This window comes from Oncorhynchus mykiss, chromosome 9, assembly GCF_057628025.1.
Source record: "Oncorhynchus mykiss isolate SJ-2025 chromosome 9, ASM5762802v1, whole genome shotgun sequence".
Taxonomy (NCBI): domain Eukaryota; kingdom Metazoa; phylum Chordata; class Actinopteri; order Salmoniformes; family Salmonidae; genus Oncorhynchus; species Oncorhynchus mykiss.
In genome coordinates, this window is record NC_143030.1 from 71,969,942 (window position 1) to 72,209,898 (window position 239,957).

Here is a 239,957-nt window from a genome sequence, read left to right on the forward strand (position 1 = left end):
ATCACGGCCGATTGTGATACAGCGCCACTCGGGATCCCGAATGCTCCAATGTTCATTATTAAACTGTGCATGTTATCAAAGACAGTACTGTATGAAGATTGGTAGAAACTGCTTCTCCAATAGAAATCCCTGATCACACGTGTACGCCATGTCAAAGATGTCGTTTCCAATGAGAGTAAATTAATCATAGTGGGCAGAACAAGCAAGGAGGTTGACATAGGCAAGCACTCTCTAGTGAGATCCTATAGGCGCATTCTAGCATTTATTTGCATATTTCCGTTAGGAAACGCCTGCTCTGTGAATCGGGTGTGTGCAAATTCGCCCTTGCACTCCTTCAAAACCACGCTTTTTTTTTTTTTTTTTACTTTGGCGAAGGGTGAAGTCTACAAAGTGCAGTTCACTCTGTTTGTTACATATTGTAGTGTTGGATACAGAAAACTGTATGGAGATCACATGTTTCATCGATGAAATTAGCAGAATGTCGGCCAAAATCCACCTCGCTCCATATTCTCCCACTTGCCGGCCGCTGGGCTTCCTCTCATCACCATATTTGGTAGTTCGTGAAAACGCCAACCGGATGCTTCACATTTATACATCTGGTGAAGTATCTGGGTCATTGTCTGTGGCAATGTCATGGCGACGTTGGCCAGCTAAACCAATGGTGTGTAAAAACCTTGGACGCTGTATTGAAGCCACCGCGCAGCCATCTTGACACTCCTCTTCAATTGTAGAAAATATTTAGGGAACGACAGAAATGCATTTATTAATGTCTACCTTCGTTTTTGACACATTTATTCTATTACAGACATCTTAATGCATACTTAAAAATTATATTATGTAGGCTAAACATACAAATTAAAATGGAAAAAACATATATTTTTTTCCTGGAAGTATTTTAAACTGTTACTGTCCCCACTACAAAAATACTTAAATACATGTAACTTTGTACTTGAAACATTCAATTCAGGGATGGGCAACTTTGATGGGGGTGAGGGCCACAAAAAAACAGAACTCAGCATGAGGCAGCGCAGTGGCTTGTGGTTATGTTTTAAAATTAATTTCCTGCAATTCTGTGCATTTTGCCTTGGATGTAGAGAAAATGTTGCCGTTTTGAAGCAAGTTTGCTGCAATTCTACACATTTTGATATTGGGCGGAGAGAAAGTGTATAGTTTTAAAAGCTCATTTACTACAATTCTATTAATTTTGCAATAGGGAGGAGGCAAATGTTTGCAGTTCTTAATATGATAACTGATGATCAATGGGTCCCACCCCAGTGAGTAATTCAACCATGCTTACTACAAGTTTAGATAGCTGGCCGCTAGATAAATTACCAATCTAAAACATTTTAGCTGACATGGGCTAATTGAGTGACTGATGCACAACCAAATTTTGAAATTGCACCTTGTGTATTCCATTATTCTGAAAGTAAGTTGAGACCCGACTGAGTTCCCCCAACAACAAAAAAACGAAAAAACACACTGTATATATGTAACAGTATAACTTTAGACCGTCCCCTCGCCCATACCCGGGCGCAAACCAGGGACCCTCTGCACACATCAACAACAGTCACCCACGAAGCATCGTTCGTTACCCATCGCTCCACAAAAGCCGCTGCCCTTGCAGAGCAAGGGGAACCACTACTTCAAGGTCTCAGAGCAAGTGACGTCACCGATTGAAATGCTATTTAGCGCGCACCACAGCTAACTAAGCTAGCAGTTTCACATCCGTTACATATACACTGCTCAAAAAAATAAAGGGAACACTAAAATAACACATCCTAGATCTGAATGAATATTCTTAATAAATACTTTTTTCTGTACATAGTTGAATGTGCTGACAACAAAATCACACAAAAATTATCAATGGAAATCAAATTTATCAACCCATGGAGGTCTGGATTTGGAGTCACACTCAAAATTATAGTGGAAAACCACACTACAGGCTGATCCAACTTTGATGTAATGTCCTTAAAACAAGTCAAAATGAGGCTCAGTAGTGTGTGTGGCCTCCACGTTCCTGTATGACCTCCCTACAACGCCTGGGCATGCTCCTGATGAGGTGGCGGATGGTCTCCTGAGGGATCTCCCCCCAAAGAAATGCCACCCCACACCATGACTGACCCACCGCCAAGCCGGTCATGCTGGAGGATGTTGCAAGCAGCAGAACGTTCTCCACGGCGTCTCCAGACTCTGTCACGTCTGTCACATGCACTCAGTGTGAACCTGCTTTCATCTGTGAAGAGCACAGGGCGCCAGTGGCGAATTTGCCAATCTTGGTGTTCTCTGGCAAATGCCAAACGTCCTGCACGGTGTTGGGTTGTAAGCACAACCCCCACCTGTGGACGTCGGGCCCTCATACCACCCTCATGGAGTCTGTTTCTGACCGTTTGAGCAGACACATGCACATTTGTGGCCTGCTGGAGGTCATTTTGCAGGGCTCTGGCAATGCTCCTCCTGCTCCTCCTTGCACAAAGGCGGAGGTAGCGGTCCTGCTGCTGGGTTGTTGCCCTCCTATGGCCTCCTCCACGTCTCCTGATGTACTGGCCTGTCTCCTGGTAGCGCCTCCATGCTCTGGGCACTACGCTGACAGACACAGCAAACCTTCTTGCCACAGCTCGCATTGATGTGCCATCCTGGATGAGCTGCACTACCTGAGCCACTTGTGTGGGTTGTAGACTCCGTCTCATGCTACCACTAGAGTGAAAGCACCGCCAGCATTCAAAAGTGACCAAAACATCAGCCAGGAAGCATAGGAACTGAGAAGTTGTCTGTGGTCACCACCTGCAGAACCACTCCTTTGTTGGGGGTGTCTTGCTAATTGCCTGTAATTTCCACCTGTTGTCTATTCCATTTGCACAACAGCATGTGACATTTATTGTCAATCAGTGTTGCTTCCTAAGTGGACAATTTGATTTCACAGAAGTGTGATTGACTTGGAGTTACATTTGTGTTGTTTTAAGTGTTCCCTTTATTTTTTTGAGCAGTGTATATATATTTGGTCCGCAGGCCGCCAGTTGGCCATCCCTGATTTAATTGAAATAGCGTAGAATTCCATTCATTACTATGGAGGATTGCTCCTACTTGGGAGTATATTAAATATTAAATACTTAACAATATTAAATGTCAAATAAAGGTTAAATAAAAGACATACATAGCATCAGCAATCCAGGGTTTGTATACATTAAAAGGTCGTCTCGTGCTGAACTGCACATGTGCAAGCCATCAAATCAAATGCACTCCTTCGATATAAAGTTGTTTTTTGGCAAAAATGAAAAACTGTCAGTTTGTCACTTTCACAAGGTTGTTAGTTCAAGGAATTATTTAAAATGCATCTTATTGACTTCTCAGACCTGGTCTGCTTAGTCTGTTTTGCAAGCATTCCCGGAAGTGTCATGATGTTGCGCCTCTGGGTTTAGAAACTCTGTGATGTTATGTGTCCTCAAGACGCCATCTTAACCAACTTAATTTGGCTTCAATGAGTCTTCACATAGGAATGAATGGTGTCATGTGATTGATGGCTTTGTCCACAATCCAGTGGTGGGGAGGGAACTCGGTCATCACTAGCTTCTATGCATAGACATTAAAACCAGTAGAGTGATAGGGCTGACGTCATCCATGTATTCCTATGGAAAACTCCTGGTGGTGAATGAAGCCGGAAGTATTTGAATTTGAAGCGTGCTATATTGCTGAATGGGGCTGAATGGCACCAAAAAATCGCTAAGGATCATGGTGGAAGTGGCCGTAACTAGTAAAGGATCATGGTGGAAGTGGCCGTAACTAGTAAAGGATCATGGTGGAAGTGGCCGTAACTAGTAAAGGATCATGGTGGAAGTGGCTGTAACTAGTAAAGGATCATGGTGGAAGTGGCCATAACTAGTAAAGGATCATGGGCGATGTTGTCGTTTTCATCCTGCCTGAGAGAGTCAATCCAGAAAGACAGTGGAAGAAAGATGCCCAACTTGGCGGAAAATCTGTCTACCTCCAGCGGGTGACGTTAATGCATAAATTGTTACAAGTGTACTGATATAAGTAGGACTCGTGACATCCCAGCAACTTTGAGAAAAAACACTTTATATCAGAGTTGTCTCGAGATGGCTATGCATATTCATGGCATAAGGCTAGTAGCATAGCATCTCTCTCTATTGAATACAGGCGGTTGACATCAACAACCCTCAACAAATATGTTAAAAAGGGTTACAATAATGAGATGTATCCACCAATCCAAAGAAAGGATAGGGGGGAATGAGACAGCCTGCTGTGCCGCTTTGTGGACAATGACTCCCATTGTTAGGGAGGAGAGACATGTATCTTGTCAGTATGTATCTTGCCGCTGCCAGGTGGTAAGGGTAGGCAACAACACATCTGCCATGCTGATCCTCAACACGGGGACCAAGCACGACTCCAACACCATCATTAAGTTTGCTGATGACACAACGGTGGTAGGCCTGATCACCGATAATGACGAGACAGCCTATAGGGAGGTCAGATACCTGGCTGTGTGGTGCCAGGACAACAACCTCTCCCTCAATGTGAGCAAGACAAAGGAACTGATCGTGGACTACAGGAAAAGGAGGGCCGAACTCGCCTCCATTCACATCGACGGGACTGCAGTGGAGCTTCAAGTTCCTTGGAGTCCACATCACCAACGAACTATCATGGTTCAAACACACCAAGACAGTTGTGAAGAGGGCACGACAACTCCTATTCCCCTCAAGAGACTGAAAAGATTTGGCATGGGTCTCCCGATCCTCAAAAAGTTATACAGCTGCACCATCGAGAGCATCCTGACTGCTTGCATCACCGCCTGGTATGGCAACTGCGCGGCATCCGGCCATGAGGTGACACAGAAGGTACAGAGGGTAGTGCCATCCATGACCTCTATACTACGCGGTGTCAGAGGAAGGCCCAACATTTTTTCAAAAACTCCAGCCACCCAAGTCATAGACTGTTCTCTCTGCTACGGCACGGCAAGTGGTACCAGAGTGCCAAATCTAGGTCCAAAAGGCTCCTTAACAGTTTCTACCCCCAAGCCATAAGACTGCTGAACAATGAATCAAATGGCTACCTGGACTATTTGCATTGACCCCCCTGCTACTACTCACTGTTTATTATCTATGCATAGTCACTTTGCTCCTACCTGTAAAGTACCAGTCAAAAGTTTGGATACACCCACTCATTAAAGGGGTTTTCTTTATTTTTATTCTACATTGTAGAATAATAGTGAAGACATTCAACTATGAAATAACACTTATGGAATCATGTAGTAACCAAAAAAGTGTTAAAGTAATCTAAATATGGGCCTCCCGGGTGGCGCAGTGGTTAAGGGCGCTGTACTGCAGCGCCAGCTGTGCCATCAGAGTCCTGGGTTCGCGCCCAGGCTCTGTCGTAACCGGCCGCGACCGGGAGGTCCGTGGGGCGACGCACAATTGGCCTAGCGTCGCCCGGGTTAGGGAGGGCTTGGTCGGTAGGGGTGTCCTTGTCTCATCGCGCACCAGCGACTCCTGTGGCGGGCTGGGCGCAGTGTACGCTAGCCAAGGTGGCCAGGTGCACGGTGTTTCCTCCGGCGCATTGGTGCGGCTGGCTTCCGGGTTGGATGTGCGCTGTGTTAAAGAAGCAGCGGCTTGGTTGGTTGTGGACGCATGACTTTCAACCTTCGTCTCTCCCGAGCCCGTACGGGAGTTGTAGCGATGAGACAAGATAGTAGCTACTACACAATTGGATACTACGAAATTGGGGAGAAAAAGGGGTAAAATTAAAAAAATAAAAAATAAATAAGTAATCTAAATATATTTGATATTCTTCAAAGTAGCCAACCCAATTGATCACAGCTTTGCACACTCTTGGCATTCTCTCAAGCAGCAGGAATTTCAATTAACTGTAATAAACGATGCTGGAGTCAACATTTATTCAGGAACAGACAGGTATCGAGACAGGAACAGCGTCAGCACATGGGTAAACAACGACAAACAACAATTAAGGAGGGAATTAGGGAAGGCAGGTGTGCGTAAGGATGGTGGCAGGAGTGCGTAATGCTGGGGAGCATGGCGCCTTGAGCGCCAGGGAGGGGGAACGGGGGCAGGCATGACATTAGCCTAGGGTGGTCTAGTGGTCTAAGCCACAGCCTCCGATGCACATATACCGCTGCAGCATGGCTTCGAATCCTGCCCACTGCAGATTTCAGCACACTCTCTCCTCTGTCTTTCCCACTGTCTCTTTCCAATAAAGCATAAAAAAATAAAAATAAAAAAAAATATATATATATATATATTAAAAACAAAGTTCATTTGTGGAATTTCTTTCCTTCTTAATGTGTTTGAGACAATCAGTTGTGTTGTGACAAGGTAGGGGTGGTATACAGAAGATAGCCCTATTTGGTAAAAGACCAAGTCCAAATTATGGCAAGAACAACTCAAATAAACAAAGAGAAACGACAGTCCATCATTACTTTACGACATGAAGGTCAGTCATTGCGGAACATTTCAAGAACTTTGAAAGTTTCTTCAAGTGCAGTCGCGAAAACCATCAAGCGTTATGATGAAACTGGCTCTCATGAGTTCAAGTAGCAGACACATCTTAACATAAACTGTTCAGAAGAGACTTCGTGAATCAGGCCTTCATGGTCGAATTGATGCAAAGAAACCAATACTGAAGGACACCAATAAGAGACATGCTTGGTCCAAGAAACACAAGCAATGAACAGTAGACTGGCGGAAATCTGTCCTTTGGTCTGATGAATCCAAATTTGAGATTTTTGGTTCCAACCACCATGTCTGTGAGACGCAGAGTAGGGGAACAGATGATGATGTGTGGTTCCCACCGTGAAGCATGGAGGAGGTGGTGTGATGGGGTGTGGGTGCTTTTCTGGTGACACTGTTGGTGATTTATTTAGAATTCAAGGCACACTTAACCAACATGGCTACCACAGCATTCTGCAGCGATACGCCATCCCATCTGGTTTGCGTGTAGCAGGACTATAGTTTGTTTTTTAACAGGACAATGACCCCAAACGCACATCCAGGCTGTGTAAGGGCTATTTGACCAAGAAGGAGAGTGATGGAGTGCTACATCAGATGACCTGGCCTCCACAATCACCCGACCTCAACACAATTGAGATGACTTGGGATGAGTTGGACCGCAGAGTGAAGGAAAAGCAGCTAACAAGTGCTTAGCATATGTGGGGACGACTTCAAGACTGCATTCCTCATGAAGCTGATTGAGAGAATGCCAAGAGTGTTCAAAGCTGTCATCAAGGCAAAGGGTGACTACTTTGAAGAATCTAAAATAATTGTTTAAATGATTTGTTTAACTCTTTTTTGGTTACTACATGATTCTATATGTGTAATTTCATAGGTTTGATGTCTTCACCATTGTTCTACAATATAGAAAATAATAAAAATAAAGAAAAACCCTTGGATGAGTGGGTGTGTCCAAACTTTTGACTGGTACCTTTGACCCAATGGAGGAACGTAGTCGGAGAGATGCTGATGAATGTCTTGCTCGAGCTGTGTATGCAACTGGTTCATCTCTGATGCTCACAGGCAATGTGTATTGGAAGAGATTTCTGAATATTCTTTGCCCAGTATACACCCAGTATACACCCCTCCAAACATGCTTCATCTACTAATTTGCTGGATCCAGAGTTCAACAGAGTTCAAGTGAAGGTTAAGCAAATCATAGAGAAAGCAGACTGTAATTGCAATCATCTCTAATGGGTGGTCTAATGTTCATAGGCAAGAAATAATTAACTACATCTCCACCCCTCAACCAGTATAATGCAAGAGCACAGACACAAGTGACAACAGACACACCGGTCTCTACATTGCATCAATGATCTTGGACCACAGAAGGTATTTGCACTTGTGACAGACAATGCTGCGAACATGAAGGCTGCTTGGTCTAAAGTGGAGGAGTCTTACCCTCACATCACACCCATTGTCTGTGCTGCTCATGCATTGAATCTGCTCCTCAAGGACATCATGGCACTGAAAACAATAGATACACTCTACAAGAGAGCCAAGGAAATGGGTAGGTATGTGAAGGGTCATCAAGTTATAGCAGCAATCTACCTCACCAAGCAAAATGAGAAGAATAAGAGCACCACATTGAAGCTGCCCAGCAACACCCTTTGGGGTAATGTTGTCATCATGTTTGACAGTCACCTGGAGGGGAAGGAGTCTCTCCAAGAAATGGCCATATCACAGTCTGCCGATATGGACATCCCCATCAGAGGATCCTCCTGGATGATGTATTTTGGGAGAGAGTGGTAAGCAGCCTGAAACTCCTGAAACCAATAGCAGTAGCCATTGCACAGATTGAGGGAGACAATGCCCTCCTGTCTGATGTACAGACTCTGCTTGCAGATGTAAGAGAAGAAGTCCGTACTGGCCTGCCAACTTCACTGTTGCTCCAAGCAGAGGAAACTGCAGTTCTGAAATACATAAAAAAGCGTGAAGAATTCTGCCTGAAGCCCATAGAAGACGCAGCGTACATGTTGGAGCCCAAGTATGCTGGCAAGAGCATCCTGTCTGGTGCAGATTTGCCTATAAGGCCTATGGTGTCATCACTACCGTGTCTTGCCACCTTGGCCTGGATGAGGGCAAGGTTCTTTGCAGTCTGGCGAAGTAAACTTCCAAGCAAGGGCTTTGGGATGGAGATGCAATGTGGCAGTCGTGCCAACATATGTCATCAGCCACCTGGTCGAAGGGACTGTTGATATGAGTTTCTTTCCCTTGTTGCCTGCATCATCCTCCAAATCCCACCAACATCAGCCGCCTCAGAGCGCAACTGGTCCTTGTTTGGGAACACACACACCAAAGCACGCAACAGGCTGACCAATACAAGGGTTGAAAAATTGGTGGCCATCTGGGCAAATTTGAGGCCTTTTGAGGCTGACAATGAGCCATACTCAACAAGGTTGGAAAGTGACAGTGAAGATGAGGCCTCAGAGTCTGATGTTCAAGTGGTGGACATTGAGGAGGTCCAGGGAGAAGACATGGAAGCCTGAGAGGAAGACAACCAAAGCTTTAGTTTCTAGACTATCATTTTATTTCACCTTTATTTAACTAGGTATGCCAGTTGCGAACAAGTTCTCATTTACAACTGCGACCAAGGTAAAGCAAAGCAGTGCGACACAAACAACAACACAGAGTTGGAAATAACAAACATACAGTCAATAATACAATAGAAAAAAGTCTATATACAGTGTGTGCAAATGAGGTAGGATAAGGGAGGTAAGGCAATAAATAGGCCATAGTGGCGAAATAATTACAATATAGCAATTAAACGCTGGAGTGATGAATGTGCAAGTAGAGATACTGGGGTGCAAAGGAGCAAAATAAATAAAATAAATAACAGTATGGGGATGAGGTAGTTGGATGGGCTATGTACAGGTGCAGTGATCTGTGAGCTGCTCTAACAGCTGATGCTTAAAGCTAGTGAGGGAGATATGAGTCTCCAGCTTCAGTGATTTTTGCAGTTCCTTCCAGTCATTGGCAGCAGAGAACTGGAAGGAGAGGCGGCCCGAAGGATGAATTGGCTTTGGGGGTGACCAGTGAAATATACCTGCTGAGCGTGTGCTACGGGTGGGTGCTACTATGGTGACCAGTGAGCTGAGATAAGGCGGGGCTTTACCTAGCAAAGACTTATAGATGACCTGGAGCCAGTGGATTTGGCAACGAATATGAAGGGAAGGCCAGCCAACGAGAGCATACAGGCCACAGTGGTGGGTAGTATATGGTGCTTTGGTGACAAAGGGGATGCCACTGTGATAGACTGCATACAATTTGCTGAGTAGAGTGTTGGAGGCTATTTTGTAAATGACATTGCCGAAGTCAAGGATTGGTAGGATGGTCAGTTTTACGAGGGTATGTTTGGCAGCATGAGTGAAGGATGCTTTGTTTGTGAAATAGGAAGCCGATTCTAGATTTAATTTTGGATTGGATATGCTTAATGTGAGTTTGGAAGGAGTTTACAGTCTAACCAGACACCTAGGTATTTGTAGTTGTCCACATATTCTAAGCCAGAACCGTCCAGAGTAAGGGCCTCCCGGGTGGCGCAGTGGTTAAGGGCGCTGTACTGCAGTGCCAGCTGTGCCATCAGAGTCCCCAGGCTCTGTCGTAACCGGCCGCGACCGGGAGGTCCGTGGGGTGACGCACAATTGGCCTAGCGTCGTCCGGGTTAGGGAGGGATTGGTCGGTAGGGATCTCCTTGTCTCATCGCGCACCAGCGACTCCTGTGGCGGGCCGGGCACAGTGCGCGCTAGCCAAGGTTGCCAGGTGCACGGTGTAGCCTCCGACACATTGGTGCGGCTGGCTTCCGGGTTGGATGCGCGCTGTGTTAAGAAGCAGTACGGCTGGTTGGGTTGTGTATCGGAGGACGCATGACATTCAGCCTTCGTCTCTCCCGAGCCCGTACGGGAGTTGTAGCAATGAGACAAGATAGTAGCTACTACAACAATTGGATACCACGAAATTGGGGAGAAAAGGGGGTAAAATGTTTTTAAAAAATAATAAAAAAATGAATAAATAAACGTCCAGAGTAGTGATGCAGGACGGGCGGGCAGGTGTGGGCATCGATTAGTTGAATAGCATGCATTTAGTTTTACTTGCAGTTGGAGGCCACGGAAGGAGAGTTGTATGGCATTGAAGCTCATCTGGAGGTTAGTTAACACAGTGTCCAAAGAAGGGCCAAATGTATACAGAATGGTGTCGTCTGCGTAGAGGTGGATCAGAGAATCACCAGCAGCAAGAGCGACATCCATTGATGTATAAAGAGAAGAGTCGGCCCGAGGATTGAACCCTGTGGCACCCCCATAGAGACTGTCAGAGCTCCGGACAACAGGCCCTCCGATTTGACGCACTAAACTCTGTCTGAGAAGTAGTTGGTGAACCAGGCGAGGTAGTCATTTGAGAAACCTAGGCTGTTGAGTTTGCCGATAAGAATGTGGTGATTGACAGAGTCGAAAGCCTTGGCCAGGTCGATGAATAGAGCTGCACAGTATTGTCTCTTATCGATGGCGGTTATGATATTGTTTAGGACCTTGAGCGTGGCTGAGGTGCACCCATGACCAGCTCGGAAACTAGATTGCATAGCGGAGAAGGTACTGTGCGATTTGAAATGGTCGGTGATCTGTTTGTTAACTGGGCTTTCGAAGACCTTAGAAAGGCAGGGTAGGATAGATATAGGTCTGTAGCAGTTTGGGTCTAGAGTGTCTCCGCCTTTGAAGAGGGGGATGACCGCAGCAGCATTCCAATCTTTGGGGATCTCAGACTATACAAAAGAGAGATTGAACAGGCTAGTAATAGGTGTTGAAATAATTTTGGCGGATCATTTTAGAAAGAGAGGGTCCAGATTGTCTAGCCCAGCTGATTTGTCGGGGTCCAGATTTTGCCGCTCTTTCAGAACATCAGCTATCTGGATTTGGGTGAAGGAGAAATGGGGAGGCTTGGGCAAGTTGCTGTGGGGGGTACAGGGCTGTTGACCGGGGTAGGGGTAGCCAGGTGGAAAGCATGGCCAGCCGTAGAAAAATGCTTATTAAAATTCTCAATTATCATAGATTTCTCGGTGGTGACAGTGTTTCCAAGCCTCAGTGCAGTGGGCTGCTGGGAGGAGGTGCTCTTATTCTCCATGGACTTTACAGTGTCCTAGAACTTTTTGGAGTTTGTGCTACAGGATCCAAATTTCCTGTTTGAGAAAGCTAGCCATTTGCTTTCCTAACCGCCTGTGTATATTGGTTCCATTTTACCATGTATGTTGAAAAATGTTTTTGGGAGATGCGATGGATCATTGGGGATCATTCAATATTCCCTTTCTTTTTTTGTTCAGTTAAATCATCTCAAGTGAAGAGTCAACTCATTTAATTAAAGTTCAATTCATAACTAAATTGTTTTTTACATTTCTATTGTAAGGATTTAATCATTTGCAATTATGTCTACTTATGATAAAGGTTTATGTTTCTGCCTCCATATGATATAAATATATTCAATGCAAAAAACATCTACATTTAAATGATATTAATATTAATTTGCATATATTCCTGTTCATTCCCACCTCTGAATATTCCCCTAAAATGTGCAACCCTAGGTAGGACGAAATAGATTTAAATAGTGGAGTAGGGTGGTGTTATTCTTTATCATTTGATTTCTTTATTTATTTTTGTGAGTGTAGTGGTAGATGGTGGGATAATTTTTTTAAAGCAACGTATAAGGGAGTTGTACTCCAGTCTAGTAGGTGGCGGTAATGCAACATTTATGGAATGCCAACCGCCGATAAACCTCATCGACGAAGAACAGACCAGGGCTTTTGGCACAGCTAGGTTGCTACACAGCAGAGTTGGTCAGACACTTGGGAGTGCCTGTCCTATTGTCCGCCACAGTGTACGTGTCAAAATACCAATAAATGGCTGCATTCATTTTTCACATTGTGAATCAATTTAATTGTGTATTTGGTGTAGGCTTACCTTAGCGTGATGTTTTGATAGCTGTGTAATTCTCTCGGACAAGGTGAGTTGTATCGATATATTCGCCAATATTTTCTTTAAAAAAATGTGCAATGCTAATCATTGATAAAAGTGACCTTGTCCGAGAGAGATTTTGGGCAGTTATCAAAACGTCTAACCAAGATAAGTCTACACGAAACACAGACCTTATTTAAAGTAGTTCTAAAATCCCCAAAAATAAATACAAAGCTTTACATGGACTTTCCTACCTATCTCTCCGATTTGGTCTTGCACTACATACGTACACGTATGCTACGGTCACAAAATGCAGGCTTCCTTATGCAACATTTTAGTGACAAAACAGTAGAGTTAACCTGTATTTTATATTTGGTACATGGGAATTTAATCGCAAAAGTTGTGCTTCCCTACTACACGCAGACTTTTCTCAGCAACAAGTGAAATTGATGGAAAATGCGCATATTTTATATTCGCATGAAAATGTTTGGAACGCTGTTTTTTTAAACCAAAATTCCCCACCAAAACAGGCTGAATTATCAGGCGATCTTTTTAAACAGCTCTTATATTAAAAAGGGCATTATCATACATTTTCATTATTTCACAGGATTATTCCAACCTCATAGTATTGAAATATAAATGCAGTGCCTTCAGAAAGTATTCACACCCCTTGACTTTTTCTGAGTTTTGTTGTTTTACAGCGTGTATGTAAAATGTACTAAATTGAAATGTTTTCGTGTGTAGATAGGTGAGAGAAAAGACAGCTAATCCATTTTGAATTCAGGCTGTAACAAAAAAAATGTGGAGACAGAGCAGCACCTCTGGATGGAGAGCAGTTTAGGGATTAAGTCCCTTGCTCAAGGGCACAACGACAGGAAATGGTACCTTAGTGCTGATATAGGATCAGTTTAGCCTTTTAGATAAGATTATATGGGACAGGAGGGACTTAATCAGCACACTTGGTGAATATGAGCCGAGCAGCCCTCGGGTTGCCAACTTGAGACCGGTCTTAGAAACAATTCCTCAATAATTATGAAATGAGTCTGACAATCACATGGAAACATACGACTGAGCTTTGAAAGTATATGATTTAATTCCGCATAATATGAAAAGTCAAGCTCTCTGAAAACCAGATGGATAATCACCTGATTTAAAATGTTAGTACATGGAATACAAATGCTATTGAAATCATTCTCAAATGTGATTGAGATTGTGATATTATTCTACAGCTTGTGTGAATGTAATTATCACCATTACCTAATAAGCACAATATAGATACACAATAAAACCCTGAGAGAAATTGTGTTCCACACTTTAATAAACCATCGCAATAGAAAATCGCAAAGGCTCAGTTATATACTTATTTTAAAAAATTATCAAAAATCAAAATGCCTTCCTTGCAATGATAAAGGATAAGGGATGGTGCAGAAACACCCTCTGAAAGTCCTTGGTAGAAATGCTATAGGAAGAGGAAAGAAATGTACGTCCAAATACATGTAAAGTATTGGTGTGTTTAATACAATGCAAAATGTTCCTTGTTTTAATATCATTACAATAATAGCAGTCAGAACCATTCATCTTGAACATACAGTTGAGATTGATGTGCGTTTCAGTGTCGCCACCATCTGTCCAGCTATGAAGCTTTTAAACTGGTAGAAGACAGATCTGAGTTGAAACACTATTTCTAATGTTTCAAATACTTTGTAAGCGTTTGCTTCAGCCTGCCTGGAGTGCCAGGTCTGGTGGGAAGGGTTTGGGACTTCTATTGGTTTCACTGCAACAGGCAAGCTCAATCGAGCACAGCTAAAGTATTTTGAATGATTTCAAATAGTGTTTTAACCCAGGTATGGTTTAAGACAGGGGTCAACTGCAGAGAAAAGAGTAGTAAAACAATGTAACAGTACTGGCCCAATAAAAAGGTTGTACTATTTGGTCTTGTATACTCCGGTTGTACAAATGATGTACAACACATTTCACACAACTGTTGTGGTACAACAAAGTTTTTTTTTAGCACAAAAATTATTACAGAAGTGATGTGGAGAAACTTTGTACAGACAAACTCTGTAGTATATCACACAACCATTCTGTTAAAATGCGTACATCAGTAGTACAACATGAGTGAGTACAGGGCCTTTTTGGTACTGGTGAACAACTGCAGGCCACACAAATAATAAGAAAAGGGAAGTATATCTCCTCCAGGTCAATGCTTTTCACATCTAACAGATACATTGACAAGAGTAAATATTATTAATACTAAATGATAACATAAGGGAAACAGATAAAACAATAAGAGCAGAGCTACTGAGAACAAACTTCATTATAAACTGGGTGGTTCCAGCCCTAAATGCAGATTGGCTGAAAGCCAAGATATATCAGACTATACCACAGGTATGACAAAAAAATAACTTTTTACTGTTCTAATTACATTGGTAACCTGTTTATAATAGCAATAAGGCACCTCAGGCATTTATGGTATATGGCCAATATACCACGGCTAAGGGCTGTGTCCAGGCACTCCGCGTTGCGTCGTGCGTAAGAACGGCCCTTAGTCGTGGTATATTGGCCATATACACCCCCCCCCGAGGTGCCTTACTGCCATTATAAATTGGGTGGTTCGAGTCCTGAATGTTGATTGGCTGACAGCCATGGTATATCAGACTGTATACCACAGGTATGGCAAAACATGTATTTTTAGTGCTCTAATTACATTGGTAACCAGTTTATAATAGCAATAAGGCACCTTGTGGGTTTGTAGTATATGACCTATATACCGCGGCTACTCCACGTCGCGTCATGCTTAAGAACAGCCCTTTGCAGTGGTATATTGGCCATATACAACACCCCCTCGGGCCTTACTGCTTAATTATAACACAACCAACTAAACAGAATGACAATTATTACTGCATTCAAATAAAAAAACAATACTTTAGACTATTGCATACAGTTCTCCAAATGACATTTATTTTATACAAGGTATGTTAAGAAATACTTCCTTTGAACTATATAAAAACAAAACTCCAACAATTATGTACATTTCGGAATCATTATCAAATCCATAGCTTCCCGACTTCAATATCCTTAGATAAAACTACAACTCTGCATGTCTAAATGTGTAGCACGTTCTTTAAATAAAACACATTCTACGTCTCCGTCCCAAACAGCACCCTATTCCTGAAATCGTATGCTACTCAAATGGGCCCTGGTCAAAAATTGTGCACTAGAGAATAGGGAACCATTTGGGATGCATTCTACAACTGCTGGCTCAAGTGTATAATACTAAAGACTTGAATAGAAACCATGGTGGATTGGAAAATGATTAGGAACCAGACTGTTCATGTCATTACAGTACTAATGGACCGGATGGCGATATCAATTCAAAAATAAACACATCTAAAAACACAACTTCATCCAGATGTGAGTTACATATAACCCAGGTACCAATCTGTTAAATGAATAGAATCAAACACACAAGTGAAAACTCTGACAGGTTTCACATAATTAAAAATGTCCAATGTTGCTGTTATCTCAATATAAAATATTTTCTGGGAAACAATTAATTACCCCATGGTGCTTTTTTTTGGTATTATTATTATTATTTTTTTTAAAAAGGTACAAAAATAAGTTTTTTTTTTATAGCAAAAGAGCAATTTCTCAAGTAACAATTTTGCTGGGACTGTCTGGGAGTGGTCTGAGTGGGGAGGGGAAAACCGAAAACGAGCTGTTATTGTCAGTGGTTTGGAACTCTTTCTTATTGGTCTATTAACTAATTTAGCCACCAGGCAGACCAATACTCCATCCGACTAAAACAGGCTGAAATTCCAGGTGGACTTTTCAAACAGCTTGTACACTAAAAGGGAATAATCATAATTCTCACAATATTATTCCAACCTCAGTGTGAAAATGTATATAAAAACACAGAATAAAAATACATTTTTGACTGCACTGAGCCTTTAAAAAGGTTTGGTTGCTATGTACATGGGAAAAGAAAAACCCAGGTGGTGAATAAAAGGAATAACCTAGATTAGTCAAATAAATACAAAAGATGGCGTGAACTTGAGGTGTTGAAAGTGAGGTGAGAACATGGATGACAACACAGAACTGGAAAGGCAAGCATTCCTACTACCACAAAATAAATATAAAAGCTATTTGAAAATAAATAATCCCAAACTAAAAACAAACTCAAAATCCCATTTGACTGAATTGTCAGGAAATGCATTATTTCCCATTTAAAACATTCACCCCGTTGCCTTCAATCATGCGCGCTTGTGCACATTAAAAGGAGACCCACGTCAAAGGAAGAATGGGTCATATAACTTATCAACTAAAATAGATTTCAGACATTTTTCATTGCCAATTTGACGAATACATGATTCCTGCATGTAAGTTAAATGGTTTGATTGATGATTAGACAGATCAATGAATTGACCCTATATGTTTTCCATTGATCTGAGCAGGGCATGACCAACTAAATGTTGAGATGCTTCTCAATATATTCATATGAAGGTATGAATAATCCCAAATGTGAAAGCAGAGTACCAAAGCAGAATGTGAATATTTCAGCGCTAGAAAAGCGCTATATAGATTCAAGCAATGATTAATTATTAAATGGGACTGGGAAGGGGTATAGGGTGGAACATGAGTGGATGACCGGTTTAGGTGAGGACACCAGATGAACAAAAGTTGAATTATAGAACAACAAAATAAACACACACAGTCTCTTAAAGCAGTCACGTCCTTTTAGTCCTCTTTAAAATTGCATCCATCTATCCTCCGAGAATCATTCCTAAAAATCTTTCTCCATCCACATCTCCAAAAGCATCTCACAGGAGAAGCTTCCCATTGCGGTGTATTTTCAGAATCTTTCCTAGTCTCTGTTTTGCTGTTGCAAGTCCTTTCTTTGGACGTTTCCCTGAGATGAAGGAAGGAGGAGGCAACGGGTAAGAAAATAGTTTGTCACATTTGTGAATGTCAATGTGCAGGGTCTTGCTCATTAGACACCAAATGGAAGAAAACAGACATACAGGGAGGACTATCATTTTCCATTGCAAAATGCTTTGAAACGTTTTCCGTTGCGTGCCCTAATGAACACAAGTCATGTCTATGTGCTGTGATGTGTACTTACCTCCACCAGCTCCAGCGCTGCCGGGGCTGGCTAGCCCAGCGGGGGAGGCTGCTTGGTAGGAGTAAGTGCTGCTGTTCTGGGGGGAGAGGGAGGGTCGTCTGGAGGTGAGGAACACCCCAGGAGCCATAGCAGCACTCCCTCTGGGGCCTCCAGGACCGAACGGGCCAGGGCCTGCCGTGTATTCATGGTCCAGTAGGCTGGCAGAGTAGCACTCCATCCTCCGCTCAGGGCTGAAGTCAGGGGTGGGAGGCTCCGGGGCCGGAGGGGGGGAGGGAGGAGACGGCTCAGCCCGAGGGGGCTGTGGTGGGGCAACAGGGCGGGGCTTTTTGGTGTATTTCCTCTTGGTGGGTTTCTGGATCTCCTGGATGAATAAACAAACAAAACAGTTGACACGCACTCAGCTTCCCTAGTTCCTTAGAGCATGGCATTTTGACATCTGACTCTCAATTGACAGTTGAGAGAAAACATGTCTTTGATGGTTGTCATATCTATTTGAATGCCTATAAGATTTTATAAAAAGGCACTACCGCCAACTGCCCTTCCTCTCTCAGAACTTTAACCTGTCCCAAACTGCCCTTCCTCTCTGAGAACATTAACTTGTCCCAAACTGCCCTTCCTCTCTGAGAACATTAACTTGTCCCAAACTGCCCGCAGAAGTGGAGAGGAGATACAGCAACACTTGGAGGACAATGTAATTTTTGTTTATTGCTAAAAGTAGATCCTCCTCCAACATATGTCCCCTCCTATCACCTGTTGTGCAAGTTTGGCAGCAGCTGCAGCGAGGCCAGTCTCTACAGACGCCACTCTGGCCCCATCCCTTACTGGGCGCTCCTGTTTGGGCAGGGTGGGGGTCACCCGGGCTGAGGGAACAGAAGATTTTAGTGGAATGAATCAAATCCCCCTACCAAATGGTTTCTAAAATGTTCAACTAAGTATCAACACATTTCCTTCGCTGATTTGGTGATGAAATACATCCACAGTCCAACATTCAGGGACTTCAGTAATGAGTACCTTTGGGGCTCCAAGGAGTGTCGCCCCAGTTCCTCTTCCTCTTGACCTGGTCCTCCTCATCAGACTCTAAGGACGGATAGACTAAAAACACAGACAGTCAAGGATAATGACTGACATCATTGGATCATTCACATTTAGTTAAGTATCCATAGTGCCCTGATTGGACCATGATTTAGACAAGCTAAGATGTTTGTGCGTTCGTTTTTAGCTCGCCCGGGAACCAGTTAGGCAGAGTGTGCATATTTGAGACTAGGGCTGTTGCGGTGACATATTACCGCCACACTGGCAGTCACGAGTCATGACCTCAGTCAAATTCCCTTTGACAGTTGGTCACGGTAATCCCATCCAAAACTGTACAAAGGAACGGTGTTGATGAGTAGCCTACCAAACTTGCTAATGGCCTGGTACTTGGCGCTCTATTGTCCCTCTAATCCAGCCTTTTTTAAGTATTGGTAGCGACCAGGGCCTCCCATCGGGCAAGATTAGGCAGCCGCCTGTGGCGGCACTTGAATTTGGGCTGCATTTTGACAATTGGCTGCCACCCACCGGCACCCCTGATCAGCTCCTACACCGCCGGCGGCACCCCAGACCAGTTCATAGCGTTGCTGCAGTTCCCGCCCCCACCTCATTCCACTTCTCCCGAAGTTCACTCCCACTATCCTTCGTAGCTATGGTGATGTGTGTTTATATGGGATTATCCAATTGTGAAACATTAATAAAAATAAATCTGCTAATTAAATTTTGTTTTTTATGTTTGTGTGTGATGAAGACGATTAGTGATTAGGCAATAGCCTAACCTAGCCTGTTAATGTTAGATAGCTACTACCTAGTGGATAGAATATTTGCTAAAAGTGAGCTATAGAGATTTGAAACAATTTGCTACCATGTTTAAGAAACTAATCAAGAAGCTAATATTAAAAAATAAATAAAATGAGAAGAGAAGAGGCACAATCTCTAAACCAAAGAAATTCCCTGGTGAAATCTATCAGTGTGCAGCATTGTCCATCAGCAGGTGTGGAGAATGACAAGCCTATGAGGCCAGGCCATTCATTCACCGAGATTCCCCTCCTTATCCCAATGTGTCCCAGCCTGCACGAACATATCCCGGCCACTCACTGGGATCTTGTGTTTTTGTCTGGGAGTCGGATTCAGCAGCAGCACCATCATCAGGGATGGGGAGCGGGTCCAATATAGTAGGGTCTTCACAGGGCAAAAAACATAAGATTCCAGAGAGTGGCCAAAATATATGAATGGATCTTTATGGGGTATGTTCGTGCAGGCTGGGTCACATCAGGATAAGGAGGGGAATTTCCCAAGATTAGAGGGGGAACTAAAGTTTTCGGTGGCCCACTTCAATAGGAGGATGGCGAACTGGGAGAGAGTGGAGACCATGGCTTGTCTATTCCAAGCAAAATGATGCAGCCTTTTGTTTTTGCTGAAAACTTATTTCACACGAGTGCAAATCTGCGCTGGTCAGGGATGGAAAAGGGACTGGAAGAATCTGTGCCACCTCAGTTCGCATGAGAAGTCACATGACCACCTAGATAGTTTCCAGAGGTGGAAGGAGCTGGAGATCAGGCTGGTGTCCAAGCAAACAGATGATTTGATTCCAGGACCATGGACAGCCACCCGAGAGAAAACATCGCTGAATACAATGCAACACCACAGCAGAGGAAAGAGACAAAATAAATAAATGCTGAAACTGATGGACAATCAAATTCGATGTGTAAATAAACAGAATTCGTTAAGGCTGGGTCACCGACAAAGCTTATTTTACACTATTCTCTGAAACTTCTATTTTCATTATCCACCTTTACTTTGAGACTTCTTCAGCCAACATGTTTTCCCCCAATCAACACACCACAACTGCATGTGTGTCTCGCCTAGCGCGGCAGAAGGTACAGGGCCGGCCCTTGTCACGACCCTGTTAATGATGGGTCGCGACCTGTCAGCGTAAATGCATCAATTACTGGAATTTATTTGGCCAAGTGCAACTGCGCTCTCGGTTTAGGGCGCTCTCTGCTTAGCAGCGGTCTCTGCTCAGCTTGGCAGCTGGGAGATGCCCGGGTGCCTTGCGGTTTACTGGATATTTTTAATGCAGTTTTCTTGAAGAGCACTCCGCGACACACTATGAGGTGCTGTCGTTCAGCAACAGATGATGCGTTATCAGCCACTGATTTGTCATTCTCACTCACCACTGTAATCAAATGTACTAATGCTAGCCACAAATTATGACTGAGCCCAATCGTCAATGAAACGCAAATACAGCTATGAGTTTCTTTCATACAAACTTTGATAAATAAGGAGCGCCCACAATATTCTAGCGACCCGCACAGAGAGCTGTGTGTTATGCTGTTAGTTGGTTGTGTTGTATTTACCAGTACCCAGTGTTAGCGGTGTCCGGCCCGCCAATCAACCTGCCATCTACCAATCACAGGAATGGTGGTTGACGCATCCTGGTGATTGATAGAGTGGCGTGTGTGTGTGTGTGTGAGGCTAAATGGAATCAAGTCCCTGCAGCAATGTTCCAACATCTAGTGGAAATCCTTCCCAGAAGAGTGGAGGCTGTTATAGCAGCAAAGGGGAGACCAACTCCATATTAATGCCCATAATTTTGGAAGGAGGAGATGTTTGACAAGCAGGTGTCCACATACTTTCGGTAATGTCGTGAGTGAGTGCAAGAGTGTGTGTGTGTGTGTGTGTGTGTGTGTATGTATATATACAGTGCCTTGCGAAAGTATTCGGCCCCCTTGAACTTTGCAACCTTTTGCCACATTTCAGGCTTCAAACATAAAGATATAAAACTATTTTTTTGTGAAGAATCAACAAGTGGGACACAATCATGAAGTGGAACGACATTTATTGGATATTTCAAACTTTTTTAACAAATCAAAAACTGAAAAATTGGGCGTGCAAGATTATTCAGCCCCTTTACTTTCAGTGCAGCAAACTCTCTCCAGAAGTTCAGTGAGGATCTCTGAATGATCCAATGTTGACCTAAATGACTAATGATGATAAATACAATCCACCTGTGTGTAATCAAGTCTCCGTATAAATGCACCTGCACCTGTGATAGTCTCAGAGGTCCGTTAAAAGCGCAGAGAGCATCATGAAGAACAAGGAACACACCAGGCAGGTCCGAGATACTGTTGTGAAGAAGTTTAAAGCCGGATTTGGATACAAAAAGATTTCCCAAGCTTTAAACATCCCAAGGAGCACTGTGCAAGCGATAATATTGAAATGGAAGGAGTATCAGACCACTGCAAATCTACCAAGACCTGGCCGTCCCTCTAAACTTTCAGCTCATACAAGGAGAAGACTGATCAGAGATGCAGCCAAGAGGCCCATGATCACTCTGGATGAACTGCAAAGATCTACAGCTGAGGTGGGAGACTCTGTCCATAGGACAACAATCAGTCGTATATTGCACAAATCTGGCCTTTATGGAAGAGTGGCAAGAAGAAAGCCATTTCTTAAAGATATCCATAAAAAATGTCTTAAAGTTTGCCACAAGCCACCTGGGAGACACACCAAACATGTGGAAGAAGGTGCTCTGGTCAGATGAAACCAAAATTGAACTTTTTGGCAACAATGCAAAACGTTATGTTTGGCGTAAAAGCAACACAGCTGAACACCCCATCCCCACTGTCAAACATGGTGGTGGCAGCATCATGGTTTGGACCTGCTATTCTTCAGCAGGGACAGGGAAGATGGTTAAAATTGATGGGAATATGGATGGAGCCAAATACAGGACAATTCTGGAAGAAAACCTGATGAGTCTGCAAAAGACCTGAGACTGGGAAAGAGATTTGTCTTCCAACAAGACAATGATCCAAAACATAAAGCAAAATCTACAATGGAATGGTTCAAAAATAAACATATCCAGGTGTTAGAATGGCCAAGTCAAAGTCCAGACCTGAATCCAATCGAGAATCTGTGGAAAGAACTGAAAACTGCTGTTCACAAATGCTCTCCATCCAACCTCTCGATGTGCAAAACTGATAGAGACATACCCCAAGCGACTTACAGCTGTAATCGCAGCAAAAGGTGGCGCTACAAAGTATTAACTTAAGGGGGCTGAATAATTTTGCACGCCCAATTTTTCAGTTTTTGATTTGTTAAAAAAGTTTGAAATATCCAATAAATGTCGTTCCACTTCATGATTGTGTCCCACTTGTTGATTCTTCACAAAAAAATACAGTTTTATATCTTTGTTTGAAGCCTGAAATGTGGCTAAAGGTCGCAAAGTTCAAGGGGGCCGAATACTTTCACAAGGCACTGTGTGTGTGTGTGTGTGTGTGTGTATATATAACAGCTTGGAAAATTCCAGAAAATTATGTCATGGCTTCAGAGTTATATATAAGTATATTGTTGAGTTGTGACTGTCAGTGAAAAACCGAGACCCAGCCAGGCATATTGCAATATATATATATTTTTTTAAATACAAATTGTGGTAACATTTTTGGAAAGCAAATGGCTATTGCTATAAAGAGATGGCAATGAAAAGACTCCAATCTGTCTTTTAGATATCAACATGCTCAACTTGAGCAAACAGTAGCCTATCTTACTGGCACTAGCGGAGAACATGGGCCATATCCCTGGTGAGTGTGCAAATTCACTGTCTCTCATTGGGTCAGTACCACGTTTGTTTTTGACAATCATTTCCTCCTCCAGGTTAGATGGACGTCATATTGTATGAAGGCCGATTACATGGATCAGACAACATCATTTTTATTGATCTGTTCGTCAGTCAGCAAAGTAGCTTACCTTAAAATGTCTGTCCTATTAAAAAAAAAGATTGTGCTAATGTCTTCAGACATAAAGTATAGGGGAATTGCATGAAATGTGTTTCTAACATTTCCCTGTGGAAAGAAAAGGAGAAATGTATCTGATATAGCCTAGCCTACTTTAAGCCACTATTCGCTGCATTGAACAGCGGCCTCTTTTACCAACATTGATTGAGTTATATTACTAGTGTAAATGATGACTATCAAATTGAATCACATTAGGAATAGAAGCTCACTCACATAAGTTTGCAAATGTGATGATGCACGGAATGCTTTATTATAAAAAGGTACATTTTTAATGGTGAAAATAAGCTTCCCCAAACTTGAAATCCACAAGCCGCTTATGCACTGGAGGCTCGGAGCAGGCAGAGGGAGACCCAAACCCTTATCTGGCACTAGACTCGCTTCTTGCTAGTTATTTATCATCATCATCATCCCATCTGATTACATAGTTGGCCTACCCGTCTTGACTGAATCAACCTGAGAGAAACTAGGCTAATAAAGGCTAGCCATAACGTTGTGCTTCTCACCGTCCTACAGTTGGGCCTACACACAACAACTCCGTTAATTTCAGAACCAGAATAGGAGGCTACCTTTTCTTTCTCATTTAAATCCTGTCATTTTAATTCCATCTTCAATTGATTAGATATCACCTTAATTACTTACCACAAAAGCAGAAGAGGAGAGTCTCTCTCTCTCCCTCCCAAATAATGGATATTATTGTGATGGTGTTGGCTATATTAAAATTATATTTATTCCATTTAAAAAAAAATTGAGTTATTCCAAAGGCGTGGAAGCCTGGAGAACGTAAACATGTTAATTAACAGTCAATTACTGTGAGACCGGCAGTCATTTGCAAGAAAATGACCAGCTGACAAAATGTTATGACCACCACAGCCCTATTTGAAACCATTCCAAAATGAATGGCCCCAGGGCGAGGGCAGCAGTGCTCCTTCCTCCTATGACTTGCCTGGTTAATAGTAGTACATTATATAGGGACTAGGGTGTCATATGGACGCACACAGCCTATGACTCACCATACTCTGCGTCTTTAAAACAGGTGCCAAGAGTCTCCTGCTCATCTGTGCTCTCCTCATCACTAAGGTGACGGACCGGCCGCTTGACAGGCCGCTTCCCGGGGCGCTGGAACGTTGTCTTCTCTTTAGAGGCACTTCCTGTTCTGCTCTTATTGTCTCCGGTCACCCACACGGCTCTCCCTCCTTTCTCTTTGACTAATCCCAGTCCCTCAGACAGCCCTCCAGAGACAGAGAGAGGGGAGGAAGAGGAGGATGACAAAGAAGAGGAGGAAGAGGAAGGAGGGTTGGCCATGGAGAGCATGCCCTGAATGGCTTCTCGTGTGCTGGGAGAGGCTGGCGCTTCCTCACTGGAGGGTGTATATAGAGATAGAGAGAGATAGATAGATAGATAGGAGAGAGAAGTAGTTTGAGTAAGAATTCAAATTAGATCTGTTGCAAAAACTTTGATTACGCAAGTCGTCCAAGCTTCTCGGTAATGTTAATGGAAGTAAAGAGTAACACATTCATCTTCCACATTTCGTTGGCTCCATTATCCACTTGACTTCCGAAAGCAAAAAATAAAAATACATGATAGTCTGAAACAAAATGTATTCAGAGTGCTGATTAAGTGTCTGGAATTGCGATGCAGGTCCTACCTGAGAGCAGAGTCCAGCCCTGCCACCTGTTTGCTGGCTTTCAGCAGGTCCAGGATGCCCCCGGCTCCACCCTTCACTCCATGGACAGTCATGGTCTCCTCCTCATCTGTAGTGTAGTCCTCTTCAATGTCGAAGTCAACCTCTCCGGGTTCCCTGATGCGATGGGGGTCAGAGCAAGGCTTGGCCCTTGGTAGCTTCCGGGGGAGACCTGAGGGGACAAGGGTTGTTAATGTTAATTTTGTTGCCAAGTGTGCCCTGATGGAATACGATCTAGGCCAGGGGTCTCCAACCTTTTCTTGCACAAGAGCTACTTTTAAAAAATAAACATGTCCCAAGCTACTTCATATATATAGCTTTCAAATAGGCACATTCTTCTCATGTATACAAATTACCTGGGGATGAGTAGAAGAGATGTGTTTTCTGTCAATATACCTGGTAAAATAATGGTTAATAAACAGTATTTGGCATGACAGGCCCCATAAAAATTATATTTAGTATTTTCATGAAAATGGATGTTGAAGACCATTCGATTTTGTGTGTAATTCCATTTTAATTGCACATCTAGCAAGAGAGGAAGGTGTCGGTCTAGCGATGTTTCTGCTATGAGGCGTACTGCTGCAACAAGTCATGGCAGAGTTTGTAAAACAATGGCCAATAATCTTTGTTAGTTCAGTCAGGTAAGCCAGCTTTGCAGATAACATTGTAAAATAGTTTGTCTAGCCACCAGACTGTTCATCATTGGCACCATTAACTGGTACATACAGAGTGATAAACAGACAATATTGCTGGAAATGTATTTGGAAAGGGAAAGAAAGAGGGTCAGTTGTACAACAATGCATTCAACTGAAATGTGTCTCCTGCATTTAACCCAGCCCGGAGAACAGTGGGTTAACTGCCTTGCTCAGGTGCAGAATGACAGATGTTTACCTTGTCAGCTTGGGAACTCGATCCAGCAACCTTTCGGTTACTTGCCCAACACGCCTACCTGCCGCCTCAGATAATGTGTAACGTTTGGCTAACCAGGGGTGGCATAATGACACTGTGGCTTTGATTGAATAGCAGCAGGGAGCTTTATGTTTATCACAGTTAATGATGGAACACATGAAAAAATAGCATGTACTTTTATAATTGCTTGGCTGGTAGCTACTAGTAGCTCACGATCCATCTGTGGGAGATCCACGATCTAGGCATACAGACATGAGGTGGGTTCTAGTTTGTGGCGCCACCAACCGACAGAACCTACCCCGCACAATACACTATATGACCAACAGTATGCTCGTCTAACATCTCATTCTATATCATGGCCATTAATATGGAGTTGGTCGCCCCTTTACTGCTATAACAGCCTCCAGTCTTCTGGGAAGGCTTTCCACTAGATGTTGGAACATTGCTGTGGGGACTTGATTCCATTCAGCCACAAGAGCATTAGTGAGGTTGGGCATTGATGTTGAGCGATTAGGCCTGGCTCGCAGTGTGTATACGACCAATACAATTTAATAACGATAACACTCACTGACCCAAAGAACTCTTTAAAAACCTTCCTCCTCAAGGCTCAGTAGGATGAACTGAATGCCTCAACAGGAGCAGAAAACTGTTGTAGGCTTTAGTAATGAATGCTATTCTGAAGCAGGTGCTCCCCACTACATATTACATTCAAACTAGATTATGTACTCTCTCACCACTGAGTTTCTTCTTGCTAGATCCTCCAGCCTTGCGTCGTGGAGGGGGAGTTTCATCAATCTGCAGTTCGTCCTCGGACTCAAAATCTGACAAGGTAGACCCTCCCATAGCATGGTGCTGGAATTGAGAGGCACGGCCCGCACTGTTACTTATGCCTGAACGACCTCCCTTCTTCCTGTGGGCAGAAATAAGGATGGATGACACTGAAATGTAGCAAGAACACAGAGAGAGAGAGCCAGCCAGCCAGCGAGAGAGAGAGAGGCAGGCAGACAGCCAGCCAGCCAGCGAGAGGCAGGCAGACAGACAGCCAGAGAGAAGCATGCAGCCAGTGAGGCAGACAGCCAGAGAGGACGGCAAGCTGACAAGAGGACGGCAGCCAGGCAGGCAGACAGCGAGCAAGCCAGGCAGGCAGACAGCGAGCCAGGCAGGCAGGCAGACAGCGAGCCAGGCAGGCAGGGCGCCAGCCAGCCAAGCAGGCAGGGCACCAGCCAGCCAAGCAGGCAGGGCACCAGCCAGCCAAGCAGGCAGGGCACCAGCCAGCCAGATAGTTAGACAGACAGCCAGAGAGACAGACAGCCAGAGAGGCAGGATGGCAGGCAGACGAGGCAGGATGGCAGGCAGACGAGGCAGGATGGCAGGCAGACGAGGCAGGATGGCAGGCAGACAGACAAAGAGGATGGCAGGCAGACAGACAAAGAGGATGGCAGGCAGACAGACAAAGAGGATGGCAGGCAGACAGACAAAGAGGATGGCAGGCAGACAGACAAAGAGGATGGCAGGCAGACAGACAAAGAGGATGGCAGGCAGACAGACAAAGAGGATGGCAGGCAGACAGACAAAGAGGATGGCAGGCAGACAGACAAAGAGGATGGCAGGCAGACAGACAAAGAGGATGGCAGACAGACAAAGAGGATGGCAGACAGACAAAGAGGATGGCAGACAGCCAGAGAGGACGGCAGGCATACTGCGAGCGAGCCAGGCATACTGCGAGCGAGCCAGGCATACTGCGAGCGAGCCAGGCAGGCAGCGAGCGAGCCAGGCAGGCAGCGAGCGAGCCAGGCAGGCAGACAGACAGGGCGCCAGCCAGCCAAGCAGGTAGAGCGCCAGCCAGACCGAGAGGATGGCAGGCAGACCGAGAGGATGGCAGGCAGACCGAGAGGATGGCAGGCAGACCGAGAGGATGGCAGGCAGACCGAGAGGATGGCAGGCAGACCGAGAGGATGGCAGGCAGACCGAGAGGATGGCAGGCAGACCGAGAGGATGGCAGGCAGACCGAGAGGATGGCAGGCAGACCGAGAGGATGGCAGGCAGACCGAGAGGATGGCAGGCAGACCGAGAGGATGGCAGGCAGACCGAGAGGATGGCAGGCAGACCGAGAGGATGGCAGGCAGACCGAGAGGATGGCAGGCAGACCGAGAGGATGGCAGGCAGACCGAGAGGATGGCAGGCAGACCGAGAGGATGGCAGGCAGATAGCCACACACACACAGAGAGAGAGAGAGAGAGAGAGGTGCAGGCAGGCCGGCCGACAGAGGCAGGCAGAGAGGCAGAGGCAGGCAGAGAAAGTGAGAAAGGGTGAGGAAAAAAAGAGATGAAGATTTGGCGTGAAGATACTGAAGAGTCTCCTGACCTCCCAGTCTTACCCCTGTATTTTGCCGTTGGTCAGCACCAGTTTCAGTTTGCTCTTGCTCATTTTCCCTGCAAACTCCTGAGGCAGCTCTAACTGGAGAAGGAGAGGAATGGCACAATCCTGTCAGCATTTCACTATAATACACATTAACAATGTGAGGCTGAGAGCCAAAGTACATTTAGACTTTCAACCTTATTTGTCCCAGAGAGGGAAATGTTGAGGTAAAAAGGACTGTTGAACAATCAGTCATACCTTCTTCTTGTTTTTCTTGTTACCACATTGGAATTTCTTCAGTGTGTGTTTGGTGTGGATCTCCAGGAGGTCCAACTCGCCTGCCTCTTTCATTAAGCCCTTTTGACCCTTCTTCTTGGGGCTGGGGGACATATCCTTGGGTTTGGGGCCTCTCTTCCTCCCTGGGGGGCGGCTTGGACTCTGGGAGACAGCTAGAGGGGAGGCTTTGGGGAGGGGGGTGGGGAAGCCCTGTGTAGAGGTGAAAGGAGCCGCAGGACGGCCTTGCTGGAAGATGTCCTGTGGTGACAGACAGGAGAAGACGGAGTAGTCTCAGTAAGCCAGACTGAAATTTGATAGTGCCTCACACTATAGGTGCGACCTGAACTACACTGGCTCAGATGTTTTCTATGGTGGACGAACAACCAGGCCAGCCCAGTAGCTTGGCTCGGTCAGTGTACTCTATGAAATATTTCCCCCTGCCTACCTCAACCAGTCGTATCTCCTTGGCCAGGTCCTTCACTAGACGCTGCGTCTCGATGGTCTCTGGAATCTCCACCTCGTGGTCAGTCAGCGACTGGCCAGAGCACAAAAACGTCACAAAACAAAGACTACTGCGCCCAATATAACTAGTTTCATGACACCTTCATGCCATTGTTCATAATGTTTATGACTGCCTATGACAGGTGTTATTATGTCTTATGTAGCTGCTATAAAAGCTTAATTAATGCATTCATAAGGGGGGCTACAATAAAGAATCACCTCTTTGCGTGTCCACATGCGGAAAGCATTGTTGAGGGCCTTGGCTCCGTGGACCAGGTAGGAAGCAGGGTGTCTGCGGTTCTCTCGCAGACCTGTAAAGTAGACCAGTATAGAAGTTACAAGGTTCCTGACAAACATTGCCCAAATAAATGCAGTTCAGCAGAGGTGGGGAAAAAACAATGATTTATGATGAAGCGCCTCACCTCTGAATGTGTCTAGCAGGTGCTTGCCAACATACCAACACACTGTCTCAAAGTTTGGAAACCTGAACAGGTCTGCTGTACTCAACCTCTTCTCTATTTCATATGCTCTGATTGGAAGAGAACACAGAGATAATGGTATTAGACATTTGGTATTTAAGCAATAAGGCCCAAGGGGTGTGTGGAATATGGCCAATATACCACGACTAAGGGCTGTTCTTACACACGACCCAACGCGGAGTAATTAGAGCAGTAAAAATAAATGTTTTGGCATTCCCGTGGTACACGGTCTGAAATACCACGGCTGTCAGCCAATCAGCATTTAGGGCTGGAACCACCCAATTTATAATAGGAATACATACTATACATTCTATTCTGGTACAATGGTAATATAAATTTACATTTGAGTCATTTAGCAGACGCTCTTATCCAGAGTCAATTATAGGAGCAACAAGGGCACGTCAACAGAGCCACGTCGGCTCGGGGATTCAAACCGACAAGTTACTGGCCCAACGCTCTAATCGCTAGGCTACCTGCCGCCATGTATTGCTTGAGCATTTTTCCGAATGGCATTCTAGTTTTGATGTGGAGAGAGAGGCTGCTAAGATCAGTTGAGGAAAGCGGAGTACCGTAGGTGATGTGACTGTTTTAGGTAGAGGCAGGGGTGAAGGGACTCACCGGAGCTGCATGTCAATGTTGAGGCTGTGTAGGAAATTCCCTCCGAAGGCCACACAGTCCACAGGAGTCAGCACAGCGTGGATCCATCCTTAGACACACACACACACAGGTACATGTGAACAACTCACACATATACAGTTAAACTATTCATTTATGCATGTACTATTCGCACATAATATACTGAGTTCTGACGAACTCCACCAGAAATGTTCTGCATGTCAAACACAATAGCAGGCCGGTACCAGGACTGTCACCTGTACATACACTCACAGGACAGTTTATTGGGTAAACCACCCCGTTCACAAAAATGGATCACTCCTACAGAATGAGTCCCGTGGCCATGGCTTGCTATACAAAGCAGGCAGACAGGCATCCAAGTTACTGTTTGATTGAATGTTAGAATGGGTCAAATGAGTGACTTAAGCGAATGAGCGCGGCATGATTATCGGTGCCAGGCACGGCGGAGTCAGGATCTCCGAAACGGCCGGGCCTCCTAGGCTTTTCACGCACAACATTGTCTAGCGTTTCTCAAGAATGGTGCCACAAACAAAAAACATCCAGTCAGAGGAAGTCCAGTGGACAAAAACAACTTATTGATGCGAGGTTAAAGGAGAATGGCAAGAATCGAGCAAGCTAACAGGCGGGCCACAAACAGACAACGGCGCAGTACAAAGGGGGTTTGCAGAACGGCATCTCGGAACACACAACTCGTTGGTCCTTGTCATGGATGAGCTATTGCAGCAGACGACCACACCAGCCGGCACACAATCACCAACACTGGACAATTGAGAAGTGGAAAAACATTGTCTGGTCTGACGAACCCCGGTTCCTGTTGAGTCATGCTGCTGATGGCAGAGTCAGGATTTGGTGTAAGCAGCATGAGTCCATGGATGACATTGCGTCAGCATGGACAAACATCCTTGTAGGACGTTCCCATCTTGTAAAATCCATTCCCCAAATAATTCAGGCTGTTCTGGAGGCAAAGGGGGGGGGGGGGGGTCCAACCCGGTACTAGATGGTTGTACCTAATAGTACATTACATGGATGTACTCTACATCCCTCAAACTCAACTTTGGAACTCAAAGCCAGTTCCACTGTGTTTTCATCATTGCCCTCTAATCAGGGACTGATTTAGACCTGAGAAACTTCTGAAAACACTGAATACCTGTTGGGATGAAGAGCGAGGGCAAATACCTGTTGGGATGAAGAGCGAGGGCGAATACCTGTTGGGATGAAGAGCGAGGGCGAATACCTGTTGGGATGAAGAGCGAGGGCGAACACCTGTTGGGATGAAGAGCGAGGGCGAATACCTGTTGGGATGAAGAGCGAGGGCGAATACCTGTTGGGATGAAGAGCGAGGGCGAATACCTGTTGGGATGAAGAGCGTGTTTCCTTGTTTGACGGAACACTTGTAGCACATGTCCACCTGGTCCCCGAAAAACATCTCATTCTGATTGGACGAGGAGCTCCAGTGCTCAAACAGGGCCAGGTTGGCCGGCGTGGGGGAGATCAGGTAGAAGATCTTCTCACCCTGAGAGAGAGAGACATACATTTATCGAACAGTGCTTATTAAATCAACCTTTCAGTTGATCAACATTTTATTCCACATGAACGTAAGCTTTGCATGCTGATCAGACTGGCCACGTTGCGTGCGCGATAGTTGCAAAATAAAATGTACACATACATTTGATATAATAATTTCATCCAAACTGCTCGCGGGAGTCTGCATAGCCTGAGTCTGCATAGCCTGAGTCTGCATAGCCTGAGTCTGCATAGCCTGGCACTAACATAGAACGTGGTTCCATTTCAGACGCTTGATGTGCTGCAAGTCCCGCCTCTCCCATCTACTCATACCCACGGTGGTGATTGAAAGATCCACACTCCAGTTGGTGGCCGTAATGCACATTAAAGTAGGTTGCCAACTGCCATATAAAATCCACAGAAGGAGGATGAACTTATCAATGAAAACAAACTAAAAATGAACTAGGTTTCCCCTTTTTATCGGAGTAGAGAACACATGATTTTGTATGACTCAACATGGATAAAACTTCTACAAAGTTCCAGCTAAAAAAAGACCATATGCAATCCAAGTAAAATAACAACCCAATGTTAATCTCCAAGGACAAATGTGTTAGCAACAACAAGCGGGCTAAATGTCCATGTGTTTCGACCTGTCCCCAAATTAATATAGCTGGTTAACAGTTGGTTTTGGTATTTTAACACGTCTGGTGCAGATTGACAAAATCAACATGCAGACTAGAGGTCGACCGATTAATCAGAATGGCCGATTAATTAGGGCCGATTTCAAGTTCATAACAATCGGAAATCGGTATTTTTGGACACCGTTATCGTTTTCTTTTTACACCTTTATTTAATCTTTATTTTACCAGTCAAGTCAGTTAAGAACACATTCTTAGTTTCAATGACGGCCTAGGAACGGTGGGTTAACTGCCTTGTTCAGGGGCAGAATGACAGATTTTTACCTTGTCAGCTCAGGGATTCAATCTTGCAACCTTACAGTTAACTAGTCCAACGCTCTAACCACCTGATTACATTGCACTCCATGAGGAGACTGCCTGTTACGCGAATGCCGTAAGAAGCCAAGGTAAGTTGCTAGCTAGCATTAAACTTATCTTAATCAGTAGTTATAACTACACATGGTTGATGATATTACTAGTTTATCTAGCGTGTCCTGTGTTGCATATAATCGATGCGGTGCGTATTTGCGAAAAATAACATCAATGCCTTTCTTAAAATCAAAACACAGAAGTATATATTTTCAAACCTGCATATTTTGCTAAAAGAAATCCAGGTTAGCAGGCAATATTAACCAGGTGAAATTGTGTCACTTCTCTTGCGTTCATTGCACGCAGAGTCAGTGTATATGCAACAGTTTGGGCTGCCTAATTTGCCAGAATTTTACGTAATTATGACATAACATTGAAGGCTGTGCAATGTAACAGGAATATTCAGACTGATGGATGCCACCCGTTAGATAAAATACGGAACGGTTTCGTATTTCACTAAAAAAATATACATCTTGTTTTCGAGATGATAGTTTCCGGAAGGCTCCTATTTCTGTGTGTTATTATGTTATAATTAAGTCTATGATTTGATAGAGCAGTCTGACTGAGCGATGGTAGACACCAGCAGGCTCGTAAGCATTCATTCAAACAGCACTCTGTGCGTTTTGCCAGCAGCCCGTCGCTGTGCTTCAAGCATTGAGCTGTTTATGACTTCAAGCCTATCAACTCCCGAGATTAGGCTGGTGTAACCGATGTGAAATGGCTAGCTAGTTAGCGGGGTGCGCGCTAATAGTGTTTCAAACGTCACTCACTCAGAGTTAGAGTGGTTGTTCCCCGTGCTCTGCAAGGGCCCCGGCTTTTGTGGAGCGATGGGTAACGCTGCTTCGAGGGTGGCTGTTGTCGATGTGTTCCTGGTTCGAGCCCAGGTAGGGGCGAGGAGAGGGACGGAAGCTATACTGTTACACTGGCAATACTAAAGTGCCTATAAGAACGTCCAATAGTCAAAGGTATATGAAATACAAATCGTATAGAGAGAAATTGTCCTATAATTCCTATAATAACTACAACCTAAAACTTCTTACCTGGGAATATTGAAGACTCATGTTAAAAGGAACCACCAGCTTTCATATGTTCTCATGTTCTGAGCAAAGAACTTAAACATTAGCTTTCTTACATGGCACATATTGCACTTTTACTTTCTGCTCCAACACTTTATTTTTGCATTATTTAAACCAAATTGAACATGTTTCATTATTTATTTGAGGCTAAATAGATTTTATTGATGTATTATATGAAGTTAAAATAAGTGTTTATTCAGAATTGTTGTAATTGTCATTATTACAAATACATTAAAAAAAAGAAAAATACATTTTATAAATCGGCATCGGCTTTTTTTGGTCCTCCAACAGTCAGTATCGGCATTGAAAATTCCTAAATCGGTTGACGTCTAATGCAAACCCATGCACAGAACCTGTCTGGCCAGCATGTTAGCAGCAGAGCTCATTTTCATCCATCAGGCAGACACAGCACGTACAATTATGAACAACGTATAGGCAGTAATGGATAAAATACATTTAAATGTTAAATCTACCATAACACCTCTATATAGTGAGTATGCCAAACATTAGGAACACCTTCCTAATATTGAGTTGCAACCCCATCTCTGTTAGAAACTTAGAAAGATATAAAGATACAACAACTAGGAAGATAAGAAAACCAATAGAACAGGAGAGAAATTACATGAGGAAGTGTCATGTTACTCCTATGACCAGAAAAAGTGAAATATGCCTTGATATTAAAAAAGGCAAGCCACAAATAATAACATTAGCATAGCCTTGGGAAGTAGGGTGGCTGAGGGTTCTGAAAAATCAGAATGAAAAAAAATATATTAATATAGTTTTTTTTTGGGGGGGGGGGGGGGGGGGGGGGGGGGGGGGGGGGCACTAGGACTGCAGAATCAAGTGCATCTACCGTCAACAGCTCCAAACAAATAGGAAGACAAGGCATTATTGTTGGGTTTTTCACAGAAATGTTTGGCGATCGACTAGGAATGGCTTGGAGATCAACCGGTAGGGGACCACTGGTTTAGAGAGTGATTAGAGGAACAATAGAGAGCAGAGTCCCAGGCCTTTAGCAGGTTTGGTAGGCTACAAATCAGCGCCCTTCATTTTCACAGTTTTGGATTGGGATTATCTTGACCAACAGTCACAGGGAATTTGACTGCGGTCATGACTCGTGACTGCCGGTGTGGCGGTAATACGGTCACAGCAACTGTTTTACGCCTGGCATCTACTAACCATAACTTTTCAAAAGGCACTTAAATGTTTTTGTCTTGCCCATTCATCCTCTGAATGGCACACATACACAATTCATGTCTCAATTGCGTCAAGGCTTAAAAAGCCTTCTTTAACCTGTCTCCTCCCCTTCATCATCTACACTGATTGAAGTGGATTTAACAAGTACCGTCATTAACGGATCATAGCTTTCACCTGGTCAGTCTCATGAAAAGAGCAGGTATTCTTAATGTTTTGTATTTGTTATTTCACCTTTATTTAACCAGGTAGGCTCGTTGAGAACAAGTTCTCATTTGCAACTGCGACCTGGCCAAGATAAAGCAAAGCAGTTCGACCCATACAACAACACAGCGTTACGCATGGAGTAAACAAACATACAATCAATAATACAGTAGAAAAATCTATACACAGCATGTGCAAATAAGGTAGGATAAGAGAAGTAAAGGCAATAAATAGGCCATGGTGGCAGAGTAATTAAAATATAGCAATTAAACACTGGACTGGTAGGATGTGCAGAAGATGAATGTGCAAGTTGAGATACTGGGGTGCAAAGGAACAAGATATAACAGAATGGGGATGAGGTAGATTGGATGGGCTATTTACAGATGAGCTATGTACAGGTGCAGTGATCTGTGAGCTGCTCTGACAGCTGGTGCTTAAAGCTAGTGAGGGAGGTAAGAGTCTCCGTGTGTAACTATCCAATTGTGCATGTCAGCACAGCAGTAAGATTGCGTAGTGCCAACTGTCCCTTTTCACAATCTGGCCCCCAATTGTCCCATAACGGCGCTCTTCTTACCCGTAGTACATGGTACCAGACAGAGGTGCCTCCGAAGTCGATGTGGAAGTCTGTGTAGCTGTCCTTGACCCCCATGAGGCAGTACTTCTGGACGTTGGGCCGCTCAAACACTGACTCCTCAGGCCACAGGTTCTCTACCCACGATAGCTTCCTCACTATCTTTGGAGTCTCCACCAGATTGGACAGCCTGGTACAGAACATTGACATTTTGTATATTTAAAAACACCATATTTTACAACAGTAATTAAAATATTATTTTCTGCAGAAACAATTATTATGCCAAGTCATTTCTTACACTCTCAGTATGGCTCTGGCAAAATGTAACTTTTGATCAACCAACTGATGTACTGGTGACAAGGAAGACCCCTCGAAAGCAATACTAACCAATGAGTGGACCGGAAGACCCCTAAAGACCAATACCAACCAATGAGTGGACCGGAAGACCCCTAAAGACCAATACCAACCAATGAGTGGATCGAAGTGACCCAAGAACAAGCAGTGTACCTGGTCTCAGAGAACTCCAGGCTGATGACATTGAGGACTCGGTCTCTGTTGGGGCTGTTGTAGTACTCCACAAAGTCCCCTAGACACATCTTCAGGTCAGCTTGGCGAGACACGTCAATCACATCAATCACCCTGTCTGGACCTACAGACAACACGCAATCAACACATAATCACATCTTGCTGCTCCCCAGACTTTATTATCCTATAGCGATCAGGGCTGTTACGGTGAGCGTATTACCGCCACACCAGCGGTCACGAGTCATGGTGGCAGTCAAATTCAACGTGACCGTTTAGTCACGGTAATTAGGCTTCTCCAAGGTCTGACGCTAAACACCTGTATGTGACCAATACATTTGATTTCATGCTGCTGATGGTCATTAGAAGCCTACCAAACTTTCTAACTGCCTGGTACTCAGTACTCTATTGTCCCTCTAATCACTCTGACATCAATGCAAATGTAACTGAAAATCTAATCAAACACATCATGAGAGCCCATGAGCTCATGTTGCGCAACATTTCTATAGGCTATGGAATTATGTGCGAAAACAGAGTGATGGCCTCTATTAAAAAGAGGATGCCATCAGCTTTCTATAGGCTAGGCCTAGTGTATGTGTGTATGTGTGTATGTGTGTATGTATGTACATTCATATATATATATATATATATATATATATATATATATATATATATAGATATAGATATATATATATATATATATATATATATATATATATAGATATAGATATATATATATATATATTGTGGAAGGACCACCAGAGGGCAGGCTGGGCTCATGGATAGTAGCCCAACAAGGCATGGGAGACAAGGTAACCAGAGGCAATTAAGCACAGCTGACGGTACTAATGACATACTCTCCTTCCCCTATAAGAGAGAGAATGGAACCAGCAGAGAGGGGGGAAACTATCTCTGGAAGATGGCCACCGAGAGAGAGGAGCTATCCAGGAAGAACCACTAAGACGGTGACAATCTCGTGACTTTTGTTGTAGTTTAAAGATAATCCTATTGTGTTCTTGTTTCATCTGGAGAAGAAGATGTATGTTTTTCCTTGGAAGATTTTCATTGATTATGTTGGAGTGTTTGTGTTGACCCAATGCCCTCAATAGAGAACTGTGTTCAATCAAGAAAACCTACTCCTGACTCGTTTATTCCACCTTCCCGCTTTAGAGTGACGCCCAATGACTTGGTCCGCTCACTATATATATATATACATACATACATACATACATACATTTCTCAATTTTCCTAATATTAAGCACATTGCTTCTCTTTACAACAGGAGTATAGCCTACCTGGCTGGCATGAAATTGAACCATGAGAAAAGCGTCCTCCATTCACTATTTAAGTGCATAGATTACATGACATTTTTTTCTGCTGCCCCTGTTTTGATACAGGTGCATGATAATGTCCATTCTAAATCAAAACTAAGAAAATCAAGAATAGTCTGAAGGGTGACACTATTAGCCCATCACTGAATGATGCCCAGCTTGTGTGCAGTAAGGCAAGAAACTCGTGCCTTTTTTTGCGACTTTTTCAAATCATAGTCACACACCTCATGTAGCCTAGCCCATAGGCCTATATGTTTTAATAAGGTTAGTATCACACCTCATGTAGTCTAGCCCATAGGCCTATATGTTTTAATAAGGTCAGTATCACACCTCATGTAGTCTAGCCCATAGGCCTATATGTTTTAATAAGGTTAGTATCACACCTCATGTAGCCTAGCCCATAGGCCTATATGTTTTAATAAGGTTAGTATCACACCTCATGTAGCCTAGCCCATAGGCCTATATGTTTTAATAAGGTCAGTATCACACCTCATGTAGCCTAGCCCATAGGCCTATATGTTTTAATAAGGTCAGTATCATACCTCATGTAGCCTAGCCCATAGGCCTATATGTTTTAATAAGGTCAGTATCATACCTCATGTAGCCTAGCCCATAGGCCTATATGTTTTAATAAGGTCAGTATCATACCTCATGTAGCCTAGCCCATAGGCCTATATTTTTTAATAAGGTTTGTATCACACCTCATGTAGTCTAGCCCATAGGCCTATATGTTTTAATAAGGTTAGTATCACACCTCATGTAGCCTAGCCCATAGGCCTATATGTTTTAATAAGGTCAGTATCATACCTCATGTAGTCTAGCCCATAGGCCTATATGTTTTAATAAGGTCAGTATCACACCTCATGTAGTCAAGCCCATAGGCCTATATGTTTTAATAAGGTTAACATCACAACTAAAGTGGCCAAATAACTTCTCAAAATGAAGCACATTAATTCGCTTTTCAACGGGTGTAGAGCCTAACTGGCATATATACGCAGCGCGTGAGTTTCTAGTTTTGGGAAGATCATTTTCACCATAAAAATGCACCTTTCTAATAAAATCACTATATGCATAATGGCATTTGCAGTCACTTTTGAGAATGGAGTTATCCCGCTAATGGAACATTCACACTTATAGCCTACTGCCATGTGCGCATTGCTGCGCTTACAATGTAAAGAAATAGCCTATTAGTTTATCAACACTAGGTTACATACTCTGATAACCTACACTGAGTACCAGCTAAAACATTCTGGTCTGTTGTGTTAGCCTCATTGCTTAAAAAAGTTTGTATGATGGTAGTGGTTGCATTGATTTGGGATCTATCACATCCCACAACTGTTCCAGACCATATCTGGAATATTTATTTCTCACACAGAATAGGTCGACTTTTGTACATTGGGGGATAGTAGATTGACATAGGCTAGTGCTTTTAGGCCTACTCGTCTTGTTGGCTCACGAAAAGTATTTGTGGACAGTTTTTCCAATATCTTCAATATGCGCCTCGGAATGGGATGCGCGCAGGTGCGAAAACCAACCCTCTTCACTTGTAGCCTGTGAGAAAAGACCCAATCACGTGACGGAGAGACATTTGGGGGGGCAGGGTAGCCTAGTGGTTAGAGTGTTGGTCTATTAATCGTAACGTTGCAAGTTCAAGCCCCCGAGCTGACAAGGTACAAATCTGCCGTTCTGCCCACTGTTCCTAGGCCGTCATTGAAAATAAGAATTTGTTCTTAACGGACTTGCCTAGTTAAATAAAGGTAAAATTTAAAAGATAAAAATAAAAATTTGAGTGAGGTGTTCTGGAGCATGGGAATTATAATTATTATTTTCAGCACAATGGCCACTGTCCACAAAAGGCATGGGTTAGGGGGGATGCCTCCGGGAAATTCAAGGAATTATCAAATACTTGTCAAATTGTGAATGAGAGACTGATGAAAAAAAAAAAAAACAGATGTGCAAAAAACAGAGCAGAGCTCATGCCTTTCATGCAACTTTTTTCAAATCATCATTAGAGTTGCATTATGCAGCCGTATTAAACATCTAAATATTAAGCCCAACATTTGTATCACAACTAAAGTTACATAAATCACCGCTCAACACAGATTAGTGTGCACTCAGAATTTGTTTGGAGAAAATATCCTTTCTATTTTATTCAGCTATGTTCAATTGTATTCTTCATACTATAACATATAAAACAATGCCATGGAATTCTAAGCAAATCTTGCCTGCTAAATGAACTAGTGTTGCCCACAGCCATATGGCATAGACAAATCAGGGCCTAACATAAGGACAAGGCATAGTATGCTATTCTGTCTAAAATAAATAATGGCTTTAACGTGATGTGTAGACTATATAACATGGATGTATTAGACTTTTTTTTTAAAAATGTATCAGTGGCTTGTAGGCTTTAGGTAGGCTTTAGGTGGAAGCCAGGAGAAGCTAAATATGTTTACATTAATTAACGGGCAACTACCGTGAGACCTGCAGTTATTTTCTTGACAATCACCGGCTAAAGAAATTTCATGACCGCCACAGCCCTAACCATGATCATATACAACTCCAAATAAAAAGTGTTGCGGGAGATAAGACATTAGGTTACTCTGATAACCTACACTAGGTCACATCTCCTATGGTAATGAAATGTCGTTGAGATGTGACTAGTTGAAGAGCAGGTGTACTGTGGGAGGTTTACATTGACATTTCAATCATTAAGCAGACGCTATTATCCAGGGTAACTTCTAGTCAGTGCATGGGTCGGCAGGTAGCCTAGTGGTAACCGAAAGGTTGCAAGATCGAATCCCCGAGTTGACAAGGTTAAAATCTGTCGTTCTGCAGTTAACCCACTGTTCCTAGGCAGTCATTGAAAATAAGAATGTTGTTAACTGACTTGCCTGGTTAAATAAAGGTAAATAAATCATGTATAAATGCAACTAAGGTAGGTAAAGGTACCATAGCAGAGAATATAACTCAGTGTTCTATTTAATTATGTGGGTAAAAACCACCACATATCAAAATAATGGCATGTAAAACCAAAAGGGCCCTAAAAACAGGGAGGATTACCAATATAGTGCTCTACGTCATTGACTCCGAAGTTCCCCGGGGGAAGGCTCATGCCCAAGCCGTCCCTCCTGAGGACCATCACGGGAACACTGAAGGAACGCTCCTCCAGGAACTCCACAGTCAGCTGGGCCCCCGACGGCTTCAACAGCACCTCGTCAGCACTGAACAAAACACAGATTGGGAGAGCGTGAGGGACATATAGAAATTTAATAACTAGAATAGGCAAACACCGCTAGTCTGAGTACCAATCTATGTAGCTAACATTCCACTCTTTGCCAGTGAAAAAGAGACTGGCCTTTCGGGAATCTCAACGTTTAATATGCACTGGATTTTACAGCGAAGTTGCTCATTGCTTGTTGGCAATAACATGAATATTTTCCATGACAACATGTGTTGCCTCAAATTGAATTAGTGTTTATAACAAAGTAAAAAACTAATATTTTGCTGTTACATGGGCAAGTTGAAATGAGCAAGCTTAAAAATAAAAAAAACTAAGACGTTTTTGTGGTTGGAATTGCAGTATGTATTTAGTTTGAGAATTTAGATGTGAACAACCAGATAGCAATGTGTTCTGTGGAGAAAAAAGTTCCAATATTTGCATAAATCGGTGTGATTGGAGGATCGCTGTGAGGGTTATCGAATCAGGATGAATTCCTCAGTTCTCCTCGAGCTCATTAATGATGGAATGTTCATATATGAAGATGACAAAGGCCAGTCTCTTTGGCACATGAGTACAGTGAGTGGATTAGCTAAAGAAACTGGTATTGCCGCAACAACAAGCAATAACAAGCTAGCTAAATGTCCATGTGTTTCGATCTGTCCCCAAATTAATATAGCTGGTTAACAGTTGGTTTTGGTATTTTAACTTTTATATCATGAAGGCGTCTGGTGCGGATGGACAAAATCAACATGCGCACAATTTGACAGTAAACTCAATGTGGATGTCATGGTATTATGATGCAAAATTCTACCCACATCAAGTGTGTTTCCGTCTACGGAACATTGCCACGTTAGACCTATGACGTCACAGCCTGAAGCTGAGCAACTCATCCACGCCTTCATCTCATCCCGTCTGGATTATCATAACGCCCTGTTTGTTGGCACATCTGCCAAGTGCCTAAGGCTACAATATGTCCAGAACTGTGCTGCACGTTTCCTACCCACACCTACCCACTGGCTCCTCATATGCTCACGCGTTGACTTTAAAATTCTGGTTCACACCAACCAAGCTATCCACAACTCTGGACCCAAGTACCTGCCTGACCTCATCCTACCCTCCTTCCCCACACACACCCTTCGTTCATCCAGGTCCATCTCCCTTCAGCAGCCTCACAGCAGACTGGACACTGAACACACACGCAATAGCGCCTCTTCAACCTCAGGAGCCTGAAAAAATGTAGCTCGTCTCCAAAAACCCTCACTAACTTATACAGATGCACAATTGAGAGCATCCTGTTGGGCTGTATCACCGCCTGGTACGGCGACTGCACCGCCCACAAACCGCCCACAATCGCAGGGCTCTCCAGAGGGTGGTGTGGTCTGCACAACGCATCACCGGGGCAAACTACCTGCCCTCCAGGACACCGACAACACCCGATGTCACAGGAAAGCAAAAAAGATCATCAAGGACAATAACCACCCGAGCCACTGCCTGTTCACCCCGCTATCATCCAGAAGGCGAGGTCAGTACAGGTGCATCAAAGCAGGGACAGAGAGATTGAAAAACAGCTTCTATGTCAATGTCATCAGATTGTTAAACAGCCACCACTAGCAAAGAAGCGGCTGCCTACCTACAGTCATATCATTGGCCACTTTAATAAATGGAACACTAGTCACTTTAATAATGCCACTTCAATAATGTTTACATATCTTACATTACTCATCTCATATGTATATAACGTACCCTTCACTATCTATTATTTGCTATCTACTGCATCTTAGCCGCTCTGTCACTGCTCATCCATATATTTTTTACATTTATATATTCTTATCTCATTCCTTTACTAGATTGTGTATTAGGTTTTGTTGTGGAATTTGTTAAAGAGTAAGTTTTGTAGTGGAATTGTTAGATATTACCTGTTAGATACTGCTGCACTGTCAGATCTAATAGCATAAGCATTTCACTACACTCACAATAACATCTGCTAACCATGTGTATGTGACCAATACAATTTGATATGGATGACAGGGCTTTCAATTGTGTGACTCTTTGGCTGTGGAACACACTTCCAGCACACTATCAGGGCTTCTGGCCTGGTTTAAGGCACAGTTAAAAACAGAGCTTTATAGAAAATGACTATTTTATTTGTTATTTTCGTCAGAGTCTCAGGTGTGAGAAAAGCACTTTACAAATGAAATGTCTTATTATTATTACTTCAACGGAGAAAACCAGGGCAGAACTGTAGAGCTAGAAATAATTATTAGTGTCACTCCACAATGATACATTAACTGAATACAAAATGCAGATTTAAAAAGGTCATATTCTGGACCACTCGGATAGAGTTGAGACACTATACTGTATGTCAAATAAAATTAAAATGTTAAAATGTTTCTGATCACATGCTCCAAATACAACAGGTGTAGACTTTACATTGAAATGTTTACTAACGAGCCCATTCCCAACACTGCCGAGTTAAAAAGTAAGACAAATATATGTACGCAAGCAGAAGCTATACGCTTGAATTAATTTAGGTGTCAGATTGGGTTCTTCCTCTGGGAGGGGGTGATTATAGGGAAATGTAAATAGTAGATATAAAGACAGTGTGGAAGAGAATGAACATGTACTGTATAGACATAATGTAATATGGGAGGTTTACCTTGGGAAGGTGCGGCTACGTAGCTCACTGACAAACTGTGGAGTGCCAGTCTTTACCGGTTGACCAGAAGTGTCTCTTCCTCCAGTGGCTACAGCATCAGCCTGCTTGGTTCCTCCACGCCGCTTTCTCACTGCAGAACATAAAGGGGACAACAACAGATTGGGATTACAACCAGAACCACACTACTAAAGGCAGACCAGAAGGCCAAAGACTCAGAGGAAATGGCATGTGTATTGGCAGGTGTATTGGCATGTGCATTCCTGTAGAGCTGGGTTGTAGAGCTGGGTTTACTAAACCTCTCCTTGAGTACCCCCAGCCATTCCACGTAATTAAAAGTATTCAGAACTAGCACACCTGATGCAATAGATTCAAACAGGTCTGAAATGCATGTAAAATATAACAAGACAGCCTGGAAATCAAATTGAAAGTGACAAGAGGGACTTACTGACAGAGGGCCCATGGGTGACCTGACAGTTGGGGCAGTGGTACAGGTCAATCTCTGCTGCTTTGTCTTCCTCCACTCCAACACAACTAAACAAAAAACAATAATGTACACAATAAACAAAAACAATTTACTCAACTAGCCTACTGTAAAAAGTTGGAAATGGGTAAAGATGACACTGAAATATAACTTACCTTCCATGGAACCAGTCTTGACAGATGTCACACTCGATCATGAAGCGTGTGACATCATAGGGTAGGCGACACAGGCAGTATACTGGAACCGACGCCATACTGGGAGTGTATGGGAACTAGCACTGCTCTGTGTCTGACTGACAGTTAGCCCTAAATCTACTGAGAATGGGACAGCACTACACGTGATAGTCTAAATTGGAAATACGTTAGGGTTGCATTGAGTGCTTAATATATATAGTTAAAAAGGTGAGGGTACTGAAGCAGCACAGGGCAGTGCCAGTAACAGGTTAACGGTTGTCTCACTTCACTGGGACTAGGTGCCTGTCACACTGTACAGGCCATGGTCAGGAACCTGTTGAACGGGTAGAAAAGAGAGCACAAACGTATCTGTTAAAAACGTATACAGGGATTTGGGTGTTAGGTTAAGGGTAAGAAATATAGGCTAGTCTTACTAACAAAGTTTCTCGTTAGCTACTAACGTTATACTTGGCTTGCTAGCAGTGGGTCTTGACTAGCAAGCTAGCCCCCGATTAGCTAAATATAGCTAGCTAACAAGATGCATATTAAACAATATTGCTACAAAAGTTGGCTAAATAATAATAACATGGCGTATGGGGAGGGGTAGGCCTTGCAAACTGACAGCTTTCACATCTTAATTAAAAATCTGACAAACATCATTATTGGCTAAGTAACGTTAGCTTGCTAGTACTAGGTAGGAAAATAACAGTAGCTAGCAGCTTAGCTACATAACGTTACGTAAAGATTGCACCCTGGCTAACAATAATGGCTTAAGTAACTTAGCTAGCGATGTAAACTAATGTTAACTAACAAACGAAAAGTACAGTTAATTTAACGTTACCGATAGCTAGCAAGCTGGTAATAATTTGTATTGAATGACTAGCTATATATATTAGTTAGTTGCAATTCAAGACAACACATTTCAGTATTTGGCTACTAGAACTATTGTTTATTCACTAACTTAGCTGCTAGCAGAAAAAGGCTAGCCACCGTTGGCTAACGTATGCAACGCGTTAGCTAATCATCGGATAAATCTGTATTAATCTATATAGTTTAATATCTAGTATTTCATATACGTTCATGACAACAACTAAAAGTATTGGAGTAGCTGTATATAAGTTGCACGTTCAGAAAATCGGTCCGAAATCATTTCTTACCGGGATTTGAATTGTCTGGTTGCTGCAGAGGCCGCCGGCCAAGCATTCGAAATCGGTTAAAATCCGTACGAAAGGCCGAGGATCGATGAGGCCTTATTATGCAGCGAAAAGTATTTTAAAATTTCCGTTACTGCATAGGTTTTTTTGCCACAAATTATGTCCAGGTGTGTAGTTTGTCACCAAATATATATTGCAGGGTTTGAATAGATTAAAATACAACTACATGAGCAATGTTACTATAAACAACTAAAACATAAAGACATTTGTGATGGAGCAACGGCATTTCAAATCACTCGCAAAGAGACTGTCTGCAGTTGAAATAACAATAACGTTGTGCTAGTAGGGGGCCTTCAAATGTAGGCAGAGAGGAAGAGGCGAAGCGAGCGGCATAACTGGTCCCGAAAACTGTCTACTCCCAGCAGGTGGCGTTTTTTCGCTAACTGGGCATTTTTGTATGGAGGTCAATGAGTGAGTCTCGAATTTGGTTAACAAAAAATGTAATGGCTTATTTGCTACGTGTGGCTTATTTAATTGAATATACGTTTCGTAATGATTAGGTTGTTATGAGTGTATCGATATAAGTAGGATATGTGATATCCCGGCAACTTTGAGAAAAAACACTTCATTTCGGAGTTGGTCCTGGTTGTCACTAGTTACCACGGCCACAAAGTAAAACCCCGCCTACTTCCACAATGTATCCTCTTAAAATGTGCTTTTAAATCTAACCTTAACCACACTGCTAACCTTATGGCTAACCCTAATCTTAAATTAAGACCAAAAAGCACATTTTTGTTTTCATGAATTCTTACGATATAGCCCATTTGACTTTGTGCTTGTGGTAACTAGTGGACACCGTTGTGCCTGTTGTTCGCACGCGTATCTGCCCTGTCATTGGCTGGAATAGTCCCACCTGATCTTTCCTCCTCCCAAATGCCTTCCATTTTTGAAGACATTTATTTTCATTGTTGGAGCGGCCTCTACAGTATCTGTTCAATATAATGGATAATATGTGATGTAGGCCGACAAAATGAAACAATATTTACATTACAGGGAGGTAATCATTCAACTGTAATAACCCTAACAAGCAGCTATTACACCCTATCCACCTAGGTCTGTAATAAAATACATTATTTCAACCATATAATGAAAAGACTGGGGAAATTGAGGACAGGTGTGGGTCCAATAGAATAAGCAACAAAATGCCATTAACAGTTTGATGTTTAACACCATTTATTTTGATTAGTTACAAAACATAAATAAAATCAACAATTAAATTAGTTAACATTTTACAGAGGCTAAATCACCAGCAACATACATTGATATGTTTTTCTGTTTAAATATCTTTATAAATCATTGGTTCCGAATCTAGTGTAATATCTGGACACTCAAATATGTGTCATATAGAAGATCCTAATGGCCTATAGATAGTCTAGGCCTGCCCCTTGATAATGTTTTGTTGTTTGTCCAGTGAGTCAAGATGTGAAATGTAAGACAATATTACCATAGAGATAAAACAAGTTGAGATATCTCTATGATTATATCCACGCTGACAAAACCTCTCGTAATTGAAACATGATGTAGCTCTGTTTCAACACATAGTCTAAGATGAACATACAGTGAGGGAAAAAAGTATTTGATCCCCTGCTGATTTTGTACATTTGCCCACTGACAAAGAAATGATCAGTCAATCATTTTAATGGTAGGTTTATTTGAACAGTGAGAGACAGAATAACAACAAAGAAATGATCAGTCAATCATTTTAATGGTAGGTTTATTTGAACAGTGAGAGACAGAATAACGACCAAAAAATCCAGAAAAACACATGTCAAAAATGTTATAAATTGATTTGCATTTTAATGAGGGAAATAAGTATTTGACCCCTCTGTAAAAGATGACTTAGTACTTGGTGGCAAAACCTTTGTTGGCAATCACAGAGGTCAGACGTTTCTTGTAGTTGGCCACCAGATTTGCACACATCTCAGGAGGTATTTTGTCCCACTCCTCTTTGCAGATCTTCTCCAAGTCATTAAGGTTTCGAGGCTGACGTTTGGAAACTCGAACCTTCAGCTCCCTCCACAGATTTTCTATGGGATTAAGGTCTGGAGACTGGCTAGGCCACTCCAGGACCTTAATGTGCTTCTTCTTGAGCTACTCCTTTGTTGCCTTGGCTGTGTGTTTTGGGTCATTGTCATGCTGGAATACCCATCCACGACCCATTTTCAATGCCCTGGCTGAGAGAAGGAGGTTCTCACCCAAGATTTGACGGTACATGGCCCCGTCCATCGTCCCTTTGATGCGGTGAAGTTGTCCTGTCCCCTTAACAGAAAAACACCCCCAGAGCATAATGTTTCCACCTCCATGTTTGACGGTGGGGATGGTGTTCTTGGGGTCGTAGGCAGCATTCCTCTTCCTCCAAATACGGCGAGTTGAGTTGATGCCAAAGAGCTCCATTTTGGTCTCATCTGACCACAACACTTTCACCCAGTTGTCCTCTGAATTATTCAGATGTTCATTGGCAAACTTCAGACGGGCATGTATATGTGCTTTCTTGAGCAGGGGGACCTTGCGGGCGCTGCAGGATTTCAGTCCTTCATGGCGTAGTGTGTTACCAATTGGTTTCTTGGTGACTATGGTCCCAGCTGCCTTGAGATCATTGATAAGATCCTCCCGTGTAGTTCTGGGCTGATTCCTCACCGTTCTCATGATTATTGCAACTCCACGAGGTGAGATCTTGTATGGAGCCCCAGGCCGAAGGAGATTGACAGTTCTTTTGTGTTTCTTCCATTTGCAAATAATCGCACCAACTGTTGTCACATTCTCACCAAGCTGCTTGGCGATGTTCTTGTAGCCCATTCCAGCCTTGTGTAGGTCTACAATCTTGTCCCTGATTTCCTTGGAGAGCTCTTTGGTCTTGGCCATGGTGGAGAGTTTGGAATCTGATTGATTGATTGCTTCTGTGGACAGGTGTCTTTTATACAGGTAACAAACTGAGATTAGGAGCACTCCCTTTAAGAGTGTGCTCCTAATCTCAGTTTGTTACCTGTATAAAAGACACCTGGAAGCCAGAAATCTTTCTGATTGAGAGGGGGTCAAATACTTATTTCCCTCATTAAAATGCAAATCAATTTATAACATTTTTTGACATGCGTTTTTCAGGATTTTTTGGTTGTTATTCTGTCTCTCACTGTTCAAATAAACCTACCATTACAATTATAGACTGATCATTTCTTTGTCAGTGGGCAAACATACAAAATCAGCAGGGGATCAAATACTTTTTTCCCTCGCTGTAATATATGCATGGGGGGGGACTCCATCAACAGAGATGAGAACCAATGTTTTCTAGTATCAGATAACCTCAGATTTTAAATGTTGATCAGAAGAACACAATTTTACATTTTGTACAACCCCATTTCAAAATACAAAAATAATATTTTCTTCTTTTAGATTACATTTTGGTAACACTTCAGGAAAGGGTGAGTTCCACATTTCCTTTTCATGAATATCATTAAGCTGTGACATATTGTCAACATGTTAGTGTTGACTTGACAGCACTTCCTCCACTCCACTAATAATCAGCAACTATATTACTGTGAAAATGTGGGTTGTCTCATAAAAAAACTCATAAAAAAACAACAAATACTGAAAACCATTATGTTAAACTCTATATTCATATGCAATTTGTAACGGTTTTACTATTTGAACAACCATAAGCGTAAGCACAAACTGTTTTAGCTCCCCAATAGAAATGTCAATGTTTTGTTTTCGGCCTTCCACTTTCAGTAGTTTTAGGGTGAGTTTTCAATTCACTATGAAGCAGTCTGTCTCATACAGTGAGCTCTAAAAGTATTGAGACAGTGACACATGATGTATTGTTTTGTCTCTGTACTCCAGCACTTTGGATTGGAAATGATACAATTAGTATGCGGTTAAAGTGCAGACCGTCGGCTTTAATCTGAGGGTATTTTCATCATATAGGGTGAACCGTTTAGAAACTATAGCACTTCGTGTACATAGTCCACGTTTTTGGTGCACAGTCACACACACAGTAAAGTAATAATTCCAAAAGGCAATATGAGAACAGCCCCTATACATTTACATGTGCTCTCCATTACCATGAAATGACTTGGCATTTTGTTTGTTTTCTCATCATTGTTTTCCTTGGATGACACCTTCAATATGCAGGGCTGAGACTGGTAGAGGAAATAACACATTTATCTAAAACAAATGTTTTTATTTTAGCTCAAATAAAACATTGATTTATTCCTGATCAATAATTTACCTCAGAGTTTTCTGTTGTGCACAGCAGCAGACGTGATATATGTATATATATATATATATATATATATATATATATATATATATATATATATATATATAAAAGCACATATGTAAGTAGATTGCACAAAAGTCAGGCAAGTCAAGGTATGTTGTAGCCGTAAGATCATGCAGTTTTAGTCTCGATGAGTGTTTATTCAGTAAGATTTAAATGAAAACCCACTGAACATATTCATCAATTAAATCAAATTTTCAGTGTATTAAGGAAATCAATTGATCAGAATTTAATCATGTTACTCATCAACGTGTTATTTTAAATCTTCTAACCTAGTTGTTACCACAACTTATCAATGTAAAATATAACAATACACAAAGTACATGCCTTGCCAGTGCACTACACCGTACAACAGTATGCTTAGTGACATTGTGGTAGTGATAATAGCCAGGTAGCACCATTATTACCATGCTCTGTGGTGTTACTGTAACATGCTGTTGTTGTAACTGCTTTACGTCTCATTGGGAGCCAGTTGAAACATTTGTGCTATGTTCATGTAAGATGTTGGCTCACTGTATTGGCTTGTAAATGTCTGGTTGATTGTTGTCAACGTGCTTCTACAAAAATATTTTGTTAAATGCCTTACAAACAATACAGGATGATAACATTTAGATGACAGTTAGTAATTGCACTTCTAAAATCCATAGTCCTTTTCAATATAAGTAAGCATTGACAAATAAAAAATACAATAATAATGTCATAATGTTTGTGTTCCTTCATGTCTCTGCTTGGGAGCAGAGTTCAGGGTCCAAATTAGTTGGATTTAAAAAAATAACATGACTGTTACTTGGTGTCAAAACACACAAGAGATATGTATTGAGAAAATCAATGGCAACACAAACACACACACACAAATACACACACAAACGTTACGCAAGTTTGTACATCTCAACACTCAAACACAACAATAACCCCACCAGAGTTCCAAATTTCCCCTCTGTCTGTACATACTCTACTCTACATACTCTACATAGACTCAACCATCTCTCTCATTCACTCCCCATCTCAACTTTACAAACCCACTGGCGTCCATTTTCTCATTCTCAGACATTTACCTCTCATAACATACACACTCTCCATCTTTTTTCTCCTTCCCTCGTTCCATCATAATCGACATCACTCTTCCCTTTTTTTATTTTCTTCATTTCACTGCTGTCCCAGAGGAAGAGTTGAGGTTGGGGGCGTGGGGTGAAGTTTGGCACTGGATGGTTGAGCAGTAGCAGAGCAGCAGGACGAGGAGCAGAATGTCCCTCCGGGGACACTGGTGGCAGCAGCAGGTCCAGTGTCTATGGTTCCCACCACCTCGGTTGCGCTAGACCCAGGAATCAGACACCCAGGCTGCGCTAGGGCCAGCTCAGATGACGGGGCCATTTGGGGTATCTGGGAAGGCAACAGAGGTTGATTCTGATTCTGTGGTGAGGCTCCTACACCTACATTGGGCTGCTTGGGTATCTGTTGTTGCCCAGTCTGTGGCTGTACAGGAGCCAGGGACTGAGACAGTAGTGGAGTCTGGATTAGGGGCTGTTGTTCTAGGCATAGAGGTGATTGCTGAAAGGGCTGTATCTGTAATGGGTGAGGAGGCTGGGCTTGCTGGAGATGTAAACTTTGCTGCAGCTGTGGGACTTGAGGCATGTGCGTTTGTTGTTGTTGTTGCTGTGAACCTGGTGGTCCCCCCACCCCGCTCCACTGGCTCCCCCCAGCAGTGTACTGAGCTGGGGCTGGGGAGGCCTGGGGGTTCAGTGGTGCCACAGGGAACCAACCTGGAGGAGCCACCTGGAAAGATGACAGCCAAGACACACTAATGAGCACCAAGCATACCATTATAATGTATGTAATAACTAGGGCTTTTGCGGTGACCGTATTACCGCCACACAGGCAGTCACGAGTCATGACGGCAGTCAAATTGCCTATGACCGTTGGTCACTGTAATCCCAGTCCAAAACTGCAAATGAATGGTGCTGATGAGTAGCCTACCAAACTTGCTAATGGCCTGGTAATAAGCACTCTATTGTTCCTCTAATCAGTCTCTAAACACATCATGATTGAAATTGAATAATCTGAATGATGAGGACAAATAGTGATGGGAGGTAGAGTTTCCGTTCCGAAATAGACATGGGAAAGCCCCGGACTCGATATGCATTTTTAAAACCTGTTCCAAAAGGATCTAAAGGACAACCGGTCCGATCCGAGTGAGGGAAGCAGCAGAAAAGCCAATGGTTTGCTACTTTATTAAAAGGCTCGGAGCACCGCAGCACGAAGGGAGAGACCGTAACCACTGTTATCTCGCGCTAGACTGACTTATTGCTAGTAACTTATCGTCCCAATCCGATTACATATTACCTGTCTGACTGCATCAAACCGAGATATAATAAACTAATTGAGGCTAGCCATAATGTTACTGCGCTTCTCACTGTCCTACAGTTAGCCTAAACATAACAATAACTCCATTCAGATTATAGTGTAAATAGCATCCTAACTGTTGGCTTTTTGTCATTGTAGCCTTTCTTTCTCATTTCACTTTTAATTCCGCAATTTTAATTTCATCTAAAATTGATTTGATATCCACCAACTTTCTTGCTACACAACAGAGCATCAATGCAATTGTCTCTCTCTCGCTGCTTGAAGTGCAAGGATCAGAGTGCATGCCTTTTTTTGCAACTTTTTCCAAATCCTCAATATAGAGTTGTATCATGTAGCTCTTATGATTTGATTTCTAAGACATTCCCAGGTTTATAGGCCTATCACAACTAAAGAAACAATGGATTTTATTATGATGGCTATATTAAATGGATTTATTAGACTTAAAACATTTTTCTGACTCATGAGGTAGTATTAGTAGTAACAGTAGTAGTAGTAGTAACAGTAGTAGTAGTAGTAACAACAGTAGTAGTAGTAGTAGTAACAGTAGTAGTAGTAGTAATAACAGTAGTAGTAGTAATAACAGTAGTAGTAGTAACAACAGTAGTAGTAGTAGTAACAGTAGCAGTAGTAACAACAGTAGTAGTAGTAGTTATTGGTAGCTTGCAGTCATAGACTGAATTGTACACCAACTGTACGTATAGGTCACAAGTGGGTGGACCTTGTACTTTACCTCTGTGGGCTGTGGCCAGCCTCTCAACTCCTGCACCTGCTGAATCTGCTTGATCTGATTGAGCGAGGGCTTGGGATGGGTGGGACCCACTGTCTCCTTCGTCCAATCATCAAGCAGTCTGTGCAAGTCATCTGTGAACGTGCTCTTCCTGGCACCTTGGGAGGGAGGACTGTGGTCTGAGAAAAGAAAAAGGGAAGATATTCAATCAAACACTTTATTCAGAGGAAGAGGAATAGTCTTATGTTTTGGTGAAACCTTTACTTACCTCTTTTAGTAGTCAGTAGGTTGGTGTGTTCTGGGTTGCAGTACGGTGGTAGTCTGCTCTGTTCTCCGCCTGAAAAACTACTGGACTGCTGGATACCTTCACGAGATACAACAGACAGTCAGATATCACAGTGCCTTTGGAAACTATTCAGATCCCTTGACGTTTTACACATTCTGCTTCGTTACAGCCTTATTCAAAAAGTTATTACATTGTTTTTCCCCCCTCATCAATCTACACACAATACCCCTTAATGACAAAAACAAGTTTGTAGAAATGTTTGCTAGTTTATTTTTTTAAATATATGGAAATATCACATTTACATAAGATTTCAGACCCTTTACTCAGTAGTTTGTTGAAGCACCTTTGGCAGCATTACAGCCTTGAGTCTTCTTGGGTATGACACTAAAATCTTGGCACACCTGGAGTTTCTCCTATTGTTCTCTGCAGATCTCTCAAGCTCTGTCAGGTTGGATGGGGAGCGTTGCTGCGCAGCTATTTTCAGGTCTCTTCAGAGATGTTCGATTGGGTTCGAAAGCTGATCAAACACTCATACGTTGTATTGGCTGTGTGCTTAGGGTCATTGTCTTGATGGAAGGTGAACCTTTGCCCCAGTCTGAGGTCCTGAGCGACCTGGAGCAGGCTTTCATCAAGGATCTCTCTGTACTTTGCTCCATTCATCTTTGTCTCGATCCTAGACTCCCAGTACCTGCCGCTGAAAAACATCCCCACTGCATAATGCTGCCACCACCATGCTTCACCGTAGGGATGGTGCCAGGTTTCCTTCAGACATGACGCTTGGCATTCAGACCAAAGAGTGCAATCTTGGTTTCATCAGACCAGATAATCTTGTTTCTCATGGTCTGAGAGTCCTTTAGGTGCCTTTAGGCAAACTCCATTTTTTTATTTGTTTTTATTTTTACCTTTATTTAACTCGGCAAGTCAGTTAAGAACAAATTCAAATTTACAATGACGGCATACCAGGTAACAGTGGGTTAACTGCCTTTCCCAGATCTGTGCCTCGACACAATCCTGTCTCAGAGCTCTATGGACAATTCCTTCGACCTCATGGCTTGGTTTTTGCTCTGACATGCACTGTCAACTGTGGGATATTATATAGACAGGAGTGTGACTTTCCAGATCATATCATGTCCACAGATGGACTTGTAGAAACATCTCAAGGATGATCAATGGAAACAGGATGCACCTGAACTAAATTTCAAGTCTCATAGCAAAGGGTCTGAATATTTACGTAAATTAAGTATTTCTGTTTTACATTTCTTAATACATGAGAAAAAATATCTAAAAACCTGTTTTTGCGTTGTCATTATGGGGTGTTGTGTGTAGAGAATGGAGAGAGAGAAAAATACAAGGAGATCGAGATTGAAAGACCAAAAGTAGACCCAGGAAGAGTGATTGGTTACCAGGGTGACCAGTGACTCCATTGTTGTCTATGTGGGAGTGGGGTCTGGGCCGGAGCTTGGCTTTGGCCGTGCGGGGCCTGCGGGGGGAGAGGGCTGGCGCTCCCGAGGGGAGGGTTGGGGTGCAGGGCAGAGGCAGGGTCGGCCGGTGCTCTTGGAGGGAGCGGAGCTGTTTGTACAGCTCCTGGAGCTCTGTGTTCTGCTGAGCTTGCAGGGACACCACCTCCTTGATGTGTCTGGCAAGAGGTAGAACACAGGGAGAGGAAAGAGGAAGGGGAGAAAGGGAGGAGGGAGGAAGGGAAATTAACCGAATGGAGTTTGGGAGATCATTAATGAAAGAGAGACAGAATAGAGAGACAGAAATAATTGAGGAGGAAAAAGTGAGGACATTTGAGAATATAGGCAGGCAGGGATGAAGTGGAGTGGGAGGGAGGAAGAGAATACAAATTGGTTAGTCAAAATGGGAAAAAGGTGAATTCAGTAGATACTTCAGTTTCTTTCTTTCTTGATTGGGTTCATTATAATCTAATCTTTCCTTGTCCCCTCCATGTCTCACTTCTCTCTCATCTTGTGCAGCTCCTTCCTCAGGTCTTCATCCCCCATTTCACTCTCCTCATCATCACTACTGCCTAGGGGTGAGTGACCATGCCCATGTCCTCGGGGTGGGTGGCTCAGTGCTGCATTCTTCTTCCCTTCCTCTCCCTCTTTCCCTCGGGCCCTCCTCCTTTCTCTCTCCAGGTCAGGAGACACAGGGGAGCTGTCTGTTAGCTCTTTCTCCTCTCTTTGGGCCTTCGTTTGGGTGACAGAGAAGCGCCCCACTTTCCTGTGACTGCTGCCTATACCGGAGGCTGCCTCTTTGGGGGGAGAGGCCTCGGGGAGCTGGGGCACTGCGGTGACCTGGAGAAATGTGAGTCATTAACTTTGATTGTGTTCCTCCCTCACCAGTGTATTCTGATATTTAAACAGGAAGGGATTTTCAGGATTATCAGAAAGTTCTAGGCAACTCATAGATCTGAAATAATTGGTTAGACATGGTAGTAGGTATTTTGTCCCCTCGTACACTGGGTGGATATTTTACCATAATTCTTATACCTATCTAATCCTTTCAGATCTATTTTCTAGGGGGCTAGTTTTTTTTTCTGGATGGGCCGTACCCGAAATCGTCCCTTGAGTGAGTGGGTAGGGTTGGAGGAAGCTCCCTCTCTGACTGCCTGGCTGCCTCTAGAGTGACCATCTATTAAAAAGAGTGTGAATGAAAAACAAGGGGAAGAGAAAGAGAATACACAGAGAGACAAGAACACAGAGAGACAAGAACACAGAGAGACAAGAACACAGAGAGACAAGGACACAGAGAGACAAGAACACAGAGAGACAAGAACACAGAGAGACAAGAACACAGAGAGACAAGAACACAGAGACAGGCATAGAGACAGACATTCACATGAGTGAGGACAAGGTAGAGCCACAGAGACAAACACACACAAAAAGGGACACACCGACCAGCACAGAGATAAGACATGGACACACAGACACCACAAACACAGAAGAACAGAGTTAAAAATCATTGAATCACACGACATCCCATCAGCATCAGCACACCACCCTGTGACTGCATGCATTGTATACAAGCTAACAGTACATACATGACTATGGGAAAGTGTGCGTACATTACGTTGATTTAGAAAACTATAGTATTTTTACAATGCTTTTCTGTCCTTTTATTACAGCGACAGGAATAAACAAAAAGTTCAACTAAAGATACAGTACATCTACAACAAAATCATGCTTAAATAAGCATGACATGTTATGGGATGTGGGGAAGTGTGGTAGATTATTGATTAATCATAACAGAAAATATTAATCTATTTTAGGGGAGGGGTCAGTTAGTTCAACATATGCATCAGTTTATCCCCACCCACCCACACACATCCATTCTCTCACCCACCCACACACATCCATTCTCTCTCCCACCCACACACATCCATTCTCTCTCCCACCCACACACATCCATTCTCTCACCCACCCACACACATCCATTCTCTCTCCCACCCACACACATCCATTCTCTCTCACCCACCCACACACATCCATTCTCTCTCCCACCCACACACATCCATTCTCTCTCTCCCACCCACACACATCCATTCTCTCTCTCCCACCCACACACATCCATTCTCTCTCCCACCCACACACATCCATTCTCTCTCTCCCACCCACACACATCCATTCTCTCTCTCCCACCCACACACATCCATTCTCTCTCCCACCCACACACATCCATTCTCTCTCCCACCCACACACATCCATTCTCTCTCTCCCACCCACACACATCCATTCTCTCACCCACCCACCCACATCCATTCTCTCTCTCCCACCCACCCACACACATCCATTCTCTCTCTCCCACACACATCCATTCTCTCTCCCACCCACACATCCATTCTCTCTCACCCACACACATCCATTCTCTCTCACCCACCCACACACATCCATTCTCTCACCCACCCACACACATCCATTCTCTCTCCCACCCACACACATCCATTCTCTCTCTCCCACCCACACAGATCCATTCTCTCTCCCACCCACACACATCCATTCTCTCTCCCACCCACACACATCCATTCTCTCTCTCCCATCCACACACATCCATTCTCTCTCCCACCCACACACATCCATTCTCTCTCACCCACCCACCCACATCCATTCTCTCTCTCCCACCCACCCACACACATCCATTCTCTCTCTCCCACACACATCCATTCTCTCTCACCCACCCACACACATCCATTTTCTCACCCACCCACACACATCCATTCTCTCTCCCACCCACACACATCCATTCTCTCTCACCCACCCACACACATCCATTCTCTCTCTCCCACCCACACACATCCATTCTCTCTCCCACCCACACATATCCATTCTCTCTCCCACCCACACACATCCATTCTCTCTCTCCCACCCACACACATCCATTCTCTCACCCACCCACCCACACACATCCATTCTCTCTCTCCCACACACATCCATTCTCTCTCCCACCCACACACATCCATTCTCTCTCACCCACCCACACACACCCATTCTCTCTCTCCCACCCACATACATCCATTCTCTCTCTCCCACCCACACACATCCATTCTCTCTCTCCCACCCACACACATCCATTCTCTCTCCCACCCACACACATCCATTCTCTCTCCCACCCACACACATCCATTCTCTCTCCCACACACACACATCCATTCTCTCTCTCCCACACACATCCATTCTCTCTCCCACCCACACACATCCATTCTCTCTCACCCACCCACACACATCCATTCTCTCTCTCTCTCCCACACACATCCATTCTCTCTCACCCACCCACACACATCCATTCTCTCTCACCCACACACATCCATTCTCTCTCTCCCACACACATCCATTCTCTCTCACCCACCCACACACATCCATTCTCTCTCACCCACCCACACACATCCATTCTCTCTCTCACCCACACACATCCATTCTCTCTCACCCACCCACACACATCCATTCTCTCTCTCACCCACACACATCCATTCTCTCTCACCCACCCACACGCATCCATTCTCTCACCCACCCACACACATCCATTCTCTCTCACCCACCCACACACATCCATTCTCTCTCACCCACCCACACACATCCATTCTCTCTCTCTCACCCACCCACACACATCCATTCTCTCACCCACCCACACACATCCACTCTCTCTCCCACCCACACACATCCATTCTCTCACCCACCCACACACATACATTCTCTCTCCCACCCACACACATCCATTCTCTCACCCACCCACACACATCCATTCTCTCTCTCCCACCCACCCACACACATCCATTCTCTCTCTCTCACCCACCCACACACATCCATTCTCTCTCTCTCCCCACCCACACACATCCATTCTCTCTCTCTACTACACCCCACACTAACATCACACGTCAATCAACCAATCAACATCAATCAATCAACCAATCAATTAATTGATTGACATTATGAATTCACTTGGATAAACAGTGATGTTGTCCGTGTTGTATGATATTTGGCAGCTTTTAAACAGAAAGTGTGTATATCACAGGAGGTTGGTGGCACCTTCATTTGGGAGACCGGGCTTGAGGTAATGACTGGAATTGGTGGAATGGTATCAAACACATGGTTTCCATGGTTTCCAGGTCTTTGATTCCATTCCATTTGCTCCGGTCCAGCCATTATTATGAGCCGTCCTCCCCTCAGCAGCCTCCTGTGATACACACAGATGTTGAACATAAGGTATGTAACGTGCTGTATGTTCATGCTATATCTACAATAAACATTCACATATAACTAAACTACAGTGGAACACACTAATACATGCAAGCATAGCAGTCTTCTAAAACAATGTGGCTTATTGGCTCAGCCTTATATTTTATTATTTCTTTTCTTTTTAATGAACCTTTATTTAACGAGGCAAGCCAGTTAAGAACAAATTCTTATTTACAATGACTGCCTTATAAAAGCCTATGCAGGTAAGAAAGAACCCGAATAGGTAGTTGCTTCTAAACCCTGCACTGAACAATGTGCACAATGTATAGTCAATTATCTAGGATATTACATACAGAACATACTGGCAGGCAATTGACTCATTTCTAAAGCATTGCATAATGTATTGCATTTCTAATGGGGTGATTGTTATGACATTTGCCAAGTGTGAGTGAGCACTCAAAGTGTGAGGTGCCTTTACCCTCTGAGAGCAAAGTGGGGGTGTGGCGGGGCTGGTGGGGGTCATAAAGGGGTCTAATGCTCTCATATCCTGGGTGCAACAAGTAGCCAGGTGCAATTCCAATCTCCAGGGTTACAGATGTAAACTCATCATCAGCCTCCTTATATTGTCCATCTCTTTCTTCCTACACTCTCCTCTTCTCTCCTCCTCCTCATCCCCCATCTCTCTCTTTCTTCCTACACTCTCCTCTTCTCTCCTCCTCCTCATCCCCCATCTCTCTCTTTCTTCCTACACTCTCCCTTTCTCTCCTCCTCCTCATCCCCCCCCCCTTCTCTTTCTTCCTACACTCTCCCTTTCTCTCCTCCTCCTCATCCCCCCCATCTCTCTCTTTCTTCCTACACTCTCCTCTTATCGCCTCCTCCTCCTCCTCCCAGTTCATCACTGGGGCCAAGTGTCCTGCCATCCAGGACCTATATACTAGGCAGTGTCAAAGGAAAGCCCAAAAAAGTGTCAAAGACTCCAGTCACCCAAGTCATAGACTGTTTTCTCTGCTAATGCACGGCAAGGACCAAAAGACTCATTAACAGCTTCTACCCCCAAGCCATAAGACTGCTGAACAATTAATAAAATGGCCACCGGATTATTTACATTGACACCCCGCCTCTCCATGTATTTTGTACACTGCTGCTACTCGCTGTTTATTATCTATGCATAGTCACTTCACTCCTACCTACATGTAGAAATTACCTCAACTAACCTGTACCCCCACACATTGACTCAGTACCGGTGCCCCCTGTATATAGCCTGGTTATTGTTATTTTATTTTGTTACTTTTTATTATTACTTTTTATTTTAGTCTACTTGGTAAATATTTTCATAACTCTTTCTTGAACTGCACTGTTGGTTAAGGGCTTGTAAGTAAGCATTTCATGGTAAGGTCTACACTACACTTGTTGCATTCGGTGCATGTGACAAATAAAGTTTGATTTGATCCCCCCATCTCTCTCTTTCTTCTCTCTTCTTTTCTACATTATTCTGACCTAATGCAGGCTGAGGCAGGGTGAGTAACCCCCCTCAGGCAGGGTGAGTAACCCCCCTCATGCAGGCCCAGGCAGGGTGAGTAACCCCCCTCATGCAGGCCCAGGCAGGGTGAGTAACCCCCCTCATGCAGGCCCAGGCAGGGTGAGTAACCCCCCTCATGCAGGCCCAGGCAGGGTGAGTAACCCCCCTCATGCAGGCCCAGGCAGGGTGAGTAACTCCCCTCATGCAGGCCCAGGCAGGGTGAGTAACCCCCCTCAGGCAGGGTGAGTAACCCCCCTCATGCAGGCCCAGGCAGGGCCAGGGTGAGTAACCCCCGTCATGCAGGGTGAGTAAACCCCCTCATGCAGGCCCAGGCAGGGTGAGTAACCCCCCTCAGGCAGGGTGAGTAACCCCCCCCCCCCCCCATGCAAACCATAAAGGTTATGTTACACTAAACATAATTACACTAAAGGTAACTAGACAAGATTTGTATTTTAGATAAACACCCCCACCAACAAACACCCCATTCAACCTCTCTCTCTCGCTCTCTCTCTCTCTCTCTATAAACACGCTACCTTGCTTGACTCTGGGCTTCTTGAACAAGCTGGCGGAGTGGCGCAGTTTGCACGCCCAGCTTTTGAATTTGCGAGTCCAGGATTTCTTGCTAACGGGATTTCTGATACTAGGACATGTCAGGTTTAGGCCAAAATATCCACCTCCTGCATTATGCTGTGGCAGTCCATGGCCCAGGGGGACGGGGTGCAGATTGGGGGGCCACGTAGTGACTTCTCCTGGGGTACTGGGGTCAGAGTGAGAGGGGGCAGCCTGGAGGGGATAGGTAACACAGCGATAAGGTAAGAGTGGCTGCAGCCATGGGGGTAATGGTAGAGACACTCAGAGAGAAAAGGAGAGATACTGAAATATCATAAGTACATTACAAGAACCATAGCATCGAAAAATACATGTATCTATCAATTTATAACAACAAGGCAATCAAAGCAGTGATCTTTATTGAATGTTTCAGGAAGAAGTCAATCAAACACTATTCAGATATGTGCACCTCACTTACAAGAAAGGTGGGTTCTCCAGGGATAGGCGGTGGCCCGGCAGAGTCTCCATGAGGCGGGGCCAGGGGAGAGGAAGGGGGGGAGGCGGAGGAGAGAGACGGGGCGGGCTGCTGCTCCACCGGGCCTGTTGGAGGAGCCTCCTCCCCCACTCCTCTCCCCCTCTCCAGGTCAGGAGAGGTAGAGGAGGAGCGGGAAGTGGTGGAGGAGGTGGTGGAGGAGGAGGAATGAGGAGAGGTGTCTGAGGAGGAGGAGGCAGGAGTAGGGAAGGAGGAGAGATGGAGCGATTGCGGCTCAGAGGATTTGACCCCTCCTGCCGATGTGGAGGCTGCTGACACTGCGGTGGGACCTGAGGTAGAAACCACAGCAGCTCCCCCCGTCACAGCTGCCCCACTACTATACTCCTGATACAACAAGTTCCTCAGCTTTTCATCCAGAGTCTTAATGCGGTTGTCTACAAACTCGATTTTGGGAGGGCCCTCGCTGTCGGACTCAGCCACAGAGGATGGTTGGACCGGGGAGGGTGTCAGGGTGAGGGAGAGGGGGTGTAGGGGGGCATCGGAGGTTGTGTTAATGTTGAGGGGCAGAGTGGAGTCTGAGGAGTGGTGTAGAGGTACAGAGTGACTGACTTTATCCTCGGTCACAATGGCCTCCCATGTAGACAGCTCCCACTCTGACTGTTGGAATGACGGCTGCTCCTGCTGGGGCACCTGATGCTTCTGCTGAGGGTTAACCTCTTGTTGTTGTTGTTGTTGATGAGCTTGCTGTTGTTGCACCAGTGCCATGTTTAGTAGCTGTACTGGTTGTTGTTGGACATATTGTTGGTTCACTGACTGGGCTAGCAGCGCAGGTTGCTGCTGTAACACATCTCCCTGTATGGGAGTTCCAGCCATAAAAGACTGTTGTTGTTGTTGTTGGAACATTTCCTGTTGCTGCTGAATATCTAGTGCCTGTTCCAGACCTAACTGTTGCTGATGCAGTTGCTGCAGGTCAATCGCTGCCTGTTGCTGTTGTTGTTGTTGTGGTACCTGGTGTAGCTGTGGCTGTTGTTGTTGTGGTGGTGGTAACTGGTGTAGCTGTGGCTGTTGTTGTTGTGGTACCTGGTGTAGCTGTGGCTGTTGTTGTTGTGGTGGTGGTAACTGGTGTAGCTGTGGCTGTTGTTGTTGTGGTAACTGGTGTAGCTGTGGCTGTTGTTGTGGTAACTGGTGTAGCTGTGGCTGTGGCTGTTGTTGTGGTAACTGGTGTAGCTGTGGCTGTGAATGTTGTTGTGGTAACTGGTGTAGCTGTGGCTGTTGTTGTTGTGGTGGTAACTGGTGTATCTGTGCCTGTTGTTGTTGTGGTAACTGGTGTAGTTGTTGTTGTGGTGGTAACTGGTGTAGCTGTGGCTGTTGTTGTTGTGGTGGTAACTGGTGTAGCTGTGGCTGTTGTTGTTGTGGTGGTAACTGGTGTAGCTGTGGCTGTTGTTGTTGTGTTGGTGGTAACTGGTGTAGTTGTTGTTGAGGTGGTAACTGGTGTAGTTGTTGTTGTGGTGGTAACTGGTGTAGCTGTGGCTGTTGTTGTGGTGGTGGTAACTGGTGTAGCTGTGGCTGTTGTTGTTGTGGTGGTAACTGGTGTATCTGTGCCTGTTGTTGTTGTGGTAACTGGTGTAGTTGTTGTTGTGGTGGTAACTGGTGTAGCTGTGGCTGTTGTTGTTGTGGTGGTAACTGGTGTAGCTGTGGCTGTTGTTGTTGTGGTGGTAACTGGTGTAGCTGTGGCTGTTGTTGTTGTGTTGGTGGTAACTGGTGTAGTTGTTGTTGAGGTGGTAACTGGTGTAGTTGTTGTTGTGGTGGTAACTGGTGTAGCTGTGGCTGTTGAATGTGTAACTGTGTGTTGCACTGTGTGTTCTGCATTTGGACAGGCAGTTGCTGTATCTGTTGTTGTAGTGCCAGTGGCAACATCTCTGTCTGTGGTTGCAGGGACATACACTGTTTTTGTAATGGCTTTGTCTGACTGAGCTGGGGCTGTAAATGTAGCTGAGACTGCTGCTGTTGCTGCTGCTGCTGTTGTTGTTGTTGTTGTTGTTGTTGTGGCTGTAGTTGTTTCTGTTGCAGCATCTGCAACTGTTCAATAGATTTTTGCAACGCCTGTTGCTGCTGCTGATGCTGCAGTTGTATCTGTTCTTGGTACACTTGCTGTTGTTGCTGTACCTGTTGAAGTTGCACAGCCTGCAGGGTTTGTTGTTGTTGTTGCTGTTGCTGTTGCTGCTGCTGTACCTGTTGCATTGTCTGGAGCTGCTGTTGTAACTGGACCTGGGCCTGAGGCAGAGCTTGAGGCTGGGTTGCCATGCACTGAATCTGAGGCAGAGCTTGAGGCTGGGTTGCCATGCACTGAATCTGAGGCAGAGCTTGAGGCTGGGTTGCCATGCACTGAATCTGAGGCAGAGCTTGAGGCTGGGTTGCCATGCACTGAATCTGAGGCAGAGCTTGAGGCTGGGTTGCCATGCACTGAATCTGAGGCAGAGCTTGAGGCTGGGTTGCCATGCACTGAATCTGAGGCAGAGCTTGAGGCTGGGTTGCCATGCACTGAATCTGAGGCAGAGTGTTTTGCTGCTGTTCCAGAACTGCATGGCTGGCAGAAGGAGAGGCCACAGCTGTAGCTGTATCCACTGGAGGGTGGATGGAGCCGGTGGATGAGTGGCCCCCACCAGACACACACTGCCCTGGGGCTGCCATCATCACTACATCCCCCAGGCTTGGGCCTTGGCCCTGGCTCACCATGGAGCAGGTCAGAGCTTCAGTTAGACAGTCTGTGGTAGAGGGCGCAATGGTGGCAGAAGCAGCTACCATGGCAGGGACTGGGAGGTTGGTAGCAGTGTTTGGGACATGGGTTGGAATGGAGGATGTTGCTGTGGTTGTACTGGAAATTTGGTGGATGGAAGCCTGCAGGTCTAGACCAGCTGAGGCAGCAGGGACTGGGTGTAGGACTGAGGCAACAGCTCCACTAGTAGAAGCCAGGTCAGAAACACTTCTGTCAGAGGCAGCAGAGGCAGTCGTGTCAGGAGTGGGGGCAGCAGTGGCTGGGGGGGCAGACATGGAGGCAGGGGTAGAAATGGTAGAGACGCAGGTGGAGGCAGGGGGGGAGGAGGCAGAGGCCAGGGCACACAAGGTGGAGGTGGGGCAGATAGGAGGAGAGGAAACCATTTCAGCAAAGTAGGAGTCCGATCTCTGGGATCCTCCATCCCACTCTAGAGTATGTCGACCAATCAAAGCAGACCAGAGAGAGGAGGTACAGAGGGTTAGTTGGTGTTACTCAACAGACAGAACCAAACACAGCAGAATGTACCCTCTTCACACTACTGAGCAGAGCCCAGCCGTACTACGCTGGCCCGGTTACGCTTCCACCCTAGTTGTTGGCACTGTGTTAGAAAATGTAAATTTTCTGTACAGTGCAAAGCCCATTAATGGAGCAGGACACTAACTGCACAAGACAATTCAGAAAATATTTCAACCCCTACTGGTTTTCAGGAGGGCTTGGTAGTGTGAAAAGGATATGACTGCCCAGTGTTAAATGACTGTTAGCCCAGGCCCAGGTGTCATCCTGTTACTGTACCTGGGTCAGTGTCTGTAGGCTGAGGCACCCTGACCTCGCTGGTCGAGAGAGGTGGAGGGGTTGACGCTCCTCCCTGGTTTGATGTGGAGTCTCTGTGTCTGATGGTCTGGTTGATGAAGAACCTCCATCTGCCCACCGGAGACGACTGGGGCGCCCCGTCCACTGGAACATAAAATAATATATAAAAAGGCCCACTTTAAACTAACTACAACTTTCAAGGTTTCATTAAACACTTTATAAAGACTACATAGATGTTTTAGAAGTCATTCAGAATGTTTTTTTCAAGGGAGGTTCTGAATCCACTGGCAGACAGAGAGAAATAATAAGGTCCCACTTTAAACTAACTTTAGCTTTCAAGGCTTCATCAACACTTCATAAAGCCTATAGCAGGGATAGGCAACTTTGATGGATCCAAATTCCTCATGAAGGGTCGCAGTGGCTTGCGAGTCTGTGTACCCACATCCACACCCACACAGTCAGAGCTATCTCTAGCCTTTTGGGGGACCTAAGCTTGTTGCCACCGCCATGAACATTTTTCAATGTTACAACAACTCATTTCATGCAATTCTACACATTTTGCCATAAGGTAGAGAGAAATGTTTGCAGTTTTTAATATGATATCTGAGTGAGAGTGACTAACAAAATCAATGGTGGCCCTGTGGTCGATAATTTGACCATGATTACTACAAGTTTAAATAGCTGGCCGCTGAACTAACTTACCAATCCCCAAAAAATGTTAGCTGACATGAGCTACTTGTGTGACTGTCCGTGACTGACGAAAGAGAAAAACTAGTGATGTACAACCACATTTTGAAAGTGCACCTGGTGTATTCTACTATTCTAACTCGCAACAGTATGTTGAGACCAGACTAAGTTCTGATGTTATTATTTTTATAAATAAATATACATACAGTTGAAGTCTGATGTTTACATACACCTCATCCAAGTACATTTAAACTCAGTTTTTCACAATTCCTGACATTTAATCAGAGTAAAAATTCCCTGTCTTAGGTCAGTTAGGATCACCACTTTATTTTAAGAATGTGAAATGTCAGAATAATAATAATTTATTTCAGCTTTTATTTCTTTCATCACATTCCCAGTGGGTCAAAAGATTATATACACTCAATTAGTATTTGGTAGTATTGCCTTTAAATTGTTTAACTTGGTTCAAACGTTTCGGGTAGCCTTCCACAAGCTTCCCACAATAAGTTGGGTGAATTTTGGCCCATTCCTCCTGACAGTAATGGTCTAACTGAGTCAGGTTTGTAGGCCTCCTTGCTCGCACACGCTTTTTCAGTTCTGCCCACAAATTTTATATGTGATTGAGGTCAGGGCTTTGTGATGGCCACTCCAATACCTTGACATTGTTGTCCTTAAGCCATTTTGCCACAACTTTGGAAGTATGCTTTGGGTCATTTTCCATTTGGAAGACCGATTTGCGACCAAGCTTTAACTTCCTGACTGATTTCTTGAGATATTGCTTCAATACAGCCACATAAGTTTCCTACTGTCATGATGCCATCTATTTTGATAAGTCCACCAGTCTGTCCTGCAGCAAAGCACCCCCACAACATGATGCTGCCACCCCCGGGCTTCACGGTTGGGATGGTGTTCTTCGACTTGAAAGCCTCCCCCTTTTTACTCTAAACATAATGATGGTCATTATGGCCAAACAGTTCTATTTTTGTTTCATCAGACCAGATGACATTTCTCCAAAACATACGATCTTTGTCCCCATGTGCAGTTGTAAACCGTAGTCTGTTTTTTTATGGTGGTTTTGGAGCAGTGGCTTCTTCCTTGCTGAGCGGCCTTTCAGGTTATGTCGATATAGGACTGGTTTTACTGTTGATATAGATTTCCACCAGCATCTTCACAAGGTCCTTTGCTGTTGTTCTGGGATTGATTTGTACTTTTCGCACCAAAGTACGTTCATCTCTAGGAGATAGAACGCATCTCCATCCTGAGCGGTATGACGGCTGCGTGGTCCCATGGTGTTTATACTTGCGTACTATTGTTTGTACAGATGAACCTGGTACCTTCAGGCGTTTGTAAATTGCTCCCAAGGATGAACCAGACTTGTGGAGGTCTCCAATTCTTTATTTGAGGTCTTGGCTGATTTCTTTTGATTTTCCCATGATGTCAAGCAAAGAGGCACTGTGTTTGAAGGTAGGCCTTGAAATACATCCACAGGTACACTTCCAATTGACTCAAATGATGTAAATTAGCCCAACAGAAGCTTCTAAAGCCATGACATCATTTTCTGGAATTTTCCAAGCTGTTTAAAGGCACAGTCAACTTAGTGTATGTAAACTTCTGACCCACTGGATTTGTGATACAGTGAATTATACGTGAAATAATCTGTCTGCAAACAATTGTTGGGAAAATGACTTGTGTCAGGCACAAAGTAGATGTCCTAACCGACTTGCCAAAACTATAGTTTGTTAACAAGACATTTGTGGAGTCGTTGAAAAACGAGTTTTAATGGCTACAACCTAAGTTTGTGTAAACTTCCGCCTTCAACTGTATATATATATATATACAGTGCCTTGCGAAAGTATTCGGCCCCCTTGAACTTTGCGACCTTTTGCCACATTTCAGGCTTCAAACATAAAGATATAAAACTGTATTTTTTTGTGAAGAATCAACAACAAGTGGGACACAATCATGAAGTGGAACGACATTTATGGGATATTTCAAACTTTTTTAACAAATCAAAAACTGAAAAATTGGGCGTGCAAAATTATTCAGCCCCCTTAAGTTAATACTTTGTAGCGCCACCTTTTGCTGTGATTACAGCTGTAAGTCGCTTGGGGTATGTCTCTATCAGTTTTGCACATCGAGAGACTGACATTTTTTCCCATTCCTCCTTGCAAAACAGCTCGAGCTCAGTGAGGTTGGATGGAGAGCATTTGTGAACAGCAGTTTTCAGGTCTTTCCACAGATTCTCGATTGGATTCAGGTCTGGACTTTGACTTGGCCATTCTAACACCTGGATATGTTTATTTTTGAACCATTCCATTGTAGATTTTGCTTTATGTTTTGGATCATTGTCTTGTTGGAAGACAAATCTCTGTCCCAGTCTCAGGTCTTTTGCAGACTCCATCAGGTTTTCTTCCAGAATGGTCCTGTATTTGGCTCCATTCATCTTCCCATCAATTTTAACCATCTTCACTGTCCCTGCTGAAGAAAAGCAAGCCCAAACCATGATGCTGCCACCATCATGTTTGACAGTAGGGATGGTGTGTTCAGCTGTGTTGCTTTTACGCCAAACATAACGTTTTGCATTGTTGCCAAAAAGTTCAATTTTGGTTTCATCTGACCAGAGCACCTTCTTCCACATGTTTGGTGTGTCTCCCAGGTGGCTTGTGGCAAACTTTAAACAACACTTTTTATGGATATCTTTAAGAAATGGCTTTCTTCTTGCCACTCTTCCATAAAGGCCAGATTTGTGCAATATACGACTGATTGTTGTCCTATGGACAGAGTCTCCCACCTCAGCTGTAGATCTCTGCAGTTCATCCAGAGTGATCATGGGCCTCTAGGCTGCATCTCTGATCAGTCTTCTCCTTGTATGAGCTGAAAGTCCCTGAATTTAGTGTTGCCTGTCATGGACATTATTGATTTAAATTGTTTCTCTTGTTTGTTTTATTTTGTTACTCTTGTCCATTAAAATGTTATATACAAATTCATTTGTCATTTGTCTGTATCGACTGCTATTTGAGTGTAAAAAAACAACAGTATTTCAACAAGAAGATAGAGAGATATTACATCATGTCAATGGAACTATGTAAAAGGTTTATTACAATATCATCTAGTTTATGAAAATGTATAGGGGCAATTAAGTTTTAATATTTCGCTTTTATCTTACTTGTATCTTCTCATTTGTATTTTTTATTCTATGATCAGTAGATTATAGCCTATAGGAGGAGTGGTGGGGAGGAATGGAGAGAGGAGGGAGGAGAGGGGAGAGAGGAGGAGAGGAAGGGAGAGGGGAGAGAGGAGGAGAGGAAGGGAGAGGGGAGAGGAGGAGGGGAAGGGAGAGAGGAGGAGAGGAAGGGAGAGAGGATGAGAGGAAGGGAGAGAGAGGAGGAGAGGAAGGGAGAGGGGAGAGGGGAGAGAGGAGGAGAGGGAGGGAGAGAGAGGAGGAGAGGAAGGGAGAGGGAGAGAGGAGGAGAGGAAGGGAGAGAGAGGAGGAGAGGAAGGGAGAGGGGAGAGAGGAGGAGAGGAAGGGAGAGAGAGGAGGAGAGGAAGGGAGAGGGGAGAGGGGAGAGAGGAGGAGAGGAAGGGAGAGAGGGGGGAGGAAAGGAGAGGGGAAGGAGAGAGGAGGGAGGAAGGGAGAGAGGAGGGAGGAAGGGAGAGAAGAGGGAGAGAGGAGGGAGGAAGGGAGAGGGGAGGGAGAGAGGAGGGAGGAAGAGAGGGAGGAAGGGAGAGGGGAGGGAGAGAGGAGGGAGGAAGGGAGGGGGAGAGAGGAGGGAGGGAGAGGGTAGGGAGGAAGTGTTGCCTCCCAAACGGCACCCTATTCCCTATATTCTGTCATGCACTATTTTTGATAAGTGGTCATAGGGATCTGTAGTGGACTACTTTTAATAAGGGGTCATAGGGATCTGTAGTGGACTACTTTTAATAAGGGGTCATAGGAATCTGGTCAAAGGTAGTGCATCATATATGGAATGAGGTGCCATTTTAGACTGTAACTCACTTGCTGTGCCTGTTGGAGTGCTCACATACAGCTGTTCCATAGAGCCAGTCTTGGTGGGACAACAGGAAGACACAGAACAGACCATGTTAACATCAGCAAAAAAAGAAACGTCCAGGACCCTGTCTTTCAAAGATAGTTCATAAAAATCCAAATAACTTCACAGATCTTCATTATAAAGGGTTTAAACACTGTTTCCCATGCTTGTTCAATGAATCATAAACAATTAATGAAAATGCACCTGTGGAACGGTCGTTAAGACACTAACAGCTTACAGACGGTAGGCAATTAAGGTCACAGTTATGAAAACTTAGGACACTAAAGAGGCCTTTCTACTGACTCTGAAAAACACCAAAAGAAAGATGCCCAGGGTCCCTGCTCATCTGTATGAACGTGCCTTAGGCATGCTGCAAGGAGGCATGAGGACTGCAGATGTGGCCAGGGAAATAAATTGCAATGTCCATACTGCGAGATACCTAAAAGAGCGCTACAGGGAGACAGGACGGACAGCTGATCGTCCTCGCAGTGGCAGACCACGTGTAACAACACTTGCACAGGATAGGTACATCCGAACATCACACCTGAGGGACAGGTACAGGATGGCAATAACTTCCCGAGTTACACCAGGAACGCACAATCCCTCCATCAGTGCTCAGACTGTCCACAATAGGCTGAGAGAGGCTGGACTGAGGGCTTGTAGGCCTGTTGTAAAGCAGGTCCTCACCAGACATCACCGGCAACAATGTTGCCTATGGGCACAAACCCACCGTCGTTGACCCAGACAGGACTGGCAAAAAGTGCTCTTCACTGACGAGTTACGGTTGTGTCTCACCAGGGGTGATGGTCGGATTTGCGTTTATCGTCGTAGGAATGAGTGTTACACCGAGGCCTGTACTCTGGAGCGGGATCGATTTGGAGGTGGAGGGTCCGTCATGGTCTGGGGCAGTGTGTCACAGCATCATCGGATTGAGCTTGTTGTCATTGCAGGCAATTTAAATGCTGTACGTTACAGGGAAGACATCCTCCTCCATCATGTGGTACACTTCCTGCAGGCTCATCCTGACATGACCCTCCAGCATGACAATGCCACCAGCCATACTGCTCGTTCTGTGTGTGATTTCCTGCAGGACAGGAACGTCAGTGTTCTGCCATGGCCAGCAAAGAGCCCGGATCTCAATCCCATTGAGCACGTCTGGGACCTTTTGGATCGGAGGGTGAGGGCTAGGGCCATTCCCCCCAGAAATGTCTAGGAACTTGCAGATGCCTTGGTGGAAGTGGGGTAACATCTCACAGCAAGAACTGGCAAATCTTGTGCAGTCCATGAGGAGGAGATGCACTGCAGTACTTAATGCAGCTGGTGGCCATACCAGATACTGACTGTTACCTTTGATTTTGACCCCCCCTTTGTTCAGGGACACATTATTCCATTTCTGTTAGTCACATGTCTGTGGAACTTATTCAGTTTATGTTTCAGTTGTTGAATCTTGTTATGTTCATACAAATATTTACACATGTTAAGTTTGCCATAGGGTTCTGTAGTTCACTACTTTTGACCAGTGGCCGTAGGGTTCTGTAGTTCACTACTTTTGACCAGTGGCCATAGGGTTCTCTAGTGCACTACTTTTGACCAGTGGCCATAGGGTTCTCTAGTGCACTACTTTTGACCAGTGGCCATAGGGTTCTGTAGTGCACTACTTTTGACCAGTGGCCGTAGGGTTCTCTAGTGCACTACTTTTGACCAGTGGCCATAGGGTTCTCTAGTGCACTACTTTTGACCAGTGGCCATAGGGTTCTCTAGTGCACTACTTTTGACCAGTGGCCATAGGGTTCTGTAGTGCACTACTTTTGACCAGTTGCCGTAGGGTTCTGTAGTGCACTACTTTTGACCAGTGGCCATAGGGTTCTGTAGTGCACTACTTTTGACCAGTGGCCATAGGGTTCTGTAGTGCACTACTTTTGACCAGTGGCCATAGGGTTCTGTAGTGCACTACTTTTGACCAGTTGCCGTAGGGTTCTGTAGTGCACTACTTTTGACCAGTGGCCATAGGGTTCTGTAGTGCACTACTTTTGACCAGTGGCCATAGGGTTCTGTAGTGCACTACTTTTGACCAGTGGCCATAGGGTTCTGTAGTTCACTACTTTTGACCAGTGGCCATAGGGTTCTCTAGTGCACTACTTTTGACCAGTGGCCATAGGGTTCTGTAGTGCACTACTTTTGACCAGTGGCCATAGGGTTCTGTAATGTACTAATTTTGACCAGTGGCCGTAGGGTTCTGTAGTTCACTACTTTTGACCAGTGGCCATAGGGTTCTGTAGTTCACTACTTTTGACCAGTGGCCGTAGGGTTCTGTAGTTCACTACTTTTGATCAGTGGCCGTAGGGTTCTGGACATAAGTAGTGCACTATGTAGGGAATACAGTGTCATTTGGGATGCAACCAATGTTTTCAAACCAGACCTGTTGATGTGTGAGGAGAATTTCCTGAGTTCTCTTGACAATGGACCTCAGCTCTTCCACGAATGTCTCTTTCTCTGATTCACGGACAAAATCCTCCTCCACCTACGCAAGCCATTACAGATACACAAAATAACACACTTTTTAAAACTAAACTTAATGGATCAAACAAAGGCTGCGTGGGGAACTTGGCATTAGACCAAATGAGAGCGCTTGCTGCAAAAATCCTCATCCCATCCAATATAATATAATATAATTAAACATTGATATATATATCATATGTAATATATCCAAACAGGTAGATGTTTGTGGTGCTATAATCCCATACAATGTCCATGTATAACTGTGTGTTGGTCTAGTCACCATGTAATCTGCAATGTCTTCAGGTGCGTCTCCCTCAGTGTCGAACTTGAAGGTGACCATCTTGTTGCTGTGGGTTTCCAGCTGACACTCCACCATGTTGTCCCCAGAGCCGGACACCTACGGAGCACAGGAAGAGAAACCATGTTGTTCTGTGTCTTGGACACAAAAATGTCTTGGACATTACCATTTCTTTAGAAATCTTTACTATTAGGGATACTATACCTGAATCATGGTCAGTTGAAATGCATGTGATCCTTTTTCTGGCCCCCGATAGGACAATCTCCTCTGAGACTTCACCCTCTCTAGTTTCCCATTGGCCAACATCTGTAAATCCCCATCCCCATTGTCTGGAACAGAGCTGCGGTCAAATGAATAGTACTCCTATTGTTAGTACTTCACGTACAGTATTGGGCATAACCTTTTCTAATAACCTTTTCTAACATGGAAGAGGGCATTCAAAATGAAAAACAAACGAGCAGTATAAAATTGACAACCGGTCCGTAGCCCTTCCCCTTGGCCTTAACCCTTGGATGATTGCAGATCTGAATGGTCTGGATAGGTATAAACAGTGTAGTGGTGAAGCATCCGCCATATCACTTCCACCGTATAGATGTGCTAACATTGACGTGACAGGGCCAGGGGGCTAGAGCTAGGCAGTGAATTGGGACCGACTTTGAGAGTAATGATGTGACACATACCCTGAAGTGGAGTGTCCCTCTGTGCCAGACTGTTTCAGACTCTCCTGTAGAGCCACATAGATAGAGACAGACACACAGACAGACCAACGCGCACACAAATACATACAGACATTCAGAAAACAACAAAAACCCACAAAGAAAAAATACATACCAAACCATTATTTGACTAATAAAAACTGAAACTGAACTGAATTGGGAATAAATAAAAAATGACTGTATTTGAATGTAAGTTAAAGGAAAACACTTGATCATGTTGTTGTAGTACTGCTAATCTGAACAAGTATCATACAAAGTATCATACAAATGTACTTAGCGTAACTGAGTAAAAGGAGCTTTTCTTCAAAAAAATAAACTATGTGTTTTATTCTGTATCTTAAAAAGGGTGCGGCCCTTGGATTTCTCTCTACTGTATTCACATTTCTAGAACCGGCTGGTTATTGGCTGCAGATAGTGGTAGTAGTGGAACAGTCTGCTGTAGTGGTAGAGTGGCATGCACTTCTGTACCTGAGCAATGCTCAGCAGAGCAGGGTCACAGTCTGGGAGCGAGGTTGAGGTTGGGGGCAGCAGCGAGGGGGCGTTAGAATCAAGGGGCTGAGCAGCAGCGGCGGCAACAGACGGGGGAGAAGTGGGTCCCGGGGGCCCATCAGCCAGGCCAGGCAGGGTTAGCTGACTCTCTGGTGGGGTGGGCTGGGTCTCTGGGCCAGGGGTAGCAGGACGGAGGGGTGGCAGGGAGGCAGGGTGGGGGTGAGATGCTGTATGAGTGGGGCAGGGGGGCATGTGTGGAAGAGGGAGGGAAGTAGCCTGGGGGGGATTCGGAGGGTGCAGTTGCTCGGTGGTGGTAGCCCCCAATGCGGCCTCAGCGAGCTGGGTCTCGGTGTGGACCTTTGTCTGGGCCAGTGTCTGGGTGTGAGTGTTTGCGAGAGCTTGCATGGCCGTCTGGGTGTGTGTGTGGGCGGGTAGCGGCTGCGTCAGCAGAGCCAGCTGGATGGGGGCTGGAGCTTGTCCAGTCTGTTGTTGTATGTGTTGGGACGAAGCAGAGACCAAGGTGGTAGGGTCTATGACCTTGGCTGCAGGGGCTGCAAGGACAGTTCCAACAGATCCAGGGGACAGCATCATCTGCTGGTTCTGCAGCAGGAACTGTTGTTGATCCTTCAGTATCTGCTGTTGTTGTTGTTGTGGTACTTGTTGAGTGATCTCCTGTTGTTGATCCTTCAGTATCTGCTGTTGTTGTTGTTGTGGTACTTGTTGAGTGATCTCCTGTTGTTGATCCTTCAGTATCTGCTGTTGTTGTTGTGGTACTTGTTGAGTGATCTCCTGTTGTTGATCCTTCAGTATCTGCTGTTGTTGTTGTGGTACTTGTTGAGTGATCTCCTGTTGTTGATCCTTCAGTATCTGCTGTTGTTGTTGTTGTGGTACTTGTTGAGTGATCTCCTGTTGTTGATCCTTCAGTATCTGCTGTTGTTGTTGTTGTGGTACTTGTTGAGTGATCTCCTGTTGTTGATCCTTCGGTATCTGCTGTTGTTGTTGTTGTGGTACTTGTTGAGTGATCTCCTGTTGTTGATCCTTCAGTATCTGCTGTTGTTGTTGTTGTGGTACTTGTTGAGTGATCTCCTGTTGTTGATCCTTCAGTATCTGCTGTTGTTGTTGTTGTGGTACTTGTTGAGTGATCTCCTGTTGTTGATCCTTCAGTATCTGCTGTTGTTGTTGTTGTGGTACTTGTTGAGTGATCTCCTGTTGTTGATCCTTCAGTATCTGCTGTTGTTGTTGTGGTACTTGTTGAGTGATCGCCTGTTGTTGATCCTTCAGTATCTGCTGTTGTTGTTGTTGTGGTACTTGTTGAGTGATCTCCTGTTGTTGATCCTTCAGTATCTGCTGTTGTTGTTGTTGTGGTACTTGTTGAGTGATCTCCTGTTGTTTATCCTTCAGTATCTGCTGTTGTTGTTGTTGTGGTACTTGTTGAGTGATCTCCTGTTGTTGATCCTTCAGTATCTGCTGTTGTTGTTGTTGTGGTACTTGTTGAGTGATCTCCTGTTGTTTATCCTTCAGTATCTGCTGTTGTTGTTGTTGTAAAAGTTGTTGAGTGATGTCCTGATGTTGCTGTTGGACTGGCTGCATGGTTTGCTGTTGGGTGGGCTGAAGTGCAGTGACATACTGCGGTGCCAATAGGCCGGCCGGAGCCTGGTGCTGGAGTTGAGGCTGCACCACCTCTGGAAGTTGAACACTGGGCTGCACTAAAGACTGGTGCTGGGGTTGAGGCTGGACCTGGCTTTGCATGGGGGGTATTGAGACTGGAGGTTGGGGTTGGACCAGAGCTGTGCTCTGATGCTTAGGAGGCATCATCTGAGCCTCAAGAACTTCTGGAATCTGAGTCTGAGTCAGGGCCTGGGTTGGGTGCAAAGGCTGGGGAGTCTGCTGGATGACTGACTGCCCTGGCGCCTGGGTCTGTATTAGAGCTGGCATCTGATGGGGAGCCTGTACCAGAGGAACCTGAGGCTGGATAGGGATGGGAGGACTTGGTGCCTGGATTGGGGCCACCATGTGAGATGGAATCTGGACCTCGATCATCTGGGGCTGAACTTGGTGTGGAGGCTGGGGCTGGGCTTGGAGTACTGGGACTGAGACATTGCCCTGGCTCTGAGGGTGAGCTTCATTCCGAGCTTGAATCTGGGCCAGGACTTGGGCATGGGCTTGCACTATAGCCGGTAGAGCTTGGCTGGAAATCTGTAGCTGAATGGCTACAGGTATCACTTCCTGACCCTGGGCGGCCATCTGAGCTTGGACCTGAATGTCCTGTATAACCTCTGCTGCTGGTATGGCTGGGGCCATAAGGGGGATCTGAGGCTGAGGTTCAATGACAGAGCTCTGATGGTGCTGCTGATGTTGCTGGGCAACGTACGCCTGTTGTTGTTGCTCCAGTAAGATAGGTTGTTTTTGTTGTTGTTGTTGTAGTTGTTGTTGTTGTTGTATCAGCACCACTTGCTGTTGTTCTGTCAGTTGCTGCTGGGTTAGGCTAGTGTGACTAGGTGGAAACAAAGCAGGGTTTTGCTCTTGTTGTTGCTCCAGTAAGATAGGTTGTTGTTGTTGAATCAATGCTTGCAGCTGCTCACATTGTTGCAGAATTAAAGCGGTCTCTTGTTTCTCGCTTTGTTGTACTTGAATTATGGTGGTTTGCTGGTGCTGCTGCGGTTGCCCAGTCTCTTGCTGTTGTTGAATCTGTTGCTGCTGCTGTTGTAACAAACCCTGTTGGTTAATTCTCTCCGCTTGTTGTTGCAGTAGCAATGCCTGCTGTTGCCGTTGTTGTTCAATCTGTTGTTGTAACAGAGCTTGCTGCTGTTGTTGCTCTAATTGCTGCTTCTGTAAAATCACTTGTTGCTGTTGAAGCTGTTGCTGTTGTAGCATGGCTTGCTGTTGTTCCAACTGTTGCTGAAGCACAGCCTGCTGGTGCTGTGGGTTGACTGGATGACTGACGACCGCCTGTTGTTGTAGTTGGGTCGGTTGTTTCAGTACAGCTTGCTGTTGTTGTTGCAGCTGTTGTAAATCCATTTGTGGTTGTTGTATCTGGCTCACTTGGTGAGCCTCCAGTTGTTGTTGTTGTTGTTGTTGCTGTTGTTGCTGTTGTTGCTGTAGGAGCGCTTGCTGTTGCTCTAGCTGATGCTGTTGTAGTTGTGCCTGTTGTTGCTGTTGCTTTAAGGCTTGCTGTTGCTGCTGCTCTTGTTGCTGCTGTTGTAACAGAGCTTGCTGCTGCTGTTGCTCAAATATCTGCTGTTGTAACAACGCTTGCTGCTGCTCCAGTTGGTGCTGTTGTAGTTGCGCCTGTTGTTGCTGTTGTAGCAAAGCCTGTTGCTGCTGTTGCTCAAGCTGCTGTTGTATGTACACTTGCTGTTGTTGCTCTAGTAACATTGCTTGTTGTTGTTGCTGATGTTCTATCTGGTGTTGTTGGTGTAGTAACAATATTTTCTGCTGTTGCTGCTGCTGCAGTTGTTGCTGCTGTTGTACGTCAATTTGCGGTGGTTGCGCATAGGCTTGGGTTTGATCCAATTGCTGTTGCTGCAATGACAATCCCTGTTGTTGCTGCTGCTGTTGTTCCATTGATTGTTGTTGTTGTTGTAGTAAGGCCTGATGCTGCTGTTGTTCCATTGATTGTTGTTGTTGTTGTAGTAAGGCCTGATGCTGCTGTTGTTCCATTGATTGTTGTTGTTGTTGTAATAAGGCCTGATGCTGCTGTTGTTCCATTGATTGTTGGTGTTGTTGTAGTAAGGCCTGATGCTGCTGTTGTTCCATTGATTGTTGTTGTTGTTGTAATAAGGCCTGATGCTGCTGTTGTTCCATTGATTGTTGTTGTTGTTGTTGTTGTAGTAAGGCCTGATGCTGCTGTTGTTCCATTGATTGTTGTTGTTGTTGTAGTAAGGCCTGATGCTGCTGTTGTTCCATTGATTGTTGTTGTTGTTGTAGTAAGGCCTGATGCTGCTGTTGTTCCATTGATTGTTGTTGTTGTTGTAGTAAGGCCTGATGCTGCTGTTGTTCCATTGATTGTTGTTGTTGTTGTAGTAAGGCCTGATGCTGCTGTTGTTCCATTGATTGTTGTTGTTGTAGTAGTAAGGCCTGATGCTGCTGTTGTTCCATTGATTGTTGTTGTTGTTGTAGTAAGGCCTGATGCTGCTGTTGTTCCATTGATTGTTGTTGTTGTTGTAGTAAGGCCTGATGCTGCTGTTGTTCCATTGATTGTTGTTGTTGTTGTAGTAAGGCCTGATGCTGCTGTTGTTCCATTGATTGTTGTTGTTGTTGTAATAAGGCCTGATGCTGCTGTTGTTCCATTGATTGTTGTTGTTGTTGTAGTAAGGCCTGATGCTGCTGTTGTTCCATTGATTGTTGTTGTTGTTGTAGTAAGGCCTGATGCTGCTGTTGTTCCATTGATTGTTGTTGTTGTTGTAATAAGGCCTGATGCTGCTGTTGTTCCATTGATTGTTGTTGTTGTTGTAGTAAGGCCTGATGCTGCTGTTGTTCCATTGATTGTTGTTGTTGTTGTAGTAAGGCCTGATGCTGCTGTTGTTCCATTGATTGTTGTTGTTGTAGTAGTAAGGCCTGATGCTGCTGTTGTTCCATTGATTGTTGTTGTTGTAGTAGTAAGGCCTGATGCTGCTGTTGTTCCATTGATTGTTGTTGTTGTTGTAGTAAGGCCTGATGCTGCTGAACCAAAGCTTGCTGCACATACACTTGCTGCTGTGGCTCAGTAGTTTGCTGCTGTTGGATTGCTATAGTCTGCTGTTGCTGCTGCTGTTGTTCCATCTGTTGCTGTACCGCCTGGTTCTGGGGAATTACACTGGCCTGTTGTTGATGTTGTTGTTGATGATGCTGAAGCAGGGCGGCTTGTTGAGCCTCCATTTGCTGCTGCTGCTGTTGCTCAATCAGTATCTGTTGTTGTTGTTGTTGTTGAACAATGGTCTGCTGCTGTGGGATCATGTCAGGCAGTGCTTGCTGGGTTAAAGGCTGGGGTGTCATCTGGATGACATTGGGAGTGACGTTGGCCTGGGCCTGTTGTGGGAGAGGGACCATGGCCCCCACTCGTCCTGTTGGGTCCCCCGCTAACATAGGAGCTGGGAGGATGTTGAGCTGGGCTTGGGGGGAGACTGGGGGTGCGTAGGACAGCGAAGGGGCCATTTGTGCAATCTGTGACCCATCTGAGTGGTATGACTGAGATTGTTGGTGGATTGTAGTCGCAGGGTGACAGAGGGATGGTCAGGTGGGCAGAGGGAGTTATGGTAAGAGAGGAGAGGGAGGATTGAGGTGGATAGAGAAGGTAAGTGTAAATATTAATCATATGATTTAATCAAAGAATTATAAACAGTTTCAAAGAACATGAAAGCATAATTATGATAATTGGAATTGTCATTATTGTTAAAGAACTGATAAAATATTAAGGTGAAAATTAAGAGTTATTTGGGAAGGTTCAAACTGTAGTGTTTTTGAGAGACCAGAGTCGATAGAGATGCAGATCCACTCACCTGTGAATACTGCTGTGGTATATCTGGTGAAACCTGTGTTGGCATGGCAACAGGCTGAACGTAAGTCTGCTGACCATCAGGAGCCCCACCACCACTTTGGCCAATGGACATGCCGGAAATCCCACTACTCTGACCAATAAGCACATTCGGAACTCCTCTGCTCTGACTAATTGGGAACATTTTGGTGTGGGCCATAATTGCCTAAAAATAAATAATAGACAATATAAGTTAACGTGATTGCAGGGTTGCTGAGTGAAAATAAGATTTCAATCTCTTTGTAAACTGGATTCTCCAAAACAGGAACAACCATAACATTGTGTATGTTCCAAATAGCACCCTAGACTCTACATGGTGCACTACATGGTCCTGGTCAAAACTAGCGCAGTACATAGGGAATAGGGTGCTATTTGATATGTAGCCATAGACTTGCCAAAGCAGCAGCAGGGATGTTGGATTGAGAAAGCACGAAGGACTCCCGTTGCTGAGGGTACGCCTGGCTCTGGCCATTGGCATAGGACTCACAGCTGGCTGAAACAATGCTCTCCCCTCCTGAAGTAAATACAAAGGGAGGTGTAAAACAATACATTTTTGGGGGATATTGAAAATATTTCATACACATTTTTTATACTGGTATCATTCTGTCCACAATCCAAAAATATGTGTATCTGTTACATGTTCAATATACTTTGTTTGATGTTGTTTCGGTGGTAGGTACTGTATGTACACTAATGCCGCATTCAAGACAACTGGGAACTCTGAAAAATACGAGGTCAAATCATGACGTCAGTGATTTTCAGGTAGGAAAGTCAGAGCTCTAGAAAGAGGCCCGAGTTCCAATGTTGGAATTCCGAGTTGGATGACCGTTCAAATCGATATTTCCCAGTCGGAGCTCGTTTTTTTCCCGAGTTCTCAGTTGTTTTGAACGCACTGAAGTCGAAGTCTGCGATTTCCGAGTTTCCAGTTGTTTTGAACGTGGCATTTGTATACAAAACATTATGAACACCTGCTCTTCCTTGACATAGACTGACCAGGTAATTCCAGGTGAAAGCTATGATCCATTATTGATGTCACTTGTTAAATCCACTTCAATGTAGAGGAGAGGAGACAGGTTAAATAAGGATGTTTAAGCCTTGAGACAATTGAAAGATGGATTTTGTATGTGTGCCATTCAGAGGGTGAATGAGCATGACAAAATATTTAAGTGCCTTCGAACGGGGTTTGGTTTGTTAACATTTTACATTTTAGTAATTTAGCAGACGCTAACATTTTAGTACTTTTTTCCCAGACTGATCCCCCATGAGAATCGCACCCACAACCCTGGTATTGCAAGCACCATGCTCTACCAACTGAGCCACATGGGACCCAAAAACTTCAACGCTGCTGGGTTTTTCACGCTCAACAGTTTCCAGAGTGCACCAAGAATGGTCCACCACCCAAAGGACATCCAGCCAACTTGACACAACTGTGGGAAACATTGGAGTCAACATGGGCCAGCATCCCTGTGGAACGCTTTCAACACCTTGTAAAGTCCAAGCCCCCAACGAATTGTGTCTGTTCTGAGGGCAAAAGGGGGTGCTGCGGGCTGGCAATATTAGGAAAGTGTTCATAATGTTTTGTACAGTCAGTGTATGTGTATTGTACAGTAGGAAACTATCTGGTAAGCCTCTGATAGAGTCGTACAGTACCTGTGGGCAGGCTCAGAGGATTCCCACTGTGGATCTGCTGCTGTTGCCTCATATGCTGATCTGCCTTTGGTATCTCCTCAGCCTCCCCCTGCCCACCACCTCCCCCGGCTCGCCCTGTCAGCCCAGCCACCCCAGGCCCCAGGGAGGAGGTGCAGGAGGGGTAAGTGTTGGTGTAGGAGGAGGTGAGGGTGGAGTCCCGTCTCTCATCCAAGCCTTGCTGCTGTTGGAGCAGCTGCTGCTGGCGTCTCTCACGGGACTTCTTGATGAGCGTGACACGGTCGCGGATGGATTTCCCCACCACTTTAGCATCGCTCTCATGGAAGAAGCCCGACTTCACCTGGCGAGGAGAGGTAAGACAGAAAAGGAGGGGGAGAAGGGGGGAGGGAGAGAGAGAGTAAGACAGTGAGAGAATGAGAGCGAGAGGGGGCGGAGAGAGACATTAAAAGCATTGCAAGGAAACCTTGATTAATGAGCCGGGGACTTTGCAATACATCAAAGCAACTCCAGACCCCACCTTTCCTGTGGCCCTCTCACCTTCCCTGTAGTTCTCTGAGAAGCCCTAGTTATTCCTGTTCCGACCTGCACTGCTCTCTCTCATATCATTTTCACACTAATGAGCTGAGCCGACCTTTATTGTACTGTACTGTACTGTGCTCGCCAGGGGCCATGCTAGAAAGGACAATCTAAAATAAAAAATAACGCGCAGAGTACGTTTCGGGTTGGTACCATAGTGTGAAAAGGGTATCAATGTCTCACCATCTCTCTCTCTCTCCCTCACTCACCATCCCCTCTCCTTCCCCCCGCTAGTTCCTCAGCACTGTCGCTCTCTAGGTTCCCCCCACCCCTCCTCTCTCTCTCCCCCTCTCTCACCATCCCTCTCCTTCCCCCCGCTAGTTCCTCAGCACAGTCGCTCTCTAGGTTCCTCCCACCCCTCCTCTCTCTCTCCCCCTCTCTCACCATCTCCAGAGCCACCTCTTCTGCGCTGTCATTCTCAAGGTCATAACTGAACTCAATGGCCTCGTTGTCTTTGTGTTTGCCCTTCAGCTTCTTGGGATCCTCCACCCAGATCCTGAGGGCCAGACACTCCTGATACCCCATGTCCTCCTCCGCCAGCTCCACACGCACCCCAGTGTCCTCCCCAAAGATGGCGTGGGTCAACAGGTCCCGGATGGACAGCCTGCAGAGAGAGAGAACACATCAAGCAAAGAACAAATTCCCACTTCTTTCCTTTTATTGGATAAGACAGTGAAGAAGAGATGACAGGAACAGTAGGAGAGGGGCAAGTCAGAAGGGCAGTGGGCTGGAGTTGAACCCATGCCTGATCTGGTATGTGTGCCGGGGTCAGCGGTACTAATCACTTTAGACAGTCCACCGAATGAATTTTTTAAATAAGCACTCGTCCTTATTATGAGAGAGAGACAGAGAAACTTTTGTGAGTGTAATGTTTACTGTTCATTTTTATTGTTTATTTCACTTTTGTTTATTATCTACATCACGTAATTTGGCAATGCTAACATATGTTTCCCATGCCAATACAGCCCTTAAATTGAAATTCAATTGAATTGAGAGAGACAGAGACAGAAAGACAGAGAGAGTGAGAGAGAAAGAGAGGGGGGAGGTACTACTGCTTACCTCTGATTCTTGTCTTGGCGGATGCAGCACTCAATGATCTCTTTAATCTCTGGGTCATTGACTTTATCAAAGCTAGCTGGTTTTATACCCTGTAGACAGAGAGGGAAAGAGAGATAGAGGTACAGTGAGAGTAGAGAGAGAGAAACAGACGACGACGAGTGGGGGGTGATAGAACATACAATAATTTAGATGATGGGACTACTCTGTCCTATATGGGACTACTCTGTCCTATTTGGGACTACTCTGTCCTATTTGGGACTACTCTGTCCTATATGGGACTACTCTGTCCTATTTGGGACTACTCTGTCCTATTTGGGACTACTCTGTCCTATATGGGACTACTCTGTCCTATTTGGGACTACTCTGTCCTATATGGGACTACTCTGTCCTATTTGGGACTACTCTGTCCTATTTGGGACTACTCTGTCCTATTTGGGACTACTCTGTCCTATTTGGGACTACTCTGTCCTATATGGACAGTAATATAGCTTAGATGGGACTACTCTGTCCTATATGGACAGTAATATAGCTTAGATGGGACTACTCTGTCCTGCATGGACAGTAAAATACCTAAGATGGGACTACTCTGTCCTACATGGACAGTAATATACCTTAGACGATGGGACTACTCTGTCCTATATGGACAGTAAAATACCTAAGATGGGACTACTCTGTCCTATATGGACAGTAAAATACCTAAGATGGGACTACTCTGTCCTATATGGACAGTAAAATACCTAAGATGGGACTACTCTGTCCTATATGGACAGTAAAATACCTAAGATGGGACTACCCTGTCCTACATGGACAATAATATACCTTAGAAGATGGGACTACTCTGTCCTATATGGACAGTAAAATACCTTAGATGGGACTACTCTGTCCTATATGGACAGTAAAATACCTAAGATGGGACTACTCTGTCCTATATGGACAATAATATACCTTAGAAGATGGGACTACTCTGTCCTATATGGACAGTAAAATACCTTAGATGGGACTACTCTGTCCTATATGGACAGTAAAATACCTTAGATGGGACTACTCTGTCCTATATGGACAGTAAAATACCTAAGATGGGACTACTCTGTCCTACATGGACAATAATATACCTTAGAAGATGGGACTACTCTGTCCTATATGGACAGTAAAATACCTAAGATGGGACTACTCTGTCCTACATGGACAATAATATACCTTAGAAGATGGGACTACTCTGTCCTATATGGACAGTAAAATACCTAAGATGGGACTACTCTGTCCTACATGGACAATAATATACCTTAGAAGATGGGACTACTCTGTCCTATATGGACAGTAAAATACCTAAGATGGGACTACTCTGTCCTACATGGACAGTAATATACCTTAGACGATGGGACTACTCTGTCCTACATGGACAGTAATATACCTTAGATGGGACTACTCTGTCCTACATGGACAGTAATATACCTTAGACGATGGGACTACTCTGTCCTACATGGACAGTAATATACCTTAGAAGATGGGAGTACTCCGTCCTACATGGACAGTAATATACCTTAGACGATGGGAGTACTCCGTCCTACATGGACAATAATATACCTTAGACGATGGGAGTACTCCGTCCTACACGGGCAGTAATATACCTTAGACGATGGGAGTACTCCGTCCTACACGGGCAGTAATATACCTTAGACGATGGGAGTACTCCGTCCTACACGGGCAGTAATATACCTTAGACGATGGGAGTACTCCGTCCTACACGGGCAGTAATATACCTTAGACGATGGGAGTACTCCGTCCTACACGGGCAGTTATATACCTTAGACGATGGGAGTACTCTGTCCTACATGGACAATAATATACCTTAGACGATGGGAGTACTCCGTCCTACACGGGCAGTAATATACCTTAGACGATGGGAGTACTCCGTCCTACACGGGCAGTTATATACCTTAGACGATGGGAGTACTCTGTCCTACATGGACAATAATATACCTTAGACGATGGGAGTACTCCGTCCTACACGGGCAGTTATATACAGTTGAAGTCGGAGGTTTACATACACTTAGGTTGGAGTCATTAAAACTCGTTTTTCAACCACTCCACAAGGTACTATGTACTATGTGCATGACAGAAGTAATTTTTCCAACAATTGTTTACAGACAGATTATTTCACTTATAATTCACTGTATCACAAATCCAGTGGGTCAGAAGTTAACATACACTAAGTTGACTGTACCTTTAAACAGCTTGGAAAATTCCAGAAAAAAAGATGTCATGGCTTTAGAAGCTTCTGATAGGCTAATTGACAGTTACGCATACTTAACAATTCCTCCTCCACCAAACTTAACAGTTGGCACTATGCATTGGGGCAGGTAGCGTCTCCTGGCATCTGCCAAACCCAGATTCATCCATCGGACTGCCAGATGGTGAAGCGTGATTCATCACTCCAGAGAACGAGTTTCCACTGCTCCAGAGTCCAATGGCGGCGAGTTTTACACCACTCCAGCCGACACTTGGCCATGGAAACCCACTTCATGAAGCTCCCGACGAACAGTTATTGTGCTGATGTTGCTTCAAGAGGCAGTTTGGAACTCTGTAGTGGGTATTGCAACCGAAGATAGACAATTTTGACTCGTTACGCGCTTTAGCACTTGGCGGTCCCATTCTGTGAACTTGTGTGGTCTACCACTTTGCGGGTGAGTCGTTGTTGCTCCTAGACATTTCCACTTCACAATAACAGCACTTACAGTTGACCTGGGCAGCTCTAGCAGGGAAGAAATCTGACAAACTGACTTGATGCAAAGGTGGTATCCTATGACGGTGCCACGTTGAAAGTCACTGAGCTCTTCAGTAAGGCAATTCTACTGCCAATGTTTTATACACCTGTCAGCAATGGGTGTGGCTGAAATAGCCAAATCTACTAATTTGTATATGTAGTGTATAATAATTTACTGAATATGAGGGGGGGGGGGGGGGGGGGGATCAAGCAGAAGTAGGGAAAAGACAAGACTGCAAAAGAGACAAAGGTAATTTTATGAAGGACATTCAAGAGAAAGATCTTGCAGAAGTAGGGAATAGAGAGACTAGGCCAACCAAAGTGCAAATGGACTGCAGTCCCAGGAACCCATACTTACGCTGGTGACTTTACGGTAGATCTGTGCAGCATTCTGGCACTCTGAGTAGGGGTATTCTGAGGTGGCCATCTCCAGCATGCACATCCCAAAGGCATAGACGTCCACTGACTCGTCATAATGTTCCTCGTACATCTCTGGAGCCATGAACTCAGGAGTACCTGGAAGACAGGACAGCAGAGCCAACTGAAAAGGTTAATAACCTGATGAATAATCATTTGTTGGCTACTTATATTTCCTGGGTACTTATATTTCCAGGGTACTTATATTTGTAAAATGTCACACATGTACATGTGTAATATGCATGTGTGAATTGTAAATACATTTTTTTGCATGCTAGCAGATACCCATAGACTTCCAGTCATTACGCTAATGATAGTTAGCATTGGCTCGTGAAACCACCTCTAACTTCCTTCATACTGGACACAGAGACATAAAAATGGTATCCACTCTGGGGAAGTAGATAATGGGCCTCATTGCCAAAATCCATTTAACATTCCCTTTGAGTGGCAAGTTAGTACACTAGAGCTCGACCTAAGAGCAACAATAATCACAGCAGAGACTGTATACAGATCATACTGCCTTGTTGGAGAGTTGGGGCAGCTTATAAAATATTCATTATGTTGCAGAGTGACCACAGATTCTAAAAGCCATTTGTACAACAGAGAGATCCATTAGCACCTATTCAAGATGAATTGCCATTTGTAATAAATACATCGGAAACATTACTCACAAGAGTTCTGACATACCTGTGAAATGTCAATACCCTTCCCATAACATAAGACAACAACTGATAACTGATGATCGTTAGTTACCTATGACACTCTTAGCAAAGGAAGTCCTCATGAGAGTAGCCAGTCCAAGGTCTCCTATCTTGACGGAGCCGGTGGGGCCCGTGATGAAGATGTTGTCACACTTCAGGTCCCTGTGAATGATGGGAGGGGTCCGGGTGTGGAGGAACTGGAGGCCCTTCAGGATCTGACGACACCAGCTCCTCAGGACCTTAGGCTTCATCACCTTGAAGCGCTTCAGGTACCTGCAGTCAGGACCGGACAGGACAAAATATTATAACTCAGGTCAACAGTATAATGAATATGGTTTATATCGACAGAGGAACAACTGTATGACCACATTTGTGACACATTTCAAGAAGCTAGGTGTATGTCGCACGTCACTACTTCACAGGAGAGGCATTTTAATGATTTTATATATATTTTGAAATTAACATTTTTGATATTGCTACTATGCAAATATACCAGTAACCGTTTCACTGTACCAATTACACCTTCTGTATCCTGGTCATGTGACAAATAAACTTAGATATTATTTGATATAGTGTGTATTTACCAGAGACGGTAATGTGAAGAACAACATGACCCGCACCAAAGACTAGATAAAGTGTGACTTTACCTGGAGTTTTTCCTTATTGTAGGCTACTACTTTCACCACTTTTAGTCTTGATATCTATGGTTGTTTACTACACTACCTTACTCACTCTGTTTAGGACACGGCCTCACATGTGAATCCTAAAGAGATAGGTGGGGGCTAAGGCTTAAGAGGGTGTGAGCGATGCTGAATGGGTGTAGACAAAGAAGAGCTCTCCAGTAGGTGTACCAAAACATTCAAGGACCATTTTCTCAAAAGTGTAGTGACACATTTATCAACTTTCAAAGCAGAATTACTTTCCCATTGTTCCTCAACTGCAGTGTATGATGTTTTATCTCTGAGTCTCTAATTATATCCATTGTAAAAAATTTTGCTACAGCGAGGCGAGGCGGTAGGTCACATTTGGTTAGAAGTGATTTGTGATGCATCTATATAAGGCTTATAGAGGCTTCATTAAACTTCATGAGAAATACTTTATTTAAAGTGAGACCTTATTTCTACAGAGAGAACATCCTCATGAATGCTCAGATTAGCCAACTCACTGGTTCCAATTTACAGGAAGCTAGAGTGAGCCGTCATCTCTTTGGTGCAACCCTATTTGACACTGAGCAGTGGTGTACATGTGTGTGTGTAACGGCGCGCTAAATAGCGTTTCAATCGGTGACGTCACTTGCTCTGAGACCTTGAAGTAGTAGTTCCCCTTGCTCTGCAAGGGCCGCGGCTTTTGTAGAGCGATGGGTAACGATGCTTCGTGGGTGACTGTTGTTGATGTGTGCAGAGGGTCCCTGGTTCGCGCCCGGGTATGGGTGAGGGGACAGTCAAAAGTTATACTGCTACATATGTCGGTCTGTCTGTGTGTGTTTGTCTTCTACCCACGTTTTGAGTGTCCCCGAGGTCATGAGTTCGGTGACCAGGACGATGCACTTCTTCCCTCGCAGCACTGACTCCCAGGAGTCATAGAAACGGACAATGTTAGGATGTTGGAGCCCCTTCAGCATCTCTGCCTCCTCCTTAAAACGCTGCTGCTCCGCCTTGGTCAGCTTACGGTCCTGTAGACACACAGGAATACACACAACGCAGGTTAGACATAAGTAGACATCAGTGAGAGCACTTGGTTGTGAGATCAAGTTACAAAGATCGATACCTGCACACTGTTGAATGCTCCAGCAGGACAATATTTCGACCCCAAAGGTCTTCATCAGTAAGAACATACCCACAGCCTAGACAGCGTTCAATGCTACACTCCTAATATTGTACAAAAACAAACAATAGGTTTAAAGTACTTCGGTCTGTTTTAAAGTGGCATAGGATCACACTTTTACACATTTCACCATCACCATACACTGAACCTGAAACCTGTGACAAGAAGAATGCTTTCAGGTGACGATGCATATACTAAACCTGAGTTTACATGGAGCATGCTTCAGGAAACAGGACTGTCAACAACAGAGCCAATACAGGAGAACTATACCAATCAGGAAACAGTGCTGTCAACAACAGATCTAATACAGGAGAACTATACCTGTCAGGAAACAGTACTGTCAACAACAGATCTAATACAGGAGAACTATACCTGTCAGGAAACAGTACTGTCAACAACAGATCTAATACAGGAGAACTACACCTATCAGGAAACAGTACTGTCAACAACAGATCTAATACAGGATAACTATACCTATCAGGAAACAGTACTGTCAACAACAGATCTAATACAGGAGAACTACACCTATCAGGAAACAGTACTGTCAACAACAGATCTAATACAGGAGAACTACACCTATCAGGAAACAGTACTGTCAACAACATATCTAATACAGGAGAACTATACCCATTAGGAAACAGTACTGTCAACAACAGATCTAATACAGGAGAACTATACCTATCAGGAAACAGTACTGTCAACAACAGATCTAATACAGGAGAACTACACCTATCAGGAAACAGTACTGTCAACAACAGATCTAATACAGGATAACTATACCTATCAGGAAACAGTACTGTCAACAACAGATCTAATACAGGAGAACTACACCTATCAGGAAACAGTACTGTCAACAACAGATCTAATACAGGAGAACTACACCTATCAGGAAACAGTACTGTCAACAACAGATCTAATACAGGAGAACTATACCCATTAGGAAACAGTACTGTCAACAACAGATCTAATACAGGAGAACTACACCTATCAGGAAACAGTACTGTCAACAACAGATCTAATACAGGAGAACTATACCCATTAGGAAACAGTACTGTCAACAACATATCTAATACAGGAGAACTATACCTATCAGGAAACAGTACTGTCAACAACATATCTAATACAGGAGAACTATACCCATTAGGAAACAGTACTGTCAACAACAGATCTAATACAGGATAACTATACCTATCAGGAAACAGTACTGTCAACAACATATCTAATACAGGAGAACTATACCCATTAGGAAACAGTACTGTCAACAACAGATCTAATACTGGAGAACTATACCTATCAGCCAGGTCTCTTTACACTACCAAGCAACCATGTTTAATTTAATTTCACACCTACGACCACTAGATGGCGGTAGCAGAACGTAGTTTCCTCTGCATCAGTGGAGAGCCAACACCCCACCTCAGCCTGTACAACTCATTCAGCTGCATCTGCCACACTGCTATTAGGCCCAGTATGGTGGATGCTGCAGAAATCCATTCACTGGCAGTATATCATTGGGGAATACACACACATACACACACACACACACACACACACACACACACACACACACACACACACACACACACAGAAGTATACATGCACACACATGCGCGCACACACACATGCAGACAGCCACACTCATGGTGGAAACAGACACACACAGCACACACACACACACACACACACACACACACACATGCAGAAGTATACATGCACACACATGCATGCGCGCGCACACACATGCAGACAGCCACACTCATGGTGGAAACAGACACACACAGCACACACACAGCACACAGCACATACACACACAGCAGACTACTGACTGGCTCCTCTGTTGGCTTCTGGCAAATACACACTTTGGATATATTCAGCTACTTGATGAGAAATTGTGATGCCGGTACACTGTTAGAAAACATACAGCACATAAAATATGCTATGCGATACATATTAATTTCAACCCAGGAGAAATGACAGACTCAAACACATCTCTATTACAGGGTAAAGAAAACAAAACTAAGTAAGAACCATTCCACATGCTTTCATACTATTAGGAACTGCTGAATGATTGGATGACAGGACACATTTATGTACGAATGGATGACAGGACACATTTATGTACGATTGGATGACAGGACACATTTATGTACGATTGGATGACAGGACACATTTATGTACGATTGGATGACAGGACACATTTATGTACGATTGGATGACAGGACACATTTATGTACGATTGGATGACAGGACACATTTATGTATGATATCAATAAATTAATGTTGAAGAATATGGGCCCCTTAGCCATTTCACAAATGGCAGCTGTCATAACAATTGTCACCGTAAAAAGAACAAATAAAGCATTGTGGGTTTTTGTGGTCATTGACCTCAGTTGACCTTGTCACTTGTGGTCTCTTAGGCATCATTCAACATCACGCTTTAGACTGAATAGGACAACAACCAAAGGTCATGACCTGAGGCGGGGAAACAGCAGACGTGACAATTGCAACAAGTGGTGACCAGGCATGATGGCCATATTGCAAAACAAAGCAAGAAACTACAAAAAAACTACCATCCTCTAACTAGCACCTGTCTGGTTCATGATAACTACCATCCTCTAACTAGCACCTGTCTGGTTCATGATAACTACCATCCTCTAACTAGCACCTGTCAGGTTCATGATAACTACCATCCTCTAACTAGCACCTGTCTGGTTCATGATAACTACCATCCTCTAACTAGCACCTGTCAGGTTCATGATGACTACCATCCTCTAACTAGCACCTGTCTGGTTCATGATAACTACCATCCTCTAACTAGCACCTGTCTGGTTCATGATAACTACCATCCTCTAACTAGCACCTGTCAGGTTCATGATAACTACCATCCTCTAACTAGCACCTGTCTGGTTCATGATAACTACCATCCTCTAACTAGCACCTGTCAGGTTCATGATGACTACCATCCTCTAACTAGCACCTGTCTGGTTCATGATAACTACCATCCTCTAACTAGCACCTGTCTGGTTCATGATAACTACCATCCTCTAACTAGCACCTGTCTGGTTCATGATAACTACCATCCTCTAACTAGCACCTGTCTGGTTCATGATGACTACCATCCTCTAACTAGCACCTGTCAGGTTCATGATAACTACCATCCTCTAACTAGCACCTGTCTGGTTCATGATAACTACCATCCTCTAACTAGCACCTGTCAGGTTCATGATAACTACCATCCTCTAACTAGCACCTGTCTGGTTCATGATGACTACCATCCTCTAACTAGCACCTGTCTGGTTCATGATGACTACCATCCTCTAACTAGCACCTGTCAGGTTCATGATGACTACCATCCTCTAACTAGCACCTGTCTGGTTCATGATGACTACCATCCTCTAACTAGCACCTGTCTGGTTCATGATAACTACCACCTTGCCATAGAAGTGACAACAGAACAGACATCCCAGAAATAGCATTGATAATATGTTGCTTTCCATTTGTATAGGCTCTGTGTTGATAAGTCCTTGTCTGCAGGGAGAGGAGCTACCACTGCAGACATTTAATATCATGTTTTTTATCCAAACTGACTTAATAGTCATGGCATGCATACATTTTACATATGGGTGGTCTCAGGAATCGAATCCACTATCCTGCTATTGTAAGTGCCAAGCTCTATCAACTGAGCTACAGATGTTACAACCTGGCTCTTAGATGGTGAAACGTTGGCAGTTAAGGAGTAACAAAAATATGTATTAAATAACTAACAAAGTATAAAACTACAAAGGAAAACTAAACTTTGAAGTGTGAAGGAACGCATGTGAGGGGTGTAATGGAGATGAATGGATGAAGGTAAAATGTGTGTAAGTGTTGAAGGGTGCACCTAATCAAAAATCCATAATCAACCAGATCACAAAACAAAATTATGCTTGTGGAGAGAGAGAGAGAGCCAGGGCTGTGAACCAGGAACTTTTATCTCCTAGTTAATCCCAAACCCAGGTGCAACTTGTCACCTTAACACCCCAATCAGCTCCACCCGTTCCCAATCTGAAAATAAAAGCACAAACACAGAGAAGTAGGCAGGGAGAGTGGGGGGGGGGCGTAACTCCCCACCTCACCGCACAAACACAGAGAAGTAGGCAGGGAGAGTGAGGGGGCGTAACTCCCCACCCCACTCCACCCCACCTCACCGCACAAACACAGAGAAGTAGGCAGGGAGAGTGAGGGGGGCGTAACTCCCCACCCCACCCCACTCCACCGCACAAACACAGAGAAGTAGGCAGGGAGAGTGAGGGGGCGTAACCCGACCCCACATATACAGTGGGGCAAAAAAGTATTTAGTCAGCCACCAGTTGTGCAAGTTCTCCCACTTAAAAATATGAGAAAGGCCTGTAATTTTCATCATAGGTACAATTCAACTATGACAGACAAAATGAGAAGAAAAATCCAGAAAATCACATTGTAGGATTTTTAATGAATTTATTTGCAAATTATGGTGGAAAATAAGTATTTGGTCACCTACAAACAAGCAAGATTTCTGGCTCTCGCAGACCTGTAACTTCTTATTTAAGAGGCTCCTCTGTCCTCCACTTGTTACCTGTATTAATGGCACCTGTTTGAACTTGTTATCAGTATAAAAGACACCTGTCCACAACCTCAAACAGTCACACTCCAAACTCCACTATGGCCAAGACCAAAGAGCTGTCAAAGGACACCAGAAGCAAAATTGTAGACCTGCACCAGGCTGGGAAGACTGAATCTGCAATAGGTAAGCAGCTTGGTTTGAAGAAATCAACTGTGTGAACAATTATTAGGAAATGGAAGACATACAAGACCACTGATAATCTCCCTCGATCTGGGGCTCCACGCAAGATCTCACCCCGTGGGGTCAAAATTATCACAAGAACGGTGAGCAAAAATCCCAGAACCACACGGGAGGACCTAGTGAATACCCTGCAGAGAGCTGGGACCAAAGTAACAAAGCCTACCATCAGTAACACACTACGCCGCCAGGGACTCAAATCCTGCAGTGCCAGCCGTGTCCCCCTGCTTAAGCCAGTACATGTCCAGGCCCGTCTGAAGTTTGCTAGAGAGCATTTGGATGATCCAGAAGAAGATTAGGAGAATGTCATATGGTCAGATGAAACCAAAATATAACTTTTTGGTAAAAACTCAACTCGTCGTGTTTGGAGGACAAAGAATGCTGAGTTGCATCCAAAGAACACCATACCTACTGTGAAGCATGGGGGTGGAAACATGTTTTGGGGCAGTTTTTCTGCAAAGGGACCAGGACGACTGATCCGTGTAAAGGAAAGAATGAATGGGGCCATGTATCGTGAGATTTTGAGTGAAAACCCCCTTCCATCAGCAAGGGCATTGAAGATGAAACGTGGCTGGGTCTTTTAGCATGACAATGATCCCAAACACACCGCCCGGGCAACGAAGGAGTGGCTTCGTAAGAAGCATTTCAAGGTCCTGGAGTGGCCTAGCCAGTCTCCAGATCTCAATCCCATAGAAAATCTTTGGAGGGAGTTGAAAGTCCGTGTTGCCCAGCAACAGCCCCAAAACATCACTGCTCTAGAGGAGATCTGCATGGAGGAATGGACCTAAATACCAGCAACAGTGTGTGAAAACCTTGTGAAGACTTACAGAAAACGTTTGACCTCTGTCATTGCCAACAAAGGGTATATAACAAAGTATTGAGATAAACTTTTGTTATTGATCAAATACTTATTTTCCATCATAATTTGCAAATAAATTCATAAAAAATCCTACAATGTGATTTTCTGGATTTTTTTTCTCATTTTGTCCGTCATAGTTGAAGTGTACCTATGATGAAAATTACAGGCCTCTCTCATCTTTTTAAGTGGGAGAACTTGCACAATTGGTGGCTGACTAAATACTTTTTTGCCCCATTGTACCTCAAAATGCTGCAACGCCCAGATTAAGGCAAGGGTCTCCTTGCTCCATTCTCACCTGAGAGGATGCTAGTTTTTCTTTAGCCATTTCACAAGCTCCATACAACCTATGTAGGAAACCACTAACATATGACAACAAATTTGTGCGAGGCTCAACCACCTTCCAATCCCCCTTTAATAGAGCAAGGGGCCCACACACAGTATGACCAAAAACAAGGTCATTAGGACTGAACCCAGTGCTCACTTGTGATACTTCTTTAACAGCGAACAGCAACCACGGTAACCCCTCTTCCCAGTCACGTTCTAATTCAGTGCAGTACGCAATTAACACGCAATTATCACAAGACCTGTGCAAATATGTGCGAAGTGAAGTTGGAACCCTGATCGCTCGGAATCATCTTAATTATTCCAAAAAAGGTAGATGACCTGTGACAAAGCCTTCACAACAGACTTAGTGGTAATGTTGTGAAGTGGATCGGCTGCAGGATCTCGTAGCCTGACACATCACAGTTAACATGTAGGTGCTACCAGCTTTAGAACGAGGTAAGGGTCCAACACAATCAATAATCACATGCTCAAATGACTGGCCTGTAACAGGAATAGGTTGTAGCTGGTCTGGCCTTAACATCTGATTAGGCTTCCCAGTCAGCTGACAAACGCGGCATGTTTTGATGTAAGTGGAAATGTCTTTCTTTAAACGAGGCCATTAAAAATGTCACAAAATACGATCATAGGTTTAACTAACCCCTAAATGACCAGAAACGTCATGAGATGTTTTCAAAACGAAATCTTGAAGTTTAGAAGGAACAACAATCTGAACAAGAGCATCAACCACAAAAATGTTGCATTTCCACACCGACACCTGATGTAGTAACCCTTGGCACTGAGGGAGACATAACACATAGAACCACCATTTCATTGTAAATAATCTAATTGTAATGCAGTTTCTCTCTCTCTCTTTCTCTCTCTCTCTCTCTCTCTCTCTCTCTCTCAGCATCAAGACAACATCTTCAAATTGGGACTGCCCCACTGCATCTCCGCTCCTCTCCTAGACTCTCTGCTGCGTCACAGTCTGACTGGCTTTATGTGTGAGTGTCTTTATATGTCTGGGACTCTTGGGTGTTAGTGGATGTGTCCTTAGGTCTGTCTAGGTCTCTTGACATTATCTCTGCATCTAACTCTCTTACAACGTGATTGTGTGTGTGTGTCGTTTCCGTTGGTAACCGTCTGACTGCATCTGTCATAATGTCATTGTGTATAATCAGAGCACCGCCCTGTGTCACTGCTTGTCGTCTGTGCCTGTCTGGCCATCTGTCTCATTACCTCCCCATTTTCTCTCCACTGAACCAGCAGCTCTCCCCATAGAGATATTCATTCTGGACTCTCCCCTGGTGCATCTATTGTGTTTACCAGAGTCAGGTCAGACAATCTGGGGTCAGCAAAGGTCACTGGGGTCAATTATCATAATTATCCTGTCTGTTATGTCATGGCAACCCCAGACAAACACACACACACACACACACGCACACACACACACACACACACACAGGCACACACACACACACACACACACACACACACACACACACACACACACACATCTGCTCTCTACAATATGTTAGGGTGGTAGAATATATGCTCTGGGGCTGCATAAATAAAACAGAATCCTCCATTCATTCTAAAGACTGCTTAACATACCAGCATATAATACTATTACTGCTGACAATGAAGTAGAAATCTCATTGATAAATATGTATTCTCAGAACCCAGAATCAAATCTCACAGTACGCTGGCCAGCTGTTCGATGCACGATAAAATAGATACTATACGTGGTTTACAAAAACTACTAAGCTATGAAAATATTGACACTTTTCTACAGCAAAGCAAACAAACTGGCCGTATACGATGTGATAACATACACCAAAGACAAACACACGGTTGAGAAAACAAAGAAGACCAAGCAGACCACAAGACAAATGGGGGAGAGGGAGCAACAGAGTAACAAAGAGAGAGAAACAGAGGAAGAAAGGGAGATGGGGGCAGCTATGAAAGAGACCTATTGTGTACAACCTAGTGGGTGTCACTCTGCAATCCCTCTGAATGAATATCCTAGTTACTAAGTTAAGTGGTGTGATACATATGGTGTGCGTCGCCAATGGCAACCTATTCCCTATAATAGTGCACTACTTTTGACCAGGGGCTATAGGGCTCTGGTAAAAAGTAATGCACTATATAGGCAATAGGTTGCTATGGGTGACGCAATCATGCAATAATCTACACAACTCCTACGGCTCCCACATAACATAAATAAACCATTATCTACTGTCTGTCTGATAATTCCTTACAAGTCCTTGTGTGTTGATGTTGCTCGATGACTCCAACCCATTTTAGGATTATGAATGCATTCCAAATGGGACCCTATTCCCATTAAAGTGCACTACTTTTGACCAGGGCTGGCACCCTATTCTCTTTAAAGTGCACTACTTTGACCAGGGATGGCACCCTATTCCCATTAAAGTGCACTACTTTGACCAGGGCTGGCACCCTATTCTCTTTAAAGTGCACTACTTTGACCAGGGCTGGCACCCTATTCTCTTTAAAGTGCACTACTTTTGACCAGGACCTATAAAAATAAAAAACGGGTGCCATTTAGGACACGAACTGAATATAGTTGCACCACTTAGCTGGTTGTTATAAAGCAGCTATTTTGGTCTCCTAAACCAAACAGCCCCCTAATGCTGATAATAACAATGTAGCACTCAGAGAAAAGCCCATCACTGAACATGAACAGGCCTAAAAGTCTACTAATAATGGCCTGTATGCGTAGTGTGGTAATGTGTATTATAAGATTGTATCCCTGAGCTATCAGTGAACAATAAGATTGGCCAATTAGATGTTATTCATGTCTGACATGGCTATTGTTCACAGTTGCTCCTGATAAAAAAAGTATTCGGTCAAGTGTTTAGTAAGGTGTTTGATAATGTGTTTTGGTAATGTAATGTGAATTGGTAATGTGCTGTTTGGCAATGTGTTGTCTGGTGGCAGGCTTGTAAATCAGGTTGTAAGTACAGTAGACTAACGTTATGCTTGATAATGTGTTTTGGTAATGTAATGTGAATTGGTAATGTGCTGTTTGGCAATGTGTTGTCTGGTGGCAGGCTTGTAAATCAGGTTGTAAGTACAGTAGACTAACGTTATGCTTGATACTGTGTTTTGGTAATGTACTATGTATGGGTAATGGGTTTAGTAATGTGCGCAACACTGCGTCTCCAGCCCAGTCACAGTGACAGGCCTGTAACTCTGTCTTTAAACAGACTAAGACATTCCGTGTGGCGGCTTCAGTCCCACTTCCTGGCCCGTAACTCACAGGCCACAGTCACAAGGCATAGGCTTGTAAATAGACTCAGACATGACCCAGGTTGACTCCAACCACACCATGAAACTGTTTTGGAACAGACACCTGCTAAGCAGGCGGCCAGCCAGCCAGGTTCCGGGTCAGCAAGGCCTATAAAGCAGTCAGCCTGACAGACAGCCGGTAAGACAGTCAGCCAACATGACAGACATCTGTGTCCAGTCAGCGGGGAAACAACCCCACTTCATTTGGACTGTGAGGGGCCTCTCCATTCCTCCTCTACATGACCATATATAGACAACAGTTTTAGCAGTGGTGGAAAAAGTACCCAATTGTCATACTTGAGCAAAAGTTAAAGATACCTTAACAGAAAATAACTCAAGTAAAAATGAAAGTCACCCAGTAAAATACTACTTGAGGAAAATTTGATTTTAAATATACTTAAGTATCAAAAGTAAAAGTAAAAGTTTAAATTCCATATATATGGCAAACTAGATTCCACAATTTTCTTGTTTTTTTAATATACCGATAGTCAGGGGCACACTTCAACAGTCAGACATAATTTACAAACAAAGCATTTGTGTTTAGTGAGTCCACCAGATCAGAGGCATTAGGGATGACCAGGGATGTTCTCTGTTTAGTGAGTCCACCAGATCAGAGGCAGTAGGGATGACCAGGGATGTTCTCTGTTTAGTGAGTCCACCAGATCAGAGGCAGTAGGGATGACCAGGGATGTTCTCTTGATAAGTGCGTGAATTGGACCATTTTCCTGTCCTGTTAAGCATTCAAAATGTAACAAATACTTTTGGGTGTCAGGAAAAATATATATATTATTTTCTTTAGGAATGTAGTGAAGTAAAAAATAAATGTAAAGTACAGATACCAAAAAAACTACTTAAGTAGTACTTTAAAGTATTTTTACTTAAGTACTTTACACCACTGAGTTTAAGATACACCTCCTATTGATAGGTTTATCTACTATAAACTAACAGAGACCGATTCAAGACCAAGACCGGAGGCGTGACCGAGTCAAGACCGGGAGGGGGACGAGAGGTTTGAGGCCGAGTCAAGACAGAGACCAGAACCATGACAGTAATTTTGTCAAATCGTCACCATTAGAGTTCAAAATGTCCAGTATTTCAGAACATATGTTCTTATGAAATATGAACACCGACACTAGGCTGTGTGCTGCACGCATGTGAATATATTTCACGTGCTTTCCGATTGTGTCGGCTACTTTGTGCATGATTTATCTATTGTATTACGTAATTAATAAGTCAAATACCTCCACTACACTACTTTGATACAAAACAAAACAAATTAAGAAGTGAGTATAGGCAATGCCCACTGAAAAAAACTGGGTATATGCAGTTGAAGTCGGAAGTTTACAGGTTGGAGTCATTAAAACTCGTTTTTCAGCCACTCCACAAATGTCTTGTTAACAAACTAAAGTTTTGGCAAGTCAGTTAGGACATCTACTTTGTGCATGCATGACAACATGGGAAAATCAAAAGAAATCAGCCAAACCCTCAGAAAAAAAAAAATCTTGTTTATCCTTGGGTGCAATTTCCAAACACCTGACGGTACCACGTTCATTTGTACAAACAATAGTACGCAAGTATAAACACCATGGGACCACACAGCCGTCATACCGCTCAGGAAGGAGACGCATTCTGTCTCCTAGAGATGAATGTACTTTGGTGCGAAAAGTGCAAATCAATCCCAGAACAACAGCAAATGACCTTGTGAAGATGCTGGAGGAAACAGGTACAAAAGTATCTATATCCACAGTAAAACGAGTCCTATATCGACATAACCTGAAAGGCCGCTCAGCAAGGAAGAAGCCGCTGCTCTAAAAACCGTCATAAAAAGCCAGACTACGGTTTGCAACTGCACATGGGGACAAAGATTGTACTTTTTGGAGAAATGTCCTCTGGCCTGATGAAACAAAAATAGAACTGTTTGGCCATAATGACCATCATTATGTTTGGATGAAAAAGGGGGAGGCTTGCAAGCCGAAGAACACCATCCCAACCGTGAAGCACAGGGGTGGCAGCATCATGTTGTGGGGGTGCTTTGCTGCAGGAGGGACTGGTGCACTTCACAAAATACATGGCATCCTGAGGAGGGGAAATGATGGGGATATATTGAAGGAACATCTCAAGACATCAGTCAGGAAGTTAAAGCTCGGTCGAAAATGGGTCTTCCAACTGGACAATGACCCAAACCATACTTCCAAAGTTGTGGCAAAATGGCTTAAGGACAACAAAGTCAACGTATTGGAGTGGCCATCACAAAGCCTTGACCTCAATCCCATAGAAAATGTGTGGGCAGAACTGAAAAAGCGTGTGCGAGCAAGGAGGCCTAGAAACCTGACTCAATTACACCAGCTCTGTCAGGAGGAATGGGTCAAAATTCACCCAACTTATTGTGAGAAGCTTGTGGAAGGCTACCTGAAACGTTTGACCCAAGTTAAACAATTTAAAGGCAATGCTACCAAATACTAATTGAGTGTATGTAAACTTCTGACCCACTGGGAATGTGATGAAAGAAATAAAAGCTGAAATAAATCATTCTCTCTACTATTATTCTGACATTTCACATTCTTAAAATAAAGTGGTGATCCTAACTGACCTAAGACAGTGAATTTTTACTCAGATTAAATGTCAGGAATTGTGAAAAACGGAGTTTAAATGTATTTGGCTAAGGTGTATGTAAACATCCGACTTCCGCAAGGCCCTCCAGTGAGTAGTGTACGGTGCCTGAGGAAGGCACGCAGCACCATCAAGGACCCCACACACCCCAGCCATGAACTCCCTTACCGTCTGGCAGACAGTATCGGAGCATGAGGTCCGATACCAACAATCTCAGAGACAGTTTCTATCTACAAGCCATCAGACCGCTGAACACTTGAACTGGACTGACCACCTGCATGGACTTGCCGCCCCATAAAGGGATACTTTGGGATTTTGCCAATGAGGCACTTTATCTACTTCCCCAGAGTCAGATGATATGTGGATACCATTTTTCTGTCTCTGTATCCAGTATGGAAAGGGTATCCATGAGTTCATTTGACTCTGGGGAATTAAATAAAGAGCTTCAATGGCAAAATCCCGAAGTATCCCTTTAAGGGGCGGCAAGTCAATACAGGTGGTCAGTCCAGTTCAAGTGTTCAGCAATTAAATAATTGCCAAAATCCCGAAGTATCCCTTTAAGGGGTGGCAAGTCAATACAGGTGGTCAGTCCAGTTCAAGTGTTCAGCAATTAAATAATTGCCAAAATCCCGAAGTATCCCTTTAAGGGGTGGCAAGTCAATACAGGTGGTCGGTCCAGTTCAAGTGTTCAGCAATTAAATAATTGCCAAAATCCCAAAGTATCCATTAACACACACATCACAACTGCTGCTACCATATTCTTATTTATTATTGCCAAATACTGCAACATTTTCACACTTGTCACCCAATCCACCCTACCCCAAAACATGTGTAAATAATAAACTATTCAGCAACAAAGGTTAAAGGCTAACAAAATGAACCACCAAAACTCGTATTGACTGTATGTCTCTTTAGTGTGAACTACCGGTTGTCTCTGAACCAGTCAACCCCTAAATGGTAGTCCTATGGGATTATCATGACAATGATCTTTGAATCCTACAGCGTAATCCAGTATAACCCAATAGTGTCTCCTCTCACCTTCAGAGGGTCTGCCTGACTGAACACACATGATAACACCGCCTGTACTGGAACTAACAAGGGGTTTCGGACCTTGTTTCCCTCGACCGGACTACAACAGCCCTTTTCCCCCTGACCGGACTACAATGGCCCTTTCCCCCTGACCGGACTACAATAGCCCTTTCCCCCTGACCGGACTACAACAGCCCTTTTCCCCCTGACCGGACTACAATAGCCCTTTTCCTCTGACCGGACTACAATAGCCCTTTCCCCCTGACCGGACTACAATGGCCCTTTCCCCCTGACCGGGCTACTATGGCCCTTTCCCCCTGACCGGACTACAATGACCCTTTCCCCCTGACCGGAGTACAATGGCCCTTTCCCCCTGACCGGACTACAATAGCCCTTTCCCCCTGACCGGACTACAATGGCCCTTTCCCCCTGACCAGACTACAATAGCCCTTTCCCCCTGACCAGACTACAATAGCCCTTTCCCCCTGACCGGACTACAATGGCCCTTTCCCCCTGACCTGACTACAATGGCCCTTTCCCCCTGACCGGACTACAATGGCCCTTTCCCCCTGACCTGACTACTATGGCCCTTTCCCCCTGACCGGACTACAATAGCCCTTTCCCCCTGACCGGACTACTGAGGCCCTTTCCCCCTGACCTGACTACAATTGCCCTTTCCCCCTGACCTGACAACAATAGCCCTTTCCCCCTGACCGGACTACAATAGCCCTTTCCCCCTGACTGGACTACAATAGCCCTTTCCCCCTGACCGGACTACAATAGCCCTTTCCCCCTGACCAGACTACTATGGCCCTTTCCCCCTGACCGGACTACTATGGCCCTTTCCCCCTGACCGGACTACAATTGCCCTTTCCCCTTGACAGGACTACAATAGCCCTTTCCCCCTGACCAGACTACAATAGCCCTTTCCCCCTGACCAGACTACTATGGCCCTTTCCCCTTGACAGGACTACAATAGCCCTTTCCCCCTGACCAGACTACAATAGCCCTTTCCCCCTGACCAGACTACTATGGCCCTTTCCCCCTGACCGGACTACTATGGCCCTTTCCCCCTGACCGGACTACAATTGCCCTTTCCCCTTGACAGGACTACAATAGCCCTTTCCCCCTGACCAGACTACAATAGCCCTTTCCCCCTGACCAGACTACTATGGCCCTTTCCCCCTGACCGGACTACAATAGCCCTTTCCCCCTGACCAGACTACAATAGCCCTTTCCCCCTGACCAGACTACTATGGCCCTTTCCCCTTGACCAGACTACAATAGCCCTTTTCCCCTGACCGGACTACAATAGCCCTTTCCCCCTGACCGGACTACAATAGCCCTTTCCCCCTGACCAGACTACAATAGCCCTTTCCCCCTGACCAGACTACAATAGCCCTTTCCCCCTGACCAGACTACAATTGCCCTTTCCCCTCGACCGGACTACAATTGCCCTTTCCCCCTGACCAGACTACTATGGCCCTTTCCCCCTGACCGGACTACAATAGCCCTTTCCCCCTGACCAGACTACTATGGCCCTTTCCCCCTGACCAGACTACTATGGCCCTTTCCCCTTGACAGGACTACAATAGCCCTTTCCCCCTGACCGGACTACAATAGCCCTTTCCCCCTGACCAGACTACAATAGCCCTTTCCCCCTGACCAGACTACAATTGCCCTTTCCCCCTGACCAGACTACAATTGCCCTTTCCCCCTGACCGGACTACAATAGCCCTTTCCCCCTGACCAGACTACAATAGCCCTTTCCCCCTGACCTGACTACAATAGCCCTTTCCCCCTGACCAGACTACTATGGCCCTTTCCCCCTGACCAGACTACTATGGCCCTTTCCCCCTGACCGGACTACAATAGCCCTTTCCCCCTGATCGGACTACAATAGCCCTTTCCCCCTGACCAGACTACTATGGCCCTTTCCCTCTGACCGGACTACAATAGCCCTTTCCCCCTGACCGGACTACAATTGCCCTTTCCCCCTGACCAGACTACTATGGCCCTTTCCCCCTGACCAGACTACAATAGCCCTTTCCCCCTGACCGGACTACAATTGCCCTTTCCCCCTGACCAGACTACTATGGCCCTTTCCACCTGACCGGACTACAATAGCCCTTTCCCCCTGACCGGACTACAATTGCCCTTTCCCCCTGACCAGACTACTATGGCCCTTTCCCCCTGACCAGACTACAATAGCCCTTTCCCCCTGACCGGACTACAATTGCCCTTTCCCCTCGACCGGACTACAATTGCCCTTTCCCCCTGACCAGACTACTATGGCCCTTTCCCCCTGACCAGACTACTATGGCCCTTTCCCCCTGACCGGACTACAATAGCCCTTTCCCCCTGACCGGACTACAATAGCCCTTTCCCCCTGACCAGACTACTATGGCCCTTTCCCCCTGACCAGACACCAATAGCCCTTTCCCCCTGACCGGACTACAACAGCCCTTTTTCCCCTGACCGGACTACAATAGCCCTTTCCCCCTGACCAGACTACTATGGCCCTTTCCCCCTGACCAGACTACAATAGCCCTTTCCCCCTGACCGGACTACAATTGCCCTTTCCCCCTGACCGGACTACAATTGCCCTTTCCCCTCGACCGGACTACAATTGCCCTTTCCCCCTGACCAGACTACCATGGCCCTTTCCCCCTGACCGGACTACAATGGCCCTTTCCCCCTGACCGGACTACAATAGCCCTTTCCCCCTGACCGGACTACAATTGCCCTTTCCCCCTGACCGGACTACAATTGCCCTTTCCCCCTGACCGGACTACAATAGCCCTTTCCCCCTGACCAGACTACAATAGCCCTTTCCCCCTGACCAGACTACAATAGCCCTTTCCCCCTGACCAGACTACTATGGCCCTTTCCCCTTGACCAGACTACTATGGCCCTTTCCCCCTGACCAGACTACAATAGCCCTTTCCCCCTGACCGGACTACTATGGCCCTTTCCCCCTGACCGGACTACAATGGCCCTTTCCCCCTGACCGGACTACAATAGCCCTTTCCCCCTGACCGGACTACAATTGCCCTTTCCCCCTGACCAGACTACTATGGCCCTTTCCCCCTGACCAGACTACAATAGCCCTTTCCCCCTGACCAGACTACAATTGCCCTTTCCCCTTGACCAGACTACAATAGCCCTTTCCCCCTGACCAGACTACTATGGCCCTTTCCCCCTGACCAGACTACAATAGCCCTTTCCCCCTGACCAGACTACAATAGCCCTTTCCCCCTGACCAGACTACTATGGCCCTTTCCCCCTGACCAGACTACAATAGCCCTTTCCCCCTGACCAGACTACAAATGCCCTTTCCCCTTGACCAGACTACAATAGCCCTTTCCCCCTGACCGGACTACAATAGCCCTTTCCCCCTGACCAGACTACAATAGCCCTTTCCCCCTGACCAGACTACTATGGCCCTTTCCCCCTGACCAGACTACAATAGCCCTTTCCCCCTGACCAGACTACAATAGCCCTTTCCCCCTGACCAGACTACTATGGCCCTTTCCCCCTGACCAGACTACAATAGGCCTTTCCCCCTGACCAGACTACAATAGCCCTTTCCCCCTGACCAGACTACTATGGCCCTTTCCCCCTGACCGGACTACAATAGCCCTTTCCCCCTGACCAGACTACAATAGCCCCTTCCCCCTGACCAGACTACTATGGCCCTTTCCCCCTGACCAGACTACTATGGCCCTTTCCCCCTGACCGGACTACAATAGCCCTTTCCCCCTGACCAGACTACAATAGCCCTTTCCCCCTGACCAGACTACAATAGCCCTTTCCCCCTGACCAGACTACTATGGCCCTTTCCCCCTGACCAGACTACAATAGCCCTTTCCCCCTGACCAGACTACAATAGCCCTTTCCCCCTGACCAGACTACTATGGCCCTTTCCCCCTGACCGGACTACAATAGCCCTTTCCCCCTGACCGGACTACAATGGCCCTTTCCCCCTGACCAGACTACTATGGCCCTTTCCCCCTGACCAGACTACTATGGCCCTTTCCCCCTGACCGGACTACTATGGCCCTTTCCCCCTGACCAGACTACTATGGCCCTTTCCCCCTGACCGGACTACAATTGCCCTTTCCCCCTGACCGGACTACAATAGCCCTTTCCCCCTGACCAGACTACAATAGCCCTTTCCCCCTGACCAGACTACAATAGCCCTTTCCCCCTGACCGGACTACAATAGCCCTTTCCCCCTGACCGGACTACAATAGCCCTTTCCCCCTGACCAGACTACAATAGCCCTTTCCCCCTGACCAGACTACAATAGCCCTTTCCCCCTGACCAGACTACAATTGCCCTTTCCCCTCGACCGGACTACAATTGCCCTTTCCCCCTGACCAGACTACTATGGCCCTTTCCCCCTGACCGGACTACAATAGCCCTTTCCCCCTGACCAGACTACTATGGCCCTTTCCCCCTGACCAGACTACTATGGCCCTTTCCCCTTGACAGGACTACAATAGCCCTTTCCCCCTGACCAGACTACAATAGCCCTTTCCCCCTGACCAGACTACAATAGCCCTTTCCCCCTGACCAGACTACAATTGCCCTTTCCCCCTGACCAGACTACAATTGCCCTTTCCCCCTGACCGGACTACAATAGCCCTTTCCCCCTGACCAGACTACAATAGCCCTTTCCCCCTGACCTGACTACAATAGCCCTTTCCCCCTGACCAGACTACTATGGCCCTTTCCCCCTGACCAGACTACTATGGCCCTTTCCCCCTGACCGGACTACAATAGCCCTTTCCCCCTGACCGGACTACAATAGCCTATTCCCCCTGACCAGACTACTATGGCCCTTTCCCCCTGACCAGACTACAATAGCCCTTTCCCCCTGACCGGACTACAACAGCCCTTTTCCCCCTGACCGGACTACAACAGCCCTTTTCCCCCTGACCGGACTACAATAGCCCTTTCCCCCTGACCAGACTACTATGGCCCTTTCCCTCTGACCGGACTACAATAGCCCTTTCCCCCTGACCGGACTACAATTGCCCTTTCCCCCTGACCAGACTACTATGGCCCTTTCCCCCTGACCAGACTACAATAGCCCTTTCCCCCTGACCGGACTACAATTGCCCTTTCCCCCTGACCAGACTACTATGGCCCTTTCCCCCTGACCGGACTACAATAGCCCTTTCCCCCTGACCGGACTACAATTGCCCTTTCCCCCTGACCAGACTACTATGGCCCTTTCCCCCTGACCAGACTACAATAGCCCTTTCCCCCTGACCGGACTACAATTGCCCTTTCCCCTCGACCGGACTACAATTGCCCTTTCCCCCTGACCAGACTACTATGGCCCTTTCCCCCTGACCAGACTACTATGGCCCTTTCCCCCTGACCGGACTACAATAGCCCTTTCCCCCTGACCGGACTACAATAGCCCTTTCCCCCTGACCAGACTACTATGGCCCTTTCCCCCTGACCAGACTACAATAGCCCTTTCCCCCTGACCGGACTACAACAGCCCTTTTCCCCCTGACCGGACTACAATAGCCCTTTCCCCCTGACCAGACTACTATGGCCCTTTCCCCCTGACCAGACTACAATAGCCCTTTCCCCCTGACCGGACTACAATTGCCCTTTCCCCCTGACCGGACTACAATTGCCCTTTCCCCTCGACCGGACTACAATTGCCCTTTCCCCCTGACCAGACTACCATGGCCCTTTCCCCCTGACCGGACTACAATAGCCCTTTCCCCCTGACCGGACTACAATTGCCCTTTCCCCCTGACCGGACTACAATTGCCCTTTCCCCCTGACCGGACTACAATAGCCCTTTCCCCCTGACCAGACTACAATAGCCCTTTCCCCCTGACCAGACTACAATAGCCCTTTCCCCCTGACCAGACTACAATAGCCCTTTCCCCTTGACCAGACTACTATGGCCCTTTCCCCCTGACCAGACTACAATAGCCCTTTCCCCCTGACCGGACTACTATGGCCCTTTCCCCCTGACCGGACTACAATGGCCCTTTCCCCCTGACCGGACTACAATAGCCCTTTCCCCCTGACCGGACTACAATTGCCCTTTCCCCCTGACCAGACTACTATGGCCCTTTCCCCCTGACCAGACTACAATAGCCCTTTCCCCCTGACCAGACTACAATTGCCCTTTCCCCTTGACCAGACTACAATAGCCCTTTCCCCCTGACCAGACTACTATGGCCCTTTCCCCCTGACCAGACTACAATATCCCTTTCCCCCTGACCAGACTACAATAGCCCTTTCCCCCTGACCAGACTACTATGGCCCTTTCCCCCTGACCAGACTACAATAGCCCTTTCCCCCTGACCAGACTACAAATGCCCTTTCCCCTTGACCAGACTACAATAGCCCTTTCCCCCTGACCGGACTACAATAGCCCTTTCCCCCTGACCAGACTACAATAGCCCTTTCCCCCTGACCAGACTACTATGGCCCTTTCCCCCTGACCAGACTACAATAGCCCTTTCCCCCTGACCAGACTACAATAGCCCTTTCCCCCTGACCAGACTACTATGGCCCTTTCCCCCTGACCAGACTACAATAGGCCTTTCCCCCTGACCAGACTACAATAGCCCTTTCCCCCTGACCAGACTACTATGGCCCTTTCCCCCTGACCGGACTACAATAGCCCTTTCCCCCTGACCAGACTACAATAGCCCCTTCCCCCTGACCAGACTACTATGGCCCTTTCCCCCTGACCAGACTACTATGGCCCTTTCCCCCTGACCGGACTACAATAGCCCTTTCCCCCTGACCAGACTACAATAGCCCTTTCCCCCTGACCAGACTACAATAGCCCTTTCCCCCTGACCAGACTACTATGGCCCTTTCCCCCTGACCAGACTACAATAGCCCTTTCCCCCTGACCAGACTACAATAGCCCTTTCCCCCTGACCAGACTACTATGGCCCTTTCCCCCTGACCGGACTACAATAGCCCTTTCCCCCTGACCGGACTACAATGGCCCTTTCCCCCTGACCAGACTACTATGGCCCTTTCCCCCTGACCAGACTACTATGGCCCTTTCCCCCTGACCGGACTACTATGGCCCTTTCCCCCTGACCAGACTACTATGGCCCTTTCCCCCTGACCGGACTACAATTGCCCTTTCCCCCTGACCGGACTACAATTGCCCTTTCCCCCTGACCGGACTACAATAGCCCTTTCCCCCTGACCGGACTACAATAGCCCTTTCCCCTCGACCGGACTACAATGGCCCTTTTAGATTTAAAAAAATATGTGAAGTAAATCTGCCTTTCTTCCACATCAGATTGACACTTTTCTGTGCTATTACATTATCTTGTTGTGGTTGTTTGACCTTTGATCTTTGTATTTAATCCAATAGAGTGTCTCCTCTCCCTGCGGGGTCTGAGCTGAGTGAACACATGATAATGCCACCTTTAACTAACCTTGTTGTCCCTAATCTAAAGCACCCAGAATCCAATCTCGATTAGAGAGTCTGTCACAGAAATACCATGTTTCCCCCAACTGGAGCCTTGGATGGTGTGTGTATGCATGTGTGTGTGTGTATGCATGTGTGTGTGTATGCATGTGTGAGCTCTATGTGTGGGTATGTGTATGAGTGTCTGTGTATGAGTGTCTGTGTTTGTGTTTGTGTGTGTGTGTGTGTGTGTGTGTGTGTGTGTGTGTTTGAGAGAGAAAGAGAGAGAGAGCATTAGCACCTCTGTGTGGACATGACATAAATACTAAGGTGAATCCTCAGGAGGCGGTTTCTAAGAAGACACTTTAAATCACTCCCACATCCCTAACGATTGTCTCATAGCAACCTTTTACTGCAGTAAAGCGTCCCGAAGCAACCCCTTTCTTCAGTAAAGCGAACCTAAAAGCCGGTCCATCTCCTCTCTGGTCGGAACGGAAGATGGTGGAAGCGGATGTTTTGTTTGAAACTGATGGCGTGTCGAGTAGATATAATAGTGAGGAGAAATGGATCCCAGTGTAGAATCCAAATTTACATACGTATTCAGACCCTTACACAGTACTTTGTTGAAGCACCTTTGGCAGTAACTATAGCATTGAGTCTTCTTGGGTATGACCCTACAAGCTTGGCACACCTGTATTTGGGGAGTTTCTCCTATTGTTCTCTGCAGAAGTCTCAAGATATGTCAGGTTGGATGGGGAGCGTTGCTGTACAATCTGGGGTTTGGCTGGGCTACTCAAGGACATTCAGAGACTTGTCCTGAAGCCACTCCTGTGTTTTATTGCCTGTGTGCTTAGGGTCATTGTCCTGTTGGAAGGTGAACCTTCGCCCCAGTCCAAGGTCCTGAGTTCTCTGGAGCAGGTTTTCATCAAGGATCTCTCTGTACTCTGCTCCGTTCATCTTTGCCTCAATCCTGACTAGTCTCCCAGTCCCTGCCACTGAAAAACATCCCCACAGCATGATGCTGCCACCACCATGCTTCACTGCAGGGATGGTGCCAGGTTTCCTCCAGACGTGACTCTTGCCATTCAGGCCAAATAGTTCAATATTGGTTTCATCAGACCAGAGAATCTTGTTTCTCCAAGCAAACTGTCATGTGCTTTTACTGAGGAGTGGCTTCCGTCTGGCCACTCTACCATAACGTCCTGATTGGATGAGTGCTGCAGAGATTGTTGTCTTTCTGGAAGGTTCTCCCATCTTCACAGAGGAACTTTAGAGCTCTGAGTGACCATCGGGTTCTTAGTCACCTCCCTGAACAAGGCCCTTCTCCCCCGATTACTCAGTTTGGCCGGGCGCCCAGATCTAGGAAGAGCCATGGTGGTTCCAAACTTCTTTCATGGAAGAATGATGGAGGCCACTGTGTTCTTGAGGGCCTTCAATGCTGCAGAAATGTTTTGGTACCCTTCCCCAGATCTGTACCACGACACAATCCTGTCTCGGAGCTCTACAGACAATCCCTTCGACCTCATGGCTTGGTTTTTGCTCTGACATGCACTTTCAACGGTGGGACCTTATATAGACAGGTGTGTGCCTTGCCAAATCATGTCCAATCAATTGAATTTACTACAGGTGGACTCCAATCAAGTTGTAGAAACATCTCAAGGATGATCAATGGGAACAGGATGCACCTGAGCTCAATTTCGAGTGTCAAAGCAAAGGGTCTGAATACTTAAGTAAATAAGGTATTTCTGTTTTTTTGTTTGAACAAATTTGCAAACATGTCTAAAAACCTGTTCTGGCTTTATCATTATGGGGTATTGTGTATAGATTCCTGAGGATTTAAAAAATATATTTAATTAATTTTAGAATAAGGCTGTAACGTAACAAAATGTGGAAAAAGTCAAGGGGTCTGAATACTTTCCAAAGGCACGGCAGGAATATCATATGCCAGCTGAGGCGAAATGCTGCAATTGTGGTGGCAAACATGCAACGAATTCCTGAAGTGCCCTTTTATGGTGAAGGAGACAGAGGTGACAAGAGTAAGGGCTGTCTAGTGTGTCTCCTAGGTGGAGAAAGTGTGAAGAATGTTCCTCGTTCACTACCCGTACAGTAGATGGCAGCATGCACCTAGAAACATTTGTTTGCGGACCATCATAAAACCAGAAAAGAAGAAGACTGGTCGGAACCAGTCGTACCTGGATAGGTTACTCTCTAGGCTACACTAGCTCCATCCAGCTGTCCCTCGCCTGGCTGTCTGGCTCATTCTAAACACACACACACACACAGTCACACACTCTCGGACACTGATACATTCCCACACAGGGTGGATTGAGTGGATTTGGATGGATTGGGTGGATTGGATGGATTTTGGGGTGGACTGGGTGGATTTTGGTGGATTGGATGGATTTGGGCTGGATTGGGTGGATGGGGTCGATTTGTGGTGGATTGGGTAGACTGGGTGAATTTGGGCTGGATTTGGTAGACTGGGTGGATTTGGGCTGGATTTGGTAGATTGGGTAGACTGGGTGGATGATGGGCTGGATTTGGTAGACTGGGTGGATTTGGGCTGGATTGGGTAGACTGGGTGGATTTTGGCTGGATTGGGTAGACTGGGTGGATTTGGGCTGTATTGGGGTGGATTTGGTGGATTGGGTGGAATGGGTGGTTTGGGTGGATTTGGTGGAATGGGTGGTTTGGGTGGATTTGGTGGAATGGGTGGATTTGCTGGAATGGGTGGTTTGGGTGGATTTGGGCTGGATTGGGTCAGGCCGGTGTGGGCTGACAGGAGAAGAGAGGGTTGGGGTGAGCCAGCCAGTGGGGTGGGTTTTTGGGGTTTCTACCCTAGCCCAGACCGCCCCAGACCAGTTAGTTGTGCTGTCTGTGCAGGGTTTTTGGGGTTTCTACCCTTGCCCAGACCGCCCCAGACCAGTTAGTTGTGCTGTCTGTGCATGGTTTTTGTTCCCGCCTGACAGGCACCCACTGTAATTAACTCCCTGGATCACTCTGTATACTCACTCTCGCAGACAAAGAGGGGGAGAGGGAGGGAGGGAGGGAGGGAGGGAGGGAGGGAGGGAGGGAGGGAGGAGAGGGGGAGGGAGGGAAAAAGAGGGCTAGCGAGAGAGGTGTGAGAGTGTGGCACACACACAAATCCAACCATGTGTGTGTGTGTGCATTAGCCAGACTGCCACTCTCTGGGAGTCATGCCATGTTAATCCTCTATTTGGCTCATCAGTCTCTAACTCTCTCTCCATCCCTCCCTTCCTCCCTCGCTCTCCCTCTCTCACTCCATCTCTCTCATTTTAAACAGTTTTCATAAGGTGGAAAAGGCCTAGAGTATGTTTGCAAATCCAAGATCAAGAACACTTTTTTCATTACTTGAGATGAGGGCCAATGCAGAGTGCATACAATCATAGTGCAGGTTTCCTTCTCTGGTGGTACAATAAACATGTTACTACCAAAGTAAATGGTACACACTAGTACTACTGCCTCTGGTTGAGGATGTCTGAGGATGTACTAAGTCTCTGGTTGAGGATGTCTGGCTTTCCTAAGTGCTTAGGTATGGTTGGCTGCTGCTGGCTGCCTTTGATGGTGTGACCAGTTGGAGTGGTAAGTGATCTAAACCAGAGCGGTCGGTTGGCTGGTGGGACTGATTTACGGTAAGAGCAGAGCTGGTGGTCATAGCTCTACAAGCAGTCTAGTGGTAACACCCAATGTGATTTACGGTAAGAGCAGTAGGGACCGAGCTGAAAGGTGGAAGGATACAGAGGTTGTTATGTGTAGAGCCCCGTGATCTAGTGGTCTAATGGTAACACAGTTCACATAACACAGTTCACATAGCACACATAAATATCTGTCTGTCGCCCCAGGAGACGGGACATCAATCCTCCCTACTGGGTCTCCTCTCCTCATTCATCTACCCCTCTACTTCAATACTGTCTGAATAAAACATTACAAATATTTGAAAACGCAGTGCTGTTATTAAACAGGGAAATCGAGCTAAAGGCTAGAGGGGAGCAATGGAGGTGGTTAGTCTTATAAGCAGTGCTCTAACACAATTGCATTTCAGGTCGTTCAATTCAAGAAGTAAACTGAAATGTCAATTCCAAACAATTTGCTTCATTACTTTTCAATGAAGAAAAATGAAATGGAATTGACCCATAGGGCTCTGGTCAAAAGTAGTGCACTACACAAAGAATTAGGGTGCCATTTGAGAGAGAGTTTGGACACAGCTGCTATGTAGCATAAGCTCCACAGCCAACACCTACCACAGCCGTGGTAGACTAGCCTACTAGCCTTTCTACACAGCCGTGGTAGACTAGCCTACTAGCCTTTCTACACAGCCGTGGTAGACTAGCCTACTAGCCTTTCCACACAGCCGTGGTAGACTAGCCTACTAGCCTACTAGTCTTTCTACACAGCCGAGGTGTAGAAGTGACATGTTCCCCTTAGGCACTGTTGTTTAGCCTATCTATCTCTGACGAGCCTGGCGCGAAGGATATACTGCTTCCTCGGGAACAGGCCCTGATCCCCATGATCTGCCTCTAGAGTAGGTGGAGAAAGAGGGGCCGAAGGGCGGGCTGTCTTCTAAGAATTCGTAGGCAATCAAATAAACCCCCACTTCCCTCCATTCTGCTTGCAAACAATAATAAAATCGACGAGCTATGTGGAAGATTAAACTACCAAACATACATTAAAAACTGTAACATCTTATGCTTCACAGAGTCGTGGCTGAACGATGACAATATCAACATGGTTATACGATGTACCAGCAGGAGAGAACAGCGACGTCTGGTAAGACAAGGGGCAGCAGACTATGTACTTTGGTAAACAACAGCTGGTGCATGATATCTCAGGAAGTCTCGAGCTGGTAAGACCCCGAGTTATCTCTGCTGCAGATGATAAGTTCATTAGAGTTACCAGCCTCAGAAATTGCAGTCGAGTAACAGACACATCTCAACCTCAACTGTTCAGAGAAGACTGCCTGAATCAGCCCTTCATGGTTGAATTGCTGCAAAGAAACCACTATTAAAGGACACCAATAAGAAGAAGAGACTTGCTTGGGCCAAGAAACATGAGCAATGGACATTAGGCCGGTGGAAATCTGTCCTTTGGTCTGGAGTCTGAATTGGACATTTTTGGTTCCAACCACCGTGTCTTTGTGAGACGTGGTGTGGGTGAACGGATGATCTCCGCATGTGTGGTTCCCACCGTAAAGCATGGAGGAGGAGGTGTTATGGTGTTGGGGTGCTGTCTGTGATTGATTTAGAATTCAAGGCACACTTAACCAGCATGGCCAAGTCCTTCAAGACTGTTGGAAAAGATTTCCCGGTGAAGCTGGTTGAGAGAATGCCAAGAGCGTGCAAATCTGTCATCACGGCAAAGGATGGTTATTTGAAGAATCTCAAATATAAAATATATTTTGATTCATTGAACACTTTTTTGGTTACTACATGATTCCATGTTTTATTTCAGTGTTTTGATGCCTTCACTATTATTCTACAATGTAGAAAATAGCAAAAATAAAGAAAAACCCTTGAATGGGTAGGTGTTCTAAAACTTTGGACCGGTAATGTGCATATGACATATGCAGTGATAATGAATAGTAGTAATACAGAATATAATACAATATAATTGCAATGCAGTAGGAATGAATACTACATTCTTAGAAAAAAGGGTTCCAAAAGGGTTCATCGGCTGTCCCCATAGGAGAACACTTTTTGGTTCAAGGTAGAACCCTTATTGGTTCCTGGTAGAACCCTTTTGGAACCATCTGTGGAAAGGGTTCTACATAGAACCCAAAAGGGTTCTACCTGGAACCAAAAAGGTTCTACCTGGAACCAAAAAGGTTCTACCTGGAACCAAAAAGGGTTCTTCAAAGAGTTTTCCGATGGGTACAGCCGAAGAACCCTTTTATGTTTTAGATAGCACCTTTTTTTGCAAGGATGTAATGAATATCAGGCAACGTTGTTATCAATGGACAATGAATGACTCACCCGTCATGTATGGATTTCATAGAAAGTACAGGCATGTGTGGGTGACTGTCTCGCTGCAGTCTGCACATTCAACCTGTAATGTTTTAAATCTAGTGCATTTTCTTTTTCACGCGGAGTGTACCTACTACTATATCATCATGCATTTTTCATGTGTTCCTGAGTGCAGCAAAAGTACATCTCCCCCCCCTTCTCTCTGTCTCGCTCTATCTCTGTCTCTCTCTCTCTCTCTTTCTGTTTCCAATGTGCTGCAGTGAGTCTGAATCTCAGACTGAATAGTTAGCAGACAACAGGCTGAGATTATCCCAGGGAAGAGAGAAGCTCCTGAGAAGACTCTTGGGAAGCATTAGGTGTGGGTCTGTGTGTGTGTGTGTGTGTGTGTGTGTGTGTGTGTGTGTGTGTATGTGTGTGTGTGTGTGTGTGTGTGTGTGTGTGTGTGTGTGTGTGTGTGTGTGTGTGTGTATGGGGGTCCTGGGAGGATTTCAACTGACTTGAAGTCATGCATTATGGTGTGTGTAATTTAATACAAAAGTAATAGCTATAGATTTTCCAAACAGACCAGTAAAATCAGCACAATATATTGTTGCCATTGATTAGTACTACCTCCCTACACCTTCCATGCCATTACCTCTAGAGACCACTCACATGTAATTAACATACTTACTCACTGTTGCAATAAACCAGAAATCAAACCGTGGCATACATCAAACTGAGCCGAGCCAAACCTAGCTGTACTGATCTGGCCTGCATAAAACTGAGCCGAGCCAAACCAAGCTGTACTGATATGGCCTGCTTAAAACTGAGCTGAACCAAACCAAGCTGTACTGCTCTGGCCTGCATAAAACTGAGCCGAGCCAAACCAAGCTGTACTGATCTGGCCTGCATAAAACTGAGCTGAACCAAACCAAGCTGTACTGATCTGGCCTGCATAAAACTGAGCTGAACCAAACCAAGCTGTACTGATCTGGCCTGCATAAAACTGAGCCGAGCCAAACCAAGCTGTACTGATCTGGCCTGCTTAAAACTGAGCTGAACCAAACCAAGCTGTACTGATATGGCCTGCTTAAAACTGAGCTGAACCAAACCAAGCTGTACTGATATGGCCTGCATAAAACTGAGCCGAGCCAAACCAAGCTGTACTGATATGGCCTGCTTAAAACTGAGCTGAACCAAACCAAGCTGTACTGCTCTGGCCTGCATAAAACTGAGCCGAGCCAAACCAAGCTGTACTGATCTGGCCTGCATAAAACTGAGCCGAGCCAAACCAAGCTGTACTGATCTGGCCTGCATAAAACTGAGCCGAGCCAGATCAAGCTGTACTGATCTGGCCTGCATAAAACTGAGCCGAGCCAAACCAAGCTTGTCTGCATACGCATCCATCATACTTGCTGGAGGCGTGCTGAAAATAACATATCCAAGGCAGTACAATTTGTTTTGGGTCGGCACAATGTCTGAAAAGTGTCTAGCCTCGAGAGAACAAGAAAGAGAGAGTATTGATCTTTACCTGTAGTTCGCACCAGGCCACCTCCACCCAGGTCTCAGTGTCTAGGCCTTTGTAAACGGTCTTAAAGGCTCCCCTCCCCAGCTCAATGTCAAACTTCAGAAACCTCCCCCCCGGCGAGGTGGCCACGGCCTTCATCTCTGCCTCCTCCTCCTGCTCCCTGTCCCTCTCCTTCCCCGTCTGGGCAGGGGCGGAGGAGGGGGTGTCCTTGGCCCCGGGGTCCTGGGTGGTGCTGGGGCTGGATGGGTCATGGTGAGCGGTGTCGTGTCCTAGGGCTGCGGAAGCTGAGGCGGCGGTGGCGGTAGCGGCCTGGGCCCCGGTGAGGGTGAAGACTGAATCCAGGTGGGGGGCGGAGTGGGACACCTCTGGGGGGTCTGCCGCTACCTCGTCCTCCTCCTCGCAGATCTCCACACTCTTCCTGAAGAAACGCTTCTCTCTCCTCAGCCTCGGCCCGTGACCTCCTGACCCTGAAGCCACCACGGTCGCAGCCGGGGATGAGGGTGTGGAGAGAGACATAGGTCTAAACGGAGGTATCTCCTCTTCCTTAACATCTCTGTCCTCCATCTCTCCTCGACCTCCTCTACTTCCGCCTCCTCTTGGTCCTTCTCCTGTATCCCTACCCTCGGCGGCTCTCCTCTCCTGAGCCTGGGAGGAGGGGAAGTCAGAGGGGGTACTTTGCGTCCTTTCCCTCCTGCCATCCTCCTGCTCCGTCTCCTCCTCTCGCGCTCCATCAGTTTTCTCTGAGGAGTCCTCTGTCCCCGTGGGTTCTCCAGGGTCCGTCGCCATGGGGATGCCCCTCCTGCTCCCCGTCCTCTCCTCCTCCGACCCTCTGGTTCTTGTTCAGTCCCCGTCTCTCCTCTCTTTCTGTGGTCCTCTTCTTACCCACCTTCTAGGTTCTCTGGCTGCTGTTGTTCCAGTGTTGCTGGTGACTACGGGGCTGGGCCCTGCCACTAGAGGCTCCCGTCCTCCTCTCTCCTTTCTTTAGAGTCTTTACAGAGGCATAAAGAGGATGAGCAGCACAGTGCTTCTTATCTCCACTCCGTCCTAGATTTCTGTCCTTACTTTCTTTCTCTCCATCTCCTAAAGTGCATACCCTTTCCTGTGCACCTTACCAAGGGGACTAAACTCAATAGGCACCTCAATAAAGCCTCGCCTCAGCCAACCTTACTATATACACACGCTGAGGCAGAAGAAAGTGTTTAATGTCTCTGGGAAAGAGAGGGAAGCTGAGGGAAGCTACCTCTTCCTCCTCTTCTAGATAATCTTCTCTGTCAAAGTCTTAAGGTGAATCTCCTCAGGTAAATCCTGTGAAGAAAACAAACAAACACATTAGTATTCAGCAGGCTAGTATAGCGAGATGCGAATAACTTTCCACTGTTCAAGTCATATTCAAATCATTCATTTCCAAGAACACCAGTTTCAGTTTGATGTTTGATGTTCTGGGTATGATGGTGAGGTCAGTGGGGGACTGCACAGAGGGAGGATCTGAGAATAATCAAAGTTCTCAGCTATATCCTGGTACTATATTCCTTTCCACAGTCACTCCTGTCTGTCAAAGAATGCCTGCTCACAATGTGTAAAATCCTATCAAATCAAATTGTTCTTATTAATGGAGAAATGTTCATACACTCCTCAGAGGAATGGTTTCCTCATTTTGAATGTAACTTATTCCTAATAGGACACTTTAAACACTGCCTGGCTAGCACCAATTTATGCTGTTACTCCCAGGCATTTCCCCAGTGTCTGTTCCATCTCAAGTGTTGATTGCCTTCTAAAAAAGGCAATATTCTGCAATGTATTTTCTATTTCTGCAGTTGTTAGTAGCTAGTAGCAAAATTGTATCTTCTAAATTGCTACAATCCTTAATTTTCCAGCCAGCCGATACAGACTGTTTCTTTCAGTTTCAACCCTCATAAGTCTGCTGAAGAGATTCTCCAGTAATAGGATGCTGGATAACGCAGATGGCATGTTCCATGTTTCCAGTGTTTTTGGGTTCATTCTGAAGACTGTCAGGTGATTAATTCATTTTGGATTGGGGTGGCAGGGTAGCCTAGTTCAAACCTCCGAGCTGACAAGGTACAAATCTGTCGTTCTGCCCCTGAACAGGCAGTTAACCCACTGTTCCTAGGCCGTCATTGAAAATAAGAATTTGTTCTTAACTAACTTTCCTGGTAAAATAAAGGTGAAATTTAAAAAATTAAGAACAGGCCATGCTACAAGCTGCCCATGTATGGTGAGACTTGAGATAATGTAGGCCTACTCTGAGGGAAGGAACCATTAAAATCTGTTAATCAAAAACCCTGATGACAGGGCCGGTTCAACTAAGCTTTCTACAGCCCAGCACTCCTGTCATAGAATAATATCTTGTATAGTTTCGCTTTGAGTTTGTCATCAATCAGAATTTAGTGAGTGTGTTGCAATTTTAGTTGTGTTTGGTGGAGACCAATGGTGGAGATCATTAGTCAATACAGCGGTACTAAATCCTGTTCTGATGATTAAAAATGGATGATTCAGTACTATGGACCATTCATTCCTTCATTATTCATTCATGAGCAGAGGGATGCTCTTAGCGATCTGTCAACTCTTAGCGATATCTGTCAACTCGTACTTGTAGCTACTCTATTACACAGTAACAGCCTTTTCGTCTTGGTAAGCAACTCCAGTGTAGATTTGGCCTTGTGTTTTAGGTCTTATTGACCTGCTGAAAGGTTATTGACCTGCTGAAAGGTTATTGCCCTGCTGAAAGGTTATTGCCCTGCTGAAAGGTTATTGTCCTGCTGAAAGGTTATTGCCCTGCTGAAAGGTTATTGTCCTGCTGAAAGGTTATTGCCCTGCTGAAAGGTTATTGCCCTGCTGAAAGGTTATTGTCCTGCTGAAAGGTTATTGCCCTGCTGAAAGGTTATTGCCCTGCTGAAAGGTTATTGTCCTGCTGAAAGGTTATTGCCCTGCTGAAAGGTTATTGCCCTGCTGAAAAAAGGTTATTGCCCTGCTGAAAAAAGGTTATTGCCCTGCTGAAAAAAGGTTATTGCCCTGCTGAAAGGTTATTGCCCTGCTGAAAGGTTATTGCCCTGCTGAAAAAAGGTTATTGCCCTGCTGAAAAAAGGTTATTGCCCTGCTGAAAGGTTATTGCCCTGCTGAAAGGTTATTGTCCTGCTGAAAGGTTATTGCCCTGCTGAAAGGTTATTGCCCTGCTGAAAGGTTATTGTCCTGCTGAAAAAAGGTTATTGCCCTGCTGAAAGGTTATTGTCCTGCTGAATCTGTTGGAAAGCTTAGCTCTTTTCCGTTACTTTTTATAAATAAAAAAACTCCCTAGTCCTTGCTGATGACAAGCATACCCATAATGTGATGCAGCCACCACCATGCTTGAAAATATGAAGACTGGTACTCCGTGATTTGTTGTATTGGATTTGCCCCAAAAGCTTTGTATTCAGGACATAAAGTTAATTTTTTTGCCACATTTTTTGCAGTTTTACTTTTGTGTATTATTGCAAACAGGATGCATGTTTTGGAATATTTGTATTCTGAACAGGCTTCCTTATTTTTTACTTAGGTTAGTATTGTGGAGTAACGACAATGTTGTTGATCCATCCTCAGTTTTCTATCACATCCATTAATCTCTGTAACTATTTTAAAGTCACCATTGGCCTCATGGTGTAATCCTTGAGCGGTTTCCTTCCTCTCCTGCAACTGAGTTAGGAAGGACGCCTGTATCTTTCTTGTGACGGGGTGTATTAATACACCGTCCAAAAGCTCAATTCATAACCTCACCATGCTCATAGGGATATTCAATGTCTGCTTTTTTCCCCCATATACCAATAGGTGCCCTTCTTTGCGAAGCATTGGAAAACGTCCCTGGATCGGTCTTCGAAATTCACTACTCGACCGAGGGAACTTACAGATAATTGTATGTGTGGTGTACAGAGATGAGGTAGTCATAAAAATAAATAAATAATGTAAACACTATTATTACACACAGAGTGAGTCCATGAAACTTATTATGTGACTTAAGCACATTTTTACTCCTGAACATATTTAGGTTTGCCATAACAAAAGGGTTGAATACTTTGTTAATACATTTCAGCTTTTTATTTTTTATTAATTTGCACACATTTCGAAGAAGGTGCGAAGGCCAGTGAAACAAAATCTTAATTGAATCCATTTGAAATTCAGGCTGTAACACAACAAAATGAGGAAAAAGTCAAAGGGTGTGAATACATTCTGAAGGCACTGTACATTACTACTTAGACCCATACAGTACAGTAATACATGCTATTGCAAGCTCCTCCATCTGTGGCCTACGTTAAGGCTATAGTCTGTTTACAGAATGAGGATTGAGACAAAGATGAAAGGTAGACACTATAACTATAAAGAGCACAAACTCTATTCTGTCTGTAGATACATGTCATAGAGGTACTGTAGGTCCAGCTGCTGTCTAGTCAGGTAGCTACAGTGATATTATTCCAAACCTCTCAATTGACTTATACCTCTTTCACATTACAGTGCTAACCTGAACTTTTCTCTTTGTCCTTTCCTGTCCTTTGACCTTATCAATTGATGTGACCACAAACAAGGGAAAGGAACCAGAGTGGAGACAAACATATTATATAGGACAGACATTAGCCTGGTCCCAGATCTGTTTGTGCTATCTTACCAACTCCTATGGTCATTGAAAATGAATTGGACATGACAGCACAAAAATATCTGGGACCAGACAGTGGGGAATGGGGACAGACATTATATAAGTGAGTCTATGAATGAGACAGACATGGGTCGATAGGTAAGGCCTCAGCAGGAAATAGGTGACACGGGGGAATATCTCCTTTAAACAGGAGCTTATTCCCCAGTGTCCCCAGGGCAAGGAGTTCCCATGGAACAGAGTTATCACAGTGCATCAAACACATTCACACTGACACAGCCCATCCCTCTCTCCCTCACAGTCACTGACTCTCTCCTACACACACATTTACACACACGCATACACAAACACACACATATGCACACACACACACACACACACACACACACACACACACACACACACACACACACACACACACACACACACACACACATACACACACACACACACACACACACACACACACACACACACACACACATATGCACACACACACACACACACACACACACACACACACACACACACAAGTATTGAATTTCAAGCACAGATTCAACTACAAAGAGCAGGGAGCTTATCGAAAGCCTCAAAGAGAACGGCAGTGATTGGTAGATGGGTAAGAATAACAAATCAGACATTGAATATGTCATTAAACATGGTCAAGATAATAATTATGCTGTGGATTATGTATTAAACCACCCAGACACATCAAAGATCTAGTCGTCCTTCTGAACTGAGCTGCAGGACAGGAAGGAAATTGCTTAGGGATGTCACCATGAGGCCATTGGTAATTTTAAAACGGTTACAAAGTTCAATGGCTGAGACAGGAGAAAACTGAGGATGGATCAACAATGTTGTAGTGACTCCACAATAATGACCTAAATGACAGATAGAAAAGAATGATAGAAATAATCCAAAACATGCATCAAAGCACAGAAGTAATACTGCAAAAAAACACAGCAAAGGAATACACTTTTTGGCCTGAATGCAAAGCCTTATGTTTGGGGCAAATTCAACACAAAACATCACAGCGTAACAGCTTCCTTATTTTCAAGCTTGGCGGTGGCTGCATCCTGGTATGGGTATGCTTGACATCGGCAAAAACTGGGGAGTTTTTCAGGATGAAAAGAAACGGGATGGAGCTAAGCTTAGGAAAAATTCTAGAGGAAACCTGCTTCAGTCTACTTTATACCAGGAATTCACCATTCAGTGGACAATAGCTTACAACACAAAGCCAAATATACACTGTAGTTGCTTACCAAGAACACAGTGAATGTTCCCGATTGGCCTAGTTACAGTTTTGACTTAAACAGACTTGAAAATCTATGGACTTGAACATTTCTGTCTAGCCATGATCCCCAACCCCTTGACAGAGCTTGTAGAATTTTGAAAAGAATAATGGGCAAATATTGCACAATCCATGTGTGCAAAGATTTTATAGACTTTCCCAAGAAGACTCATAGCTGTAATCTGAGGCTGGCACTAAGACAGCATTGAATGAGCTGTATTCTGCCATAAGAAAACAAGAAAACGCTCACCCAGAGGAGGCGCTCCTAGTACCTGGGGACTTTAATGCAGGGAAACTTAAATCCGTTTACCAAATTTCTATCAGCATGTTAAATGTGAAACCAGAGGAAAAAACACTGGACCATCTTTATTCCACACACAAAGACGCATACAAAGCTATCCCTCACCCTCCATTTGGCAAATCTGACCATAATTCTATCCTCCTGATTCCTGCTTACAAGCAAAAATTAAAGCAGGAAGCACCAGTGACTCGATCAATAAAAAAGTGGTCAGATGAAGTAGATACTAAGCTACAGGATTGTTAGCACAGACTGGAATATGTTCTGGGATTCCTCCAATGGCATTGAGGAGTAAACCACAGCTGTCATTGGCTTCATCAATAAGTGCATCGATGACGTCGTCCCCACAGTGACCGTACGTACATACCCCAACCAGAAGCCATGGATTACAGGCAACATCCGTACTGAGCTAAAGGCTAGAGCTGCCGCTTTCAAGGAGCGGGACTCTAACCCGAAAGCTTATAAGAAATCCAGCTATGCCCTCTGACAAACCATCAAACAGACAAAGCATCAATACAGGACTAAGATCGAATCGCACTACACCAGCTCTGACACTCGTCGGATGTGGTAGGGCTTGCAAACCATTACAGACTACAATGGGAAGCACAGCCGAGAGCTGCCCAGTGACACGAGCCCACCAGACGAGCTAAACTACTTCTATGCTCACTTCGAGGCAAATAATACTGAAACATGCATGAGAGCACCAGCTGTTCCGGAAGACTGTGTGATTACTCTCTCCGCAGCTGATGTGAGTAAGACCTTTAAACAGGTCAACATTCACAAGGCCGCAGGTCCAGACAGATTAACAGGACATATACTGAGAGCATGTGCTGACCGCCTGGCAAGTGTCTTCACTGACATTTTCAACTTCTCCCTGTTCGAGTCTGTAATACCAACATGTTTTAAGCAGACCACCATAGTGCCTGCGCCCAAGAACACTAAGGTAACCTGCCTTAATGACTACCAACCGGTAGTACTCACATCTGTAGCCATGAAGTGCTGGTCATGGCTAACATCAACACCCTTATTCCAGAAACCCTAGACCCACTCCAATTTGCATACCGCCCCAACAGATCCACAGATGATGCAATCACTATTGCACTCCACACTGCCCTTTCTAGAGGTCGACCGATTAATCAGAATGGCCGATTAATTAGGGACGATTTCAAGTTTTCATAACAATCGGAAATCTGTATTTTTGGGCGCCTATTATGCCTAATTAAACAAAAATACACCTTTATTTAATCTTTATTTAACTAGGCAAGTCAGTTAAGAACACATTCTTATTTTCAATGATGGCCTAGGAACGGTGTGTTAACTGCCTCGTTCAGGGGCAGAATGATAGATTTTCACCTTGTCAGCTCAGGGATTCAATCTCGCAACCTTACAGTTAACTAGTCCGACGCAATAACGACTTGCCTCTCTCTCGTTGCCCTCCACAAGGAGACTGCCTGTTACACGAATGCAGTAAGCCAAGGTAAGTTGCTAGCTACCATTAAACTTATCTTATAAAAAACAATCAATCAATCATAATCACTAGTTAACTACACATGGTTGATGATATTACTAGATATTATCTAGCGTGTCCTGCGTTGCATATAATCTGACTGAGCATACAAGTATCTGACTGAGCAGTGCTAGGCAGAGGCAGGCGCGTAAACATTCATTCAAACAGCATTTTCGTGTGTTTTGCCAGCAGCTCTTCGTTGTGCGTCAAGCATTGCGCTGTTTATGACTTCAAGCCTATCAACTCCCGAGATGAGGCTGGTGTAACCGAAGTGAAATGGCTAGCTAGTTAGCGCGCGCTAATTGCATTTCAAACGTCACTCGATCTGAGCTTGTGGTTGTTTCCCTTGCTTTGCATGGGTAATGCTGCTTTGAGGGTGGCTGTTGTCGTTGTGTTCCTGGTTTGAGCCCAGGGAGGAGCGAGGAGAGGGACGGAAGCTATACTGTTACACTGGCAATACTAAAGTGCCTATAAGAACATTCAATAGTCAAAGGTTAATGAAATACAAATGGTATAGAGGGAAATAGTCCTATAATTCCTATAATAACTACAACCTAAAACTTCTTACCTGAGAATATTGAAGACTCATGTTAAAAGGAACCATCAGCTTTCATATGTTCTCATGTTCTGAGCAAGGAACTTAAACGTTAGCTTTCTTACATGGCACATATTGCACTTTTACTTTCTTCTCCAGCACTTTGTTTTTGCATTATTTAAACAAAATTGAACATGTTTCATTATTTATTTGAGGCTAAATTGATTTTATTGATATATTATATTAAGTTAAAATAAGTGTTAATTCAGTATTGTTGTAATTGTCATTATTACAAATAAATAAATTAAAAGCTGGTGGTTCCTTTTAACATGAGTCTTCAATATTCCCAGGTAAGAAGTTTTAGGTTGTTGTTATTATAGGAATTATAGGACTATTTCCCTCTATACCATGTGTATTTCATTAACCTTTGACTATTAGATGTTCTTATAGGCACTTTAGTATTGCCAGTGTAAGTATAGCTTCCGTCCCTCTCCTCACTCCTCCCTGGGCTCGAACCAGGAACACAACAACAGCCACCCTCGAAGCAGCGTTACCCATGCAGAGCAAGGGAAACAACCACTCCAAGGCTCAGAGCGAGTGACGTTTGAAAACATTATTAGCGCGCGCTAACTAGCCAGCCATTTCACTTCGGTTACACCAGCCTCATCTCGGGAGTTGATAGGCTTGAAGTCATAAACAGCGCAATGCTTGACGCACAACGAAGAGCTGCTGGCAAAACGCACGAAAGTGCTGTTTGAATGAATGTTTACGTGCCTGCTTCTGACCAGCACTGCTCAGTCAGATACTTAGATACTTGTATGCTCAGTCAGATTATATGCAACGCAGGACACGCTAGATAATATCTAGTAATATCATCAACCATGTGTAGTTAACTAGTGATTATGACTGATTGATTGTTTTTATAAAATAAGTTTAATGCTAGCTAACAATTTACCTTGACTTACTGCATTCGCGTAACAGGCAGTCTCCTTGTGGAGGGCAATGAGAGAGAGAGGCAAGTCGTTATAGCCTTGGACTAGTTAAATGTACGGTTGCAAGATTGTATCCCCCTGAGCTGACAATGTGAAAATCTGTTGTTCTGCCCCTGAACGAGGCAGTTAATCCACCGTTCCTAGGCCGTCATTGTAAAATAAGAATGTGTTCTTAACTGACTTGCCTAGTTAAATAAAGATTAAATAAAGGTGTAAAATATATAAATATATATGTTTTTTTTTATATATTCCAAATCGGTGCCCAAAAATACCGATTTTCGATTGTTATGAAAACTTGAAATCGTCCCTAATTAATCGTCCATTCCGATTAATCGGTCGACCTCTAATACACACACAACTTTACCATACGTGCGTGCACACAAACACATGTCCTCTTTAAAAAAAATAACAAATCCTGACACCAGGGAAATTACCTCCCAAATTGGCAGCAAATATGATAAATATCAGTGGTCATAAGAGATAAGGATAACAAACAAAATACTGCTTAGACAAAGCCTGGTTTTGGGAGGCTTTGTATGGTGTGTGTCCCAAATGGCAACATATTTCCTAAATAGTGCACTACTTTTTACCAGGGCCCTGCTCAAAAGGAGTGCACTATATAGGAAATATGTTGCCATTTGGATCGTAGACCCTGTGTTTTTGTGTGAAGGCACATGTTCACAATCACATCATGTCACTGCTGGTCTGAATCTCATCCATTCAGCCTTGCAGTAATGGAGTTACATCAAGTAGGCCTACATGTAATGAGATCTGAACATCCAGCTGTGTTCTGCCTCCCTGTCCCTCCAGGCCCTTTATGGACCATATAGGTGTGGACACTTGACATGCAGCCTAATATATATATTTTTTTAATGCACAGCAGAAATCATCATGACTCTTTCAGTTGATTATTACGAATCGTTTACAATTTGCCAATTACTGCTCAGTTCCATTTAACCCCAAACTTCTCTCTGAAACTGGAACTCAAAGTAGATTTTTTTTTACAGTCTACTGCAAACATGACAAACTAGCTACAGTAAAATGTGTCACGTGGTAACCCCATACTTCTCTAATGAAACATGAACTCAAAGTTTGAAAATGTAGTTAATGTACAGGCTAATGCAAGCATGGGAAACTGAATTCCATCACACAATTTAGGCTACCACAGTCTCCATCACATAGTACACCATGGACATGGACAACAGAGGGTCCCTCTGTACCACAGAGTCGCTGCACTGCAAACATAACAAACACTGTGCTCCCGCTTTCCCTCTCTCCCTTCTTTTTCATCCCTCCCTTCATGGGCATACACACATTAATCCCCTGGGACTGAACAACTTCTGGTGATTTAGTCAGGCGGACAAAGGAGGAGCCTGGGGAATGGGGTGCGTGCCAGTGTGTGTTTGTGTTTCACTGTGTGCGTGGTCGTGCATGTGTGTTGGGGGGGGGGGGGGGGGGGGGTGCAGTGTTTGTGTGTGTGTGTGTGTGTGAGTGTGTGGACAGAAAGGGAATGAGAGTGGAGAGAGGGGACATCAAGGTTCCAAATTGAAAGAAAGAAAGAGAGAGAGAGCGCGAGAGAGGGAGAGAGATTTAGAGAAAAAGAGTGGCAGGTGAGCGTTGGGTCAGTAACCAAAAAGTTGCTGGTTCAAATCCATGAACCGACTTGGTGAAAAATCTGTTGATATGCCCTTGAGCAAGGCACTTAACCCTGGACCAGAGCGACTGTAAATGTGCGGAGAAAGAAGCAATGGGGCTGGCTGGTTTGAAGGGGTGGGAAAAATGTTGTGTGAAAGAGAACAAGAGAGAAATGAAGGGGGGGGGCACAGACAAAAAAGGGGGTTGTGGGGGATTCTCCCTGATTAAATATGCCAGTGTTTGTGTGAATGAAAGCAGTGACTATAGCTACATTTCTGCTTGAACAAAAACAACTACTGTTTGCACAGGGATGAATAGGACAGAGAACATGAGAAAAAGAGAGGAACGAGAGTGGATGGATTGGGGATAGAGAAAAATGACTGGAGCTATTTGATTCCATTAGCATAGTAATATTTCCATAGGCTGAGTGGCTGGTTGTGTTCGAATACCCATACTAGTGTACTAAATATTATACAATATTTTTTTTTTTAATAATATGTGAAATTTGTAGAAATAGTACTCGGAAGGCGCCATCCAATACCCGCCAGTCATTCATTTTGGTACAGCGCGTCAATTTATCTCATTATCAGATGTTGTCAAACATGTCGGAAAAGACGAGTGAATTCTACTAGATCAACTGCCGAAATGCAGTTTAAGTGTGTAGTGCGCTAGTATTGGTATTCAGACATGGCCACTGACTGTGACTAGGAGCAGAAGCTCGGTGAGTTTTGCCCTGTGGCGTATTGCTCCGTCCAGGGCACAGCAGTTTGGTCATAGAAATAAAATCACTGCACAAATCGCCGCCAATACACTCATTATGACATAATTGACTTAAATAGTGATCTATTTGTGTTTGGTGCCCCGTTGCCACATGGGGGTCACTGCTTTGGTGCCCCGGTGCCACGCTGCCCTATCGACCCACACTACTGGTGGGTTCAAACCCTTCAGGGGGGCGGGGAGACTTGGCATGTCCGTGACCCGGGACAACACCCTGTTGTTCTCTGCAAACATCAAAGCAGTGACCCGCTCTACAATATCAGTAGAATACGACCTTTACTCACACAGGAAGTGGTGCCGGTCCTAATCCAGGCACTTGTCATCTTCTGTCTGGACTACTGCAACTCTCTGTTGGCTGGGGTCCCCGTTGCTGCCATCAAACCCCTGCAATTTAGCCAGAATAGCTCAGTCCGTCTGGTGTTCAACCTCCCCAAGTTCTCCCATGTCACCCTGCTCCTCCGCACAGTCCACTGGCTTCCAGTCTAAGCTCGCATCATCTTCAAGGTGCTTGCCTATGGAGCTGCAAGGGGAAATGCCTCTCCATACCTTCAGGCTATGCTCAAACCCTACATCTCAACCCAAGCACTCCGTTCTGCCACCTCTGGTCTCTTTGCATCCCACCCCTGCGGTAGGGAAGCTCCCACTCAGCCCAGTCAAAGCTCTTCTATGTCCTGGAACAAGCTTCCCCTAAAGTCAGGACAGTGGAGTCCCTGCCTAACTTCCAAAAACTTCTGAAACCCTACCTCTTCAAATAGTATCTTAAATAACCCCACGAGGACTGGGGGAGGGACGTGGATGAAGGGGAAGGGGAGGCGATGAAGGAACGCAGGTAGGAAAGGGGAACGAGGGCGAGGACCTGCCACGGAAGAGGACATGGGAAGGGGACAGGGGTTGAGGCGGGACACTGGTGAGGGGAGGAGGGGACAGGGGGGAGGTGGGACACTGGTGAGGGGAGGAGGGGACACGGATGGAGGAACTCTCATAAGCCCGTTAAAGGCCTGCTCGTTAGCTCCTGCTGATTAATCCTGTGAGCACAGCACCGAAACCGACCGCCAGGGAGGTGTGTGTGTGTATGAATGTGTGTGTGTGAATGTGTTTGTCTGTGTGTTGGAAAGAAAGAAAAGTTTGAATACAAGAGTTGTTGCTACACTGTCCTCTGCCTGGCAACACACCTAAATAAGGCCATTCAAAGGATTGTAGACATCTGAGCCTGAGGAAGACCTTTGCACAATAAAAACATTGCACAATAAAACTGTGGGAGCATTTGTACAGTGGCAGGTATCTATCATTCAGATATCAGTGGCAGGTATCTATCATTCAGACATCAGTGGCAGGTATCTATCATTCAGACATCAGTAGCAGGTATCTATCATTCAGACATCAGTAGCAGGTATCTATCATTCAGACATCAGTGGCAGGTATCTATCATTCAGACATCAGTAGCAGGTATCTATCATTCAGACATCAGTAGCAGGTATCTATCATTCAGACATCAGTAGCAGGTATCTATCATTCAGACATCAGTAGCAGGTATCTATCATTCAGACATCAGTAGCAGGTATCTATCATTCAGACATCAGTAGCAGGTATCTATCATTCAGACATCAGTAGCAGGTATCTATCATTCAGACATCAGTAGCAGGTATCTATCATTCAGACATCAGTAGCAGGTATCTATCATTCAGACATCAGTAGCAGGTATCTATCATTCAATCATCAGTGGCAGGTATCTATCATTCAGACATCAGTGGAAGGTATCTATATCATTCAGACATCAGTAGCAGGTATCTATCATTCAGACATCTGAGCTTACATTTCAATCTCAGAAGGATGAATAGTGATACAGTACTTTGATGACGAGATGAAAGCATGTGTCCTATTAGTCAAAGTATCAAGTACCAGTCATTTTGTATTCAATCAAAGGCTACTGGAAAATCCTAAAGGCATACCCGTAACTGGAACTGTCCTGGGGTCAATGCATGATTCATGTAAAAGCTTCATTTATTTCTCTGGTTGGACGTATGTGATGAGGGATGGATACCGAGATGAACAGAGATGCTGGGTAAAGAGCCTATATAAAGCAACACCTGGGACAGTCTGACTAATTTACAGTTGAAGTCGGATGTTTGCATACACCTTAGCCAAATACATTTAAGGAATTTTCACAATTCCTGACATTTAATCCTATTAAATATTCCCTGTCTTAGGTCAGTTAGGATCACCACTTCATTTTAAGAATGTGAAATGTCAGAATAATAGTAGAGAGAGTGATTTATTTCAACTTTTATTTCTTTCATCACATTCCCAGTGGGTCAAAAGTTAATATACACTAAATTAGTATTTAGTAGCATTGCCTTTAAATTGTTTAACTTCGGTCAAACGTTTTAGGTAGCCTTCCACAAGCTTCCCAAAATAAGTTGGGTGAATTTTGGCCCATTCCTCCTGACAGAGATGGCGTAACTGAGTCAGGTTTGTAGGCCTCCTTGCTTGCACACGCTTTTTCAGTACTGCCCACAAATGTTCTATGGAATTGAGGTCAGGGCTTTGTGATGGCCACTCAAATACCTTGACATTGTTGCCCTTAAGCCATTTTGCCACAACTTTGGTTATGTAAGTATGCTTGAGATCATTGTCCATTTGGAAGACCCATTTGCGACCAAGCTTTAACTTCCTGACTGATGTCTTGAGATGTTGCTTCAATATATTCACATAATTTCCCCTCCTCATGATGCCATGTATTTTGTGAAGTGCACCAGTCCCTCCTGCAGCAAAGCACCCCCACAACATGATGCTGCCACCCCTGTGCTTCACGGTTGGGATGGTGTTCTTCGGCTTGCAAGCCTCCCCCTTTTTCCTCCAAACATAACGATGGTCATTATGGCCAAACAGTTCTATTTTTATTTCATCAAACCAGAGGACATTTCTCCAAAAAGTATGATCTTTGTCCCCATGTGCAGTTGCAAACCGTAGTCTGGCTTTTTTTATGGCGGTTTTGGAGCAGTGGCTTCTACCTTCTACCTTGCTCATTTTACTGTGGATATAGATACTTTCGTACCTGTTTCCTCCAGCATCTTCACAAGGTCCTTTGCTGTTGTTCTGGGATTGATTTGCTCTTTTCGCACCGAAGTACGTTCATCTCTAGGAGACAGAATGTGTCTCCTTCCTGAGCGGTATGACGGCTGCGTGGTCCCATGGTGTTTACCTGCGTACTATTGTTTGCACAGATTAACGTGGTACCTTCAGGCGTTTGGAAATTGTACCCAAGGAAGAACCTGACTTGTGGAGGTCTACAAAAAAAATGTATGAGGTCTTGGCTGATTTATTTTGATTTTACCATGATGTCAAGCAAAGAGGCACTGAGTTTGAAGGTAGGCCTTGAAATACATTCACAGGTACACCTCCAATTGACTCAAATTATGTCAATTAGCCTTTCAGAAGATTCTAAAGCCATGACATAATTTTCTAGAATTTTCCAAGCTGTTTAAAGGCACAGTCAACTTAGTGTATGTAAACTTCTGACCCACTGTAATTGTGATACAGTGAATTATAAGTGAAATAAGTCTGTAAACAATTGTTGGAACAATGACTTGTCATGCACAAAGTAGATGTCCTAACCAACTTGCCAAAACTATGTTAACAAGACATTTGTGGAGTGGTTGAAAAATGAGTTTTAATGACTCCAACCTTAGTGTATGTAAACTTTCGACTTAAACTGTATATCAACGCCCAAAACACACTGCTTCAGCTAACAGGTCTAGACTTGAGCAACATACCAGGAAGAGGAATAGTTTGTGTTTGGATAGAAGCTGAATGAAAATGTGCACTTGTACACAGACATCAGACCGTCCAACAACAACAACAACACAGTTTATAATAAGAATCTATTTTGAAGAGAGATGTTCAAAGACATAAAATGCCTTATCTAACTTTGAAAAGAGAAGTTAAACTTCCTTCCTCTCCTCTAATCATAATCACCATCACAGTATCCGACTCTTTGATAGTGTTTCTCCTGTCCTGTATTTAGACTGGGACTTGGAACTTCCATACAACACTCAAACACACAGTGGTTGTTCTCTTCCCATTGGAGGAACCCAAGACTTAAGAACACAACAACTACTATTGTCCAATCCAGGTCAAGCATGTGACACTGAGGGCAGTGTAGGTAGCAAGCACACAGAGGACCTTTAGATCCCTCAGAGAGGGAGGGGACTGAGATCCCTCAGAGAGAGAGGGGGGAAGAGAAAGAGAGAGGGGGGGGGAGAGCGAGTGAGATCACTCAGAGAGAGAGAGAGAGAGAGAGTGCGAGTGCAAGTGCGAGTGAGATCACTCAGAGAGACGAGAGTGAGAGGAAGGAGTATTATCTAACTGTCTATTATTCTGCTGTCCCACTCCCCCTCTCTTCTCTTCTCCTGTCCCCTTCTCTTCTCCTCTCTCCTGTCCTCCCCTCTCTGCTCGCTTCTCCTCTCCTGTCGACTCTCCTCTTCTCCTCTCTCCTGTCCCATCTCCTCTCGTGTCTCCTTCTCTTTTCCCCCCTCTCTTTTCCTCTCTCCTGTCCTCCCCTGTCCCTCCTCTCCTGTCCCCTCTCCTCTTCTCCAACACCGTCCTCCCATCCCCTCCCCCCTCTTCTCCTCTTTACTCATTTCTTCTGTCCCCTCCTTTCTTCTGTCCCTTGTCCTCCCCTTCCCTCTTCCACTCAACAGTCTATCTAATCCAGGTGAGAGGGCCTTAATCAGCGGATGTATCTGTGATGAGTCAGGATTACAACATGTTACTAAAGTGTCTTAGGTCTACTACTGAGATGACGCTCTGATCCCAATGGATGAATTAAGCTGTTTTAATACAACATACTACTGAGCAGATCACCTCTGACCTGAAATCATTTAGTATTAGGAGTTACACATGTTACTGAAGGGACCTAGGCCTACTACTGGAGTGGAGCATCATCTACTCAAGCTCCCATCTCTATGGATGAATGAGCACTTTTATTACTATGCCCACTACACATGCTACTAAAGTGGTTTAATATTCCTGGAGCCCTCGCCCATGGTGGATGGAGCTCTCGCCCGTGGTGGATGGAGCCCTCGCCCGTGGTGGATGGAGCTCTCGCCCGTGGTGGATGGAGCCCTCGCCCGTGGTGGATGATGCTCTCGCCCGTGGTGGATGGATCCCTCGCCCGTGGTGGATGGAGCCCTCGCCCGTGGTGGATGGAGCCCTCGCCCGTGGTGGATGGAGCCCTCGCCCGTGGTGGATGGAGCTCTCGCCCGTGGTGGATGGAGCTCTCGCCCGTGGTGGAAGGAGCCCTCGCCCGTGGTGGAAGGAGCCCTCACCCGTGGTGGATGGACAGGCCTGCTGTTTTAGGTCTAGGCCACTACATATCATACTACTGATCAAATTGGATTAACAGAATGGCCAAAGCCTCTCAGACCACGGCACATATTTTATTTCTATGCTACTGAGTGTCCCCTCTGAACCAAACTGTTTCATAGTTCATATTAGAATAGTGATTTATTATAAGCTGTACTCTTTATGGTTTTCAGTGACTGGGATCAGGGGGTTAATGTATTAAGTCCTCAGCATTTTTATCAAGAAGGAGTGGTCTGATAATGACTTGAGTACATCACTATTATAGGACATGGCTGAACCAAAAATGGCACCATATCCCCTATATGGTGCATTACTTTTAACCAGGGCCCTATTGGCTCTGTTCAATGTAGTGCACTATATAGGGAATAGGGTGCCATTTCAGACGCTACCATCTGCTATTACTCCCAGTGGGGGGATCCAATAAAACATTATACCAGTGCTTCGATGCTCTCTTTTAGCAAACTTTTTTTAAACAAAAAATGTGTATTTTGAATCATCACTATGTATATGTATATATATAAAACATTTAATAATAATAAAAGAGGATAATAATTTGGCAATGGCAATTCTGATTTACAAATGGACAAGCCAGTGACAGCCAATTGTAGTCATTTTTACAGGCTGTAGTATAGGGCCATGTGTGGTTGTCATCAGAAGACACATCATGTTGATGGATTCTAATTTGACCTTAACATAAAAGCAAAACGCAATTAATGATGGTGTTTGTAGCCTATAGCATGATATTGTTTACAATAAACACAACACGGCCAAGCGCAGGTCCTTCCTCAAAAGGCTCCTCTTGCTGGCTGACTGCTGGCTGGAGCAGACTGTAGAAGCCGTGGCAGGATAAATGTTGTCACCTAGCGCGCGAGGGTTTGCTATAATTTATGATTGACACGTCAGATTGAAATCCCACAAAAATCATAAATGGATACGCCAGGTTATAATAAGGCAATATATTTGTTGTTTCAGCAGGGGAAGCTAAAATACCGTAACAAGCAATTGGCAAATAATACATTTGATGGCATTTTCCATGGAGCAGGCGCACGGGCGCGAATTACTAGGCTATCCAGCACTACAGAAATCTGACATAACGCAAACAACCTATGAAAAAAGATATGAATTTAGAAGCCTGCCCTGTGCTGGGGATTAAATAAGAAAATGTGAGGCACGATATCACCGAGTAGAAGCATTTAACTCCCCAATTAGACATCATGGTAGTTAGCGTACAATAACAGACTGCAACACCTAAGCTACCCTGGTGAACAGAAATAGGGATTCTATTCCAAGCTGTCCAGCACTGTTGGAAATTCGTTACAATTGAAACAATGTAGCAAGAAAACAAGAAAACTGCACTTACCTAAATGTATCATCTCGTGACGTCCGTTCTGATTTTTTTAGGCAAACTGGTAACCCAGACAGCTAGCAAGCTAGCTAAACAAGCCCTATAATTTATATTCCGTTATGTAGCTACACAAATTATTTCAAACGTTGCTCAAGCGACCTTTAAATTTCACTTCATTGCCTTTAATGATTTTAACAGCAATATTCCATCAGATTATGCAAGATACGACTCATTTTCAAATGATATCCTTTTTCAAATTTGAGCTTCACCATTAGTGCGTGTCGGTAAATCCAAGTTTGAAAATCCCAACTAGAGTCGAGTCTTTCTAAATCTACACTAGAGCAGGCAGGAGGTCTAACGGTATGTGCCACCCAGATGATGCGACATAAATGTATATACACTTATACATGCAGATACCTTCAGACGTTACTTTATGTACATAATTTACAAGATAGGAGTCACACGGCCATCTGTGTACAAGGTGTAACTGCACGCGCTTGCTGGCTTCTCCATTCCTCTCGACAACCCGCGAGGAGGCTTTGATGTGCGCACGCGAGCGCTGCTGAAATGGGCCATAAGAGGGCGGCATTCAACTCGCCTGCATTCTGTTGTGGCCTCTCCCATTTGAATTAAATATTGCATTACACAGTAGTAAGCCCCATTTCATTGTTGTCTTGCAAATACGGTTATGTAAATGATCTGCTCTACATTACATTTGAGTTCTTCTTCTTACATTTAGATTGGGCATGCTAGACATGTCTGTAATTGCACGTAACAAAAATATATGACTTGTCATTTGTGAAATTGATGTTTAGCCGTCATTTCCCCATTTCTTATGCATCGGCTCAAATTCAAGGACGGGGTTTAGCATATAATTTTCATAATGCCCAAAAAGCATACAGATGGAATAATGGTCACATTCCACAAAACATGACAAAGAAAGAGATCTCAGTGAAAGGGGGCCATTTTCTTCCCATTCCGCAGACCCCTGTTAAGGCACTCACACAAGTACAGAATGAACTGAATAACCCCGTCTTTTGGCGCCCCCTAATGGGTTTAAACAGATGACTGCTGTCTGTCCACAGTGCATGACACTGCTTCATATTCTTCATGGAGCATGCAGATGGGGGCATTATGCATGACTTCCCACAGATCTGGGGCTGCATGTAACAAGACTGAGGAGAGGTGCTGATCTAGGATCAGCTTCGATTTTAAGATAATGGACAGGAGGGAACCAAGGGCTGCACTGTATGTCTCAAGAGCATCAGTGCTGACCTGTGGTCAGTTTTGCCTTTTATATCACAATGTCTTCTGTACATTGAGTTGACATCAGCTTTTTCAATCGTTCACATTGTCATTACATCAACCCGTAAAGAAGATTGCAGTAATCAGATGACCAAATACATACTTAACATGCAGTCATTCTCCACAAAGGATAGCCTATAAAATTCACTCAAAACATTATTTGGTCCTAGATGGTTTGCGCTCTTGCGAACTCCATTGCACATTGTCAAGCCATGACAATCATTGACATAAGAATTGGCATGATAGCACATACAGACTGGCCCTCAGGCTGAACCACACCTCACACAGAGATTTATATATTTAAAAAAAAAAATAGTGTAAGTCACAAAAATGAATAGTAGAATTCTATAGTTCACTTGGTCTCACAGCACTTATTCCTGGAACAAAACATTCTGCGAAGTTTGTTTCGAGTGTATTGAAAATGTAACAAGTGGTGTATATTTAATCAAATTCAGAGAACAAAATACGCAAGATACCTATCAAATTGAAAAAAAAAATCATAATAATACAATATCCAAATCAACAACAGTGAATAGTGAATAGTGAACAATGAATAGTGTTGTTATCCAACAGTACAATCATGTTTTAGGCACTGAAGTCCACTCTAGTGTGAAATCAAACCATGAATATAGCCTACGAGGTGTAAAAATAAGTATCTATAAGATTCTAGACTAGGTCTATTCCAAGTTAAATACACAAGATTGGAACATTTTGACAGAATGTATTTGAGTAAACTGCTGTGCAGCAATCACTGTTCTCTTTCAGAAAATGTTGGCTGGTCCTTTGCATGGGGTGATGGCTGGTCCTTTGCATGGGGTGTTGGCTGGTCCTTTGCATGAGGTGTTGGCTGGTCCTTTGCATGGGGTGTTGGCTGGTCCTTTGCATGGGGTGATGGCTGGTCCTTTGCATGGGGTGATGGCTGGTCCTTTGCATGGGGTGATGGCTGGTCCTTTGCATGGGGTGTTGGCTGGTCCTTTGCATGGGGTGTTGGCTGGTCCTTTGCATGGGGTGTTGGCTGGTCCTTTGCATGAGGTGTTGGCTGGTCCTTTGCATGGGGTGTTGGCTGGTCCTTTGCATGGGGTGATGGCTGGTCCTTTGCATGGGGTGATGGCTGGTCCTTTGCATGGGGTGATGGCTGGTCCTTTGCATGGGGTGATGGCTGGTCCTTTGCATGGGGTGTTGGCTGGTCCTTTGCATGGGGTGATGGCTGGTCCTTTGCATGGGGTGTTGGCTGGTCCTTTGCATGGGGTGATGGCTGGTCCTTTGCATGGGGTGATGGCTGGTCCTTTGCATGGGGTGTTGGCTGGTCCTTTGCATGAGGTGTTGGCTGGTCCTTTGCATGGGGTGTTGGCTGGTCCTTTGCATGGGGTGATGGCTGGTCCTTTGCATGGGGTGATGGCTGGTCCTTTGCATGGGGTGATGGCTGGTCCTTTGCATGAGGTGTTGGCTGGTCCTTTGCATGGGGTGATGGCTGGTCCTTTGCATGGGGTGATGGCTGGTCCTTTGCATGGGGTGTTGGCTGGTCCTTTGCATGGGGTGTTGGCTGGTCCTTTGCATGGGGTGATGTACGTTTCCTTTAACAATCAGTCTTTAAGATAGATGACACAGAAACCTTGGTATAAAACTATTTAGTAATTAAATGCAATTGCAGACAGAGTTTCACACACAGAATACCTCAATATTCTATAGTAAAGATCTGTGTGGCGAAACAAGAGACAACACTCTTTATACAACCTACCGTCAATCATATCTTAACATTGTTGCATTGGATTAGATACAAAGTATCTAAAATTAGAAAAACATGTATAGACTGTGGTTTCTCACTCTACTATCTCGGCCTTGAGGCTGTGTGACTGTCAGCAGGTGCAGACAATTCTCAGCCAGAGAACTAAAGCAGTACATCTCCATTTACCCAGTACTTTTCCATCACTGAGCATTGCAAGCATACAAAGGTCATCACATATATACAGTAATCATGGCATTGGTGTAGCCCCACATCTGACCCCAGGGTAACCCTCACATAAAAGGTGGTTATTAGCACTTGGTCCCAGATCTGTTTGTGCTTCTGGCAACTCCATTCCACCTTGTCAAGCCAAATGTTTGACATGACAACGAGTTGGCATGATGGAACAAACAGACTGGCACTCAGGCTAGCACAACTAGATTGAAATCTACAATTTAATATATTAAACTATGCATACAAAATATATATTAATGCATTTTAATTTATCATAACATACAATATCCTTCCTAGAACAGCCAGCAATAATATGTTGCTAGTGAATCCTAATTGTATTCTGTTTGCGATTTCCGTTCATATAGGCAGCATTATCTGCCCTCTTCCTGTGCATTTGCAGGGTTTTACAGACATTACTTCTTTAATATTTTCTTTTTTTCTATCCAGCATACATTTTTCCCTTATCTGTGCATCAAACATTTGGTCTCTGAAATATCCATGTCCTCCTACGTGGTCATTCCCAGGAACATCGAGCCTCAAACACTTAAATCAATTCCTAGTTCAAATGTCAAGTCCAAACAGTTGCTTCAACAAGTTAGCATATCAACCATCAGGCCAGCTTGCTACCAGCATTGTGACAGTGAGTCAGTCCACTAAAGAGAAGATGTACTTTGCAGCACGTGTTACTTGACAAAAATAACAAAAAGTGAAGGGAAAAAAAAGTATTGTAAGAGTCTTTACCTCCCTGTAGTTACATGATATTGTAACAGAGCATCATTTATCCAACTGTAGTCGTGCAATACCAATACCATACTCAAGTCTCATTAATCCTTAAAACCAGAGCCCTTCGTTCTCAAAAGGTGCTAGTCCTTAGAACCAGAGGCCTTCGTTCTCAAAAGGTGCTAGTCCTTAGAACCAGAGGCCTTCGTTCTCAAAAGGTGCTAGTCCTTAGAACCAGAGGCCTTCGTTCTCAAAAGGTGCTAGTCCTTAGAACCAGAGGCCTTCGTTCTCAAAAGGTTCTAGTCCTTAGAAACAGGTTGCGTTCCAACTCTCCAACCCTTCTCCCAAAGTGTGCACTTGTCTTGCACACTCCCAGTATTTAAAAGCATTGGATCCATGTAGGGCATAAGCATCATCTGAGAAGAGTGGAGGAAGGGAGGGATACAAGCAGAGTGTGTTTAACCCTCTGAAGGGGAACGGAGGGGGACACAGCCATCCATTTCCAGAGACTCAGGCCAGCCTTCGTACTTGTTACTGTTCTTACTGTTCTTCATACGCTGGGGGGGGGGGGGGGGGGTGAGAGAGAGAGACACAGGCAGAGAGAGAGGGCATGAACATTAGGCTTTACAGAACAAACACACTGACAGAGCCATAGATATAACACAGAGTTACGAGCAGAGCTATGAGGAGAACAGTGAGTGTACAGATACGTCATCACGCGTAATCACAGAGGTCACGTATCCTTATCTCATGCACACGTAGATGTACAAGCACATCCAATTATAAACGCAGCAACTACGCTGGATAGCCATTTTGCTTGGCGCTCTTGCGTTGTTCGTACGGTATAAATTATATATAGTTTAGGCTTTAAGTAAAGGTAGTCTACCTGTTCGAATGGACTCTTGTTCTCGATGCCCTTGGCTCCTACAAACACCCAGCTGTCTCTGAAGGTGAGCTCCCTCACTGCTGTGCTACCCAGCTCCTCAAACAGACGACGAGCCTCGTCATTTAATCTGCCGCGGGTGTTAGGAGAGGGAGACAGACAGTTGCAGTAAAGTAGGCCAGCTAGATGAATGTCCATTTTGAGTTTGGGAAGCCCTGCCATACAGTACAACATACCACTTTTGTATAGTTTAACACCAAACATAATTTTCACTTAGTAATGTTTACAATTGTAAGAATAGACTGGTAGATTTACCAGTTGTCAATATGTTCAATTTGGTTTTGTTAAGCATTTTGCAAGATTGTGGTGACTGTAAAACAACCCCTTTAGTGCTGTGTGTGTGAGTCATGTGCCATGAAGCGTAATATTATAACCACACAGCGCTGAAAGCCTTGCACAGGACTGGGGCTCACTTAGTAATGTCCATGCTAGACTCTTACTTTGTGGCAGGATCGTCAAAGGAAGCTACAAACACAAGTGTTCCCTCATGTAAAGGTAGGAGATACTTCAACAGGTCAGTAACATCTGAGAATGGAAGACAGAAGGGTAGGATGAAGCCTATTAAAGTACCTGTATTTAACTGAACAATATGTAGAGGGGCGTTAAGCCACTTTTAACCTCTTGTACAGTGAAAATATTGAAGATAATGATGTATAAAATAAACTCATTTAAATATTACGAACATGCACCAAATGACACCAGGACATCAGTATAAAGGTGTTTAATCCTCTTACCTCCTGCCCACATATCAAATGATTTTGTGTCCAAGAGCTCTCCAGATACCCCTGATGAGCAGAAACATGAATTCATTTAAAGTTAGCAATCTGTGCAACAGTCAAGTCAAAATCACAACTGCACAAATTAACTTGAAACATAACTTTGAACAATTTGTCAGAGATTATTCTAATTACCATTTACTAAAGCAATGTTTAGTCCTCTACCAACATTGTTGTTGACACTGCTGACAAGGCTGAGGGAGAGAAAAGGAAAGGTTGGAGGAACCGTAAGTACCAACACTAGGAACACAAGCATTTGGCTACACCCGCAATAACATCTGCTAAATATGTGTATGTGAACAATAAAATGTGATAATTTACTGGTTAGATTTAAGATGATCATAAACCCATTGTAGGCAGTAGATGAAAGATGAGATTAGAGCTACTAAACTTTCAGGAAACTAACCCCTGAAGAGTTAATCTATACATTGTTACACTCCGACAATGAAGGAGCAACCATAGGTAGACAGAAAGACGCTACAGACAAAACCACTCCTTCGGTCATTTTTGGCAAGATGGCCCAAACAGATCTGGGATCAGGCTAATGAAGGAAAGCAAAATAAGACAAATACTTGCATTCAGCTCTTCAGACAAACTTCAGGGTTAAGATGATATGATGGCAGAAAGAGTTCATGAGAAATAAAAGGAAACGGAGACAAGCTGGAGAGAGTGAGATGGTTGGCGGTGACATTGATACATTGGTGTAAGAAGTGTAATTGCCCCGATGATGTACAACAATTCTCACATCTTATCCTCCAGGCAGATTTTGGGCCCAATGACGTTGGCGGCTCCAGAGACGATGCGGAAAGCCAGATGTTTCTGAGGACAGGGAGCCGACAGACCACACTTGTACCTGTGTGGTTTAGGCTCTGGAAGAGGAGAGGACACACAAATTAGCACATTAGAATGAAAGCGTACCCAAACTGGGAATATGGTGCTCAACTGAGGGACATAGATTAGCACTGTCCCACTGACATTGAAATGTTTAGGTACCAAAAGGATTACTTTTTGTGATTGCCACTGTAAATAATGGTCTTAACTTCTCACATACCAGCTGTTGGCTCCTCGTTTGTCCCTGTTGAAAATATAGATATGAGTTAATGTTGATCTATCCTGTTTTCTCCTATCACAGCCATTCAAACTAACTGTTTTAGTCTCCATTGGCCGCTGTGAAATCCCTGAGCAGTTTCCTTCCTCTCCGGCAACTGAATTAGGAAGAAGGCCTGTAACTCTGTAGTGAGAGGGTGTACTGATACCCAATCCAAGAGGGTAATTCATAACCTCACCACTCTCAGAGATATTCAACGTCTGCTTTTTAAAAATTATAAATAAATCTACCAGTAGGTGCCCTTCTTTGAGAGGCATTGGATAACCTCCCTAGTCTTTGTGGTTGAATCTGTATTTGAAATTCACTACTCGACTGAGGAACTTCACAGGTAATTGTGTGTGTGGGATACAGAGATAAGATAGTTATTCAAAAATTCATGAAACTTAAGCACATTTGTACTCCTGAACGTATTTAGCCTTGCCATAACAAAGGGGTTAAATACTTGACTCAAAACATCTGTTTTCTATTTGTAATTAATTTATAAAAATGGCAAATGACAACTCCACTTTGATATTATGGGGTATTGTGTGTAGACCAGTGACAAAAATAATCTACATTTACTCAATTTTAAACTCAGGCTGTAACATCAAAATGTGGAAAAAAATCAAGGGGTGTGAATACTGACGGCGTGTGGTGGTGATAACATTGTATTCCAAATCAGATCAAATGTTAGTCACATGTGCCGAATACAACAGGACCTTACAGTGAAATGCTTACTTACAAGCCCTTAACCATTGCATTGTGACGTCCCTGGTAATTCCCAGCCCTAGCCTATTAAAAACTGTCAGAAGTAGGCATTGGTCTGAAGCCGAAAAAGGGAAATTCACATGAGCGCCACAATGCCTACTCCACCAAGTTTTTTTAAGCACACAGCTACTGTAGTAGGTTAAAGCTATTTTTAGTCTATTGTACTTCAAACAATGTCTATGCAGGTTGCTACGGATTCAAACCTTCTCAAACAGCCTAATTCATACTCTTCAGTGTCCTGCTATTAAAATAGTGTACACACACACAATTATCTTTCAAAACATTAGAAACTTATTCCTAATATTGAGTTGCACTCCCTTTTGCCCTCAGAACAGGCTCAATTTGTTGTGGCATGAACTCTACAAGGTGTTGAAAGCAGTACACATGATGCTGGCACATGTTGACTCCAATGCTTCCCACACTTGTGGCAAGTTTTCTGGTAGTGCATCTCTACACCGAATATCTCGTTCCATCTCATCCCACAGACGCTCAATTGGATTGATGTTCGTGGAACCATTCCTGAACAATCCTAGCCTTGTGGCAAGGGGCATTATCCTGCTGAAAAATCCATTTGCAGATGGATATACTGCTGCCATGAAGGGATGCACCTGATTGGCAATGAATTCAAAAAATACCCTACACAATCATCACCAGCCTACAACGTTGACACTTGGCATGATGGATGCATGTACTAATGTGGTTCTCTCCATACCCTAGTGCTCTCATAAGCATGAAACAGCAGGAACTGAGATTCATCAGATAAGGCAAAAGGTCAGGCAAGCAATAATGTAGGCTTTGTTTAACCTTGGGGTTTCCAACCTTGGTGCACCCATCCCCCCGGCTATTGTGTTTAAAACTTGGGTTGAGGCTTTGTGGAAGAATGTGGGATCGCTAGATTGTCAACTAGGGCTGACCTCAACCAACTGACCAGTTGTTTGGTTGATAGGCTGTCGGTCGACCAAGATTTTTTGTAAAGCAGTCGCAAATATATTTATTTTTCTTAAGGCACGAGAGACCTGTCTGATTTGCGCCTGTCTCAGTGGACTAATCCACTGAGGCCGCAGGGAGGCCATGGTCCAAGAAAAAGGTGAGTGTTGCATGGATGCACGTCTCTTTCGCCTGAAATGATGTACCCAAAACTAACTGCCTGTAGCAAGGATATGCATATTCTTGGTACCATTTGAAAGGAAACCCTTGGAAGTTTGTGGAAATGTGAAAGGAATGTAGGAGAACGCATTAGATCTGGTAAAACAAAGAAAAAGCCAAACTTTTTTTGTACCATCACCTTTGAAATTCAAGAGAAAGGCCATAATGTATTATTCCAGCCCAGGTGCAATATAGATTTTGGCCACTAAATGGCAGCAGTGTATGTGCAATGTTTTAGACTGATCCAATGAACCATTGCATTTCTGTTCAAAATGTACCAAGACTGGACAAATGTGCCTAATTTGATTATTAATTATTAAACTCTCAAACAATAGCATTGTGTTATTTCACTGTAATAGCAACTGCCAATATCAGATGTCTACATCCTGGGAAATGGTCTTGTTAATTACAACCTTACGCTAATCGCATTAGCCTACTATAGCGCAACTGTCCTGCAGGGGACCCACCGATCCTGAATTAGTTTTAAGGTCCTTGTTCTGTTGCATTTACCACAGGTGGACACCAATCAAGTTGTAGAAACACCACCAATACGTTCAATGGAAACAGGATGCACCCAAACTCAATTTAAGTCATGTAAATAAGGTATGTTTTTTTTGTACATTCAAACATAAAAAAAAAAAAAAAAAAAAAAATGTTTTTGCTTTGTCATTACGGGGTAGTGTGTAGATTGATGAGAAAAATATATAATGTTATCAATTTTAGAATAAGGCTGTAACGTAAAGGCACTCTATTGTGGGGGCTAGACGTCAGACAGTAAGGTTGTCATCGTCTTACCACTGAAGAAGTGTTTGACCACCAAGTTGCTGTCCCCTCCAAGTATGGAGCTGGCTAACACCCAGGTGAGGCCCACCAATAGCAGCACAGCAACAGCTCGCAGAGGCCCTGGCACACAGACACATTCCATTAGAATAGGCTCTTCCTCAGCAACAATACATGACATTCATTAGATACAACTAAAAAGACAGCTGGACACACTCTCACAGACAAGACACACTCCTACCTGCCAATCTCATGATTTATTTTCTTCAGAAGCTAAGGCAGACAGACCGGCAAGTAGTGCTACAGAAAACAATGAGAATAATATGTTAGAAAGAACATGGGCTTTTCTGGTAATTTCGTGTCAGTTTCATTGAAGCAACAATGTTTGAAAACATTAAAAGGATACTTTTGAGCAAATTACAGGAATCTCTATCAATGATACAATTAAGCAAGCAAGCAAGATAGTTATTTCGAGATGCATTCGACAAGACAAAGGCAAAAAGTGGAAATGCGCCCACTGCAATGAGAGCAAAAAGGAAACACCCACTGTTATTTATTCCAAGGCAAACTCATCTAGATTTCCTTCGTGAAAATTCACCTTTCCTGGCAAGACAAACTTGGACACTGAAATATGATTTGGGAGGCTTAGTTCAGCGTCTGTAGTGTTTGCATCGTTCCAGTTACGACAAGCACGGAGAAATTATCTTAATTTCTTCAAGCGTGCGATCTTGCAGATTAGTTTTGAGCGTTTCGTTTTCTGTGACGTCAGCCTGGAGTCTGCGCGCATGCGTCTTTCCACTGTTATGCCGCGTTCAAATCAACTCGGAACTCGGAAAAATACGAATTCAAATCACAAAGTCAGTGATTTTCAGGTCGGAACGTCTGAGCTCCAGAAAGAGACAGGAGTAACCGAGTTAGATTTTTTTTCCCGAGTTCCTAGTTTTGAACACTCCGAAGTCGGAAGTCCGCGATTTCCGAGATCCCAGTTGTTTCGAACGCGGCATTACTCCCATGTGTATACAATACATACAGTAAATCATTGGTTACTCATTAAGGTGTCTCCACGCGTCATACATTTTGTTCATGTTATGATGGGGGGGATATCACCACCCAATTAATTACATAAACTATACTACGGAGGCATGAAAAGATTACAAAATGATATAGTAAACTGATTTATGAACAGCTCGAGCTCTAATGTGGCAATATTATTCCATAGAATTGGGAATTAGAATACCAGTAATTATTAGTAATTTAATAATACAATAATGTTATAATAGGACCTCTATCGATTCTTCTCTCTGTATCGTGGGCACGAGCAGATGCGCGTTAACGGCATTAGTCGGATTCCGTTAAGATGGCCGCCTCCAGTGCAGTGATATCAATGTCCAAAATCATTCAACCCATTTGGGGTGGACGGTTGGCAACGACAGCAAAAGTAAGACCGAGTTTTATGATTCACAGTTATGATGGCAAATAAACTACATACAACATGATTGAGAGAAATTGTGTTTCTGGAATAGAATACAAGGTCATTTCTGGTTAGCATTAGCAAGAAGCGCATGTCACTGTCAGTGATAACCAATATCCCTCCCTTTGCTACTTTCTCATTTGACATGCATACGGTATACTGTATTGTTGCTTATCTCTAGAAAGACCCAAAGGGACTCACCGACCACGTGAACCACAAGTTGAGTTATCTAACGCCCTGTCCTGTTCTTCTGTTTCCTAAGGTATTTGGAGCCACAGTGAGCAGTCGCAGAGAGAAGTCAACAGTAGTGAGTGCCCATCTTGGAAACTGCATCAGATAGGCTATCTGTGGTGGTTTGAGTAGGCCTACTGAAGCTAGCTAGATCTTGTGAATGTGCAGAGATTACAGTTACATGGAAACCAACCCGATGTGGAATTGCGTTGAATTCTACTTCAGGCAGAAATTAGGGTTAAATAAAAGCCAGACCGTTAAATACAGTTAAATGTTAACTCCTTTTAGGGTGGTCCTTTTGCAGGTAGGAATGTGAGACAATATTGTAATGAAACAGCAGGGAGCAGGTCTCGAACCCTCGACCTTCTAGCCCGAGGTCCGGCGCGCTATCGACTGTTCCGAAAAGCACGCTCGTGCGGCAGGGTCGATTTCCTCGCTTATAAACCCAGGGTTGTCACAATATAGTCACAGGAAAGTATAATTAAATCAACGTTTCAAAGCTCTGGTAGTGTGTTCAGATTTCTATCACCTCATGCATGTGCACAATATGAAAATACATGCACACCACTCATGCTTACTTGTTGAACTCCTGTAAGTGTTTACATGGTTCTGCACATGCTTAAGATAATAGAAATGTGAACACACTACCAGCACTTTGATAAGGTGATTTAATTATACTTTCCTGTGGATATATTGTCTCACATTCCTACCGCCAAAAGGACCAACTACACAGACAACTGTTAAAATATAATTTCATTTAATATTCAGGCTTGTAGAGCTTGTGTGAGGAAATTTTCCAAGCCAATGTATGGCATTAATCTAACTATGAACCAGACCAATCACAGTCTGATTGTCAGGCAGAGGTCACAGTAGCTAGCTGTCTGGCAGAGTGTGCAGAGATCAGGGTAGCTAGGCCTCTTACTTAAACAATAAGGCAGTTGTTATGCGCAACGAGGAATGTCTGGACACAGCCCTTAGCCGTGGTATATTGACCATATACCACAAACCCCCCGAGATGCCTTAATGCTAATATAAACTGGTTGGCAATGTAATTATAGCATTAAAAATACAGTTTTTTTCATACCCGTGGTATACCACGACTGTTAGCCAATCAGCATTCAGGGCTCGAACCAACCAGTTTATAATGTGCATTTTAGGCACATGGTGAGTTGCCTAGTACTGTCAGAAATCACAAGGCTTGCTTGCTGTCAAGTATGTCTATTTGAGGCATGGTACTGGTGATGTAGCTAGCCTACCCAGGTATCTTACTGTGAGCAGCACAAGATTCACACTGCCACTCTGTCAGATTTAAACATTTCAGATGGAGCTCTAGACACTTCTGCTTGGTATTTATTATTGTTTGGTTGATTTGGTGTGACAAAATTGGCTAGCTAACTAACTCTGTTGTCACCTTTAGGCTGAGCATTTGTAACCTGATCCAAGACTACCCTCTCCCCTCTAGGGAGACGGGATCATTAATGAGCTAGCAATCTGAGGTGTAGGGCAACTGTTTGTTTTCTGGTGCTTTGCTAATCTCTCACTCTATTGTTCTGCTTTTCCGGACGTTTCTACAACTAATAGGGACAAATCATTGTAAGTACCGCGTTGCATTGCATCACCGTTCATCACATTCCCACGTTACACATCACACACAACACGCCTTATTCACACCATTGGAACACAACCATAGTTTGATTTGCTTTCGGTGCAGCCTGGTAACTCTGACAGAAAAGTGTGCAAGGATAACAAAAAAATGTGTGCATTTCAGCCCCCTCCTGCGAAGTATGGTGGCAGACACACTGTAACTCTGATACCTGGAGATGGTATTGGACCAGAACTGCTCAATCACGTAAAGGAGCTCTTCAGGTCAGTCAAATATGCTTTATAACAGTCTATAACGTGTTTATAAGCTGTTATTCGCACCTCATCAACATCTTATAAACACACAGCCACTAATATGTGCCTGGGAGCTCTTACGGTCTGCTTATTGTATTATAACTGGTCATAGCATTCATGGCTTATAAACACTTATAACAGTTAATTAATTTAACAGTTTATTTAACAGATGCTTCAGGATTTGATCTACTTGCCCAGAGTCAGATGAAGTAATGGATACATTTCTTTTGTCTCTGCATCCAGTGTGAAGGAAGTTAGAGGTTGTTTCGCTTGACAATGCTAACTGGCTTTAGCGCAATGACTTGAAGTCTGTTATCTACTAGCAACTTCCTTCAAACTGCACGCAGATAATTTTTATTTTTTATCCATGAGTTCATCTGACTCTGGCGAACAAAACTGAACAAAACTCTAAACGCAACATGCAACAATTTCAAAGATTTCACTGAGTTACAGTTCATCTAAAGAAATCAGTTAATTGAAATGAGGTTCATGAGGCCCTGATCTATGGATTTCACACGACTGGGAATACAGAAATGCATCTGTTGGTCAAAGATACCTTTTTTTTTAATGTAGGGGCTTGGATCACAAAACCGTTCAATATCTGGTGCGAAGTTGCTTGATGTTGGCGGGAACTGAAACACGTTGTCGTATATGTAGATCCATAGCATCCCAAACATGCTCAGTGGGTGACATGTCTGGTGAGTAGGCAGGCCATGGAAGAACTGGGAATTGTGTACAGATCCTTGCATCATGGGGCTGTGCATTGTCATGCTGAAACATGACGTCATAACGGCGGATGAATGGGCACGTCAGTTGGCCTCGATAAAATGCAATTGTGTTTGTTGTACGTAGCTTATGCCTGCCCATACCATAACCCCACCTCCACCATGGGGTACTCTGTTCACAACATTTACATCAGCAAACCGCTTGCCCACACGACACCAGACACGCTGTTTTCTATCTGCCTGGTACAGTTGACAACGGGGTTCAGCTGTGAAGAGCACACTTCTCCAGCATGCCAGTGGCTATTGAAGTTGAGCATTTTCCCACTGAAGTCGGCTACGACACAGACCTACAGTCAGGTCAACACCCTGGTGAGGACAACGAGCACACAGATGAGCTTCCCTGAGACGGTTTCTGACAGTTTGTGCAGAAATTTGGTTGTGCAAACCCACAGTTTCATCAGTTGTCCGGGTGGCTGGTCTCAGACAATCCCACAGGTGAAGAAGCCAGATATGGAGGTACTGGGTTACACGTGGTCTGCGGTTGTGAGGCAGGTTGGATGTACTGACAAATTCTCTAAAACAACGTTGATGGCTTATGGTAGAGAAATGAACGTTCAATTCTCTGTTAACAGTTCTGGTGGACATTCTTGCGGTCAGCATGACAATAGCACGCTCCCTCAACTTGAGACATCTGTGACATTGTGGTGTGACAAAACTGCACATTTTAGTGTGGCCTTTTATTGTCCCTAGCACAAGGTGCACCTGTGTAATGATCATGCTGTTTTAATTAGTTTCTTGATATGCCAGACCTGTAAATTGGATGGATTTTTTGGTCAAATGAGAAATGCTCACTAACAGGGATGTAAACAACATTTGAGAGAAATAATCTTGTTGTGCATATGGAAAACGTCTGGGATCTTTTATTTCAGCTCATGAAACATCTGACCAACACTTTACATGTTGCGTTTATATTTTTGTTCAGTGTAGATAAAGGGCTTCATTGCCCAAATCCTGAAGTATCCCTTTAAATGTGTGGGAATAGTAGTGAGTGGCTACCTTGTTCCAAGTTCATAACAGGATATTCACAGTTTATAGACATCAATATGTCTCATGCCCATTGGTGTATAGTACAACCAATGAGTTGAGGTAGAATGACTGAGTCGTTGGGTTGTCCTTCCCATATTGTGGTAATGTGCTCTATAGGTTCAGCTGTGTACCTGTGGACTTTGAGGTCGTGAATGTCAGCTCAGCTACCGAGGATGACATCAACAACGCCATCACAGCCATCCGCCGTAACGGAGTGGCCCTCAAAGGTAGGAGAAACTGTAGAATCCATGTGACGGCCTTGGAAGCTCTAACCCTGGCAATGTGACTGGTGAACTCATGGGCACATTTGCAATGGGGCGGCAGGGTAGCTTAGTGGTTAGAGAGTTGGACTAGTAACCGCAAGCTGACAAGGTACAAATCTGTCATTCTGCCCCTGAACAGGGGGGAAAATAAAAATAAGAATTTGTTCTTAACTGACTTGCCTAGTTAAATAAAGGTAAAAAAAGTCTGCCAGTCCACCCATCATGCACTTGAATGGGGAGGCACTTTCTATGGGAGAAGTACTGAAGAGATTTTGTACTCAAATTGTAGGCAGCTTCTAGTTATTTAATCCTATTGTCCATTAACTGCAGCTGTGTCAGTCACTGATAAGTTGTGTGTCTGTATTCTATAGCATGGTTTCCCAAACTCGGTCCTGCCCACCCCCCTGGGTGGTTTTTGCTCTAGCACTACACAGGTGATTTCAAATAAGCAAAGTTTGACGAGTTGGTAATTTGAATCAGCTGTGTAGTGCTAGGGCAAAAAAACAAAATGTGCACCCAAGCGGGGCCCCAGGACTTGTTTGGGAAACACTGTCCTATAGAATACCTATAAAACAGTCAACATGCTTGTGTTTTTGTTTGTGTGTTTGTAGGTAACATTGAGACCCTCCACACCCTGCCTGCTTCCCACAAGTCCAGAAACAATCTCCTCCGGTAAGTAAAGGTTTCTATCGTTTATTTAAAAAAGACAGAGGACCTCTTCCTTGAGTGCTCTGTTGCTGCTAACGGGGCACCGATCTCTATCCCAAATGGTCTTCTGTGGCTTTCTCTGTCCAGCCCTGTCAGCTTACACTGTCTCCCCCATCTCTCTGTCTTGTCAGCTTACACTGTCTCCCCCATCTCTCTGTCCAGCCCTGTCAGCTTACACTGTCTCCTCCACCTCTCTGTCCAGCCCTGTCAGCTTACACTGTCTCCTCCATCTCTCTGTCCAGCCCTGTCAGCTTACACTGTCTCCTCCATCTCTCTGTCCAGCCCTGTCAGCTTACACTGTCTCCTCCATCTCTCTGTCCAGCCCTGTCATTTTACTTTGTCTTCTCCATATCTCTGTCCAGCCCTGTCAGCTTACACTGTCTCTTCCATCTCTCTGTCCAGCCCTGTCAGCTTACACTGTCTCCTCCATCTCTCTGTCCAGCCCTGTCAGCTTACACTGTCTCCCCCATCTCTCTGTCCTGTCAACTTACACTGTCTCCTCCATATCTCTGTCCAGCCCTGTCAGCTTACACTGTCTCCTCCATCTCTCTGTCCAGCCCTGTCAGTTTACACTGTCTCCCCCATCTCTCTGTCCAGCCCTGTCAGCTTATACTGTCTCCCCCATCTCTCTGTCCAACCCTGTCAGCTTACACTGACTCCCCCATCTCTCTGTCCAGCCCTGTCAGCTTACACTGACTCCCACATATCTCTGTCCAGCCCTGTCAGCTTACACTGTCTCCTCCATCTCTCTGTCCAGCCCTGTCAGCTTACACTGTCTCCTCCATCTCTCTGTCCAGCCCTGTCAGCTTACACTGACTCCCCCATCTCTCTGTCCAGCCCTGTCAGCTTACACTGACTCCCCCATCTCTCTGTCCAGCCCTGTCAGCTTACACTGTCTCCTCCATCTCTCTGTCCAGCCCTGTCAGCTTACACTGTCTCCTCCATCTCTCTGTCAGCTTACACTGTCTCCTCCACCTCTCTGTCCAGCCCTGTCAGCTTACAGTGTCTCCTCCACCTCTCTGTCCAGCCTTGTCAGCTTACACTGTCTCCTCCATCTCTCTGTCAGCTTACACTGTCTCCTCCATCTCTCTGTCCAGCCCTGTCAGCTTACTGTCTCCTCCATCTCGCTGTCCAGCCCTGTCAGCTTACACTGTCTCCTCCACCTCTCTGTCCAGCCCTGTCAGCTTACACTGTCTCCCCCATCTCTCTGTCAGCTTACACTGTCTCCTCCACCTCTGTGTCCAGCCCTGTCAGCTTACAGTGTCTCCTCCACCTCTCTGTCCAGCCCTGTCAGCTTACACTGTCTCCTCCATCTCTCTGTCAGCTTACACTTTCTCCTCCACCTCTCTGTCCAGCCCTGTCAGCTTACACTGTCTCCTCCATCTCTCTGTCCAGCCCTGTCAGCTTACACTGTCTCCTCCATCTCTCTGTCCAGCCCTGTCATTTTACTTTGTCTTCTCCATATCTCTGTCCAGCCCTGTCAGCTTACACTGTCTCCTCCATCTCTCTGTCCAGCCCTGTCAGCTTACACTGTCTCCCCCATCTCTCTGTCCAGCCCTGTCAGCTTACACTGTCTCCTCCATCTCTCTGTCCAGCCCTGTCAGCTTACACTGTCTCCTCCATCTCTCTGTCCAGCCCTGTCAGCTTACACTGTCTCCCCGATCTCTGTCTCTCTGTCCCACAGCACCAGTCTGGACCTGTATGCCAACGTCATGCACTGTAAATCCCTCCCTGGAGTTCAGACTCGCCACAACAACATTGACATCATGATCATCAGGGAGAACACTGAGGGAGAGTACAGCAGTCTGGAGCATGAGGTTAGATGCACACAGGCACACGCACAGGCAGACACGCAATTTTACTCCCTCAACGCATCCCTTTGTGTTTTTCCATTTCCACTCTTTGCTGTAAATAACCTGCGTTCACATCCCTCTCTCCTTCCCTTTGTGCTGTAGAGTGTATCAGGGGTGGTGGAGTGTCTCAAGATCATCACCCGGACTAACTCCCTGAGAATTGCTGAGTATGCCTTTAAATTGGCCCGGGAGAAAGGTCGCAAGAGGGTCACTGCAGTTCACAAGGCCAACATCATGTAAGTCAGTCAGTCAGTCAGGGACGGCAGGTCATTTAGTCCGGGACGGCAGGTCATTTAGTCAAGGACGGCAGGTCATTTAGTCAAGGACGGCAGGTCATTTAGTCAAGGACGGCAGGTCATTTAGTCAGGGACGGCAGGTCATTTAGTCAGGGACGGCAGGTCATTTAGTCAGGGACGGCAGGTCATTTAGTCAGGGACGGCAGGTCATTTAGTCAGGGACGGCAGGTCAGGTCAGTCAGTCAGTGAGGTGTCTATTCCACTAGATGTGTGTTATAATGACTCACACTCTGAGTACTTTGGGGCTACGGTCCAATTCTCTACCCTTTTCCCCAAAGTGTGCATTCGTTCACGCCACCTCATAGATTTTTAAAGGAAACATTTGTGTAACAAATATGGCCCCGCCCCCTAGCCCATGCGTACACTATTCCAATGCTTTGAAAAGCATGAGGTGTAGTGAACAAGTTAAGTGCACACTTCCAGAAGAAGGGTACAGTCAGAATGCAACCAATGTACAGTACCAGTCAAGTTTGGACACACCTACTTATTCAAGGGTTTTTCTTTATTTTTACTATTTTCTACATTGTAGAATAACAGTGAAGCCCTCAACTATGAAATAACACATATGTTATCATGTAGTAACCAAAAAGGTGTTCAACAAATCTAAATATATTTGAGATTCTTCAAATAACCATTATTTGCCTTGATGGCAGCTTTGCACACTCTTGGCATTCTCTCATCCAGCTTCATGAGGAATGCTTTTCCAACAGAGTTCCCACATATGCTGAGCACTTTTCCTTTAGTCTGCGGTCCAACTCATCCTAAACCATCTCAATTGGGTTGAGGTCGGGTGATTGTGGAGGTCAGGTCATCTGATGCAACACTCCATCCCTCTCCTTCTTGGTCAAATAGCCCGTACAGAGCTTGGAGGTGTGTTTTGGGTCATTGTCAAAAACAAATGATATTCCCACTAAGTGCAAACCAGATGGGATGGCGTATCGCTGCAGAATGCTGTGGTAGCCATGCTGGTTAAGTGTGCCTTGAATTCTAAATAAATCACTGACAGTGTCACCAGCAAAGCACCCCCACACCATCACATCTCCTCCATGCTTCACGTGGGAACCATACATGCAGAGATCATCCATTCACCTCTGCTTCTTACACAGACACGGCGGTTGGAACCAAAAAGCTCAAATTTGGATTCATCAGACCAAAGGACAGATTTCCGCCGGTCTAATGTTCATTGCTCGTGTTTCTTGGCCCAACCAAGTTTCTTCTTGTTATTGGTGTCCTTTAGTAGTGGTTTCTTTGCAGCAATTCAACCATGAAGGGCTGATTCACGTAGTCTCCTCTGAACAGTTGATGTTGATGTGTCTGTTACTTGAACTTTGTGAACCATTTATTTGGGCTGAAATTTGAGGTCCTCATGGGAGCCAGTTTCATCATAGCGCTTGATGGTTTTTGCGACTGCACTTGAAGAAACTTTCAAAGTTCTTGACATTTTCCGAATTGACTGACCTTCATGTTTAAAGTAATGAAGGACTGTTGTTTCTCTTTGTTTATTTGAGCTTTTCTTGCCATAATAATAGCGAAAATAAAGAAAATCCCTTGAATTAGTTGGTGTGTCCAAACTTTTGGCAGGTACTGTATATATTTTTATTTGCCCATACCTCCCTTGAAGGACAAGGTTTTTTTTTGCTACTTTTACTTGGTACTTTTAAAAAAAAATTACACAGTAGTTACATAGCAAGATATAGTTTTCATATACATTACATTTGGATAGATAGTACTCAGACCTATCTGGTATACATTACATATATTACAACCAAGGTGTTGTTGAACATCCTGTTTTCTCACCTTTACAGGAAGCTGGGAGATGGTCTGTTCCTGCAGTGCTGTCGAGAGGTGGCTGCTGGATACCCTGACATTGCCTTCGATGCCATGATAGTCGACAACACCACCATGCAGGTATGAAAATCAATGCTCTCTTTATGATAGAGGTACACCAGTAAGTTTTAGCCTGGTCTCCTATCGGTTTGCGCTGACTCACCAACTCCTGCAGTCTTTGATATTGCCATGAGTTGTTACTAATGCTTATTTGTGTTGTTAACCTATCCCTCTCTCATCTCCTAGCTAGTGTCTAAGCCCCAGCAGTTTGACGTTATGGTGATGCCCAACCTGTATGGTAATGTGGTTAGCAATGTGTGTGCTGGCCTGGTGGGAGGACCAGGGCTGGTGCCAGGGGCCAACTATGGCCGTGACTATGCTGTCTTCGAAACGGTCAGTCCAGTGAGCACCTGTAGTGTCCACAACTCTGATAATATAATATTATGCTTCCACAGTGGTTTATTGAGATGCCCCAACAACAGACAATGTTTCGATCCCAATCGATGAATTCTTATTTGAATGTAATATTTCATTTTTTATTTATAAATTAGCAAAAATTTATAAAAAACTGTTTTTATTTTGTTAATATGGGGTATTTTGTGTAGATTGATGAGGGGGATAAAAAAACAAAACAATTTAATCAATTTTAAAATAAGGCTGTAACTTAACAAAATGTGGAAAATGTAAAGTGGTCTGAATACTTTGCGAATCCACTGTATATCATTGATCTCGCAATATGCTCTTTCTCTATATGTCTCTCAGGCCACCAGGAACACAGGGAAGAGTATTGCTGACAGGAACATTGCTAACCCCACTGCCATGCTACTGGCCAGCTGCATGATGCTAGATCACCTCAAGTGAGTTCACCTTGCATAGTCTAATGAAGGTGATGTTTCTAAACCATGACGATGTGTATGTACAGTATAATCTGAATTGCGGTCGACTTGTTGGGCAGAACAAAGGGTATGAAAGTCATTGTCCTTTTGTGTGTCTCAGGCTCCACGATTATGCCACTATGATCAGGAATGCAGTCCTTACGACCATGAACGAGACTCAGGTAAGTCAAGTCCTCTCACCTCACTGCACACTTGTCACTATGCGCAATACACTGACCTGCTCAGTACTCTCACCTGACCTGCCCAGTACTCTCACCTGACCTGCCCAGTACTCTCACCTGACCTGCTCAGTACTCTCACCTGACCTGCTCAGTACTCTCACCTGACCTGCCCAGTACTCTCACCTGACCTGCCCAGTACTCTCACCTGACCTGCCCAGTACTCTCACCTGACCTGCCCAGTACTCTCACCTGACCTGCCCAGTACTCTCACCTGACCTGCCCAGTACTCTCACCTGACCTGCCCAGTACTCTCACCTGACCTGCCCAGTACTCTCACCTGACCTGCCCAGTACTCTCACCTGACTGCCTGCTCACCTCCTGAGAGACCGGTCTGGCCAGTTATCAACAGAGCACAGGCCAATAAAGAGCGTTTTCTTTTCAAATTATGTTAATATAGCTTGGCATTTCTCAAATTCATCTTTGACACTCTCTAGTCCAACCTGTAATCAAATGTATGCTTCTCTATAGAGTATCTTCTAGTGTTCAAAATGTTGCTAATGTACCTACTGATTTATTACCCGTGTAGAATGCCTCTTTGAGGTGTCTGCAGAGAGGAGCTACAGGAGGATGGCCATTTTAATGAGCCCTATAGCTCCTCCCACCAGCATCCTCTAGTTAGGTGTGATGGATAGTCATTTTGAGACCTGTACAGGGGAGAGTGATGTTGCAGAATATTCTGAAAGAAATGTGTAGAACAACAATTGTGTTATTTCTGTTGTCAACATTGTGAAATATTTAACCTCTGAATGTTGACCGAAGCAGACAATGTGATTGGTATCACAGTATTTACTATTCTCTTGCAGTTGCACACAGCTGACATCGGGGGGCAGGGCACCACCTCTGAGGTGGTTCAGGCGATCATGAGAAACATCCAGAGCAAGGGGCCTCTCACCAGCGAGCTCTGAACACGCATTTCGACCACACACATCAAGTCAATGCTGTTGGATAACATACAAATCCTTGGTGTGTCTCGTATATTTGACCAACTGTGTGCCGTATGAGAGAGTGGGCGTGTGTTTGTGCATGTTTATTTCCATAGTAATGCGCCTCCGTTGAGCGGTTCAGTCTTGCCTGTAAACACACACACACACACACCATGCACACACACGCACACACACCATGCACACACACACCATGCGCACACACACACACACACACACACACCACACACCATGCACACACACACACCATGCACACACACCACACACCATGCACACACACACACACACCACGCACACACACACACACCATGCACACACACACACACACCTCTTTCAGATGAATTCATCACTTTACATTTGTACAGTTCAGTCATTTAGCAGACACTCTTATCCAGAGCAACTTATAGTCGTGAGTGGATACATTTTCATACTCGTCCCCTGTGGGACTCAAACCCAAAACCCTGGTGTTGCAAGTGTTATGCTCTACCAGCTGAGCCACACGGGACCATGTTATCTTCCCCTCTGCATGCCTTTCATTCATTCATTCATGTCTGTGTATTTCAATGTTATTTCAATTTAACACCATTCTGTCTTTCCATAACCATTCCCTGGCTGTTTCAAGCACATTTAACATTTGAGCATAAACAAAGGAAGTAGGAGGCTCAAACTGCATCTGTAATAACATGCTGTAGTGAAGTAGTAACAGCTAGGATCTGTCTCTTGGATTTAACTGCAGCACTTTATAGCTACTCTCTGCTAGGTTCATCCTACATCCCAGGACATGATGGCCTAGACAGCAAAACCTCCAGCTCCACTTAAATGTATTATATGTAGATGTGTTTGTGTGATTTATATTTGAGCGACTGTTTCTTGTATATCGGTTCAGTGCAGAATTTTGAGACTTGAAACGGTTATACTGTCCACCTATTTTCCTAATTGCAATGTATTGTACAGTAGAAAAGAAAATGTGGTTATGTTTCTTACGGTACTGAAATGTTGCTGAAATATTATAGACTGTTTTATGTTCTTCTCGCAGTCCAGCGCTTAGCTTTACGTCTACAGGTAGCCTGGCGGGTAGAAGCGCTGATTCAGAGGGGTTGGGTTAAATTTTCAGTTGAATGCATTCAGTTATTCAGTTGAATGCATTCAGTTGCACAACTGATAAGGTATCCCTCTTGCTCTGTCTCAAATCAAAGTTTGTTTGTCACGTGGCCGAATCCAACAGGTGTAGTAGACCTTACAGTGAAATCCTTACTTACAAGCTCTAACCAATAGTGCAAAAAAGGTGTTAGGTGAACAATAGGTAAGTAAAGAAATAAACCAACAGTAAAAAGACAGGCTATATACAGTAGCGAGGCTACATACAGACACCGCTTAGTCAGGCTGATTATTAAGGTAGTATGTACATGTAGATATGGTTAAAGTGACTGAAGATAGCCCGGTTAGCCAATGTGCGGGAGCACTGGTTGGTCGGGCCAATTAGGTAGTATGTACATGAATGTATAGTTAAAGTGACTATGCATATAAGATAAACAGTAGCAGCAGCGTAAAAAGAGGGTTTACCTGTGACTATCAGATGTATCTTTCCCACAGATATCAAAGTCTTATGATTTACCAATTGCCTTTTGTGATTTTGAAATCAATTTAAGTACGCTTTAATTTGCCTTAAAGCTGCAATATGTAACTTTTTGGGCGACCTGACCAAATTCACGTAGAAATGTTATAAATCTAATTCTCGTTGAAAGCAAGTCTAAAAGCGGTAGATCTGTTCTATTTCTGTGCTTCCAGTTCTTAAGTTTTGTTTTTGCGTCTTATACTTTTGGTTTTGTACACCAGCTGAAAATACAATATTTTTGTTTATGGAAAATATATTTCACAGCGGTTTAGATGGTACAATGATTCTCTATACTATACTAATTAGATGAACTATTAGAATTTTAGCAACCTGGAAATGGCGGAGAGATTTCTGCGTAGTGCATCTAAGGTTTTTGTTATACTGGTCTATAACTTCTCATCTTTGTCTGTTACAGACTGTGTCTTTATATGAACAACTCAGAACTGTACCCTGAAATATAATATGTTATACTCTGTTATTTATATATATATATATACACATACATACTCTGTATTTTACTTGATCCAGTGGGTGGGAAAATCATAATTGTAAAGCAGAGGTGCATATATCTCTGTATTGTTTTAAAAAACAACCTTTGTGTTTGTGCCACAAATACCTACATTGAGTGTACAAACCATATTGAGTTTTATCCCCAGAATGTCTTAAATTTGTGAGGGCATGGACTCCACAAGTTTTCAATTGTTCCACAGGTCTGCTGGCCCTTGTTGATTCTAATGCTTCCCACAGTTATTTCAAGTTGGCTGGACATCCTTTGGGTAGTGGACCACTCTTGATACACATGGGGAAACTGTTGAGCATGAAAAACCCAGCAGCGTTACAGTTCTTGACACACTCAACCAGTGTGCCTGGCACCTACTACCATACCATGTTCACCGGTATTTACAATTTTTGTCTTTCCCATTCACTCTCAATGGCCCCCATACACAATCTTTGTCTCAAGGTTTACAAATCCTTCTTTAACCGGTCTTATCCCCTTAATATTCAACGATTGGAGTGGATTTAACAGGTGACATCAGTAAGGGATCATAGACTGACCAGGTGAAGGCTATGTCATTGAAAGAGCTGGTGTTCTTAATGTTTTGTACACTGGGTATTTACTGTCTCATAACTTAGTGGTTGAAATTTAGAGTAAACAGAGCACATTAACCTGCTAAATGAAATGGGATTTATTTTGGTTTCATATACTATAGCTGTGGCTGGATTAATGAAATTAGCATTTTTATTGATAAAATAAAAATGTATATCTAAGCCTACTTGTGTTACTTTGTTTTCAAGGAAAAGTCAGGACCTACAACATTGCGCAGCAGTTGGTAATAAATCAATTTCAGTGCAATACAAGTTGTAACAAAGGAACGATCTCGACATCAGAGCAGGCAAATTCAAGGAATGCGGTAACACAGAGTATCTGTTACCTGGAATTAAATAACCTTCAAATGTTTATTTAAAGAGCCGATCTGGGATTGGTACATCTATTTTTAAATGGTGATTTTGGATTAAATATAAATGTACCATCATGCAGTATGGTTTTGTTTTAGGAGTTTATTCTAATGGCCTATAATAAAGACATTTCATATATTATCAGTGAGAGGTGACGTGTCAACAGAGTCACGTTCCCATAATGCATCCCGCGGATACAGTACACGTCATTACAGCGCACCGGTCTGAAAGGGTTTTTGAAGGAAGACGTGGCTGTAATAATTGGTGATATCTCGAAATAACTAGTTCCACAATTCTTAGTCGTGTTAACACATTTTGATAAATCAACCATGATGACCAGAATAGCAGCGTTTCTTGCTCTTGTATGCCTGTGCACGGGTAAGTAATTTCAGAGAATTACTTAACGTCAAGGAAATGTAGCTCGCTAGTTAGCATCAGTAGCTAACTGATGAGAATTTGCTAGCGAGTTAACTATATCTTTACAAGTAATGTGTTCATGTTTTGCAATGTTTGATACCATAAATCTCTAATAAAGACGTTTTTGCTGTCTGTTTAGGTGAGAGCTGTTCAGACCCTGTGATTACACCCTCTGCCTACACCACTTCTGATGCCGTCATCTCCTCTGAGTCCGTATTCATCGTGGAGCTCAGCCTGGCCTGTGCCAATGGAGCCCAGGTACTGTAGTTATCAAACTACATATAGTTTATATATATATACATACATACATACATACATACATGTTTGTCTTCCTTCAACAGAGTGTGGCTCTGTATGCTGATGTCAATGGAAGACAGTTCCCTGTGACTAGAGGCCAGGATGTTGGCAAGTACCAGGTAATAAATACATGGCTCTGGTCATACACACACTGCTGTTTCCCAGGCTAAAACAAATATGCTCAATGGAGAATCTCAGTTGAAAATGCTTTATAGGCCAGGACTAGGCTTAATCGGTGTCCAGGAAACCGCCCCTATATGTCCAATACGCACTTATGAAGAGTAGCTTGTGTGTTTAGCTATATGACATGTTTTCTGTTTCTCAGGTGTCCTGGAGCATGCCCCACAAACAGGCCAGCTCTGGTACATACCAGGTCAAGTTCTTTGATGAGGAGTCCTACAGCTCTCTACGCAAGGTAGGCCCTATAGTGTCTCTTTCTCTCTCTCTCACACACACACACACACACACACACAAGTGCTGTCTGCATAAGGTAGGTGCATTCCAGGGATTCTGTTGGGAAACTTTTGGCGTTGGACAATGTGACCGGAAAGATTTTAATTTCCCAGATGTTTGAGAAATTTCCATATACATTGGGTGCTGTCCACCTACAGTGTTTAAAATCACATTTAGATTATTGTAATTCATCTTAACAGAATAGATATTAGCCTTGTAAAGTTAAAATATACCAACATGACAGGTTATATTGAAAAGCAAAACATTACCCGTTGTCTTCATCCCTGCTATAAATTAATTTTAAAAAATACAAACATTTAGCCTAGAAGAACACATCACCTACACAGTAATAAAACACAACTTCAAAATACATTTGTATAATATAACAACCTGTGGGGGGGGTTGGTCATGGCTAGAAGGGATCCAGCTTCTGTCAAGTGTCCCGAAGCCACTCCTGCGTTGTCTTGGCTGTGTGCTTAGAGTCGTTGTCCTTTTGGAAGGCGAACCTTTGCCCCAGTCTGAGGTCCTGAGTGCTCTGGAGCAGGTTTTCATCAAGGATCTCTTTCTACTTTGCGCTGTTAATCTTTCCCTCGATCCTGACTAGTCTCCCAGTCCCTGCCGCTGAAAAACATCCACACAGTATGATGCTGCCATCACCATGCTTCACCGTAGGGATGGTGCCAGGTTTCTTCCAGACGTGACGCTTGGTATTCAGGCCAAAGACTTCAATCTTGGTTTCATCAGACCAGAGCCCAGGCATGCAGGCATATGTTGATCTTACCTATGAGGAGGGGGGGGGGCGCGCGCATGTTGATCTTACCTATGAGGGGGGGGGGCGCATATGTTGATCTTACCTATGAGGAGGGGGGGGGGGCGGCGGCGCATATGTTGATCTTACCTATGGGGGGGGGGGGTTGATCTTACCTATGGGGGTGTGAAATAATACCCTGTCGGCGTGCACATGGGAAACAGGGATAATCAACACATTCTTCACCAATTTTGCCCCTCCCTTTATTAGGATCTCAAGTCTTTTGTGTAAGTAAAGATAGAAACATACCCAATATTATTTTCCAAGCAGCTTGAAGATTTATTAGCCTATGAATTATGTTTGCCTTGGAAGTTGGAGCATATCCACTGGTGTTTTAGATAAATCCATTGTGAAATGCTTGTTATTCATTTTTCTTTTTCTCACACGGACAATTTGGCCGGCAACACTTATTTATCTACGTTTTTCGTATTTTTTTTTATATAGGCTGAACGCTGTCATTTACAGGCTAACGGGAACCCTGGTGCATTCATGCTTGTCTGTTTGTGCCCCTGCCATTTGATTAAATAAATACTGTAGCTTTTAGCCATATGCAAATGTTTGTGTGTTTTTGTATTGTTTTTTTTATCCAGGCCCAGAGGAACAACGAGGATGTAGAATCCATCCAGCCCCTTTTCTCTGTCAATGTAGATCACAGGGTGAGTCTGTGAAGAGCATAACCAATGAATACCGATCACCACTTATGGATGTGTGTCCTACGCACAATACAATTTGAAAATTGGAAACTCCTAGTGTACTTCATTCTCATCTGAGATTCCTTCCTAACTGCGGCTTTGTCTTGTCTATTCTAGGGAGCGTGGAACGGCCCGTGGGTGCCTACTGAGGTTATGGCTGCTCTCATTGGCATCCTGGTGTATTACCTGGCTTTTAGCGCTAAGAGCACCATCCAGGCATAAAGGACTACACGTCCCACTGTTCTCTAAGAGCACCATCCAGGCATAAAGGACTACACGTCCCAAGGTTCTCTACAACTGGCTCTCTGAAAGATTTTTGAATGCTGGTGATTTTTCTAACAATCCAACCTGAGCATACCTTTGGCAGAACAACAATATGCCACCATCTATTTTGAGATACGGAACTAGAACAATTTGTTTTGCAATTATTTTATATTTTCAACGCAGGCTGATTATTTTCGATCAATTCCTAGAAGAATCCATTGTTTTGTCAACCAAAAATAAATGACGTACACCTCAATCGAACCCAATGTACCCCACTGAGTGCAGTCATTTCTGTTCAAAAGCAAACCTTTTGTTTTGAAAGTGAAAGGACTGTTTCTTTTGACCAATGCTGACTTCCTTCCACAGCCTCATGCTTATTGCTTATCTTCCAGTGGACTTAACCCCTGAAAGACAAGTATATCTGTCCATCAGTTCATGGTCTTTCTTGTAAAGGACTCATGTATTGTGTGATATCTGTACTGATACTAAACACTCTAAAAAAAAAAGCTGGTTCTGTACGTACAAGGGTCTGAGTAGAAGTGCTGATCTAGCATTCGGTTCCCTCGGTCTTATGATCTGAGCCCCTGTGAACTTTGTAGTGGCTGACTGATCTAAATGTAACTGTTGTTGCACTGGCTGGCTGATGAGTCCAAATATTTCAGGATTGGTGATTATTTGTTGCTCGGTGGTCAAATTAATAAATAAATGGTTTGATTTTTATCCTAGTGTGTCTTACTCCCAGTGTGTGTGTGTTTGTGAGGCATGTTCTACAGCACCCATAATGCAATACTGTCTTGCATTATGGGTACTGCAGTGCATCATGCTACATAGTCTGTGATGTGACATCTGCTGCTTCATACATTCATTACCATGGCTGGATTATAGACTGGGTATACAGGATGCCCCCCCCCCCCTCTAATTTCGCTGGAATGTTTGTCACTTGGAATGAGGCATTACAAAATATGTAAAATTAGGTAGTGAGCTTTAAAATGCCGACATTGTCTTAACAGTCAAGGGGTAGGGGGGTTGATTTGTGAAATTGGATGCCTGTTATACTGTATAGGTTTTCAGTTGAGACCTGTCATTTAGTGTAAGTGGGGCCGAGCCACCTGTTTTGAGCCCCACATTTTTAGCAACAAAATATTTAGGGGCTTGCCTGTTATTTTGGATTTAATACGTGTCACATGTCAGTTTGCAAACAATATTTATTTATCATTGAGTTAATAAAGCCGCATACAAACATGGTCTTTTTTGTTTTCTGGTGGGGCGTGTCGGCAAAAAAAATAGGAGCATTGCGCTGTGATTGGCTCAGTGTTCTGTCACTCATAGGGACACTACGTCATCTCCAAGTTTGTCATTAAGGGTTGACATCCAAATGTCAGCCCTTTGGGTCCTGCCATAGAGTTATATTACAAGTGCCCTTCCAATAAGGCTCAAGGTCATTGGCCAAACCGCTCAGCTCTGCCTCCAGGACCAGATTCATCCTAATAAATATCAGCCTGCTCTTGACTCACCACTATCTTTCCAATGTACTCACAACATCCTTTCTACTTGAACGGTGGAGATCAATTCTGAAAAAAACACCAGCTTAAAACCAGTTTTTCCCTAATGTATATGTCTTTATTAGCAACCGTATTAACTATTTTCTTTTCTCTCTCCTTTCACAATTGTTTGTGTGGTATTATGTGGTAAACATATCCGTAAATCCCTGCATCACATGACGCCTACTGCTGTAAACAGTGTCATGCATGACTTTAAAGAGACTGAGGCCTCTATCGAAACCCTGATTGTCCCCCAAGTGGACATATATATGGTGAACTACTTTTGACCAGAGCCCTAGGGGTCCTGGTCAGAAGTAGTGCACTATGTAGGGAATAGGGTGCCATGTAGTGCACCAACCTCTTAATGGAACCAGTGGTTATGTTCATCTTGTGGAGGAAGGCTCAGGGGGTAGGGATAACTGTCACACCGTGGTATGCCTTGATGGAGAGGAGAGAGAAAGCTCTACATTTCAAGACAGGAGGAAGGAGCCTGTTTTTAAATGGCTGCTCCAATCTCTCGCTCTCTTGTCAAATGCACTGAGTATACCAAACATTATGAACACCTTCTTAATATTGACTTGCTACCCCCTGTCCTTTTGCCCTCAGAACAGCCTCCATTTGTTGGGGCATGGACTCTACGAGATGTTGAAAGCGTTCCACAGGGATGTTGGCACGTGTAGACTCCTCCAATGCTTCCCACAGTTGTGTCAAGTGGGCTGGATATCCTTTGGGTGGTGGACCATTCTTGATACACGGAAACTGCAGTGTTGCAGTTCATGACACAAACAGGTGCGCTTGGCACCTACTACCATACCCTGTTCAAAAGGCACTTAAATATTTTGTCTTGCCCATTCACCTTCTGAATGGAACACACACAATGTCTCAAGGCTTACTAATTCTGCTTTAACCTGTCACCTCCCCTTCATCTAAACTGATTGAAGTGGATTTAACAAGTATTACAACCTGGCTCAATATTGTAACAAACAATGGGAAACCACACACTGAGTAATGGAATAGCAAAATGAATTTATTCCATAAATAAAGTAAACACTAATCAGATAAGGCATAAAGGTCAGTAAATTAGGTGTCAACTACCAAAGCCACAAAGAAACAATCAAAGGTATGCATGGAGAGAGGAATCTCTTGCAGAATGGGGAAACAGTGGCTTTATGCCACAGCTGAACTTTCACAGGTGTGCCCCATAGGCACTGATAACCCTCCCAGCTCCGCCCACCTCTCCTACTCCGCCCACCAATCTCCTGCAGGAAGTAAGCACAGCAAAACCCAGTAGAAAGAGCAGGGAGGGGCCGTGACGTCAATCATTTTTTATTTAACCTATATTTTAACAGGGAAGACATATCGAGACCTTGGTCTCTTTTCCAAATGCGCCCTGTACATAAATATACACATTATAAAAATATATGTATTTATTCACACACAAAAGCAGATTTACCTAGTTCGGTTTATGAAGTAGGGCCTTGTAAACAAAAAGGGAGTAATGAAGACATCTACGGGTCTTTAGCAAAGTCCACCGAACCTTTTGATACGAGATACAGTATCAAAACTGTCACCTGTAACAAAACGAAGGGCACTATGGTAAATGGCATCCAGAGGTTTAAGAGTAGTAGGTAATACAGTGTATATCGTGATACCTGAACTAAAGTACAGTCGTGGCCAAAAGTTTTGAGAATGACACAAATATACATTTTCACAAAGTCTGCTGCCTCAGTTTGTATGATGGAAATTTGCAAATACTCTAGAATGTTATGAAGAGTGATCAGATGAATTGCAATTAATTGCAAAGTCCCTCTTTGCCATGCAAATGAACTGAATCCCCCAAAAACATTTCCACTGCATTTCAGCCCTGCCACAAAAAGGACCAGCTGACATCATGTCAGTGATTCTCTCATTAACACAGGTGTAAGCGTTGACGAGGACAAGGCTGGAGATCACTCTGTCAGGCTGATTGAGTTCGAATAACAGACTGGGAGCTTCAAAAGGAGGGTGGTGCTTGAAATTAATTGTTCTTCCTCTGTCAACCATGATTACCTGCAAGGAAACACGTGCCATCATCATTGCTTTGCACAAAAAGGGCTTCACAGGCAAGGATATTGCTGCCAGTAAGATTGCACCTAAATCAACCACTTATCAGATCATCAAGAACTTCAAGGAGAGAGGTTCAATTGTTGTGAAGAAGGCTTCAGGGAGCCCAAGAAAGTCCAGCAACCGCCAGGACCGTCTCCTAAACTTGATTCAGCTGCGGGATCGGGGCACCACCAGTACAGAGCTTGCTCAGGAATGGCAACAGGCAGGTGTGAGTGCATCTGCACGCACAGTGAGGTGAAGACTTTTGGAGGATGGCCTGGTGTCAAGAAGGGCAGCAAAGAAGCCACTTCTCTCCAGGAAAAACATCAGGGACAGACTGATATTCTGCAAAAGGTACAGCGATTGGACTGCTGAGGACTGGGGTAAAGTCATTTTCTCGGATGAATCCCCTTTCCGATTGTTTGGGGCATCCGGAAAAAAGCCTAAGAACACAGCCATGAATAAAGAATGGTATCAACACATCCTTCGAGAGCAACTTCTCCCAACCATCCAGGAACAGTTTGATAAACGAACAATGCCTTTTCCAGCATGATGGAGCATCTTGCCATAAGGCAAAAGTGGCCCGGGGAACAAAACATAGATATTTTGGGTCCATGGCCAGGAAACTCCCCAGACCTTAATCCCATTGAGATCTTGTGGTCAATCCTCAAGAGGCGGGTGGACAAACAAAACCCCACAAATTCTGACAAACTCCAAGCATTGATTATGCAAGAATGGGTTACCATCAGTCAGTGACCCAGAAGTTAATTGACAGCATGCCAGGGCGGATTGCAGAGGTCTTGAAAAAAGAAGAGTCAACACTGCAAATATTGACTCTTTGCATCAACTTCATGTAATTGTCAATAAAAGCCTTTGATACTTATGAAATGCTTGTAATTATACTTCAGTATTCCATAGTAACATCTGACAAAATACCTAAAAACACTGAAGCAGCTAACTTTGTGGAAAGTAACATTTGTGTCATTCTCAAAAGTTTTGGCCACGACTGTAGATGGGTGTATTATTATTAAGTATATTATTCTCTTATCACTGATTTTCACAAAACATTACATCATGTCAATGTGAAAAGAACAATTCTACAAATGAAATAACTAAAATACACTGAGTTTACAAAACATTAGGAACACCTTCCTAATATTGAGTTTCATTCTACTAGGTGTTGAAAGCGTTCCAAAGGGATGCTGGGCCATGTTGACTCCAATGCTCCCCACAGTTGTGTCAAGTTGGCTGGATGTCCTTTGGGTGGTGGACCATTCTTGATACACACGGGAAACTGTTGAGCGTGAAAAACCCAGCAGCATTGCAGTGCTTGACACAAATCAGTGCTCCTGGTTTCATTAAACGTTTTTTTCCCCCATCACCAATTAGCAGTACTCTGAACTGGACAGTGTGTGGCAGCTGTGTGCTGTATGTCTGTTGTTCACACCATTATAATGAAACAGTGTTGCAACACACTCTCCAGCTGAAACACTATCACTTTATATCTATATATAGGTCCCTCTACGGGTTATCTAAGATTGTCACAGGAACCAATACATTTAAAGCTATATAATAGCAATACAATGCTAAACAAACATTTCACCCTAAGTTTTATCATTCAACTTTTGTGTGTTCTATGTTATTCCATTCAGTCTTTTCCTTCATTCATGACACATTGTGAATATTTCATATGCCTCTATGGCAACATCTGGCCTCTATACAGTAGCGTTGTCTGGCCTCTATACAGTAGCAGTGTCTGGACACTACAGTAGTCGTGTCTGGCCTCTCTACAGTAGCAGTGTCTGGACTATATACAGTAGCAGTGTCTGGACTCTATACAGTAGCAGTGTCTGGACTATATACAGTAGCAGTGTCTGGACTCTACAATAGTAGTGTCTGGACTCTAGAGTAGAACAGTCTGGACACTACAGTAGCAGTGTCTGGACTATATACAGTAGCAGTGTCTGGACTATATACAGTAGCAGTGTCTGGACTCTATACAGTAGCAGTGTCTGGACTCTATACAGTAGCAGTGTCTGGACTCTACAGTAGCAGTGTCTGGACACTACAGTAGTAGTGTCTGGACTATATACAGTAGCAGTGTCTGGACTCTACAGTAGCAGTGTCTGGCCTCTATGCAGTAGCAGTGTCTGGACTCTACAGTAGTAGTGTCTGGACTCTATACAGTAGCAGTGTCTGGACTCTACAGTAGCAGTGTCTGGACTCTACAGTAGCAGTGTCTGGACTATATACAGTAGCAGTGTCTGGACTCTATACAGTAGCAGTGTCTGGACTCTATACAGTAGCAGTGTCTGGACTCTACAGTAGCAGTGTCTGGACACTACAGTAGTAGTGTCTGGACTATATACAGTAGTAGTGTCTGGACTATATACAGTAGCAGTGTCTGGCCTCTATACAGTAGTAATGTCTGGACTCTACAATAGTAGTGTCTGGACTCTAGAGTAGCACAGTCTGGCCTCTATACAGTAGCAGTGTCTGGTCTCTATACAGTAGTAGTGTCTGGACTCTACAGTAGTAGTGTCTGGACTCTATACAGTAGCAGTGTCTGGACTCTACAGTAGCAGTGTCTGGACTCTATACAGTAGCAGTGTCTGGACTCTACAGTAGTAGTGTCTGGACTCTATACAGTAGCAGTGTCTGGACTCTACAGTAGCAGTGTCTGGACTCTACAGTAGCAGTGTCTGGACTCTATACAGTAGCAGTGTCTGGACTCTACAGTAGCAGTGTCTGGACTATATACAGTAGCAGTGTCTGGCCTCTATACAGTAGCAGTGTCTGGACTCTATACAGTAGCAGTGTCTGGACTCTACAGTAGCAGTGTCTGGCCTCTATGCAGTAGTAGTGTCTGGACTCTACAGTAGTAGTGTCTGGACTCTAGAGTAGAACAGTCTGGCCTCTATACAGTAGCAGTGTCTGGTCTCTATACAGTAGTAGTGTCTGGACTCTACAGTAGTAGTGTCTGGACTCTATACAGTAGCAGTGTCTGGACTCTACAGTAGCAGTGTCTGGACTCTATACAGTAGCAGTGTCTGGACTCTACAGTAGTAGTGTCTGGACTCTATACAGTAGCAGTGTCTGGACTCTACAGTAGCAGTGTCTGGACTCTACAGTAGCAGTGTCTGGACTCTATACAGTAGCAGTGTCTGGACTCTACAGTAGCAGTGTCTGGACTATATACAGTAGCAGTGTCTGGCCTCTATACAGTAGCAGTGTCTGGACTCTATACAGTAGCAGTGTCTGGACTCTACAGTAGCAGTGTCTGGCCTCTATGCAGTAGTAGTGTCTGGACTCTACAGTAGTAGTGTCTGGACTCTAGAGTAGAACAGTCTGGCCTCTATACAGTAGCAGTGTCTGGTCTCTATAAAGACCAGACTACTACTACAGTAGTAGTGCCTGGCCTCTACAGTAGTAGTGTCTGGCCTCTATACAGTAGCAGTGTCTGGACTCTACAGTAGCAGTGTCTGGAATCTATACAGTAGCAGTGTCTGGCCTCTATACAGTAGCAGTGTCTGGACTCTATACAGTAGCAGTGTCTGGACTCTACAGTAGCAGTGTCTGGCCTCTATACAGTAGTAGTGTCTGGACTCTACAGTAGTAGTGTCTGGACTCTAGAGTAGAACAGTCTGGCCTCTATACAGTAGCAGTGTCTGGACTCTATACAGTAGCAGTGTCTGGCCTCTATACAGTAGTAGTGTCTGGACTCTATACAGTAGCAGTGTCTGGACTCTACAGTAGCAGTGTCTGGACTCTATACAGTAGCAGTGTCTGGACTCTACAGTAGTAGTGTCTGGACTCTATACAGTAGCAGTGTCTGGACTCTACAGTAGCAGTGTCTGGACTCTACAGTAGCAGTGTCTGGACTCTATACAGTAGCAGTGTCTGGACTCTACAGTAGCAGTGTCTGGACTATATACAGTAGCAGTGTCTGGCCTCTATACAGTAGCAGTGTCTGGACTCTATACAGTAGCAGTGTCTGGACTCTACAGTAGCAGTGTCTGGCCTCTATGCAGTAGTAGTGTCTGGACTCTACAGTAGTAGTGTCTGGACTCTAGAGTAGAACAGTCTGGCCTCTATACAGTAGCAGTGTCTGGTCTCTATACAGTAGTAGTGTCTGGACTCTACAGTAGTAGTGTCTGGACTCTATACAGTAGCAGTGTCTGGACTCTACAGTAGCAGTGTCTGGACTCTATACAGTAGCAGTGTCTGGACTCTACAGTAGTAGTGTCTGGACTCTATACAGTAGCAGTGTCTGGACTCTACAGTAGCAGTGTCTGGACTCTACAGTAGCAGTGTCTGGACTCTATACAGTAGCAGTGTCTGGACTCTACAGTAGCAGTGTCTGGACTATATACAGTAGCAGTGTCTGGCCTCTATACAGTAGCAGTGTCTGGACTCTATACAGTAGCAGTGTCTGGACTCTACAGTAGCAGTGTCTGGCCTCTATGCAGTAGTAGTGTCTGGACTCTACAGTAGTAGTGTCTGGACTCTAGAGTAGAACAGTCTGGCCTCTATACAGTAGCAGTGTCTGGTCTCTATAAAGACCAGACTACTACTACAGTAGTAGTGCCTGGCCTCTACAGTAGTAGTGTCTGGCCTCTATACAGTAGCAGTGTCTGGACTCTACAGTAGCAGTGTCTGGAATCTATACAGTAGCAGTGTCTGGCCTCTATACAGTAGCAGTGTCTGGACTCTATACAGTAGCAGTGTCTGGACTCTACAGTAGCAGTGTCTGGCCTCTATACAGTAGTAGTGTCTGGACTCTACAGTAGTAGTGTCTGGACTCTAGAGTAGAACAGTCTGGCCTCTATACAGTAGCAGTGTCTGGACTCTATACAGTAGCAGTGTCTGGCCTCTATACAGTAGCAGTGTCTGGACTCTATACAGTAGCAGTGTCTGGACTCTACAGTAGCAGTGTCTGGCCTCTATACAGTAGCAGTGTCTGGACTCTACAGTAGCAGTGTCTGGACTCTATACAGTAGCAGTGTCTGGCCTCTATACAATAGTAGTGTCTGGTCTAGGCTTATCGATGGATTTAAAGGAAGCGTTTCTATTTTTGTGATTGCCTGCTGGGAACTAGACACTGTGACAGTGAGTATTACAGTATACGCATATAGTATATATATGGTGCAATTTGGGACACAAACCAAACAAAGCTTCCCAAAGCCAGCTTTTGACTAAACAGGGTCTTTTGTTTGTGTTACTTAACTCTTATGACCACTGTGGTTTATCATATTTGCTGCCTACATGTGAGGTCATTTGCCTGGTGTCAGGATATATATATTTTTAAGGGGACATAGGTTTGTGTGTGCGCACTCGCAGGTATGGTGCAGTTGTGTGTGTGTGTATACATTTATATATATATATATATATATATATATATATATATACATATATATATATATATATATATATATATATATATATATATATACAGTGCCTAAAGAAAAGTCCACACCCCAATTGGATTTCTTCACATTTTATTTTGTTACAAAGTGGGATTAAAATTGATTTAATTGTAATTGTCAACAAGTAAAATGCCCCCCAAAATTATGATTATTGAAAAATAAACACTAGTGCACCTTGATTAGATAAGTATTCACCCCCATGAGTCAATACATCTTAGAAACTCCTTTGGCAGAGATTACAGCTGTGAGTCTTCTTGGGTAAGTCTCATAAGAGTTTTGCACACCTGCATTGTGCAATATCTGCTCATTATTGAATGGGCCAGGTCATACGGGGTATGGTAGTAGGTGCCAGGAACACCGGTTTGTGTCAAGAACTGCAACGCTGCTGGGTTTTTCATGCCCAACAGTTTCCCGTGTGTAATCAAGAATGGTCCACCACCCAAAGGACATCCAGCCAACTTGACACAACTGTGGGGAGCATTGGAGTCAACATGGCCCAGCATCCCTTTGGAACGCTTTCAACACCTAGTAGAATGAAACTCAATATTAGGAAGGTGTTCCTAATGTTTTGTAAACTCAGTGTATTTTAGTTATTTCATTTGTAGAATTGTTCTTTTCACTTTGACATGATGTAATATTTTTTGTGAAGATCAGTGATAAGAGAATAACGTACTTTAGTTCATGTAACACGATATACACTGTATTAACTAAACAATGTACAAAGTACACGCTAGCTGTGAGAGAGAGCATGCATTGAAGACACTCCCAATCACCAAGCCTGTTCCTGTGCTATGGTATGACTGGGAAGGGAAACAAAGGAACAAGTGGATCAAGAGATGTACTATAAATGGAATGAACAAATAAACTGAGACCAAACCTGGGACTGACCCATACAGTATGTACTGATATGGCTAACCCTTCCTTTCTTTCTCCCTGCTCTCTGTTTAACGGCCCTCCCTGCATTGCTAGGCCCTCTTGGATTAACACCACCTATCTAAATGCCATCCGCTGTGTTGTTAGGGCCTCTTGGATTAACACCACCTATCTAAATGCCATCCGCTGTGTTGCTAGGCCCTCTTGGATTAACACCACCTATCTAAATGCCATCCGCTGTGTTGTTAGGGCCTCTTGGATTAACACCACCTATCTAAATGCCATCCGCTGTGTTGCTAGGGCCTCTTGGATTAACACCACCTATCTAAATGCCATCCGCTGTGTTGTTAGGGCCTCTTGGATTAACACCACCTATCTAAATGCCATCCGCTGTGTTGTTAGGGCCTCTTGGATTAACACCACCTATCTAAATGCCATCCGCTGTGTTGTTAGGGCCTCTTGGATTAACACCACCTATCTAAATGCCATCCGCTGTGTTGTTAGGGCCTCTTGGATTAACACCACCTATCTAAATGACATCCGCTGTGTTGCTAGGGCCTCTTGGATTAACACCACCTATCTAAATGCCATCCGCTGTGTTGTTAGGGCCTCTTGGATTAACACCACCTATCTAAATGCCATCCGCTGTGTTGCTAGGGCCTCTTGGATTAACACCACCTATCTAAATGACATCCGCTGTGTTGTTAGGGCCTCTTGGATTAACACCACCTATCTAAATGCCATCCGCTGTGTTGTTAGGGCCTCTTGGATTAACACCACCTATCTAAATGACATCCGCTGTGTTGTTAGGGCCTCTTGGATTAACACCACCTATCTAAATGACATCCGCTGTGTTGCTAGGGCCTCTTGGATTAACACCACCTATCTAAATGCCATCCGCTGTGTTGCTAGGCCCTCTTGGATTAACACCACCTATCTAAATGCCATCCGCTGTGTTGTTAGGGCCTCTTGGATTAACACCACCTATCTAAATGCCATCCGCTGTGTTGTTAGGGCCTCTTGGATTAACACCACCTATCTAAATGACATCCGCTGTATTGCTAGGGCCTCTTGGATTAACACCACCTATCTAAATGACATCCGCTGTGTTGCTAGGGCCTCTTGGATTAACACCACCTATCTAAATGCCATCCGCTGTGTTGTTAGGGCCTCTTGGATTAACACCACCTATCTAAATGACATCCGCTGTGTTGTTAGGGCCTCTTGGATTAACACCACCTATCTAAATGCCATCCGCTGTGTTGCTAGGGCCTCTTGGATTAACACCACCTATCTAAATGCCATCCGCTGTGTTGTTAGGGCCTCTTGGATTAACACCACCTATCTAAATGCCATCCGCTGTGTTGTTAGGGCCTCTTGGATTAACACCACCTATCTAAATGACATCCGCTGTGTTGCTAGGGCCTCTTGGATTAACACCACCTATCTAAATGCCATCCGCTGTGTTGCTAGGGCCTCTTGGATTAACACCACCTATCTAAATGCCATCCGCTGTGTTGTTAGGGCCTCTTGGATTAACACCACCTATCTAAATGCCATCCGCTGTGTTGCTAGGGCCTCTTGGATTAACACCACCTATCTAAATGCCATCCGCTGTGTTGTTAGGGCCTCTTGGATTAACACCACCTATCTAAATGCCATCCGCTGTGTTGTTAGGGCCTCTTGGATTAACACCACCTATCTAAATGCCATCCGCTGTGTTGCTAGGCCCTCTTGGATTAACACCACCTATCTAAATGACATCCGCTGTGTTGTTAGGGCCTCTTGGATTAACACCACCTATCTAAATGACATCCGCTGTGTTGTTAGGGCCTCTTGGATTAACACCACCTATCTAAATGACATCCGCTGTGTTGCTAGGCCCTCTTGGATTAACACCACCTATCTAAATGCCATCCGCTGTGTTGTTAGGGCCTCTTGGATTAACACCACCTATCTAAATGACATCCGCTGTGTTGCTAGGCCCTCTTGGATTAACACCACCTATCTAAATGCCATCCGCTGTGTTGTTAGGGCCTCTTGGATTAACACCACCTATCTAAATGACATCCGCTGTGTTGTTAGGGCCTCTTGGATTAACACCACCTATCTAAATGCCATCCGCTGTGTTGCTAGGCCCTCTTGGATTAACACCACCTATCTAAATGCCATCCGCTGTGTTGTTAGGGCCTCTTGGATTAACACCACCTATCTAAATGCCATCCGCTGTGTTGTTAGGGCCTCTTGGATTAACACCACCTATCTAAATGCCATCCGCTGTGTTGCTAGGGCCTCTTGGATTAACATCGACTATATTTGTCTTCAGCCGTGAACCTAGTCATGGTCCCAAATGGCACAATATTCCTTATTTAGTGCACTACTTTTGACCAGAGACATTTGGAATATAGGGAATAGTAGTGCACACGTCAGCAACCCAGAGTGAACAGTTGCATGAACAGATGTCATTGCTGGTTGAAATATGGTTGAAATTGTGTCATTGCAACCAGTTTTGTCCACTGGGAAAGGTTTAAATGTTTAAGTACAGGAATAGTTTTCTTTGTTTCTTTATTAGTTGTACAATATATCAACACAGTACTTTCATGAGACTATATGTAAATAAATACATTAGTTGTAATTGTTCTGCCTACCTAGAGGTTACAAATTCTTCACACGAATAAGAGATTAAACAGAAGAGGGGAAACATCCAGCAGCAATTGACTGGATAACATCATCATTGTTGAAAAGAGAAATCCCATCTGTTTCAGTTGTTTGAGGGTGGGGTAACAGTATTAGTTAATGTGGTGAGCTGTGTCCTGTGAATGATTACACATTCCTCATGATCGATGAAACATACAACAGCCCATTACTTTTATCAACATTTCTTCAGTTCACTGATAGTTGTTGAAAAGAAAGTCAGCCAGAGAGTCTGTCTGCTAGCCCATCTCTGGCTCCGTATGTAGGATTTAGAGTGTGGAGTTAAGATTTAGAGTGTGGGGTTAGGATTTAGAGTGTGGGGTTAGGATTTAGAGTGTGGGGTTAGGATTTTGAGTGTGGGTTTAGGATTGGGAGTGTGGGGTTAGGATTTAGAGTGTGGGGTTAGGATTTAGAGTGTGGGGTTAGGATTGGGAGTGTGGGGTTAGGATTGGGAGTGTGGGGTTAGGATTTAGAGTGTGGGGTTAGGATTTAGAGTGTGGGGTTAGGATTGGGAGTGTGGGGTTAGGATTGGGAGTGTGGGGTTAGGATTGGGAGTGTGGGGTTAGGATTTAGAGTGTGGAGTTAGGATTGGGAGTGTGGGGTTAGGATTGGGAGTGTGGGGTTAGGATTTAGAGTGTGGGGTTAGGATTGGGAGTGTGGGGTTAGGATTTAGAGTGTGGGGTTAGGATTTAGAGTGTGGGGTTAGGATTGGGAGTGTGGGGTTAGGATTGGGAGTGTGGGGTTAGGATTTAGAGTGTGGGGTTAGGATTTAGAGTGTGGGGTTAGGATTGGGAGTGTGGGGTTAGGATTGGGAGTGTGGGGTTAGGATTGGGAGTGTGGGGTTAGGATTGGGAGTGTGGGGTTAGGATTTAGAGTGTGGGGTTAGGATTGGGAGTGTGGGGTTAGGATTTAGAGTGTGGGGTTAGGATTTAGAGTGTGGGGTTAGGATTGGGAGTGTGGGGTTAGGATTGGGAGTGTGGGGTATAGGATTTAGAGTGTGGGGTTAGGATTTAGAGTGTGGGGTTAGGATTGGGAGTGTGGGGTTAGGATTGGGAGTGTGGGGTTAGGATTGGGAGTGTGGGGTTAGGATTGGGAGTGTGGGGTTAGGATTTAGAGTGTGGGGTTAGGATTGGGAGTGTGGAGTTAGGATTGGGAGTGTGGGGTTAGGATTGGGAGTGTGGGGTTAGGATTTAGAGTGTGGGGTTAGGATTTAGAGTGTGGGGTTAGGATTTAGAGTGTGGGGTTAGGTTTTGGAGTGTGGGGTTAGGATTTAGAGTGTGGGGTTAGGATTGGGAGAAGGGCACTCCAACCATGGAGGAGTTTGGGAAACCCTGAATTAGAGCATGGGGTAATTGGGTTGTAGTGTACTGTAGTGTAGCATTGTGTCTGTTCTCTGTCAGGAGGTGTAAAACAGGCTCTGCTCCGGAGGCCTCCGCACGCACACACACACACACACACACACACACACACACACACACACACACACACACACACACACACACACAGCCAGGCTGGGGCTCTGGGCCGCAGACACCATAGGAGTGGAAACTGGCGTCACGTAAATTCATTTCAAATGAAGTAGTAGCTACCGGTCCCGACCGGCTGTTTTCTACCACAGACAGACAGAGAGAGAGAGAGAAAAATACAGAGACAGACAGACAGACAGACAGACAGACAGACAGACGGACAGACGGACGGACGCCTTTGTTGAGGCCCTTCAGTTTGGAGGAGGGTTTCGTTGCTGAAGAGCTGAACATAACAGTTTAGTAAGCCATCAACAGTAATAGAAGAGTTATTATGTTATATATTTGGTTTGATACAGTAGAGTACCACCTGTGGCTGAACAGCACACACTGGTATGTTACTGAGAATAACGGATGGTTCATATGCTGTAACGCTCACCATTGATCTATGGGAATTGTTTTACAGTATGTTTCTGACAGTAGGCCTATAGGCCTGTCCCATATGGCACCCTATTCCCTATAATAAAACTCTGATCAAAAGTAGTGCACTTCAAAGGGAATAGCCACTGGGAACAGATGTCAATTCAACATTTTGATTTACATTTGGTTGAGTTCAGATTTGGTGAATTCAACTTGAAATCAATCAAACATGTTACCATGTCATTAGATTTAGGTTCAAAGGTTAGGGAAAAAAAGACGGAATGCCCGTATGTTGATGACTTTATGCAAATCCAATCCGTTTTCCATGTTGATTCAATGACATCACATCGATGTTTGGGGTTGAAATGATGTGGAAACAATGTTGATTCTACCGGGTTATGCCCAGTGGGCTCCAAGTAAATCATCTGAGAGTTTCTCTGTCTTTCACACCCACTGGTCACAGCACCATGACACAGCAATTATGTTTTGAAACACATTTCAAAAGACTCAGACATGCTAACATACTATATTTCAGTGTCTGTGAAATGCAATTGTAAAGTGCGCAAGAGCAGGTATTTTTCTTAGACCTACATTTCCCATAAAACCTGGAAAAGAACTACAAAAGAAAGAAAAGAGCGCTCATAAAAAGATATCACTTGTTTCTCTCTGGACCACATGTCTGTTTTTACCAGGTTGGACAAATCCCAGGTTCTTCAACAGGCATGGAAAAACACAGGCCTAGAAAGAAAACACTCCATAACCATGGCAACAACAGGTGGGTGTTAAGCAATAAACTTTCACCCTGATTATATTGGCCGCTAAACAAAATAACCTCAAGCGATAATACAAATAATACAAAAACAAACTCCTGTCAAAAGTATTCACAGAGCAATTTGGGGGATTTCGATATCCAGCTTAACAAAACAATGTGTGACTATATTCAGAGTATGACTGATGAGGTTGCAAACAGTTGCAGTTCAACTTTAGTCGTAAGTATTGGCACCGCAATTGCCTGTCCTGGTAAGAAACAAACTCCCAAAATAATATTTGCAGCTGTTCTGACCAACTAGTCTCTAGATACGCCTCGCTAAATAAAAAGTCATCAAGGGAATGAAAGAGAGAAAGAAAGAAAAGCTTTGTATTTGAATAACGTGATGGTTTGACCAGATTGTTTGCTTTTCCTATTCTGTTACATCATGTTCTGTTACATCAACCTTGTATGTCACCGGGCAGGCCATTCATACAGTCACACAGCAGGTTGTTCATTTCTCTAATACTCTCTCTCTCTCTCTCTCTCATTCACTCACGCACTCACACTCACACACACACACACACACACCCTCTGTCATACCCTGTCACACACACGCACCGATCCAGGCAGCCGACCCTGCAGAGCCGTCTCTGTAATGAAGAAGTGACCTTGACTGGAGACATCAGACAGAATGAGCCGAACCCAGATGCAATCAGCATGAGTCCTCTATATGAACAAAGTCCTGTGTTCAAATACTATTTTAAATAATTTAAAATGCCTTTATCTGCGCTTGATTGAGCTTGCCTGGCTTAACGGGACAATAGAATAGTCCAATAACTGCAATCCTTGTCGATCTGGCACTCCAGGCAGGCCAAAGCGGATGCTTAAAGTAATAAAAAATTCCTCTGGGCACAGCCGGAGCTCTGAACTGAGCACCTGGCATATTACAAATGACCACTAGTCCTGGTCTGACTGCCATCTATAAAGGTCCTCTGACAGCATTCAAGATTATAACAGACATTGGTGTTTCATGTTCGTCCCCGGTCAGGCAAGTCTGATAGGCAAGACTGCCCCTGCGAAGACATGTTAATAGACAATAGGGAAATGTTTCTAGGAATGATATTGTATTTCTTGAGGAAATCTTGTTTCTGTTTTTCTTCCCATCCTCTTGTTTCTCTAGTCTTTAGTTGTGCTTGTGCCACAGATGGACACGCTTAGCCGGCTGTGTAGCTGTGTGACCATGTTATTCCTAGAGAACGTAGCTGTGTGAACATGTTATTCCCAGAGAACAACTGTGTGACCATGTTATTCCGAGAGAACATAACTGTGAGACCATGTTATTCCTATAGAATGTAGCTGTGTGACCATGTTATTCCTATAGAATGTAGCTGTGTGACCATGTTATTCCTATAGAATGTAGTTGTGTGACCATGTGATTCCTATAGAACGTAGTTGTGTGACCAGGTTATTCCTATAGAATGTAGTTGTGTGACCATGTGATTCCTATAGAACGTAGTGGTGTGACCAGGTTATTCCTATAGAATGTAGTTGTGTGACCATGTGATTCCTATAGAACGTAGTTGTGTGACCAGGTTATTCCTATAGAATGTAGTTGTGTGACCTTGTTATTCATAGAGAACATAGTTGTGTGACCATGTTATTACTAGAGAACGTAGTTGTGTGACCATGTTATTCCTAGAGAACGTAGCTGTGTGACCATGTTATTCCTAGAGAACGTAGCTGTGTGACCATGTTATTACTAGAGAACGTAGCTGTGTGACCATGTTATTCCTAGAGAACGTAGCTGTGTGACCATGTTATTCCTAGAGAACGTAGCTGTGTGACCATGTTATTACTAGACAATGTAGCTGTGTGACCATGTTATTACTAGAGAACGTAGCTGTGTGACCATGTTATTCCTAGAGAACGTAGCTGTGTGACCATGTTATTCCTAGAGAACGTAGCTGTGTGACCATACTATTCCTAGGGAACATAGCTGCTGTTCCTAGGAAACAACTGTGTGACCATGTTATTCCTAGGGAACATAGCTGTGTGACCATACTATTCCTAGGGAACATAGCTGCAGGGTAGCCTAGTGGTTAGAGCGTTGGACTAGTAACCGGAAGGTTGCAAGTTCAAACCCCCGAGCTGACAAGAGCAGGCAGTTAACCCACTGTTCCTAGGCCGTCATTGAAAATAAGAATTTGTTCTTAACTGACTTGCCTGGTTAAATAAAGGTAAAATAAAAAATAAAAGTTCCTAGGGAACAACTGTGTGACCATGTTATTCCTAGGGAACATAGCTGTGTGACCATGTTATTCCTGGTTCAATCTATGGCGGATTGAAAATATATGAAAGCCAGGCTAGAGAGTGTCCTGGACAGATAAAGATCATCTCTGTTCCAGAAGAGAACCCACAGAAGTTTTTTGACACTGGCGTGGATATTTCCTTATCACATCATTCCTTCAAGGTTACCGCAACTATGGTGGATCATGAGTAACCAGACTGGAGAACTACGGTTCTGCTTGGCTTTGCTTGGCTCAGTAGTGTGAATACTACGGTTCTGCTTGGCTTGGCTTGGCTCAGTAGTGTGAAAACTACGGTTTTGCTTGGCTTGGCTTGGCTTGGCTTGGCTTGGCTCAGTAGTGTGAAAATGACAGTTCTGCTTGGCTCAAAAGTGTGAAAACGACAGTTCTGCTTGGCTCAGTAGTGTGAAAACTACGGTTCTACTTGGCTTGGCTTGGCTCAGGAATGTGAAAACCACGGTTCTGCTTGACTTGGCTCGGGAATGTGAAAACCACGGTTCTGCTTGACTTGGCTTGGCTCGGCAGTGTATCAAGGACATAATATTGAACACAAATCATAGAGAAGTGTTGAGTCACCATGACCCTCAGTCTACTGTAATTGACCTCCTATACTTATACTGCACCATCTGGCCACATATGTTGAGTTCACAAACCACACAATTGGTAGACACATTGATATATGGATTTAATTTTATTATACACAGATAAAGATACAACATGTACGTACATTGAGTGTACAAAACATTATGAACACCTGGTCTTTCCATGACGTAGCCTGACCAGTCGAATCCAGGTGAAAGCTATGATACCTTATTGATGTCACCTGTTAAATCCACTTCAATCAGTGTAGATGAAGGGGAGGAGTCAGGTTATAAAAATATTTTTAAGCCTTAAGACAATTGTTGGTTGTGTATGTGTGTTATTCAGAGGGTGAATGGGCAAGACTAAATATTTAAGTGCCTTTGAATGGTGAATGGTAGAAGGTGCCAGGTGCACCTGGTTTGAGTCAAGAACTGCAATGAACTTTCGACACCTTGTAGAGTCCTTTCCCTGATGAATTGAAGGGGGCGGGGGGTGCAACTCAACGTTAGTATGGTGTTCGCAATGTTTGGTATACTCAGTGTATGTAGCTCATAGTAATAATGATCTTACCAAACACTTGTAACAGATTATTATCGTCACAAGTATGTCATGCATGAAGGATCTATGTAGTATATAATCATTTCAAAGTAAAGGAATGGAAAATATAACGAAAACATACATCTGTACATACGTCAACAGAAGGTAGTAACAATGTGAACTGACATATTTACTTTTCTCGTTTGTTTAGACATGGAATAAATAAGAGATAAAAACATATCTGGAACATATAGCATGACTCAAAGTCTGATGTAATATGAAACTGATCCCTGTCCTTTGTGGTTTGTCTGTCTGCCTAATAATAACCTGGTTAGATTCATCCTAAAAGAGAGGGAGGCCCCTCTACTACAGTAAATACAGTATTGTATTGTTCTAGGAGGGAGGCCCCTCTACTACAGTAAATACAATATTGTATAGTTCTAGGAGGGAGGCCCCTCTAATACAGTCAATACAGTACTGAATTGCCATAGGAGGCATTTCCCTCTACTACAGTAAATACAGTATTATATTGTCCAAGGAAGGAAGGCCCCTCTACTACAGTAAACACAGTATTGTATTGTCCTAGGAGGGAGGCCCCTCTACTACAGTCAATACAGTACTGAATTGCCATAGGAGGCAGGCCCCTCTACTACAGTAAATACAGTATTGTATTTTCCTGAGAGGGAGGCCCCTCTACTACAGTAAATACAGTATTGTATTTTCCTGAGAGGGAGGCCCCTCTACTACAATCAGTTAAATACTATATTTTCCTAGGAGGCAACCCTCTCTACTACAGTAAATACAGTATTATATTGTCCTAGGAAGGAAGGCCCCTCTACTACAATAAATACACTATTATATTGTTCTGGGAGAGATACCCCTCTACTTCAGTAAATACTGTATTATATTGTCTTAGGAGGGAGACACATCTACTACAGTAATACAGTATTATATTGTCCTAGGAGGGAGGCCCTAGAACTAAAGTAAATACAGTATTATATTATCCTAGGAGGGAGGCCCCTCTATGATAGAAAATACTGTATCATATTGTCCTAGGAGGGGGCCCTAGCCTGGTCACAGATCTGTTTGTATTGTCTTGTGCCAATTCCTATGGTCAGTTGGCAAGACAGCCCAAACAGATCTAGGACCTGGCTAGGGAGGCCTCTCTCTCTACTATATCTTACATTGCTGCTACAACAATACAGGCACTTTGTTTGGCTGTGAGTGACTTGGATCTAGCCTGGTCTCAGATTTGTTTGGTCTGCCTTGCCATGACAATGACCATAGATGTGGGCAAAGCAGCACAAACAGATCTGAGACCAGGCTAATTTGGATCCTGATATCAACGGAATGATAGTTTCACCATAATACACTAAGGATTATTTTTGTTACTTTTTTAAAACTTTACTTTATTTGGTAAATATTTTCTTAACTTTTTAATTTCACGGTAAGGTTGTAATCTGTTGTACTTGGCGCCTGTGTCAAATACAATGTGATTAGATTGGATTTGATGCACTCATTCTATATTTAAACAAAACAAGTCATTTTAGGCCTACTAAAGTGTGCTAAATTCATCTTAGAAATGTCATCTGCATTGTTACTGTGCTTAAGACTTGAACATGTGATTATGCTTTGTTTCCTATATAGATACTGTAGTATTCAAATATTTGGTATTTCGTCTTTTTTGTTCTGTATTACTTTTCTCAAGTACATCTCTGTCGGAGCCTTTACAATTATAGGATAAATATCGTACATGCATTCATCATCTCTTACACAATTTATAAATACTAATGATCGTACTGTTCCTCTGACATACTTTAAATAAATATATTATACAATTTGAATCGATTTAAATGGAATGGTCATACACTGGTGTGTGCTGTTGCAAAACGTTATATTTGTAGTTTCCTTTGTTGTGTGGTTTTCGTTCGATCAATTCCTTCATTTATTTTACGCGCTGTGTTATTACTTGTGCGTGCACTTGACACCAAGATATGGTCATCGCTGCATATTAGCAATGTGATATCTTTATTTTCATATCTTTCATTGTTATTTACAGAAGTTAATTAGTTGTGCACCTCAGTGTGTCTCTCAGCCAGGGTGTGAAGAGTCACGTTGTGTTTATGAGTTATACACATGACACTCAGACATAAGGGTGGTGTTGCACTTCTAACAAGTACTATATATGTCTGCTCTCTCTCTCTCTTACTCTCTCTCGTGTCTAGTATCATTTATTCAGATACCTCTCTAGGCCTGATGTTACTGCATCATTGAGTGTTTCTCCTCTCTTCCCCAGCCTTTCACAAGTCACCATTGTTCATTCTTTCTGTTCTTGAAACTTGAGTTGATGAATTCTGAATTCCACCTCAAGCATGCATTTAGAATCCATTTAGTTGATTTACTGAAGTTTATCCATAATGCTTTCCCTCTTCTGACCTTTCTCAAAGAATTGCTCTGAGAGTTGCAATATCCCTGTCATCCTGTGTTTGTTCTTCTTCCAAGAAACGTCCTTTCCAGTTCTCTCTCTCTCTCTCTGCATAGCCGTAGCGAGCTTTGTACATTAGGCATGCAGTTCATTCCTCCTGTTCTCTTGCATGGGGTGAAGTGACTAGCCGTGAAGGGAATCACATTCCTACTATAATTGTACTATTCTGTTTAGACAGAAACAGAGATGTAGAGACAGTAGCCTCAAATGAATCAATGTACAGTACGTTTATATTCCATGCTGTTTAGGTCTGTATTTCATGGCTCACTCACGTTTTTCCTCTCGTTCAATAACAACCTCCTCGGTGAGAGGGTGAGGAGACAGAAGGGGCAGACAGACAGGTGATATTTCATAGGGGTCCTTCCTTCCCGGCCATAACACAGCTGTCCTTGTTTCCATGTTGGGGTCAGTGCGGGCTGTCCGATGGTCAAAGGTGTGTGTGTGTGTGTGTGTGTGTGTGTGTGTGTGTGTGTGTGTGTGTGTGTGTGTGTGTGTGTGTGTGTGTGTGTGTGTGTGTGTGTGTGTGTGTGTGTGTGTGTGTGTGTGTGTGTGTGTGTGTGTGTGTGTGTGTGTGTGTGTGTGTGTGTGTGTGTGTGTGTGTGTGTGTGTGTGTGTGTGAGAGAGAGAGAGAGACAGTACAAGCTGTTCTCGGTGGAGTGTGTGTGCATTTTGTGCTTGTGTCTTCTCTATATAGCTACACGTGTGTATATACAGTACCAGTCAAATGTTTGGACACACCTACTCATTCAAGGCTTTTCTTTATTTGTACTATTTTATGCATTGTAGAATAATAGTGAAGACATCAAAACTATGAAATAATACATATGGAATCATGTAGTAACCAAAAAAGTGTTACAAAAATGTAGATTCTTCAAAGTAGCCACCCTTTGCCTTGATGACAGCTTTGCACATTCTTGAAGTTCTCTCAACCAGCTTCATGAGGTAGTCACCTGGAATGCATTTCAATTAACAGGTGCGCCTTGTTAAAAGTTAATTTGTGGAATTTCTTTCCTTCTTAATGCGTTTGAGCCAATCAGTTGTGTTGTGACAAGGTGGGGTTGGTATACAGAAGATAGATTGGTAAAATACCAAGTCCATATTATGGCAAGAACAGCTCAAATAAGCAAAGGGAAACGACAGTCCATCATTACTTTAAGACATGAAGGTCAGTCAATACGGAAAATTTCAAGAACTTTTAAAGTTTCTTCAAGTGCGGTCACAAAAACAATCAAGCGCAATGATGAAACTGGCTCCTATGAGGACCGCCACAGGAAAGGAAGACCCAGAGTTACCGCTGCTGCAGACTATACGTTCATTAGAGTTACCAGCATCAGAAATTGCAGCCCAAATAAATGCTTCACAGAGTTCAAGTAACAGACACATCTCAACATCAACTGTTCAGAGGATACTGTGTGAATCAGGCCTTCATGGTCAAATTGCTGCAAAGAAACCGCTGCTAAAGGACACCAATAAGAAGAGACTTGCTTGGGCCAAGAAACACAAGCAATGGACATTAGACCGGTGGAAATCTGTCCTTTGGTCTGATGAGTCCAAATTTGAGACCAACCGCCGTGTCTTTGTGAGATCTACCGTGAAGCATGGAGGAGGAGGTGTGATGGTGTGGGGTGCTTTGCTGGTGACACTGTCTGTGATTTTTTTTTTAATTCAAGGCTCACTTAACCAGCATGGCTACCACAGCATTCTGTAGTGATACGCCATCCCATCTGGTTTGCGCTTAGTGGGACTATCATTTGTTTTTCAATAGGACAATGACCCAACACACCTCAAGGCTGTGAATGGGCTATTAGACCAAGAAGGAAAGTGATGGAGTGCTGCTTCAGATGACCTGGCTGCTTCAGATGACCTGGCACAATCACCCAACCAATTGAGATGGTTTGGGATGAGTTGGACCGCAGAGTAAAGGAAAAGCAGCCAACAAGTGCTCAGCATATGTGTGAACTCCTTCAAGACTGTTGGGAAAGCATTCCAGGTGAAGCTGGTTGAGAGAATGCCAAAAGTGTGCAAAGCTTTCATCAAGGCAAAGGGTGGCTACTTTGAAGAATCTCAAATATAAAATATATTTGTGACAACAATTTTTTGGGTTACTACATGATTCCATATGTGTTGTTTCATAGTTCTGATGTCTTCACTATTATTCTACAATGTAGAAAATAGCAAAAAATAAAGAAAGACCCTTGAATGAGTAGGTGTGTCCAAACTTTTGACTGGTACCGTACGTGTGTGTGTCAGTAGAGGCTGTCTTTGGTGGTGGAGGTGTGTGTGGTGGTGGAGGTGTGTGTGGTGGTGGAGTCGTCAGGTATGGAGCCCCTGCGCGGGGTTCTTGGTCTGCAGCGTAACAGGGCCTGTAGCTCCCTGGACACAGAGCTGCTGAAGAAGGTGTAGATCCAGGGGTTGGTACATGAATTCAGACTGGCTAGCAGCATCAGGATGGTGAACGCCACGCCTACATAGAGAGAGAGGACACATGACGCAAAGACACACCCACACACGGCAAGACAAAGACATATACGGTACAGAGCCTATAGAAAGTCTACAGTTGAACTGTTTTTACATGTTGTTACGCAACAAAGTGGGATTGAAATCGTTTTTATTCTGATTGTTTGTCGTTGATCTACACAAAGTACTCCATAATGTCAAAGTGCAAAGAAAACAGAGTATTTCTGTCTGTAATAAAGCCCTTTTGTGTGGAAAAACTCATTCTGATTGGCTGTGCCTGACTCCCAAGTGGGTGGTTCTATGCCCTCCAGGCCCACTCATGGCTGCGCCCCTGCCAAGTCATGTGAAATCAATAGATTAGTGCCTAATAAATATATTTCAATTGACTGATGTCCTCAAATGAACTGTAACTCTGCAAAATCTTTGAAATTGATTCATGTTGCGTTTCTATTTTTCTTCAGTATAGTTAAGAAGTCAAATTTGGCTTTACAAATCACATAAGTTATATGGACTCACTCTGTGTGAAATAAAAGGGGTTGACATGATTTTTGAATGACCACCCCTTCCTCTGTCCCTCATACATACAACATCTGTAAGGTCCCTCAGTCAAGCACTGAATTTCAAGCACAGATTCAACTTCAAAGACCAGGGAGCTTTTCGAAAGGCTCATAAAGGGACGTGATTGGTAGATGGGTAGCAATAACAAATCAGACATTGCATATATCTCCAGTCGTCTGCTGTAATAGCCCATCCGTGAAAAGGATTGACGAGTTGTGCCACTTGGGACACCACAATAAAGAGGTAAAGGTCATAAATCCCCTCCTTTTCTTTGGGAACAACAGAGAAAAATTAATATATAATCGTTTCCGTACTGAATAATGGTACTAACTGTGTCATGTATTGTCATGTTGTGTCCTGTTCCTGTTCTTTCTCTTCACCCTGTCTCCCTCTGCTGGTCGTATTAGGTTACCTTTTCTTCCCCTCTTTCCCCCAGCTGTTCCTTGTCTTCTCTAACTACCTCGTTCACCCCTTTTCCCACCTGTTCCCTTTTTCCCTCTGATTAGGTCTCTATATCTCTCTCTGTTTCTGCTTCTGTCTTGTCGGATTCTCGTTTGTGTTACTCATGCCTGAACCAGACTATCGTCGTGTTTGCTGCAACCTTGTCCTGTCCTGTCGGAATCTGCCTGTTCATCTAACCTTGTCCTGTCCTGTCGGAATCTGCCTGTCCATCTGAGCCTACGTGTGTTTCGTCATTAAAGAAACTCTGTTTTGTTCATTCGCTTTTGGGTCCTCATTCACGCACCTGACAGAAGAATCCGACCAAGAATGGACCCAGCGACTTCGGATCCTCTCCACTCAGCCGTCGAGATCCAGGGAGCGATGCTAGGCAGACACGAGCAGGAATTGTCTGCTGCTCGACATGCCGTTGAGACCCTGGCCACCCAAGTCTCCAACCTCACAGAACAGGTTCACCATCTCCGCCTCGATCCACCGGCCACTTCCAGGGCTTTCGAATCTCCGGAGCCCAGAATCAATAACCCGCCGTGTTACTCTGGGGAGCCCACTGAATGCCGCTCGTTCCTCACCCAGTGTGATATTGTGTTTTCTCTCCAGCCCAACACTTACTCCAGGAGCACTGCTCGTATCGCCTACGTCATATCTCTCCTTACTGGACGGGCTCGTGAGTGGGGCACGGCAATCTGGGAGGCAAGGGCTGAGTGTACTAACCAGTATCAGGACTTTAAGGAGGAGATGATACGGGTTTTTGATCGATCTGTTTTTGGGGAGGAGGCTTCCAGGGTCCTGTCTTCCCTATGTCAAGGTAATCGATCCATAACAGACTACTCTATTGAGTTTCGCACTCTTGCTGCCTCCAGTGGCTGGAACGAGCCGGCTTTGCTCGCTCGTTTTCTGGAGGGTCTCCGCGCAGAGGTAAAGGATGAGATTCTCTCCCGGGAGGTTCCTTCCAGCGTGGATTCCTTGATTGAACTCGCTATTCGCATTGAGCGACGGGTTGATCTTCGTCACCGAGCTCGTGGAAAGGAGCTCGCGTTCTCCGTTGCCCCCCTCTCCGCATCACTACCATCTTCCTCTGCCGGCTCGGGTGCTGAGCCTATGCAGCTGGGAGGTATCCGCATCTCGACTAAAGAGAGGGAACGGAGAATCACCAACCGCCTCTGTCTCTATTGCGGTTCCGCTGGTCATTTTGTCACTTCATGTCCAGTAAAAGCCAGAGCTCATCAGTAAGCGGAGGGCTACTGGTGAGCGCTACTACTCCTGTCTCTCCTTCAAGATCCTGCACTACCTTGTCGGTCCATCTACGCTGGACCGGTTCGTCAGCTTCCTGCAGTGCCTTGATAGACTCTGGGGCGGAGGGCTGTTTTATGGACGAGACCTGGGCTCGGGAACATGACATTCCTCTCAGACAGTTAAGGGAGCCCACGGCCTTGTTCGCCTTGGATGGTAGTCCTCTCCCCAGGATTCAGCGTGAGACGCTACCTTTAACCCTCACTGTCTCTGGTAATCATAGCGAAACCATTTCTTTTTTAATTTTTCGTTCACCTTTTACACCTGTTGTTTTGGGCCATCCCTGGCTAGTTTGTCATAATCCTTCTATTAATTGGTCTAGTAATTCTATCCTCTCCTGGAACGTCTCTTGTCATGTGAAATGTTTAATGTCTGCTATCCCTCCTGTTTCCTCTGTCTCTTCTTCACAGGAGGAGCCTGGTGATTTGACAGGGGTGCCGGAGGAATATCACGATCTGCGCACGGTGTTCAGTCGGTCCAGGGCCACCTCTCTTCCTCCACACCAGTCGTATGATTGTAGTATTGATCTCCTTCCGGGAACCACTCCCCCCCGGGGTAGACTATACTCTCTGTCGGCTCCCGAACGTAAGGCTCTCGAAGATTATTTGTCTGTAGCGCTTGCCGCCGGTACCATAGTCCCCTCCTCCTCTCCCGCCGGAGCGGGGTTTTTTTTTGTTAAGAAGAAGGATGGGTCCCTGCGCCCCTGCATAGATTATCGAGGGCTGAATGACATAACAGTGAAGAATCGTTATCCGCTTCCTCTTATGTCTTCAGCCTTCGAGATCCTGCAGGGAGCCAGGTTTTTCACTAAGTTGGACCTTCGTAACGCTTACCATCTCGTGCGCATCAGGGAGGGGGACGAGTGGAAGACGGCGTTTAACACTCCGTTAGGGCACTTTGAATACCGGGTTCTTCCTTTCGGCCTCGCTAACGCTCCAGCTGTCTTTCAGGCATTAGTCAATGATGTCCTGAGAGACATGCTGAACATCTTTGTTTTCGTTTACCTTGACGATATCCTGATTTTTTCACCGTCACTCCAGATTCATGTTCAGCACGTTCGACGTGTCCTCCAGCGCCTTTTAGAGAATTGTCTTTTTGTGAAGGCTGAGAAGTGCACTTTTCATGCCTCCTCCGTCACATTTCTCGGTTCTGTTATTTCCGCTGAAGGCATTAAGATGGATCCCGCTAAGGTCCAAGCTGTCATTGATTGGCCCGTCCCTAAGTCACGCGTCGAGCTGCAGCGCTTTCTCGGCTTCGCGAACTTCTATCGTCGTTTCATCCGTAATTTCGGTCAGGTGGCAGCTCCTCTCACAGCCCTTACTTCTGTCAAGACGTGCTTTAAGTGGTCCGTTTCCGCCCAGGGAGCTTTTGATCTCCTCAAGAATCGTTTTACATCCGCACCTATCCTTGTTACACCTGACGTCTCTAGACAGTTCGTTGTCGAGGTTGACGCGTCAGAGGTGGGCGTGGGAGCCATTCTTTCTCAGCGCTCCCTCTCTGACGACAAGGTCCACCCTTGCGCGTATTTTTCTCATCGCCTGTCGCCGTCGGAACGTAACTATGATGTGGGAAACCGCGAACTGCTCGCCATCCGCTTAGCCCTAGGCGAATGGCGACAGTGGTTGGAGGGGGCGACCGTTCCTTTTGTCGTTTGGACTGACCATAGGAACCTTGAGTACATCCGTTCTGCCAAACGACTTAATGCGCGTCAGGCGCGCTGGGCGCTGTTTTTCGCTCGTTTCGAGTTCGTGATTTCTTATCGTCCGGGCTCTAAGAACACCAAGCCTGATGCTTTATCTCGTCTCTTCAGTTCTTCAGTAGCCTCCACTGACCCCGAGGGGATTCTCCCTGAGGGGCGTGTTGTCGGGTTGACTGTCTGGGGAATTGAGAGGCAGGTAAAGCAAGCACTCACTCACACTCCGTCGCCGCGCGCTTGTCCTAGGAACCTTCTTTTCGTTCCCGTTCCTACTCGTCTGGCCGTTCTTCAGTGGGCTCACTCTGCCAAGTTAGCCGGCCACCCTGGCGTTCAGGGTACGCTTGCTTCCATTCGCCAGCGTTTTTGGTGGCCCACCCGGGAGCATGACACGCGTCGTTTTGTGGCTGCTTGTTCGGTCTGCGCGCAGACTAAGTCCGGTAACTCCCCTCCTGCCGACCGTGGTCTCACATCGCCTTAGATTTTGTCACCGGACTGCCTTCGTCAGCGGGGAAGACTGTTATTCTTACGGTTGTCGATAGGTTCTCTAAGGCGGCTCATTTTATTCCCCTTGCTAAGCTTCCTTCTGCTAAAGAGACGGCACAAATCATCATCGAGAATGTTTTCAGAATTCATGGCCTTCCGTCAGACGTCGTTTCGGACAGAGGTCCGCAATTCACGTCTCAATTTTGGAGGGAGTTTTGCCGTTTGATTGGGGCTTCCGTCAGTCTCTCTTCCGGCTTTCACCCCCAGTCTAACGGTCAAGCAGAACGGGCCAATCAGACTATTGGTCGCATCTTACGCAGTCTTTCTTTTCGCAACCCTGCGTCTTGGTCAGAACAGCTCCCCTGGGCAGAATACGCCCACAACTCGCTTCCTTCGTCTGCGACCGGGCTATCTCCTTTTCAGAGTAGCCTCGGGTACCAGCCTCCGCTGTTCTCATCTCAGTTCGCCGAGTCCAGCGTCCCCTCCGCTCAGGCTTTTGTCCAACGTTGCGAGCGCACCTGGAAGAGGGTCAGGTCTGCACTTTGCCGTTATAGGGCGCAGACTGTGAGAGCTGCTAATAAGCGTAGAACTAAGAGTCCTAGATATTGTCGCGGTCAGAGAGTTTGGCTCTCCACTCAGAACCTTCCCCTTAAGACAGCTTCTCGCAAGTTGACCCCGCGGTTCATTGGTCCGTTCCGTATTTCTCAGATCATTAATCCTGTCGCAGTGCGACTTCTTCTTCCGCGATATCTTCGTCGCGTCCACCCGGTCTTCCATGTCTCCTGTGTTAAGCCCGTTCTTCGCGCCCCCGCTCGTCTCCCCCCCCCCCCCCCCCATCCTTGTCGAGGGCGCACCTATCTACAGGGTCCGTAAGATTTTGGACATGCGTCCTCGGGGCCGTGGTCACCAGTACCTAGTGGATTGGGAGGGGTACGGTCCTGAGGAAAGGAGTTGGGTTCCCTCTCGGGACGTGCTGGACCGTTCGCTGATCGATGATTTCCTCCGTTGCCGCCAGGTTTCCTCCTCGAGTGCGCCAGGAGGCGCTCGGTGAGTGGGGGGGTACTGTCATGTATTGTCATGTTGTGTCCTGTTCCTGTTCTTTCTCTTCACCCTGTCTCCCTCTGCTGGTCGTATTAGGTTACCTTTTCTTCCCCTCTTTCCCCCAGCTGTTCCTTGTCTTCTCTAACTACCTCGTTCACCCCTTTTCCCACCTGTTCCCTTTTTCCCTCTGATTAGGTCTCTATATCTCTCTCTGTTTCTGCTTCTGTCTTGTCGGATTCTCGTTTGTGTTACTCATGCCTGAACCAGACTATCGTCGTGTTTGCTGCAACCTTGTCCTGTCCTGTCGGAATCTGCCTGTTCATCTAACCTTGTCCTGTCCTGTCGGAATCTGCCTGTCCATCTGAGCCTACGTGTGTTTCGTCATTAAAGAAACTCTGTTTTGTTAATTCGCTTTTGGGTCCTCATTCACGCACCTGACAAACTGTTCACGATTCCCCAGTTTTTGGCTCTATTACAAGTCCTGTAAATTTCCTTCTGGAACAAAAACCTTGAAACTTTACCTATATAATTAGGCCACTTCTAACTTCTGATATTCAGTTTTTATGTATGACAATATGTGCTGGCCTCCTCGCTCTCTAGGACAATCTGCACTGACCTCCTCCCTCTCTAGGACACTGCACTGACCTCCATCTCTGCACTGACCTCCTCCGCCTCTAGGACACTATGCACTGATCTCCTCCCTCTCTGCACTGACCTCCTCCGCCTCTAGGACACTATGCACTGACCTCCTCCCTCGCTGCACTGACCTCCTCCCTCTCTGCACTGACCTCCTCCCTCTCTAGGATACTATGCACTGACCTCCTCCGCCTCTAGGACACTATGCACTGACCTCCTCCCTCTCTGCACTGACCTCCTCCCTCTCTGCACTGACCTCCTCCCTCTCTAGGATACTATGCACTGACCTCCTCCGCCTCTAGGACACTATGAACTGACCTCCTCCCTCTCTGCATTGACCTCCTCCCTCTCTGCACTGACGTCCTCCACCTCTAGGACACAAATGTGAACACCTGTAAGGGGTGTGCGAGCAGCAGGGGATGAAAACAGGTCATTTACTGACACTGAGGTGTGTTCTGTGCTTCAGATGAGAGAAGAAAAAATAAACCCAGAGTTTAGAAGTTGGAAGGCAGCTGTACTGTCAGCGATGACTTGGCTTATTGATTTGCTCCGCTTTGCTTTACCATACACTGCCAGCTAAACTGGGACAACAACATAGGCTTTCTCTCCAACACTTGACAGAGTGCTAGTTGAGTTGAGTTATGTTACGGTGGTGTTACATAAATTATAGTCAATCAGTGAATCAGAGCAAGTGCTCATAGTAATGGATGCAACGGGATAAATCGACAGGTATAACTGATCAAACACTTGGTTTTCATACGTTATATTATTATGAGACATCCTCCCACCAGCCTCCACTGTTCTGGATATGAAGAGAAGATCATATTTATTTTGACCTCAATGACTAAAATATTATATTCACCATAGATTTATTCCCAAAATTAAACTTAGAATACAACTTGGGGTCTAGAGGTTGAAAGGAATCAAATTCACTCTGTATTGAAATCTAAGGCAAACTCCAGGGTGTTTTTGGACATACAGAGGAGCTCAGTGTGCTCAGTGTGTGTTTCTGTGTGTGTGTTTCTGTGTGTACTATGTGCATGCGAGTTTCAAGTTCCTTGATGTTCACATCACCAACAAACTATTATTGTCCAAACACATAAATTCATAAAAAATCCTACAATGTGATTTTCAGGATTTTTTTCCCTCATTTTGTCTGTCATAGTTGAAGTGTACCTATGATGAAAATTACAGGCCTCTCTCATCTTTTTAAGTGGGAGAACTTGCACAATTGGTGGCTGACTAAATACTTTTTTGCCCCACTGTACATGTACAGATTACCTCAACTAGCCTGTACCTCGGCACACTGACTCGGTACCGGCGCCCCCTGTATATAGCCTCCACACTGACTCGGTACCGGTGTCCCCTGTATATAGCCTCCACACTGACTCGGTACCGGCGCCCCCTGTATATAGACTCGTCATTGTTATTTTTATTGTGCTACTTTTTATTATTACTTTTTATTTTAGCCTGCATGTGGCAAATAAAGATTGATTTGATTTAATGAGAGCCCATGAGCTAATGTTGAGCATCATTTCTTTAGGCTATTCATTTTCGTGAGAAAACAGAGTTTTGAAGGCCTCTATTAAAAAGAGGAGGATCCCATTAGCTTTTTATAGGCTGACTATATTTATTTCTCAAGTTTCCTCATATTAAGCACATTGCTTTGCTTGCATCCTCCATTCGCTATTGAAGTGCATAGATGACATGTCTTTTTTTCCCCTGCCCGTTCCGAGACGGGTGCATGATAATGGTCCATTCTAAATCCAAACTAATTTCACACATATATTATTTAGTATATGTAAAGACAAGATTAAATCAATAATAGTCTGATGCGTCACAATATTTGCCTGTCACTTGTGAATGATATACTATCACTTGTGAATGATATACTATCACTTGTGAATGAAGCCCAGCTTGTGTGCAGTAAAGGCAAGAAACAGCGCATGCCTTTTAATGCAACGTTTTCAAATCATAGTCACACACCTCATGTATCCTAGCCCATAGGCCTATATGTTTTAATAAGGTTAGTATCACACCTCATGTAGCCTAGCCCATAGGCCTATATGTTTTAATAAGGTCAGTATCACACCTCATGTATCCTAGCCCATAGGCCTATATGTTTTAATAAGGTCAGTATCACACCTCATGTAGTCTAGCCCATAGGCCTATATGTTTTAATAAGGTCAGTATCACACCTCATGTAGTCTAGCCCATAGGCCTATATGTTTTAATAAGGTCAGTATCATACCTCATGTAGCCTAGCCCATAGGCCTATATGTTTTGATAAGGTTTGTATCACACCTCATGTAGCCTAGCCCATAGGCCTATATGTTTTAATAAGGTCAGTATCACACCTCATGTAGCCTAGCCCATAGGCCTATATGTTTTAATAAGGTTTGTATCACACCTCATGTAGTCTAGCCCATAGGCCTATATGTTTTAATAAGGTTTGTATCACACCTCATGTAGTCTAGCCCATAGGCCTATATGTTTTAATAAGGTTTGTATCACACCTCATGTAGCCTAGTCCATAGGCCTATATGTTTTAATAAGGTCAGTATCACACCTCATGTAGTCTAGCCCATAGGCCTATATGTTTTAATAAGGTCAGTATCATACCTCATGTAGCCTAGCCCATAGTCCTATATGTTTTAATAAGGTTAGTATCATACCTCATGTAGCCTAGCCCATAGGCCTATATGTTTTAATAAGGTCAGTATCACACCTCATGTAGCCTAGTCCATAGGCCTATATGTTTTAATAAGGTCAGTATCATACCTCATGTAGTCTAGCCCATAGGCCTATATGTTTTAATAAGGTTAGTATAATACCTCATGTAGCCTAGCCCATAGGCCTATATGTTTTAATAAGGTCAGTATCACACCTCATGTAGCCTAGCCCATAGTCCTATATGTTTTAATAAGGTCAGTATCACACCTCATGTAGCCTAGCCCATAGGCCTATATGTTTTAATAAGGTTTGTATCACACCTCATGTAGCCTAGCCCATAGGCCTATATGTTTTAATAAGGTTTGTATCACACCTCATGTAGCCTAGCCCATAGGCCTATATGTTTTAATAAGGTCAGTATCATACCTCATGTAGCCTAGCCCATAGGCCTATATGTTTTAATAAGGTTAGTATCATACCTCATGTAGCCTAGTCCACCAATCCTGAACAAGTTTTAAAGCGTTAATGCATTTGTGATCACTTTTAAGAATGGTGTTTTCCCACGAATTGATTGAATTTTGGAACATTCGCCCTTATAGCCTTATAGCAATGTGCACATTGCTGCTCTTATAATGTGAAGAAATAGCTTAATAGTTTATCAACATTTTAAGCTAAACCTTCTGATCTGTTGCATCAGCCTCATTGCTTTGGGGATCTATCGCATCCCACAACTGTCCCAGAGTGTTTGGAATATTTATTTCTCACACAGAAGGACAAGTTGACCAATAGAATAGGCAGATTTTTATACTACGGGGAATTGTAGATTGACATAGGCTAGTGCTTTTCCTGTTCATCAGGCCTACTCATCTTGTTGGCTGACAAAAAAAAGAGTGGGCAGTGAGAAAGACCCAATCACGTGACGGGCATTGGCTAATAATAATTGAGATATCTGAGAGAGCCATGTGAGTGAGAGGTACTTCAGAGCACGCAGCCGGTAGAAGGGAATTATAATGATTATATTCAGCCCAGGGCACAACGGCCACTGTCCTCAAAAGGCATGGTTTAGGGGGCATTACAGCCACACAGGGGGGGATGCCGGCGGGAAATTTAAGGCATTATTAAGTGCTTGTCAAATTGTGAATGAGAGACTGATGAAGTGTGTACAGCCTGCGCAAGAAACAGAGCAGAGCTCATGCCTTTCATGATACTTTTTTCAAATCATCATTTGAAATGCAGCCTTAGAATGTACAAAAAATCTAAACATATAGCCCAACCTTTGAATCACAACTAAAGTTGCATAAATAACTCTAAGTTAAGCATATAGGAGGACCTGTTTCTTTGTTAATTTGTTAAATGCATGTGCGCACTCCCTCAGAAATCGTTTGGAGAAAGTATCCTTTCTATTTTATTCAGCTATGTTCAATAGTATTCTTCATACTATAACATATAAAATAATGTCACGGAATTCTAAGCAAATCTTGTCAGCTAAATGAACTAGTGTAGCCCACAGCCATATGGCATAGACAAATCAGGATCCAACATAAGGACAACTCAGAGTATGCTATTCTGTTCTTCTGAAATAGACTACATTTTATTCATATCATGTTTCTTTAGACCTGTCAAAAATAAATAATGGATTTGTTGTGATGGTGTAGACTATATTAAATACATTTTTAAATGTAGATGTTCCAAAGGTCTACATCAATGGCTATGTGTGGAAGCCAGGAGATGATAAATAAGTTTATGTTAATTAACGGTCAATTACGGGACACCGGCAATTATTTCCTTGACAATCACCGACTGACAAAGTGTAATGACTGCCACAGCCCTTGTATGTGCGTTCGTGTGTGCTTCTTGGACCTCTTACCTTGGTCTGGAGGGTTGGGGTCCCAGGCGGCCCACAGCTGGACGATGAAGAAGGGGGACCAGCAGACTGTGTACACCAACACTATCACTAAAGTCATCCTCACCGTCTTAGACATGGCTTTGGAGATGGAGGGGGGAGTCAGGGCCAAGGGGGGTGGGGGTGAGGGAGGGTACTCCAGGGAGGGGCGTGGAGAGGGGACATGCCGGGCGGAGGAGGGGAGCTCGAAGGAGGTGTAGGACTCATGGCAGTAGCAACCGCCATTGTTAGGAGGCACTGAACCACCACTACATCCACCAGAGGGGACTGGGCCATGGGAGCCATGTGATCTGGGAACTACAGCTGTACTGGAGCCCCTTCGGTCACTAAGGACAGGGTTGGAGGGGACGGGGAGGTTATCTGGGATGTTGAAGGGGTTTTGCTGCGCTGCTGCTGCTGCTGCTGTGTGGTCATTGTGACTGCTGCTGCACTGTGGGCAGGGGGACGGGTAGTCATAGCAGTCTGATGGGGGCACAGCTGTAGACAGGGGGGAGAAGGGGGAGCTGGAGGGGTTGTTGTTCATAGTCTTTAGAAGCTGTCCTTCTCCTACTCCTCTTCCCCCTCCTCCTCCTCTCCCCCCTCTTCCCCCTTCTCCTCCACCTCCTCTCCCACCTTCTCCTCCTCCTCCTCTCCCCCCTCTTCCTCCTCTCCCCCGCTCCCTTGTCATTCTACCGTCCTCCTTTTTGACTCTGTGGAAGCGGAAGATGACAGCATTGTTTTTCTTGAGCTCTGCTGACACCATCCTCTCTGACTTCAGATAGATGTTGTTGTGAATCTCTCTGAAGATCCGGATCTGGAATGAGATTTTAAAAAATAGATTTCTCCTCTTTCTTCATGTAGTGTTGTGGTGTCTCTCTTTATGTAGTGTTGTGGTGTCTCTCTTTATGTAGTGTTGTGGTGTCTCTCTTTATGTAGTGTTGTGGTGTCTTTCTTTATGTAGTGTTGTGGTGTCTCTCTTTATGTAGTGTTGTAGTGTCTCTCTTTATGTGGTGTTGTGGTGTCTCTTTATGTAGTGTTGTGGTGTCTTTCTTTATGTAGTGTTGTGGTGTCTCTCTTTATGTAGTGTTGTAGTGTCTCTCTTTATGTGGTGTTGTGGTGTCTCTCTTTATGTAGTGTTGTGGTGTCTCTCTTTATGTAGTGTTGTGGTGTCTCTTTATGTAGTGTTGTAGTGTCTCTCTTTATGTAGTGTTGTGGTGTCTCTCTTTATGTAGTGTTGTGGTGTCTCTCTTTATGTAGTGTTGTGGTGTCTCTTTATGTAGTGTTGTAGTGTCTCTCTTTATGTAGTGTTGTGGTGTCTCTCTTTATGTGGTGTTGTGGTGTCTCTCTTTATGTAGTGTTGTGGTATCTCTTTATGTAGTGTTGTGGTGTCTCTCTTTATGTAGTGTTGTGTTGTCTCTCTTTATGTAGTGTTGTGGTGTCTCTCTTTATGTAGTGTTGTGGTGTCTCTTTATGTAGTGTTGTAGTGTCTCTCTTTATGTAGTGTTGTAGTGTCTCTCTTTATGTGGTGTTGTGGTGTCTCTGTTTATGTAGTGTTGTGGTGTCTCTTTATGTAGTGTTGTGGTGTCTCTCTTGTCGTGATGGGTGTTTTGTCCTGTGTTTATATTTTTAATCCCAGCCCACACCCCCCTTAGGAGGCCTTTCATTGTATATAAGAATTTGTTCTTAATTAAATAAAGGTTAAATAAAATAAAAAAGATAGTCCATCCACCTGACAGGTGTGGTATATCAAGAATCATCATTACGCACCTTGTGTTGGGGATAATAAAAGGCCACTCTAAAATGTACAGTTTTGTCACAGAACACAATGCCACAGATGTCTCAACTTTTGAGGGAGCATGCAATTGGCATGCTGACTGCAGGAATGTCCACCAGAGCTGTTGCCAGATAATTTATTGTTAATTTCTCTACCATAAGCCACCTCCAACGTCTTTATAGAGAATTTGGTAGTACGTCCAACCGACCTCACAAGCGCAGACCACTTGTAACCACGCCAGCCCAGGACCTCCACTTCAGGCTTCTTCACCTGCGGGATCATCTGAGACCAGTCACCCGGACAGCTGATGAAACTGAGGAGTATTTCTGTCTGTAATAAAGCCATTTTGTGGAGAAAAAATAATTCTGATTGGCTGAGCCTGGCTCCCCAGTGGGTGGACCTGGCTCCCAAGTGAGTGGGCCTATGCCCTCCCAGACCCACCCATGGCTGCGCCCCTGCAAAGTCATGAGAAATCCACAGATTAAGGCCTAATGAAATTATTTAAATTGACACATTTCCTTATATGAACTGTAACTCGGTAAAATCTTTTAAATTGTTGCATGTTCCATTGATATTTTTTATTCAGTATAGTTAAAACTAATAGAAAAAATTAACGTAGACAATAAAAAACTATTTTGGAACAGATTCCTAAACCCAATCATCCCAACACAGACACCAAACACAGACTTATTGTCCTTTGTAACTCAATTAAAAGTCTTAAATTCTGTTTCCGAAAAAAGCACATGACTCCAGCAGGCCAGGTCTGGGTCTTAGAACAATGTCCTGCCAAACCACGTTAAGGTCATCATTTGATCAGACCTGGGTTCAACTACTATTTGAAATAATTTCAAATACTGTGGCTGAGCTTGATTGTGCTTGATTGTGCTTGCCTGGAACAGTTTTACCTCATTTCTATCAACATGTTAAATGTGCAACCAGAGGGAAAAAAACTCTGGACCACCTATACTCCACACACAGAGATGCACACAAAGCTTCCCCTCACCCTCCATTTGGCAAATTTGATCATAATTCTATCCTCCTGATTTCTGCTTACAAGCAAAAATGAAAAAAGAAAGCACCAGTGACTAGATCAATAAAAAAAGTGGTCAAATGAAGCACATGCTAAGTAAGCTACAGGATTGCTAGCACAGACTGGAATATGTTCCGGGATTCCTCCAATGGCATTGAGGAGTACACCACAGCTGTCATTGGCTTCATCAATAAGTGCATCGATGACGTCGTCCCCACAGTGACCGTACGTACGTACATACCCCAACCAGAAGCCATAGATTACAGGCAACATCCGCACTGAGCTAAAGGCTAGAGCTGCCGCTTTCAAGGAGCGGGACTCTAACCCGGAAGCTTATAAGAAATCCAGCTATGCCATCCTATGAACCATCAAACAGGCAAAGCGTCAATACAGGACTAAGATCGAATCGTACTACACCGGCTCTGACGCTCGTCGGATGTGGCAGGGCCTGTAAACTATTACAGACTACAAAGGGAAGCACAGCCGAGAGCTGCCCAGTGACACGAGCCTACCGGACTAGCTAAACTACTTCTATGCTCGCTTCGAGGCAAATAACACTGAAACATGCATGAGAGCCCCAGCTGTACTGGAAGACAGTGTGGTCACGCTCTCCGCAGCCAATGTGAGTAAGACCTTTAGACAGGTCAACATTCACAAGAGTGCAGGGCCAAATGGATTACCAGGACGTGTACTGCGAGCATGTGCTGACCAACTGGCAAGTGTCTTCACTAACATTTTCAACCTCTCCCTGTCCGAGTCTGTAATACCAACATGTTTTAAGCAGACCACCATAGTGCCTGTGCCCAAGAACAATAAGGTAACCTGCCTAAATGACTATGACCCGTAGCACTCATGTCTGTAGCCATGAAGTGTTTTGAAAGGCCGGATAATGGCTCACAACAACACCATTATCCCAGAAACCATAGACCCACTCCAATTTTCATACCGCCCAAACAGATCCACAGATGATGCTGTCTCTATTGCACTCCACACTGCCCTTTCCCACCTGGACAAAAGGAACACCTATTTGAGAATGCTATCCATTGACTACAGCTCAGGGTTCAACACCATAGTGCCCTCAAAGCTCATTAATAAGGTAAGGATCCTGGGACTAAACACCTCCCTCTGCAACTGGATCCTGGACTTCCTGACAGGCCACCGCCAGGTGGCAAGGGTAGGTAACAACACATCCGCCACACTGATCCTCAACACGGAGGCCCCTCAGGGGTGCATGCTCAGCCCCCTCCTGTACTCCCTGTTCACTCATGACTGCTCGGCCAAGCACGACTCCAACCCCATCATTCAATTTGCCTATGACACAACAGTGGTAGGCCTGATCACAGACAACGTCAAGACAGCCTATAGAGTGGAGGTCAGAGACCTGGCCATGTCATGCCAGGACAACAACCTCTCCCTCAACGTGATCAAGACAAAGGAGATGATTGTGGACTACAGGAAAAAGAAGACTGAGCATGCCCCCATTATCATTGACGGGGCTGCAGTGGAGCAGGTTGAGAGCTTCAAGTTCCTTGGTGTCCACATCACCAACAAACTAACAAGGTCCAAGCACACCATGAGAGTCTTGAACTTGATATGTCAAAACATATCCCCCCTCAGGAGACTGAAAAGATTTGGCATGGGTCCCCAGATCCTCAAAAGGTTCTACAGCTGCACCATCGGAGGCAACTGCTCGGCCTCCGACCGCGAGGCACTACACAGGGCAGTATGAACTGCCCAGTACATCACTGGGGCCAAGCTTCCTGCCATCCAGGACCTCTATACCAGGTGGTGTCAGAGGAAGGCCCTGAAAATTGTCAAAGATTCCAGCCACCCTAGTCATAGACTGTTCTCTCTGCTATCACAGAGCAAGCGGTACCGGAGCGGCAAGTCTAGGTCCAAGAGGCTTCTAAACAGCTTCTACCCCCAAGCCATAAGACTCCTGAACATCTAGTCAAATGGCTACCCAGACTATTCACATTGCCCCCCTCCCCTCTCCACACCACTGCCACTCTCTGTTGTCATCTATGCATAGTCACTTTAATAACTCTACCTACATGCACATACTACCTCAACTAACCGGTGCATCCGCACATTGACTCTGTACCGGCACCCCCCTGTATATAGCCTCCACATTGACTCTGTACCGGCACCCCCGTGTATATAGCCTCCACATTGACTCTGTACCCCCTGTATATATTGACTCTGTATCGGTACCCCCTGTATATATTGACTTTGTATCGGCACCCCCCTGTATATATTAATCGCACTGTCGGTTAGGGTCATTTCACTGCAAGGTATACACCCTATTGTATTCGGCGCATGTGACGAATAGCATTTGATTTGATTTGAACATTGGAACCAATAGAATGGCAAACACACCGAAATGGCAAACACACCGAAATGGCAAACACACCGAAATGGCAAACACACCGATCTGGGGAACTCCAGGCAGGTTAAATCAAACACTCAAAGTATATGAAAGATTTCAAATAATATTTAATTAATTCAATGTCCTTAATCTTTGGCTGGGTTCTGGTTCATTTGTCTGACATTCTGGTTCCCTGTGGGGTACCTCACGGTGGGTAGTGTTCTGACAGGCTGGCCACACAGCAGGGAGTCTACAGAGGGCTGTGTTAATTAGGCCATCGGAAACATCTCCCACGGGATGCTACATAACACCAGCCACTGAGCCTGTTCAGTCTGATCTGATAGAACTGACCCCCTGGAGCTTGTTCAACAATGCCTGCCAAATACCGCTCCATCAAAACAGAACACGTTTTATTCATGCTTGACATGCTTCAGTTTTTGGATTCTGTGTATTTCATTGCCTCGGGGGTGGCAAGTAGCCTAAAGGACTCTTTTCCCTAAGTAGTGCAGAGGAGGCTAGTGGGAGGAGCAATAGGAGGACAGGCTCAATGTAATGACTGGAATGAAATCAATGTTTCCATTTGTTTGATGTGTTTGGTACCATTCCATTGATTCCATTCCAGCCATTACAATGAGCCTGTCTTCTCCTCTGCCTCCTGTCTATAGCTCCTCTCACCAGCCTCCTCTGATATAGTGCACTATTTAAGGAATAGAGTGCAATTTGGGAAAAAGCCATAGTTTAAGACGCGGATGATAATGAAATGGGAACTGAACTGGTAACAAGAGGGCTACTGGTCTCTGATCCCAGGTTGTACCGTAGAACAAGGCACCCTCCAGGAGCATCGCACCGCGGCTGACGCTGCTCCTCTCAATGTGTGTGTGTGTGTATGTGTGTGTGTGTCTTGGGAAAAAAGGCAAAGGACTAATTTCTATTCTACGTTTGTTCTGTCGTCACACTGTGTTGTGTCCTTGTTGTCGTACCTGGCAAACAGTGATGATTAAGACTGTGCGTGTGTGTGTGTGTGTGTGTGTGTGTGTGTGTGTGTGTGTGTGTGTGTGTGTGTGTGTGTGTGTGTGTGTGTGTGTGTGTGTGTGTGTGTGTGTGTGTGTGTGTGTGTTTCAGTAGTAGACAGTACCTGGCAGACGGTGATGATTAGTGCTGGCAGTAAGAACACTGCTAGGGTCATCCAGGTGATGTAGGCCTTGAGCCCCCACTGCTCAGCGAAGTGACCCCAGCACTCAAACTCTCCTGGAGACACCTCCGACCGCGAGAAAATGAAGAACTGAGGGAGGAAGGACGGGACAGATTGAGGAGGGGGGAGAGAGAGAGGGAAAAGGGCGAGGGTGGGAGGATGGATGGAGGGAGTGGTGAGGGAGTCAAAACCAAACACATTTCTAACTAACAGAAAAGGAGGCCACACTGTCTAGGAAACTTCCACTGAACAGACAGAAAATAAGCCGAAAATGGGTGTATCTTGAATTTGACTGCAGGCTCTGGGGTCAGGGCAGAAGTGTCCCTTTGAGACTTTTACTTAACCTTTAGTCATGCTGAGACCAACGCCTCTTTCACAGATCAGTCCTGTATACCCATCTATCCACATAAAACACATCAATATATACTACACACATCAGTATACACAACAATATACAGTATACATCAATATTCACATAAACACACAAAAAGCAAAACAAAAAGAGCCAGCTTGTCATCTATCTGGTGCACACATGAGGTAGCCTATACCGAGGTACTACATGAGGTAGCCTATACCGAGGTACTACCTGCGGTAGCCTATACCGAGGTACTACCTGCGGTAGCCTATACCGAGGTACTACCTGCGGTAGCCTATACCGAGGTACTACCTGCGGTAGCCTATACCGAGGTACTACATGAGGTAGCCTATACCGAAGTACTACCTGAGGTAGCCTATACCGAGGTACTACATGAGGTAGCCTATACCGAGGTACTACCTGAGGTAGCCTATACCGAGGTACTACATGAGGTAGCCTATACCGAAGTACTACCTGAGGTAGCCTATACCGAGGTACTACCTGCGGTAGCCTATACCGAGGTACTACCTGAGGTAGCCTATACCGAGGTACTACCTGAGGTAGCCTATACCGAGGTACTACCTGAGGTAGCCAATACCGAGGTACTACCTGAGGTAGCCTATACCGAGGTACTACCTGAGGTAGCCTATACCGAGGTACTACCTGAGGTAGCCTATACCGAGGTACTACCTGAGGTAGCCTATACCGAGGTACTACCTGAGGTAGCCAATACCGAGGTATTACCTGAGGTAGCCAATACCGAGGTACTACCTGAGGTAGCCAATACCGAGGTACTACCTGAGGTAGCCTATACCGAGGTACTACCTGAGGTAGCCTATACCGAGGTACTACCTGAGGTAGCCAATACCGAGGTACTACCTGAGGTAGCCTATACCGAGGTACTACCTGAGGTAGCCTATACCGAGGTACTACCTGAGGTAGCCAATACCGAGGTACTACCTGAGGTAGCCAATACCGAGGTACTACCTGAGGTAGCCTATACCGAGGTACTACCTGAGGTAGCCTATACCGAGGTACTACCTGAGGTAGCCAATACCGAGGTACTACCTGAGGTAGCCTATACCGAGGTACTACCTGAGGTAGCCTATACCGAGGTACTACCTGAGGTAGCCAATACCGAGGTATTACCTGAGGTAGCCAATACCGAGGTACTACCTGAGGTAGCCAATACCGAGGTACTACCTGAGGTAGCCTATACCGAGGTACTACCTGAGGTAGCCTATACCGAGGTACTACCTGAGGTAGCCAATACCGAGGTACTACCTGAGGTAGCCTATACCGAGGTACTACCTGAGGTAGCCTATACCGAGGTACTACCTGAGGTAGCCAATACCGAGGTACTACCTGAGGTAGCCAATACCGAGGTACTACCTGAGGTAGCCTATACCGAGGTACTACCTGAGGTAGCCTATACCGAGGTACTACCTGAGGTAGCCAATACCGAGGTACTACCTGAGGTAGCCTATACCGAGGTACTACCTGAGGTAGCCAATACCGAGGTACTACCTGAGGTAGCCTATACCGAGGTACTACCTGAGGTAGCCAATACCGAGGTACTACCTGAGGTAGCCAATACCGAGGTACTACCTGAGGTAGCCTATACCGAGGTACTACCTGAGGTAGCCTATACCGAGGTACTACCTGCGGTAGCCTATACCGAGGTACTACCTGAGGTAGCCAATACCGAGGTACTACCTGAGGTAGCCTATACCGAGGTACTACCTGAGGTAGCCAATACCGAGGTATTACCTGAGGTAGCCAATACCGAGGTACTACCTGAGGTAGCCTATACCGAGGTACTACCTGCGGTAGCCTATACCGAGGTACTACCTGAGGTAGCCAATACCGAGGTATTACCTGAGGTAGCCAATACCGAGGTACTACCTGAGGTAGCCAATACCGAGGTACTACCTGAGGTAGCCAATACCGAGGTACTACCTGAGGTAGCCAATACCGAGGTACTACCTGAGGTAGCCAATACCGAGGTACTACCTGAGGTAGCCTATACCGAGGTACTACCTGAGGTAGCCAATACCGAGGTATTACCTGAGGTAGCCAATACCGAGGTATTACCTGAGGTAGCCAATACCGAGGTACTACCTGAGGTAGCCAATACCGAGGTATTACCTGAGGTAGCCAATACCGAGGTACTACCTGAGGTAGCCTATACCGAGGTACTACCTGAGGTAGCCAATACCGAGGTACTACCTGAGGTAGCCAATACCGAGGTATTACCTGAGGTAGCCAATACCGAGGTACTACCTATACTGAACAGTCAGGCCAGTGTCCCTACCTCCATCTTGTTCTGAGGACACGGCGCTGCTGCCAATCCCTGAGCTCACCTGTGTGAATTGTTTGTTTGTTTATAGTTATATTGCTCAATATCTCTCAATTTTGAAAGTGGATTTTACATTGCATGTATGACCCTGTTCATCCGGATTGCTGTAATATGCAAAAACATGTACAATCACTACACGAGGTTGTATGTAGTCAGTGAGTAAATCAACCACAACCAACCACCACTTCTCCCGTGAGTTTCTACTCTCTTTCAGAGATAAAGCTCACACTCTCCAAAACAGCAATGCATTGCCTGATGGTTGTTTCAAGTCAACAAGGGAAACTAAGAAGAAACGAGGCTCAAGAGGTGCTGTCAGAAACAGACAGACTACAGGGGTGGGAATGCCATCACCCGCTCCCAGTGATCACCCTGTCAAATGTGCGGTCACTAAATAATAACCACTCCAGAGAATGCATTTCCACTGCTTCAGAGTGCAATGGCGGCGAGCAGTTCTTGTGCTGACGTTGCTTCCAGAAGCAGTTTGGAACTCGGTAATGAGTGTTGCAACCGAGGACAGATCATTTTTACACGCTTCGCAATTCAACACTCGGCGGTCCCGTTCTGTGAGCTTGTGTGGCCTACCACTTCTCGGATGAGCCGTTGTTGCTCCTAGATGTTTCCACTTCACAATAACAGCACTTACAGTTGACCGGAGCAGCTCTAGCAAAGCAGAAATTTGACAAATTGACTTGTTGGAAAGCATCCTATGACAGTGTCACTTTGAAAGTCACTGAGCTCTTCAGTAAGGTCATTCTACTGGCTATGTTTGTCTATGGAGATTGCATGGCTGTGTGCTTGATTTTATACACCCGTCAGCAACACGTGTGGTAGAAATAGCCGAGTCTACTTATTTGAAGGGGTGTCCACATACTTTTAAATACACTGCTCAAAAAAATATAGGGAACACTTAAACAACACAATGTAACTCCAAGTCAATCACACTTCTGTGAAATCAAACTGTCCACTTAGGAAGCAACACTGATTGACAATACATTTCACATGCTGTTGTGCAAATGGAATAGACAACAGGTGGAAATTATAGGCAATTAGCAAGACACCCCCAATAAAGGAGTGGTTCTGCAGGTGATAACCACAGACCACTTCTCAGTTCCTATGCTTCCTGGCTGATGTTTTGGTCACTTTTGAATGCTGGCGGTGCTTTCACTCTAGTGGTAGCATGAGATGGAGTCTACAACCCACACAAGTTTCTCAGGTAGTGCAGCTCATCCAGGATGGCACATCAATGCTAGCTGTGGCAAGAAGGTTTGCTGTGTCTGTCAGCATAGTGTCCAGAGCATGGAGGCGCTACCAGGAGACAGGCCAGTACATCAGGAGACGTGGAGGAGGCCGTAAGAGGGCAACAACCCAGCAGCAGGACCGCTACCTCCGCCTTTGTGCAAGGAGGAGCAGGAGGAGCACTGCCAGAGCCCTGCAAAATGACCTCCAGCAGGCCACAAATGTGCATGTGTCTGCTCAAATGGTCAGAAACAGACTCCATGAGGGTGGTGTGAGGGCCCGACGTCCACAGGTGGGGGTTGTGCTTACAGCTCAACACCGTGCAGGATGTTTGGCATTTGCCAGAGAACACCAAGATTGGCAAATTCGCCGCTCTTCACAGATGAAAGCAGGTTCACACTGAGCACATGTGACAGATGTGACAGTCTGGAGACGCCGTGGAGAACGTTCTGCTGCCTGCAACATCCTCCAGCATGACCAGTTTGGCGGTGGGTCAGTCATGGTGTGGGGTGGCATTTCTTTGGGGGGCCGCACAGCCTTCCATGTGCTCGCCAGTGGTAGCCTGACTGCCATTAGGTACCAAGATGAGATCCTCAGACCCCTTGTGAGACCATATGCTGGTGCAGTTGGCCCTTGGTTCCTCCTAATGCAAGACAATGCTAGACCTCATGTGGTTGGAGTGTGTCAGCAGTTCCTGCAAGAAGAAGGCATTGATGCTATGGACTGGCCCGCCCATTCCTCAAACCTGAATCCAATTGAGCACATCTGGGACATCATGTCTCGCTCCATCCACCAACGCCACGTTGCACCACAGACTGTCCAGGAGTTGGCGGATGCTTTAGTCCAGGTCTGGGAGGAGATCCCTCAGGAGACCATCCGCCACCTCATCAGGAGCATGCCCAGGCGTTGTAGGGAGGTCATACAGGCACATGGAGGCCACACACACTACTGAGCCTCATTTTGACTTGTTTTAAGGACATTACATCAAAGTTGGATCAGCCTGTAGTGTGGTTTTCCACTTTCATTTTGAGTGTGACTCCAAATCCAGACCTCCATGGGTTGATAAATTTGATTTCCATTGATAACTTTTGTGTGATTTTGTTGTCCGCACATTCAAATATGTAAAGAAAAAAGTATTTATTAAGAATATTTCATTCATTCAGATCTAGGATGTGTTATTTTAGTATTCCCTTTATTTTTTTGAGCAGTGTATATATAGTGTACGTGCCTGGACCTAACAATAAGGAAGCTGCTGACAGGATTACAGACTGGTTCAATGCTTCAATTTCACGATCGGCTGACCAGACAGCATTTGTGCTTGGGGATTTTAATACGCTCTCTCCTCCCCACTCTGCAACAGTACGTCACTTGTCCGACTCGCTCAACGCACATTGTGGAACAGTGTTGTGGCAACATAGATGACACATACAAGGCAGTGTGCAGAGCATCCATCAGGAAATCAGACCATAACGTTGTCCGTCTCCTATTGAGATACAGCCAGCTAGTGAAATGCAGAAAACCTGTAGAGAAATCCATTCAGGCATGGAAAGAGGAGAGCAGGGAGGAGCTCAAAGACTGCTTTATGTCACAGACTGTGGGGGGTTCTTTGACTGTTGTAGGGAACCCCATGAGTTGACAGACAATATCACATCTTACATCCAGTTCTGTGAGGATGCTGTCATTAACACAACATTTGTCAGAGTATTTCCCTAAAACAAGCCAAGGGTGTCTAAGAAATTGAAAATTAAATTAAGTTTTCTTTCCTGAAAGTAGATACGGATGCTGTAAAGGAGAAAGAAAATTAATTTAGGTCAAACATGTGGAAAGCTAAAAGTGGAGCAGAGGTTCTGTACAGGCAATCCAAGACAAGCATGGGACGGAATGCAATGATGGGCGGAGAGAGGAAGAGAACAGAGAACAATCCAAGACAAGCATGGGACGGAATGCAGTGATGGGAGGAGAGAGGAAGAGAACAGAGAACAATCCAAGACAAGCATGGGACGGAATGCAGTGATGGGAGGAGAGAGGAAGAGAACAGAGAACAATCCAAGACAAGCATGGGACGGAATGCAGTGATGGGAAGAGAGAGGAAGAGAACAGAGAACAATCCAAGACAAGCATGGGAAGGAATGCAATGATGGGAGGAGAGAGGAGGAGAACAGAGAACAATCCAAGACAAGCATGGGACGGAATGCAATGATGGGCGGAGAGAGGAAGAGAACAGAGAACAATCCAAGACAAGCATGGGACAGAATGCAATGATGGGAGGAGAGAGGAAGAGAACAGAGAACAATCCAAAACAAGCATGGGACGGAATGCAATGATGGGAGGAGAGAGGAAGAGAACAGAGAACAATCCAAGACAAGCATGGGACGGAATGCAATGATGGGAGGAGAGAGGAAGAGAACAGAGAAGAATCCAAGACAAGCATGGGACGGAATGCAGTGATGGGAGGAGAGAGGAAGAGAACAGAGAACAATCACATTGCAGACTGTACATCCTTTGTAAATGACCTTAAGGAAGATTTGACACCGTTGATTTTTAAAGACGAATGTCAACCAAATATGTGACAGCATCCCCAATTCCTCTCCTGTTCAGATACCAGAGAACAAGGTGGCCTCATGCCTGTCACATATTAAGCCACACAAAGCATCGGGACCTATAAGGCACAGAGGAAGACTGAGGATGCTACCCTGACCTTGGTGAACATGGAACCTTCAACATGCAAAATCATATGCACACATTTTAGTTATTGATTTTAGTTCAGCTTTCAATACAATGCATATACACACACTGCTGAAATGACTGCTGGACTTGAATGTCACCGGAGGCCTCACATGTTGGATCATGGACTTTTTAACTGACTGACCACAGAGGGTCCTCATTAATGGGGCCCTCTCTGATTAACTGACCCTGACCACAGAGGGTCCTCAGGAATGGGGCCCTCTCTAAATTAACTGACCCTGACCACAGAGGGTCCTCAGGAATGGGGCGCTCTCTGATTAACTGACCCTGACCACAGAGGGTCCTCAGGAATGGGGCCCTCTCTGATTAACTGACCCTGACCACAGAGGGTCCTCAGGAAAGGGGCCCTCTCTGATTAACTGACCCTGACCACAGAGGGTCCTCAGGAATGGGGCCCTCTCTGATTAACTGACCCTGACCACAGAGGGTCCTCAGGAATGGGGCCCTCTCTGATTAACTGACCCTGACCACAGAGGGTCCTCAGGAATGGGGCCCTCTCTGATTAACTGACCCTGACCACAGAGGGTCCTCAGGAATGGGGCCCTCTCTGATTAACTGACCACAGAGGGTCCAGTGGAGATGTTTGAGCGTTTCAAAGACCTAGGAACACAAATTGAGGACAAGCTGAGCTTTACAGAGAATGCAGACATTTGCCCGTGCCTGTTTCTAATCAGGAAATTGAAAGGGTTTGGGGTCAGCCAGGATGTTCTTGAGAGGGTGTACAGCAGCTTGGTGGAGAGCATCCTCATGTTCAATATGACAGTTTGGTCATCTGAGCGTGAGGAACAAAAGCAAACTGACTGGAATAGTAAACACAGCCAGCAAAGTAACTGGTTGATCACAGGCACATTTGAGCAGTCTGTTCCACAAGGCAACCAAAAAGAAGACACGTGGGCGACCCCTCCCACCCTCTACACCCTCAGGTGGAGACCCCTCCCACCCTCTACACCCTCCAAAAAGAAGACACGTGGGCGACCCCTCCCACCCTCTACACCCTCAGGTGGAGACCCCTCCCACCCTCTACACCCTCAGTTGGAGACCCCTCCCACCCTCTACACCCTCAGATGGAGACCCCTCCCACCCTCTACACCCTCAGGTGGAGACGCCTCCCACCCTCTACTCCACCCTCAGGTGGAGACCCCTCCCTCACTCTACACCCTCAGGTGGAGACCCCTCCCACCCTCTACACCCTCAGGTGGAGACCCCTCCCACCCTCTACACCCTCAGGTGGAGACCCCTCCCACCCTCTACACCCTCAGGTGGAGACCCCTCCCACCCTCTACACCCTCAGATGGAGACCCCTCCCACCCTCTACACCCTCAGGTGGAGACCCCTCCCACCCTCTACTACACCCTCAGGTGGAGACCCCTCCCTCACTCTACACCCTCAGGTGGAGACCCCTCCCACCCTCTACACCCTCAGGTGGAGACCCCTCCCACCCTCTACACCCTCAGGTGGAGACCCCTCCCACCCTCTACACCCTCAGGGGCAGACCCCTCCCACCCTCTACTACACCCTCAATTCGTAAGGTTTCCCTCTGGCAGACGCTTCAGGCCAAGTGCTGTTGCTTGTGCTGTAGGACTACTAACTGCAGTGTAAATTGTACCGGTATATGTACTCATCTATCCAGTGCAGTTGGAGCAGTAGTCATTTGTGAGCGAATGTATCAATGTCCTCTATGTTTTCAGTTTACGCAGTAGGATGGACTGACTGGTTTAAGTGTGTGTGATGTGACAATGTATGTGCATGTGATTATTTTAATGTCAGGTGATGCCAAGTATACATTTCCATCCTGGATGGGAAATCTACTTTTATTCTATTCTATTTATTCTATCTTCTTCTGAGGGCAGCTCTACCCCCATCTTGTTCTGAGGGCAGCTCTACCCCCATCTTCTTCTGAGGGCAGCTCTACCCCCATCTTGTTCTGAGGGCAGCTCTACCTCCATCTTGTTCTGAGGGCAGCTCTACCTCCATCTTGTTCTGAGGGCAGCTCTACCTCCATCTTGTCCTGAGGGCAGCTCTACCTCCATCTTGTCCTGAGGGCAGCTCTACCTCCATCTTGTCCTGAGGGCAGCTCTACCCCCATCTTCTTCTGAGGGCAGCTCTACCCCCATCTTGTTCTGAGGGCAGCTCTACCTCCATCTTCTTCTGAGGGCAGCTCTACCCCCATCTTCTTCTGAGGGCAGCTCTACCCCCATCTTGTTCTGAGGGCAGCTCTACCCCCATCTTCTTCTGAGGGCAGCTCTACCCCCATCTTGTTCTGAGGGCAGCTCTACCTCCATCTTGTTCTGAGGGCAGCTCTACCTCCATCTTGTTCTGAGGGCAGCTCTACCTCCATCTTGTCCTGAGGGCAGCTCTACCTCCATCTTGTCCTGAGGGCAGCTCTACCTCCATCTTGTCCTGAGGGCAGCTCTACCTCCATCTTGTTCTGAGGGCAGCTCTACCTCCATCTTGTTCTGAGGGCAGCTCTACCTCCATCTTGTTCTGAGGGCAGCTCTACCTCCATCTTATTCTGAGGGCAGCTCTACCTCCATCTTGTCCTGAGAGCAGCTCTACCTCCATCTTGTTCTGAGGGCAGCTCTACCTCCATCTTGTTCTGAGGGCAGCTCTACCTCCATCTTGTCCTGAGGGCAGCTCTACCTCCATCTTGTCCTGAGGGCAGCTCTACCTCCATCTTGTCCTGAGGGCAGCTCTACCTCCATCTTGTTCTGAGGGCAGCTCTACCTCCATCTTGTCCTGAGGGCAGCTCTACCTCCATCTTGTTCTGAGGGCAGCTCTACCTCCATCTTGTTCTGAGGGCAGCTCTACCTCCATCTTGTCCTGAGGGCAGCTCTACCTCCATCTTGTTCTGAGGGCAGCTCTACCTCCATCTTGTTCTGAGGGCAGCTCTACCTCCATCTTGTCCTGAGAGCAGGTCTACCTCCATCTTGTTCTGAGGGCAGCTCTACCTCCATCTTGTTCTGAGGGCAGCTCTACCTCCATCTTGTTCTGAGGGCAGCTCTACCTCCATCTTATTCTGAGGGCAGCTATACCTCCATCTTGTCCTGAGGGCAGCTCTACCTCCATCTTGTTCTGAGGGCAGCTCTACCTCCATCTTGTTCTGAGGGCAGCTCTACCTCCATCTTGTCCTGAGGGCAGCTCTACCTCCATCTTGTTCTGAGGGCAGCTCTACCCCCATCTTGTCCTGAGGGCAGCTCTACCTCCATCTTGTTCTGAGGGCAGCTCTACCTCCATCTTGTTCTGAGGGCAGCTCTACCTCCATCTTGTTCTGAGGGCAGCTCTACCTCCATCTTGTCCTGAGGGCAGCTCTACCTCCATCTTGTTCTGAGGGCAGCTCTACCTCCATCTTGTCCTGAGGGCAGCTCTACCTCCATCTTGTTCTGAGGGCAGCTCTACCTCCATCTTGTTCTGAGGGCAGCTCTACCTCCATCTTGTCCTGAGGGCAGCTCTACCTCCATCTTGTTCTGAGGGCAGCTCTACCTCCATCTTGTCCTGAGGGCAGCTCTACCTCCATCTTGTTCTGAGGGCAGCTCTACCTCCATCTTGTTCTGAGGGCAGCTCTACCTCCATCTTGTCCTGAGGGCAGCTCTACCTCCATCTTGTTCTGAGGGCAGCTCTACCGCCATCTTGTCCTGAGGGCAGCTCTACCTCCATCTTGTTCTGAGGGCAGCTCTACCTCCATCTTGTCCTGAGGGCAGCTCGACCTCCATCTTGTTCTGAGGGCAGCTCTACCTCAAGGTTTGTTGGGTGAAGTCAACGGTGGTCAAGCTTAAATCAACGGTAAGTAGGCAGAGGCTGTCATGTAAGGGCTAGGGTTAGGGTTGAGCCGGGATGTGGACATGAGGCTAGGGTTAGGGATGAGGCTAGGGTTAGGGTTGAGCCGGGATGTGGACATGAGGCTAGGGTTAGGGATGAGGCTAGGGTTAGGGTTGAGCTGGGATGTGGACATGAGGCTAGGGTTAGAGATGAGGCTAGGGTTAGGGTTGAGCTGGGATGTGGACATGAGGCTAGGGTTAGGGTTGAGCTGGGATGTGGTCATGAGGCTAGGGTTAGGGATGAGGCTAGGGTTAGGGTTGAGCTGGGATGTGGACATGAGGCTAGGGTTAGGGATGAGGCTAGGGTTAGGGTTGAGCTGGGATTTGGACATGAGGCTAGGGTTAGGGATGAGGCTAGGGTTAGGGTTGAGCTGGGTTGTGGACATGAGGCTAAGGTTAGGGTTGAGCTGGGATGTGGACATGAGGCTAGGGTTAAGGATGAGGCTAGGGTTAGGGTTGAGCTGGGATGTGGACATGAGGCTAGGGTTAGGGTTGAGCTGGGATGTGGACATGAGGCTAGGGTTAGGGATGAGGCTAGAGTTAGGGTTGAGCTGGGATGTGGACATGAGGCTAGGGTTAGGGATGAGGCTAGGGTTAGGGTTGAGCTGGGATGTGGACATGAGGCTAGGGTTAGGGTTGAGCTGGGATGTGGACATGAGGCTAGGGTTAGGGATGAGGCTAGGGTTAGGGTTGAGCTGGGATGTGGACATGAGGCTAGGGTTAAGGATGAGGCTAGGGTTAGGGTTGAGCTGGGATGTGGGCATGAGGCTAGGGTTAGGGATGAGGCTAGGATTAGGGTTGAGCTGGGATGTGGACATGAGGCTAGGGTTAGGGTTGAGCTGGGATGGGAACATGAGTCTAGGGTTAGGGATGAGGCTAGGGTTAGGGTTGAGCTGGGTTTTGGACATGAGGCTAGGGTTAGGGATGAGGCTAGGGTTAGGGTTGAGCTGGGTTGTGGACATGAGGCTAGGGTTAGGGTTGAGCTGGGATGTGGACATGAGGCTAGGGTTAGGGATGAGGCTAGGGTTAGGGTTGAGCTCGGATGTGGACATGAGGCTAGGGTTAGGGTTGAGCTGGGATGTGGACATGAGGCTAGGGTTAGGGATGAGGCTAGGGTTAGGGTTGAGCTGGGATGTGGACATGAGGCTAGGGTTAGGGATGAGGCTAGGGTTAGGGATGAGCTGGGATGTGGACATGAGGCTAGGGTTAGGGAGGAGGCTAGGATTAGGGTTGAGCTGGGATGTGGACATGAGGCTAGGGTTAGGGATGAGGCTAGGGTTAGGGTTGAGCTGGGATGTGGATGAGGGTTAGGGATGAGGCTAGGGTTAGGGTTGAGCTGGGATGTGGATGAGGATTAGGGATGAGGCTAGGGTTAGGGTTGAGCTGGGATGGGAACATGAGGCTAGGGTTAGGGATGAGGCTAGGGTTAGGGTTGAGCTGGGATGTGGACATGAGGCTAGGGTTAGGGATGAGGCTAGGGTTAGGGTTGAGCTGGGATGTGGACATGAGGCTAGGGGTAGGGATGAGGCTATGGTTAGGGTTGAGCTGGGATGTGGACATGAGGCTAGGGTTAGGGTTGAGCTGGGATGTGGACATGAGGCTAGGGTTAGGGTTGAGCTGGGATGTGGATGAGGGTTAGGGATGAGGCTAGGGTTAGGGTTGAGCTGGGATGGGAACATGAGTCTAGGGTTAGGGATGAGGCTAGGGTTAGGGTTGAGCTGGGATTTGGACATGAGGCTAGGGTTAGGGTTGAGCTGGGATGTGGATGAGGGTTAGGGATGAGGCTAGGGTTAGGGTTGAGCTGGGATGGGAACATGAGTCTAGGGTTAGGGATGAGGCTAGGGTTAGGGTTGAGCTGGGATTTGGACATGAGGCTAGGGTTAGGGATGAGGCTAGGGTTAGGGTTGAGCTGGGTTGTGGACATGAGGCTAGGGTTAGGGTTGAGCTGGGATGTGGACATGAGGCTAGGGTTAGGGATGAGGCTAGGGTTAGGGTTGAGCTCGGATGTGGACATGAGGCTAGGGTTAGGGTTGAGCTGGGATGTGGACATGAGGCTAGGGTTAGGGATGAGGCTAGGGTTAGGGTTGAGCTGGGATGTGGACATGAGGCTAGGGTTAGGGATGAGGCTAGGGTTAGGGTTGAGCTGGGATGTGGACATGAGGCTAGGGTTAGGGATGAGGCTAGGGTTAGGGTTGAGCTGGGATGTGGACATGAGGCTAGGGTTAGGGATGAGGCTAGGATTAGGGTTGAGCTGGGATGTGGACATGAGGCTAGGGTTAGGGATGAGGCTAGGGTTAGGGTTGAGCTGGGATGTGGATGAGGGTTAGGGATGAGGCTAGGGTTAGGGTTGAGCAGGGATGTGGATGAGGGTTAGGGATGAGGCTAGGGTTAGGGTTGAGCTGGGATGGGAACATGAGGCTAGGGTTAGGGATGAGGCTAGGGTTAGGGTTGAGCTGGGATGTGGACATGAGGCTAGGGTTAGGGATGAGGCTAGGGTTAGGGTTGAGCTGGGATGTGGACATGAGGCTAGGGGTAGGGATGAGGCTAGGGTTAGGGTTGAGCTGGGATGTGGACATGAGGCTAGGGTTAGGGTTGAGCTGGGATGTGGACATGAGGCTAGGGTTAGGGATGAGGCTAGGGTTAAGGTTGAGCTGGGATGTGGACATGAGGCTAGGGTTAGGGTTGAGCTGGGATGTGGACATGAGGCTAGGGTTAGGGATGAGGCTAGGGTTAGGGTTGAGCTGGGATGTGGACATGAGGCTAGGGTTAGGGATGAGGCTAGGGTTAGGGTTGAGCTGGGATGTGGACATGAGACTAGGGTTGGGGATGAGGCTAGGGTTAGGGTTGAGCCGGGATGTGGACATGAGGCTAGGGTTAGGGTTGAGCTGGGATGTGGACATGAGGCTAGGGTTAGGGATGAGGCTAGGGTTAGGGTTGAGCTGGGATGTGGACTTGAGACTAGGGTTGGGGATGAGGCTAGGGTTAGGGTTGAGCTGGGATGTGGACATGAGGCTAGGGTTAGGGATGAGGCTAGGGTTAGGGTTGAGCTGGGATGTGGATGAGGGTTAGGGATGATGCTAGGGTTAGGGTTGAGCTGGGATGTGGATGAGGGTTGGGGATGAGGCTAGGGTTAGGGTTGAGCTGGGATGGGAACATGAGTCTAGGGTTAGGGATGAGGCTAGGGTTAGGGTTGAGCTGGGATTTGGACATGAGGCTAGGGTTAGGGTTGAGCTGGGATGTGAACATGAGGCTATGGGTAGGTTTAATGTCCCCTACAGTACCTACCTGTGGTTTGGAGAGAAGTAGGGTCAGACCCCATGATAGGGTTAGGGTCAGGTTTAGGGTCGGGGTTAGGGTTAGGGTCAGGGTTAGGGTCAGGGTCAGGGTTGGGGTCAGGGTTAGGGTCGGGGTTAGGGTCAGGGTTAGGGTCAGGGGGCAGTGATAGCGTTCCTACCTGTGGTATGGAGAGCAGTAGGGCCAAGCCCCAGGCCGTCATGATAGGGGTGTTCCAGCGTGACACAGACCCACCACGGTAGGCTTGTAGTGGGCAGCAGATGGCATAGTGCCGATCTACCGTCATGGCAACGATCATGTAGGAGGACGCGAACATCCCTACGATCTGCAGGTACTTTACTGAGCGACACAGAAAATCCGGCCCCTGGAACCTTCCTGTGATGTCCCATACCAGCTGGGGAAGTACCTAAGGGACGGACAGGAAACAGGAGGATATTAAACTTTGCTATGTTAGATACTAGCATACTACTTAGAATCCATTAATCAATACATGATGCTAGTGTGAATATAGAAACAGAGTAGACTAGCTCCTAAAGCAATGGAATAAAAAATAATATTTATTTGAATGATCAGGCCATTTCCATTGTGTTTTGAGAACTGCGCCCAGTCCACCACACAATGGTGGGCGAATGTGTGCTTAACTGACAGGTCCACACTCAATACATAAGTGCAGCCAGTATGTCAGTGCGTTAGAGGGTTGGGGAATAGTTGACTCATTCATATTGTTATAATCAAAGCCATTAGTAAACATACTAGAGTGGTCATGCTAGCTAGCTGTACCGTAACAATATGTCCTCATTACATAGATCACTCATAGGCTACTGATTTTGAGTACACCAATGTGGTGCCTAGCAACCAGAACAGGGTTGGGATCAATCTCAAGAAAACTGGAGTCGACTCCATACCCTGAGATGTCAGTCTCACCTGGAACAGCGCCACCACCAGGTCAGCAAGACACAGGTTGACCATGAACAGGTGCATGGGAGCGTTTTGTTTCCTCCTGCGAAGCAGCACCCACAGTACAAAGCCGTTTCCCAGGGTAGTCAGGGCCAGTACCAGGCCCAGCACCCCTATCTCGGCCCGGGCCAGGCCCAGATCCCTCACCCTGGGCTGGGGTAAGGCTTGGGGTGTGGTGGTTGAGGCGTTCTCTGGGATAATCCAATAGTAGGACCCTGCGCCTCCATGAGAACTGTTGAGGGACGTGAAGTCGGAGAAGAGGGAGGAAGTGAGGTTGTTTCTTCCTGCCGTCGCAGATGTCAGAGAGGAGTGGCCTAATCCATCCCAACCCGTTTTCTCTGAGATACTTTCCATGCCTAAGTAATAACAAAAATAAAACAACAGAAACCTTAGAAAAATAATACGATAAAATCGCTTCCTGAGTTTGTTTGTGGAGGGAGAGGGCACAGAGGGCCTGTGGAAATAACGGAGTGCTAAATCCCAACTCCGGTCTCTACAAGGAGCATGCGAGTCACAAGCTTACCTTGTTTGTTTACGTTAAAATAAGGAAATGGAAGAGCGAGAGAGACAGAGGGAGAGTGAGTGAGTGAGTGAGTGAGTGAGACAGCCAGACAAAGAGTGAGAGAGAGAGAGAGAGAGATATATATATAGAGCGATAGAGACAGCAAGAGAGAGACAGAGCACTAAAATAGGCCCCATTAGGGCCAGCGCAGACTCTTTGTTTCATTGATTGTGATCTTCCTGGTAGGTTTTGTCATGAAGATTTAAATAACTTTTACAGGTCATTTCATTGTCTTGTAATAAAACAAACATTTGACGGCCTTATCATTCATCACCATTACCACAAAATTATTATGTTTGAACAATACAGTCAAACACAATATTTAATCAAACAAGTCAAATATTGTCAAGTGATTCAACTTTTCAACGTATTGCATATTTCCTGTCAGTGTGTATGTAGGTCAGTAAAGCTGTGCTTTTATGGAACACTTCTACAGTATAGACGGGTTGGTTGTTTAGCAACTAAATCAAGGTGTGCGCAACTATGGGACAAAATAGAACGGGTTGGCTTAAATTATTGACAACATGTAAGCTATATTTTGTTTCCAATGTTAATTGAAAACATAAATAAATTAGCACAATTAGCACTTGTTTGTCAAATACATTGTTACATATGTTGGTTATCTAGATAGCAAATGTTAGTCATATTAACATTGATATGAAATCAGTCAAAACATCCAGAATCACAACAACAGGTTGACTTCTGCGCTATGGAAGTGCGCACATCGTTTTTGTGATGTTGTCAGCCAACCCATCTATGTCTGTTGGTAACAGTTCCACAGTGTTGGTAACAGTTCTACAGTGTTGGTAACAGTTATACAGTGTTGGTAAAAGTTATACAGTGTTGGTAACAGTTCTACAGTGTTGGTAAAAGTTCCAAAGTGTGTATGTTGGTAACAGTTCTACAGTGTGTATGTTGGTAACAGTTCCACAGTGTTGGTAACAGTTCCACAGTGTTGATAACAGTTCTACAGTGTTGGTAACCGTTCTACAGTGTTGGTAACAGTTCAATTGTGTTGGTAACAGTTCTACAGTGTTGGTAACAGTTCCACAGTGTTGGTAACAGTTCAATTGTGTTGGTAACAGTTCTACAGTGTTGGTAACAGTTCTACAGTGTGTCTGTTGGTAACAGTTCCACAGTGTTGGTAACCGTTCTACAGATCAGTAACCGCTACGGTGTTGGAAACAGTTCTACAGTGTTGGTAACAGTTTCACAGTGTTGGTAACAATTCCACAGTGTTGGGAACAGTTCCACAGTGTTGGTAACAGTTCTACAGTGTTGGCAACAGTTCTACAGTGCGTCTGTTGGTGACAGTTCCACAGTGTTGGTAACAGTTCCACAATGTTGGTAACAGTTCTACAGTGTTGGTAACAGTTCCTCAGTGTTGGTAACAGTTCCACAGTGTTGGTAACAGTTAACAGTTCCACAGTGTTGGTAACCATTCTACAGTGTTGGTAACAGTTCCTCAGTGTTGGTAACAGTTCCACAGTGTTGGTAACAGTTAACAGTTCCACAGTGTAGGTAACAGTTCTACAGTGTTGGTAACAGTTCTACAGTGTTGGTAACAGTTCCAAGCTTTTGCTAATAGTTCTACAGTGTTGGTAACAGTTCCACAGTGTTGGTAACCATTCTACAGTGTTGGTAACCGTTCTACAGTATTGGTAACAGTTCTACAGTGTTGGTAACAGTTCCAAGCTTTTGCTAATAGTTCTACAGTGTTGGTAACAGTTCCACAGTGTTGGTAACCATTCTACAGTGTTGGTAACCGTTCTACAGTGTTGGTAACAGTTCCACAGTGTTGGTAACAGTTCCACACTGTGTCTGGTGGTAACAGTTCCACACTGTGTCTGGTGGTAACAGTTCCACACTGTGTCTGGTGGTAACAGTTCTACAGTATGTCTGTTGGTAACAGTTCAACAGTGTTGGTAACAGTTCTGCATTGTGTCTGTTGGTGACAGTTCTACAGTGTGTCTGTTGGTAACAGGTCCAAAGTGTTGGTAACAGTTTTACAGTGTTGGTAACAGTTCTACAGTGTTGGAAACAGTTCTACAGTGTTGATAACAGTTCTATAGGGTGTCTGTTGGTAACAGGTCTACTGTGTGTCTGTTGGTGACAGTTCTACAGTGTGTCTGTTGGCAATAGTTCCACAGTGTTGGTAACAGTTCTACAGTGTGTCTGTTGGTAACAGTTCTACAATGTTGGTAACAGTTCTACAGTGTGTCTATTGGTAACAGTTCTACAGTGTGTCTGTTGGTAACAGTTCCAAAGTGTGTCTGTTGGTAACAGTTCTACAGTGTTGGTAACAGTTATACATTGTGTATGTTGGTAACAGTTCCACAGTTTGTATGTTGGTAACAGTTCCACAGTGCTGGAAACAGTTCTACAGTGTTGGTAACAATTCCACAGTGTTGGTAACAATTCCACAGTGTTGGTAACCGTTCTGCAGTGTTGGTAACAGTTCCACAGTGTTGGTAACAGTTATACAGTGTGTCTGTTGGTAACAGTTCCACAGTGTTGGTAACAGTTCCACAGTGTTGGTAACCATTCTACAGTGTTAGAAACAGTTATACAGTGTTGGTAACAGTTCCACAGTGTTGGTAACAGTTCCACCATGTGTCTGGTGGTAACAGTTCGACAGTGTGTCTGTTGGTAACAGTTCCACAGTGTTGGTAACAGTTCTGCAGTGTGTCTGTTGGTGACAGTTCTACAGTGTGTCTGTTGGTAACAGTTCCAAAGTGTTGGTAAGAGTTTTACAGTGTTGGTAACAGTTCTACAGTGTTGGAAACAGTTCTATAGTGTTGATAACAGTTATACAGGGTGTCTGTTGGTAACAGTTCTACAGTGTGTCTGTTGGTAACAGTTCTACAGTGTATCTTTTGGCAATAGTTCCACAGTGAGTCTGTTGTTAACAGTTCTACAGTGTGTCTATTGGTAACAGTTCCAAAGTGTGTCTGTTGGTAACAGTTCCAAAGTGTGTCTATTGGTAACAGTTCCACAGTGTTGGTAACAGTTCCAAAGTGTGTCTGTTGGTAACAGTTCTACAGTGTTGATAACAGTTCTACAGTGTGTCTGTTGGTAACAGTTCCACAGTGTTGGTAATTGTTCTACAGTTTTGGTAACAGTTCTACAGTGTGTCTGTTTGTAACAGTTCTACAGTGTGTCTGTTGGTAACAGTTCCACAGTGTTGGTAATTGTTCTACAGTGTGTCTGTTGGTAACAGTTCCACAGTGTTGGTAACCATTCTACAGTGTTGGTAACAGTTCCACGGTGTTGGTAACAGTTCCACAGTGTTCATAACAATTCCACAGTGTTGGGAACAGTTCTACAGTGTTGGTAACAGTTCTACAGTGTGTCTGTTGGTAACAGTTCCACAGTGTAGGTAACAGGTCCACTGGGTTGGTAACATGTTTTCATTGTTGGTAACAGTTCTACTCTGTTGGTAACAGTTCTACAGTGTGTCTGTTGGTAACAGTTCTACAGTGTTGATAACAGTTCTACAGTGTGTATGTTGGTAACAGTTCCACAGTGTTGGTAACAGTTCTACATTGTTGGTAACAGTTCTACAGTGTGTCTGTTGGTAACAGTTCCACAGTGTTGGTAACCATTCTACAGTGTTGGTAACAGTTCCACAGTGTTGGTAACAGTTCCACAGTGTTCATAACAATTCCACAGTGTTGGGAACAGTTCTACAGTGTTGGTAAAAGTTCTACAGTGTGTATGTTGGTAACAGTTCTACAGTGTTGGTAACCGTTATACAGTGTTGGTAACAGTTCCACAGTGTTGGTAATTGTTCTACAGTGTGTCTGTTGGTAACAGTTCCACAGTGTTGGTAACAGTTCTACAGTGTTGGTAACAGTTCTACAGTGTGTCTGTTGATAACAGTTCCACAGTGTAGGTAACAGGTCCACTGGGTTGGTAACAGTTCTACATTGTTGGTAACAGTTCTACTCTGTTGGTAACAGTTCTACAGTGTGTCTGTTGGTAACAGTTCTACAGTGTTGATAACAGTTCTACAGTGTGTATGTTGGTAACAGTTCCACAGTGTTGGTAACAGTTCCACCATGTGTCTGGTGGTAACAGTTCGACAGTGTGTCTGTTGGTAACAGTTCCACAGTGTTGGTAACAGTTCTGCAGTGTGTCTGTTGGTGACAGTTCTACAGTGTGTCTGTTGGTAACAGTTCCAAAGTGTTGGTAAGAGTTTTACAGTGTTGGTAACAGTTCTACAGTGTTGGAAACAGTTCTATAGTGTTGATAACAGTTATACAGGGTGTCTGTTGGTAACAGTTCTACAGTGTGTCTGTTGGTAACAGTTCTACAGTGTATCTTTTGGCAATAGTTCCACAGTGAGTCTGTTGTTAACAGTTCTACAGTGTGTCTATTGGTAACAGTTCCAAAGTGTGTCTGTTGGTAACAGTTCCAAAGTGTGTCTATTGGTAACAGTTCCACAGTGTTGGTAACAGTTCCAAAGTGTGTCTGTTGGTAACAGTTCTACAGTGTTGATAACAGTTCTACAGTGTGTCTGTTGGTAACAGTTCCACAGTGTTGGTAATTGTTCTACAGTTTTGGTAACAGTTCTACAGTGTGTCTGTTTGTAACAGTTCTACAGTGTGTCTGTTGGTAACAGTTCCACAGTGTTGGTAATTGTTCTACAGTGTGTCTGTTGGTAACAGTTCCACAGTGTTGGTAACCATTCTACAGTGTTGGTAACAGTTCCACGGTGTTGGTAACAGTTCCACAGTGTTCATAACAATTCCACAGTGTTGGGAACAGTTCTACAGTGTTGGTAACAGTTCTACAGTGTGTCTGTTGGTAACAGTTCCACAGTGTAGGTAACAGGTCCACTGGGTTGGTAACATGTTTTCATTGTTGGTAACAGTTCTACTCTGTTGGTAACAGTTCTACAGTGTGTCTGTTGGTAACAGTTCTACAGTGTTGATAACAGTTCTACAGTGTGTATGTTGGTAACAGTTCCACAGTGTTGGTAACAGTTCTACATTGTTGGTAACAGTTCTACAGTGTGTCTGTTGGTAACAGTTCCACAGTGTTGGTAACCATTCTACAGTGTTGGTAACAGTTCCACAGTGTTGGTAACAGTTCCACAGTGTTCATAACAATTCCACAGTGTTGGGAACAGTTCTACAGTGTTGGTAAAAGTTCTACAGTGTGTATGTTGGTAACAGTTCTACAGTGTTGGTAACCGTTATACAGTGTTGGTAACAGTTCCACAGTGTTGGTAATTGTTCTACAGTGTGTCTGTTGGTAACAGTTCCACAGTGTTGGTAACAGTTCTACAGTGTTGGTAACAGTTCTACAGTGTGTCTGTTGATAACAGTTCCACAGTGTAGGTAACAGGTCCACTGGGTTGGTAACAGTTCTACATTGTTGGTAACAGTTCTACTCTGTTGGTAACAGTTCTACAGTGTGTCTGTTGGTAACAGTTCTACAGTGTTGATAACAGTTCTACAGTGTGTATGTTGGTAACAGTTCCACAGTGTTGGTAACAGTGTCACAGTGTTGGTAACAGTTATTTCGTGTTGGTAACAGTTCTACAGTATGTTTGTTGGTCTGTCTGTCTAACTCTCCTTCTGTCTGACATAAATCCTGCTTTCAGTTGTTTTCATTCTCATACTTTCTCCGGCTTGATATGACTTCTTCTCCCTCTATCCCACTCTCTCTGTATCCCTCTCTCCCTCTCTCCCTCTCTCTTTCTCCGTATCCCTCTCTCTCCCTCTCCCTCTCCCTCTCCCTATCTCTCTCTCTCTCTCTCTCTCTCTCTCTCTCTCTCTCTCTCTATCCTTCTCTGCCTGTATCCCTCTCTATCTCTATCCCTCTATCCTTCACTCTCATAATCTTACTCATCCCTCGTTTATACCCCATACATTCCTCCTCTCCCTCTCTTTTTTCTCTCTCTCTTTCATATTTTTTCTCTCTCTTGCCTTCCTATGTTCACATTCTTTCTCTCCCCTCCAATCACACCCTCTCTTGATCCCAATAAAATCCAGTTTATTTTCTCCCATTTATAAATAAATAGCACAAAAGTAAATATAATTGATATGAATGAAACTGACAATTTGAGAAACAGAGTCGTGGGATAGGGAGACCAAATAAACAGACAGAGAGAGAGAGAGGGGAGGAGGGGGAGGAGGAGGAGGAGAGAGAGAGAGAGAGAGAGAGAGAGGGGTGGAGGAGGAGAGAGAGAGAGAGGGGTGGTGGAGGAAGAGAGAGTGCTGAGAGTATGGATAGAGGGAGCGTAGTGGCAGCTGAGGCTAGCTACCCAGATTAGGTGTAAGAATAACAGAATAGGTGAAGACAGATGAACGATAAGGCAGGTGGAGGAGAAGGTGGACAATCAAAGAAGAAGAAGAAGAAGAAGAAGAAGAAGAAGAAGAAGAAGAAGGGACAGGTAACTAGGTCATAATGGTTCTAGAATTACCATGGTGACAACAGGTGTGACATGACTGATGTTATCAGGAAGTGGGATGTAAAATCCATCTGAATATACGTTTTATATACCGGTATTTATTTACATGTATATAACCTTTCTTTAACCAGGCGAGTCAGTTAAGAATCACTAGTTATTTACAATAACACACTACCTGGGTATAATACTCACTTTGAGAGATAGAGGTCAGGTTGTTCTGGTAATATATATTTGGAAACTTACACAGCTCCACTCATATTATTTCTTAATTGGGTATGACTAACAAGAAATTACAAGGTTTACAATCAGTTCTACAACAGCCACTTAATGGGCAATTTGCTGCTAGAAATAATGTTTATACTGCCTGGTAAGCGTGATAATACAGCATGACCTATTCTTCTAAAGTGTTACCAACTGTGCTGCTCTCTGCCAGAGGAATGTATCTGTAGAGAAGACCTGGGTTCAAATACTATTTGAAATCTTTCAAATACTTTGAGCTTTTGCACTATACTGTCTAGATTACCAGATGGGCAGGGTTTAACGTTTTGGGTATATTATATTGGTCCATTAAGCCAGACAAGTTTAATCAAGTACAGATAAAGTATTTGAAATGATTTCAAATAGTATTTGAACCCAGCTCAGTTGTAGAGGCGTGACAACGCAACACAGCTGCATCGCTCTAACCTTGGCCCATGGGCTGGCCCACTCTGCTCAGCAGGCAGGGAGTGATTAAGAGAGAAGAAGAAGAGCAGAACCAGTCTCTTTCTCTCTGAAGTGTGTGTGTGTGTGCGCGTGTACGTTCGTACATCTGTGTGTGTGTGTGTGTGTGAGTGCACACCCGTGTGTGTGTGGTACAATATGCGAATGTGGCCATATCAGGATAAAGTGACAGTTTAAAATCAGCGAGGGGGGCACAATTTTGGAGGGTTCTTGCGTTGGAATTATTTTGAATCCTGCTTATATCACGCAAAACCACAATAAACATCAAGTTCATGTGCCGAAACTCCAAGACCATTGATTGAGTACTTTTTAAAATAACAGCCTATAAGACTATCTCCGCTGGACTGTGTCAGCACAATGGACAGCACCTTACACACTAAAGCCGTTATGGTAATTAATAGAGGCTACGAGAGCGATACAGCTTACGTGAATGCAGCCATACCGTCAGATGTCTCACCAAAATAATTCAAACTAAATGCTGAAAGTAGTAGCCAAGTTATTTATGCATGCAAACAAAAATACTGAATAGAGGTTTGGCTTAGAATACTGACAAGCTGTGAACGAATGAATGCAAAGAGAACATAACAGCCATAACAAGTCAGCCTAGTAAACAAAATATTACATTGATAAAGGCATTACAAAATCTACTATACATTTAGTTACATGAACAGTAAACAAATACAACTAAAAGAAGGTGAATGGAGATCCAAATAACCGAAACACAGCCCACAGCCTACTACAGTGAGATACAGCCCACAGACTACTACAGGGAGATACAGCCCACAGCCTACTACAGGGAGATACAGCCCACAGACTACTACAGTGAGATACAGCCCACAGACTACTACAGGGAGATACAGCCCACAGCCTACTACAGGGAGATACAGCCCTCAGACTACTACAGGGAGATACAGCCCACAGACTACTACAGTGAGATACAGCCCACAGCCTACTACAGTGAGATACAGCCCTCAGACTACTACAGTGAGATACAGCCCACAGCCTACTACATGGAGATACAGTCTACAGACTACTACAGGGAGATACAGCCCACAGACTACTACAGTGAGATACAGCCCACAGACTACTACAGTGAGATACAGCCCACAGACTACTACAGTGAGATACAGCCCTCAGACTACTACAGGGAGATACAGCCCTCAGACTACTACAGTGAGATACAGCCCTCAGACTACTACAGGGAGATACAGCCCTCAGACTACTACAGTGAGATACAGCCCACAGACTACTACAGTGAGATACAGCCCACAGACTACTACAGTGAGATACAGCCCACAGACTACTACAGTGAGATACAGCCCACAGACTACTACAGTGAGATACAGCCCACAGACTACTACAGTGAGATACAGCCCTCAGACTACTACAGGGAGATACAGCCCTCAGACTACTACAGTGAGATACAGCCCACAGACTACTACAGGGAGATACAGCCCTCAGACTACTACAGGGAGATACAGCCCTCAGACTACTACAGTGAGATACAGCCCACAGCCTACTACAGTGAGATACAGCCCACAGACTACTACAGTGAGATACAGCCCACAGACTACTACAGTGAGATACAGCCCACAGACTACTACAGTGAGATACAGCCCACAGACTACTACAGTGAGATACAGCCCACAGACTACTACAGTGAGATACAGCCCACAGCCTACTACAGTGAGATACAGCCCACAGACTACTACAGTGAGATACAGCCCACAGACTACTACAGTGAGATACAGCCCACAGACTACTACAGTGAGATACAGCCCACAGACTACTACAGGGAGATACAGCCCACAGCCTACTACAGGGAGATACAGCCCACAGCCTACTACAGTGAGATACAGCCCACAGACTACTACAGTGAGATACAGCCCACAGACTACTACAGTGAGATACAGCCCACAGACTACTACAGTGAGATACAGCCTACAGACTACTACAGTGAGATACAGCCCACAGACTACTACAGTGAGATACAGCCCACAGACTACTACAGTGAGATACAGCCCACAGACTACTACAGTGAGATACAGCCCACAGACTACTACAGTGAGATACAGCCCACAGACTACTACAGTGAGATACAGCCCACAGACTACTACAGTGAGATACAGCCCACAGCCTACTACAGTGAGAAACAGCCTACTACAGTGAGATACAGCCCACAGACTACTACAGGGACATACAGCCCACAGACTACTACAGGGAGATACAGCCTACTACAGTGAGATACAGCCCACAGACTACTACAGTGAGATACAGCCCACAGCCTACTACAGTGAGATACAGCCCACAGACTGCTACAGTGAGATACAGCCCACAGTGAGACACAGTCTACAGACTACTACAGGGAGATACAGCCCACAGACTACTACAGGGAGATACAGCCCACAGACTACTACAGTGAGATACAGCCCACAGACTACTACAGTGAGATACAGCCCACAGCCTACTACAGTGAGATACAGCCCACAGCCTACTACAGTGAGATACAGCCCACAGACTACTACAGTGAGATACAGCCCACAGACTACTACAGTGAGATACAGCCCACAGACTACTACAGTGAGATACAGCCTACAGACTACTACAGGGAGATACAGTCTACAGACTACTACAGGGAGATACAGCCCACAGACTACTACAGTGAGATACAGTCCACAGACTACTACAGTGAGATACAGCCTACAGCCTACTACAGTGAGATACAGCCCACAGCCTACTACAGTGAGATACAGCCCACAGACTGCTACAGTGAGATACAGCCCACAGACTACTACAGTGAGATACAGCCCACAGCCTACTACAGTGAGATACAGCCCACAGCCTACTACAGTGAGATACAGCCCACAGACTACTACAGTGAGATACAGCCCACAGCCTACTACAGTGAGATACAGCCCACAGACTACTACAGGGAGATACAGCCCACAGACTACTACAGTGAGATACAGCCCACAGACTACTACAGTGAGATACAGCCCACAGCCTACTACAGTGAGATACAGTCCACAGCCTACTACAGTGAGATACAGCCCACAGACTACTACAGTGAGATACAGCCCACAGACTACTACAGTGAGATACAGCCCACAGACTACTACAGTGAGATACAGCCTACAGACTACTACAGTGAGATACAGCCCACAGACTACTACAGTGAGATACAGCCCACAGCCTACTACAGTGAGATACAGCCCACAGACTACTACAGTGAGATACAGCCCACAGACTACTACAGTGAGATACAGCCTACAGACTACTACAGTGAGATACAGCCTACAGCCTACTACAGTGAGATACAGCCTACAGCCTACTACAGTGAGATACAGCCCACAGACTACTACAGTGAGATACAGCCCACAGACTACTACAGTGAGATACAGTCTACAGACTACTACAGTGAGATACAGCCCACAGACTACTACAGTGAGATACAGCCCACAGCCTACTACAGTGAGATACAGCCCACAGCCTACTACATGGAGATACAGTCTACAGACTACTACAGGGAGATACAGCCTACAGCCTACTACAGGGAGATACAGTCTACAGACTACTACAGTGAGATACAGCCCACAGACTACTACAGTGAGATACAGCCCACAGACTACTACAGTGAGATACAGTCTACAGACTACTACAGTGAGATACAGCCCACAGACTACTACAGTGAGATACAGCCCACAGCCTACTACAGTGAGATACAGCCCACAGCCTACTACATGGAGATACAGTCTACAGACTACTACAGGGAGATACAGCCTACAGCCTACTACAGGGAGATACAGTCTACAGACTACTACAGTGAGATACAGCCCACAGACTACTACAGTGAGATACAGCCCACAGACTACTACAGTGAGATACAGCCCACAGACTACTACAGTGAGATACAGCCTACAGACTACTACAGTGAGATACAGCCCACAGACTACTACAGTGAGATACAGCCCACAGCCTACTACAGTGAGATACAGCCCACAGACTACTACAGTGAGATACAGCCCACAGACTACTACAGTGAGATACAGCCTACAGACTACTACAGTGAGATACAGCCTACAGCCTACTACAGTGAGATACAGCCTACAGCCTACTACAGTGAGATACAGCCCACAGACTACTACAGTGAGATACAGCCCACAGACTACTACAGTGAGATACAGTCTACAGACTACTACAGTGAGATACAGCCCACAGACTACTACAGTGAGATACAGCCCACAGCCTACTACAGTGAGATACAGCCCACAGCCTACTACATGGAGATACAGTCTACAGACTACTACAGGGAGATACAGCCTACAGCCTACTACAGGGAGATACAGTCTACAGACTACTACAGTGAGATACAGCCCACAGACTACTACAGTGAGATACAGCCCACAGACTACTACAGTGAGATACAGTCTACAGACTACTACAGTGAGATACAGCCCACAGACTACTACAGTGAGATACAGCCCACAGCCTACTACAGTGAGATACAGCCCACAGCCTACTACATGGAGATACAGTCTACAGACTACTACAGGGAGATACAGCCTACAGCCTACTACAGGGAGATACAGTCTACAGACTACTACAGTGAGATACAGCCCACAGACTACTACAGTGAGATACAGTCTACAGACTACTACAGTGAGATACAGCCTACAGCCTACTACAGTGAGATACAGCCCACAGACTACTACAGTGAGATACAGCCCACAGACTACTACAGTGAGATACAGTCTACAGACTACTACAGTGAGATACAGCCCACAGCCTACTACAGTGAGATACAGCCTACAGCCTACTACAGTGAGATACAGCCTACAGCCTACTACAGGGAGACACAGTCTACAGACTACTACAGGGAGATACAGCCTACAGCCTACTACAGGGAGATACAGTCTACAGACTACTACAGTGAGATACAGCCCACAGACTACTACAGTGAGATACAGCCCACAGACTACTACAGTGAGATACAGCCTACAGCCTACAGCCTACTACAGTGAGATACAGCCCACAGACTACTACAGTGAGATACAGCCCACAGACTACTACAGTGAAACACAGCCTACAGACTACTACAGTGAGATACAGCCCACAGACTACTACAGTGAGATACAGCCCACAGACTACTACAGTGAGAAACAGCCTACAGTGAGACACAGTCAACAGACTACTACAGTGAGATACAGCCCACAGACTACTACAGTGAGATACAGCCCACAGACTACTACAGTGAGAAACAGCCTACAGTGAGACACAGTCAACAGACTGCTACAGTGAGATACAGCCCACAGCCTACTACAGTGAGATACAGCCCACAGACTACTACAGTGAGATACAGCCCACAGACTACTACAGTGAGAAACAGCCTACAGTGAGATACAGCCAACAGACTGCTACAGTGAGATACAGCCTACAGCCTACTACAGTGAGACACAGCCAACAGACTACTACAGTGAGATATAGCCTACAGCCTACTCCAGAGAGATGCAGCCTACAGATCTTGAATACAAGACATGCGTCGGTGTATTGCACAAGATTTTCCCAACTCAAGAGCTCATGCTTTCTAAGGATGTGACAATGATGATGGCTATTGGGCTTCCTATCAAGCACTTTGAGAGCCTGTTTGTAGACAGACTGAATAGGTTTTAATGTTGTACAGCAAGCTTGGGCCCAACTAGTCAAGCAGTATGTTAAGTGGGGGAGTATCATAGATTTGAAGTACAGTTTTGCTACCTCTGTAGTCAAACAATTTTGTATAAATCAGTGAGATGCAGCCTACAGCCTACTCCAGAGAGATGCAGCCTACAGCCTACTACCGTCAGATACAGCCCACAGACTACTACAGTGAGATGCAGCCTACAGCCTACTACAGGGAGATGCAGCCTACAGCCTACTCCAGAGAGATGCAGCCTACAGCCTACTACCGTCAGATACAGCCCACAGACTACTACAGTGAGATACAGTCTACAGACTACTACAGTGAGATACAGCCCACAGACTACTACAGTGAGATACAGCCCACAGCCTACTACAGTGAGATACAGCCCACAGCCTACTACATGGAGATACAGTCTACAGACTACTACAGGGAGATACAGCCTACAGCCTACTACAGGGAGATACAGTCTACAGACTACTACAGTGAGATACAGCCCACAGACTACTACAGTGAGATACAGTCTACAGACTACTACAGTGAGATACAGCCTACAGCCTACTACAGTGAGATACAGCCCACAGACTACTACAGTGAGATACAGCCCACAGACTACTACAGTGAGATACAGTCTACAGACTACTACAGTGAGATACAGCCCACAGCCTACTACAGTGAGATACAGCCTACAGCCTACTACAGTGAGATACAGCCTACAGCCTACTACAGGGAGACACAGTCTACAGACTACTACAGGGAGATACAGCCTACAGCCTACTACAGGGAGATACAGTCTACAGACTACTACAGTGAGATACAGCCCACAGACTACTACAGTGAGATACAGCCCACAGACTACTACAGTGAGATACAGCCTACAGCCTACAGCCTACTACAGTGAGATACAGCCCACAGACTACTACAGTGAGATACAGCCCACAGACTACTACAGTGAAACACAGCCTACAGACTACTACAGTGAGATACAGCCCACAGACTACTACAGTGAGATACAGCCCACAGACTACTACAGTGAGAAACAGCCTACAGTGAGACACAGTCAACAGACTACTACAGTGAGATACAGCCCACAGACTACTACAGTGAGATACAGCCCACAGACTACTACAGTGAGAAACAGCCTACAGTGAGACACAGTCAACAGACTGCTACAGTGAGATACAGCCCACAGCCTACTACAGTGAGATACAGCCCACAGACTACTACAGTGAGATACAGCCCACAGACTACTACAGTGAGAAACAGCCTACAGTGAGATACAGCCAACAGACTGCTACAGTGAGATACAGCCTACAGCCTACTACAGTGAGACACAGCCAACAGACTACTACAGTGAGATATAGCCTACAGCCTACTCCAGAGAGATGCAGCCTACAGATCTTGAATACAAGACATGCGTCGGTGTATTGCACAAGATTTTCCCAACTCAAGAGCTCATGCTTTCTAAGGATGTGACAATGATGATGGCTATTGGGCTTCCTATCAAGCACTTTGAGAGCCTGTTTGTAGACAGACTGAATAGGTTTTAATGTTGTACAGCAAGCTTGGGCCCAACTAGTCAAGCAGTATGTTAAGTGGGGGAGTATCATAGATTTGAAGTACAGTTTTGCTACCTCTGTAGTCAAACAATTTCGTATAAATCAGTGAGATGCAGCCTACAGCCTACTCCAGAGAGATGCAGCCTACAGCCTACTACCGTCAGATACAGCCCACAGACTACTACAGTGAGATGCAGCCTACAGCCTACTACAGGGAGATGCAGCCTACAGCCTACTCCAGAGAGATGCAGCCTACAGCCTACTACCGTCAGATACAGCCTAGAGAACCTACATCCTACAGCCCATGGATTGATGGCAGCATTCGTGCAAAGTGAAAGCGTGAACCACTGCTTTTAATCAGGGCAAGGGAACCGGAAACATGACCGAATACAAACAGTGAAGCAATTCCCTCCGCAAGGCAATCAAACAAGCTAAGCGCCAGTATAGAGACAAAGTAGAGTCACAATTCAACGGCTCAGACACGAGATGAATGTGGCAGGGTCTACAGTCAATCACAGACCACTAAACCAGCCCTGTAGGTGAACCCAAGGTCTTGCTCCCAGACAAACTAAACAACTTCTTCACTCACTTTGAGGACAATACAGTGCCACCAACACAGCCCGCTACCAAAACGTGCGGACTCTCCTTCACAGCAGCCAATGTGAGTAAAACATTTAAACGTGTCAACCAATCTGGACAAGAGGAACCTATGTAAGAATGCTGTTCATCGACTACAGCTCAGCATTCAACACCATAGTACCCTCCAAACTCGTCATTAATCTCGAGACCCTGGGTCTCGACCCCGCCCTGTGAAGGTACGAAACAACATCGCTGAACATTGCTGATCAGTGGGGCCCCACAAGGGTGCGTACTCAGCCCTCTTCTGTACTCCCTGTTGGCCATGCACACCTCCAATTCAATCATCAAGTTTGCAGACTACTACAGTAGGCCTGATTATCTTTTTTTATTTTTTTTAATTTAATTTTACCCCTTTTTCTCCCCAATTTCGTGGTATCCAATTGTTGTAGTATCTTGTCTCATTGCTACAACTCCCGTACGGGCTCAGGAGAGACGAAGGTTGAATGTCATGCGTCCTCCGATACACAACCCAGCCAGCCGTACTGCTTCTTAACACAGTGCGCATCCAACCCGGAAGCCAGCCGCACCAATGTGTCGGAGGCTACACCGTGCACCTGGCAACCTTGGCTAGCGCGCACTGCGCCCGGGCCGCCACAGGAGTCGCTGGTGCGCGATGAGACAAGGAGATCCCTACCGACCAATCCCTCCCTAACCCGGACGACGCTAGGCCAATTGTGCGTCGCCCCACGGACCGCGGCCGGTTACGACAGAGCCTGGGCGCGAACCCAGGGACTCTGATGGCACAGCTGGCGCTGCAGTACAGCGCCCTTAACCACTGCGCCACCCGGGAGGCCCAGGCTTGATTATCAACAACGACGAGACAGCCTACAGGGAGGAGGTGAGGGCCCTCGGAGTGAAGTTTCAGGAAAATAAGCTCACACTCAATATCAACAAAACAAAGGAGATGATCGTGGACTTCAGGAAACAGCAGAGGGAGCACCCCCTTATCTACATTGACGGGACAAACAGTTTTTAATCTCAAGGCCATCAGACTGTTAAACAACCATCACTAACATTGAGTGGCTGCTGCCAACATACTGACTCAAATCTCTAGCCACTTTAATAATGAACAATTGGATATAAAAAATGTATCACTAGTCACTTTAAACAATGCCACTTTATATCATGTTTACATACCCTACATCTCATATGTATATACTGTACTCTATACCATCTACTGCATCTTGCCTATGCCGTTCGGCCATCGCTCATCCATATATTTTTATGTACATATTCTTAGTCATTCCTTTACAGTTGCGTGTAAAAGGTAGTCGTGATTACCGTGTTAGATTACTTGTTAGATATTACTGCATGGTCGGAACTAGAAGCACAAGCATTTCACTACACACAGCTGCTTTGCCAAACAAATAGGCCTATAAGCTTGCTTCAATCATGGAAAATCATGCCGGTCATGAGTTCAGCAACACGTTGTGATATGGCACAATACACTTACAGTATGTCAATTAAATTTGACCCACATAATCAACGAAGCAATGCCAGCCCACCATAAACACGTTTACGTACAGTTCCCTTTACAACCACGACAACCAATAGGCTACCAAGAAAACCATAATAGAATGTATTTATTTCTATGATGAAGCATACTGATATTTAGCTATATCCAGGGGTGTCATTTGGGTTCTTGCATTGGAATTATATAGAATTCTGCTTATATCACGCTATACTACAATAAACGTAAAAGTTCAAAGGCCGGCATCATTGAGTGCATTTGACCAAGTAATGACAGGTTGCCGCGAAATCTCCGCTGCGCTCTATCAAATCAATCAAATCAAATCAAATCAAATTTTATTTGTCACATACACATGGTTAGCAGATGTTAATGCGAGTGTAGCGAAATGCTTGTGCTTCTAGTTCCGACAATGCAGTAATAACAAGTAATCTAACTAACAATTCCAAAACTACTGTCTTGTACACAGTGTAAGGGGATAAAGAATATGTACATAAGGATATATGAATGAGTGATGGTACAGAGCAGCATAGGCAAGATACAGTAGATGGTATCGGGTACAGTATGTACAAATGAGATGAGTATGTAAACAAAGTGGCATAGTATAGTATAAAGTGGCTAGTGATACATGTATTACATAAGGATACCGTCGATGATATAGAGTACAGTATATACGTATGCATATGAGATGAATAATGTAGGGTAAGTAACATTTATATAAGGTAGCATTGTTTAAAGTGGCTAGTGATATATTTACATCATTTCCCATCAATTCCCATTATTAAAGTGGCTGGAGTTGAGTCAGTGTCAGTGTGTTGGCAGCAGCCACTCAGTGTTAGTGGTGGCTGTTTAACAGTCTGATGGCCTTGAGATAGAAGCTGTTTTTCAGTCTCTCGGTCCCAGCTTTGATGCACCTGTACTGACCTCGCCTTCTGGATGATAGCGGGGTGAACAGGCAGTGGCTCGGGTGGTTGATGTCCTTGATGATCTTTATGGCCTTCCTGTGACATCGGGTGGTGTAGGTGTCCTGGAGGGCAGGTAGTTTGCCCCCGGTGATGCGTTGTGCAGACCTCACTACCCTCTGGAGAGCCTTACGGTTGAGGGCGGTGCAGTTGCCATACCAGGCGGTGATACAGCCCGCCAGGATGCTCTCGATTGTGCATCTGTAGAAGTTTGTGAGTGCTTTTGGTGACAAGCCGAATTTCTTCAGCCTCCTGAGGTTGAAGAGGCGCTGCTGCGCCTTCTTCACGATGCTGTCTGTGTGAGTGGAACAATTCAGTTTGTCTGTGATGTGTATGCCGAGGAACTTAAAACTTGCTACCCTCTCCACTACTGTTCCATCGATGTGGATAGGGGGGTGTTCCCTCTGCTGTTTCCTGAAGTCCACAATCATCTCCTTAGTTTTGTTGACGTTGAGTGTGAGGTTGTTTTCCTGACACCACACTCAGCGCCATGGACAGCGCCCTACACATTAAAACAAGGCGTTTGAAAAGTCCTTTTGCAATTCCATAGCCTAGTTTTTTAATGAAATGCCGCCACTGGCTATACCACCAACATTTTGACAAAACTCCACCAGCTAGATTGTTTCTTACTTTTTCAGAAGAGTTGCAGCCTCCTTAGTGCTCTTTGGAACTTCCTGAGTAATCAATTATTCCATTCTCCCTAAACATCTTCTTGTATGATCACCCTCAAATGCCAGTTGGATTAGTTTAGATTTCCTCGGGTGTAGCATTCTTCTATTGTGCTGACTGAACAAGTTTGTCAAAGTGGAAAATTAGGAAAATTAGGAGAGAGGCCCAGAGAATCGTTGCAGGATATCAAGTGGGGTCCATTTATCCTCGTTGGAGCTGTAGCGGGCGATTTAAGTCTGCAAAAACTAGTGAGCGACATTGAACTCAGCTTCAATCAAGTCTGTTTTACTTAGATCCAGCAGTGGTTTTACATTTTTCACATCTAGAAAGTCATTCCTCTCTGGGTCAAGGGCACACAGGGCCTCCAGCAATTGACTGTTGCATTTGCTGAATCGTTCTGACATTTCACCAACGACAGCATTCAACATACTTTTACACTCCTCTGTCCTGCTGGCCTACTGTACTGTCCACCACATATTGTTGGAGATTTGTACTTACATAATGTCATCATTTGTTTGAGTCAGTGCCACTTTGCCCAAATGGCTTCGAAATCGCTGTCACACCTCAGCACTAGAACACATTGCGGACCACTTTGACTCCAGTGTAAAGATCTGTTGCTTTTGCCTGGAGTAATTTGTTTGGAGGATTGAGAAGATTGAGGGTTATGTGCACCATGGTAGATGTAAACTTAAAGCCATGGTCTGTCACCGCAGTAGGCAGCCCTGAAGCCTCAAGTCTTTCTTCTGGGTTGTAGAAACACGTGTTTTCAATGTCAGAGAGGAACTTCACAATGCTGTCAACCACACACACAGTAGCCAGTTGTCCCCTTCTCCGTTTGGCTTTGTCTGGGTACTTTAACGAAGGCAATTAGGCCCACCCATTTGGGAGTCAGGCCGACCCAATGGAGAGCCAGGCTCAGCCAATTAGAATTTGTTTTTACCCACAAAAAGGCTTTATTACAGAGAGAAATACTCATTCGCAAATCGTGCTGCTGTGATGGCACACCATGGTATTTCACCCAGTAGATATTGGAGTTTATCAAAATTGGATTTGTTTTTCTTTGTGGGTCTGTGTAATCTGAGGGAAATATGTGTATCTATTATCGTCATACATTTGGCAGGAGGTTAGGAAGTGCAGCTCAGTTTCCACCTCATTTTCCACCTCAGTCTGCACATAGCATGTCTTCTCTTGAGAGCCAGGTCTGCCTACGGCGGCCTCTATCAATATCAGGCTATGCTCACTTTGTCTGTACATAATCAAAGCTTTCCTTAATTTTAGGTCAGTCATAGTGGTCAGGTATTCTGAAACAGTGTACTCTCTGTTTAGGGCCAAAAACGATTTTGATAATTAGCGGATATCGGCCTAATTCTGCTCTGCATGCATTATTTGGTGTTTTACGTTGTACACGGATGTGGGTGTCCCATTTCGTGAATTCTTGGTTGGTGAGCGGACCCCAGACCTCACAACCATGAAGGGCAATGGGTTCTATAACTGATTCTAGTATTTTTAGCCAGATCACAATTGATAAATAGAATTTTATGTTCCTTTTGATGGTGAATTTTCACAGCTTTGTAGAAGTTACCTGTGGCACTGATGTTTATATATATTTTGTGTGCTCTCCCCCCCCCTCTCTCTCTCTCTCTCTCTCTCTCTCTCTCTCTCTCTCTCTCTCATTAGGGAATCTCTTGGCCTGCCTATGTCTGAGCCTCAGACCCCAGTGGCCCCTGTTTTATATTTAATCTAGAATCATAAGCGATCATAAGGCAACTCCTGTTGCCCTCTGGGCATACCCTTCGCTACCTCTTCACCCCTCCCTACCTCCTAACCCCTCACACCCCTCCCTACCTCTCCCACCCGTCCCTACCTGTTCATCCCTCCTACCCCTCCCTACCTCCTACCCCTCCATACCTTCCACCCTCCCACTCCACGCTACCTCCTACCCTCCTATGATAATGGTCCAGTCTACATTAAAACAAATGTCACACATGTATTATTTAGTACATGTAAAGACAGGATTATATCAAGAATAGTCTGATGGGTGACAATATTAGCCTGACAATCACTTGGGAATTATATATTATCACTTGTGATTGATGCCCAGCATAAGAAACAATGCATTGTCCGCTAAATTAACTAGTGTTTTTTATTTAATCTTTATTTAACCAGGTAGGCAAGTTGAGAACAAGTTCTCATTGCGACCTGGCCAAGAATAAAGCAAAGCAGTTCGACACACACAACAACACAGAGTTACACATGGAATAAACAAACATACAGTCAATTATACAGTAGAATAAAAGTATATATACAGTGTGTGCAAATGAGGTAAGATAAGGGAGGTAAGACAATAAATAGGCCATGGTGGCGAAGTAATTACAATATACCAATTAAACACGGGAGTGATAGATGTGCAGAAGATGAATGTGCAAGTAGAGATACTGGGGTGCAAAGGAGCAACAGTGTAGCCCACAGCCATTTGGCATAGCCACATCAGGACCTAAAATAAGGACAACTCAGAGTATTATTTTCTTCTGAAATAGACTACATTTTCTTCAAATCAGACTTCTTTAGACCTGTCTAAAATAAATAATGGATTTATTGTGAAAGTGTAGGCTATATTAAATGGATTTATTAGACTAAAATGGCTTGTAGGCTATGTCTGGAAGCCAGGAGATGCTAAATGGAGGAGGAGGAATGCTGCCTATGACCCCAAGAACACCATCCCCACCGTCAAACATGGAGGTAGAAACATAATGCTTTGGGGGTGTTTTTCTGCTAAGGGGACAGGACAACTTCACCGCATCAAAGGGACGATGGACGGGGCCATGTACCGTCAAATCTTGGGTGAGAACCTCCTTCCCTCATCCAGGGCATTGAAAATGGGTCGTGGATGGGTATTCCAGCATGACAATGACCCAAAACACACGGCCAAGGCAACAAAGGAGTGGCTCAAGAAGAAGCACATTAAGGTCCTGGAGTGGCCTAGCCAGTCTCCAGACCTTAATTCCATAGAAAATCTGTGGAGGGAGCTGAAGGTTCGAGTTGCCAAACGTCAGCCTCGAAACCTTAATGACGTAGAGAAGATCTGCAAAGAGTACTGGGACAAAATCCCTCCTGAGATGTGTGCAAACCTGGTGGCCTATTACAAGAAACATCTGACCTCTGTGATTGCCAACAAGGGTTTTGCCACCAAGTACTAAGTCATGTTTTGCAGAGGGGTCAAATACTTATTTCCCTGATTAACATTTTTGACATGCATTTTTTTTTCTGTCTCTCACTGTTCAAATAAACCTACCATTAAAATTATAGACTGATGATTTCTTTGTCAGTGGGCAAACGTACAAAATCAGCAGGGGATCAAATACTTTTTTCCCTCACTGTATATACTGTATCACTCACTATCTGTTATTCACTATCTATTGCATCTTAGCCGCTCTGTCACTGTTCATCTATATATTTTATACTTATATATTCTCATCCCATTCCTTTACTAGATTGTGTGTAATAGGTTTTGTTGTGGAATTTGTTAGATATTAGGTTTTGTTGTGGAATTGTTAGATATTAGGTTTT

The 239,957-nt window shown here is 44.9% G+C and overlaps 6 protein-coding genes across 14 annotated transcripts in view; 2 read left to right on the forward strand and 4 right to left on the reverse strand.

Moving 5' to 3' along the window:
- Positions 1-13,948: 13,948 nt before the first annotated feature.
- On the reverse strand, positions 13,949-46,020 carry LOC110532714 (histone lysine demethylase PHF8). Of its 2 annotated transcripts, XM_021616814.3 has the most exons (21): positions 45,373-46,020; positions 44,198-44,549; positions 44,007-44,092; positions 43,562-43,691; positions 40,746-40,906; positions 36,340-36,481; positions 35,836-36,022; positions 31,589-31,751; positions 30,221-30,308; positions 29,546-29,652; positions 29,343-29,434; positions 29,068-29,157; positions 28,605-28,880; positions 28,366-28,445; positions 26,723-26,898; positions 25,044-25,251; positions 24,409-24,755; positions 18,585-18,665; positions 18,324-18,433; positions 17,574-17,934; positions 13,949-17,360 (listed from the first exon to the last, which is right to left on the reverse strand). In XM_021616814.3, exons 2-21 carry the CDS (start codon positions 44,293-44,295, stop codon positions 17,272-17,274), a joined length of 3,072 nt encoding a protein of 1,023 aa, XP_021472489.3. In that variant the 5' UTR covers positions 44,296-44,549; positions 45,373-46,020; the 3' UTR covers positions 13,949-17,271. The 2 variants fall into 2 exon arrangements, with proteins under 2 accessions (XP_021472489.3, XP_090041426.1); XM_090185300.1 differs by lacking the exon at positions 31,589-31,751 and having other exon boundaries at positions 45,373-45,789.
- Positions 46,021-46,577: 557 nt separating this feature from the next.
- On the reverse strand, positions 46,578-134,926 carry LOC110532715 (uncharacterized). 5 transcript variants are annotated; one of them, XM_090185293.1, is made up of 25 exons: positions 134,366-134,926; positions 115,974-117,275; positions 87,791-87,963; positions 86,344-86,564; positions 85,532-85,689; positions 82,410-82,498; positions 81,735-81,954; positions 80,778-81,114; positions 79,523-79,641; positions 79,093-79,293; positions 73,595-78,781; positions 73,091-73,134; positions 72,615-72,750; positions 72,393-72,509; positions 72,033-72,134; positions 69,580-69,628; positions 64,878-65,039; positions 61,295-64,512; positions 60,942-61,050; positions 55,631-55,710; positions 55,033-55,373; positions 54,480-54,712; positions 53,059-53,154; positions 52,794-52,969; positions 46,578-51,475 (listed from the first exon to the last, which is right to left on the reverse strand). In XM_090185293.1, exons 2-25 carry the CDS (start codon positions 116,754-116,756, stop codon positions 50,849-50,851), a joined length of 12,978 nt encoding a protein of 4,325 aa, XP_090041419.1. In that variant the 5' UTR covers positions 116,757-117,275; positions 134,366-134,926; the 3' UTR covers positions 46,578-50,848. The 5 variants fall into 5 exon arrangements, 3 of the variants coding, with proteins under 3 accessions (XP_090041419.1, XP_090041418.1, XP_090041421.1); XM_090185292.1 differs by having other exon boundaries at positions 60,801-61,050; XM_090185295.1 differs by lacking the exon at positions 73,595-78,781 and having other exon boundaries at positions 60,801-61,050; positions 134,366-134,918.
- A 2,342-nt stretch (positions 134,927-137,268) lies between these two features.
- On the reverse strand, positions 137,269-144,654 carry LOC110532718 (protein FAM3A). Of its 4 annotated transcripts, none has more exons than XR_016483415.1 (10): positions 144,431-144,654; positions 144,074-144,132; positions 143,848-143,955; positions 141,103-141,126; positions 140,797-140,920; positions 140,187-140,245; positions 140,010-140,060; positions 139,716-139,800; positions 139,219-139,430; positions 137,269-138,889 (listed from the first exon to the last, which is right to left on the reverse strand). XR_016483415.1 is itself a non-coding variant. In XM_021616820.3 (10 exons), exons 2-10 carry the CDS (start codon positions 144,084-144,086, stop codon positions 138,791-138,793), a joined length of 690 nt encoding a protein of 229 aa, XP_021472495.1. In that variant the 5' UTR covers positions 144,087-144,132; positions 144,380-144,654; the 3' UTR covers positions 137,269-138,790. The 4 variants fall into 4 exon arrangements, 2 of the variants coding, with proteins under 2 accessions (XP_021472495.1, XP_021472496.1); XR_016483414.1 differs by having other exon boundaries at positions 144,380-144,632; XM_021616820.3 differs by having other exon boundaries at positions 139,219-139,345; positions 144,380-144,654.
- A 229-nt stretch (positions 144,655-144,883) lies between these two features.
- Positions 144,884-159,130, forward strand: LOC110532716 (isocitrate dehydrogenase [NAD] subunit gamma, mitochondrial). The gene is made up of 13 exons (XM_036988770.2): positions 144,884-145,270; positions 145,566-145,610; positions 147,116-147,127; positions 147,303-147,400; positions 149,359-149,468; positions 150,116-150,176; positions 151,897-152,029; positions 152,168-152,301; positions 154,167-154,269; positions 154,435-154,581; positions 154,951-155,045; positions 155,185-155,245; positions 156,109-159,130. Exons 1-13 carry the CDS (start codon positions 145,190-145,192, stop codon positions 156,208-156,210), a joined length of 1,182 nt encoding a protein of 393 aa, XP_036844665.1. The 5' UTR covers positions 144,884-145,189; the 3' UTR covers positions 156,211-159,130.
- Positions 159,131-159,545: 415 nt separating this feature from the next.
- Positions 159,546-162,970, forward strand: LOC110532719 (translocon-associated protein subunit delta). Its single transcript, XM_021616823.3, has 6 exons — positions 159,546-159,697; positions 159,876-159,994; positions 160,078-160,152; positions 160,359-160,448; positions 161,885-161,950; positions 162,104-162,970. The coding sequence occupies exons 1-6, from the start codon at positions 159,649-159,651 to the stop codon at positions 162,206-162,208; spliced, it is 504 nt and encodes a 167-aa protein (XP_021472498.1). The 5' UTR covers positions 159,546-159,648; the 3' UTR covers positions 162,209-162,970.
- A 17,511-nt stretch (positions 162,971-180,481) lies between these two features.
- Positions 180,482-239,957, reverse strand: part of LOC110531244 (vasopressin V2 receptor) — a 76,392-nt gene continuing 16,916 nt past the window's right edge. The window contains exons 2-6 of the mRNA XM_036988772.2: positions 217,681-218,069; positions 216,917-217,162; positions 202,896-203,042; positions 196,574-197,402; positions 180,482-185,877 (exon numbers count right to left, since the gene is read on the reverse strand). Of these exons, the coding sequence (XP_036844667.2) occupies positions 185,660-185,877; positions 196,574-197,402; positions 202,896-203,042; positions 216,917-217,162; positions 217,681-218,067 (1,827 nt within the window). The 5' untranslated portion in view covers positions 218,068-218,069 and the 3' untranslated portion in view covers positions 180,482-185,659. The remainder of the gene's footprint in view (positions 185,878-196,573; positions 197,403-202,895; positions 203,043-216,916; positions 217,163-217,680; positions 218,070-239,957) is intronic.

Coding starts and splice junctions, on each gene's coding strand:
- LOC110532714 (XM_021616814.3), bottom strand. CDS start 44,295: ATGGCGTCGGTTCCAGTATACTGCCTGTGTCGCCTACCCTATGATGTC. Junction 43,692..44,006: donor CACCCATGGGCCCTCTGTCA/GTAAGTCCCTCT, acceptor TATGTTCTGCAG/TGAGAAAGCGGCGTGGAGGA. Junction 36,482..40,745: donor TGACGTAGAGCACTATATTG/GTAATCCTCCCT, acceptor TGTTGTCTGTAG/GTCCAGACAGGGTGATTGAT.
- LOC110532718 (XM_021616820.3), bottom strand. Junction 140,061..140,186: donor AAACATTGCTTTAGTAAATG/GTAATTAGAATA, acceptor TCTGCTCATCAG/GGGTATCTGGAGAGCTCTTG. Junction 139,801..140,009: donor ATTTGATATGTGGGCAGGAG/GTAAGAGGATTA, acceptor TTCCATTCTCAG/ATGTTACTGACCTGTTGAAG.
- LOC110532716 (XM_036988770.2), top strand. CDS start 145,190: ATGGCCGCCTCCAGTGCAGTGATATCAATGTCCAAAATCATTCAACCC. Junction 145,271..145,565: donor GGTTGGCAACGACAGCAAAA/GTAAGACCGAGT, acceptor CTGTTTCCTAAG/GTATTTGGAGCCACAGTGAG. Junction 150,177..151,896: donor TCCAGAAACAATCTCCTCCG/GTAAGTAAAGGT, acceptor TCTGTCCCACAG/CACCAGTCTGGACCTGTATG.
- LOC110532715 (XM_090185292.1), bottom strand. CDS start 116,756: ATGGCGACGGACCCTGGAGAACCCACGGGGACAGAGGACTCCTCAGAG. Junction 72,135..72,392: donor AAGACATTGCAGATTACATG/GTGACTAGACCA, acceptor TGGCTTGCGTAG/GTGGAGGAGGATTTTGTCCG. Junction 55,374..55,630: donor CACTCAAGGGACGATTTCGG/GTACGGCCCATC, acceptor ACATTTCTCCAG/GTCACCGCAGTGCCCCAGCT.
- LOC110532719 (XM_021616823.3), top strand. CDS start 159,649: ATGATGACCAGAATAGCAGCGTTTCTTGCTCTTGTATGCCTGTGCACG. Junction 159,698..159,875: donor TCTTGTATGCCTGTGCACGG/GTAAGTAATTTC, acceptor CTGTCTGTTTAG/GTGAGAGCTGTTCAGACCCT. Junction 160,153..160,358: donor AGGATGTTGGCAAGTACCAG/GTAATAAATACA, acceptor TCTGTTTCTCAG/GTGTCCTGGAGCATGCCCCA.